The sequence below is a fragment of the Hyperoodon ampullatus genome, assembly GCF_949752795.1.
Source record: "Hyperoodon ampullatus genome assembly, chromosome: 3".
Lineage (NCBI taxonomy): Eukaryota > Metazoa > Chordata > Mammalia > Artiodactyla > Ziphiidae > Hyperoodon > Hyperoodon ampullatus.
The window spans coordinates 112,210,563-112,498,920 of NC_136916.1; the positions used below are offsets into that span (position 1 = coordinate 112,210,563).

General features: G+C 37.2%; 2 protein-coding genes across 3 annotated transcripts; both read left to right on the forward strand.

Annotated features, from left to right (window-relative positions):
• Nucleotides 1-843: 843 nt before the first annotated feature.
• Nucleotides 844-48,236, forward strand: G2E3 (G2/M-phase specific E3 ubiquitin protein ligase; the record flags this gene model as incomplete). The annotated part of the gene is given in 15 exon segments (XM_079700045.1): nt 844-884; nt 5,889-5,986; nt 8,673-8,774; nt 11,414-11,538; nt 12,596-12,761; nt 16,792-16,898; nt 17,583-17,699; nt 23,607-23,731; nt 23,838-23,967; nt 24,899-25,206; nt 27,040-27,221; nt 30,731-30,903; nt 46,888-47,078; nt 47,951-48,202; nt 48,205-48,236. Coding segments are annotated over 15 exon segments (2,145 nt in total). The 5' UTR covers nt 844-847.
• Nucleotides 48,237-53,513: 5,277 nt separating this feature from the next.
• SCFD1 (sec1 family domain containing 1) lies at nt 53,514-191,306 on the forward strand (the record flags this gene model as incomplete). 2 transcript variants are annotated; one of them, XM_079701113.1, is made up of 25 exons in its annotated part: nt 53,514-53,571; nt 56,522-56,592; nt 66,097-66,185; nt 69,304-69,394; nt 88,280-88,402; nt 89,678-89,765; nt 94,139-94,228; nt 96,579-96,634; nt 97,803-97,888; nt 100,451-100,550; nt 111,076-111,215; nt 113,956-114,046; nt 115,228-115,301; nt 115,990-116,071; nt 136,917-137,013; nt 148,006-148,076; nt 151,281-151,360; nt 160,719-160,781; nt 163,028-163,103; nt 171,231-171,284; nt 174,866-174,918; nt 177,121-177,154; nt 177,656-177,721; nt 185,937-186,005; nt 190,969-191,306. In XM_079701113.1, 25 exons carry the CDS (start codon nt 53,514-53,516, stop codon nt 190,990-190,992), a joined length of 1,926 nt encoding a protein of 641 aa, XP_079557239.1. In that variant the 3' UTR covers nt 190,993-191,306. The 2 variants fall into 2 exon arrangements, with proteins under 2 accessions (XP_079557239.1, XP_079557240.1); XM_079701114.1 differs by lacking the exons at nt 53,514-53,571; nt 66,097-66,185 and having other exon boundaries at nt 56,549-56,592.
• Between the last annotated feature and the right edge of the window lie 97,052 nt (nt 191,307-288,358).

Below are 288,358 nucleotides of genomic sequence, written 5' to 3' on the forward strand. Positions count from 1 at the left end.
CTTTTATTCTCTTCTGTTGTAAAGATGAGAAAGCACTTGTGTAGTACAGAGTTCTGAGGCTAGTAAGTAAGAAACTTCAGGTACTTTTCTTTAAGTAGCATAGTTATCTATACATATATTATAAATATCTAGACAGAACTTCATTGCACTGTCCAACCAAGAGAGACGCCTTAGGTCCTTGTATTGATAGTTTGAAGGGGAAGAGGAAGAGAAGACAGAGCCACATAGAAATTGTGATTTCCTTATAAAGCGAAATTAGTCTATAGCTGTGTAAGTTACCTATATTTTGGACCTCAATCATTATTCTGAATTACAGTAAACTTAAAAGTAAGCAGTAGTTGCAATTCATCTGCACAGGGGAGAAGGGTAAGAAATTAGAAGCTGGAGAGATTGGATCTCAAATACAAATCTGTGTTGTTGGGATACTAACTAAATATTATTTATAAGTTAAAATGTTTATGTTTACTCTAGGTGAAGGACTGTTATCGTGTGTTTATGGAATTTTCTGCAATAGATTTGTGAAACTGCTAGAAATTAGAAAGTGTAGGTCTCTTTGTTCCTGGTATGTCCTGCAATCCTGGCTCCTTTCCACTAAATGCCAGTAGTCATCTTAATCTTTTTGATAACTAAAAAACATTCCCTCCAATTTCAACACTGTCTCCAGAATTTACCACCCTTGTTGAGAATTACTGGTCTTAGATTTGGAAAGGTGAGGAAACTAAGTACTAGAGTAAGAAATGATGCAACGTATTTGTAATCATACACTGCCTAAATCTAATTAAAATTGATAATTTGAGAATTTTAAAATTAAAATGGCTGATTGTATATTCTTATTTTTCCTAGTAAAATGAATGAAAGTAAACCTGGAGGCTCACAGAATCCCAGTAAGTAACCATATTTAAAATATTTTCAAATTTAATTTAAAATGTTAAGATAATTTACTCTTACTTTTTTATTACAATAAATCTTTTTAGACTGGTACTCAAACAATAGGAATGAATTTCCTGATATTCTTAGTTCATGTTTCTGTATACTAAAATATAATGTTGTGTGTATTCATTTCAACAAAAATTTGCTAGAAAAGGATAATTTGCCAAATATTATTTGTATTCTCTATGTGTATTTATCAAGTATGGTTTGTATCTGAATAAAACAGTATTACTTATTTAATAAATATGATTTTTTTACCTTTTTGTGTGATTTTTCTTCTTACAAAAGATAAAATGCAGATGAGAACAATTTAAACAACATATGAAAGTTTAACATGAAAAGGAAAACTTGCCTATTAGCGCTCACAACAGTCTTCTCAAACAGATGTAGACCTTTGCTTTTAGTTGTTTTCATTTATTAGTTATAAACAGTACATATATATATATATATTTTTTTTGCGTTACGTGGGCCTCTCACTGCCGTGGCCTCTCCCGTTGCGGAGCACAGGCTCCAGACGCGCAGGCTCAGTGGCCGTGGCTCACGGGCCCAGCCGCCCCGCGGCATGTGGGATCCTCCTGGACTGGGGCACGAACCTGTGTCCCCTGCATCGGCAGGCAGACTCCCAACCACTGTGCCACCAGGGAAGCCCTAAACAGTACATATTGATTAGCTACTATGGAAGATGGAAATTTTAACTTGTTACTTTATACTCCTTTGCCACTACTTCTCCCTGATCTACCCTTTATAAAATTTATTTTTTGATTCCCTCTCAAAGTATTACACTTAAAACTCTGTATCTTGACTCTCACTTATAGAGTATCTGATAACTCCATATCTTGTTGGATACGGAAATTTGTGCTCTTAAACCTCCTCTACTTCGCTTTCCTGCTTTTACCTACAGACTTCTATCAACTGTGCTAATAGTTCTGAAACTTAGTATTTCATGGACTACCTTCACATATTTGCCAAATGGAAATACTACCTATTACTGTTATTTACTTAATATTTTTCTTAAGATTGACTCAGTTTTTTACTTACATGAATGTGTTCATTTTATTGTTGTAACATAACCAGTATCATTTGCTGTAGTATAATAGAAGATGGTCTTAATAAATATAATGAAGTGAGAACAATTTTACTGAATTTTAAACATTACAATTAAACAACAGCAAAGTGCAAATAAAAGAAAGGTAACCTACTTATAAAAATGCATGCCTGAAACCTAGTCTATTCTGTGTCCAAGGATCTCGGTACTGGGCAAAGGGAGGAGGAGAACAGATGGAAAGCACAGGTCCACAGCATATAGCAGATGCAGCTCCATCCAGCATTCACCTTAAGGACTCCTCTTATGTAATCTCAGCTAATTCCTTGTATTCCTCTTCCTCTTGATAGCTGCATGCACACTTACAGCTGAAAGTATAGGCACTGGGGATGAAGAAGTTAAGGCAGGAGCTGCTGGTGTAAGATGTCCAATAAGCAAATGGCAATTTGCTGCAATTAATGTAGTCAGGTACTCTGTATGGGGGAGGAAGGGGAGCTGAAACCTTTTAAAAGATTGAGGGAAGGGCCTTTCAGTTATTGCTTATTAAGCTAGAGTGAGGGAGGACAAATATAGGGGGGATGTTTCACAATACTAAGTATTAGCTCATGCTGTTTCCTTCCAGTCCTGCAATCTATTTTCTGAGTAGCCTATTAACAGATACAGTATATTTTCAACACATAGCTTTCATTCTTGATTACATGTATTAGTTAAGGTAAATATGATTAGCTGCTGTAATAGGTAAACCCTGAAGTTTTAATGGTTAATACAGTAAATGTTTACAGTTCAACGTGCATTGGTTAGGGGAAATTGGACAGATAGGGAGTTTCGGCTCCATGCAGTCATTTAGATTCACGTTCATTTCATCTTGTATTGGTTTGCCGCCTTGAGATGCTCAGAGTCTTTGCAGCTAGTGATTTTCTTATTGTTTTATTAGTATGGTATTAGAAATTTGCTGAACAGGTAAATATAAGATAGAAAGGATTGGTACTTATAGTACTAACATTCAGTTCTATCTGTGTGCCATACCCTTTTAATTATATTGCTGTATACTCTCTCATTTAATCCTCATTAAGGCATAGTTTGAGGTAGGTGCTATTGTTGTCCTTATTTTTTTGTGTGTGGTACGTGGGCCTGTCACTGTTGTGGCCTCTCCCGTTGCGGAGCACAGCCTCCGGACGTGCAGGCTCAGCGGCCATGGCTCACGGGCCTAGCTGCTCTGCAGCATGTGGGATCTTCCCGGACCAGGGCATGAACTCGTGTCCCCTGCATTGGCAGGCAGACTCTCAACCACTGCGCCACCAGGGAAGCCCATATTGTTGTCCTTATTTTTAAGATGAGGAACTGGAACGATAAAGTGTTTATGTGACTTGTTCAAGGTTACACAGCAAGAGTGTGGAGCCGAGTCTTAACTCAGATCTCCCTGACTCTACAATTTGCCTTAAAAAAATTTTTTTTTATTATTGTGGTAAAATACATATAACATATCAATAGAATTCATCATCCTAACTATTTTGAAGGGTACAATTTGATGGCACTTCATACATTCACAGTGTTGTGTAACCGTTACCACTATCTAGTTCCAAAACATTATCATCCCCCCAAAAGAAAACTCTTATCCATTAGGCATTCACTTCTGATTTCCCCTGTCCTCAACCTGTGGAGACTACCAGCCTGCTTTTTGTCTGTCTCTGTGGATTTACCTATTTTGGGTAATGTAATCTGTTGTATAAATGGAATCATATAATATGTGACCTTTTGTGCTTGTATTCTTAGATTTAGCATAATGTTTCTAGGCTCATCCGTGTTGTGGCATGTATCGGTATTTCATTGCTTTTTATAGCTGAAAGATACTCCATTGTGTGGATATGGTATATTTTGTTTACCCATTCATCCATTCATTGATGGAAATTTGATTTGTTTTCCTTTTTGGCTATTGTGAACAGTGCTACTGTGAACTTTAGTGTACAAGTATTTGAACATCTGTTTTTAATTCTTTGGTATTATATAGACTCAGGAATGGAATTGTTATATCACATGGTAACTGTTTAACTTTTTGAGGAACTGCTGACTATGATGATATTAAGCATCTTTTAATGTGCTTATTGGCTATTTTATATCTTCTTTGGAGAAATGTTTATTCAGATCCTTTGTCCCGTTTTAAAATTGAGTTGTGTGTTTATTTTGGGGTTGTAATACTTATATATTCTGGACACTAGACCCTTAAAAGGTATATGATTTCCAAGTATATTTAACCATTCTGTAGATTATCTTTTCACTTTGTTGATAGTGTTCTTTGATGCACAAAAATTTTAAACTTTGATGAAGTCCAATTTCTCTATTATTACTTTTGCTTTTGGTGTCAGGTGATATCTGAAAAACCATTCCCAAACCAGGGTTTTGAAGATTTACCCCTGCATTTTCTTCTAAGAAAGAGTTTTATAGTTTCGGCTCTTATGTTTAAGTCTTTGATCTATTTTGAATTAATTTTTGTATAAGGTATGAGATAGGGATTTAATTTATTATCTTGCATGTGGCTATCCAATTTTCCCAGCCCCATTTGTTAAAGAGACTGTTCTTTCCCCATGGAATGATCTTGGAATACTTGTTCAAAATTAATTGACCATAGATGTATGGTCATTCTGGATTCTTTTCCATTGATCTATATGTCTTGCTGTATGTCATGACCATACTTTTTGTAGCTTTGTTATAAGTTTTGAGTCTTCTCTCTTTGTCTAGCTGAAGGTTTGCCAGTTTTGTTGACCTTTTCAAAGAACCAACTTTGTTTATATTTATTCTATTGTTTTCCTGTTCTCTGTGTCATTTATCTCTGTTCTAATCTCTATTATTTCCTTTCTTCTGCTAGTTTTGGGTTTAGTTTGTTCTTTTTCTGGTTCTTTAAGGTTAAAATAAAGTCATTGATTTGGGATCTTTCCTTTTTCATATAGGCTTGCTATATGAGTCTACAAGCCTAAAGATCAGCCAGAGGTGAAAGCTTGGAGTTTCTAGGGTCATTTCTGAGCATGCATCCAGTCCTGGGCATGTGGTGTCCTTCTAGATTCCCTGGTATATTTGAGAGCTTTTCAAAGCCCTTATTTTCCCATGTATCTTCCTTTTCCAGACTCTTTTTTTCCTAACCTTTTTGGTCTGTGACCTGCTTACCCTGTCTGTTATCCTTTGCTTCAAGCTGCTGCCTCTAGTGTACTTGTCTTAAATGTTTTTAGCAGTCAGACTCCAGCCCTGAGAAATTTCTGAGGCAGGTGAAACAAGGGCAGGCATCTGAGCCAGTCCCTTGGGGAGCCACCATACAGGTCAGAACACACAATCACATTTCTTTGACAAGGTCCATATTACCTCCTCTTAGACAATCCACACTAGGAACATGGGCCTAAGGAACAATACACATTGAACATGGGCCTAAGGCCATTGCCCAGCTGGAGAGTGGGGGATGGTTGGCAGGTAAGTTAAAATGCCACAAATCTCTCATCAAATTTTGGCAGCTTGTTTCTTTATGAAGCATTCTTCTGATTATTTTAAGTTTTTAAATCAGATTTCAGATTTTCTGAAAAGTTGATTCTGATGGTTTTGGCAGCATAACCAAATGCACAACCAGCATTTGGCAGGTTTTATTGCTTTAGAGAGATGGAGTTTCAGAGTTTCCTAATCGGTTGTTTTCAATGAGTTGCCATTTTAACAACACACTGGGATTCATCATTAAAGATTAATGAAAAAAATGTAAAGTCACATTATTGTTTTAGAAGTATGTATTGGAAGTTTTAATTTACTGATAACAGTATAAAGTGATTTGCTCTCTCAAAAAGAATTGAACGCATCAATTGAGAGAAGCACCAATTCCATAGGGTTTTTTTTTTGTTTTTGTTTAAAATTTTTTTATATCTATTACTTTTTTCACTGTTAGCTTGTGTTTTCTGTCGAAAAAATGATGACTGTCCTATTAAATATGGAGAAAAGAAAACTAATGAGAAATGGAATCTCACTGTACATTACTATTGTTTGGTGAGTATAATTTTTAATTAAATCCTAGCAATCTGATATTCTTCTAAAGAAGAGAATTCGATCCTGATGGCTGGTTTCTGAGAAATGGATAAGTCATTTAACTTTTCTGGATCTCCTTTTGCTTATATGTAAAAATAAGATTTTTCATTTATCAAATTCTAAGATTCTGAAATTACTTGGTACGTAGAAATACCTGTCATCATTACCTGCTTATTTTTGTCTAACCCTTTAGGGCCTCAGTGGAAAAAAGGAGAAAATGGTTAGGTTTCTAAGGGAGTTATTCATTTTAGTACTTTGTTTTCATTGTTGCTAGTGATAAATCTCAGAAAATACTTGTTTGAAGGCTTAAGAAGTAAAAGAAAAGTACTTTATTTCACAGAGAAACTGGAAAGAAAAGTTCTGACTAAAGGTAATAAATATTTGTGTAAAAGGAAATAGGTTAATTTATGTGTCACTCAGAAGAAAGAAAAAATGATGTCATATTGAGAATTAGTCTCTCATTTGTTCCGCATTCCCTCCACCAACTTCTCACCTCACTGAATCTGCCTTAAGATATTAGTGGCACCATCACTGCCTTAGCATGCTAAGGTTGCATGAGCACATGCAGCATTTCTTGGCACTTGTATTAGTTATTATTGCTGCTTAACTCATTATCCTGAAATTTAGCAGCTTAAGCAACATTTATTATCTCAAATGGTTTCTTTTTTTAAATTTTTATTGGAGTATAGTTGATTTACAATGTTGTGTTAGTTTCTGCTGTACAGCAAAGTGAATCAGTTATACATATATTCACTCTTTTTTAGATTCTTTTCCCATATAAGTCGTTACAGAGTATTGAGTAGAGTTCTCTGTGCTATGTGGTAGGTTCTTATTATCTATTTTATATATAGTAGTGTGTATGTGTCAATCCCAATCTCCCAATTTATGCCTCCCTCCCCCCTACTTCCCCCTTGGTAACCATAAGTTTGTTTTCTACATCTGTGACTATTTCTGTTCTCAAATGGTTTCTGAAGGACAGGAATCTGGTATTGGGTGAGCTGGGTGGTTCTGGCTCAGGGTCTCTCATGAGGATGCAATTGAGATGTCAGCCATGGTTCAGTCATCTGAAAGCTTGACTGGGCTGGAGTGTCCATCTCCAGTGGCTCACTCACGTGGCTTTTGGCCTCAGTTCCTCCTAACTGTTGGCAGAAGGTCTCAGTTCCTTACTTCCTGGGCTATAGGGCTGCTCACAGCATGACTTCTGCCTTCTCCCAGAGGAAGTGATAAAAGAGAGAGACAGAGGGATAGATATACACCAAGATGGAACCACATGACCTAGTTTTTACAGTCGCATACCACTGTTACTTTTGCTTTATTCTGTTAGAGGTGAGTCGTTAATTCTAGCCCACACTTAAGGGGAAGGAATTAGTTCCCACCACTTTAAGAAAGGAGTATCAACAAATTTGTGGACATATTTTTATATGCGCCACAGCATCCATGTTAAAACTCTTTAGATGCTTCCTTGAGAAATCATCTAACATAAATTCTTGGTGATTGTCTAAAATTTGTAGACTGGTCTAGAAACCTACCTACTTTGTACCAAGATTTAAGGGACCATGAAGTTGACATTCCAAACGTATTTGTAAGTTAGATCCTTATAGTTTGCATCACAAAAGAAAACCTTTTCATTTTTCTAAAGAGTGTATTTTACTTTTTATGTAGTAGAGTTAAGAGAACTATTTTATTAGTCAGTGGGTTATTTTTTCATAATTCTTAAGTAACATATCGCTTTTGGATTTTTCTTTTAGGATATATTATACTGATTAAAATAAAACTCTGATCACAAATCTGAAGTATGTTGGAGTTATTTAATATGCTTAAGTTGGTCATATGAAAATTTCCCTTACATTCTTTCTTATTTTATTAATGAGTATAGTAATCCTGAAACATACTGACCCTAGGCTCAACACTTATAAGATTCTATTTCATTGTGAACACAAAAGTATAGTAATGTTATAAATGGTAATGGAATGTTAGAGCTGAAAGAGACTTGGAAACAACCTAGTCTATTGTTTTTATTTTTGTGTTTAATGTCAGAAACATGAAATTACTTGCCTAGGCTTTCAGAGAGTTGGACACAGAGCCTGGTTTGCAAAGTCAGGATTTCTTATTCACAGTCTCATGCTTTTTCTTGATTCATGTTCCTTTAACATATTTAAATTGAAGTTAAAACAGATTTTTCAAAATTCATTTGCATTAACTACAATTCAGTAGGTTCCCTATAAATATGCCTTTTATGATTCAGAATCCAGCGAGATTTAAAGTTAACCTGAAATATCACTGATAATTATCTCCATAGTATTCATTATTATTACATATACGCCTTTAAGTATTTGCCACTTTTTTTTCCCCTAAAGCTTGATTATAAGTGTTTTTTGTTGTTTTTCTTCCTTTCTTTTTCTGTTATTTTCTATAATACTTTTTAGAAACCAGTTTGGTTACATGAACTGTTAATATACAGTGTCTTCCAAATCAAAGAATGTGAGTAGCCTCTTACTTTGACCATGAAAAATAACTATTATAGGTAAGAGATACTTAAAATTTGAGTTGTTTTATGCCCATTTTTTATTGGAATATTATAGGTATATATTTTTTATTCCAAACTAGTTTCTTAGAGTTTATTTTCTAATTGAGAATATATTCATAGTTGATGTCAAGTGGAATTTGGCAGAGGGGTAAAGAAGAAGAAGGAGTTTATGGTTTTCTAGTAGAAGATATCAGGAAAGAAGTGACTAGGGCTTCGAAACTGGTAAGTAAATTATTTTACTCATTACACCTAATGCCATAAATATTGTCAATACTAAGGAAGTCTATTCTATCACTTTCTCTACTAGAAATCTGTAAGATATTGTTTTTATGTTCCAATGCTTATTTTTGTCAAATACAGTAAATTTTAGAAGAACATTTTGCTAAACCAACCCTGGATAAGATATGTGATGATACTGATTTCACTTCCTTATCTTCTTCCGACCTACCCATCATTTCATCCACTCTTACCATCAGAATTATGACCATACTTCCCCTCAGCTGTTCTTCAGACCTTCAATCCTGAGGCAACCCAACTATTCACTTTTCATTCTTATACCTCATTTGTTGGATTGGAATGAAAGATTGACATGGAAATTACACAACTATACAGACTAATAATTTATGATCTCCACATCTCTTGTGGCTCTTCTGTGACATGGTGTTCTTGTGTTCCATGCCTTCTGTTCTCCAAGATAGATATTCTAAACCTTAACTCCTTATTCATTCAGTTATAATTTGTGAATCTTCTGTGTGATAGCTTACTATATTATGTGCAATGAACAGACTGTATGTCTCCATGTGGCCTGAGTAGAAACAATGAGAGTTAAGAGAATGAGAAGATTGGAAGTACAGGGGTTTCTGTTCAGAGAATGTGATAATGGAATTGATGATTTCCATGGTGGAGCAGTTATGGGTGATGAGAGGATTCTTCATTACCCTGGAGTGGTGATGAAGTGCATTGACACATTTTAGTTGAGGAAGTCAAAGAAAGGTTGTCCCATCAGTGCAGAAGTCATTTAGAATGACAGCAAGAATTAAAATACAGAGAAAGGTGCCAAAGTCTGGAGGTGGAGAACTGACCAAGAAATTATTAGATGGCAGAGAGTAGATGTCATTAGGTTCAAAGGACCATATCTTTTTAAGTCTGATAGAGTAGTGGCCTACAGTCTGCCACACAGAACTAAAATAATGTTCTGCTTGTCCTCCTTCCTGCCTCTATCCATATCCCACTCCCACTCCTTGCCAAATCTGGAAATTAAGGAAGCTGGAAAAATAAGCAGCTTCATTCAAGAGATTCTATAAGGGAAGCATGCAGAGACCTTTATTTTAGTTGAGACAAAGAAGTGGAAGCAATTATTTTTAAAGATGTTGAAGATGCAGAGGAGTTAATGGTAAAATAGAGGTTCTAAGGCACAAGGGAAAACCTTGGGAAAAAGGTTAACAGTGGCATTTATCTAAGGGCCATGTGGGAGTATTAGTATCAATATTTCTCAATCTTCTGGTGATAGTGAACTTGTCATGATACATGACCTATAAAGGCCCCCTTGCAGTTTGGAAATGTTTTCTTAAGACATCTGTAACCTCTCTGAGTATATTGTGAACCTTTGAGAGTATCTTGATACTGAAGAGGTGTCTCTATTTGTGACCTTACAGTAGAATTCCATACGTCAGTTTACAGGGAGAGCCTCAGGTTGGCAAAGTATACAACCTGGTGTTGTTTGACGGGTCAGCAGTATAATCTCTCCATCAGTGGCCATTATAATTGTCATCTCAAGGGTTCCAAGATATTTTAAGTACTGTTCTGTATTTTAGTAATGATTGATTCATCTAATAGTCTTTCTATTTATATACCACTGTTATATTTAAGTTAGTGGCAGTGGTATTGTATTTGTTTGCTAGGGCTGCTGTAATAGATTACCACAAACTGGGTTGCTTGAAACAGAAATTTATTCTCTCACAATTCTGGAGACTGAAAGTTCCAGATCAAGCTGTTAAAGGGATTGATTCTTTCTGGAAGCTCTGAGGGATAATCTGTTCCATGCTTCTCTTCGAACTTCTGATGCCTGCTTGGCAACCTTTGGCATTCCTTGGCTTGTGGCAGCATAACTCCACTCTCTGCTGCCATCTTCATGTGGCCTCCCCCTGTGTGTGTCTCTTAAATCTCCCTCTCCTTTTACTTATAAGGACACCAGCCTTTTGATTGAGGGACCACTCTAAATCCAAGATGAACTCATCTTGAAATCTTTAGCTTTCAAGATACTTGTAAGCTAAAGATAGCTTTGTAGATACTTGTAAATCAAGTATCTACAAAGACCTTGTTTCCAAGTAAGGTCACATTCAAAGGTACCAGGAATTAGGACTTGAACATATCTTTTGAGGGAATCACTGCTTAACCTACTGTGGGTATCTAACACTTTTTCATTTGGTTAGGATAGAGTGATCCTAGCCAATATTTTACAGACTGGTTTTTAGTATTGTTTTGCTGTCGTCCTTAATAAATATTTCCTAACTATGTGTTTTCTATTGAAATTTGAATGACACTTTCATGTATAACCATTATGTTTACAAACCCTTCAGTTTAAAATATTTTAGCAGATAGGAAGGAAACGAAGCTTCTCGAGTTAGAGGTGTTTCCTTTACCAGAAATTGTTACGGGAGTGAATCTTTAGTCCCTTTAGATTGTTTCTGGGTAGAACAGTTTTTTTCAGGAAATTTCTTTAATATACTATCTTCACAGCTGTTGTATGATGAAAATAATTTTCAGACTCTCCACAAAGAATATTCATTTATACCTCGGTCTTATCTATAGTACTCAAGTTTTGTACATGTTATAACTCCTATTTTTATACTTTCTTTTAGAAGTGCTGTATTTGCAAGAAAACCGGTGCTTCAATTGGATGTGTCGCACCCCGATGTAAACGAAGTTATCATTTCCCATGTGGACTTCAGAGAGAATGTGTTTTCCAGTTCACTGGCAATTTTGCGTGAGTTAATTAACTGTTGAATATGAAAGAAAATGTAAAAGAAAATGGAAAATGGATATGGATCTCCCAATTATATAATTCCTTTGTCAAATTTCTTTTCAAAGCTGCATTGAGGTTATATGTATACTTTAGATATGTGTGTGTGGGTGTGTGTACATATATATATATATATATATATATATATATATATATATAATTTCTCTCTCCTTCCTTTATGGTCATTTCTATTTGCAAAGTCTGGAGAATTGCAATATCTGTAATGGACTTAATGATTAATATTCACCTCTAGCTTTCAGCTCTAGAATATAATATGGAACTGTTAATATACTCATATTCAGTGAAAATTTCCATCTTAAATAATTCTAGATTTTATGTCATTCTTTAGATTTAATAGTTTACTTTTCTTTCACAGGGACATATGTGTTTCTCACTGAGTAAAGTGAAGGCATATAAATTTGATGGAGTCCAAAAAATAAATATTATGCCCTGGGATCCCCCTAAAAATATTTGCTTCTTGACTTTCGCTCTAAACATCAAGATTTTATGAATTTTGGTATTTGGTATCATGAGTGTTCTATTTCTTTTAGTCTTTGTGCTCTTGACCTATTTAATGGATTGTTATCTATGAGAATTGCAGTTTAGAAAATACAAATGGAAATACATTTAGTGGGTTAAGAATAAGTTATTGTTTGCATTTTATTTGTTATATTATTAATATATTATTTTTAAGTTTAAGTTCCTTCCTTTGATTTTGTGCAAGGTTGAGTACAATGGTGTGTATACTCTGTTGCTAACAGTATTACATAGGATTCTCAACATAATATTAGTTACTGAAATTCTGTGAAGTAAATCTCACCAGCAAAAGGTTCACATTTTGAAAATTCAGCTCTCCTTAGTTATAGATTATGAGACTGATTTATAGTGCCGTTGTTCCAGTCTGTTGTAGGTTAATTACGAGAGAGACGAATGAATTTTCTCTTATAAATATGAATTGTAAAGCTAGTCTAGTTGTGCTGTATAATTTTATTAGATGTTTTAAAATAATATACGTTTTTAGGTCATTTTGTTGGAACCATCGACCTGTTCAGATAATTACATCTAATAATTATAGAGACTCCTTACCATGCACCATTTGCCTGGAATTTATTGAGCCTATTCCAACTTACAGCATATTACGAAGTCCTTGTTGTAAGAATGCTTGGTTCCATAGAGACTGTTTACAGGTAAGATGTTGTGTCAGCTTTTTCTGGTATAAAATTTGTTGCTTGCTGATTTGAATTTTAAATTAGAAAAAATTGATGTGTATTTTAGCTCCTACTACTTGTAACTTTTTTAAACAGCTTTATTGAATCAAATTTTACATATAAACTTCAACCTATTGAAGTGTACAGGTTTTTTTTTTGTTTTTTTTTGCGGTATGCGGGCCTCTCACTGTTGTGGCCTCTCCCATTGCGGAGCACAGCCTCCGGACGCGCAGGCTCAGCGGCCATGGCTCACAGGCCCAGGCGCTCCACGGCATGTGGGATCTTCCCGTAATTAATGTTTTAATAAATACTTTAGATACTACCTTTTAATGTATATTTACACTTTTAAAATTTTGTTGTTTTTACCCAAGGATTTTGTTTGTATTTCACAATGAATAATACACAGATTTTAATTCCCAAGTTCATTTATATATTTAAGCTTAGAAAACCAAGATATGTGAAATAATTAACTGTAAGTTAATTTAATGTTAAGAGGTCTATTTTTTTAGCTGTAGTAAACACTTTATCATAACTTTTTGACAGTAAACTGATTACTGTCTAATGAATTGATACTAATATTAGTTCTTTGAGAGCCACCTTGTATGTCAAACCTGATGGCAAGTTTTCAAGTAAATGAAATATCATAAAACACACATTAAACAATTTAGTTTCTTCAATTCAGAAGATAATTTAAAATTTTAAAAAGATCCCAGTTATTAATAATGTCCAGTATATAGTATAAATGTGTGAAAGTGCCAATTGATAGACAATTATAGTTGATAGAATGCCAAGTGACAAAGGGTTCACTTAAGTTTATACTGTTTTTTAAAGCTTGGCTTTTATTATTGTTTAGTAAAATGAAATGTTATTATTGATTACAAATTAACTACAAGAGTTCTTTTTTTTAAGTTAGGAGATGTAAATCCTCTTCTATTTCACCAAATCTTAAAAGTACTAACAGTAGTCAAAGTAGTAAAGCTTGATTACTTTCTTTTTTTTTGGTATGAGCCTTGAACTCTTATTCTTAGTATTGGTTAGTTATTATTAGTTATCAGTTAAAAGTGGCAGGATGGAGCCTATTTTGTTGGGTAAATATTAGAAATCCTCTTCATTCTTACAAAGTTAAGTGTTTGTAAAGGGATCTAGAGAGTGCAGTTCATAAACATCATGAAATGCTATCTTTACCTATTGAGGAAGAAGTTCACATTATGTGAGAATCTTTAAAAGGTAATTTGTCTTAATTCAGGGTTTGTATTTGAATGAATTGAATGTAATTGCTGCCAAATGTATCATCTTGTTAACTTTGTAATAATAGTATGTTATTTTTCAGGACAAACCTCATTATGCATTAATAATGAAACAGAGAGAGGTTCTCAAATTTGACCTAGTATTCATAGGACTTTTTGTGAACTCCGAAAATATCAAGTTTCTAATTCTGTCATTGAAAACTAGAAATAGTACTACTAACAAAAATGTAGGTCTACTTTATGCAGATGTAAGGTCATGGCCCCATGGACACCTGTCTGTGATATAAATATTAACAAGCAAGCAATTATTACTTGGTTAGAGCACACCAGGACAGAGTTCATTCTTGAGTCATGTTCCTTAAAGGAACTCCAGTGGCTTTTCCACTGATACAAGTCTTAACTGAAATAGTAAATGGAGTCTACCCTGTTTAGGTAGCTATAATAATACCCAAATAAATTTTTTTTTATCTCTGAACTCCATTAATATAAAAGAGTTGAAGGAAGAACAAACCTATGCAGTAGGATGAGAATTGTATGTGGTTAAGCAGATTTCATTTGTGACCAATATAGATACATTGGGATTTTGTGAGGAGAGACTGTAGATTAATATCAAAGAAATTGACTTTTCACTCTGTATGCAGAGAATTGTCACTATTCTTGTTCAGTTTGGATTTCTCACATCATTGCTGTGGTCTTGTTGGTATCTTTCATATGTCCTATGCTGTTTTTCTTTTCTCCATGCTAGACACTTCCTTGTATCGTATCCTATACTTAGTAAGATCTTGGTATCTGTGTACAATTATTCAAAGATCCTTTAGGTTCAGCAGAGATTTCATTAACTTGTTGCTTCCCTCTCACATGTTGTGTGAGTGCTACCTGCTAGTTGTTTGAACCTGGATTCCTCTTTGTCCACTTCTTTCTTCACCATCCACAAATCATTCTCCAAGTCTGTCAGGTCTGCTTAATATTTTTGGTGTATCCTTTTTTGTTGCTACCCTCTACCTTAAACCCTTTGTGATTTCACTTCAGACACTTTTTTTTTTTAACTAGACTTTTGCCAGAGGCCACTAACTCCTGCATGCCTTATTCTCTGTCAATTCTTCACACTACTGACTTTGATTTACCTGTCTATTTTAATTACTTAGTTCAGTATGATCAGCATGTAATTTCTAAGTATACTATTATTATTTCCCCAATCACATGTACTCTTTTGCCACTGAGACTTGATATATGCTATTCCCTCTCCTTGTATTGTCTTTTGTCCTATTTTCCTGGCAAACCCCTACTTCTTTCAAACTTAACTTTGACCGTACCATCCCTGTGACATTTTTGTCAGGCTCTTACATAAACTTCAGTACTTCTTCCTTTCTCTTCTGTATATACTTTTTATTTATTTGTTTAGTTATTTTTAAATAAATTTATTTATTTATTTTTGGCTGTGTTGGGTCTTCGTTGCTGCGCGCCGGCTTTCTCTGGTTGCAGTGAGCAGGGGCTACTCTTTGTTGCAGTGCGCGGGCTTCTCATTGCAGTGGCTTCTCTTGATGCAGAGCACAGGCTCTAGGCACGCAGGCTTCAGTAGTTGTGGCACACGGGCTCAGGAGTTGTGACTCGTGGGCTCTAGGCGTGCAGGCTCGAGTAGTTGTGGCCCACGGGCTTAGCTGTTCTGCGACATGCGGGATCTTCCCGGACCAGGTCTCGAACCCGTGTCCCCTGCATTGGCAGGCGGATTCTTAACCACTGCGGCACCAGGGAAGCCCTCTCTTCCATAGATACTTTTTAAAAAATACTTTTAGGACTTCCCTGGTGGCGCAGTGGTTAAGAATCCGCCTGCCAATGCAGGGGACACGGGTTCGAGACCTGGTCCGGGAAGATCCCGCATGTCGCAGAACAGCTAAGCCCGTGGGCCACAACTACTCGAGCCTGCACGCCTAGAGCCCATGCTCCTCAACAAGAGAAGCCACCACAATGAGAAGCCCGTGCACCGCAACAAAGAGTAGCCCCCACTCGCTACAACTAGAGAAAGCCCACATGCAGCAGCAAAGACCCAATGCAGCCATAAATAAATAAATAAATGTATAAAAAATAATAATACTTTTATAGTATATGCCTACTCACAAGAATTCCTTGAAATAGGATCTAAGTCATTTTATGTTTCTATTTTTGGTACTAGCATAGTGTTTGGTGCCTATATAGTAGGGATTAAATATTTATTAAATGAGTGTGTGCTACTAGCTTTTTAAAGTGGTGATTGGCTACTCTTTCTCTCTCTTTCTCCTGCTTCTGTATTTTTATTTGCTGAAGCAGTGAGAATAGGTTTTATGCTTCTCCCCCTTAGGAAGAAAACTTACAGAGATTGAGTTAAAAACAGAACCAATGATGCTTTATATGTAACATTTATTTAAACATCCTTCCTAGATGAAGTAACTGATGATGTTTACTGTTTTATTCACAGAGAGTGATGGACAACACAATATTTGGGAACAGAAATGACATTAGATACAAAGGGTTGAGAAACACATATGGGTGATAGATGTAAAGAAAAGTCAATTCATTAGCTTAATTTTTTTTCCCATTGGGAGAAATATCCCCAAATTTTAGCAGTGAGGTAACTTAGTTTGTCAAAGTTTATGAACCACAAACATAAAAAATAAGTTTCCATAATATATATGTGAAAAGTAGCACACATGTTCTATTAGCTATATAATTCATAACCTGATAACCTGTTAAATTATTAATCATATATTTTCTATTTTCCACTATAGGTTCAAGCAATAAATGCAGGAGTGTTTTTCTTTAGGTGCACAATATGCAATAATAGTGATATATTTCAGAAAGAGATGTTGAGAATGGGAATTCATATTCCTGAAAAGTGAGTAACATTTAGCCTTTTGATGAAAATAGGTTTTAAATATAGGATTTAATAACAATGGAAATAATCATTGATGTCTGATTAATTACTCATGGACAAGCAGCCATTTCAAATAGGGAAATATAAAACCGTCCCTGCCACCTTTCCTCCTCCTTCCCAGATTGCTAGTTCTTGAGAACCAGGTACTGTGACTTAAATGTCTAATTAGTTGTTTATAGTCTCTTAATAATTGTACACCTCACTTGTGTACAATATTGATTGATTGATTGATACACAAGTATAATAGGCTTCAAAATGGTATATATAAATTATTTGAGAGAATCAAGATGTGGTTTAAAATGTATAAGAAGAATTTTCTTAATACTTAAAGGTGTGGAATCCAGAAATATGGTACTAAACTTGAAATTCAAAAAATTAGAAGTGAAATATTAGGAAAAATGTAAGTTTCAGAAAATTTCTACTTAATTTTTCATTTAGCATTTGAAATTCACTGTGAGACTAATTAACTGTAGGATAAAATGACACAAAGGGATTTATATGTTGAAGTGAATGATTAATTGTAAAAAGAACAAATTTCATCCCTGTTCCTAAGTTTGTGAAGAGTTTTTATTTTTAGATTCATTATCAGTCTTTGTGTGTAACATTTTAGGCCAAAGTATATTTTATATCTTGCTTCATTTACAGAGATGCATCTTGGGAATTAGAGGAAAATGCTTACCAAGAGCTTCTGCAGCACTATGAGCATTGTGATGTCCGAAGATGTCGTTGCAAAGAAGGGCGAGACTATAATGTGCCTGACAGGTATATGGGGAAGTTCAGTTGTGCTTAGTGTCCTTTTTTTTTTTTTAACATCTTTATTGGAGTATAATTGCTTTACAATGGTGTGTTAGTTTCTGCTTTATAACAAAGTGAATCAGTTATACATATACATATGTTCCCATATCTCTTCCCTCTTGCGTCTCCCTCCCTCCCACCCTCCCTATCCAACCGCTCTAGGTGGTCAGAAACCACCGAGCTGATGACCTCTCTGTGCTATGCAGCTTCTTCCCACTAGCTGTCTCTTTTATGTTTGGTAGTGTGTATATGTCCATGCCACTCTCTCACTTTGTCACAGCTTACCCTTCCATCTCCCCATTTCCTCAAGTCCATTCTCTAGTAGGTCTGTATCTTTATTCCCGTCTTACCCCTAGGTTCTTCATGACATTTTTTTCTTCTTAGATTCCATATATATGTGTTAGCATACGGTATTTGTCTTTCTCTTTCTGACTTACTTCACTCTGTATGACAGACTCTAGGTCTATCCACCTCATTACAAATAGCTCAGTTTCATTTCTTTTTATGGCTGAGTAATATTCCATTGTATATATGTGCCACATCTTCTTTATCCATTCATCCAATGATGGACATTTAGGTTGTTTCCATCTCCGGGCTATTGTGAATAGAGCTGCAATGAACATTTTGGTACATCTCTCTTTTTGAATTGTGGTTTTCTCAGGGTATATGCCTAGTAGTGGGATTGCTGGGTCATATGGTAGTTCTATTTTTAGTTTTTTAAGGAACCTCCATACTGTTCTCCATAGTGGCAGTACCAGTTCACATTCCCACCAGCAGTGCAAGAGTGTTCCCTTTTCTCCACACCCTCTCCAGCATTTATTGTTTCTAGATTTTTTGATGATGGCCATTCTGACTGGTGTGAGATGATATCTCATTGTAGTTTTGATTTGCATTTCTCTAATGATTAATGATGTTGAGCATTCTTTCATGTGTTTGTTGGCAGTCTGTATATCTTCTTTGGAGAAATGCCTATTTAAGTCTTCTGCCCATTTTTGGATTGGGTTGTTTGTTTTTTTGCTATTGAGCTGAATGAGCTGCTTGTAAATTTTGGAGATTAATCCTTTGTCAGTTGCTTCATTTGCAAATATTTTCTCCCATTCTGAGGGTTGTCTTTTGGTCTTGTTTATGGTTTCCTTTGCTGTGCAAAAGCTTTGAAGTTTCATTAGGTCCCATTTGTTGATCTTTGTTTTTATTTCCATTTCTCTAGGAGGTGGATCCAAAAGGATCTTGCCATGATTTATGTCATACAGTGTTCTGCCTATGTTTTCCTCTAAGAGTTTGATGGTGCCTGGCCTTACATTTAGGTCTTTAATCCATTTTGAGCTTATTTTTGTGTATGGTGTTAGGGAATGATCTAATCTCATACATTTACACGTCCCTGTCCAGTTTTCCCAGCACCACTTATTGAAGAGGCTGTCCTTTCTCCACTGTACATTCCTGCCTCCTTTATCAAAGATAAGTTGACCATATGTGCGTGGGTGTATCTCTGGGCTTTCTATCCTGTTCCATTGATCTATCTTTCTGTTTTTGTGCCAGTACCATACTGTCTTCATTACTGTAGCTTTGTAGTATAGTCTGAAGTCAGGGAGCCTGATTCCTCCAGCTCCGTTTTTCGTTCTCAAGATTGCTTTGGCTATTTGGGATCTTTTGTTTTTCCAAACAAATTTTGAAATTTTTTGTTCTAGTTCTGTGAAAAATGCCAGTGGTAGTTTGATAGGGATTGCATTGAATCTGTAGATTGCTTTGGGTAGTAGAGTCATTTTCACAATATTGATTCTTCCAATCCAGGAGCATGGTATATCTCTCCATCTATTTGTATCATCTTTAATTTCTTTCATCAGTGTCTTATAATTTTCTGCGTACAGGTCTTTTGTCTCCTTAGGTAGGTTTATTTCTAGATATTTTATTCTTTTTGTTGCCATGGTAAATGGGAGTGTTTTCTTGATTTCCCTTTCAGATTTTTCATCATTAGTGTATAGGAATGCCAGAGATTTCTGTGCATTAATTTTGTATCCTGCTACTTTACCGAATTCATTGATTAGCTCTAGTAGTTTTCTGGTAGCATCTTTAGGATTCTCTCTGTATAGTATCATGTCATCTGCAAACAGTGACAGCTTTACTTCTTCTTTTCCAATTTGGATTCCTTTTATTTCCTTTGCTTCTCTGATTGCTGGGGCTAAAACTTCCAAAACTATTTTGAATAATAGTGGTGAGAGTGGGCAGCCTTGTCTTGTTCCTGATCTTAGTGGAAATGGTTTCAGTTTTTCACCATTGAGGACGATGTTGGCTGTGGTTTTGTCATATATGGCCTTTATTATGTTGAGGAAAGTTCCCTCTATGCCTACCTTCTGCAGGGTTTTTTTTTTATCATAAATGGGTGTTGAATTTTGTCAAAAGCTTTCTCTGCATCTATTGAGATGACCATATGGTTTTTCTCCTTCTATTTGTTAATATGGTGTATCATATTGATTGATTTGCGTATATTGAAGAATGCTTGCATTCCTGGCATAAACCCCACTTGATCATGGTGTATGATCCTTTTAATGTGCTGTTGGATTCTGTTTGCTAGTATTTTGTTGAGGATTTTTGCATCTATGTTCATCAGTGATATTGGCCTGTAGTTTTCTTTCTTTGTGACATCTTTGTCTGGTTTTGGTATCAGGGTGATGGTGGCCTCGTAGAATGAGTTTGGGAGTGTTCCTCCCTCTGCTATATTTTGGAAGAGTTTGAGAAGGATAGGTGTTAGCTCTTCTCTAAATGTTTGATAGAATTCACATGTGAAGCCGTCTGGTCCTGGGCTTTTGTTTGTTGGAAGATTTTTAATCACAGTTTCAATTTCAGTGCTTGTAATTGGTCTGTTCATATTTCTTCCTGATTCAGTCTTGGCAGGTTGTGCATTTCTAAGAATTTGTCCATTTTTCCAGGTTGTCCGTTTTAGTAGCATAGAGTTGCTTGTAGTAATCTCTCATGATCTTTTGTATTTCTACTAGTGTCCTTTTTTAAACCTTCAGCTTGAGAAAGTAGGTGTTCTAGTTAGTGAAATGTACTTTTGCTCTTAGGATGTTTGAAATTTTAATTTGAGATGAGGTATATTTATTAAATGTATATTTACGTCTGTTTACAGAGAAATTATTGCAGTAGCCATAATTGTAACTTTTGTGGTGTGTTTTCATGAGGCTCTGTTTTCTAGAGCTCTACTGTGGTAGCCAGTAACCACGGGTGGCTATTGAGCACTTGAAATGTGGCTATTCCAAATTGAGAGGTGTCGTAAGTGTAAAATACACACCGAAGACTTATATGTGTCTTAGTTTACTAGGACTGCCATAACAAAATACCACAAACCGGGTGGTTTAAACAACAGAAATTTTTCATCTCAGAATCCTAGACGCTAGATGTCCAAGATAAAGGCATTGGCAGGTTTGATTTCTTTTGAAGTCTCTCTCCTTGGCTTGCACATGGCTCCCTTCTAGCTGTGTCCTTCTGTCTGTGCCTTAATTTTTTTTTCTTATTAGGATACCAGTCATATTGGATTAGGACCCACGCATATGGCCTCATTTTATCTTAATTATCGCTTTAAAGGCCCTATCTCCAACTACAGTCACATTGTGAAGTACTGGGTGTTAGGTGTTCAACATATGAATCCTGGGCGTGACAGAATTCAACCCATAACAGTAAGAAAAAAAGACCTTAAAATATCTTGTTAATAATTTTTTAAATTGATTACCTGCCAAACAAAATGACTATATTTTGGAAATACTCGAATTTATTTCACCTGTTTCTTTTACCTTTTAAAATCTGGTTACTAGGAAAGTTTAAATTACATACATGATTTACATTATATTTCTATTGGATGACACTGTTCTAGAAGTTAAGAAACTAGATTAATCTATCAGTGTTTGTTTTGAATCACTATAAAAAGGATTTGACATTTGAAATTTATTTGACATTTGAAATTTATTGATTACTCTTTTGTAGTATCCGTAGACATTGGCTATAATGTTAACAATCGTTTTTTGCCTTGTCTGTACACTATACTGTGTGGGGTATTAGAAATCAAGAGTATCTTTATTTTTTAATATGCAGGATAAAAGGTAACAAATCTAATTTTGTTGAAATTTTTATAGGAAATTTTGATAAATTTTTATCCCTGTTATATAGTCTTAATTAATATGACAAACTGCAACTTAAAGTGCAGAGCAGAATATTGGGAGCCTTATCTCTTATGGAAAGTGATTTGGCTAGGTGAGCTACTACTTATTTTGGAAGACTCACTGAAGTCTTGCAGGCTTTGGAAAGTTTCCCCTAAGAAGTTCTTACTATTCCCGATTCCGTGTTCTGGGCTGGATTTTCCCTTCATTGTGCTTGTTACAATAGAGTTGACATTATTTAAATTTGTCTTTGCCATTAGACTAAAGATTCATTAAGGGTGGAGGTCTCATTGAAGATGTCAAGTAATGTGTATTCTTGCCTAAGTTACTTGATCTGGTGACCCTGATTATTCATCTGTAAACACTAATAATACCCTGCTCAAGGGTTGTGCTGAGGTAGAGATGAGATTAATATATATAAACGTGCTTTGTAGACAATAAAGCACTTCAGAGTTCCAAGAAGCAATATATTCATTAATAATGATATTTTCTAAATTCATTTTAGGCTATTTTGATTAACTAATATACATATTTCTTGTATACCTCTGGTCACCTAATCATTTGCTACCAAATTCCCTTTTCTTTCTGGCAGCTACTTTGCCTTTTCTCCTAGGACACAGAGTCCTGCTATCTGAATGCTTTCTTTGCAGTCTCACTCCCTCTCATCCTAGTGATAGGAAGGTAATTTGCTGAAAGGCAGCATGGTGGAGTGGTTAGGAGCATGGGTCTGAAGCCAGGTAAACTGGATTGGAAGCCTCACTCTGAGACTTACTAACAGTGTGAACTTGTTTGGGCAAGCAATTTACCCCTCTATGCTTTGGTTTCCTCTTCTTCAAAACGGAGGTAACTGGTTTTCCCAACCTTCTGAAATTTTTCCAACCTTCTGAAACTTTACATGTAAAGGGTGAGAACTGGGCCTGGTATATAAGCACTCGTTAGCTGTCATCTTTCTTTCTCTTCATCATCAGTTGGCAGAACTATCTGGGGAAGAGAGGGGGACACAGAGAGGACATACCCCTACACACCCATGTCCACACAGAGGGAGATTCGCCCACACCTACCAGAGGTGAAGTTACGCAGCTAAGTCTCTTATCACCCACATATGCACACACTCAGGGAGTATATCCATTTCTGTACAGACGGATGTATTCATAACCAAACAAAGAGGAGGCTGCACGCTATAACCCACACCCATACAGAAAATGTGAATGCTGACTGGCACATGTCACACAACACAGTGGGGAAACATTGGGAGTGGGGGATTGAGGGGAAAAGATGAGAGAGAATATGAATGCGGGTCAGGTAGTAAGGCTGGATCCTGTTGAGCTGCACAGTACTTGGGGTGTCTGAGCAAGCTTATTATAGGAAATAATTCCTCACCTTGAATGGGAAAGATAGTATTTTAGGTAAGATAATGTATTTACTGAATGCTTCTTCCGTATCAGACATACTTTGGGTATATGTGCATGTACATGCTGATATTTAGTTTAGTATTTTAAGATAGAGAATATTTAAAGAAGGAAGTTACAAACATAAGTGAAATGGGGGGAAAAAACTACTTTAGGAAAAAGTAATGCAGTATCAAAGCAGTTAATTTATTTTCCTTCCTTTGGTAAAAGGGTTGGTTGTGTGTGTGAGGTGGACAGTGAGGTGTGCAATGGTGCTGATGGTCGGAATTAGACTAAATTAATACCACATGGAAATAATCTTCTCTTTATGTCCTCAGCAAATGGGAAATAAAGCGCTGTCAGTGTTGTGGTTCTCGCGGAACACATCTAGCCTGTTCCTCACTACAGTCATGGGAACAAAATTGGGAATGTTTGGAATGTAGAGGTATTCTTTGCAATTCAGGTAATATTTTGTGATTTTGAATAAAGACATTTTTATTTAAATGCATATTATTAAAAAGTTTCTACCTATATTCCTATTATACTAACACTGGGTTTTAAATCTGTAGGCGATTTTCAAAAAGCCAAAAAACACACATTACCCAACACTAACGTGGGAATAACTGATTGTTTGTTGGAGGAATCTTCACCTAAGTTACCCAGACAGTCTCCTGGAGCCCAGCGTGAAGACCTGCTGAGGTGTGTATTTTGAATTGGAGAAAAATATAAAACTCTGTTTTGAGAAAATTATAATGGGAAGTAGCTATATACATTTAGAGTATTAGCTGTTCTCAGAGTAGTTTGGAAGGATATTTTTCAAACTGCAGTCCCTAATTTGATGTAGAAAGATGATCCTTGGACATTGCCTCTAACAGGATTATTTTGAGTACATTAATTCCAATTACAGATGGAGAAACTGAGGCAGGGAACAATTGAGTTAGTCCAGATGATTGTCTGGAGGTCTTGTTAGGACACTGGTTGCCTGGCCTCATGCTCAGAGGTTCTGATTCTGTTTATCTGCTGCGGGGCTTAAGAAGCTGCGTTTCTAACAAGTTTCCAGGCGCGGCAGCTGCTGCTGTTGCTGGTCTGGGGCCACACTTTGACAATTAATAGTGTAAACTGAAAAGTACTATTTAAAAGAGTGTGAATTCTGCTTAAAATATGTAATCTCTTAAAAATATAGTTCTCTCATACAGTGAGCAGAGATTACATTTGCTCTATCTTTAAAGGATCTAGTGAACATGAAATAAGATGCAGTTAAAAGCAGAAACTAACACACCATTGTAAAGCAATTATACTCCAATAAAGATGTTAGAAAAAAAAAAAAAAGATGCAGTTAAGCAAGTATGTCCAGGGAGGTAAGAGTTTGAGCTTTTGACTCTTATACCTAAATCCAGTGAATTGTATAACATTAGGTGATTTTAATTTGGTAGAAGATTGGGTAGAGGGAATCAAGAATTTAGAACTAAGGTTATCAAATAACTTTTTGGTTCCACTGGCGGCCATTGTTTGCTTTTGGGTGGGAGTTGGGGAAGAACTTTCTGTTCTTTTTTTATTTGGCTGTGTAACTGCTATGACACGTAAAGTACTTTAGAGTACTTACCTCTATGTTTAAATTCATGTTTTATAGGCAAGGCAGCAAATTTAGAAGAGATATTTCGACTCTAATAATAGAGCTAGGATTCCAAATTAAAAAAAAAACTAAAAGATTATTTATCAACAAAGCCAATTTCTGGAATAGTGCTTTAGATGGATTCAGAAATCAAAACTTTAATCCTTCATATACGATTGAAATAGCATATATTAATGAAAATGATCATTTTGGAAAAGAGCAGCCTGGATCAAAGCAAGAATTCCTAAGTCTCTTAATGCAGCAACTTGAGAACTCACCGTTGTTTGAAGGGTCCTTGTCAAAGAACTTGTCTCTCAATTCTCAAGGTAACTATTTTCATTATTATTGTACATACTGAATATACCATGTGTTAAGAAAGAGATAACAGGTTAGAATTGATACTCAATACCTGTCAAAATGTATAATCACTTTGTTACTAAAATAATGATAGAATCACAGAAAAGGGGGGAAGTGATGTTTTTTAAAATAAATTTTGTAGTGAAACATTTTTTATTTTAGAATATCCTTTATTTCTTTATAGCAATATCCTCCTTAAAGTGATTCTATAATTAAGTACAACTTCTTAAAAATGTACTTTATTTTAATTTTAATTCATTTGAATAGAGTGGCCAAATGGGATGAATGAGTTTTTGAGCTCTTCTTGTTCATATATTTGAAATTTGCAGTTGGCATGTGTCTTTACAACCTAGGATTTTTATAATATAATTTTTTGGTTCATATATAACAGATTTTTAGCATACTTTTGCTTTCAAGAGTTTTTTTTTTATTTAACAGAATTATGTATATGATACTTTTCTGTCTTTACTTCTGGTAAGGAATTAATGTGATTAAAACAGCCATCTCAAAACATTGGTTAATTCTAGCATTCTTTTTTTAGGAGCTTTTATAACTGCTTTTGCTGTAATAGGAATTTGAGAGAGAGTGAGAAGACATATCATCCCATTTGACTTCCTTCTATGTTTCCTTTAGAACTTCCTCACCATTGCCTGAAGTATCATTGAAATAATTGAGAAACTACCAAGGATCATTAGTACTATGTATAGTACACACAGTTTAATTCTACACTCCCTTTAAAAAAAAAACAAAAACGCTCCAAGTAATCAGTATGTTAACTCATGGCAGTTTTGGTACAGTGGAGAGAGTACATGGAATTTAAGTCACAAAATCTAAGTTCAGTTTGTACACATCTACTTCAGTAGCTTTATTTCCCTAGATTAATTGCATAGCCCCTCTGGATCTCAGTTTCTTCATCTGTAAGATGTGACTACTAATATGTAGTATATAAGGTTATTGTTGAGGAGATTTTATTATTATTTCAGGTATTGTTAATGTTACTTATTAATAAATTACTTTTAATTTTTAGAAAAAATAAAGGAAAATTTACATGATATCTTTTTGACTTATCAAAGTAGCTAAAACATTTTCAATGACACATTGAAAAATATTGTGATGATATGGTAAGATAGCATATAGTGTTGAGTTAATTTGTACCATTTTGTATGTCAACAACTTTAAAATTGTTCATATCCTTTGAACCGCTAATACCGTATGTAGGAATCTATCCTAATAAAGATATATAAACAAGAATGTGTAAATAGATGTTGAGTGTAACATTGTGTCTCATGTAGTTGAAACTGGGCTAGCCAGTAATAAGGGGGTGGTTTACATTGCAGCACATCTGTAAATTAGTTTGAATGCATTCATTAACTGTATATTTGAATAATTTCAAGTAATATTTTAAAAATTTACAATATAGTAAGTGGAAAAAGACAGAAGTCAAGCTATTTATATATATATTTATATGCACATGAGACATATTATAAATACACCAAAGTGTGTACACTGGTTATTATGGTGGTAGGATTATAGGTGATTTTATAAAAAGATTTTCTGTATTTACATATTTTTCTACAATAGATTGTTACTTTGAATTCAGGGGAAAAGATTTGTAAAATTGTATATTTTAGTTGAAATTTATGTTTTATACATTATTATACCTTCTATGAATTAGGTTATTTTACATTTGTCTAAAGCTTGGATTTTTTTAATTTTTAATTTATTATATATGTATCAATTACATATGATGGTTATATAATAATAAAAGAAGTGTATTTGATATATTTTATCTGTATTTACAGCTCTGAAAGAGAATCTTTACTATGAAGCTGGCAAAATGCTTGCCATTTCTTTGGTTCATGGTGGTCCTTCACCTGGTTTCTTTTCTAAAACCTTATTTAACTGCCTTGTTTATGGACCAGAAAGTACCCAACCAATTTTAGACGATGTCTCAGACTTTGATGTGGCACAGATTATAATCAGGGTAAGAAATGTACCTGTCTGTTCAGATGTAGACTATGTTCTAGGTGTATTTGAATATAAATGATGGATGTGCAATAGAATAATACTCTTTGTGGAGTAGTTAAGGGGTGTCACTATTTTTGTTTACCAACAAAGTTAACCATTTAAGAGACAGATGTAAAGGGCAGGCAGCTAGAGATCAAAGTGCCATGTTTAATGTTGATAAAACCAGTTGGATAATGTGACTTAGATCTGTGGTCAGAATGGCTTGCTAACACTCCTCAGAACTAGATGGATTTATCTGCCCTGCCAGGGACAGCATAAGGCAGGTTCCTTGTTGCATGCTCAAGAGCAGATGAAAGTGCACTTTCCTGTCGTCAGGTGGAGCTGAAGAAAGGATGGTTACCAGCAGAAAATTTATCCTTCCTCCTACAGGGAGATATGAGTGATGGGTGGAGAGAAAGACCAGGCTGAATTTCTTCTCTGTGGAAACAGTTGGGGAGACTCAGTGTTCCTCCCCTCAAAATAGTTACCATTTATTAAGCCCTATACTACACATGTTATCTGTACAAACTCAGTTTACTTATCATAAGTAACATTGCCCATGTGTTACTGATTTAGAAAGTAATGAAACAGTTGAGACAATGAAATCCAATTCAACTTTTCTTCCCTTAACTTGTCCCATACTTAAGCCTACTCTATCTATTGTCTCAGTTAATAGGCAGTATAGTTTAATGGTTAAAAACAAATGCTCAGAAGTCAGATTTTAGTTTGAAATAACTGATATAAGCTATGTGACCTTGGGCATGTTGGGTTAATCTTGTTAAGCCTCAAGTTTCTAAACCAGAAAGTAAGAAGCCTGGAAATGTGTTGTTTTAATAATTCTGTGTATTTTGCCCAAGACTCCTCATTCTAAAATGATATTTTAAACTGACCCTTTAACCCTTCAATTTATTTTTTCTTTTCTCCTCTTTACCAGAGAAAATGTACTTTAACTTCATTGTCTCCATTTCCTCTTTCCTACTCATTTAACTTACAGTCAGACTTCTGTTCCCACCACTACCCTTCTGAGTTAGCTAGTTCATTGCTGATATGCAGGGATCTAAATCTCCACATGCAAAGGCCTTTCTTTTCTAATTCCTCATCTCCTCTGACTTCTGCAATCACCACTGTATTTGAATTCATCTCTATTGTTTTCTTTAATATCTACTCCCTCCTACTTTTGACTACTACTGTCTTTTTTAATGCTTCTTCTTCTTACCTCTAAAACTTAGGTAATTTTCAGTGTTGTCTTAACAGTCCTCCTTCTATACTATTTGGAAAGAGCCTCCTCATCTATAACCTATCTGATGATTTCCAGACCTGTATTTTTGAGCCCCTAGATGTTTATATCCAGATAAGATCTGGGTCTTCCTACCAAATTGAGCACAGCATGTTTAGGACAGAACTAATTTTTTTCCCAGAATTTGGTTTTTGGCCTGATTTTCCTTTTCTTTTAAAGAGATTTCTTATTTCCAAGTTATTCTGGAGACAGGGTTGTTTTCATTCTTCCATACTCCATTTATCAGTTTGTGTCAAGTCATCTGTCTCTAACAGTGGCCTTTCCTTCTTATTTCTAGTATGCTTACTATACCAAACTCAGGTTATATCTAAGTTTAAACAATTAAGATATTATTCTAATCATCTTCTTCAAGATGATTCTTTCACAAGTACAGGTTTGACCACATTGCTTCCTTCCTCAGGAATCCTAATGGATTCTCATTGCCTATTGAACAGAGTTCAAGTTCTTCATTAGGGCACTTGGAGCTCTCCTCATGGCTTTACTAACTCCAGTTTTTGTACTCCTAGCCAGTGTTCCTTCACTGATTTAGTCAACAGACATATCTACAAGGTGCTATGTACCCCATACGGTTTTTTGTTTGTTTTTATTATTTATTTGGTTCTGCCAGGTCTTAGTTGTGACAGGTGGGCTCCTTAGTTGCAGCCAGTGGGCTCCTTAGTTGTTGCATGCGAACTCTTAGTTGCAACACACATGTGGGATCTAGTTCCCTGACCAGGGATCGAACCTGGGCCCACTGCACTGGGAATGCGGAATCTTAACTACTGCACCACCAGGGAAGTCCCTGTATCCCACACTATTTTATCACTGAAGATAAAGTAGTGAACTAAACAAAGCCCCTGCCTTCTTGGAATTTACATATTAGAGGAACGACAAGATAAATAAATATATAATATACTGTCATGTAGTAAAATATATTATAAAAATAGAACAGAATAAGAGGAAGGATATCTTTTCCAAGATAATGCTTGGGGTATAGTAAGTTAAAGCATAGGCTAAGCTTCTGTAACAAAGAGACCCAAAAGACAATGGCTCAAAAAAAGCAGATATTTATTTTTTTCTAAAATCTAGATTTTAGAGTAGGAGTTGGCAAACTATAGCCATAGGCCAAGTCTTGCCTGCTGCCTTCTTAAAGTTTTATTGGAACACAAACACACCCATTTGTTATGTGTCTGTGACTGCTTTTACACTACAGTGGTGGAGTTTAGTAGTTGTGACAAGCACCATATGGCCCACAAAGCGTAAAATGCTATCTGGCCTTTACAGAAATGGCTCCTGTTTTAGAGGTACAATTGTGATACACCAAGTCACCCAGAGAATTGGATTCCTTCCTCTTGTTGTGTAATCATTTAGGATATTGTCTTCATAGCTGAAGCTTGCTGTACAGGGAGAAAGTGGAAGTAGAGTGCAGGGAAATTTGACACATTTTCACTCATGTCCCATTGGACAGCTCTTAGTCACATAAGGCCACACTAGCTTTAAGGTAAGTTTGGCTATATGCCCAGCTAAAACTTAGGGTGATGGGTTTGGGAGGATGAGAACATATACCCAACTATTAGAGTGTGAAGGTAGTTTGAACAGGGTAGTCAGGAAAAACTTCTGAGGTCACAGGAGAGATCTGAAATAAATGAGGGAATCATGTGAATACCTGGAAGAAGAGTTTTTTGGAACAAAGAAATACCAAGGAGATTTTCCATTCAAATGGACTTGGCCTCCTAATTTTATCTTTCTCCCTCTGTAACTTTGTTCAAGAGCTAACCTATGTGAAAGTGTCTGGCATATAAATGGTTAAGTATATCTTTGTTTATGCTGTTCCCTCAAATACCCTTGAGTGTATCCATTTTTCTAAAATCTCGGCTATTCTTCCTTTCATGAAATCTCTGCAGGTCCTCTTTCTTGCCTCTCTAGTGCTATGTAACTGTTTTATGTCAGTTACCGCCTTTTATGGAAGTAATTTCCTATATTAAAGTGGCATTATAGTCTAGATTTCTTGAAACCTAGGTTTTGGCAGAAATATACAGTGTTTATTAAACTGGATTATCAGACATTTATTCTAGGAAAATAATTCTTAGTATACTTTCACTTCACCCAGGTATACTCAAGAATTGAGTATAAAGTAATGTGTCATTTGAAATGTAATTATCTTTCACAAGTAAATGAGTAAACTGGGTGTATTTTCTTCTTCATTACAGATAAATACTGCAGCAACTGTGGCTGACTTAAACTCTTTAATAAATGAATATTATAACTACCTAGAGCTTATTGGATGCCTAAGACTTATAACATCATTAAGTGATAAATATATGTTGGCAAAAGACATACTTGTTTATCATGTAATTAAGAGAGTCCAAACACCTTTTGAAAGGTAAGTTGTTCATATGTTAAGGATTCTCTCAAATTACATGTTTAAAGTGGTTAATTGTCTTACAGTGTGAGATATATTTGATAAAATGTAAATGCTATTTTAAACTAATGCTTTAAAACTAACCTCTTAAGGATGAATACTGTTCTTACCATTCTACACAGAATTGCTTAAATATATACTGTTTAGGTAGGAAAAATAATCATTATCTCAATTTATAATTAATTTTTCTAAATAAAAATTATTTTTATGTCCTCACACGCTGCTATTCTTTTAATAGTGGGAAATTTAAAATATATATGAAAGTAGGCAGAGTGATACACCATGTAATCACCACCCAGATCTAACAGTTATCAACCAACAGGTGGCCAGTCTCATTTAGCTAGCCTTCCCTTGTTATTGACTCCAGTTTTATTTTCAAGCAGATTTTAAAATTTCAGTATCATTAATCTATGTATTTAATGTATTCAGAACTGTTATAGTTGCTATCCTTACTGAAGTTCAGATTGTCTCATCTTTAACCAGTACAAACCTCTTTATGTTGTTTCTTTTGAGTTCTTTTGATGTTGACCCTTAATGGTCTTTGATAGCCTTCTTGCTATATGGTATGACAAGGTGTTTCATGCTCCTTTTGTACATTCTGGCCTAATGAGCTTTGTTTCTTTGAATGGGAAATGGTATTTCAAATCCACAATCTGGATGCTAGGGATGCTTGTTTTTGCCACGTTGGTCATAGTTTCTAGGCCTTTTCAGTGGACTAAAAGAAGAAATATAGGGGGTTTTTGTTGGTTTGTTTGTTTTTTTTTAAGATAAAATACATCATAGGTTTCTACTGATACTTCAAATTCACTACTACAAGATTTTTGACTTTTTCTTTGTCCCATGTTCATAATCCCAGTTCTCAAAGACATTGGTGAATTAGAGTATGAAGTAATTCCTTGATTTATTCCACATTTCATAAATAATAGTCACAGAATAATAATGCCAACATTATCATCAGTAACATAACATTATTGAAAATAGGTTAAACTTGTTTTTCTATTTCTTTTTGTTCTAGGGCTATGCAGTCAAATTACTGTTTTTTAAAGCCATTTGGCATAGTTATTTTCTTTTTTGTTATATTACTAACTGGGTATACATTTTACTTTCATTTTTTATCTTATTTTTTCTTTTTACTGACTTTTATTAAAGTTTGATTTTATTTTAAAATTATATAAAATGTTTGCATGATTCCAAAGTCAAATCTATAATGAAAGTACATTGAAAGGACTCAGCTCTGTCATACAAATTATGTTAAGATAAGGATAGCTTTCATCCTTATCACATCTACCTTCCATCCCCTATGAGGTAATTATTTTAGTGGCTTTTACTGTTTATCCTTCCATTATTTTTTTTAAATGATAGCAGATAAATATATGAGTATATGTGTGTGTGTGTATTCATTTCTTTTATTAGATAAATAGTAACATACTGTCCACCCTTTTTCCTCCTCATTTTTTACTTGACAGTATATGGTCCTCATTCTTTTTTTAGAGCTCTACAGAACTTTAGCACTCTTGCAAATTAAAATTTAATATGACATCATAAGCTTAAACAGTTGTAAAGGATATAATTTCCAATATATATATATATTTTTAATTTATTTATATATTTATTTATTTATTTATGGCTGCATTGGGTCCTCATTGCTGCACACGGGATTTCTCTAGCTGTGGCAAGCAGGGGCTACTCTTCATTGCAGTGTGCGGGCCTGTCATTGCTGTGGCTTCTCTTGTTGTGGAGCATGGGCTCTAGGCGCATGGGCCTCAGCAGTTGCAGTGCACGGGCTCAGCAGTTGTGGCTCATGGGCTCTAGAACACAGGTTCAGCAGTTGTAGCACCCAGGCCCAGCTACTCCACAGCAATGTGGGATCTTCCCAGACCAGGGCTCGAACCCATGTCTCCTGCATTAGCAGGTGGACTCTTAATCACTGAGCCACCAGGGAAGCCCTCCAATGTATTTTTAATACTGTAATTAAAATAACACTGTTACATAACTGTTTAAAATGTATCCAAGTGTCTCTGACTATAAGACTCTTACATAGCAAAATTTTCTTACAGTTAGAATTACCATTCATAATTAAGATTAATACACAGAATAATCTAAATATACTATAAATTTTGATACAGTTATTTAAAAAATTATTTGAAATGTATCTCTTAATGACATAGAGGTACAAAATATTTTTTCCCAAGGAATTCATGTCTACAGATGGATTTTTTCTCATTGCTAAGTTAGATAATTCATTGCTGTTTATTTATTTTGTGTGTGTGTGTGTTTATAGGTATGAGTAGTCTAGTTGTCAGGAAAGGCTTCCCTATCTGTATAAGTGGTGTTTAAATTAAACCCTGATTTATAAGTAGGAGTTAGGCAGATCAAGATGAAGAGAAAAGAAGCTGAAGACTGATCCCTCCTCTTATGTGAAAGATAAATCATATAGCAAAAAACAATATTTTAAATATATCTGAGCTCAAGAGTCCTGTAGATGTCAGAAATAACAAGGAAATCAAAAGCCATAGTACCTCTTTATTCCTGCCCTGCAACTAGGTTCATCATGGGGTAGGAGGGTGAAGTTGGAGGGAAGTGAGAGTAGCATCGACATATATACACTACCGAATGTAAAATAATTGGCTGGTGGGAAGCTGCAGCATAATACAGGGAGATTGGCTCAGTGCTTTGCGATGACCTAGAGGGGTGGGATAGGGAGGATGGGAGGGAGGCTCAAGAGGGAGGGGATATGGGGACATGTGTATGCATATGGCTGATTCACTTTGTTGTGCAACAGAAACTAACACAGTATTGTGAAGTAATTATACTCCAGTAAAGATCTATTTTTTTTAAAAAGCCATGGTACCCTAAATGTCATATGAAATTAGAACCCTCCGTTTGCCCCAAACTTGGGTTTGGCATTCTGAATGGACCCCAATCTGAACCAAAGACATTAACAAAGTTGGTCTTAGGATTCGTAGTACTTATAGAGTGCCAGGCAAAAGCAAATACGTAACAGTGTTTAGGGAAATTTCTACAGCCTGAGCCTGATGGGAATGCTAAAGTTACATTGCTAAAGAAGAGGAGGTTCCAATAAAAGACAAAACACAACCATCCTAAACAGCAAGTATTGGGAATAGCACATCAAGGATTTAAATAACAGAACAAACTGAGACATAAAAAGTTATTACAGTGATTTAAAAGAAAAAAAAAAAAAACCCCAAACATAAAATGTGAAATGAATCAAATACTGCTTCTAAGTTGAAAAATGGTCATAGACTTCCAGTTGTGGATAACGTGGAATAGACACTCTTCTCTCTATTCTTCCGGATAAGTACAGTTAAAAACCCTGAACAGTGTTTATAAAACAAACTTAAAAAGACTTTTGAAAGGTAGAGAGATGAAAGCAGACCAGCTGGGGATCTCAGCAAGATCACAGCAGAGAGAAGTCTAGACATTCTTATTTGAAGGAAAACTAAACAATTTGTCACCAGCAGATCTACCCTAAAAGAATGCCTATGGGAATTTTTTGAAATAGAAAGCAAATTATTAAAGGTGGAATCTTGGAACATCAGGAAGGAAGAAAGAATAATGAAAAGAATAAAAGCATGTCTTCTCTTGTGTCTACTAAATTATGTTTGATGGCTGAGGCAAAAATTATAACATTCTCTAATGTGGTTCACAATGTATATAAAAGAAATACTTAGGAAATTATAAACAGCAAAAGGGACATGAAGGGAAGTAATGTTTCTATACTTGAAATGATAAAATTTTGGCAGCAGTAAATTATTACATTTTTTTAAAAATCTGCACATAGAAATACACTCAAAACACTATAGATAAAAATGGAATCCAAAAAAATATTCAAGCAACCAACAGGAAAACAAGGAAAACGAAACAGAAACAAAAATGATCATGGAAATGAAACTTGGTGGTTGTTAAATGCTAGGCCATTGAAGAGAAAAAGAGAGAAAAGAGAGAAAAGGACTGAAACAAGAAATGTCATGAAAGTTCGAATAAGAGCACCCACACATATATTTGACAAAAGAGACGGAGGCTGGGCAATATTATAGAAAATGCTGCTTGAGAAGTTCTTCAGGTTCACAGGGCTTAACATGCTGAAGTGTAGTGTACTTTGTGATGAAATTGTGTTCTGAGCAAAAACACATTATTGTAAAAATGAGCATCAATTATACCAGATGCCTTTTTTTCAGTGACATCGACGTTGAAAGCAGACAGCCAAGATAGTAACTTCACAGAGCTAGTTACGTTATCATTCAAGAGACAGGAGGAAATAAAGACATTTTGAGTCAGGTTTACTTCTTTCCTGGAGAGATTAATAAAATACCTACTTAAGGAAGAAAGAAATTGAACCTAGAAGGAAAAAGTAAGATACAAGCACCAGGAGTAAGCAAAGAAATGAAAAAACATGAATAAATAAAAAGAAGCATTGGCCATTTAAAAGACAACTAAATTTTGGTAAGAAATGGTTAAAATAATTAAAATACTAGCTAAAGGTTCATCTGTAAGAAGAGAATGGACATTGTATTTATTGTTTTAAGGAACTTGTATTCTTGAGGTAGTAGTGGGGAAGCATTAATTACCTTAAGATTGTTAAGCCAAGTATATATATTTTAAGGGAAAACTCTAAAATAACAGGAATAGTGTGTAACTTCCAAACCAGTTTGATGGGAGTGGGGGTAGAAATAAAGAAAACATTTAATCATATAGTGAACAGAAAAAGAGGGATAAAAACAAGCAAGGAAAAACACATGTTCAAGGAAAACATAAGGTAGAAAACATATAGGTAATTAAATTACATGTGAATAGCTTAGATTCATATTAAAAAACAGAGGATCTTAAATTGCATTGCAAATAAATGACTTTAAAGCAAAAAAAGAAAGAAATTCTAATCTTTTTAAAAAGGCTTGTCCTTAAATGACCCTAATAGTGTTAAAAAGAACAAATTCTTTAGGATTCAGCAGTCTTGAATATATTTGTATCTAGCAACATGGCCTCAAAATTTACTAACAATTCTGAGGACTGTTTATAAAAGGAAGCAAGGCAGGTAGAACATTAAAAAAAAACCTTGCTTTAGTGCACTCCACTAATAGATTAAAAGAGAGAAATCAAACAATCTTCATACAGTTATACATGTGAAAAAAGCAATTGCTGCATTTAAACATTTATACATAATTTTAAGCTAACAATTTGAAATATCCTTATAAAGATTATCTAGTAAAGATTCAGCAAACATTATCCTTAATGAAGTGTGATAGACATTCCTCTTAAGGCCATGACAAGCCTGGGATACATATAATTACCCCCTTCATGTCTACAATATGCTAGAGGTCCTAGTAGAGCAACAAGACTAAATGAATAAGTGAATGTTATTAAGGATTGGAAGAATTAAAATTATCATTGGTAGTCTAGATGACTGTCCAACTAAAATAATCTTAGAACTGCTTCTGTAAAGAGTGTAGCAAGGTTACAAGAGGTAAAGGACACTAACAGGGAGGTGTGCAAGTGAGAAGGAATGGTAATGAAAGAAATTTGTTAATTTTAGAGTAAATAAACACTGACTGTACAAAAAATTAATGTTTACTTTGGGGATTTATGATACAAGGTGGAACAAAATGTTTAAGTAGCATAGGAAGAGAGAGCTACCAGAGTTGCAAGTGTTCTCAGGTCTTTGTGTTGTTCAGGAAAAGGGTAAATACCTGGTTCACTTTAGATTTCCAATATGCCGATTAAAATTTTGAGGTAACCATTTAAAAAATAAGAATTAGTATAACTTTTTAAATAGAAGGTAAATTGGAAATTTTTTTAAAAAATACAAAAATCGGCAGGAAGGAATAAAAAAATTTTTTGTAATTCAGTACAGTTGCCCAAAATAAAGTGACAGAACTAGTTTCCTAAATGTAGTAATAACTATTACTATATAACAATTAGAAAAAATTACTCTCAAAAAAGCAAATTGGAGAAAAATAAGTATACAGTATGGTACCATTATTGGAAAGTTTCAAAACAAGCAAACCAATACTAGTTATTTTTTAGGGATACATATATAGTGAAAGTAAAATAAAATGCAGGCTATAGTAAAAATTTCAGAATAGGTAGATAGCAGTTTCAGATAGTTTTTGTTGTAAAAGGAGAGAAGGGAAACTGATGAATGGGCAGATTTAGTTGAGTGAATAGAATATTTTCTTAAAAATAATCTGAGCAAACATAAAATGTTAATGTCTTTCAAAATCAAGTTACAGTCGTGGTTTTCTGATATTTCCTGGATTTTTTTCTTTTTTTTTTACAACTTTATTGGAGTATAATTGCTTCACAATGCTGTGTTAGTTTCTGCTTTATAACAAAGTGAATCAATTATACATATGTTCCCATATCCCCTACCTCTTGCGTCTCCCTCCCTCCCACCCTCCCTATCCCACCCCTCCAGGCGGTCACAGAGCACCGATCTGATCTCCCTGTGCTATGCGGCTGCTTCTCACTAGCTATCTACCTTACATTTGGTAGTGTATCGATGCCTCTCTTTCGCTTTGTCACAGCTTACCCTTCCCTCTCCGAATATCCTCAAGTGCATTCTCAAGTAGGTCTGTGTCTTTATTCCTGTTTTACCCCTAGGTTCTTCATGACATTTTTTTTCTTAAATTCCATATATATGTGTTAGCATACGGTATTTGTCTTTCTCTTTCTGACTTACTTCACTCTGTATGACTGACTCTAGGTCTATCCACCTCATTACAAATAGCTCAATTTCATTTATTTTTATGGCTGAGTAGTATTCCACTGTATATATGTGCCACATCTTCTTTATCCATTCATCTGATGATGGACACTTAGGTTGTTTCCATCTCCGGGCTATTGTAAATAGAGCTGCAATGAACATTTTGGTACATGACTCTTTTTGAATTATGGTTTTCTCAGGGTATATACCCAGTAGTGGGATTGCTGGGTCATATGGTAGTTCTATTTGTAGTTTTTTAAGGGACCTCCGTACTGTTCTCCATAGTGGCTGTACCAATTCACATTCCCACCAGCAGTGCAAGAGTGTTCCCTTTTCTCCACACCCTCTCCAGCATTTATTGTTTCTAGATTTTTTCTTTTTTTCTTTTTTTTTTTTTTTGCGTTACGCGGGCCTCTCACTGTTGTGGCCTCTCCCGTTGCGGAGCACAGGCTCCGGACGCGCAGGCTCAGCGGCCATGGCTCACGGGTCCTGCCGCTCCGCGGCATGTGGGATCCTCCTGGACCGGGACATGAACCCACGTACCCTGCATTGGCAGGCGGACTCTTACCCACTGTGCCACCAGGGAAGCCCCGTTTCTAGGTTTTTTGATGATGGCCATTCTGACTGGTGTGAGGTGATATCTCACTGTAGTTTTGATTTGCATTTCTCTGATGATTAATGATGTTGAGCATTCTTGCATGTGTTTGTTGGCAGTCTGTATATATTCTTTGGAGAAATGTCTATTTAGGACTTCTGCCCATTTTTGGATTGGGTTGTTTGTTTGTTATTGAGCTGCATGAGCTGCTTATAAATTTTGTAGATTAATCCTTTGTCAGTTGCTTCATTTGCAAATATTTTCTCCCATTCTGAGGGTTGTCTTTTGGTCTTGTTTATGGTTTCCTTTGCTGTGCAAAAGCTTTGAAGTTTCATTAGGTCCCATTTGTTAATTTTTGTTTTTATTTCCATTTCTCTAGGAGGTGGGTCAAAAAGGGTCTTGCTGTGATTTATGTCATAGAGTGTTCTGCCTATGTTTTCCTCTAAGAGGTTGATAGTTTCTGGCCTTGCATTTAGGTCTTTAATCCATTTTGAGCTTATTTTTGTGTATGGTGTTAGGGAGTGATCTAATCTCATACTTTTACAAGTCCCTGTCCAGTTTTCCCAGCACCACTTATTGAAGAGGCTGTCCTTTCTCCACGGTACATTCCTGCCTCCTTTATCAAAGATAAGGTGACCATATGTGCGTGGGTTTATCTCTTGGCTTTCTATCCTGTTCCATTGATCTATCTTTCTGTTTTTGTGCCAGTACCATACTGTCTTGATTACTGTAGCTTTGTAGTATAGTCTGAAGTCAGGGAGCCTGATTCCTCCAGCTCCATTTTTCTTTCTCAAGATTGCTTTGGCTGTTCGGGGTCTTTTGTGTTTCCATACAAATTGTGAAATTTTTTGTTCTAGTTCTGTGAAAAATGCCAGTGGTAGTTTGATAGGGATTGCATTGAATCTGTAGATTGCTTTGGGGAGTAGAGTCATTTTCACAATGTTGATTCTTCCAATCCAAGAACATGGTATATCTCTCCATCTATTTGTATCATCTTTAATTTCTTTCATCAGTGTCTTATAATTTTCTGCATACAGGTCTTTTGTCTCCTTAAGTAGGTTTATTTCTAGATATTTAATTCTTTTTGTTGCCATGGTAAATGGGAGTGTTTTCTTGATTTCCCTTTCAGATTTTTCATCATTAGTGTATAGGAATGCCAGAGATTTCTGTGCATTAATTTTGTATCCTGCTACTTTACCGAATTCATTGATTAGCTCTAGTAGTTTTCTGGTAGCATCTTTAGGATTCTCTCTGTATAGTATCATGTCATCTGCAAACAGTGACAGCTTTACTTCTTCTTTTCCAATTTGGATTCCTTTTATTTCCTTTGCTTCTCTGATTGCTCTGGCTAAAACTTCCAAAACTATGTTGAACAAGAGTGGTGTGAGTGGGCAACCTTGTCTTGTTCCTGATCTTAGTGGAAATGGTTTCAGGTTTTCACCATTGAGGACGATGTTGGCTGTGGTTTTGTCATATATGGCCTTTATTATGTTGAGGAAAGTTCCCTCTATGCCTACTTCCTACAGGGTTTTTATCATAAATGGGTGTTGAATTTTGTCAAAAGCTTTCTCTGCATCTATTGAGATGTTCATACGGTTTTTCTGCTTCAATTTGTTAATATGGTGTATCACGTTGATTGATTTGCGTATATTGAAGAATCCTTGCATTCCTGAGATAAACCCCACTTGATCATGCTGTGTGATCCTTTAAATGTGCTGTTGGATTCTGTTTGCTAGTATTTTGTTGAGGATTTTTGCATCTATGTTCATCAGTGTTATTGGCCTGTAGTTTTCTTTCTTTGTGACATCCTTGTCTGGTTTTGGAATCAAGGCGGTGGTGGCCTCGTAGAATGAGTTTGGGAGTGTTCTTCCCTCTGCTATATTGTGGAAGAGTTTGAGAAGGATAGGTGTTAGCTCTTCTCTAAATGTTTGATAGAATTCGCCTGTGAAGCCATCTGGTCCTGGGCTTTTGTTTGTTGGAAGATTTTTAATCACAGTTTCAATTTCAGTGCTTGTGATTGGTCTGTTCATATTTTCTATTTCTTCCTGATTCAGTCTTGGCAGGTTGTGCATTTCTAAGAATTTGTCCATTTCTTCCAGGTTGTCCATTTTATTGGCATAGAGTTGCTTGTAGTAATCTCTCATGATCTTTTGTATTTCTGCAGTGTCAGTTGTTACTTCTCCTTTTTCATTTCTAATTCTATTGATTTGAGTCTTCTCCCTTTTTTTCTTGATGAGTCTGGCTAATGGTTCATCAATTTTGTTTATCTTCTCAAAGAACCAGCTTTTAGTTTTATTCATCTTTGCTATCGTTTCCTTCATTTCTTTTTCATTTATTTCTGACCTGATTTTTATGATTTCTTTCGTTCTGCTAACTTTTGGGTTTTTTTGTTCTTCTTTCTCTAAGTGCTTTAGGTGCAAGGTCAGGTTGTTTATTCAAGATGTTTCCTATTTCTTAATGTGGGATTGTATTGCTATAAACTTCCCTCTTAGAAATGCTTTTGCTGCATCCCATAGGTTTTGGGTCGTCGTGTCTCCATTGTCATTTGTTTCTAGGTATTTTTTTATTTCCTTTTTGATTTCTTCTGTGATCACTTCATTATTAAGTAGTGTATTGTTTAGCTTCCATGTGTTTGTAATTTTTACAGATCTTTTCCTGTAATTGATATTTAGTCTCATAGCATTGTGGTCAGAAAAGATACTTGATACAATTTCAATTTTCTTAAATTTACCAAGGCTTGATTTGTGACCCAAGATATGATCTATCCTGGAGAATGTTCCATGAGCACTTGAGAAGAATGTGTATTCTGTTGTTTTTGGATGGCATGTCCTATAAATATCAATTAAGTCCATCTTGTTTAATGTATCATTTAAAGCTTGTGTTTCCTTATTTATTTTCACTTTGGATGATCTGTCCATTGATGAAAATGGGGTGTTAAAGTCCCCTACTATGAATGTGTTACTGTCGATTTCCCCTTTTATGGCTGTTAGTATTTGCCTTATGTATGGAGGTGCTCCTATGTTGAGTGCATAAATATTTACAATTGTTATATCTTCTTCTTGGATCAATCCCTTGATCATTATGTAGTGTCCTTCTTTGTCTCTTGTAATAGTCTTTATTTTAAAGTCTATTTTGTCTGATATGAGAATTGCTACTCCAGCTTTCTTTTGGTTTCCATTTGCATGGAATATCTTTTTGAATCCCCTTACTTTCAGTCTGTATGTGTGTCTAGGTCTGAAGTGGGTCTCCTGTAGACAGCATATATATGGTTCTTGTTTTTGTATCCATTCAGCCAGTCTGTGTCTTTTGATGGGAGCATTTAGTCCATTTACATTCAAGGTAATTATTGATATGTATGTTCCTATTCCCATTTTTTAAATTGTTTTTGGTTTGTTATTGTAGGTGTTTTCGTTCTCTTGTGTTTCTGGCCTAGCGAAGTTCCTTTAGCATTTGTTGTAAAGCTGGATTGGTGGTGCTGAACTCTCTCAGCTTTTGCTTGTCTGTAAAGGTTTTAATTTCTCCATCAAATCTGAATGAGATCCTTGCTGGGTAGAGTAATCTTGGTTGTAGGTTTTTCTCCTTCATCACTTTAAATATGTCCTACTTGTCCCTTCTGGCTTGCAGAGTTTCTGCTGAAAGATCAGCTGTTAACCTTATGGGGATTCCCTTGTGTGTTATTTGTTGTTTTTCCCTTGCTGCTTTTAATATGTTTTCTTTGTATTTAATTTTTGACACTTTGATTAATAAGTGTCTTGGCATATTTCTCCTTGGATTTATTCTGTATGGGACTCTCTTTGCCTCCTGGACGTGATTAACTATTTCCATGCCCATATTATTAGGGAAGTTTTCAACTATAATCTCTTCAAATATTTTCTCAGTCCCTTTCTTTTTCTCTTCTTCTTCTGGAACCCCTATAATTCGAGTGTTGGTGTGTTTAATGTTGTCCCAGAGATCTCTGAGACTGTCCTCAGTTCTTTTTATTCTTTTTTCTTTATTCTGCCTGCAGTAGTTATTTCCACTATTTTATCTTCCACGTCACTTATCCGTTCTTCTGCCTCAGTTATTCTGCTATTGATTGCATCTAGAGTATTTTTAATTTCATGTATTGTGTTGTTCATCGTTGCTTGTTTCATCTTTAGTTCTTCTAGGTCCTTGTTAAATGTTTCTTCATTTTGTCTATTCTATTTCCAAGATTTTGGATCATCTTTACTATCATTATTCTGAATTCTTTTTCAGGTAGACTGCCTATTTCCTCTTCATTTGTTAGGTCTGGTGGGTTTTTATCTTCCTCCTTCACCTGCTCTGTGTTTTTCTGTCTTCTCATTTTGCTTATCTTACTGTGTTGGGTCTCCTTTTTGCAGGCTGCAGGTTCATGGTTCCCATTGTTTTTGGTGTCTGTCCCCAGTGGCTAAGGTTTGTTCAGTGGCTTGTGTAGGTTTCCTGGTGGAGGGGACTAGTGCCTGTGTTCTCTTGGATGAGGCTGGATCTTGTCTTCTGGTGGGCAGGTCCATGTCTGGTGGTGTGTTTTGGGGTGTCTGTGGACTTATGATTTTAGGCAGCCTCTCTGCTAATGGGTGGGGTTGTGTTTCTCTCTTGCTAGTTGTTTGGCTCAGGGTGTCCACACTGTAGCCTGCTGGTTGTTGATTGAAGCTGGGTGCTGGTGTTGAGATGGAGATCTCTGGGAGATTTTCACCGTTTGATATTATGTTGAGCTGGGAGGTCTCTTGTGGACCAGTGTCCTGAAGTTGGCTCTCCCACCTCAGAGGCACAGCACTGACTCCTGGGTGAAGCACCTAGAGCCTTTCATCCACGTGGCTCATAATAAAAAGGAGAAAGATTAGAAAGAAAGAATTAGTAGAAGTATAAAGAAAGAAAGAAAGGAGGGAGGAAAGACGGAAGGAAGAAAAAAGAAAGAAGGAAGATAAAGTATGATAAATAAAGTTATTAAAATAAAAAATAATTATTTGTAAAAATAACCCCCAAAAAACGGACAGATAGAACCCTGGGACAAATGGTGGAAGCAAAGCTATACAGACAAAATATCACACAGAAGCATACACATACACACTCACAAAAAGAGGAAAAGGGGAAAAAATCATAAATCTTGCTCTCAAAGACCACCTCCTCAATTTGGGATGATTCGTTGTCTAAAGGAGGGAAGGAAGGAAAGAAAGAAAGAAAGAAGATAGAGTAAAATAAAATAAAGTAAGATAAAATAAAATAAAGTTATTAAAATAAAAAATTGTTATTAAGAAAAAAAAATTTTTTTAAAACGGACAGATAGAACCCTAGGACAAATGGTGGAAGCAAAGCTGTACAGACAAAATCTCACACAGAAGCATACACATACACACTCACAAAAAGAGGAAAAGGGGAAAAAATCATAAATCTTGCTCTCAAAGTCCACCTCCTCAATTTGGGATGATTCGTTGTCTATTCAGGTATTCCACAGATGCAGGGTACATCAAGTTGATTGTGGAGCTTTAATCCGCTGCTTCTGAAGGCTCCTGGGAGAGATTTCCCTTTCTCTTCTTTGTTCTCACAGCTCCCGGGTCTCAGCTTTGGATTTGGTCCCGCCTGTGTGTGTAGGTCCCCAGAGGGCCTCTGTTCTTTTCTCAGATAGGACGGGGTTAAAGCAGTAGCCGCCTCAGGGACTCTGGCTCACTCAGGCCGGGGGGAGGGAGACTTACTGAGTGCCGGGCGAGCCTGCGGCAGCAGAGACCGGCGTGACATTGCACCAGCCCTAGGCGTGCCGTGCGCTCTCCCGGGGAAGCTGTCCCTGGATCCCGGGACCCCGGCAGTGGTGGGCTGAACAGGCTCCCCGGAAGGGGGGCATGGACAGTGACCTGCGCTCGCACACAGGCCTCTTGGCGGCGGCAGCAGCAGCCCCAGCATCTCACGCCCGTCTCTGGGGTCTGCGCTTTTAGCCGCGGCTCGTGCCCGTCTCTGGAGCTCCTTTAAGCAGCGCTCTTAATCCCCTCTCCTCGCGCACCAGGAAACAAAGAGGGAAGAAAAAGTCTCTTGCCTCTTCGGTAGGTCCAGACTTTTTCCCGGACTCCCTCCCAGCTAGCCATGGCACACTAACCCCCTGCAGGCTGTGTTCACGCCGCCAACCCCAGTCCTCTCCCTGGGATCTGACCGAAGCCCGAGCCTCAGCTCCCAGCCCTGCCAAGCCTCTCGGGCTGGTGAGTGCCGGTCAGCACCAATCCTCTGTGCGGGAATCTCTCCGCTTTGCCCTCCGCACCCCATTTGCTGTGCTCTCCTCCGCGGCTCTGAAGCTTTCCCCCTCCGCCACACGCAGTCTCCGCCCGCGAAGGGAAACCTTTCCTCCTTCACGGCTCCCTCCCACTGGTGCAGGTCCCATCCCTATCCTTTTGTCTCTTTATTTTTTCTTTTGCCCTACCCAGGTACGTGGGGAGTTTCTTGCCTTTTGGGAGGTCTGAGGTCTTCTGCCGGCGTTCAGTAGGTGTTCTGTAGGAGTTGTTCCACGTGTAGATGTATTTCTGGTGTATCTGTGGGGAGGAAGGTGATCTCCACGTCTTACTCTTCTGCCATCTTCCCCGGAAGTACTCTGGATTTTTATATAAGCTTGAAATATTTCATTTTAATTAAAAGTAAAATTATAAAGGAGAACTTAAGTTTGGCTGAAATTTGCTTCAAAGATAGGTGTAAGGTGAAAGTTAAAAGCAAGCAAGAAAGGCAGCAATTGTATTGTGGAGGACCTTAAAAGCCATGTTAAGGAGTTTGGACTTTATTTCATGTGCAGAGTGTGTATTATTAGTTTCCTATGGCAGTTGTAAAAAATTATCACAAACTGAGTAGCTTAAAACAAAAGAAATTGATTCTCCCATAGTTTTGGAGGCTAGAAGTCCAAAGTCTCAGTGTTAGCAGGGCTTCATTCTTTCTGGGAATTTAGGAAGAGAATCCATTCTTTGCTTCTTTTAGCTTCTGGTGGCTTGTGGTTGCATAACTCTAATCTCTGAATCTATATGACATGGCCTTTTCCTCTCTGTGTATCTTTTATAAAGACAGTTGTCATTGGACTTAGGGTGAGCCCAGATAACCTAGGTAGAATGATTTCAAGATCGTTAACTTAATTACATCTGCCTGGACCCTTTTTCCAACTAAGATCACATTCACACATTCCAGGGAATAGGATGTGGACATATCTTTTGGGGGCCTCCATCCAACATACCTAAGGATGAATGACAGTACGGGGGTTTACATGGAAAATCAACTTGGAAGCTTACACACCTGGTACAACAGTTCCACTGGTATATGGAGAAATGAGCAGATAAAAGGGATTTCAAAAAAGGAAATTCATAGGATTTGTAATTAGGAGTGGCAGAGAGAAGAGTTAAGAATGACTTTCAGATTTAGCTACACTAATAGGATGCATAATGGAGGTATTTGTTGTCACTTAGCTTTCTTTTGGACTTAATAAGTTTGGGTACTTGGAATATGTGGTACCCAGCAGTCTGTTGGGTATATATTCTGGGCTGGAAATAATAGATTTTATAGCTAATGAACATAAACCTGCTAAATAAAGCCATGGGATATGGTAAGAAAAAAGAGAAATTTGCCTTGTTACAGATCCATGAGGGACAAACAGTAACATTTAAGGCAAAGCAAAGAAAGAAGAAGCTTTGTAAGAGACTCAGAAGGTCTGGCCAGGGATATAAGGGGAAACCAGGAGACTGATCCCATACATCATTCATGCACTTAGGGCAGTTATTCCTGAGATGTAGAAAGGAGTGGAGGGAAAGTGAATAGGAAATTAAGAAAAGGAGACAGTAAATGTAGGTAAGTCTTTCACATAGGTTGTCTCAAAGGAAAGCAGATGGGATTGAGTGAATTTTTTCCCTTATTCAAAAATGGGAAAGATAAGCATATTTTTGTGCTCTTGAGGAAGAGCTAATAGAAGGGAAGATGAGTCAGTGTAGTAGGGTACCTGAGGAGGTGGATAAGGAATCCAGAGCCACAGTTAGGGTTAGTCAGTCTGGTAGGCAAAAATGGTATCTTCTTCATTCTTTGCTTATTAGTGAGAATGTGCATTTTTAAAAATTCATTTGTTACTTGTATTTTCTTAATAATGCATTCATATTTTATATTTCCTATTGAGTTCTTTTAGAAAATGATTTGTATTTTTGTTGTATTAGAGAAATTAGTGTTCTATCATGTATCAATATTTTCCCGCTTTGTTTTGTCTTTGTTAATTTCTTTTTAGCAATACATAAGTTTTAAATTTTTATGTGGCTCAAGTTTATGATTCTTTTTCTTTGCAGTCTTTCATTGTATACTAACTAGCTTTGAAGTGTAAAATTTTAGATATCTACTTTTTTCCTCTTAATAAAAAATTGTTAGCTTAATTTGAAAACTATTCCATAAAGCCAAACAATGTAGGCATGGAAAATACTCATTTTATATTAATACATTTGCTTGTTATTGATTTGAAAATATCATATCACATAAAGTGTATCCATATTTTTCTGTGTTTTTCCTCACCTTTTTTTCCCACATCTTTTTTTTTCTCTCTTTTTCACACATATATGTGATAGTAAATTAGCTAGAAATGTTCATTCTAAACACATGTGTATGAATGTTGGCTCATTATTTTTCTTCTCTTAAGTTTTAAACAGGGTCTGAAAACTCTTGGTGTTTTGGAGAAAATTCAGACTTATCCAGAAGCATTTTGTAACATCTTCTGTCATAAACCTGAGAATCTTTCCACAAAAATTCTTAGTGATCTTTTTGCAGTACACACATTATCTGACGTACAGGCTTTGGGGTTTTGGAACAGTTACTTACAGGCTGTTGAGGGTATGTAGATGTTTTATTTTTATTTAACTGTCGTAGAAATTTTGTTTTGGGATATTTATTTCTTTGAGTTTTGCTTTTTATTGTAAGACTTTAATCTAACTACTTATTTACAAAACTTTTTCAAAACAAGTTTATATGACTGAGTTGAAAGTGATAGGAAAGGTTACATAGTAAAGTTATATTTTTTGGTTGTTTTCTTCTAGGTAATTTGAAGTGAGAGGTATTCTTCCTAGAAAACTTTAAATATACGGGTGATTGCCACAGCACAGGATAGTCTAAAAGCTAGTCATTTACTTCACCTTTTTAAATTTTAAGTTAAATTGAATTATTCTTCATCCATTGGTCAGAGCATGGTAATGATATTTATCATTGAGCCTTAGCAATGTAAATTCATTCTGTTTAACATGGTGTAAAACAATTTAACTTTTAGTTGAAAATTTTTTAGCTAGGTTGTTTGGATGTTTTATACCATCTTAGTTTTTCCTTTGTTGAAATAGTTTATCAAATAGCAATGGTCTAGAAGTGGTTTAAAATTGTTTGTAGGATCATATCCCTGAAAGATGGAGTTTCAAAACCTACTGAACCTCTTGGACTATATGATAATTTTATATTAAGGAAGACATTTAAATATACAGTGAGTAGGTCAACCAAATGATTGTATGAGACCTACTTTGAAATGCAAATAAACATGTATTCAATATACCATTTTCCTATTACTACACTTAGTGATTTAGTTTTCCTCTTATGCATCTCTGTTAATGTGGGTGTCTGCTTTTCAACATGTCTAGTCTAGTTGGGGAAGAGTCTGTGATGGTAGCAATATATAACATGGATTTTTTTTCTTTTTTTTCCTTTTTTGGTATTCTTTTCAGATGGTACATCTACAGTAACAATGGAAGACATTCTTATTTTTGCTACTGGTTGCAGTTCCATTCCACCTGCTGGATTTAAACCCACTCCATCAATTGAGTGCCTTCATATGGATTTTCCTGTTGGAAACAAGTGTAATAACTGCTTAGCTCTTCCTATCACCAGTACATATAAAGAATTTCAAGAAAATATGGACTTTGCCATAAAAAACACTCTAAGATTAGAAAAGGAAGAAAATTCTCACTTCATTGGACATTAACTGTTTTGAACAAAGAGATGCTTCTTTAAAAGCTGCTGTTGACACTTTTTGTTTCAGAAATCTGTCCATCATCACTTTTGAGCAAACTTGGCCCAATAAAATATATGATATGAACATAAAGGAATATTTTGGCCACTTAAGCTAAAAAGTTTTTTTGTTAAGGTGTACCAGTCAAAGTTGATACTTTTCTATTTTCTTAATATACATGCTTCATAAACCTCAATATAAGTACTTTTAGAATGGCTGTACAGACTTTCTTCCAGTATAGTAGCATGCTATATATAAGAAGAAAATTTGTACTCACTGTTTTTGTAAATTGGGATTAGCTATAGGATGCCACAGTGATTTCTCTAGTTTTATGCAGTTTTCAAATTATTACTTATTTTATTTTAAAGCATTAAATAGGAAAGGTAAATGATAAATCTTGTTATATAAATCAAAGTCATATATTTTGGGGTATGTGTTATGTATCCTTTTCTAGGATGGCACTAAATTAGTTAAAAATGTTTTTAGATTATTAAGTTATGTTAAAATAGATCCACACTGCAATTAGATTTTGCCTAAAGGGAAGTATTATATTAAAAAGCAGAATTGCACAAATATTCTAGAATCTGTGGACATTCCATAGTCTTAAAACACTTCTGAGGTGGATTAAAATACAGTTGAAAATCCCTAAGTAAGTGTCTTCTTTCAAGCCTTTGGCTGTAATCATAGGATTTTTTTTTTTTTCCTGTATCCCATGTGTGGTATTAGACCACATTATGTCTGATCCACATTTTAGGTTATCTGAATAGAATGATCTCTGTGGATTGCCATTTGGTAGGTTTGGCTATTTGACAGTTATTTATTATCAAGATGATTGTATGAAAGGTAAGCTGGCACCATTGCATTATATAGTTATCTTCTTTGCTTTTGAAAGATACCTGTTATATAAACAATGTAGAAATGTATAAGAAAGAATCACAAATAGAATGAAAAACCCACTCTAATCTCAGCCATGCAGAATTAACTGTTATCCTTCTATAAACTCTTCCATTTCCTTTCTTTTTTAACTTTATTAATGCTACTAAGAGTCAAAGAATACCTAGAAGTAACAAGAGATTATGTAATAACAATTTGAAGATACCTAATCCCATAGTTGTGTCACCATATTTGTACTCTTGCAAAAGAAGAAACTGGAAAAGTCTAATGTCCCTAATCTGTTATCAAATATAAATGGGTTTTTCACCAGAATAAATCGTATGAGAGGTAAAATGCTTGGTTTTAAGCACATTTTTCTTGCTACATATAGCAGGTATCAGCCATCGTATTCTCATCCTCTCCAAGAAGCATCATTAAATTATTGATGTTTTTAAAGACAAATGACAGGATTGGTTTGATACTGGTAATAAATCTCTTATTAATACCAAAGGAAAACTAAAACATAATCCTAGTATAATTTTGTTACATTTTGTAACAGACCCAGCAAATTAAAGTTTAACTTTAACTTGAAGGTTTTAAAACATTAAACAAGGCATTTCTTTGTCTTGTGTTGAATTCTGTTACATTATCAAACGTAATTAAAGCATCAATTATCAAAAAAGAGGTTTAACCTCACCATACAGCTTTTATTCCAAATGTGTTGACAAACTGGATACTTTATTTCTTAACCTACCTAGTTTTTATAAAATTTTAAAAGCCATTAAACCAATACAAACCAGAAAACCTAATTAAAGCTATTTTCTGGTTATTTGTAGTTTGAATTCATTTAATTACAGTGGTAATTAAAGCTGTTAAAGCTCACATGCTTTTTGGGTGGGGAGGGCTGGTGGGGAGGCAGTGTGCTTGGGTTGGCTACAATTAAAAACAGTGTTTCAATTCTTCTTTTATGTGTAGACAGGGCCTTAGGGATAAAGTGATGTAAATAACTTAGTATATTCATGTTTTAAAGTGAAGTATAAATTTTCATATTGCAAAATATTTTCTGGCTTTAAGGATATTCCATCAGTATGATTTTTAGATTAATCTTTACAGTCAAGATATGTCAGAGAAACCTGTAGGTTATTTTCTGCATTGTTACTATGTCAAATTGTTGGTATTATGTTTGTTCTTTTTCTGTTCATTGTTATAGCCAATGCATAGTTCCTACTGACATTGATTTTAAAAAGGAATTATGCTATAAACCTTTATAAATGTGTATATGTATTTCTTAAATATTTCAATCATCTAAATGCCATATATTTCAAGCTTGTTTTCTGTTACTCTCATCAAGAAAAAGCATAAATTCGCCTTGTATGCATCTACTGTTAATGGTCTTAGGTTAGTTTTATATTCATTTTTTTTAAACAATTTTAAATTTTTTGGTGTGAGAACTTCATCTGAAGGCATTTATACAATTCTCTACTATTCTTGTACTTAGTCATTTTACTATTTTAGTATTTAAGGTAAAGATTCTTTAAAATATCAGAAACTAGCTCATGACTTTATACTTTGTAATATTTAATTTCCATATTATAAATTAGTCATTGTTTGGGTCAAGTAAAAAGCTTTCATTTGATTACTAACTTGAAAATTTACTTGGGCTTCTGCTTTATTCCAAACTTCTTTTAATTTTTTCCCCTAATTATATGGAAGCTCTTGGAACTTTTGTACTCAATGCTAAATGTGCAGTAAGGGAGAGTGTAATATAATAGCTAAGTTTTCTTGGTGACTTTGCCTTTTACATTCAATCATTATAAGAAAATGATTAGAACAAGATTCTATTTATAAATGTGTAATTCTTATATATAGTGCTTATCACAGCTTTGTTGCTAATTTTACAATAAGCTATTAAACTAGGTTTATGCTCTAAGTGATGCAATGTAAAGCATAAAAACACATTGATGGATTACTTGAATGTGTATTACGTATAGTTTAGGAAAATTTGGATTGCTTTGAAGAAATCCTATTTTCAAGTTCTCATTTTGACTGTTATCTTTTCAAATTGCCAAACATATTCCAATATCTACTGTATGCCAGGTATTATGTTAGGTGATAGTTTATGTCAGCCTAGTTTCCCTTTTTTTTAAAAGACTTCAGATACAACAAAAATACATGACACTTATAATGAAGTTTTCTAAATGTGTTTCTGCTACTAAATGTGAAGTGCTTATATAAACTAAATCAAGTAACTTGTTAGGATTTAACAAGGATAAGATTCTGACAATACTGTGTAGATAATAGATCCTTTCCCCATTTGAGAGATCCTGCAAGCAGTTATCGGCTGACACGTAGGAACCTCTCTTGGATGAGCTGTTCTGAGGTATTCTCTGTTAAAACTATCTATCCCCTAATGTAAAATAATAGTTTGCCAGAATAATTATATTATTTTAGCCAAAAATCTGGATAGGTAGAGTCAGTTAAACAGCTAACAAAGTTAGGTTAACTAACACTCTAACAGCCATAGTTTAATTCTTTCCTTATTCTAATAACACATTACAAATACCTTACTCAGTCTTAGCATTACAGGGGCTGTTTGTTTACTGCCACTGTTCTGTGGGACATATATTTCCTATACATTTGTTTGCCCACACTATGTGCACTCCTTGGTCAGGACAGTTTATATCATTTCAAATGTATATACTGTACACAAATGTTAAACATGCCTTAGTGTTCTATGTCATATGAGTCATATATTTTGGGAGGTCTATGCTGGAGCTCTGAAATGGTTAGATAGATTTGCATTTGAAAGTAGAAGTAAACAAATGAACAAGATTGGGCTCTCAGATGTTGACAGTGGGAAAGCCTGTTTATTTTATATTCCATGAAGACAAAAAATTAAGTAGAACTTTCCCATAGGGCAGGAGCTGTCATTTCTGTTTAATTGCAACACACCTAGTTCATTGGTGATTCCACTTTTCTTTTTTTTATTCCACATATAGGAAGCAGTAAAAAATCAGCTATAAGATGAGTATGGTCTGAGGATCTAATATATAACGTGACTGTAGTTAACTGTACTGTATAATTGAAATATGGTAAGAGTAAAACTCAAAAGTTTTCACCAAAAAATTTTAAATATATATATATATATATATGTGTGTGTGTGAGATGATAGATGTGGTAAATAACTAAGTGGGGGGAATTCTTTCACAATGTATACATATATATCATATCACAATGTACGTTTCAGATATGTTGCCAAATTTATCAATTATACCCTCAAAAAAGGTGAAAAAAATTTACACAAGGAAAAAAAAGAATGTAGGTCCAGTTCTAGGGTGTTCCCTAATGGCATTAAGAATGAGATCACCTGTCTTAAGTTTCATAAAAATAAACTTTTGTTTTTTGGTTAAAAATTTTGCTCTTTATGTAATCGTTGGGGTAACTTAATTTCTCATAAATTCGAAAAGTTAAGTTTTCAAACCAGTTTTTGAGACACAGGGTCTCTAATTTCATTTCAGAATTTGGTGAAGCTTCAGAATGAACATATTCAATAACTAATGCAATATCCTAAGTGAACTCTGTTGACCATATGGGAAATGATTTGTGTCCATTTTTGACATCCAGTAAAAAAAAAATCTATGGATTAAATTAGAAATCATTAATATTGGATACATTTTGTCGTCACATGGCTTTAAGTGTACATTAAGACACCTGCACTATCCACTTACACCCCCTGCCAAAGTAATGTTTTGTGATTTTGCAGTTACTAAAAGGAAAATACAAACTGCCATTTTGCGCCTTCCTGGCTTCTGTGTCCATGTAGGCAAAACAACCCCATGCAGCTAGACCATTTTGCCTAACAGACAAGAAATCTGCCTGATTAGAGCAATGCTCCGAAGCTTCCTGTTTCCCAGAAAAGGAGCAAACGGGAGACCCCTCCTGCTGCACTGGGGAAACAGAAAAGGGAGCTAGCATTTAAGTGCCAGTTTTGTTCCAGGAGCTTCATTTACTTTAGTCCTGTGATCCCTAAGCTCCTAGATTATTATCACCACAAGAGATCTGTAGACGACCAAACTAACAGTTCAGTATTTAGGTTCTTAGCACTACAACACGCTCCTGCCCTAAGAGCTCACTTTAAAGCAGCTACCCTTTGAGAAGCTGTGGCTTGATTAGACAGGATAAAAATTCCTACTATTACGCCGCTGGAAAGTAAACACTGCCAGGTGTTCGGGTATTATTCGCACGTTGGGTCTCTTAAGTTTTGTGGAGAGAGCTGAGAGTATGGGAGGGTCACCCTGGAGGAGGCGGGGTTCGGCGTTCTATGGTCCCGCCCCTCCGATCTTTGCTTCCGGGGCGGTCGGGGCGGCCACGTCATGATCGGGCTCCGCTCTCCAGCCGGGCAGTGTATGGTGGGAGCCAAGATGGCGGCGGCCGCAGCAGCCAGTATTCGAGAGAGACAAACAGGTACCGACTTATTCCCTTCTCTTCCCTGGGGTTTTGTGCTTGCGGTGAGAACATATTCCTCTTCTTGTCGCCCTCACTCGGTCGCGTGCGTGCAGTTCGGAGACAGACTTCCAATAGTTTAATCCCGTTCTCAGACCATGGAGAGACCTTCCCCTTTTGAGTTTTTAGGGAAGAGATGCCATTAGCTTGAGAACTCGGCACTCTGATGTGGTGCCGGAGAAGGCGCTTCAGGGGTGAGCGGGGTGCTGCGGTCCTGCTCTTGTCTCTTTCCTACTGGGCCTCAAAAGGCCATGGCGACCAGATCTGGCACCTGGCATTTCCAGCCCTTGCCACCTATGTGGTCTTCGGGTTTGTTTCTGCGCGTGGTTAAGTTCTCTCCCATTTTAATGTTGAGAGTTTCATTTTCCGGCACTTACACCACAGTTACAAATTTAGATGCTCTTTTCAGAGCAAATTACATTCTGCCATTTCTCTCCTGTGGACCAGTCTTTGGGGGTACCTGAAGAGAAACGCCTGTGATAAAGATTTCTGTCTTCAGCTTGCGGGAATGGGATATAAGAATGGCAAAACGAATGAATTAATACCTTTCCCATTTTAATTATTTGTTAAATTAGTGTTTTTAAACTACGCATTATTAATGTTTAACAGAGCATGGTCATATAACTTCCATTTATACCGTAAAGTATGGTTTTTAAAAATACATATTCTTTCCCTTGAGCTTTGATATTTTTTCCACCTTAGATAATTTTAGTTTTGCCTTATTTTTTGGAAACTTCTGATGGCAACTTGGTTTATACCTAATTGTCTTGAAAGTTGGCATACTGTTAATTCTGAGAAGCTAATAGAGATAAGCCATTAAGAATTTGCATATTTGGAAGTTCTGTCTCTTTTAATTATGTTCTTTTGCATATAAATCGGAATAGGAATATAACTGGTTACAATTAACATTACCTACAGAAAGGATTTTGGCTGTACTTGATTCCTTCCTTTGCAATTCAAAGAAAAATTAATGATAGACTTCAATCTACTAACGACACAGTGCATAATGAGTTGTGTTCTGCATTTCCCCAATAGATAATGTAGTGTAAGCTATCAGATGAAATAAGTTGTAACTTAAATATATAAAAGTCCAAATAAAATTTGGGAAATAACTGCCATTCATTTTATCTGTGTAAGCAAATAGAAGCCCCACTTGTCTTTGCAGTATGGTTCTGACAGCTTAATGAACCTCAATGAATTAGGTCATACATATTAAAATAAAAAATAACATGTTAAGGGAGACTGTACCAATACAAAGGAGCTTTTTGAAAAATGAAATTTGGATGGTAGTAATTTTTATATGCAGAAACTTTGTAGAATGTTAAAGTCTAGTAGTATAATATGGATTTCTGCAGAAATAAACTTCATTGTAGCAAGATTTCACGTCATTACTACATAGGTTATGCCAGGTTTATCAAATTAGTACTCCAGTTGAGTTCTGTCTTACTTTGAGAGAAAGGTAAACTATGTGCTATAGTAGGACAAGTAAACATTTCCCTGATGCCTATTGAGAATGTTTTAGGAAATAAATCACAATTGAGTCTTCGGCCATGTACTTTATTAACAAATGCATTGTGTCAGAATCCCTGTTAACAAGTTAGCCAAGGCTCAGAAATGGGGAAATTCACCAAGATGGTGCTGAGAAGGCAAACGTGGGAATATCTGCTGATATGGGCTTCTTTCAGTTAGCAAAGCTCTGGAGAACACCATGCACCTGGAACTCATATGCACCACAGGCTGTGATTCTTCCTAGGTGTCCTCTGTGAACTGTTGTAACATCTGTGAGCTTCTGAAGTAGGTCTAAATTATGGGCGATGTATATTATTGGCTGGACATTAGGTACTAACATTTTACCAACAAATCACCTCTGTATCTCTATACATATATAAATATATCACTGAAGTGCAATCTCTTATTATTTTAACCTGCTTCACGAAATAAGCATTTAATAGAAGTTTTTCTAGTGAGTGAATATGCTGTAAATTGATACACAGGTGATTTGAGTATTATAATCTTCTCTGGTAGGTGTTTAGCTTGTAGATTATTCTGTATTACTTAATAAAACCTAATCCAAATGCTTTTTAAAAATGAACCAAGTAGATTTTAGGGTTACCAATCATTTAAACATTTAATCAGATAACTACCACCCTCCCTTGAATATTTGGCCATCTCAACTTCACATAAAAGTGTATCAAGATTTTTATTTCCCTTAGAAAATATTTCTGAGTCTTCTGTAACACATGAACAGATGAGCAGTAAAAACCACAAAATACTATAAGACATAGAGCGTAACTGCTATGATTATAGAATTGTATATTTTTTAAGCAGAAGTTATCAGTTACCTACCACATCTATAGGAAAGTCTCACTAGTGAATCTGATAGGATAAATTGGCCATAGAATGAACTCCAGGATAACTAAAAAATAGATCTGCTGTATTTAGGTTTTAAAACCTTTAAATATGAACCAATTAAATATATCATAGAGGATTTTTGTTTTTAGAAAAACTTATCTTAATCTATGCTTTCAGCCATACAGTAAATAGACAACAGCACCAGTTATCTATCGAGGCCACTGCAAGGTCATGACTGACAATTTCTTTTTGCATCTATATAAAATGTAGTGTGGTATCATTGGGAGACATGGAAAAGGCTTCTTCCTGAACATCTTTCACATTTTAATCTGGGCAAAGATGCTTAAGTTAGAAAATCTCCCAGACAATATCCCTTTAGTTGTTGATGAAACTGTCTTACAAAGCCTGACCCTACTTCTACATAAGCATTAATATCGATTAATCAGTTTTACTAGAGTGATTTGTGCATTTTGTTTTGAGGTAATAAGTAATAAGTGTGGTGGAAAAGTGAAATCCTAAAAACATTGGTAATATTTAATAAGACTGTTTTCATTTCCAGTGGCTTTGAAGCGTATGTTGAATTTTAATGTGCCTCATATTAAAAACAGCACTGGAGAACCAGTATGGAAGGTAAGAGACTTTATGTTAATGGAGATTATTTTCTTTCTCTCAGCCCTTATTGGTGGTGATTGGAGGGAATTTCTTGTTAATACTGAACAGTAGCACATTTTAGTTGTAATGCCTGAATATTTTACTTTTACTTAGTATGGCTTATTACTGTGAATCTTTTTTTTTTAACTGAAGTATAGTTGATGTACAATATTGTATTCATTTCAGGTGTACAGCAAAGTGATTCAGTTATACATATAGAATTTTTTCAGATTATTTTCCATTATCGGTTATTACAATATATTGAATGTATTTCCCTATGTTATATAATAAGTGCCTTTTGTGTATCTATTTTACATACAGTAGTTTGTATCTGTTAATCCGTACACCTGATTTATCCCTCCCCCCCTTCCCTTTCCCATTTGGTAACCATAATTTGTTTCCTATGTCTGTGAGTCTGTTTCTTTCTTTTTTGTGTGTGTGTGATACACGGGCCCCTCCCGTTGTGGAGCACAGGCTCCGGACGCGCAGGCTCAGCTGCCATGGCTCACGGGCCCAGCCGCTCCGCAGCATGTGGGATCTTCCCGGACTGGGGCATGAACCCATGTCCCCTGCATCGGCAGGCAGACTCTCAACCACTGCGCCACCAGGGAAGCCCTGTTTCTATTTTTTATATAGATTCATTTCTATTATTTTTTAGATTCCACATATAAGTGATATAATATTTGTCTTTCTCTCTCTGACTTACCTCACTTAGTGTGATATTCTCTAGGTCCATCCATCTTGCTGCAAATAGCAATATTTCATTCTTTTTTATAGCTGAATAATATTCCACTGTATATATATACCACATCCTCTTTTTTTTTCCCCCAGTATTGGGAAAAATTTTATTTTATTTTTGAATTTAATTTTATTTATTTGTTTTTTATACAGAAGGTTCTTATTAGTTCTCTATTTTATACATATTAGTGTATATATGTCAATCCCAATCTCCCAATTCATCCCGCCACCACGACCACCCCCCTCCCCACCCCGCTTTCCCCCCTTGGTGTCCATACGTTGGTTCTCTACATCTGTGTCTCTATTTCTGCCTTGCAAACCGGTTCATCAGTGCCATTTTTCTAAATTCCATATATATTCGTTAATATACGGTATTTTTTTTCCCTTTCTGTCTTGCTTCACTCTCTATGACACTCTCTAGGTCCATCCACGTCTCTACAAATGACCCAATTACGTTCCTTTTTATGGCTGAGTAATATTCCATTGTATATAGGTACCACATGTGCTTTATCCATTCGTCTGTCGATGGGCATTTAGGTTGCTTCCATGACCTGGGTATTGTAAATAGTGCTGTAATGAACATTGGGGTACATGACTTTTTTTGAATTATGGTTTTCTCTGGGTATATGCTCAGTAGTGGGATTGCTGAGTCATATGGTTATTCTTCTTTTAGTTTTTTAAGGCTGTCCTCCATAGGGGCTGTATCAGTTTACATTCCTACCAACAGTGCAAGAGGGTTCCCTTTTCTCCACACTCTCTCCGGCATTTGTTGTTTGTAGATTTTCTGATGATGCTCTTTCTAACTGGTGTGAGGTGATAATTCGTTGTACTTTTGATTTGCATTTCTCTAATAATTAGTGATGTTGCGCAGCTTTTCATGTGCCTGTGGCCATTTGTATGTCTTCTTTGGAGAATTGTCTATTTAGGTCTTCTGCCCATTTTTTTTTTTTTTTTTTTTTTTTTTTTTTGTGGTACGCGGGCCTCTCACTGTTGTGGCCTCTCCCGTTGCGGAGCACAGGCTCCGGATGCGCAGGCTCAGCAGCCATGGCTCACGGGCCCAGCCGCTCCGCGGCATATGGGATCCTCCCAGACCGGGGCACGAACCCGTATCCCCTGCATCGGCAGGCGGACTCTCAACCACTGCGCCACCAGGGAGGCCCTTCTGCCCATTTTTTGATTGGGTTGTTTGTTTTTTATATTGAGCTGCATGAGCTGTTTATATAGTTTGGAGATTAATCCTTTGTCCATTGATTCGTTTGCAAATATTTTCTCCCATTCTGAGGGCTGTCTTTTTATCTTATTTATAGTTTTCTTTGCTGTGAAAAAGCTTTTAAGTTTCATTAGGTCCCATTTGTTTATTTTTGTTTTTATTTCCATTACTCTAGGAGGTGGGTCAAAAAGATCTTGCTGTGATTTATGTCAGAGAGTGTTCTTCGTATGTTTTCCTCTAAGAGTTTTATGGTGTCCAGTCTTACATTTAGGTCTTTAATCCATTTTGAGTTTATTTTTGTATATGGTGTTACGGAGTGTTCTAATTTCATTTTACATGTAGCTGTCCAGTTTTCCCAGCACCGCTTATTGAAGAGACTGTCTTTTCTCCACTGTATATTCTTGCCTCCTTTATCACAGCTTAGTTGACCATAGGTGTGTGAGTTTATTTCTGGGCTTTCTATCCTGTTCCATTGTTCTGTATTTCTGTTTTTGTGCCAGTACCATACTCTCTTGGTGACTGTAGCTTTGTGGTATAGTCTGAAGTCAGGGAGCCTGATTCCTCCAGCTCCATTTTTTTCCCTCAAGTCTGCATTGGCTATTCAGGGTCTTTTGTGTCTCCATACAAATTTTAACATTTTTTGTTCTAGTTCTGTAAAAAATGCCATTGGTAATTTGATAGGGATTGCATTGAATCTGTAGACTGCTTTGGGTAGTATAGTCATTTTCACAATGTTGATTCTTCCAATCCAAGAACATGGTATATCTGTCCATCTGTTTGTGTCATCTTTGATTTCTTTCATCAGTGTCTTATAGTTTTCTGAGTACAGGTTTTTTACCTCCTTACGTAGGTTTATTCCTAGGTATTTTTTCTTTTTGTTGCAGTGGTGAATGGGATTGTTTCCTTAATTTCTCTTTCTGATCTTTTGTTGTTAGTGTATAGTAATGCAAGAGATTTCTGTGCAGTAATTTTGTATCCTGCAACTTTACCAGATTCATTGATTGGCTCTATTAGTTTTCTGGTGGCATCTTTAGGATTATCTATGTGTAGTATCATGTCATCTGCAAACAGTGACAGTTTTACTTCCTCTTTTCCAATTTGTATTCCTTTTATTTCTTTTTCTTCTCTGATTGCCGTGGCTAGGACTTCCAAAACTATGTTGAATAATGGTGGCAAGAGTGGACATCCTTGTCTATTTCCTGTTCTTAGAGGAAATACTTTCAGTTTTTCATCATTGAGAATGATGTTTGCTGTGGGTTTGTCACATATGGCTTCTATTATGTTGAAGTAGTTTCCCTCTGTGCCCCCTTTCTGGAGAGTTTTTATCAGAATGGGTGTTGATTTTTGTCAAAAGCTTTTTCTGCATCTATTGAGAAGACCACATGGTTTTTATTCTTCAGTGTGTTAATATGGTGTATCACATTGATTGATTTGCATATGTTGAAGAATCCTTGCATCCCTGGGCTAAATCCCATTTGATCATGGTGTATGATCCTTTTAATGTGTTGTTGGATTCTGTTTGCTAGTATTTTGTTGAGGATTTTTGCGTCTATATTCATCAGTGATATTGGTCTGTAATTTTCTTTTTTTGTGGTATCTTTGTCTGGTTTTGATATCAGGGTGATGATGACCTCGTAGAATGAATTTCGTAATGTTCCTTCCTCTGCAGTTTTTTGGAAGAGTTTGAGAAGGATGGGTGTTAGCTCTTCTCTAAATGTTTGATAGAATTCCCCTGTAAAGCCATCTGGTCCTGGACTTTAGTTTATTGGAAGATTTTTAATCACAGTTTCAATTTCATTACTTGTGATTGGTCTGTTCATATTTTCTGTTTCTTCCTGCTTCGGTCTTGGAAGGTTATACCTTTCTAAGAATTTGTCCATTTCTTTCAGGTTGTCCATTTTATTGGCATAGAGTTCCTTGTAGTAGTCTCTTACGATGCTTTGTATTTCTGCAGTGTCCGTTGTAATTTCTCCCTTTTCATTTCTAATTTTATTGATTTGAGGCCTCTCCCTCTTTTTCTTGATGAGTCTGGTTAAAGGTTTATCAATTTTGTTTATCTTCTCAAAGAACCAGCTTTTAGTTTTATTGATCTTTCCTATTGTTTTCTTTGTTTCTATTCCATTTATTTCTTTTTTTTTTTTTTTTTTTTTTTTTTTTTTGTGGTACGCGGGCCTCTCACTGTTGTGGCCTCTCCCGTTGCGGAGCACAGGCTCCGGACGCGCAGGCTCAGCAGCCATGGCTCACGGGCCCAGCCGCTCCGCGGCATATGGGATCCTCCCAGACCGGGGCACGAACCCGTATCCCCTGCATCAGCAGGCGGACTCTCAACCACTGCGCCACCAGGGAGGCCCTATTCCATTTATTTCTGCTTTGATCTTTATGATTTCTTTCCTTCTACTAACTTTGGGTTTTGTTTGTTTTTCTTTCTCTTGTTCGTTTAGGTGTAAGGTTGGATTGTTTATTTGAGATTTTTCTTGTTTCTTGAGGTAGGATTGTATTGCTGTAAACTTCCCTCTTAGAACTGCTCTTGCTACATCCCATAGGTTTTGGATCATCATGTTTTTGTTGTCATTTGTCTCTAGGTATTTATTGATTTCCTCTTTGATTTCTTCAGTGATATCTTGGTTATTTAGTAATGTATTGTTTAGCCTCCATGTGTTTGTGATTTTTACGGGGTTTTTTTCCCCTGTAATTTATTTCTAATCTCATAGCATTGTGGTCAGAAAAGATGCTTGATATGATTTCAATTTTTTAAAATTTACCAAGGCTTGATTTGTGACCCAAGGTGTGATCTATCCTGGAGAATGTTCAGTGTGCACTTGAGAAGAAAGTGTAGTGTGCTGTTTTTGGATGGAATGTCCTACAAATATCAATTAAGTCTATGTGGTCTATTGTGTTATTTAAAGCTTGTGTTTCCTTATTAATTTTCTGTTTGGATGATCTGTTCATTGGTGTAAGTGAGGTGTTAAAGTCCCCCAGTATTATTGTGTTACTGTTGATTTCCTCTTGTATAGCTGTTAGCATTTGCCTTATGTATTGAGGTGCTCCTATGTTGGGTGCATATGTATTTCTAATTGTTATTTCTTCTGGATCCCTTGATCATTATGTAGTATCCTTCCTTGTCTCCTGTAACATTCTCTTTTTTTTTTTTTTTTTTTTTTTTTTTTTGCGGTACGTGGGGCTCTCACTGTTGTGGCGTCTCCTGTTGCGGAGCACAGGCTCCAGATGCGCAGGCTCAGCTGCCATGGCTCATGGTCCCAGCCACTCCACGGCATGTGGGATCTTCCCGGACCAGGGCACGAAACCGTGTCCCCAGCCTTGGCAGGCAGACTCTCAACCACTGCGTCACCAGGGAAGCCCCAACATTCTCTGTTTTAAAATCTATTTTGTCTGATATGAGTATTGCTAATCTAGCTTTCTTTTGATCTCCATTTGCATGGAATATCATTTTCCATCCCCTCACTTTCAGTCTATATGTGTCCCTAGGTCTGAAGTGGGTCTCTTGTACATAGCATACATATGTGTCTTGTTTTTGTATCCATTCAGCAAACTCCAATTTGGTTGGAGTATTTAATCCATCCACATTTAAGGTAATTATTGATACATATGTTCCTATTACCATTTTCTTAATTGGTTTGGGTTGTTTTGTAGTTCCTTTTCTTCTCTTGTGTTTCCCACTCAGGGAAGTTCCTTTACCGTTTGTTGTAGAGCTGGTTTTGTGGTGCTGAATTCTCGTAGCTTTTGCTTATCTGTAAAGCTTTTGATTTCTCCTTCCAATCTGAATGAGATCCTTGCTGGGTAGAGTAATCTTGGTTGTAGGTTCTTCCCTTTCATCACTTTAAATATGTCATGCCCCTCCCTTCTGGCTTGTAGAGTTTCAGCTGAGAAATCAGCTGTTAACCTATGGGAGTTCCCTTGTATGTTACTTGTCATTTCTCCCTTGTTGCTTTCAACAATTTTTCTTTGCCTTTAATTTTTGCCAGTTTGATTACTATGTGTCTCAGCATGTTTCTCCTTGGGTTTATCCTGCCTGGGACTCTGCGCTCCCTGGACTTGGGTGGCTATTTCCTTTCCCATGTTAGGGAATTTTTTGACTATAATCTCTTCAAATATTTTCTGGGGTCCTTTCTCTCTCTCTTCTCCATCTGGGACCCCTATAATGTGAATGTTGTTGCATTTAATGTTGTCCCAGAGGTCTCTTATGCTGTCTTCATTTCTTTTCATTCTTTTTCTTAATTTTGTTCTGCAGCTGTGAATTCCACCATTCTTTCAGGTCACTTATCCATTGTTCTGCCTCAGTTATTCTGCTATTGATTCCTTCTAGTGTATTTTTCATTTCAGTTATCCTATTGTTCATCTCTGTTTGTTTGTTCTTTAATACTTCTAGGTCTTTGTTAAACATTTCTTGCATCTTCTTGATCTTTGCCTCCATTCTTTTTCCGAGGTCCTGGATCATCTTCACTATCATTATTCTGAATTCTTTTTCTGGCAGGTTGCCTATCTCCACTTCATTTATTGTTTTTCTGGGGTTTTATCTTGTTCCTTCATCTGGTACATAGCCTTCTGCCTTTTCATTCTGTCTGTCTTTCTGTGAATGTGGTTTTTGTTCCACAGGCTGCAGGATTGTAGTTCTTCTTGTTTCTCCTCATACCACATCCTCTTAAACCAGTCATCTGTTTATGGGCACTTGGATTGTTTCCACATCTTGGCTATTGTAAATAGTGCTGCTATGAACATTGGGGTACATATATCTTTTCAAATTAGAGTTTTTATCTTTTCCAGATATATACCCAGGAGTGGGAATCCTGGATCATATTGTAGCTCTATTTTTATTTTTTTAAGGAACCTCTGTACTGTTTTCCATAGTGGCTGAACCAGTTTACATTACCACCGGCAGTGTATGAGGGTTCCCTTTTTTCCACACTCTATCCAGCATTTATTTGTCGACTTTATGATGGTAGCCATTCTGACCAGTGTGAGGCGATACCTCATTGTGGTTTTGATATGCATTTCTCTAATGATTAGTGGTGTTGAGCATCTTTTCATGTGCCTGTTTGCCATGTGTATGTCTTCTTTGGAGAGATGTCTATTTAGATCTTCTGCCCATTTTTTGATTGAGTTGTTGGGTTTTTTGATATTGAGTTGTATGAGCTGTTAGTGTATTTTGGATATTAACCCACTGTTGGTCGCATTATTTGCAAATATTTTCTCTCATAACATTTTTCACAGAACTAGAACAAATAATCCTAAAATTTATATGGAACCACAAAAGACCCAGAATTGCCAAAGCAATCCTGAGAAAAAAGAACAAAGCTGGAGGCATAACCCGCCCAGACTTCAGACAATACTACAAAGTTACAATAATCCAACAGCATGGTATTGGCACAAAAACAGACAAATAGATCAGTGGATCAGAATAGAGAGCCCACCTACGGAATAGAGAGCCACACACCTACGGTCAATTAATCTATGACAAAGGAGGCAAGGACATACAATGGAAAAAAGACAGTGTCTTCAACAAGTGATGGACAGGTACATGTAAATCAGTGAAATTATAACATTCCCTTATACCATATACAAAAATAAGTTCAAAATGGTTTAAAGACCTAAATGTAAGACATGACACCATAAAAGTCCTAGAAGAGAATATAGGCAAAACGTTCTCTGACATAAATCATAGCAGTATTTTCTTATCAATCTCCCAAGGCAAAGGAAATAAAAGCAAAAATTTCCAAGTGGGACCTAATCAAACTTAAAAGCTTTTGCACAGCTAAGGAAACCATCAAGAAAATGAAAAGACAACCTGCAGAATGGGAGAAAATGTGAATCCTTTTTGATAAATATTTTATGGAATGACACAGGCAGTGATAATAATATTCATCTAGAGAATCCAGCTGATTTCTTAGGTGGGGCCTCACTGATAGGTCTTTACTCCAGTTGAAGTTTTGTTCCTTAGCTTTACAAATCCAGAATTTTGATCTTGCAAGCTTTCTTAAGGTTACTCAGACTTAGGGATACTGGTCCATTTTAATCAACTAATGAGAGAGTTATCTGTAAACCAGAATGCCATTTCATTAACTTATGATATATAAAACTGTCAGTAAAAATGTTAATTGGACCAGAAAGCAATCTATAATCTTTTTCCTTTGAGAAATGCTGGAGAATCTTTTTAAATTCCTATTCTTTGAGCTCCTTCATTCTAAACTTCATGCTCACTGTTTCTTTTTCTTCAAAGAGATTATAATACAGTTGATTAGATCTAAACTTGTTAGATTATAGTCAGTTTATACTTATCTCTTTGTAAGAATCAAGAACAGATGAACTTGGTTACAGTTTGGGATGTTTTGAAAACTCTCATGAGTCCTGGTAAGTCCTTTGGGTTAACTCTAAAGGTGATTAAAGTCATCTGAAAAATGATTTATAATTTAAGCTTTAGCGTGTCCCCTCATTTTCCTCTTCATTCCTGTTTATTTGTAGTCATCTTATTGCCCTTTGCATAAGCTGTACTTGTTTATTCTTTCTAGTGCCTATGTTCAGCATTTGAATTAAATAACTTGAGAATTTCTGGGGTGTAGATTTGTGTCAGATTCTTTCCCTACCCATCACTTCTCTATCACAAGATTAATAATACAGATATATTGAGGTGTAAGGAAGGAAGATTTTTGAAGGATATAACATCCAGCCTTTTGTAACTGGAGCAGGAAGATTTTTAGCTTTTCTAAAGGAAATGCTGGCGTTCAAACAAACCATGTTTTTGTATGACAGCATGTTTCATCCTCTCATTAGCAATTTCTTACTCCATTAAGAATTATTGATGTAGTAGTGGAAAATGCCTATTAGTTGAAGTGTCTCTTTTATTTGCCTTAACTCTAAAACTAATTCTGAGTTAGAAGACCCAGTTGGAATACTTACTACTCATCAGAGGTGTCAGTTTTAACACTTTCAGAATGTGAGGAAATGCATGAGATACTTAAATTACTAAATTTTCTTTATAGTCTTGGAACTTGTTAAGCATTAGTTTTGAGAGTGACTAATTTTTACTTCTCTTTTTAGAAAGGATATATGTGAATGGGATAGGGGAGTGTAAGTGAGTCTGCTGTATGTTCCAAGTCCTTTATTATAACCTGGGATAGGGGAGTGTAAGTGAGTCTGCTGTATGTTCCAAGTCCTTTACTATAACCTGGGATAGGGGAGTGTAAGTGAGTCCGCTGTATGTTCCAAGTCCTTTTTTATAACCTAAGATGAAGATTTTATAGTCTCTGGTATGTTTTTTAACTTAGAAAAAGTATTTTATAAGAAAAAATTTATATAATAATTTATTTTAGCCCAAGTAATAATGCTTTTAAGAATGGATTACTAGATGAATGGACATTTTGGTAAATAATTATGGAAAATATTAAATTGAGGTAAGTATAAGAATTCAGTGTATTAAAATAAAATGTACTTGAACATTATCTTAATATTGGGTTCTCTGTTGATTGTTCACTGATAATAATGTTTAAAAAAACGCATGACTTTTGTTTTGTTTCTGCTAGGTGCTCATTTATGACAGATTTGGCCAAGATATCATCTCTCCTCTGCTATCTGTGAAGGAGCTGAGAGACATGGGAATCACTCTGCATCTGTGAGTTTTAACGTGTTTCTAGTAATGGCATTTGTTTTCAAATACATTGTTTTGTTTTGTTTTAATAAATTTATTTGTATCTTATTTATTTTTGGCTGCATTGGGTCTTTGTTGCTGCGCACGGGCTTTCTCTAGTTCTGGCGAGGGGGGGCTACTCTTTGTTGCAGTGCACGGGCTTCTCACCGCGTTGGCTTCTCTTGTTGCAAAGCACAGGCTCTAGGCACGTGGCCTTCAGTAGTTGTGGTGCATGGGCTCTAGAGTGCAGGCTCAGTAGTTGTGACGCATGGGCTTAGTTGCTCTGAAGTTGCTCTGAGGCATGTGGGATCTTCCCGGACCAGGGCTCGAACCCATGTCCCCTGCATTGGCAGGTGGATTCTTAAGTATTACGCCACCAGGGAAGTCCCTCAAATACATTTTTTAAAATATCTTTAGCCGGGCTTCCCTGGTGGCGCAGTGGTTAAGAGTCCGCCTTCCAATGCAGGGGACGCGGGTTCGTGCCCCTAGTCCGGGAAGATCCCACATGCCCTGGAGCGGCTGGGCCCGTGAGCTATGGCCGCTGAGCCTGCGTGTCTGGAGCCTGTGCTCCGCCAACGGGAGAGGCCACAACAGTGAGAGGCCCGCATACCACACACACAAAAAAATATATATATCTTTAGCCATCCTGAAATCAAATTACTAAGGGACATTTATCAAGAAAATAGTATTAGGTTATAGTACTTGGATATAGAGAACATTTTTTCCATTATCTTGTTTTATTCAACCCTTTTATTTCTGAAGTTAAAAATAATCCTCAGCCTGAGAATTTGAAATTTCATAATTTAAATTTTCTCTCTTGTGTCTTTTCCTATAGACTGGTTTACTCTCTTATGTAAGGGAAAAGAACTGGTTGTTTCAAGGTCTCTTTCAGCTCTGAAAATTTTTTATTTCTTTAATTCAAATACACTTTTTAAAAAGAGGAATATCTAAATTAGTATATCATTAATATGAAAAATTTAAGTAACTAGGAAGTAATGACTTAATCACGATAGGGAGCTATCTATGTTGTCTTCTTAACTACAAAATTTATTTGATTATATTCCTTATGCTATGTCTGATAAATAAAACAAATTGCATTACTTTGTAGACTTGGCCTAATAGAACATTTAAAGAGGGGCTGTATACGTGAATACCTGCTAATACTTTTATGTACTGAAGGAGTCCAGTTTTACGGTGTTCTAACTTAGTTGCATTTTGTTCTTTTATGACGTTATAATCAGTTTTCATTCTGTGATATTTTAATATATTGAATTATAGTGTGCTTTTTTATTGGGAATGTGGTTTTAGATTTCCAGTGAGTAGCGTATCAGAATCTTGTTAAATTCTTAAATTCTTAAATTTTATATTGAATATTTGTTTTAAATTAATAGAATATTGCATTAATTGTAAAATATACTTTTTAATTTAATATTTCTGAAATTAAGGTCTATCTTCTTAATAATGCCATGACATAGTTTAATTGGCAGCATTTTCTGCCTGTTTTAATAATATGTTTTAAAATTGATAGCACCTTAGGTTTGATGAAACGTGGTATTTGGCAGGTTCTTCCTCTCGTTTTTATGTCAGACTTAATCTACACATTTGTTGGTGGTGACATGTTAATGCTTATGACCTAAACTGGAGTTAAGCTTGATGCCATCCTAGAAAATGATGGTTTATTATAAGCATTGGTTACTATTGCTACCTTACTATTTTTTTATTTTACTAATAAAAAGACTAAAGTTTGTAGAGTTCGAGTGATTGTCCCATGATTGTACAGGTAATTAATAGCAGAGTCGTGGCCAGATTGCCTGACCACTGTTTCTGGGCTGTTTGTCTACTGAACCATAGTGACTCAGAAACAGTGACTAATAAAAGTGAGGCCTCAGTACTTCCTTAAGGAGTGACAAGATATTCTGCCAGGTTGAGAGTTGTGCATTCTTGCTGCCCACCTGTTGCTATTGCCATCAGAGCATGAAAGGATTACACAGCTACTCTGGCAAATTCCTGTGCACCTTGCCTCTGACTATTCTTCCTTTTTTGCTGGAGAATACTTCATCAGTTACTTTATATTCTGCAAGCTGGTTTAGGCTGATTTGTAGGAAACAATAATTACAGGTTTCCAGAACATGAAATGGTGGTTGTAGCCCTTTAGGTAGTTGGACAGCCAGTGTAAGAAAACAACAAACAATGGCTGCCAGCACATTATAATCCTTCTGGTGTTAGCAGCAGCCAAACAGAGGGAAAAAAGTTATCAAATGCAGACTCACTGGCAGCATGTGCCTCTTTGACTCTCTCCTTTATAAGGCTGACTGAAATAATTGTATATATGGGAGGATGTATGTAGATTGTATATAAAATATTGCATATAGAAGGATGACTAGAATATTGTAGAAATAGAACATTTCTCATATTTCCTGATATAAGCATGGTGAAATCTTACAATGGAGCATAAAGATATTTTCTCAGTTGATATTGGGATATTTGAATGAATATACTTTCTGAACTGTAAAAGAGAAAACTATCAAGTGGTACAATCTATAAGATGCTTAGCTGATCTCTTATGCATTCTCTTATGAAGCAACAGGTAGAACAATATAGATCGTCTTGAAGTTTTAAGGAAGCATTCATATACCTTTCATTTTAAAAATATATTTTATTTTATTTATGGTTAAATATTTTCATTGCTTCTAAAGATAGTTCCAGCTTTCCGTTTTCCCTCTCAGAGAACTGTACTTTCCTCCCACTTACCTCCCCCCACCATATTTCTATGAAAAATGGGAATAAAATTGATTTTGAATGTGCTTTCGTTCTCATTCAAGGAGAATATTGGTAGAAGAGACTGACCATAAGAGGTACGAGAAATAAGGTGATTGGAGTAGAAGAAATGAAGACTGAGATTAGGATCTTACTAATAAATAATATTAACATTGATATAAGGAGAAAGCTGGGTTAAATAATTAATTGCATCAAGAGCTTTTAGAGTACTGGTCACTGTCCTTGAAATGGTGAACTAGTTTGAGAAATACTGTAAAATTTTTAGCTATCTTTTTAGATAAGTGACTAAGAAAAAAGTGAGTTTTATATTCTTTATGTGTCCTAGGCTTTTGCACTCTGATCGAGATCCTATTCCAGATGTTCCTGCAGTGTACTTCGTAATGCCAACTGAAGAAAATATTGACAGAATGTGTCAGGTAATGAGTTCTTATTTTCCTTATTCTTGAAGGTGGAAACAGATTTTTTTTCAAAAAAAAAAATTCTTAGATGTCCAGTGTGAAAAATCAGAAATTTCCTTAACCCAATTTCCCACTTCGATTTTTGAGACTATCTTTGAATTTTAAATAGACTAAAAAATTTAAAATTTTTTGGCTGAGGAAGCATTACTTTGATTAAGACTGAGTCTAGCTTTAAAAAACAGAAAACCTAACTATAGAGAGCTTTTAAAAATAAGGTTTTATTTTTCTAAGATAATAGAAAGTCTGAATAGGAAGTCCAGCTTGGTATAGCAGCTCTTTAAAGTAATCAAAGATCCAGGCCCCTTCTGTCTTTTTGAGCTGTCATCTTTAGTTTGTTGTTTTACACTGTCTTGCTCCTTGCTTCACGGATGCAAGATGGCAGCTGCAACTTTAGACATCACAATATATGTTCAAGACAAGAAGAAGGGAGAAATTAACTATGCCAGCCCTGACTATTCATTTTGGTCAGGAAAGCTAAGCTTTCCCAGAAGCTTCCAGAAGACTTTCATTTATGTCTCACTGGATAGAATTAGCATCAAGGGAGGCCACAAAAGTTAATATTTAGATGAGTGTATTGTCACCCCCAAATAAAATCTGTATTCTTTTAGCAAGGAAGAAGGGGAAAATAGATATTGGATAGGTAGCTAATGGTGTCTGCTGTTAAGTCACAAGCGTCTTTACTTGTTATTGACCGTTGAATCAAATTACTGTGTTTGTTAGTGAAGGTCACATATTTTGTGTCCTATAGAGCTAATAATGCCCAGCTTTCTCTTTTACCCTGCATAAACCCAACTATGCCATTTTTAAAAGAAGTACAATTTACCAATCCCTTCTTCTTTCTTTGTTTTAAAACATCTTTATTGACATATAATTTACATACCATACAATTTACCCAAAGTGTACAAAGTATGCAATTCATTGGTTTTTAGTATATTCACACAGGTGTGCAACCATCACCATAATGAATTAAAGAACATTTTCATCAGCTTAACTATTACATCCCCAACCCCTGAACCACCATCCCTAAGGTACTATTTGCTTCTGTATATTTGCCTGTTCAGCATATTACATACGAATGGAATCATATACATGGTCTGTTGTATCTGGCTTCTTTTTCTTAGCATAATGTTTTCAAAATTCATCCATACTGTAGATGTTATCAGTACTCTTTCCTTTTTATTGCTGAATAATATTCCATTGTATGGATATACCAAATTTTGTTTATCCATTTATCATTTGGGTTGTTTCCACCTTTTGGCTGTTGTAAGTAATGCTACTATAAACATTTGTGTACAAGTTTCTGTGTAGGCATATGTTTTCATTTCTCCTGTGTCCATGAACACCTAGGAATGGAATTGCTACGTCAAATGATAACACCATGGTTAACCTTTTGAGGAATTGCCAGACTATTTTCCGAGGTGGTTGCATCATTTTGTATTCCCTCCAGCAGTGTTTGAGTGTTCCAGTTCATCCAGATCCTTGCCAATACTTCTTATTATCTGACTTTTTTTTTTTTTTTCCGGTATGCGGGCTTCTCACTGCTGTGGCCTCTCCCGTTGCGGAGCACAGGCTCCGGACGCGCAGGCTCAGTGGCCATGGCTCACAGGCCTAGCCCCTCCGCGGCATGTGGGATCTTCCCGGACCGGGGCATGAACCTTTGTCCCCTGCATCGGCAGGCGGACTCTCAACCACTGCGCCACCAGGGAAGCCCTATCTGACATTTTGATTGTAGTCATCCTACTGGGTGTAAAATGGTATCTGGCTGTGGTTTTGATTTGCATTTCCCTGATGACTAATGATATTAAGCATCTTTTCATGTGTTTATTGGCAGTTTGTATCTTTGGAGAAATGTCAATTCAGATCCCTTGTCCAGTTTTAAATTGGGTTGTCTTTTTATTGTCGTTAGAATACTTTATATATTTTGAATACTGGACCTTTATCGAGTATATTCTTTGCAGATGTTTTCTCCCATCCTGTGGGTTATCTTTTCACTTTCTTAATAGTATCCTGTGGAGCACAAAAATTTTTAATTTTGGTTTTAAACTTAATTTCATTTTTTCTTTAGTTGCCTGTGCTTTTGGTGTCATATTTAAGAAACCATTGCCAGCTCATAATTGCTACTGAACTTATGGTATTGAAAATACAAATAAATGTGTATTTCTTAGTAAAAGAAAAAGAAACCATTGCTAAATCTCTGTTTTGTTTGAAGATTTTTATAGTTTTGGGGCTTGTATTTAGGTATTTGATACTTTTTGAGTTAATTTTTATATGTGCTATAAGGTAGGTATCCAACTTCATTCTTTTGCACGTGGCTATCCAGTCCTCCCAGCATCCTTTTTTTTTTTCATGTTGGGGGTAGGAGTTTATTAATTTATTTATTTATTTTTGCTGTGTTGGGTCTTCGTTTCTGTGTGAAGAAACACAGTTATGGCAAGTGGGGGCCACTCTTCATTGCAGTGCATGGGCCTCTCACTATAGTGGCCTCTCTTGTTGCGGAGCATAGGCTCCAGATGCACAGGCTCAGTAGTTGTGGCTCATGGGCCTAGTTGCTCCGCGGCATGTGGGATCCTCCCAGACCAGGGCTCGAACCCGTGTCCCCTGCATTAGCAGGCAGAGTCTCAACCACTGTGCCACCAGGGAAGCCCCTCCCAGCATCCTTTTTTGAAGAGACTGTTCTTTCCCCAATGAACAGTCTTGGCAGCCTTGTCAGAAATTAATTAACAATAGATAAATTAGTTTACTTCTGGACTGTCAGTTCTTTTCCATTGATTTCTGTGTCTGTCCTTATGCCAGTACCACCCTGTCTTGCTTTGTGGCAAGTTTTTTATTTTTTTGTTTTTGTTTTTTTTAGTGTGAGAGAAAACAGATGGAAATAGAAAATCAGAGGTTAAGAAATAACCCTATACTCTTAAACTTGAATTGGAAATATCAGTATGAACTCATGATATATTATCTCCTTAAAAAAAAAAAAAAGGATTTCCTTACTCTGCCCACTGAAAAAGCGTAGAAATAGTGACCAACCCATTAGCAGTGTACATGCTAGCACATAGACTGCTGTTGACCTGAGACAAAAACACTGCCAAATATTTCTCCAGCAAAGGTGGGTTTATTCACTATTAGCAGAGAATTGCAATTTGGGGTCTGCAACCATGCCAAACCACATGCAAGTCCCGGCATGGCAAAGGAAGGAGAACACTTATATAGAGAGGAAAAGGACTTGTCAAAGCACCTGGCCAGTAAGATGGGTACCTCAGAGTTCTAGAGGAGTTCCCCAGGTAAGGATAACCTTTTCTAAAAAGACTTTAGCCACAAAAGAGGTAGTCTGTCTTCAAGGAAAGTCATCAATCTAGTGTGAAAATATACAGACCATAACTAAAACAAAGAGCTCATGACTTTGCATTGGCTGAGTTCTTGCCAGCAAAGGAGTCTTTCTTCTTCCTGTTAGGTTCTATCATCACAGGTTGTGAGAGCTCCCCCTTCTGGTCTCCCAACTCTTTAATTGAGATTTTTGTTTATTAGCATATTACATTTTCCTTTTTTAATTTAATTTAATTAATTTACTTTTTATATAGCAGGTTCTTATTAGTTATGTATTTTATACATATTAGTGTATATATGTCAATCCCAATCTCCCAATTCATCCCACCAGCACCAGCCCCCATCCCACCCCCACTTGTCCCGCTTGGTGTCCAAAAGTTTTCTACATCTGTGTCTCTTATTTCTGCCTTGCAAACTGAATCATCTGTACCATTTTTCTAGATTCCACATATATGTGTTAATGTACAATATTTATTTTTCTCTTTCTGGCTTACTTCACTCTATATGATGGTCTATAGGTCCATCCAAGTCTCTACAAATGACCCAATTTGTTCCTTTTCATGGCTGAGTAATATTTCATTGTATATATGTACCACATCTGCTTTATCCATTCGTCTGTCAGTGGGCATTTAGGTTGTTTCCAGGACCTGGGTATTGTAAATAGTGCTGCAGTGAACATTAGGGTGCATGTGTCTTTTTGAATTATGGTTTTCTCTGGGTATATGCCCAGTAGTGGGATTACTGGGTCACATGGTAATTCTGTTTTTAGTTTTTCAAGGCTGTTCTCTATAGGGGCTGTATCAGTTTATATTACCGCCAACGGTGCAACAGGGTTCCCTTTTCTCCACACCCTCTCCAGCATTTGTTGTTTGTAGATTTTCTGATGATGCCCATTCTAACTGGTGTGAGGTGATACTTCATTGTAGTTTTGATTTGCACTTCTCTAATAATTAGTGATGTTGCACAGCTTTTCATGTGCCTGTGGCCATCTGTATGTCTTCTTTGGAGAATTGTCTGTTTAGGTCTTCTGCCCATTTTTTGACTGGGTTGTTTGTTTTTTTCATATTGAGCTGCATGAGCTGTTTATATATTGTAGAGATAATCCTTTGTCCATTGATTCGTTTGCAAATATTTTCTCCCATTCTGAGGGCTGTCTTTTTGTCTTATTTATAGTTTTCTTTGCTGTGTAAAAGCTTTTAAGTTTCATTAGGTCCCATTTCTTTATTTTTGTTTTTATTTCTATTACTCTAGGAGGTGGGTCAAAAAAGATCTTGCTCTGCTTTATGTCAGAGAGTGTTCTTCATATGTTTTCCTTTGAGAGTTTTAGAGTATCCAGTCTTAATTTAGGTCTTTAATCCATTTTGAGTTTCTTTTTGTGTATCGTGTTAGTGAGTGTTCTAATTTCATTCTTTTACATGTAGCTGTCCAGTTTTCCCAGCACCCCTTATTGAAGAGACTGTCTTTTCTCCACTGTATATTCTTGCCTCTTTTATCACAGCTTAATTGACCATAGGTGCATGGATTTATCTCTGGGCTTTCTATCCTGTTCCATTGATCTATATTTCTGTTTTTGTGCCAGTACCATACTGTCTTGCCGACTGTAGCTATGTGGTATAGTCTGAAGTCAGGGAGCCTGATTCCTCCAGCTATGTTTTTTTCCCTCACGATTGCATTGGCTATTCAGTGTCTTTTGTGTCTCCATACAAATTTTAACATTTTTTGTTCTAGTTCTGTAAAACATGCCATTGGTAATTTGATAGGGATTGCATTGAATCTGTAGATTGCTTTGGGTAGTATAGTTATTTTCACAATGTTGATTCTTCCAATCCAAGAACATGGTATATCTGTCCATCTGTTTGTGTCATCTTTGATTTCTTTCATCAGTGTCTTATAGTTTTCTGAGTACAGGTCTTTTAGGTAGGTTTATTCCTAGGTATTTTATTCTTCTTGTTGCAGTGGTGAATGGGATTGTTTCCTTACTTTCTCTTTCTGATCTTTCATTGTTAGTGTATAGGAATGCAAGAGATTTCTATGCATTAATTCTGTATCCTGCAACTTTACCAAATTCATTGATTAGCTCTAGTAGTTTTCTGGTGGCATCTTTAGGATTATCTATGTGTAGTGTCATGTCATCTGCAAACAGTGACAGTTTTACTTCCTCTTCTCCAATTTGTATTCCTTTTATTTCTTTTTCTTCTCTGATTGCTGTGGCTAGGACTTCCAAAACTATGTTGAATAATGGTGGCAAGAGTGGACATCCTTGTCTATTTCCTGATCTTAGAGGAAATGCTTTCAGTTTTTCACCATTGAGAATGATGTTTGCTGTGGGTTTGTCGTATATGGCCTTTATTATGTTGAGGTAGTTTCCCTCTATGCTCACTTTCTGGAGAGTTTTTATCATAAATGGGTGTTGAATTTTGTCAAAAGCTTTTTCTGCATCTGTTGAGAGGATCACATGGTTTATATTCTTCAGTTTGTTAATATGGTGTATCACATTGATTGATTTGTGTATGTTAAATCCTTGCATCCCTGGGCTAAATCCCACTTGATCATGGTGTATGATCCTTTTAATGTGTTGTTGGATTCTGTTTGCTAGTATTTTGTTGAGGATTTTTGTGTCTATATTCATCAGTGTTATTGGTCAGTAATTTTCTTTTTTTGTGGTATCTTTGTCTGGTTTTGATATCAGGGTAATGATGGCCTTGTAGAATGAGTTTGGGAGTGTTCCTTCATCTGCAATTTTTTGGAAGAGTTTGAGAAGATAGGTGTTAGCTCTTCTCCAAATGTTTGATAGAATTCACCTGTGAAACCATCTGGTCCTGGACTTTAGTTTGTTGGAAGATTTTTTTCTTTTGCGGTACGCGGGCCTCTCACCGTTGTGGTCTCTCCCATTGCGGAGCACAGGCTCCGGACGCGCAGGCTCAGCGGCCATGGCTCACGGGCCCAGCCGCTCCGCGGCATATGGGATCCTCCCAGACCGGGGCACGAACCCGTATCCCCTGCATCGGCAGGCGGACTCTCAACCACTGCGCCACCAGGGAGGCCCTGTTGGAAGATTTTTAATCACAGTTTCAATTTCATTACTTGTGATTGGAGTGTTCCTGTTTTCTATTTCTTCCTGGTTCAGTCTTGCAAGTTTATACCCTTCTAAGACTTTGGCCATTTCTTCCAGGTTGTCCATTTTATTGGCATAGAGTTCCTTGTAGTAGTCTCTTATGATGCTTTGTATTTCTGCGATGTCTGTTGTAACTTCTCCCTTTTCATTTCCAATTTTATTGCTTTGAGGCCTCTCCCTCATTTTCTTGATGACTGGCTAAAATTATCAATTTTGTTTATCTTCTCAAAGAACCGGCTTTTAGTTTTATTGATCTTTGCTATTGTTTTCTTTGTTTCTATTCCATTTATTTCTGCTTTAATCTTTATGATTTCTTTCCTTCTACTAACTTTGGGTTTTGTTTGTTCTTCCTTCTCTAGTTCATTTAGGTGTAAGGTTGGATTGTTTATTTGAGATTTTTCTTGTTTCTTGAGGTAGGATTGTATTGCTGTAAACTTCCCTCTTAGAACTGCTCTTGCTACATCCCATAGGTTTTGGATCATCATGTTTTCATTGTCATTTGTCTCTAGGTTATTTTGATTTCCTCAGGGATCTCTTGGTTTTTTAGTAATGTACTGTTTAGCCTCATGTGTTTCTGATTTTATGTGGTTTTTTCCCCTGTAATTTATTTCTAACCTCATAGCATTGTGGTCAGAAAAGATGCTTGATATGATTTCAATATTCTTAAATTTATTGAAGCTTGATTTGTGACCCAAGATGTGATCTATCCTGGAGAATGTTCCGTGTGCATTTGAGAAGAAAGCGTAATCTGCTGTTTTCGGATGGAATGTCCTACAAATATCAATTAAGTCTATGTGGACTATTGTGTTACTTAAAGCTTGTGTTTCCTTATTAATTTTCTGTCTGGGTGATCTGTCCATTGGTGTAAGTGAGGTGTTAAAGTCCCCCAGTATTATTGTGTTACTGTTGATTTCCTCTTGTATAGCTGTTAGCATTTGCCTTATGTATTCCGGTGCTCCTATGTTGGGTGCATATGTATTTACAATTGTTATATCTTCTTCTTGGATTGATCCCTTGATCATTATGTAGTATCCTTCCTTGTCTCTTGTAAAATTCCTTATTTTAAAGTCTATTTTATCTGATATGAGTATTGCTACTCCAGCTTTCTTTTGATTTCCATTTGCATGGAATATCTTTTTCCATCCCCTCACTTTCAGTCTGTATGTGTCTCTAGGTCTGAAGTGGGTCTCTTGTAGACAGCATATATATGGGTCTTGTTTTTGATTCCATTCAGTGAGCCTGTGCCATTTGGTTGGAGCATTTAATCTATTCACATTTAACGTAATTATTGCTACGTATGTTCCTATTACCATTTTCTTAATTGTTTTGGGTTTGTTTTTGTAGGTCCTTTTCTTCTCTTGTGTTTCCCACTCAGAGAAGTTCCTTTAGCATTTGTTGTGGAGCTGGTTTTGTGGTGCTGAATTCTCTTAGGTTTTGCTTATCTGTAAAGCTTTTGGTTTCTCCTTTGAATCTGAATGTGATCCTTGCCAGGTAGAGTAATCGTGGTTGTAGATTCTTCCCTTTCATCACTTTAAATATATCCTGCCACTCCCTTCTGGCTTGTAGAGTTTGTGCTGAGAAATCAGCTGTTAACCTATGGGAGTTCCCTTGTATGTTACTTGTCATTTTTTCCTTGTTGCTTTCAATAATTTTTCTTTGTCTTTCATTTTTGTCAATTTCATTAATACGTGTCCCGGCATGTTTCTCCTTGGGTTTAACCTGCCTGGGACTCTCTGCGCTTCCTGGACTTGGGTGGCTATTTCCTTTCCCATGTTAGGGAAGTTTTCGACTATAATCTCTTCAAATATTTTCTCAGGTCCTTTCTCTCTTTTCCTACTGGGACCCCTATAATGCAAATGTTGTTGCGTTTAATATTGTTCCAGAGGTCTCTTAGGCTGTCTTCATTTCTTTTCATTCTTTTTTCTTAATTGTATTCCGTGGCAGTGAATTCCACCATTCTGTCCTCCAGGTCACTTATCCGTTCTTCTGCCTCAGTTATTCTGCTATTGATTCCTTCTAATGTAGTTTTCATTTCAGTTATTATATTGTTCATCTCTGTTCTTTAATTCTTCTAGGTCTTTGTTAAACATTTCTTGCATCTTCTTGATCTTTGCCTCCATTTTTCCGAGGTCCTGGATCATCTTCGCTATCATTATTCTGAATTCTTTTTCTGGCAGGTTTCCTATCTCCACTTCATTTAGTTGTTTTTCTGGGGTTTTATCTTGTTCCTTCATCTGGTACATAGTCCTCTGCCTTTTCATCTTGTCTATCTTTCTGTGAATGTGGTTTTTGTTCCACAGGCTGCAGGATTGTAGTTCTTCTTGCTTCTGCTGTCTGCCCTCTGGTGGATGTCACCATCTAAGAGGCTTGTGCGAGTTTCCTGATGGGAAGGACTGGTGGTGGGTAGAGCTGACTTTTGTTCTGGTGGGCAGAGCTCAGTAAAACTTTAATCTGCTTGACTGCAGATGGGTGGGGCTGGGTTCCCTCCCTGTTGGTTTTTTGGCCTAAGGAAACCCAACACTGGAGCCTACCTGGGCTCTTTGGTGGGGCTAATGGCAGACTCTTGGAGGGCTCATGCCAAGTACTTCCCAGAACTTCTGCCAGTGTCCTTGTCCCCATGGTGAGCCACAGCCACTGCCCGCCTCTGCAGGAGACCCTCCAACACTAGCAGGTAGGTCTGGTTCAGTCTCCTCTGCGGTCACTGCTCCTTCCCCTGGGTCCCAGTGCGCGCACTACTTTGTGTGTGCCCTCCAAGAGTGGAGTCTCTGTTTCCCCCAGTCCTGTCGAAGACCTGCAGTCAAATCCCACTAGCCTTCAAAGTCTGATTCTCTAGGGATTCCTCCTCCCGTTGCCGGACCCCCAGGTTGGGAACCTGACGTGGGGCTCAGAACCTTCACTCCAGTGGGTGGACTTCTGTGGTATAAGTGTTCTCCAGTCTGTGAGTCACCCACCCAGCAGATATTGGATTTGATTTTACTGTGATTGTGCCCCTCCTACCATTCCATTGTGGCTTCTCCTTTGTCTTTGTATGTGGGGTATCTTTTTTGGTGAGTTCCAGTGTCTTCCTGTTGATGATTGTCAGCCATCTTAACAATATTAAATTTTCTGATCCGTGAGCATGGGATATCTTTCCATTTATTTCAGTCTTTTAATAATATTTTGTACTGTGCAGAATGTAAGTTTTACACTTCTTTTGCTAAACTTATTCCCTTATATCTTTTTAATGCTATTGTGAATGGAATCATTTTCTTAATTTCATTTTTAGGGTTACTCATTGCAAGTGTGTAGATACCCAGTTGACTTTTATGTATTGATCTTACATCCTGCAACATTGCTCAACTTCTTTTGAAATGTCTCCCGCATTCTTTGATCACTTCCTTAATTTTTTCCATAATAAGATATTCCAGTCTCATCTTGTACTTTCTCTGTAAGAGCCCAAGATTCAGCCATTTGTCTAAGGAGCCCTGGTTGCTTTTTGTGGAGAATGGTGTTTAGAAATCAGTGTCTGAGCATTAGTTACTCATTGCTGCTAGGATGTGACAGTTCTTGGGTCCTCTGAATGGACAGAGGTAAGAAATACATGTATATCAATATTTATACCAATATTTAATGCTATAAATCTTCCTGCTTATCTCTCTATTTAGACAGAGATAGATAATCTCTGAAATTGTTTCAATTCAGAAATAAAGGATTCATTCTAGCTTTTCCTTCTCCCTTTACAAATTTATAATTTCTTTCGCTGACAGTGAGAAACATGGCTCCCAACATCCTCAACATAATTACTTATTTATCAATTCTCAATTCCTTAACCAATCTCCCAGTCTTTGTTGAACCACTGCTCTGCTCAGCCATCTTCCTCACACAGGCTCCAGACCCTCAGTTTTTCACATTTCAGCATCTTTGAAATCATATGTATCTTAAAATTGATGGTGTGTTATAGAATTTTATTGACAGCATTCATTCTTCCTTAGTGCTACATAAAATAGCAGTGCCTGTTACAATGGCATTATCTTAGATTTGAAGAAATATGCTTATTTAGGTATCTATTTGCCTAGAGTCTAAGAAGCTAAGTAAATTTGATTTAAGAATTAACATAAGTTTAAATGACACGGTTTTTGGGTGATCGAGAAGGAATAGTTCTAGAATTCGTCATTAGAATTATAACATGTCTATGTACAGTGAAGGATATATTTGTTGTATCATCACATGACTAGAAACAGTAGAAGGTAGTGTCTGCCCAATATAATAAGCATTTAAGCTATATAAGAGAGCCACTTCTGGAATTTTTTTAAAATATCTTTATTGGAGTATAATTGCTTTACAATGGTGTGTTAGTTTCTACTTTATAACAAAGTGAATCAGTTACACATATACATATGTTCCCATATCTCTTCCCTCTTGCGTCTCCCTCCCTCCCACCCTCCCTATCCCACCCCTCTGGGTGGTCACAAAGCACCGAGCTAATCTCCCTGTGCTATGCAGCTGCTTCCCACTAGCTATCTATTTTACCTTTGGTAGTGTATATATGTCCATGACACTCTCTCACTTTGTCACAGCTTACGCTTCCCCCTCCCCATATCCTCAAGACCATTCTGTAGTAGGTCTGTGTCGTTATTCCCATTTTATGCCTAGGTTCTTCATGACCTTTTTTTTTTTCCCTTAGATTCCATATATGTGTGTTAGCATACAGTATTTGTTTCTCTCTTTCTGCCTTACTTCACTCTGTATGACACACTCTAGGTCCATCCACCTCACTACAAATAACTCAATTTCGTTTCTTTTTATGGCTGAGTAATATTCCAATGTATATATGTGCCACATCGTCTTTATCCACTCCTCCGATGATGGACACTTAGGTTGCTTCCATGTCCTGGCTATTGTAAAGAGAGCTTCAATGAACATTTTGGTACATGACTCTTTTTGAATTATGGTTTTCTCAGGGTATATGCCCAGCAGTGGGATTGCTGGGTCATATGGTAGTTCTATTTTTAGTTTTTTAAGGAACCTCCATACTGTTTTCCATAGTGGCTGTATCAATTTACATTCCCACCAGCAGTGCAAGAGTGTTCCCTTTTCTCCAGAACATCTCCAGCATTTATTGTTTGTAGATTTTTTGATGATGGCCATCCTGACCTGTGTGAGATGATATCTCATTGTAGTTTTGATTTGCATTTCTCTAATGATTAATGATGTTGAGCATTCTTTCATGTGTTTGTTGGCAGTCTGTATATCTTCTTTGGAGAAATGTCTATTTAGGTCTTCTGCCCATGTTTGGATTGGGTTGTTTGTTTTTTGTTATTGAGGTGCATTAGCTGCTTGTAAATTTTAGAGATTAATCCTTTGTCAGTTGCTTCATTTGCAAATATTTTCTCCCATTCTGAGGGTTGTCTTTTGGTCTTGTTTATGGTTTCCTTTGCTGTGCAAAATCTTTGAAGTTTCATTTGGTCCCATTTGTTTATTTTTGTTTTTATTTCCGTTTCTCTAGGAGGTGGGTCCAAAAGGATCTTGCTGTGATTTATGTCATAGAGTGTTCTGCCTATGTTTTCCTCTAAGAGGTTGATAGTTTCTGGCCTTATATTTAGGTCTTTAATCCATTTTGAGCTTATTTTTCTGTATGGTGTTAGGGAGTGATCTAATCTCATACTTTTACATGTCCCTGTCCAGTTTTCCCAGCACCACTTATTGAAGAGGCTGTCTTTTCTCCACTGTACATTCCTGCCTCCTTTATCAAAGATAAGGTGACCATATGTGTGTGGGTTTATCTCTGGGCTTTCTATCCTGTTCCATTGATCTATATTTCTGTTTTTGTTCCAGTACCATACTGTCTTGATTACTGCAGCTTTGTATTACAGTCTGAAGTCAGGGAGCCTCATACCTCCAGCTCCATTTTTCTTTCTCAAGATTGCTTTGGCTATTTTGTGTTTCCATGCAAATTGTGAAATTTTTTGTTCTAGTTTTGTGAAAAATGCCAATGGTAGTTTGATAGGGATTGCATTGAATGTAGATTGCTTTGGGTAGTAGAGTCATTTTCACAGTGTTGTTTCTTCCAATCCAAGAACATGGTATATCTCTCCATCTATTTGTATCATCTTTAATTTCTTTCTTCAGTGTCTTATAATTTTCTGCATAGAGGTCTTTTGTCTCCTTAGGTAGGTTTATTCCTAGATATTTTATTCTTTTTGTTGCAGTGGTAAATGGGAGTGTTTTCTTAATTTCCCTTTCAGATTTTTCATCATTAGTGTATAGGAATGCCAGAGATTTCTGTGCATTAATTTTGTATCCTCCTAGTTTACCAAATTCATTGATTAGCTCTAGTAGTTTTCTGGTAGCATCTTTAGGATTCTCTCTGTATAGTATCATGTCATCTGCAAACAGTGACAGCTTTACTTCTTCTTTTCCGATTTGGATTCCTTTTATTTCCTTTGCTTCTCTGATTGCTCTGGCTAAAACTTCCAAAACTATGTTGAATAAGAGTGGTGAGAGTGGGCAACCTTGTCTTGTTCCTGATCTTAGTGGAAATGGTTTCAGTATTTCACCATTGAGGACGATGTTGGCTGTTGGTTTGTCATATATGGCCTTTATTATGTTGAGGAAAGTTCCCTCTATGCCTACTTTCTGCAGGGTTTTTTTAATCATAAATGGGTGTTGAATTTTGTCAAAAGCTTTCTCTGCATCTATTGAGATGACCATGTGGTTTTTCTCCTTCAATTTGTTAATATGGTGTATCATATTGATTGATGTGCGTATATTGAAGAATGCTTGCATTCCTGGAATAAACCCCACTTGATCATGGTGTATGATCCTTTTAATGTGCTGTTGGTTTCTGTTTGCTAGTATTTTGTTGAGGATTCTTGCATCTATGTTCATCAGTGATACTGGCCTGTAGTTTTCTTTCTTTGTGACATCCTTGTCAGGTTTTGGTATCAGGGTGATGGTGGCCTCGTAGAATGAGTTTGGGAGTGTTCCTCCCTCTGCTATATTGTGGAAGAGTTTGAGAAGGATAGGTGTTAGCTCTTCTCTAAATGTTTGATAGAATTCGCCTGTGAAGCCATCTGGTCCTGGGCTTTTGTTTGTTGGAAGATTTTTGATCAGAGCTTCAATTTCAGTGCTTGTGATTGGTTTGTTTGTATTTTCTATTTCATCCTGATTCAGTCTTGGCAGGTTGTGCATTTCTAAGAATTTGTCCATTTCTTCCAGGTTTTCCATTTTATTGGCATAGAGTTGCTTGTAGTAATTCTCAAGATCTTTAGTATTTCTGCAGTGTCAGTTGTTACTTCTCCTTTTTCATTTCTAATTCTATTGATTTGAGTCTTCTCCCTTTTTTTCTTGATGAGTCTGGCTAATGGTTTGTCCATTTTCTTTATCTTCTCAAAGAACCAGCTTTTAGTTGTATTGATCTTTGCTATCGTTTCCTTCATTTCTTTTTCATTTATTTCTGATCTGATCTTTATGATTTCTTTCCTTCTGCTAACTTTGGGGTTTTTTGTTCTTCTTTCTCTAATTGCTTTAGGTGCAAGGTTAGGTTTTTTATTCGAGATGTTTCCTGTTTCTTAAGGTAGGACTGTATTGCTATAAACTTCCCTCTTAGAACTGCTTTTGCTGCATCCCATAGGTTTTGGGTCGTCATGTCTCCATTGTCATTTGTTTCTAGGTATTTTTTGATTTACTCTTTGATTTCTTCAGTGATCACTTCATTATTATTATTTTTTTTGTGTGTGTGTGGTACGCGGGCCTCTCACTGTTGTGGCCTTTCCCGTTGCGGACCACAGGCTCCGGACGCGCAGGCTCAGCGGCCATGGCTCATGGGCCCAGCCGCTCCGCGGCATGTGGGATCTTCCCAGACTGGGGCTCGAACCCGTGTCCCCTGCATCGGCAGGTGGACTCTCAACCACTGCGCCACCGGGGAAGCCCACTTCATTATTAAGTAGTGTATTGTTTAGCTTCCATGTGTTTTTTTTTTTTTTTGCTGTACGCGGGCCTCTCACTCTTGTGGCCTCTCCTGTTGCGGAGCACAGGCTCCAGACGCGCAAGCTCAGCGGCCATGGCTCTCGGGCCTAGCCGCTCTGCGGCATGTGGGATCCTCCCGGACCGGGGCACGAACCCATGTCCCCTGCATCGGCAGGTGGACTCTCAACCACTGCACCACCAGGGAAGCCCCCATGTGTTTGTATTTTTTACAGATCTTTTCCTGTAATTAATATCGAGTCTCATAGCATTGTGGTTTGAAAAGATACTTGATACAATTTCAGTTTTCTTAAACTTACCAAGGCTTGATTTGTGACCCAAGATATGATCTATCCTGGAGAATGTTCCATGAGCACTTGAGAAAAATGTGTATTCTGTTGTTTTTCGATGGAATGTCTTATAAATATCAATTAAGTCCATCTTGTTTAATGTATCATTTAAAGCTTGTGTTTTCCTTATTTATTTTCATTTTGGATGATCTGTCCATTGGTGAAAGTGGGGTGTTAAAGTCCCCTACTCTGCATGTGTTACTGTCGATTTCCCGTTTTATGGCTGTTAGTATTTGCCTTATGTATTGAAGTGCTCCTATGTTGGGTGCATAAATATTTAACAATTGTTATATCTTCTTCTTGGATCAATCCCTTTATCATTATGTAGTGTCCTTCTTTGTCTCTTCTAATAGTCTTCATTTTAAAGTCTATTTTGTCTGATATTAGAATTGCTACTCCAGCTTTCTTTTGGTTTCCATTTGCATGGAATATCTTTTTCCATCCCCTCACTTTCAGTTTGTATGTGTCTCTAGGTCTGAAGTAGGTCTCTTGTAGGCAGCATATGTATGGGTCTTATTTTTGTATCCATTCAGCCAGTCTGTGTCTCTTGGTGGGAGCATTTAATCCATTTACATTTTAGGTATTTATTGATATGTATGTTCCTATTCCCATTTTCTTAACTGTTTTGGGTTTGTTATTATAGGTCTTTTCCTTCTCTTGTGTTTCTTGCCTAGAGAAGATCCTTTAGCATTTGTTGTAAAGCTGGTTTGGTGGTGCTGAACTCTCTCAGCTTTTGCTTGTCTGTAAAGGTTTTAATTTCTCCATGAAATCTGAATGAGATCCTTGTGGGTAGAGTAATCTTGGTTGTAGGTTTTTCTCCTTCATCACTTAAAATATGTCCTGCCACTCCCTTCTGGCTTGCAGAGTTTTTGCTGATAGATCAGCTGTTAACCTTAGGAGGATTCCCTTGTGTGTTATTTTTCCCTTGCTGCTTTTTTTTTTTTTTTTTTTTTTTTTGTGGTATGCAGGCCTCTCACTGTTGTGGCCTCTCCCGTTGTGGAGCACAGGCTCCGGACGCGCAGGCTCAGCGGCCATGGCTCACGGGCCCAGCCGCTCCACGGCATGTGGGATCCTCCCAGACCGGGGCACGAACCCGTGTCCCCTGCATCGGCAGGCGGACTCTCAACCACTGCGCCACCAGGGAAGCCCTCCCTTGCTGCTTTTAATATTTTTTCTTTGTATTTAATTTTTGACAGCTTGATTAATATGTGTCTTGGCGTGCTTCTCCTTGGATTTATCCTGTATGGGACTCTCTGTGCCTCCTGGACTTCATTAACTATTTCCTTTCCCATATTAGGGAAGGTTTCAACTATAATGTCTTCAAATATTTTCTCAGTTCCTTTCTTTTTCTCTTCTTCTTCTGGGACCCGTATAATTCGAATGTTGGTGCGTTTAATGTTGTCCCAGAGGTCTCTGAGACTGTTCTCAGTTCTTTTCATTCTTTTTTTGTTATTCTGCTCTGCAGTAGTTATTTCCACTATGTTATCTTCCACGTCACTTATCCGATCTTCTGCCTCGGTTATTCTGCTATTGATCCCTTCTAGAGTATTTTAAATTTCATTTATTGTGTTGTTCATCGTTGCTTGTTTCCTCTTTAGTTCTTCTAGTTCCTTGTTAAATGTTTCTTGCATTTTCTCTATTCTATTTCCAAGATTTTGGATCATCTTTACTATCATTATTCTGAATTCTTTGTCAGGTAGACTGCCTATTTCCTCTTCATTTGTTAGGTCTGGTGGGTTTTTATCTTGCTCCTTCACCTGCTCTGTGTTTTTCTGTCTTCTCATTTTGCTTATCTTACTGTGTTTGGGGTCTCCTTTTTGCAGGCTGCAGGTTCGTAGTTCCCGTTGTTTTTGGTGTCTGTCCCCAGTGGCTAAAGTTGGTTCAGTGGGTTGTGTAGGCTTCCTGGTGGAGGGGACTAGTGCCTGTGTTCTGGTGGATGCGGCTGGATCTTGTCTTTCTGGTGGGAAGGTCCATGTCTGGTGGTGTGTTTTGGGGTGTCTGTGGACTTATTATGATTTTAGGCAGCCTCTCTGCTGATGGGTGGGGTTGTGTTCCTATCTTGCTAGTTGTTTGGCGTAGGGTGTCCAGCACTGTAGCTTGCTGGTCTTTGAGTGAAGCTGGGTGTTGATGTTGAGATGGAGATCTTTGGGAGATTTTTGCCGTTTGATATTACATGGAGCTGGGAGGTTTCTTGTGGACCAGTGTCCTGAACTTGGCTCTCCCATGTCAGAGGCACAGCACTGACTCCTGGCTGCAGCACCAAGAGCCTTTCATCCACACTGCTCAGAATAAGAGGTAGAAAAAGGAGAGAGAGAGAGAGAGAGAGAGAGAGAGAGAGAGAGAGAGAGAGGAAGGAAGGAAGGGGATAAAATAAAATAAAGTAAGATAAAATAAAATAAAGTTATTAAAATAAAACATAATTATTAAGAAAAAAATTTTTAAGTAAAAAAAAAAAAAAACGGACAGACAGAACCCTAGGACAAATGGTGAAAGCAAAGCTATACCGACAGAATCTCACACAGACACATACACACTCAAAAAAAAAAGGAGAAGGGGAAAAAATAATATATCTTGCTCTCAAAGTCCACCTCCTCAATTTGGGATGATTCGTTGTCTATTCAGGTATTCCACAGATTCCGGGTACATCAAGTTGATTGTGGAGATTTAATCCTCTGCTCCCTAGGCTGCTGGGAGAAATTTCCCTTTCTCTTGTTTGTTCGCACAGCTCCCTGGGTTCAGATTTGGATTTGGCCCCGCCTCTGTGTGTAGGTCGCCGGATGTTGTCTCTTCTTCGCTCAGACAGGACGGGGTTAAAGGAGCCGCTGATTCAGGGGCTCTGGCTCACTCAGTCAGGGCGGGGGGGGTGGGCACGGAGTGTGGGGCGAGCCTGCGGCGGCAGAGGCCGGCGTGACGTTGCACCGGCCTGAGGCGCGCCGTGCGTTCTCCCGGGGAAGTTGTCCCTGGATCACGGGACCCTGGCAGTGGCGGGCTGCACAGGCTCCCTGGAGGGGAGGTGTGGATAGTGACCTTTGCTCGCACACAGGCTTCTTGGTGGTGGCAGCAGCAGTGGCCTTAGCGTCTCATGCCCGTCTCTGGGGCCAGCGCTGATAGCCTTGGCTCGCGCCCGTCTCTGGAACTCCTTTAAGCGGCGCTCTTAATCCCCTCTCTTCGCGCACCAGGAAACAAAGAGGGAAGAAAAATCTCTTGCCTCTTCGGCCAGGTCCTCACTTTTTCCCGGACTCCCTCCCGGCTAGCCGTGGTGCACTAACCCCTTCAGGCTGTGTTCACACCGCCAACCCCAGTCTTCTCCTTGGGATTTGACCGAAGCCCGAGCCTCAGCTCCCAGCCCCGCCCGCCCCGGCGGGCGAGCAGACAAGCCTCTCGGGCTGGTGAGTGCCGGTCGGCACCGATCCTCTGTGCAGAAATCTCTCCGCTTTGCCCTCCGCACCCATTTGCTGTGCTCTCTTCCGCAGCTCCGAAGCTTTCCCCCTCCGCCACTCGCAGTCTCCGCCTGCGAAGGGGCTTCCTAGTGTGTGGAAACCTTTCCTCCTTCACAGCTCCCTCCCACTGGTGCACGTCCCATCCCTATTCTTTTGTCTCTGTTTATTCTTTTTTCTTTTGCCCTACCCAGGTACGTGGAGAGTTTCTTGCCTTTTGGGAAGTCTGAGGTCTTCTGCCAGCGTTCAGTGGTTGTTCTGTAGGAGTTGTTCCACGTGTAGATGTATTTCTGATGTATCTGTGGGGAGGAGGGTGATCTCCGCGTCTTACGCTTCCGCCATCTTCCCCCTTTCCTGGATTTTTTTAAGAAGAATACAAGTATGCTAATTTAAAGCAGTTTTGTACACTACTGTAATGAATAGGATTTTATTGATAATGTAATTATAGTATCATAACTTTAATTATTAAAATACATATCAATTATATCTGGTAACCAAGTAAACAGTACCTCTTCATATCTATTCTTCTGAGCTACTTTTTTTGTATCATTTGTATAAGCTGTCTTTTAAATATGCATATTATCCTCTAAAACCTTGCTCTTACTGTATCTAAAAGATTTGCATTGGTCATTATCCTTTATACTATCCTATAAGAATGAAGTATTCATTGTATTCATAGGATCTTCGAAATCAACTCTATGAATCATATTATTTAAATTTTATTTCTGCTATTTCAAGAAGTAAACTGGAAGATATTGCAAATGCAGCATTAGCAGCTAGTGCAGTAACACAAGTAGCCAAGGTAAGAGGTTTTGGTTGGCTGATAACATTTTGTTAATGTAAAATTTAGTAATATTCTGAAACTTATAAATAGACATTGGTGTCTAATTTACAAAGGACTGGAACAACCTAAAAAATATTTAGACCCAATACTTCTAGAAAGAGTTCTGATAGTGTAAATTATCTTCAACTTGGACTAGGCAAAATAAACCAAACTAAAGGAACTTATTACTCAATTAATTTGAAAGACAAAAATAAAAAGCTGAATCAATTTTTGTTTTGGGCTGGGATTTGTATAATTTTTTTTAACTCAGCTTAGAAATAGTTTGACAGTTGTATTGTCATAAATTATACCCAGAATATTTTGACATTGTTTTATCAGTGATCACTATAGTTACCATACTATCTTGAGATATTTTTTTAGTTAGGAGAGAGTATCCAAGGGGGCTGTATTGCATATTATAAGAAAGAAGGCCAGCAATTCTATATCATAGTCACTTTTAGTCATGTTTGGCTTAATTATAAATAAATCTATAAAATATATTCCTGGTTGTAGCCCTGTTTTGCCCTTTGTTTATTGAATTTGGACAAGATATAACTGAAAATTCTACAGAATGATATAGGGCAAATAAAAGACTAAACAACCATGCATTTAATTCCCATTCTTTCATATTAATAGATTTTTCATTCTTAGATTTAGATAGTCCACTACTACTTCTGATTAGTTTTTAAGGCTTATGTCTTATTTTCTTTCTCTTCCAAAATTTATCATTAGTTTTACATGAAATAATATGAACAGTTTTCGATTTAACTACATTTAACATATCTCAGATAGTTTTCTTCATTTTTCTTCTGATTTACACTTCTAAAGAACTAGTGTAACTTTTCCCCACCTATAAATATAGTTCACAGTGTAAAAACAGTTACTATGACTTTCTTAGAGAAGTATGATTTAAATGAATATAAAAATTAAAATTGTGGTTTTTCTTCATATTTGATATCCATTCCCATCCCAACCACAATTTATTTTAAAATTGTATATCTAATTAAATTTTGTTTTCTGAAACTGTTACTCTCCTTGATAATTTATTACCCAGAGTCTTGGTTTTTTTTATTGCTTTTTAATGTTAATTTCTCATTCTTGCCCAATTTGGCAATCTACGTGCTACATGGTATAATTTTTAGTTATTGAATATAATTATATTTTTTTTCATTTTTATCATTAGTAGATTAAATCAAACTAAATGTGCATTCAGTATTGTAAAATTGATTTGAAAATATTTTCTTTTGTTTCTAGGTTTTCGATCAGTATCTCAATTTTATTACTTTGGAAGATGATATGTTTGTATTATGTAATCAAAATAAGGAGCTTGTTTCATATCGTGGTATGTAAAAATAGGAATTTTATAATTCATTGTTAACAAAATAAACAGTGTACTGTAGAAAAACAATAGTAAACATGTTTAGTGCACTCCAAACCCAGCTTTGTTTACAGCCCATAAAGAAAACAAGTCTCAGACTTGAGTTCTTTCACATGTAGACAACACTTACTAAATCTGTTTTGTAAGCTCAATGAAGGACCAATTATCTGACCTTTTAGTTACCCCACAGCAACTTGCACTAATGGTTCACTCATGGTGAGTAAGACAGTATTTTAGTAGTAAGATTCAGTTAATCTTTTAGTACTGTGATCCTTGGACAAGAACAAGTTTACTTTGCTTCTCTGTGCTTTAGTTTCCAAATCTGTAAAACAGGAATAATAATACTATCTACCTCAGAGTTTTTATGGGAGTTAAATGCATTAGTGTATGTAAAATGCTTGGACAAGTTACTGGCATATCGTAAGCACTCAGAAAAGGTTGGTCAATGTTGCTATTTGTCAAGATCAGACAACAACAAAGAGTCAGCAGCTACTAATGTCCTATTATGGAATGAAGTATTGATATAAGTACCATTCTCAAATATAGGTTGTTAGACACCCTTGATTCTTATACCCTGTTCATGCAGTGGTAGGATTGAGTATTGGTATTTGATCAAATGCTATCTAACCACCTCTGAAGCTTGTATTCCCAGCTTTGATAAACTGACCATTCCTTGGATGCAGATTAAACTTAACAGATGCACACGCATACACACAGTTAACAGACACACATGCATGTACACACACACATGCACACAGGCACACGGACACCCACACCGTGTTTTATTGTCTATGCTGATTCTTTTTCTTTGTAAAAACACTTAACATGAGATCTGCTCTTTTAACATTTTTAGGTACATAATACAGTATTGTTGATTTAGGTACAGTGTTGTATGGCAGATCTCTAGAACTTATTCATCTTGCCTAACTGAAACTTTGTGCCCATTGATTAGTTAGGTCAAATATTTTAAAGAAAATTGCAGACTACAGAAGATGTGATTAGCCAATTCATAGAAATAATTATTAATTTGATACCTAAGGATTGAGATGTTTGGGGATGACTAGAGTTTCAGAGGTTCTAAAGTAGGGGCATCCCATGGGGGCATTTGGAATTGTGTAAGGACATTTTTGATTGTCACAATTAGCACTAGCATTTAGTGAGCAGGGACTAGGGATGCTAAATCTTCTGCAGTGTGTAAACCATACTCACACAGAAAATCGTTCTGCTCAAAATACTAGCAGTATTCTATCATAACACACTGGACCAGGTGGTAAGCTTCCAAGAGAAGAGAGCATGAATCTTTTGGTTTCACTGAGCTCCATAGTATGCCTTCTTGCTGAAATTAAGCAACATCTCTAAATGGGTGTAAGTATTTGCTGAATTGCCCATGTAAGAGATTTTTGACCTACTCTAGTTATTTACAGAAGTCTGTTTACATTTAATTGACCTTTAACTTAATTAGCTACTTAAGTTACATGTTTAAAACCTAGTTTCCCTTAAGCCTTTAAGCTAAACTTGTAAATTTTGTTTATAAGTCTCTTTATTTGAAAACAAGCACCTTTACTTTTTCTTTGATTAACTCAGATTGAACTGACTAAATAATAATCAGTCTCATTTAACAAACTTAGTCAACAAACTCAGTTTGTTAAATTTCCTTAAAGTTTAAGTTGCGTTTATAAATTCAGCCTATTCATTTTTTAATTATTTGTTTTTTAATTGATGTATAGTCAATGTACAATATTATGTAAGTTACAGGTGTATAATATAGTGATTCACCATTTTAAAAGGTTATGTTCCATTTATAGTTATTATAAAATATTGGCTGTATTCCCTATGCTGTATAATGTATTCTTGTAGCTTATTTTATACATAATAATTTGCATCTCTTAATCCCTACCCCTAGGTTGTCCCCCCTTCCCTCTCCCCACTGGTGACCACTTATTTGTTATCTATAGCTGTGAGTCTGCTTCTTTTCTGTTACATTCACTAGTTTGTTGCATTTTTTAGATTCCACTTATAAGTGATACCATGCAGTATTTGTCTTTCTGTCTGACTTATTTCACTTGACATAATACTCTGCAAGTCCATCCATGTTGCTGCAAACAGCAAAATGTCATGATTTTTTATGGCTGAGTAGTTTTAAGTACTTCAAATACCAGACCAGGCAACTTTATAAATCTAACAAACAAAATCTGCCCAAATATTTAAATAATTATTAAAAATAATTAAATTTATAGGGAGTCTAAATTCATTAAACATTCAAGTGTTTATAAATTTGTTTTCTTATATCTCTCAACTTAAAAATCACAAGTCTGAAATTAATAATTATTGAATTAAAAGTATAAATTTAATTTATTAATTTTAAAGTATAATCACATGCTTAATCGCCTAGATTCTCAATAGTATAATTATAATATAATAATAGTAGTAGATTGCCCTATACACATTTTACAATATAAGCTCATTTACTCCTCAGAATAACTTAATGAAGTAGGAATTAATATTATTTCTGTTTTCTAGATGAAAAAACTGAGGCACAGATACTAAGTAACTTGATAAGGAAATGGCAAAACCGGGTTACTAAATCCAGGCACTCACTCCAGAGTTAGTGCTCTTAATTATTATGTAATTATGTGGCAAGTCCTCTCAAACATCACAAGTGCTTTAATTAATAATCTTAAACAGATTATTCAAAACATAAATCAACCGTATTGATACCATGGATTCAATTTTTATCACCTGTTTTCCACGGATTGGGAATTTATCCAATAAAGGACGCAGACTTGTCACCTTAGTTAGACTTAGGCTAATGTCTCAGACAAACCAAGTGGTTGTTGAAAGTGAGTTGAAGTTAGTGATGGACAGTGTTTTGACTGTTGAGGTCAGTTGTTTCAGAGGTGTGGGACTGAAGGGTTGAAGGGTATGGACCTGAAGGATGGAGGCTTCATATAGATTTTACCTGAACCAGTGATTGGCAGAATGAGCTGAGTATTTCACTGGATTGGTATCCCCTGAATTTACATAATTCACGTATCCTTATGCCATTTCTGTCATCTGATTTGGCTAGATGGCAGTCTGCAATACTGAATAGCAGCACGTTTCCTCATCCAGATTATGGTTAAAGTCTTTGTTATTTTTATGTTCTCTGCATGTACCACACTTTCTTTGAACACTCTGTTGTATCCAATTGGATTCTGATTTCCTCTTATGCTGATCACAAGTTGTACTGAATTTTATATTTGTTTTCACATTCAAGATGCTGGGAAATTAAACATATTATATAGATAATATTTTAGTCCAGTCAGTCTTTTAACAAATAGTTACTGAGCTTCTACTTGTCAGACACTGAGCCTAGGTACTCTGAGAGATAGGAAGCTGAATAAGGCAAGGTCTTTGTCAAGAAAAGTCTTCACAGCAATGTTTCTTAAAGTGTAGCCCCAACAACCTGTTTTTCAAATGTGGAAGCCATCACGTAGTAGAGCAGCCAGGATAGCAAAGTCACTGGTTGTCAACCTAGTGAGTAGGCTTGCCACCTCTCCATTTATTCTTCCCTCCTGGCTAGGGACCATTATTACTCTTACCTTTTAAAAACATTTGACATGTTGGTTCTTAAAGTTCCAAGAAAGAAATGGGACAGAAAAGAAAAAAACGTGTAGCCCCAAGTATCACCTGAGGTGTTTGTCAGAATTGCAGATTACCTAGAATTATCCCAAATCTATTGAATTGAATCCCTGAGAGAAAGGGCTAATAATCTTTCATTTTTAATAGCTTCCAGAGAAACTTCTTTCTCTTCTCTCCTATTCTTAGAATGATTCTTCTATCCACTGGAGTTTGAGAACCACTTAAGTACAGTCTAGTAGATTAGAAAAGAAATTTATATAATTTGTTATAATACAAAGAAAATGTATGTGATGTTGGTCTTGCTGTAATTGATTTATTGATACATTGTCCTTTTCTGGCAGTATTTGGATAGTAAGATCAGTAGTTTCTTGAGGCCATTTAACGTTTGTGAATAAAATTATGGAAGACGATATTTATTTTCCTATTTGCTCTGGCAAAAATTTTGTATAATTTATGTGGTGGGTTTTTTCTTATTATTACTGGTCTAATATTGATACTACTCATTACTACTACTGATATTGAGGTGGTATTTTTTTTGAAGTATTATAATTTTTGTGGATACTTGTTCACTTAAAATTTAAAGCATAAAAATTTTTACTTCTTTAACTATTACAAGTATTATCAAACTGAATATTGATAGGTGTCAAGTAATAATTTGAATAAAAGTAAGGGATAAATTTTGGTCACTTTCTTCTCCTTTATCTACGTCATTTTAGCTATTAACAGACCAGATATCACAGATACGGAAATGGAAACTGTTATGGACACTATTGTTGACAGCCTCTTTTGCTTTTTTGTTACACTGGGTAAGTTTTCAAACCTTTGTTTATTTCTTGAAAGTAAATTATTTAACAGCTCATTTTAACTTGTTACACTGCAATATGATCCCTTATTATCTATCTGGATCTCTACAGTCCCTCTCTCCAGAGTTGATATAAAATATACATTCTGTACTATATAAAACCACAATTCTTATAATAATTTGATGAAGTTAGCATTTAGCAGCTCTCTTGAGTTGTCGCCTTAGATGTCTTTGGTAATTTTAACTTCCTAATATATTGTTTGAATGTTTGCTGGCGGCTTCACCTATGTGCTTGCTAATTTTCTTTTAATATTTCATTTTGAAAATTTCAAATGCACTTCTAATTAGAGAGATATATGCCTGGTAAGTATTAAGGCAAACTCCCAAGGCTCCAGAAAACAGCAAATTTACGTAAAACACTTATCCAACATACTCTCAAAATTTTAAACACTTCTTTGAAGTATCTAAATTTACTTACAGCTACGTTGTGTTTAGTGTCTAATGTATGATTTTATTCGTTACTATTAATAATGGATATGTTTAGAAATCCTCTAATTGCGATTTTAATTTTGCAGACACTGAAAACTTTTCAGTTAAAATGATCCTCACACTACATTAATAAAATTTCTCTCTTTTTCACAAACGAGAAAATTGAGAGATACGTGCACAGTTTAGGATATAGACAAAAGCTTGAGGAGAATTTGCATACAGATTTTGCGGGTCCCTCCTTTCAGGGATTTTCCCCTTTAATTTCCAGCCGTGAACTCCAGGCTTTGATTTCCCAGCTCAGTGAGCCTTCTGTTTTCTGCTTGAGCTCTTTCTCCTCTGTGCCATGAAAACTGGAAAGTACCCTCAAGAGGAAAGCTGGTTAAAAGTATCTCTCACTGTTCAAGTATTTCTCTTCTTTCAAGAGTTTTACCCTCCCCCACTTTCTGCTTCCTTTCGATTGCTCTCAGTACCTTCAAATGGAGTTGTTGTTGTTGGGTCTTTTTTTGTTTGTTAAAGAACACACATGTATACCACTTTTAGTCATTAAACAGACATAATTAATCTTTCTGTTTTTGCACACAGTCTCCAGAATTTTGCTGAATGCTAGGGTTATTGTGGACATTAAGGTTAGTTTTGCTTGATGATAACTATATTTTCAAGGTTAAGGTAGATTGAAAAAGAAGTGTACAGACCACTGAAGTGTTAGAGCCACTTTTATTATGTAGAGTATCAGAAAGTGATTTTTCTCAAAGGAAAAGTTGAAATTACTGCCAACCTGACATAGAAAGATATCAATAATAAATTAAGTGGAAAAAAAGCAAATTTAAGGATGGTATGCAAAATATCCTATTTTTGTTTTTTATGCACTCCACACACACACTTTTTTTTTCTTTTTTCTTTTTTTGCGGTATGCGGGCCTCTCACTGTTGTGGCCTCTCCCGTTGCAGAGCACAGGCCCCGGACGCGCAGGCTCAGCGGCCATGGCTCATGGGCCCAGCCGCTCCGCGGCATGTGGGATCTTCCCGGACCGGGGCACGAACCCGTGTCCCCTGCATTGGCAGGCAGACTCTCAGCCACTGCGCCACCAGAGAAGCCCAACACACACACTTATTTAGACTATATGTAGAATATAACCTGGAAACATTCATATCTAATTCTTAATGGGGATTATTTTGGGGTGCTTGAATCAAGAGGATTAACTTTGTACATTTCTAATATTATTTGGATTTTCTTAGGACAGACATGTATAGCTTGCCATCAGAAGAAAACAAAGTTTTAAAAAACGTACTAATATTTCACGTTTTTACTTTTACAACTGACTGAGCATGCTTTGTATAGAATCTAAAATGTAAGAATTTCATCATATAAGTATTACAATGTTCTTTGTTTTATGAGATTTTTAGTGCAGTTTGATTTTTTTTCTCATTTTAGGATTTCAGCCTTCAATAAAACTTGGAATAATAGAGAGAAATTAAGAAGTCTAAAATGAGTTGATTTGATAATAAACTGAGGCCAACTTTTAGGAGCATTTTACATTATGCAAAGAATGTGTTTTCTATTGATATTATCTTTTAAATTAGTCAAAGTGCTGATTTAGTCAGTCCATTGAAAAAATATGGTCACACTGATTGACCCACACAATGTAAAAATCATGTTTTTCTGACTCCCTTCATGTTGTCTTTATAAATGGTAAGGTCTATTTCTGAAACCTTGCTTTTATTCTCAAGATTATAAATCCTTCTATGTTTGTAGCCTGAAATTGTTTATATCTATTGTATGTTATTATTTGATGCTGATGTATTTTATAAGTATCCATTTTAATTATTAAGAGCTGAAATCATTGTTAACATCTGTTGTTAAAATAGGTGCTGTCCCTATAATCAGATGTTCAAGAGGAACAGCAGCAGAAATGGTAGCAGTGGTGAGTTCATGCAAATATCCATTGGGGATACATAATGAATGTGTCAGTTGTTTTCCCTAAATACCTCAAGTATTTTTGTTAATATTAAGTATGTATACAGTTGTTATGGGTTATATATTAAGTGTCAAAGGCAAATATTTTTATTTTATAACATTGGGATTCCACCAAAAATAAAAAGTAATCATTATGATCATGTGATGGAGTAAAATGATTTATTCCAATGTGAATGTGCTATTCCAGCCCTGTTTCTTTTTTACTCAAATAAATATTCCTCATTTAGCTTTGTCTCTCTAAGTAGTATTTCACACTTATTTGATTCCCCAAATCATTTAATATTTAACTTCATTTAGCAAACATTTGTTAACAATTATAATCATTTTTAACATGATGAAGTGTATTTTGCTTTCCCATAATACTGGAGTAGAACATTCTGTGTAAACTGAGCATTTAAAAATTTGCTTTAAAGATTAAAAAATAAGATATTAGAGAAATTACAGAGTTACTGAAAAGAAGGTAAATGGTATGGAAAGATGGAGGAACATACACTAACATTTTTGAGTTTTAGTAGCCCAAATGAGTCATTGACAGATGGAGGGCTAGTTTCTTTCACGTATTCCATTTCTATTCTGGAAATAGAACCACCACTTGCAACCACCACTATTGAGATAGCTTCCTCGGTGCAGCACGTTATGCTTTGGGAGAGAGTGTGGGTTATTACTGCAAAACGTTTCCCATACCTAAAGTAAAAATAGTCAACAAAAAGTGATTATTAGTGAAATCAGGTCTGAGTCACAATAGAAAAAGCATTGGTCTTTTCAAGTCCAAGTTAGGATAATACTGAATAGTAAAGAAGCTAAAATGTGAGAATTGCTGTTTTGTAAAGGAATTCTAAATTTCTTAGTTCCAAAATTAAGAATACGTTGTGTATTACCCTATGCAAAGTTGTTTGAAACTGTTCTTCAAGAGTTAATGTAGCACAGGGAACTCTACTCAATATTCTGTGATAACCTATATAAGAAAAGAATCTAAAAAAAGATGAATATATGTATATGTATAACTGAATCACTTTGCTGTACACCTGAAACTAACACAGCCTTGTAAATCAACTATGCTCCAATAAAATTAAATATTTTTTAAAAAAGAGTTAATGTAAAATTTCATTTTTCAGAAACTAGATAAGAAACTTCGCGAAAATCTGAGAGATGCAAGAAACAGTCTTTTTACAGGTGACACACTTGGAGCTGGCCAGTTCAGGTATTATGTTAGTTAATACACCTTATATGCTTGAAAATGAAACATTTGTAGAGTGTTTTGGGTTGTTTTTCCTTGTCTGATAGAATACCCTTATACTGGAAAGTCTAGATCAGGGTTTGATTCAAATCGTTCTTAAAAATACAAATGGAATATTTTATTTAATTTACCTTCTTTTGTTAGAATTTTCTGTTTTTCATTTTTATCATCTGTAGGATAAATTTTTCTGTTTATACAGCTTTTGCAGTAAGAAGCCACTTCCTTTTAATTATCATTAAGCCTCTTGGTAATGAAAAAAAAGTAAGTTGAATAACTTGTGATGCCTATGTCTATTTCTACCTGTCTATTAACTGGTTTCCATTTTTACATTAAAATACTGGCAAAGTATTTTTGTCTTTGTTACCATGTCTAGTATAAGTAGATAATGCCAAAGTTACTGACTGCTCAATTATTATTGAATAGAAAAATTTTTTTAAACTGTCTATTATAGTGTATTTAACTTTTGTTTATTAAAAATAATGGACACGGCTTCCCTGGTGGCGCAGTGGTTGGGAGTCCGCCTGCCGATGCAGGGGACGCGGGTTCGTGCCCCGGTCTGGGAAGATCCCACATGCCGCGGAGCGGCTGGTCCTGTGAGCCATGGCCGCTGAGCCTGCGCATCCGGGGCCTGTGCTCCGCACCGGGAGAGGCCACAACAGTGAGAGGCCCGCGTACCGCAAAAAAAAAAATAATAATAAAATAATGGACAGTATTAGGGTGAGAAAGTAAAGAAACCCACACCAATGGCTGAAAATTATTTCAAGGGGAATAGATAGTATTTTGGAGAATTAATTATTATCCCTAGTTTTAGGTGAATTAATAAATAAAGCCTGTGAAAATAAACTGATACTCAGTATAACTGCCTTCCAGGAATTATACTCTTATGGTAACCTTTCATAGACTTCATTTTAATTCAGTTTGATGGCTCTTACAGTTTTATATACTATTCCTATAATTTGCAGTTGATACTAACATTGTGTTTCAATTGTTTGTTCAACTGTTTCACCTCCCATATTACTTTAAACTGTTTTGCAATTTCATCGCTGGTCTAAATATTCTTCTAAATAATGATATTTCTTATTAAGTAGAGCAGAGACATCAAATTCTCATCTGTTTTTTTTTTCAACAGAAGCAACCACTATGTCATACCTTACTGAACAGTTCCTTTTTTATTGTGCTCTTGTATAGGCCTTAGAAACCAATATAAATTAGGCACTGTTTTATTTAGATAAATTTTTTTTAGTGTATTCACATAATCATAATATAGTTGTCTTACTTTTAGTTTGTTGTATGCATTTCTAAATTATTTGAATTAGGGGTCAGCAGCCTTGTCAGACTATTTATTGTTAAATGTATTTGAATCCAGTTGTAGGCTAATGATTCTCAACGAGAATTTAGTAATGTCTAGAGACATGTCAGTCGTCTGGGTAGTTGCTACTGGAATCTAGTGGGGTGCATTATGGGATGCTGCTACACATCCTACACTTCACAGGACAACTCCCCATAATAAGAAATTATCCTGCCACAAATGTCAGTAGTGCTGAGTTAAGAAACCCTGCCGTAGGCTATCCTCCCTGCCCTCCACCTAGCTCTGGAATAATGAACGATAGTAGGTGGTGGTAAGCGTGCCACTCCTACCTTTTTATCGCCAAGTCTTATAATTAATGCAGTTGGGAGTTCACTGTCTTACACCCAGTAGGGTGTAATGAGTTACTGAAATTGTCAGAGGTCTTTCAGAAGAAAATACATATAGTAAATAAAATCAGGTAGCAATGCCTATTGAAAATTGACGTGTACTCTTGATACAGTAGCGCCTCTAAAGCGAAATCTCTATGCCTTTTGGAGACACATGGTAACCAGATGACTTTGTGCCTCAGTTTGCTTTAAATGTAGTTTATTTCATATCTAAATGATAGTGATGGAGTTAAACAATATATGACATGTCTGGTAAGTGAGTAATTATATAATTAGTTACTGTTGTAGTATAATGTTTTAGTTTCATATATTATAATGGGATAGGGTTTTGTGAGCGTCTTCTCTTGAGTCTGCTTTTTTGAATTTGTGTTTTCAGGAAAAAATTGGAATTTGTAATTTATGAAGCTATTGAACATTTGTATAAATTTGTAAGATCCTACTCTCTGTAATTGTTTTCCCTGAACCTGACAACGGGTTTTCTTTTTTTCCTTTTATTCAAAAATGTAAAATATAAATCTGAGCAAAAGCAACTTATTCTTACTTTGATAACTATAAAAATTATTCTGTAGTAGTATTTGTATAGATTTTTTCCTTTAAGGAAGTTCCTTAAGTAAGACTTATAATCTAGCATCATACACAGGCTCTAGGTAGTACAAAGCATTGCTTTACTTGATTGTACTAGAAAATTTTTTAGAAAGCAAAGTATTATGGAATGTCAGTATTAGTATACTTATTGTTCATATGAAAATGACATATACTGAAAGTAGTAGAAGAATGTAGATGTATACACAGGTATTAAGAGTTACATAATTTTTTTTAATATATTTACAGCTTCCAAAGGCCTTTATTAGTCCTTGTTGACAGAAACATAGATTTGGCAACTCCTTTACACCATACTTGGACATATCAAGCCTTGGTGCATGATGTACTGGTAAGAGGCTAAATATACCACTTTTTGCTAAAATGTAGTAACATTCAATGGTCCTAATTTAAAATTAACATCATGGCTACAGGAATACAGATGAGAAGGATGGAGCTGAGAAATAGAAACAAAAAGGGTGATGGAATTTGGTATCGCTAGATGTGGATGCTGGAGAATAGTGAAGCCTTGAGGTTTAAAGTTCCAAATTTATGGTCTTTAAATTACAGGATAAATCAGTGGTATTGTTGGAATGATGGGGAACAAAAGAATGGAGGAAAATGAGTGGCTGGTTTTTTTTTAAATTTTTCATGCTGAGTAAGTAAATAAATTTGTTCTCTTTGGGGAGAAAAGATGTAATTTTTCCTTTTTTTCCTGGGAATCTGTTAAGCCTCATTTTATGGTAAAAAATAAATAGTATTATTTATATTACATCATATGTTTTTTGAAGTAATTCCACATAGGTAATTTCATGCTTAAAGCTAAAATCTGTTTTATCCATGCATATATTGATCTACTAAACATTGTAAATAGCATGTGATATACACAGATAAATAAAAACAGCCCCAATCTTCAAAGGCAATGGAAAGAAAAGATGTATACAAATAATTTCTGTATAAGACACTATGTAAAAGGGCCAGAATAGTCCCCATTTGTAAGATAGAAAAATTGAGACACAGAAGTTAAAGGATATGAACCTAAATTACTGGCTTTGCCAAGACCAGCACTCTAATTTACTAAATCCTAGCCCAAGCCTCTAGGGATTATAGTGTATAATAGCATCATTATTGCAAAGATTGCCTGAAATGTCATACAGAAAGGAAATGAAAGACATGCAATAGATGGTTTTGGTTTAATGGTTTATTTCTTTAAAACCACAGACTCTAACTGTAAAGTATTTCTTTTAATAAATCAGATTTTAGGATTACTGATGGAAATTGGCAGTTCTGCACACTTCTCTATCCTAGAGTCCTCTGTAATTCTGGACTCGAGGATAAGTGTCAATGATAGTAGTCAACTCTGATTCAGTAGAGAGAGTGAGAAGAGTCAGAGGAACACTGGATCCAACCCTGAGTAACAGAACATGGAAAGTAGTTTTCATAGGTCAATAAGAGGCTGAAGAACCACTATTGGAGTGCCTACTCTTTGACAGAACATTCTAGACCCTGGTTTTAGCAATAAATAAAGCAAATGAAAATACTCCTTTCTTCCTGTATCTTACATTCTAGTAGGAGAGACAGGCAATAAATAAAATAAAACACGTACTATTTCATAAAGTGAAAAGTACTCTGGAGAAGAGTAAAGTAAGTAATGGTGAACAGGATTGCAGTTTTAAAATAGGGAAGACCTCACTGAAAAAGAGACATTTGAGGAAAGATCTAATGGAGAGAAGGTAGTGAATTATGTAGCTATTTGGGAGAATAGCATTCCAGGCAGAAGGATGCCTGATATGTTTAAAAGATGGCAAGGCAGCCAAAGTGGCCAGAGCAAGTAAGGCAGGGAAAAGTAGCAGGAGGTGAAGTTAAATAGAACACGGGATGCAATGTAGCATAGGACATTAAAGGCCACTGTAAGGATATTGATTTTTAATTTGAGGGAAGCAGAGAGCCTCACATAGTTTTGAGTAAAGAAATGACATCTGATACACATTTTAAGAGTATCATCCTAGCTACTATATTGAAAAAGACTCTTTGGGGGCATAGGAAGAGTCAAGGAGACCAGTTAGGAGTTGCAGTTATCTTAGCAAGAGATAATGGTGTTTTACACCAGGATGGAAATGGTGAGGGTTGTGATAATCTATTGAATGTAGGGTATAGGATTGACCGATGAATTGGATGTGAGATGTAAGAGAGAGGAGCCAAAGATGACTCCAAAGTTTTGGCCTTTGCAAATGGACGGATGTTCTTTATTGAGATGGGAAAGACATGGGAGAAGCAGTTTTCAGAGGAAGACCAGAGGTTGAGTTTTGGACATGTTAAATATGAGATGCCCATTAAGATATTCAAGTGTAGATATCATTACATAGTTAGATATATGAGCCTGGAGTTAAGGAGAAACATCTAGTCTAGAGAAATAAATTTAGAAGTAGTTCATATATAGATGGTATTTAAAGCCAAGAGGTAAGATGAGATCACCAAGGGAGTGAGTATAGATAGAAGAGAGAAGAGGTCTGAGAACTGATCTCTGAGGCATTTCACCATTTAGATATTGGGGTGGTGAATAGGAATGAACAATATAATATAGGAAGTAGCAGCCAGTGAGGTATGAGAACTAGGTCTGTGTTGTCTTAGAAGCCAGTGAATTAAATGTTTCAAACAGGAGGCAGGAATTAACTTGTACAAATGCTGAGGCCTAAGAAGTCACCATTGCATGTGGCAGTGTCAGGGTTATTAGTGAATATGGTAAGAGTGGCTTCTGATCACTCTGATACCAAAACCAGACAAAGATGTCACAAAGAAAGAAAACTACAGGCCAATATCACTGATGAACATAGATGCAAAAATCCTCAGCGAAATACTAGCAAACAGAATCCAACAGCACATTAAAAGGATCATACACCATGATCAAGTGGGGTTTATCCCAGGAATGCAAGGATTCTTCAATATACGCAGATCAATCAACGTGATACACCATATTAACAAATTGAAGGAGAAAAACCATATGATCATCTCAATAGATGCAGAGAATGCTTTCGACAAAATTCAGCACCTACTTATGATAAAAACCCTCCAGAAAGTAGGCATAGAGGGAACTTTCCTCAACATAATAAAGGCCATATATGACAAACCGACAGCCAACATTGTTCTCAATGGTGAAAAACTGAAACCATTTTCACTAAGATGAGGAAGAAGCCAGGGTTGCCCACTCTCACCACTGTTATTCAACATAGTTTTGGAAGTTTTAACCACAACGATCAGAGAAGAAAAAGAAATAAAAGGAATCCAAATTGGAAAAGAAGAAGTAAAGCTGTCACTGTTTGCAGATGACATGATACTATACAGAGAGAATCCTAAAGATGCTACCAGAAAACTGCTAGAGCTAATCAATGAATTTGGTAAAGTAGCAGGATACAAAATTAATGCACAGAAATCTCTTGCATTCCTACACACTAATGATGAAAAATCTGAAAGTGAAATTAAGAAAACACTCCCATTTACCATTGCAACAAAAAGAATAAAATATCTAGGAATAAACCCACCTAAGGAGACAAAAGACCTGTATGCAGAAAACTATAAGACACTGATGAAAGAAATTAAAGATGATACAAATAGATGGAGAGATATACCATGTTCTTAGATTGGAAGAATCAACATTGTGAAAATGACTCTACTCCCCAAAACAATCTACAGATTCAATGCAGTCCTGTCAAACTGACATTTTTCACAGAACTAGAACAAAACATTTCACAATTTGTATGGAAACACAAAAGACCCCAAATAGCCAAAGCAATCTTGAGAAAGAAAAATGGAGCTGGAGGAATCAGGCTCCCTGACTTCAGATTATACTACAAAGCTACAGTAATCAAGACAGTATGGTACTGGCACAAAAACAGACATATAGATCAATGGAACAGGATAGAAAGCCCAGAGATAAACCCATGCATATATGGTCACCTTATCTTTGATAAAGGAGGCAAGAATATACAGCGGAGAAAAGACAGCCTCCTCAGTAAGTGGTGCTGGGAAAACTGGACAGCTACATGTAAAAGAATGAAATTGGAGCACTCCCTAACACCATACACAAAAATAAGCTCAAAATGGATTAAAGACCTAAATGTAAGGCCAGGCACCATCAAACTCTTAGAGGAAAACATAGGCAGAACACTCTATGACATAAATCACAGCAAGATCCTTTTTGACCCGCCTCCTAGAGAAATGGAAATAAAAACAAAAATAAACACATGGGACCTAATGAAGATTAAAAGCTTTTGCACAGCAAAGGAAACCATAAACAAGACGAAACGACAGCCCTCAGAATAGGAGAAAATATTTGCAAATGAAGCAGCTGACAAAGGATTAATCTCCAAAACATACAAGCAACGCATGCAGCTCAATATTATAAAAACAAACACCCCAATCCAAAAATGGGCAGAAGATCTAAATAGACATTTCTCCAAAGAAGATATACAGATTGCCAGCAAACTCATGAAAGAATGCTCAGCATCATTAATCATTAGAGAAATGCAAATCAAAACTACAATGAGATGTCATCTCACACTGGTCAGAATGGCCATCATGAAAAAATCTACAAACAATAAATGCTGTAGAGGGTGTGGAGAAAAGGGAACCCTCTTGCACTGTTGGTGGGAATGTAAATTGATACAGCCACTATGGAGAACAGTTGGAGGTTCCTTAAAAAACTAAAAATAGGACTACCATATGACCCAGCAATCCCACTACTGGACATATACCCTGAGAAAACCATAATTCAGAAAGAGTCATGTAACAAAATGTTCATTGCAGCTCTATTACAATAGCCAGGACATGGAAGCAGCCTAAGTGTCCATCAGCAGATGAATGGATAAAGAAGATGTGGCACGTACATACAATGGAATATTACTCAGCCATAAAAAGGAACGAAACTGAGTTATTTGTATTGAGGTGGATGGACCTAGAGACTGTCATACAGAGTGAATTAAGTCAGACAGAGAAAAACAAATACCGTATGCTAACACATATATATATGGAATCTAAAAAAATAAAGGGTCAGATGAACCTAGGGGCAAGATGGGAATAAAGACACAGACCTACTAGAGAATGGACTTGAGGATATGGGGAAAGGGAAGGGTAAGCTGTGACAAAGTGACAGAGTGGCATGGACATATATACACTATGAAACATAAAATAGATAGCTACAGGGAAGCAGCCGCATAGCACAGGGAGATCAGCTCGGTGCTTTGTGACCACCTAGAGGGGTGGGATAGGGAGGATGGGAGGGAGGGAGATGGAAGAGGGAAGAGATATGGGACATATGTATATGTATAAGTGATTCACTTTGTTATAAAGCAGAAACTGGCACACCATTGTAAAGCAATTATACTCTAATAAAGATGTTTGAAAATAAATAAATAAATAAGAGAGTCATGTACCAAAATGTTCTTTGCATCTCTATTTAGCATAGCTAAGACATGGAAGCAACCTAAGTGTCCATCAACAGATGAATGGATAAAGAAGATGTGGCACATATACACAATGGAATATTACTCAGCCATTAAAAGGAACGAAACTGAGTAATTTGTAGTGAGGTGGATGGACCTAGAGACTGTTATACAGAGTGAAGTAAGTCAGAAAAAGAAAAACAAATACCATACACTAGCACATATATATGGAATCTAAAAAAAAAAAAAGAAAAAGAAAATGGTCAGAAGAACCTAGGGGCAAGATGGGAATAAAGATGCTGACCTACTAGAGAATGGACTTGAAGATATGGGGAGGGGGAAGGGTAAGCTGTTACAAAGTGAGACAGTGGCATGGACATATATACACAACCAAACGTAAAATAGATAGCTAGTGGGAAGCAGCCGTATAGCACAGGGAGATCAGCTCGGTGCTTTGTGACCACCTAGAGGGGTGGGATAGGGAGAGTGGGAGGGAGGGAGAAGAGAGAAGAGATACGGGGGCATATGTATATGTATAATTGATTCACTTTGTTATAAAGCAGAAACTGACACACCATTGTAAAGCAATTGTACTCTAATAAAGATGTTAAAAAAAAAAGTGGCTTCTGTAGTGTAGGGATTAAACACTGAAGTGCGTATAAGAGAGATTGGAAGAAGAGGCATAGGTGAGAGAATATAGACAAACCTTGAAAGAGTTTTGCTGTATAGGAGAGCTGAGAAAAGGGGTGACTGCTGGAAGGGGACGTGAAGTCAAAAAAAGATTTTTAAATGAGAGAATGTATAGCATTCCCCTATTGGGGAATGATCGAAAGAGAAGAGTTGGTTGTGGAGATAAGAGTGCCCTGCAGGTCTGTATGAGGCATTAGTGACCAGGATGACTACAAACCAGGATTTCTCAACCTTGGCATTATTGACATTTTGGGCCTGATAATTCTTTGCTGTAGGGAGCTGTCCTGTGTATTGTAGGATGTTTAGCAGCATCCCTGACCTCTACTCTCTAGATACCAGTAGCAACCCTTATTTCTGGACAACCAAAATGTCTTCATTGTCAACTATTCCCATGGGGTGGAGAGGGGTAAAATTGTCTCTGATTAAGAATTACGGTTATAGGCTGATGATGGGAGTTTCAAAGCTGGAGTTGTTTTAGGGAAGAGGACAAGTGAAGAGTCTGGGAGTAACAAGGAAGACACCTAGCCCAATCCTGGGTCCAGTGGTTTGAGTTGTGTGACAAGTTAAAAAAAAAAAAAAAAAAGGTTTTGGTCTGAGAAGGCTACAGGGGATAGCCAGTTGGTGTTCAACTAGAGCAAGAAAGTGTTCAGTGGAAGTTGAGAGTAGATGTTCAGAATAGGAGATTTTGCTGATGACTGAGTACGAGTTCCAGAGGGTAGACAGAATGTTTTCAGGAATCCAGTAAGAATGAGAAATGGAATCTGAAAAGGGGTGGCATGATGAGATAGTTTTGATAGTCTCAAATTAGATTTGGTTGGTGGGGCCCTGCCTGTTGGGTGGGAGCAAGGGTCTTAGTAAGAGCATACGGATCAGGGGTCACCACTTCTGCCAGTGGTGTGTGGAGGCCATATAGCGCATCAAGATACTGGGATCCTTTCTAATTCCTAAACTTGAAGAGTTCCTGGAGGAAATTAAAGTACATGATGCTTTGAGTGCAGGCGATAAGATGTGTGTACAGGTAATTGCAGTGTAAAGGAATATGCTGAGTCCCCATTGTCAGAAGAGAAATTGGGAAACACAAGTTATGGCAGACGTTCCCCAAAACTAGACAAGGCTAATACTGATTTTGAGGAGTTTACTATTGCAGAGTGAAATGAGAATAATAAGGAATATGAAATGAGTTTTTACAACTGACCTTGTATCCTTGTGAGATATACTAATTTTTATTTTCTACTATTTGAAGTTAAAATATTATTTTAAAAATACAAGACAGTAAAAGTATATGGTAGGGGTTTGGGGGTCTTTGTTCTAATCTTCTTCACTTCACAGAATAAAATGTTGGAAACCATGTGTTTCCAAGGAATTCAATTCAACGAATATTTATTAAGTGCCTCCTCTGTACCAGACACTGCTGGTCACTGGGATACAAGGTAAACAAAGGAGACATGATCCCTGCTTGCGTGGAGGTTACAGTAGTGGATTCCTGTGAACATTTGGGTCATTGTTGTTTTTACTTTTTGTTATAAATAATAGAGCAATGCACATCTCTAGTTAACTTTCTTTCTTAGGCGAGGTTCTCAGATTCCATATTACCCTTTAAGCCGTCTTTTCTCAGTAACATTATTATTAAAATATTTAGGTCTTGTGAAAATAGTCTCTGAGAAAATTGGTTATAACAACCTATACAGCTTATATTGAGTTAATCCTGTTCATTAATTTTAATACACTTTCTAGATGTGAAAAAACTACAACTGAGATATCATAACCAATTGTAAGCAAGCCATTTTTTGTTGATTGTTAAAACTGCAGCTTTTGAGGTTTCTTCCAAGCTTTCAAAATTCTTAATAGTTATACCCTCCACCTCCACAAGATGGAGTAAAAGTTGTAGATGGGAGTTTCAAGTTTAACTTGAAATTGGAGCTTGCTTTTAATATTAAATATCTTTGCCTGAAAATCCAGAACATTGATAATATTTATATATCAGGCCCTGGAAACTGCTGTGAAAATTCACACAGCCTCTCTGTGTGTCAGAAAGGTGATTGTTGTCCTTTAACATGGGAGATACACTCTTATGAAAAACTTTGCAGTGTCCCTTTCCTTTTCTCAGGATATAAGAAGCAAAATTAGTAATTAGAAAGTCATGATTCCTTTTTGTCGTGTCTTGGTTGCAGGGGCTGTGGATTTGATTGTTCAACTGCAATGAGTAATTTTAGGCAAAGGGTGGACATTATTTCATTGCCGTGTCTTGTCCTTTAGTTGACCTTGTTTTTTTTGAATCTTAGGTGCCCTTGTTTGTGCCTTTGGCCCTCTGCTACTGACTCTCATTATTTAAAATATTAAATCAGAATTTGTACTAATTACATAAGGACTTTAGTAAAGTTTATTTTGTTCTTGCCACTCAAGAAGAGAAAAGGAAGTCATTTCCAAGTTAATATATACTTTTAAAAGGTTATTAGAAAAACATTTTAGAAGCACTCTTTTTCTTAAAGATATATGACATTTCTGCATTTGGTTGATTGTATCTTTGTGGGGTACAATTTGACATTATTTCTCTTTTTCCAGTATTTCCTGTAAACTGATAGATCCAGAGACTTAATTAGATTTGGCGCAATTCCTTGCCAAAATAAAAGTTACTTTTACTTTGCTTGGCTTTTTTTCTCATGTGAATATAAATCTTAGCTCTGCATAAATAGGTGTTAACCTATATTACCCAAATGTAACTTTGTTAATATTAGCTCTGTCTGCCTCTCCTGGTCTGCTTTAACTCATGAAAGGAAAACAAGACTGCTGAAGACTTACCCATGTTTTCCCAGTGGGATTTACTTATATCTGGTGATTTGGCACACCCTTGTCCAGTTTTCTAAGTCAGGAAAGTGTGAATATCAGTGGAAAGAGATTAGACTTTACCATGTGAAAACTAATTCTGTTGTCTTCTATACCCATGTCTTCAGTTCCTTTAACATGATTGAGTACAGCACAGAATGTTCTGATTTCCCAATTTTCAAGACTGAAATTACTTTTCCTTATTTGCCTGGCTATTAGTGCAAACAAGGGGAGTGTTTCTTGCTGCTATTATGTTATTTCTCAAAACTCTTAACATCTTTGATTTATCATTTTGTTTTAAATATTCCATCAATACTTAAGTAATAATATGCTGTCGTATTTTTACAGCAGTAATTTTGCTAACAAGTTACTTGTGTTTTGAATGATCTGTGTGTCATCACCACAGAAATAGTACTTCACTAGAAATTCTAGTTAATAAAGCTTAACTATTTTAAAATGTTTCTTTTCTTCAGTATCTTTGTTTTGTTAGATAACTTTTAAAAACAAAGGTTCTTCTCAGATGTAGCTGTTAACACCTATTTCTTGTACTTTCTTCCTATATGGATGATTTGCTGTGCCAAGGTGAGGTTAAGGTATGGAATGGGAAAAGGGATTAAATAGGGTTATATTATGTTATGTTTATCCTATGATAATATAAGGAGCCCATAGGAAAGACATAATACTAACAGGTTGAAATACAATATAGTATACTCTTCTTTGTCAAGAGGCTTGTTACTCTACTGGCAGTTAGACGTCTATATATTTTGCACTCTTTTTTTTATGTCATAGGGGAAAATGACAAGGAAGTAAGCTATTGTAAAGGATTTATTTGAGAAAGTTACAGTATGGTCTAAGGATCCAATCTCAGTATTAATGACCTTTTCCTGTCAAGAGGAAATTAAATTATATTCAGTACATTTAATTTGCTAAGACCTAGAAGTTTAATCATTAAGAACTTATGTCTTAGAACAAAGATGATTGTATCACAGTCATGCTAGATAATTTCTCCATGTAATTTCTTTTGCTTATCATTCATTTGCTTATTGATATCCGTATTTTATCTCTAGCTCACTATTCTTCAGAGTAGAGTTGAACTATAAAATACTGCTATTACATAAAGGAACCCACAAGTCTAATGCAAGAAGGAGGGAGAAAGAATAGAAAAGATAGCTCACTTTTGTTTTGTTTTTTTGTATGTTTGTTTTTTGAGAAAGGACAAAAAAAAAATCAAGCCTCGCGTGAGTAAAATTATGTCTACGCAGAAAAGCTTAGCAACTATTAGTATGACTGGCTCTTAGCATTTATGTGAAAGGGAGTGCTATTATTATTGTAGCTTCTGTTGTAATTTTTTGTTTAAATGCAATCCATCAAGTAACAGGTCAGACTGTTAAGACTCTCTAAGAGTTTAAAAATTACATTTAAGGTTATGTTTGTTACTGGAAACAATTAAGCATCAAGAGACGTGGTCAAATAAATGTAGCCAAATATTTGTCTACTATGTAGACATGATAAAAATGAGGTAGATATGCATATTCAAATACAGGAAGAGCTCAAAATATTGATACATTATTAAATGAGTAAAGTACAAAGTATGTATAATGTAATCCCATTCTTTAAAATTTAAAGGATATGTTTGCTGACATATACAAAAATATTTTTCTAGAAGGATACACAAGAACCTTAACACAGTTTTATGTGTTTTTTGAAATTGTAATCATATGCATCTACTACTAAATTAAAATACATAAACAATTAAAGGTACCTTTATGTAACAAAACATTGGAAGAAGGTCTTTTATTTTCAGATCTGTATTTTGTCCTTGGAAATAGTAGAAAAGGCAGTAAGAATCTGTGTTATTTTTCTTATTGTAGGCAATGTTCTTAAATTCAAAAAACTGTTATTTAAAACAGAATTACTTTTTCCTAGGATTTCCACTTGAACAGAGTTAATTTGGAAGAGTCTTCAGGAGTGGAGAATTCCCCAGCTGGTGCTAGACCAAAGAGAAAAAACAAGAAGTCTTATGATTTAACTCCAGTTGATAAATTTTGGCAGAAACATAAAGGAAGGTAAATAAGAAAAACAATAAGTAAAAGATTCACCCCCCCAGAAAGATATGCAGATGTCATATGACTTAATGGGTTTATAAAAAAAAATCAAAACAGGTCACAGTGGTTCATCTACACCATGAATAAGAACTATAATTAAATAGTCTATGGAGCTCTGACTTTATTGCTTAATTTCCTAGTTCTTATGTTGTTTTTGTTAGTTGTTTTGTGGGGGCCACTTCCCTTTTCAATAAGTTCACACCATATGATTTTATAGATTTTACAGATAGTCTTTCTGAATTTCATTTCTATCCCCATTGACCCTCTGCAGCACCATTTCTACCTTTCATTAAAATCGGTTTTTGTGATAGGAAAACATCAAGGTGCGATTTTCCTTTTTTGTTCCATGTTTGCCTTCATACAAACCCAGTTTTAGATATCTGTGGAGAAAATACCTAAGCCTGAAAACAAGATTTATTCAAAGTACCTTAGAAATAATAGGTGAAAAAATTTTAACAATTTGCCATGTGATTTATTATAGGTAGATATGCAGATCCCATGTGTTGCTATGACCCCTTAAAGTTGAGGTACTTCATGAGCTTAGTAACTGCTATAAAAGTTGTCTAGTGGTCATTATGGATAGAGGAATCATTCTAAAAAACAAACAAAAAAATCATTCCTCTGAGAGAAAAAGAATGTTGCTCATCAACAATTATAGAAATACAATGTTATTTATTATAATCTGGACTATTTCAACTGTTACTGTATCTATCTGTCTATATATATATATCTCCCTGGTATGGCTGTTCTTTTTGATCTAATTTATGTTTAAAGAGAAGTAGGATATAGACTTGGTTCAATACAATTGGTTTTTTGTATGTTTTATCTTTTTTTTATTTATAACTTTTTTTTAAAACACTGGAAAATCACATTGCTGTAACAAAGAATTTTAGTTTCTCTGCAATGAAAAGTCACTATCTTTCTCTCTCTGACTAATGCAATTTGGGGTACTGTTATAATTTATTTTAAATTATTTTCTTCTCTTTGGAATCCTATATATAGTTTACATTTCCTTTTAGAATGGTAAAGTATAAGAATTTACATTATTTATAGAGGATGCAGGATATTTTAAAGTTAATTTTAAAGTTCACATTCCCTAATAGAAAAACAAAAGCTTACGAAAACAATTTCTTTATTCATATATGGAAATTTTGAATATTTTCTTTAGACTATATGTTTAGGAACAACTTAAGAGGTCAGTTGAATAGTAGGAACTTTAATTTTTTGTTTGTTAGGTAGGAATAGCCCTCACTCTGAATGTCATGCTACAATAACAATGTGGGCACAGATGCTGGGAGACAGCATAGAGTTAAACAAGCTACTTAAATCTCTCTGAGCTTCATTTTCCTCATCAGTAAAATGTGGGATGATACTTCTACCTATTGTCCTATTTCAGAAGGTTGTTGTGAAGATTGACATAATATAAAGTAACTTGCCCCAAATCATCCAGCTTTCATTGGTAAAACCAGGTATAAAAACCAGTTCTGGCAGATTCTAAAGTCCCTGGTCTTAACTGTCAGTAGTGTATATGTACCTCACCAAGACTGTGGTCAGAATTAAATGAGACAATAGAGACATTCTTAGCATAGTGTTTGTCATACAGTCAGCACTCAATAAATACAAGCAGTTATTATCGTCTGTTAGCCCTGAGACCTAAAGACACTAGAGATTTTAAGGATCATTTAGTTCAACCAGCACATTTTACCTGCTCACTGCTGTTTTCTGACAACATAGACTCTGCTGGACCTCCATTAGGGCCTGCAGTTGTCATGTAAAACTGGACTGTGTTTCTCAAAATCCTTTCAGGAGCTTTTGTCATTTCTGTGCTGATCATTAGTGAAGTGTTACCAAGTGTCAGCGTGGAGGAAGGGGGACGTGACCATTTCTTTCTTAAAGAAGAAAAAGCTTCTGGCCTCCCCTAAGGCTATAGATGAAAAATACTCATGTTATAGCACAGGGCGATCAGCTCTGTGCTTTGTGACCACCTAGAGGGGTGGGATAGGGAGGGTGGGAGGGAGATGCAAGAGGGAAGGGATATGGGGATATATGTATATGTATAGCTGATTCACTTTGTTATGCAGCAGAAACTAACACAACATTGTAAAGCAACTATACTCCAGTAAAAATTAATAAAAACAAAACAAACAAAAACTGGGCCCACATTCTATTTTTACCAGTGGTGTTCTAGATATTGAATTTACAGAATTAAAAGATTTTTTTCACAGTTAGTTTTTTTCACAGCATGTAATATTTTTTAATACATCTTTGTAGTTACATGGACTCTTTGACACTATATGTTAATTTGGCTGGTAATATTTAATTGATGTTTGATATACTGTGGTTTCTCTTCCTTTGTTTTTCAATCACTTAAATATCTTTTTATTTTTTCTAATAGTGTATAGGTGAAGAGAAAATTGATAGTTAATGAAAAGAATAGAAATAAAATTTAAATTTGTTTATATATATAAGTATTATATGCATTTTAAAGAAATAGTATTTACAATGTAAATAGATATCACAAGGATGTATAGTAGTATTTATCCTAAATGTTTTCAGCCTGTGTTATATATAATACACATTCAAATCTAAATGAGTACATTTGAAATAATAATAAATCCTCATTGTATATATTTCAAAATTCACACAAAAATCAATCTTCTAATCTCATACTTATAGTTCCTCTTGTGCAATACTGTTTCAGTCCATTCCCAGAAGTTGCAGAATCAGTTCAGCAAGAACTAGAGTCTTACAGAGCACAGGAAGATGAGGTTAAACGACTTAAAAGCATTATGGTAAGATTCTGTTTACTTTCTTGGAAATATAGGGAAGCAGAAGGACATCTGGAGGGGGAAAGAGGTTAACTTTTTTTCCTTACAAAAATTCAAGGCCATTCATTGCTTTAATAACAAAAAAAAATATTCTTAGCTTACATAAAAGATATTTTTTAAAAAGAAATCTAAGTTCTAAGGAGAAGATTGAATGCTTTAAAAAAATAATATGAATTTATGATTTGAAAAAATATATATTGTGAGTATATTTTAGAGATATATGTTCCAGTGCTGCTCATTTTACTATATTTTTGGTCTAACTTCAAATTTCAGCTGTACTGTTTATTACTGTGTGACCTGTGGCAAGTCTCTGGGCCTACTTCTTTTTTCTTTTTTCTTTTTTTTAATAAATTTATTTATTTTTGGCTGCGCATGGGCTTTCTCTAGTTGTGGCGAGCGGGGACTACTCTTTGTTGCGGCACATGGGCTTCTCATTGCGGTGGCTTCTCTTGTTATGGAGCATGGGCTCTAGGCACACGGGCTTCAGTAGTCGTGGCATGTGGGCTCAGTAGTTGTGGCTCGCGGGCTCTAGAGCGCAGGCTCAGTAGTTGTGGCGCATGGGCTTAATTGCTCCGCGGCATGTGGGATCTTCCTGGACCAGGGCTCGAACCCGTGTCCCCTGCATAGGCAGGTGGATTCTTAACCACTGTGCCACCAGGGAAGTCTCTGGGCCTATTTCTTTATCTGAAAATGCCAGCTGGTCCTTTTTTTAGTCATCCAACCATTCATTAGATTGGTGGTGACTAGAACTTTTCTATAACTGTCAAAAATGCAGATGCGGGCCTCCCTGGTGGTGCAGTGGTTGAGAGTCCGCCTGCCGATGCAGGGGATACGGGTTCGTGCCCCGGTCCGGGAGGATCCCATATGCCGCGGAGTGGCTGGGCCCGTGAGCCATGGCCACTGGGCCTGCGCGTCCGGAGCCTGTGCTCCACGACGGGAGAGGCCACAACAGTGAGAGGCCCGCATACCGCAAAAAAAAAAAAAAAAAAAAAAAAAAAATGCAGATGCTTCCTCCTTAGAAGGGAAGAATTATTATCCTGCGTGACCAGAATCTTACTGTTTATCAGTGATCTTAGGAATATATTGATTTTCATTCTTGGGCTTGGGATTTCTGAATAGTTACTGGGACCTTTTTTTCCTTCCAGGGACTAGAAGGGGAAGATGAAGGAGCCATAAGTATGCTGTCTGACAATACTGCTAAGTTAACATCAGCCGTTAGGTAAGTAAGCAGTTTATCCTCTTTGAAATCTTTCTGTTGATAAGATTTATTTTGGAGGTTAAAAAATTGATTAATATTTTTCATGATAGGAAATAATAGTAATAGCATATACCTTTAAGACTAAAGAACTAAATTGTGTTTTTAATATGTTCAAGCTGATTTAAGTTCCCTCCTTTTTATATAGCAGATCATTTGTTCCTTTTACTAGTTAGAATTGTATAATGGGGGTAATTTTGCCACCGAGATAGTATCGCTGATAAAGTAAGGTGAGTTATTGTTAATTTTATCATTACTGCTATTACTTTATTAGCTAAAGTTTAAGCAGTATCTTTTTCATACTTTAAATGCCATCAAGGAGAGAGAGTTTCGTGTTTTAGAAATTTCACATTAATCTGATTTTATTCTAAACCTCCAAATTTTGGAATCAGAAAGTTAAATGGTAGAATAATGATATTTGGGAGGCAGGTTATTTTAAAATAAGAAACATTTCAACTGTATTAAAGTGGTAAATACTGTATGTGTTCAAGCCTAGAGATTAAGTTCAGTTGATAGTTTAACATGTAATTTTGTCCCTGTTTTACTGTTCCAAGTATCCTCAGAGGAAGCAACCAGGTGTGTGTTTTATTAAAATTTATGTCATTTCCTTAGAGAATTTAATGGTTAATTTTCAATTTTTTGATACTTGTAGTTCTTTGCCAGAACTCCTTGAAAAAAAAAGACTTATTGATCTCCATACAAATGTTGCCACTGCTGTTTTAGAACATATAAAGGTAAATTTAGCTTTTCCTTCCCCACAATATAGCTACTATTTTTGTAGGGTTTTAGACTTTGTAAGGTCCTTTCATATTCATTATCTCATTGAGCCCTCACTGTAATGTTAAGAGATATAATTATTGAAGGCAGCATTATTACCTTCATTTTTGCAAATGAGGAAACCCATCCAGGAAGATTAGTGATTTGCCCAAGGTCACATGTTCAGTAAAGAGAAGTTAGCATCTGTGGTATTTTTATTACGTTTTATCATATTACTTTGTTAATAGTAGACCTGTTTCTAAACATCAGTAATACAGATTTAGACATCCCTTTTACTATAGCACTATCTAAAGTATCTATTAATAACATCACTTCATTATGTAACTTGGTTCTGAACTTTTTAGTTTTAGATTAGTCTGTTAGCATTATTGCTTCTTACTGTTACCTGCTGTACTGTGATTTTGAAACAAATGTATTGGATATTCTGTATGTTGTTATCATAGTTCTTTTTTCTCATTACTTCATTCATGGTAACTCTGTATCAGCTGGACTTAATCCATTCTTCAGTGTTCTACTGTCATTTATTCTCTGGACATTGAACTGAATTCCAGTGACAGATTGATGATATACTAGGATGTGGCTATTACCGACCCCTACTTTCCATTTGAGATGATACATTTGAAAAAGCAATGTAGAAAAGCTGAATATGCTTGCTTCCTGTCCAAAGTATTGATAACAACTTGGATTTATGGAAAACGGGATTAAACATTTTTCTTTTTTAATGATTAGAGCATTAGAAAGGAACTAATATAGATAGATAATGGACATTGTACAGCATAGAATTTAAACCTGCATGATTTCTATTAAGCTGACAATCTGATTTTTTTTTTCCCCACATCTTGATAGTGATGCTTGCTATTTTCATGTACCTACAGGAATAGAAACATAATTGAGCAGTCTATAGATGATTTCTGCGGCTGATATTTTCACTTCCATATGTTGCATCTCTGTAAAGTGGGAAAACGCTGATCAAATTTTTTTACCTGAGATCATTGTCTCCTGTGGAGATAATATATATAACCGGTAAAATGCAACAGAGAGCTATATTGAGAATTTACTTCACTAGGAAAGTAAAGGCTTTGTTTACAAGGCTAAATATGAAGACTATGAATCTAATATAAAAAGTTAAACAAAAATTTATTGCATTAAAACAAAATATAGGTTCTGCTTTACATCTACTGAACTATAATTATGTAATCAAGATCTTATGATCCATTAAACAAATGTTTCTTGATTACATGCTGTTTATGACAGTTAATAGTCCTGTGTGTACCTTGAGATTTAAACTGTTCCATGGATTTTTTGACATATAGTTTTTTCATTAATTTTTTTCATTATTAAACGTTTATTAATTCTTATATTTTACTTTCTGACTTCAGTTCTCACAGTTGTAAAACCAGGAAAGTGCCAAGCTTAACTTCTACTTCCAGACTGAATTGTGTAACCCAAAGTAACTAATTATCATACCAATGGAAAGTGCATAGTTTCATCTTATTCATAAAACTTTACAAACATTATCCTGCCACAAATTTATATGAATATACTCTAGGTCAGAGACTAGAGCTTATGGTTTGAGAAAATTCTGGTTAAAGTAATTTACTTACTCAATTATGTTAAGTGGCTCTGTAGGTGTTGTGCTGGGCCCTAGAGATTCTGTAATAAACAGACAAGTTCTTTGTTCTCTTGGAGCTAATATAGTAGTGACAACAAACAAAGTAAGCAAATTAGAAAACAGGATAACGTCAGGCATTTAGGTGATATGAAAACACCAAATTAGGGTGATGTGATATGATAGACACTGGCTCAGAGGGCTGTTCTAGAGTAAGTGAAATCACCATCAAAGGAAATAACCTTTGATAAGGTGATGTTTTAATTGAGACCCGAATCACACGAAGGAGCCAGTTAGTGAAAATTTCAGGGCCACGTATTCCAGGCAGAGGGACTAATATGTGCTGCAAAGGCCTTAAGGCAGGAACAAATTGTTTTGGAGGACCTAGAAGAAGACTAATGTACTTATAGTGAGGAGAGAAAGAGTGATAGACTATGGGGTCAAGAGACATAGAGATTTAAGTATGATGAAGTTAATGCCGTGATCTGATTTATGTTTTAACAAGAGAATGGTCTGAGCTGTGTGAGGGATGGGTGAGTTCTGGAAGTAAGTGGAGAACTGGAAGATGGCTATTATACCTGACTAGGTGAAAAATTATGTTTTTTAAGGCAAAATTTACCCACGAAGTTCTTTATGTTGCTTATTTATGATTGTATATGAGTTTTTGAGAATCACTTTGTCCTAATAAATGCCATCTGTCTGAGATACTTTTAATAAGCCACCATTCCTGACCCAAAAATTCTGCTTTAAGACCTGGTTGCTTGGCTCTCACTATAAAGGAACTTGTTTCTTCCAGGGCTGCTAATTGTCTGGCAGAGCATCTTATGCTAAGAAACTAATTTGTCATTCAGGGTGTTAAATACTTGTATATAAAATCTACATATTTTGGAATAATTTTTGTGCTGTAACTCAAGGAAGACACCATATTCCTAGTAGGATCTGATATAAAGAAACTATAAAGGACATTATATATAAGGTCATTCACTTGCAGAGGGAAAATAATGTCATGTATAGAACACAGTATTCCTCATTGGATCATTCTAGGAAACCCAATTAATAGTAGTTTTTTTTTAAAATCATAGATAAAGGAGCATATTTATTTTAAATATTTACATATAAATTATAGTTGTATTTAATAAGCCACATACTCTGAGTTATTCTGATATAAGAAATTCTATTAGGGCTTCCCTGGTGGCACAGTGGTTAGGAATCCACCTGCCAATGCAGGGTACACAGGTTCAAGCCCTGGTCCGGGAAGATCCCACATGCCATGGAGCAACTAAACCCGTGCGCCACAACTACTGACCCTGCTCTCTAGAGCCCATGAGCCACAACTACTGAACCCGAGCGCCTAGATCCCATGCTCTGCAACAAGAGAAGCCACCCAGTGAGAAGCCCACGCACCACAACAAAGAGTAGCCCCCGCTCACTGCAACTAGAGAAAAGCCTGCGGGCAGCAACAAAAGACCCAATGCAGCCAAAATTAAATAAATAAATAATAATAAAGAAAGAAATTCTATTAGTATAGAAAAATTGGGATGTCTTCTGTGAAGAGTCCTGTTTTAATGTTAACCATCTTTCTTAAGTTATTCTCCTTTGTCAAAACTAGCACGTAAATGCTATTGTTTCCATTTTTTCTCATTACTTCTAGTTATAAAATTTTTTCTTACAGTTTTTCATAATTATTAAATTTCCAGTTTTAAAATATTTACTTTTAAGTGGCACTTTTATTTGTGCCATTATTATGTTACACCATCTGCCCCTGGCTATATAATGTTAATAATAATTAAAGAAGTATTTTTCTCCATTATCTCTTTTTTTTATTTTTAATTTTTATTGGAGTATAGTTGCTTAACAATGCTGTGTTAGTTTCTTGCTGTACAGCAAAGTGAATCAGTCATATGTATACATATATCCCCTCTTTTTTGGTTTTCCTTCCCATTTAGGTCACTACAGACCATTGAGTAGAGTTCCCTGTGCTATACAGTATGTTCTCATTAGTTATCTATTTTATACATAGTATCAATAATGTATATATGTTAATCCCAATCTCCCAATTCATCCCACCCCCCCATCATCTCTTACTCTTTTCATTAGAATTTGTTGACCACCTGAGCTTTATTTACTTCTTTGTAAACATTTATTCACCTGAGTAGTAAATACTTATTATTAGCAAGAATATTATGACTTTTAATGCAGAGATCTCAGAACACTTCTCTTGGTATTTGTCTTTATTGCAATTTTGCATATTCTTTTGGGGTGTTTAGATTATAGCTGCTTCTTACATTTCTTTAGATGGTTTTCTGAAGCAGAATACTAGAAGAGAAGTCCTGGCAGTTATCCAGTAGTTGATGTTTCAGTGGAAAGATAGAAGGAGCACAGCAGTTTGCAACAAGTTTGACAAATATTATCATGTAAATGTATTGATATTCTAAGGATTTTAGTGGCTTGGGTAGTTAACGTTGGTCTAATAGATTAAATTGTTGAATCCTCATTTGTTTAAAGTAAACCTTATCTTTTGAAACCTCTTTAGCAATTTTTTCACTTCTAATACAAATAAGATTTTCCCCCACTTGCTGGTTGTTACAGAATGGATTCTGAGATTACTTAAATAATTTGTAGACAAATTTTAATTTATTTTAATTATTGTTGTCTCACCTGCATAATCACACTGAATTAATTACTCTCTAACGTCAGAAACCTAAGAAAAGGAAAAGTTACCTAGCTGTAAGTCATAGTAGAGAGAGAGAAATGGCATTATATGCTCTTTCCCCTAATGCTCTTACATCTGAATGCTCCTTCCCGAGGTAGCTGGCAAAGAATTAGCTGTTAATAAGCTGTTGTGGATCAAGTCTTCATTGGCGCTGAATCTTAATTTTTGTTCTTCTTGTGGAGAAAGTTAAGCGGTACTGAATTATATCTAAAGACATCATCTGGTCAAGCAAACATGTACTGCCTTAGGTCTACACTCTGAACAAGGTTTAACCCTTGCTAGCTAGCGATGCTAGCTTTTAACTGGAGCCCCTCCTTCAGGGGACTAATTTTTCTTTGGTTCAACTTCACTGTCTTTCTTAGGGGAAAATAAGCTTTCAAAATAAAGTAGAAACTGAACTGATCTTCACTAGTCAACACATCAAATTAGCTGATGCCCTTTATTCCCTTGGTAAAACAGTGGTTGCTGACCACATTATTGACATGCTGACATTTGACAGCTAGTATGTTTGCAAGTTGAATATTTTGCTTACCAAAGAGTTATTTGTATTTGATTCCAATCTGTTTATGTCAATGGTATGAGCAGGAAAAGAGGATTTTTTCTATAAAACTAAGTTACATGCCTTAGACTCAATGAAGATGGTAATTTAATTATTGCCTAAATTAGTAGCAGGTAAAAAAAAAACCACAGGAAAACTGTAAGACATTAGAAAATCTTGAAAAACACTAAAATTGCTTTGTAAATGTTTATAACTTTTTTTATTTCACTTCAAAGAAACAAAGTAGAAGTTGTAGTTGATCCCTTATAAGTATGCATTATGCAAGAAAGAAAAAAATTTCAGTCAGTGAACCTCGGTACTCAAGGGAAAGGTCTTGGATCTACGTCAAGATTGACAGACAATTACACATTTTAGACCTTAAGTTAAAAGGTAGTGTTTAAAATGTTTATGTACAACACAGGTCCTTTTTTATTCTTTACATTAACTGACTTTGATTAACTGATCACTACTCTCCTGATCACAGTAGGGAAGAAATTTTACTGTACTATAAATCAGAACATTTCTCTGGCTGGATTTTGACTGATCTCTTTTAAATGATCTCTTGTCCAGTACACATACCAAGTGAATATTCATATGACCTTGGTGTCTTTTCTTCAAGGCAGGGAAAAATATATCTTGTAGCAGGAAGTCCCCAATGGACATACTGTCACTATCTTCTACCTCTTTTCATCCCAATTATGATTAGTCACTATCAGAACTTAAAGTTTTCTTTACTCCAAGTATGACCAAAGACAGCTCGTGAATGAGTGAAATATCCTTCAGTTTCTTACTATGAATTTCTGGAGGCTACTTTCACATCCTCAAAAAACAAAGTGTGAAATTACCTTTTCCTAGCTCTTTGCTCTCACTTTTCTGCCATCTACTTTCATGAAGATGAAGCATTGTCATTTAGCAAGACTCAGTTTAATAGATTCATAAACGTTAAATTCATAGAAATAAAGACTTCTCAAAACTCAATAAAGAGGGCTTCCCTGTTGGCACAGTGGTTGAGAGTCCGCCTGCCGATGCAGGGGACACGGGTTCGTACCCCGGTCCGGGAAGATCCCACATACTGTGGAACGGCTGGGCCCGTAAGCCATGGCCACTGAGCCTGTGCGTCCGGAGCCTGTGCTCCGCACCGGGAGAAGCCACAATAGTGAGAGGCCTGCGTACTGCAAAAAAAAAAAAACCTCAATAAAGGGAAAATGAACAACCCAATTTTTAAAAAGGTAAAAGATTTGAACAAAGATTTGACTAAAAAAGATACACGGGTGACAAATAAGTTCAGTGTCAACAATCATTAGAAAAATACAACTAAAACCATAGTGAGATACCTCTATACATCTATTAAAATGTCTAAAATTTAAAATATTGATCATGCCAACCTTTGGCAAGGTTGCAGAAGAACTAGAACTCTCATATATTGCTGGTAGGAATGTAAAATGGTACACCCACTTTGGAAAACAGTATCTCTGTTCCTTAAAATGTTAAACACAAACCCATTATATGCTCCAGCCATTCTACTCCTAGGTGTTTACTCAAGATAAATGAAAGCATATACGTTCATTGTTCATGAATATTTATAGCAGCTCTTTGTCATAGCCCAAAACTGGAAACAACCCAAATGTCTATCAACAGGTGAATTGAATGAACAAATTATGGTATATCTATACAATGGGATATTCTACAATTAAAAGGAAGGTACTATTAATACATACAGTATGTATTGTTGGATGAATCTCAGAGTAATTGCACTGAGTGAAAGATGAATGGATGAATCTCAGAGTAATTACACTGAGTGAGAGAAGCCACACACACACAAAAAGTACATAATCTATAATTGCATTTACATAAAATTCATAAAAATGCAAGCTAATCTATAGTGACAGAAAGGACATAGAGAAGGGTATTAGAGGGCCAAAAGGAAAGAAGTACATTGAGAAAATTTCCTTGGGTGATGAATAATATGTTCAGTGTTTGGATTGTGTTCATGGTTTCATGGGTATATACATATGTTAAAACTTAACAAATTCTGTGTATTGTATGTCATTATACATCAATAAAAGTGAAAAATTCAAACAAGGCTTAGTGTTCATCTATTTCAGGTCTTTTACAGATAAGAAAACAGATTTTAACTAAGTCATTGAGAAAGCCAAAGACTAATTTTGGTAATGTGGATTTTTGGCATTTTGTTTTAAGTGACATAGAATATTAAGAAACAGAGAATATGCTATGTAATTTGTGAGTAGGTAAACCTGGGAGTTTTTTACAGACTTTTCCCTTATAGGAATATGCAGTAGGTTAAATGCAGAGAGTAGAAGCAGAATTGAGATGAACAGTCAAATGTTTAAAATAAAAAGAGAGGACAGATGCATTCCTTACTTTTTTAAATAGATTTCTCACATTTTATTTATTTATTTAAACCTTGACTTGTTCTACAGAATTTGAGGTCACTTACAATGACAACACATAGACTAGCAGAATAGAGAATAACTCATGAGCACCAGGGATATACAAATCAAAGTAGAAAGTAAAAAATCAAACATAGCCCTTATAATTCCTCAGTCCTGTAGCACCCACTTTCCAAAGTCCTTCACGAAGCTCCTGTGGAACTAGGATTTTCAAGCTAGGAGGAACCGTGGGACAGAGTTTTTAGTAGATTCCACAAATTAGTGAAGTTTCTTCCTTGGTGAAATAAGGTTAAAAATAAAATTTACTGTATACCCCTCTTGGAGATTCATAATGCAGTATAATATACACATTTTATTTTATTTTTTTAATTAATTTATTTATTTTTGGCTGCATTGGGTCTTCGTTGCTGCATGCGAGCTTTCTCTAGTTGCGGCGAGCAGGGGCTACTCTTCGTTGCATAGCATGGGCTTCTTATTGTGGTGGCTTCTCTTGTTGAGCAGCATGGGCTCTAAACGCGCGGACTTCAGTAGTTGTGGCTCACGGGCTCTAGAACACAGGCTCAGTAGTTATGGCACATGGGCTTAGTTGCTCCACGGCATGTGGGATCTTCCCAGACCAGGGCTCAAGCCCGTGTCCCCTGCATTGGCAGGTGGATTCTTAACCACTGTGCCACCAGGGAAGCCCAATATATGCATTTTTAAAACTTATTTAGCCAATATTTCTCAAACTCCGTTGACTTTGGAACACCTCTAGGGATTATTTCTTATAACCAACTCTGAGAACTAGCATTCTGCAGAACATGTTTTGTGAAATATTCTTCATTTAATCAGTGAAAGAAATAAGAAAAGAAAAGGTTAAATGTTCCCTAGTTAATGGCAGAGTTGGAACTCAAACGTGGAACTTTTTGTATTTTGTCTTGTTATCTCTTTACCATACCATTTATCATTGTTATTCAGTTTCAGTCCGGTTCAGTTTATCAAGTAAAGTCAAGAAATGTTTCATTTAAAGAAATGCCTTAGGGCTTCCCTGGTGGTGCAGTGGTTGAGAGTCCACCTGCCGATGCAGGGACACGGGTTCGTGCCCCGGTCCGGGAGGATCCCACATGCCGCGGAGCGGCTGGGCCCGTGAGCAATGGCCACTGAGCCTGCGCGTCCGGAGCCTGTGCTCCACAACAGGAGAGGACACAACAGTGAGAGGCCTGCATACCGCAAAAAAAAAAAAAAAAGGAAAAAGAAATGCCTTAAAGAATTTTGCATTCTTTTACCTGACTCCTTCTGATACTGCCATTTTTGCTTTCTTTTCTCTATACTTATTGATCACCTACAATGTACAGTTCTGTAGACGGTTCTTATTTTAATCGAGTGAAAATATTTACACCCTGATTGTTATGTGAGTACTAGACCTTTAAAAAACATGTATTTTAAGATACTATGTAAATGAACGTGTTTTTACTACAGTGCCTTATAGAGTGCTTTACACTTCACAAATATTTTATTATCAAACTTAACATCCTCAGATCATGAGTGTTGGCTGAAAAATACGAACATGTGATGTATTTTTTTCCTTTTTAAGAGAACAAACTTATTTTGTGCACTTGTATATCAGGTAATTTAACATAATAGATATGTTCTCTCATTCTACAGAGGAAAACGAATCTCAGAGGTACTGAGTACATGACTTGAGACCAACTGCCAGAGCCTGAACTTGAACTTTGGCTTTTGACTTTTAAATCCCGTACTCTGTCTACCGTGCTGTAGTTCCTTAAAACATAATCGCCAAAAATATAATGAGAATGGTTTTGCTCTTTTATAATCCCTTTAGAGTAACCATGGGTTCAAAAGTAATGTAAACAAGCAAAAAGTAGAAGTAGGGAACCCCAGTTGTCTTACTAAAATATTTGACCATTCAATGTGTTTATTCATTCATTTAAAAAATACTCAGTTGACCTAGTCTTTTTTTTTTTTTTGCGTAACGCGGGCCTCTCACTGTTTGGCCTCTCTCGTTGCGGAGCACAGGCTCCCACGTGCAGGCTCAGCGGCCATGGCCCACAGGCCCAGCCGCTCGGCGGCATGTGGGATCTTCCCGGACCAGGGCACGAGCCCCTGTCCCCTGCATCGGCAGGCGGACTCACAACCACTGTGCCACCAGGGAAGCCCGGCCTAGTCTTTTATGTCCCTGAATGCTTAAATAGGAAATGAAAATTTAGTAAACTTTTAAATTGTTTCATAAAACAAGTATACTTTTTAAAATAATGGATTTGTTTTAAAGGTCAGTTATGTTGAAATACCAATAAATACCTCAAGAAAAATTCCATGCTAGGGTTACTTATTGACTGTAGTAGCGAACATGAATACATACAAATATATGTATGTATTATATACTTTGTGTATTCATTGTCAATGTAAGACTACACTCCTAAAGCTATCTTTTTTTTTTGAAGCACATGCAAAATCATATCTATGTTGTTTTCCTTTGGTTTGAGTTATTTTATATAATATCTATGGAGAAGTAAAAGTGAAAGGTGTTATTATTCAAAGCTACACAAATCTTCCCAAGGTATTGCAAACACTCTTTATTAAATGTGGCCCTTTCTTTTGTTTTACATTAGCTGCGTGTCTTTTTTTGGCTTTAGTTTTTTTTTAATTAATAGACTATTTTTTTAGAGCAGTTTTATGTTTTCAGGAAAATGAGTGAAAAGTACAGAGGATTTCCATGTATCTTCTTACCCACCCGTACCCAGTTTCCCGTTATTAATCTCTTGCATTAATGTGGTACATTTGTTACAATTGATAAGTCAATATTAATACATTATTAATACCAACTAAAGTCTGTAGTTACATTAGGGTTCACTCTTTGTGTTGTACATTCTGTGGGTTTTGACAAATGTATAATGACATATACCCATCATTACAATATCATACTGTTCAACTGCTCTAAAATCCCCTGTGCTCCACCTATATATCCCTTCTTCGCCCCACCCCGCAAATCCCTGACAACCACTGATTTTTTACTGTCTCCACAGTATTGTTTTCCAGAATATCAGATAGTTGGAATCATACAGTATGTAACGTTTTCAGAGTAATTTCTTTTATTTAGTAAAATGCATTTAAGACCCTTCTGTGTCTTTTCATGAGTTAATAGCTCATTTCTTTTTTTTTTTTTTTTACATCTTTATTGGAGTATAATTGCTTAACAATGGTGTGTTAGTTTCTGCTTTATAACAAAGTGAATCAGTTATACATATACATATGTTCCCATATCCCCTCCCTCTTGTGTCTCCCTCCCACCCTCCCTATCCTACCCCTCCAGGCGGTCACAAAGCACCGAGCTGATCTCCCTGTGCTGTGCGGCTGCTTCCCACTAGCTATCTACCTTACGTTTGGTAGTGTATATATGTCCATGCCTCTCTTTTGCTTTGTCACAGCTTACCCTTCCCCCTCCCCGTATCCTCAAGTCCATTCTCTAGTAGGAGACACATCATTTAACTTCTCTAGTGCTCAACTGTCTTACACGTAAAAGAGGATAATGACAGTATCTATCTCCTTAGGAGATATTGTATAATTCACCTATTGTTTCAGGCATATAGTATACACCAGTGAGTGCTGACAATTCGCTAATAGTTAGACATTATAGCAAGTGAACATCACCAGAACTGGCTGTTGGTGGCCACAATTTATTCTATAATTTTTGAACTCTTCTCCATAACACACCCATAGTTGTCTCTTATAAAAATCTTTTTCTTCCCCAAATCTTCATGTGAGAAGATAAATTCTCTACAACACTCTCATCTTAGGTGGGTTCATCTGTTCCCATGGCCTCGAATATTAGCTGATGCCCTCAAGTTTACATCTCTATGCTGGACTGTTCCCCTTAGCTCCCATGTTATATATCAAACTGCTTACTCAGAATCCATGTTTAAACATCTCAAGAATCTTAAACCTAATACAGTCCAAACAGAGCTGATTTGCTTTCATTTCCCTCCCCCAAATCCCATTCCACCTAAATAGGCCTGTCTCAGCAAAAGGCTAGCTCATTTCTTTTTATTGCTAGTTAATATTCCATTGTCTGGGTGTACCATAGTTTATTTATTCATTCAGTTATTGAAGGACATCTTGGTTGCTCCCAACTCTTGGCATTTATGAATAATGCTGCTATAAACATCCATGCGATGGTTTTGTGGTGGACATAAGTTTTCAACTCCTTCTGGTAAATGTCTAAGAGCATGATTGCTGGATCATATGGCCAGAGTATGTTTAGAATTGTAAAAAACTGCCAACTGCCAAACTGTCTTCCAAGGTGGCTGTACCATTTTGCATTCCCATCAGCAGTGAATGAGAGTTCCTGTTGCTTCATATCTTCACCAGCATCTGGTGTTGCCAGTGTTGGATTTTAGTCATTCTAATAGGTATATAGTATGTCTTTTTTTAATATATGCTGTCCTATTTTTTTTACATACTTTATTTTTATTGAAGTATAGTTGATTTATATACAATGTCGTTTTAGTTTCATGTGTACAGCACAGTGATTCAGTTATATACACACTCTTTTTCAGATTCTTTTCCTTTATAGGTTATTACATGTACATACTTTTATTATTTATTTAATTTTATTTATTTTATTTTTGGCCACTCCGCAGCAGCATGCAGGATCTTAATTCCCCGACCAGGGATTGAACCCCCACGAAGGGTGGGGTCTTAACCACTGGACTGCCAGGGAACTCCCAAGTGTGTCTTATTTTAATTTGCATTTTTCTGATGTCATGTAATGTGAAGCATCTTTTCATACACTTACTTGCCATCTGCCTATCTTCTTTCATGAAACATCTGTTCAGGTCTTTGGTCCATTTTTAAATTGTATTTTGTTTTCTTATTGCTGAATTTTAAGAGTTCTTTGTATTTGGTGGGGGAGGGGCAATTAGGATCCCTTAATGGGTGTGTCTTTGCAATTAACTTATCCCAGTCTATGGCTTGTCTTCTCATTCTCTTGGTAGTATCTTTCACAGAACAGAGGCCTCTAATTTTAACCAAGTCCATCTTTTTAATTATTTCTTTCATGCATCGTGCCTTTGGTGTTTTATCTAAAAAGTCATCACTATACCCAGGTTATCTAAATTTTCTCCTGGTATCTTTTAGGAGTTTTAGTTTTGCATTTACATTTAGGTCTGGGATCCATTTTTATTTATTTATTTATTTATTTTTCTGTGGTACGCGGGCCTCTCACTGCTGCGGCCTCTCCCGTTGTGGAGCACAGGCTCTGGACGCGCAGGCTCAGTGGCCATGGCCCACGGGCCCAGCTGCTCTGCGGCATGTGGGACCCTCCCAGACTGGGGCACGAACCTGTGTCCCCTGCATCAGCAGGCGGACTCTCAACCACTGCGCCACCAGGGAAGCCCTGGGATCCATTTTGAGTCAATTTTTGTGAAAGGTGTTGGGTATGTCATTTTTTTTTGCATGTGGCTGTCCGGTTGTTCTTTCACCATTTGTTGAAAAGACTTTCCTCCTCCATTGAATTTCATTTGTGCTTCTGTCAAAGATTAGTCAACTGTATTTGCATGAGTCTGTTTCTGTACTATCATTGATATATTTGTCTGGGTTTTTTTCACAAACACCACACTGTCTTAATTATTGCAGCTTTTAAGTTAAGTATTAAAATCAGGTGTTGTCAGTCCTCCATCCTTTTTTTTTTCCTCCTTCAATAATGTGTTGACTATTCTGGGTCTTTCCTGTCTCCATATAAACCTTAGAATGAGTTTGTCAATATCCACCAAATAACCTGCTGAGATTTTGACTGGAATTGTGTTGAATCTATAGATCAAGTGGGAAGAACTGACATCTTGACAATAATGAGTCTACCTATTCATAAATAAGAAATGTCTCTTCATTTATTTTTTGAGTACTAATGAAAATGGTATTTCCTTTAATTTCAAAGTTCAATTGTCCATTGCTAGTATATTGAAAACCGGTTGACTTTTGTATATTAACCTCGTGTCCTACAATCTTGCTAAAATCACTTATTAGTTCCAGGAGATTTTTTGATGTTTCTTTGAGATTTTCTACATAGACAATAGTGTCATCTGCAAACAAAGACAGCTTTATTCTTCCTTCCCAATCTGTTGCTTTTTATTTCCTTTTCTTGTTTATTGCATTAGCTAGGACTTCTAGTACAAGGTTGAGTAGGAGTGTGAGAGGGAACATCTTTACCTTGTTCCTGATCTTAGCAAGAAAACATCTAGTTCATTTGCATTCTATTTTCTGGAAGAGATTGTAGAGATCTGGAATGATTTCTTTCTTAAATATTTGGTAGAATTCACTAGTAACTTATTGATCAATTTCTTTAATAATATAGGCCTATTCATTCCATAAGATTATGTCTTTCAAGGAATTGGTTCATTTCATCTAGGTTATCAAATTTATGGGCACAGAGTTGTTTAAAATATTTTTATTATCCTTTTAATGTCATGGGATCAGTAATGATGGCCCCTCTTTCATTTCTGATACTATTTATCTCTTCTCTTCTTTATTCTTAGTTAACCTGGCTAGAAGTTTTACCAATTTGATTGATCATTTCAAAGAACCAGCTTTTGGTTCCAGTGATTTTTCTCGTGATTTCTTGTTTTTAATTTCATTGATTTCTGTTCTTATTTTTATCATTTATTTTCTTCTGTTTACTTGGATCTAATTTGCTGTTCTTTTCCTGGGTATATCTTTTGAGAGTTCAACACATTAGTGAGATAAAACTAAATGCTTCTGAGAGTTATAAAATAAGACATAATAGTTTACAGGTACCATATAAACCTCTGTTTTCTCCAGAAATATTATAGATAAAGCAGTTTTTTGTATCTCATTATAATAAGGTTGCTAATATTAGTATTTTAATATTTGTCATCTATAAAGATCATTTCATATACATTTAAAATTTCTTATTACATAGATCATTTTTGTTAGAATTTAAATATTTTTAGTAGGAGTCAATATATAAGATAAATTTAGAGATTAAATAAACTTGTTTTCTTATTCTAAAACAGATTTAAGTCAGCTTCCACGAATAGCACATACAGCAAAAATCATGAAATAGAAACTCACAATAGTTTCTATATAGTTATAATTGTAATTCTCAAATTTGGCTTTGAATTTTCTGGCAACCACAGTAAGAGATACGATTAAATTCTTGAAAAATTTCTCAGAAAGAATTTGTTTTTTATTCTAAGCAAAGTGTTCCTTAGTATTATGTTACAAAAGACATTGTTCATATTCGGCATTATCTAGAGTAAATTTAGTGATGTAACTGCAATATTTTAATATCAGTTACTGTCATGGATTTTACACAGCAACTTAATGAACGTTAAGGGCATAATATTAAAATATAATTCATTGAGGGCAGTTTTATGAGTGACCAATGTAATAAAGTCTAAGTTTATAGCATTCTAGTGTTTTTTTTCTTACACTAAGAATAGAATTTTTATTTTTTATTTTTTTTTTTTTATTTATTTTTTTTTTTTTTGCGATACGCGGGCCTCTCACTGTTGTGGCCTCTCCCATTGCGGAGCACAGGCTCCGGACGCGCAGGCTCAACGGCCATGGCTCACAGGCCCAGCCGCTCCGCGGCACGTGGGATCTTCCCGGACCGGGGCACGAACCCGTGTGCCCTGCATTGGCAGGTGGACTCTCAACCACTGCGCCACCAGGGAAGCCCAAGAATAGAATTTTTAGTATCTAAAGTGGAAATCTTTTGCGTTCTTTAAATAATATAATAATATCACTTTTTTAAATTGGCTGGATTTAGATAGCAGAGAAGTTGAGGTTACGCCTTCTGATTTGGGCCTGGAATGCTAGAAAGTCAGTGTTCTTGGTAGAGAGAAAAATGCATATATTTGGAAATGAGATAACTAACTAGTAAGGTGGATAGCCTGTTGTAGAAATTGAAGATCCTAATCAGGTTCCTCACCTTGACAGTATACTGTCCCATTTCTGCTCAGAAGTGAGGTAGAAGTATAATGATGAATTTTATTCAAGATTTCTAAGTCACTGTGGCATATGAGCAAATGCTCCAGAATAAATATTCTCAGCCAGCTGTGCTATAGAACACCTTAAATATTTTCATGGAACATCCAGTTTTAGTGCAACATAATTTTTCACTTTAGCAAACCCATATAAACCCACTGGCATGAAATGCAGCAAAAAATACACCTAAATAACTAAAAATATATTAACATGCTATAGTGTTATATTATGAAAGGCAATTGAGTTTTAGAGAATTCCAGTCATCTTGCGGGGCACAAGGCATAAAATAATGAACAAATACCTTAGTATAATCTAGACTTTATGCTCTAGTGACATATACAGACCACAGACTATTATAATACAGCATACAGAGGCCACTCACCTGGAGGAAGAATTATCCAAAACAGCCTTGAATGATGATAGGAACTGCACATTTAAAAAAGAAAGGAAAAACAAGAAAAGGCTAGAGTGTAAAGGATCTTCAACTTAAGATTAGGTTATATCCTAAAAGTATAGTTCTAAGTTCATTTTAGCTTAAGGATATACTTTCCTATAGACATTAACATGGCAGATAGGTCCCTGTCCTACAAACCCTATTTAATTCATAATCTGGAATGTTTCAGATGTTGTGTTGCAGCAAAAAAGGGTTTATCATCCCCTCTCTCTCCTGTAGAAGTACTGGTAGAAGAATATTGGGATTCTTAGTAGTGAAAGGAAGTAATAACTGTCTAATCCCTTCTTGTCTTTACTTTTACTGCTGACTAAGGAATAGAATTGGGGCTTGGAGAAGAAGGAGGGCCAAGAAATACCACTCTAGTCTTTGTCATTACCTCAGTCTATCACTGAGGTTGTAGCTAGCAGTGAATAGGGAATCCCAGAATGGTGGTGTCTGTAGCTAGGATAAACAGAGGAATGATAAAAGAGAAGGGAAAAAATCCCCCACAGTCATAGGAAGGAAAAAGGAATTCCTTTCATGTCCTGTATGGGTCATCAATAAATCTTCCTAGGTAATGGGTTCTCAGAAGGCAAGAAATGCATACTACTTATACATCCCGAATGACTTGAGGGTTTTTAGAAGTGTCCCTTCTTTTGTTCTTTTTTCCTTTTTTTTTTTTTTTTTTGCGGTACACGGGCCTCTCACTGTTGTGGCCTCTCCCGTTGCGGAGCACAGGCTCCGGACGCGCAAGCTCAGCGGCCATGGCTCACGGGCCCAGCCGCTCCGCGGCATGTGGTATCTTCCCGGACCGGGGCACAAACCCTGTCCCCTGCATCGGCAGGCGGACTCTCAACCACTGTGCCACCAGGGAAGCCCTTTTTTTGTTGTTGTTGTTCTTTTTAAACCCCGTAGACTATTGGCTGTCACCAGTCAAAAAATGCCATACACACAGACATATACATAACACTTTACACTTTATTTCAAATTAACAAAATTATAAACACAGTTACAGGTAAATGACAATTCAGTACATTTAGTTGGATAATATATATAAAATGCATATATATGTGGTTAATTTGATGTGAATGTTGACACAGTGCACTGAGAAATGAAAAACATCAGCCTGATTGTCCACTGATAACTCTGAAATTGGGAGAAAAACACTAGAATTTTTTTTTTTTAATCAGATTCTTCTCTTAGCTCTTCTAAAGGGATTATTAGGAAATTCATGGCTCTGAGTTTATATTCACTAGATATAATTTGTATTCTATATATAGTCCTTTATTTTTCTGTAATATTTCCCTTCTTGATAATTCATTCTTGATATTTATTGAAGCTACCGACAATCTGTTTATTATCTTGACCTTGTTATTTTGTTTTATATTTTTAATTTGTCTGTTTTCCATGTAACTCTTGTTATCCAATTTTTATCCTCCTTTGAATCCATATTGTAGAAGAATAATCAATCTTTGGGACAGAAGTTGTTTCTCTTAGTATTTTCCCTTATTTCAAGAAAGTGAAAAAGGACTGACCTATAGATATTATGTCTCTGGACAAAGTAACCTTTTACCACATATATGTAAATTATGTGTATTACCAAAAAAACCCAAATATATACTAATTGACACATATACTTTCTTTCATAAAGCATATACAAAGGAAGCAATAAGTTGTTCTTGAGGAAAATGTAATTTTCCCTACTCTTTATCTGTGGTGTACATTGGAGTCTGACCTGGATTTGAATCTCAGCTCTCTACTACTTCTACTCTGGTAACCTTGAATAAATTTATGTTTCTTTATGTCTGTTTCTTCATCTTTAAAACGGGACTAATAATTCCTAGCTCATAGTGGTATCTGGAGAATTAAATGAGATAATCTAAGTTTGTAGTTTTTAAACACTGTTCTCTGGTACCCTAGAGTTCAATAGAGACATTTAATGGGTCACTTGTATCTTTATGTTTAGGGTTCTGCAGAAGATTTGGTTTGAGAAAGAGGGTCCTGAGGTTCTCTGTTTAAAAACATTTGAGGGCTTCCCTGGTGGTGCAGTGGTTGAGAGTCCGCCTGCCGATGCAGGGAACACGGGTTCGTGCCCCGGTCCGGGAAGATCCCGCATGCCGCGGAGCGGCTAGGCCTGTGAGCCATGGCCGCTGAGCCTGCGCGTCCGGAGCCTGTGCTCCACAACGGGAGAGGCCACAACAGTGAGAGGCCCGCGTACCGCAAAAAAAAAAAAAAAAAAAAAAAAAAAAAACATTTGAAAGCCATAGCTGTAAGTAAAGTGCCTTGCACATAATAGATACTGAACAGATACTAGTTCTTTCATTCAGGTTAGAAAATCTCCACTCCTTTCTCTCCCACATGAGGCTCCCTTCCAATCAGTATATTGAAATGCTATGTTATTTTTCTTTAACCCCTTTATTGAGATATAATTCACATACCATACAATTCACCTATTTAAAGTGTACAATTTAGTGGTTTTTAGTATATTCACAAAGTTATGCAACCATAATCACAATGCAATTTTAGAACATTATCATCACCTTCAAAAGAAACTCTACCCATTAGCAGTTGAATTAACTTGTTTTTGAATTGTTTCCATTGTTAATTAGAAGTTAAACTAGGGGTAAATTAGCACATCAAGAAGAGCAAAATGAATCTAATGTCTGTACCTCCATAAGTCAGTGAACCATGTTTCTTCATTGATTTATGTAGGTACAGACATTAGATTCCATTATGGCATTTAGCCTACATAATTTTATATATTAAGTCACTAAAGACTTGATTCTTTACATTTTTCACTTCTAGTTCATTTATCTCCTTTTATAACTTCTAAAGATGACTACTTGATCTGTATATGTCCTGCTATTAGCTTAGACATTCAACAAATATTTTATCAAGTACTTGTTATGAGCCAGATGCTGTGTTAGACTCCTAGGGTTAAACAATTAATTAGACACACTTTAAGGAGTTTACAGTTTTAGGAGACCAAAGACAGTAATGTGGTGTGATCATTATTATGGAGAAGTGTACAAAGTGCTGTCAGTACACACTTAAGGGATTAATAAATTCTCCCCGTGAAGAAGATTGGGGGAGGGGCAGGAAAGGGAAAGAACAGAGACTGAAGAGTTACAGAGACGCTGCAAAGAGGCTGGACCTTGAAAAATGAGTAGAATTCACTAGGCAGGTGATGGAGGAGAAATACATTCTAAAAAAGCTAAGAGTATATAACCCAAGCCTAAGCCTTGAGGATTAAAAGCATACACTACGTATGTAGTGTACACTGACTTTAACGAAAGTCAGTGAGTTAATTGATGTGACTAGAGGGAACTGAACCCAGTGAATAGTGATAAAACAGAAAAGTTGGCTGGAGCAGATTGTGAGGGCCCGAAAGTCAGCCTAACACCTTATTTTATCACCTTCCCCCTTCCATTCCTAGCTTTACTCTACAGATAACTAGCCTTTCCCAATCTAATATTTATGTTAACATAGTTCCTACTACTATTATCCTAGTTTCCCAGGAGTTATCTTTGACTTTTTTCACTAGCTTCCTTCCCATATACATTCTCATGTTAATTATTAAGTTTCTGTCTCTTCCTTTCCATTCACACAGTCACCACCATGTTCTGTTTCCTAGGATCTCCTTTCTATTTCTTTTGTTCATTTTTGATATTACATTTTTCCATTCCTAGGACTTTACCTCTCATCTACTTTGTTATTCAAAGTAGCTTTATACAGTAGTTAAAGTGGTTCCTGTATCAGGGAATCTGAAGAATATGAAAAACCATTTATAAAAAGGAAAACTCTGACAGAGTTTATTAACTGTTATCTAGACTTCACTAATAAGGAAATTCTCCATGTACTGGTTATATTGAGTGAAAACAAGGGACAGAAGAGTATAATATATTACCTTTTGTGGCAGAAAGCTGAGGGATCTTAGGGTATAGATACTATTTGCATAGAGAAAGTGAAAAACTATAGGATAAATAAAGAATATCCAAAGAAGCAGGTGGAAATTGGGTGGAAAAGGACAGGAGTGAAGACAGGTCTCAATATATTTACCTTTTCATGTTGTTTGGATTTTCAAACAGAATATTTCATCTGTTTAAAGCTCTGGCCTTGTGTGCCACTGCAGGGGAGTGGGATTGAGGGACTCTGGTTGATTGCCTGTTGCCTCATATATGAAATCACTCCTGAGTCTGCCACTCAGATCAATCCACTCTGATTATGCCTTGGTATGATCCCTTTAACTGAAATGAACTCTGTCTATCCATGTCCCCAAATCACTCTCAAAACAATTCAAAACTCATCGCTTCCTTCTCCACAATTGGTTAATTATTTCATTCTATCATCTGATCTTAATATATTTATTTATATTCTATATTTACATTTTGGTTCTTTGTTGGTATCTCATAAGTATTCTCATTTATTTCATGAATGGTTTCTAGTTAGATTGGTAATACCTTCAGTAGTAAAGCATGTTCTTTTCTCTCGTCTATTTGAAGCATAATTTAATAGATACTCGATAATTTTTATTTACCTCGGATTATCCTAACATGTTAATTTCATTTGGATAATTTTAATCAATGAATTTTAAATTAGAAAAGCTGCCATACAGAAAAGCTAAGTTTGACTACTTTTCCATTATCTAAACTTAAAAGTATTAAGTAGGAAAATAGTTTATTTAAAAACCATTGAAAATAATTAGGGTAACTTTCCGGTTAGGATGAAAATATCTGAATTTACTCACTAAAAAAGTAAACGTAACATGACCACTTGACATTAATTTGCATGGAATACAGTGTTATTTGTATGCTAGTTACTAATTAATACAATAATTGAGATTTGTGTGATTTTTTGTCTTTGCTAATATATGACATGCAGAGTTAATTCTGAATTTATAAGTAAAATATGATAAATATAATAGTCAATCTATCATTTTTTTTACATTAACTATATAATCAAAAGTAAGAAACTTTAAATTCTACTAGGAAATGAATATTTGTTTTTCAAATTGATCATAAAAACTTGTAAGCTGAGAGTCCTTTAGTATGTTTTTATTACTTGATGTATTCTAATCTGACACTTATTTTGAAACAGGCAAGAAAATTGGATGTATATTTTGAATATGAGGAAAAAATAATGAGCAAAACTACTCTGGATAAATCGCTTCTAGATATAATATCAGACCCTGATGGTATGTACCATGAATTTGAGGTTAATGTAAGTTTTATTTCTGATGAATCCAGCATTTTCAATTTGAGTAAAATCTGAATAGAATCATTGTTTTTCTCATAATCTTTGCTATTTATGAGATAATTAAATGAGCTATTTCCTGTTGAGAAATTTGTAACATAGCAGTTACTAAGGTAGAAAAATGATTTACATTTTATTTTATTGAACTTTTCTTTGATGGTATGTAAGTGCTTTTTTTTGTGGGGGCGAGGTATTTAAGCACTTTTTATATTCATTTGTTTAAAGTGATACATTTAAAGCTCAATTTCTTCTGGCTCCAGGAAGATTTGAAGGTAAAATATTCAAAGCCAGAATCTCTAAGTGATGCAGTTTCTAATTACTTTGGTTTCACCCTAAAGAGTTTCCTAAAAAGATGTAGCTAAAACTGAATTTTGTTTTCAATATTTAGGGAATTTACTTTTTTTAAAACACATTTATTGGAGTATAATTGCTTTACAATGGTGTGTTAGTTTCTGCTTTATAACAAAGTGAATCAGCTATACATATACATATACCCCATATCTCCTCCCCCTTGCGTCTCCCTCCCACCCTCCCTATCCCACCCCTCTAGGTGGTCACAAAGCACCGAGCTGATCTCCCTGTGCTATGCAGCTGCTTCCCAATAGCTATCTACTTTACATTGGTTAGTATACATAAGTCCATGCCACTCTCTCACTTTGTCCCAGCTTACCCTTCCCCCACCCCATGTCCTCAAGTCCATTCTCTACGTCTGTGTCTTTATTCCTGTCCTGCCTCTAGGTTCTTCAGAACCTTTTTTTTTTAGATTCCATATATATGTGTTAGCATACAGTATTTATTTTTCTCTTTCTGACTTACTTCACTCTGTATGACAGTCTCTAGGTCCCTCCACCTCACTACAGATAACTCAATTTCGTTTCTTTTTATGACTAATATTCCATTGTGTATATGTGCCACATCTTCTTTATCCATTCATCTGTTGAGGACACTTAGGTTGCTTCCACGTCCTGGCTCTTGTAAATAGAGCTGCAATGAACATTGTGGTACATGACTTTTTTTTTTTTTCTTCGTATATGGCCTTTATTATGTTGAGGTAGTTTCCCTCTATGCCCACTTTCTGGAGAGTTTTTATCATAAATGGGTGTTGAATTTTGTCAAAAGCTTTTTCTGTATCTATTGAGATGATCATATGGTTTTTCTTCCTCAATTTGTTAATATGGTGTATCACATTGATGATTTGCGTATATTGAAGAATCCTTGCATCCCTGGGATAAATCCCACTTGATCATGGTGTATGATCCTTTTAATGTGTTGTTGGATTCTGTTTGCTAGTATTTTGTTGAGGATTTTTGCATCTATATTCATCAGTGATATTGGTCTGTAATTTTCTTTTTTTGTAGTATCTTTGTCTGGTTTTGGTATCAGGGTGATGGTGGCCTTGTAGAATGAGTTTGGGAGTGTTCCTTCCTCTGCAATTTTTTGGAAGAGTTTGAGAAGGATGGGTGTTAGCTCTTCTCTAAATGTTTGGTAGAATTCACCTGTGAAGCCATCTGGTCCTGGACTTTTGTTTCTTGGAAGATTTCTTGCATCTTCTCAATCTTTGCCTCCATTCTTTCTGAGGTCCTGGCTTATCTTCACTGTCATTATTCTGAATTCTTTTTCTGGAAGATTGCCTATCTCCATTTCATTTAGTTGTTTTTCTGGGGTTTTATCTTGTTCCTTCGTCTGGTACATAGCCCTCTGCCTTTTCATCTTGTCTATCTGTGAATGTGATTTTTGTTCCACAGGCTGCAGGATTGTAGTTCTTCTTGCTTCTGCTGTCTGCCCTCTGGTGGATGAGGATATATAAGAGGCTTGTCCGTGACTCTTTGAATTATGGTTTTCCCAGGGTATGTGTCCAGTAGTGGGATTGCTGGCTCGTATAGTAGTTCTGTTTTTAGTTTGTTAAGGAACCTCCATACTGTTCTCCATAGTGGCTGTATCATTTTACATTCCCACCAACAGTGCAAGAGGGTTCCCTTTTTTCCACACCCTTTCCAGCATTTATTGTTTGTAGATTTTTTGATGATGGCTATTCTGACTGGTGTGAGGTCATACCTCATTGTAGTTTTGACTTGCATTTCTCTAATGATTAGTACTGTTGAGCAGCCTTTCATGTGTTTGTTGGCAATCTGTATATCTTCTTTGGAGAAATGTCTGTTTAGCTCTTCTGCCCATTTTTGGATTGGGTTGTTTGTGTTTTTGATATTGAGCTGCCTGAGCTGCTTGTATATTTTGGAGATTAATCCTTTGTCAGTTGCTTCAATTGCAAATATTTTCTCCCATTCTGAGGGTTGTCTTTTCGTCTTGTTTATGGTTTCCTTTGCTGTGCAAAAGCTCTTAAGGTTCATTAAGTCCCACTTGTTTATTTTTCTTTTTATTTCCATTCCTCTAGGAGGTGGGTCAAAAAAGATCTTGCTGTGATTTATCTCATAGAGTGTTCTGCCTATGTTTTTTTCTCTAGGAGTTTTATAGTATCTGGTCTTACATTTAGGTTTTTTTTTTTTTTTTTTTTTTTTTTTTTTTTTTTTTGTGGTACGCGGGCCTCTCACTGTTGTGGCCTCTCCCGTTGCGGAGCACAGGCTCCGGACGCACAGGCTCAGCAGCCATGGCTCACGGGCCCAGCCGCTCCGCGGCATATGGGATCCTCCCAGACCGGGGCACGAACCCGTATCCCCTGCATCGGCAGGCAGACTCTCAACCACTGCGCCACCAGGGAGGCCCTTACATTTAGGTTTTTAATCCATTTTAAGTTTATTTTTGTGTATGGTGTTAGGGAGTGTTCTAATTTCATTTTTTTACATGTAGCTGTCCAGGTTTCCCAGCACCACTTATTAAAGACGCTGTCTTTTCTCCATTGTATATTCTTGCCTCCTTTATCAAAAATAAGGTGACCAGGGCTTCCCTGGTGGCGCAGTGGTTGAGAGTCCACCTACCGATGCAGGGGACATGGGTTCGTGCCCTGGTCTGGGAAGATCCCACATGCCACAGAGCGGCTGGGCCCATGAGCCATGGCCGCTGAGGCTGCACGTCCGGAGCCTGTGCTCCGCAACGAGAGAGGCCACAACAGTGAGAGGCCCGCGTACCGCAAAAAAACAATAATAATAATAAGGTGACCATAGGAGCGTGGGTTTATCTCTGTGCTTTCTATCCTGTTCCATTGATCTATATTTCTGTTTTTGTGCCAGTACCATATTGTCTGGATTACTGTAGCTTTGTGCTATAGTCTGAAATCTGGGAGGCTGATTCCTCCAGCTCTGTTTTTCTTTCTCAAGATTGCTTTGGCTATTCAGGGTCTTTTGTGTTTCCAAACAAATTGTGCAACTTTTTGTTGTAGTTCTGTGAAAAATGCCATTGGTAGTTTGATAGGGATTGCATTGAATCTGTAGATTGCTTTCGGTACTACACTCATTTTCACAATGTTGATTCTTCCAATCCAAGAACATGGTATATCTTTCTCTCTGTTTGTATCATCTTTAATTTCTTTCATCAGTGTCTCATAGTTTTCTGCATACAGGTCTTTTGTCTCCTTAAGTAGGTTTATTCCTAGGTGTTTTATTCTTTTTGTTGCAGTGGTAAATGAGAGTGTTTCCTTAATTTCTCTTTCAGATTTTTCATCATTAGTGTGTAAGAATGCAAGAGATTTCTGTGCATTAATTTTGTATCCTGCTACTTTACCAAATTCATTGGTGAGCTCTAGTAGTTTTTTAGTAGTATTTTTAGGATTCTCTATGTATAGTATCATGTCATCTGTAAACAGTGACAGCTTTACTTCTTCTTTTCCGATTTGGATTCCTTTTATTTCTTTTTCTTCTCTGATTGCCGTGGCTAAAACTTCCAAAACTATGTTGAATAATAGTGGTGAGAGTGGACAGCTTTGTCTTGTTCCTGATCTTAGAGGAAATGGTTTCAATATTTCATCATTGTGAACGATGTTGGCTGTGTGTTTGTCATATATGGCCTTTATTATGTTGAGGAAAGTTCCCTCTATGCCTACTACCTAGAGGGTTTTTATCCTAAATGGGTGTTGAATTTTGTTGAAAGCTTTCTCTGCATCTATTAAGATGATCATATGGTTTTTCTCCTTCAATTTGTTATTATGGTATATCACATTGATTGATTTGCGTATGTTGAAGAATCCTTGCATTCCTGGGATAAACCCCACTTGATCATGGTGTATGATCCTATTATTGTGTTGTTGGATTCTGTTTGCTAGTATTTTGTTGAGGATTTTTGCATCTATGTTCATCAGTGATAATTGGCCTGTAGTTTTCTTTCTTTGTGACATCTTTGTCTGGTTTTGGTATCAGCATTATGGTGGCCTTGTAGAGTGAGTTTAGGAGTGTTCCCTCCTCTGCTATATTGTGGAAGAGTTTGAGAATGATAGGTGTTAGCTCTTCTCTAAATGTTTGATAGAATTTGCCTGTGAATCCGTCTGGTCCTGGGCTTTTGTTTTTTGGAAGATTTTAAATCACAGTCTCAATTTCAGTGCTTGTGATTGGTCTGTTTATATTTTCTATTTCTTCCTGGTTCAGTCTCGGAAGGTTGTGCTTTTCTAAGAATTTGTCCATTTTTCCACGTTGTTCATTTTATTGGCATAGAGTTGCTTGTAGTAATCTCTTGTGATCCTTTGTATTTCTGCAATGTCAGTTGTTACCTCTCCTTTTTCATTTCTAATTGTATTGATTTGAGTCCTCTCCCTTTTTTTCTTGATGAGTATGGCTAATGGTTTATCAATTTTGTTTATCTTCCCAAAGAACCAGCTTTTAGTTTTATTGATCGTTGATATAGTTTCCTTCATTTCTTTTTCATTTATTTCTGATTTGATCTTTATGATTTGTTTCCTTCTGCTAACTTTGCGGTTATTTTGTTCTTCTTTCTCTAATTGCTTTAGGTGTAACGTTAGGTTGTTTATTTGAGATGTTTCTTGTTTCTTGAGGTAGGATTGTAATGCTATAAACTTCCCTCTTAGAACTGCTTTTGCTGCATCCCATAGATTTTGGGTCATCGTGTTTTCATTGTTATTTGTTTCTAGGTATTTTTTGATTTCCTCTTTGATTTCTTCAGTGATCTCTTGGTTATATACTAATGTATTGTTTAGCCTGATGTGTTTGTGTTTTTTACAGTTTTTTTCCTGTAATTGGTATCTAGTCTCATAGCATTGTGGTCAGAAAAGATATTTGAGACAATTTCAGTTTTCTTAAATTTACCAAGCCTTGATTTGTGACCCAAGATATGATCTATCCTGGAGAATATTCCATGAGCACTTGAGAATAAAGTGTATTGTGTTGTTTTTGGATGGAATGTCCTATAAACATCAATGAATTCCATTTTGTTTAATGTATCATTTAAAGCTTGTGTTTCCTTATTTATTTTCATTTTGGATGATCTGTCCATTGGAGAAAGTAGGATGTTAAAGTCCCCTACTATGATTGTGTTACTGTCGATTTCTCCTTGTATGGCTATTAGCATTTGCCTTCGGTATTGAGGTGCTCCTATTTTGGGTGCATAAATATTTCCAATTCTTATATCTTCTTCTTGGATTGATCCCTTGATCATTATATAGTGTCCTTCTTTGTCTCTTGTAATAGTCTTTATTTTAAAGTCTATTTTGTCTGATACGAGAATTGCTACTCCAGCTTTCTTTTGATTTCCATTTGCATGGAATATCTTTTTCCTTCCCCTCACTTTCAGTCTGTATGTGTCCCTAGGTCTGAAGTGGGTCTCTTGTAGACAGCATATATACGGGTCTTGTTTTTGTATCCATTCTGCCAGTCTGTATCTTTTGGTTGGAGCATTTAATCTATTTACATTTAAGGTAGTTATCGATATTTATGTTCCTATTACCATTTTCTTAATAGTTTTTGGTTTCTTATTATAGGTCTTTTCCTTCTCTTGTGTTTCCTGCCTAGAGAAGTTCCTTTAGCATTTGTTGTACAGCTGGTTTGGTGGTGCGGATTTCTCTTATCTTTTGCTTCTCTGTAAAGGTTTTAATTTCTCTGTCGAATCTGAATGAGATCCTTGCTTGGTAGAGTAATCTTGGTTGTAGATTTTTCCCTTTCTTCACTTTAAATATGTCCTGCCACTCCCTTCTGGCTTGCAGAGTTTCTGCTGAAAGTTCAGCTGTTAACCGTATGGGGATTCCCTTGTATGTTATTTGTTGCTTTTCCTTTGCTACTTTTAATATTTTTTCTTGGTACTTAATTTTTGATAGTTTGATTAATATGTGTCTTAGCATGTTTCTCCTTGGATTTATCTTATATTGGACTCTCTGTGCTTCCTGGACTTCACTGACTATTTACTTTCCCATATTAGGGATGTTTTCAACTATAATCTCTTCAAATATTGTCTCAGTCCTTTTGTTTTTCTTTTCTTCTTCTGGGACCCCTATAATTCGAATGTTGGTGGGTTTAATGTTGTCCCAGAGGTCTCTGAGAGTGTCCTCAATTCTTTTCATTCTTTTTTCTTTATTCTGCTTTGCAGTAGTTATTTCCACCATTTTATCTTCCAGGTCACTTATCCATTCTTCTGCCTCAGTTATTCTGCTATTGATTCCTTCTAGAGAATTTTTAATTCTATTTGTTGTGTTGTTCATCATTGTTTGTGTGTGCTTTAGTTTTTCCATGTCCTTGTTAAACGTTTCTTGTAATTTCTCCATTGTATTTCCGATATTTTGGATCATCTTTACAGTCATTATTCTGTATTCTTTTTCATGTAGACTGCCTATTTCCTCTTCATTTGTTTGGTGTGGTGGGTTTTTACCTTGCTCCTTCATCTGCTGTGTGTTTCTCTGTCTTCTCATTTTGCTTAACTTACTGTGTTTGGGGTCTCCTTTTCGCAGGCTGCAGGTTTGTAGTTCCCGTTGTTTTTGGTGTCTGCCCCTAGTGGCTAAGGTTGGTTCAGTGTGTTGTGTAGCCTTCCTGGTGGATAGGACTAGTGCCTGTGTTCTGGTGGATGAAGCTGGATCTTGTCTTTCTAGTCAGCAGGACTGCATCCGGTGATGTGTTTTGGGGTGTCTGTGACCTTATTATGATTTTAGGCAGCCTCTCTGCTAATGGGTGGAGTTGTGTTCCTGTCTTGCTAGTTGTTTGGCATAGGGTGTCCAGCACTGTAGGTTGCTGGTCGTTGAGTGGAGCTGGGTCTTTGTGTTGAGATGGAGATCTCTGGGAGAACTTTCGCCATTTGATATTACATGGAGTTGAGAGGTCTCTGGTGGACCAGTGTCCTGAACTCAGCTCTCCCTCCTCAGAGGCACAGGCCTGACACCCCACCAGAGCACCAAGACCCTGTCAGCTACACGGCATGTGGCAGACGAAGTAATGGTCCCCCAAAGGCATGGACATCCAAATCCCTGGAACCGCCTGGGTGGTGTGCGGCCATGGGGACCTGGAGCAGCCGGAGGGACAGTGCGGTGGCCTGAGGTGCACAGGGTGACCTGGTGTCCTCGGGGTCAGAGCCAGGCCATCTGCACCACCCCTGCCGCCCAGTGTGCCAGGGACTCTGCCTGGGCTTGACAGTTGTCTGCACCCCGGATTCACATCTGAGGCCCCTGGGAATTCACTTTTAGAGAAACTCTGTAGACAGTCCCTTTATATTTATATTTATCTAAATATATGTTTGTTAGATTTTCTTAAAACAAGATATAACTATTTGCACTTAGAAAATATAATCTAATCATTGTTTTCAATCATAATGATCATAAGATCTTCATAGGGTTTAAGCCACTAAAATTCTCTAAACTTTACAGGCTTAATAATTTCAGAAGAGTTTTCAATTCAAATCTCAGCTCTTTTGAAAAATGAATAAAAAGCATATAAGCTATTTAGCTTATATTTTACATACAAGCTTTTCAAGTAAATAATGGTGTTTTTTGAGTTATAGTTTTGGTCTGACTTTTAGATTTTATATCACGTTGGAAAGTAAGTTTAAAATTTTTTTTCACTTGTTTGTAATTAAAGGGTTCTATTCATAAAAACTTCTGAGAAGCCATAGTATTTCTCACACTTTTAAAAAGTTAGATTTGTGGGGAGAACATAACATTTTGAAGATATGTGTACTTTGCAATTAAAAATATGAAAAATACATCTAAGTCCATCACTTCAGAGCTATTACTTGTTATTTACAATAAATTTTGAGTAAAGTTGAAGCAATTAAGTGTGTTGATTAAAAAAAGCAATCAGAATCTTTCTTTTTCCTTTCCCTTACTTTCTCAAACCGTTTATTATTAAAGACATTAAGTAGAGCAGAGCAAGGTAGGCATTCATGCAAAGTAGCAGTGTAGTACCACTTCAGCCCAGAACAAGATGTCAGAACCTGAGCAGGATGAGGAGGGCATCCACATATCCGGTAGAGGGAGGGTTGGTAATCCAGCATGAAATGTCAAAGTCCAAGTGAAGTGAGCAGAGTGTCCACATGTGGGAGCAGTTATAAGGGTATAAGAGTCCTATCAGATTAAGGGGGGTGACCCTGCATAGGACAAACCAAACATTGGCTCAGGTGGGGTGAGAATTATAGCCAGGCATGTGGGTGGGTCCTTTGTAGAGAATCAGAGCCCAAGTGGAGGAGACAACGTCCATGCAGGCAAGGGGACAGTGGGAGAGATAAGATATTTGTTATATACAGGGGACTGGATAAATAAGTAAATACATCAGGTAATAAAAAGGGAGCCAGGGGCTTCCCTGGTGGCGCAGTGGTTGAGAGTCCGCCTGCCGATGCAGGGGACGCGGGTTCGTGCCCCGGTCCAGGAAGATCCCACATGCCGCGGAGTGGCTGGGCCCATGAGCCATGGCCACTGAGCCTGCGTGTCCGGAGCCTGTGCTCCGCAATGGGAGAGGCCACAGCAGTGAGAGGCCCATGTACCGCAAAAAAAAAAAAAGGGAGCCAGGTTTCCCACTGTCAGAAATGGAAGTTATAACTATGGAAATGAAGAAAACTAGAATGAACCCTGGTAATATTGGATTGGAATTGGAGGTGCTGATGTAGACTTGGTGTTTTTGTTAAATACTTGCCAAATAGAGAAATAAATATAGATATGCATGTGTGTGTGTACACATATATATATATATTCCCTAACTCTGCCAACTGAGCAGGGCTAGGAGCAACAGTTCCCCAGTAGTAAAAATTTTAGCCTTATATATTCCACTTTCCACTAGGACTCATTGGAGTATGGTTGATTCCAGGGAGGGAAAGTACAAAATGAGCCTGAAACATTTTCTTGTGTCAGAAAGCAAGAAAAGTACTTAAAACCTAATGGAACATGTCCAAAGGACCCAGACATCAGCTTGAAGAGGCTATGCTCTGTGCTGCGGATATTAAAAGCGCCAGCAGGAACCCACAGGCCCCTAAAACTCTGAGGAGGGGAACCTGTCTCTCGTATCTTAGGAGCTGTTGTTCCAAGAGCCTACAGCAAGCCCCGTTCCTCTTTTTCTTTTTGTCCTCTAACTGCTTCGTCATAACTGCAGGAAATGCACAATGGAGCAGGGTACCTAAAGCCAAAGCTTTCTGGCTGGAGCACTAAAAAGGGAAGGCCAAGGAAACTGGAAAGTACCAGGGAGATTGCAGAAGGAAGGAGCTCAGGAAAGCAACCCCATAAAGTTGTTTATGAATTCCTGGGCTCACCTCTGAGTTGTACGTGCATGAATCTGATCCTAAACAGCATTCCAAAGACTGAGAGGTGAAGGACTAGATGACCTCCAAGTTCCCGTACTGGCTGCTGGGCAGTGGGACAGATCCCAGTAGCACTGCAAACATTTTAAAAATAGAATCCATGATGGAAACGGCTCACAGAGGCTGGTAGGAGCTTTGGCCTGAACCCTTCGAGGCTAATTACCTGCTAAAACAAAAATATCAGCTTTCTCCTAGGATTTAAACAAAACCCTGAATCCAGTAACCTACTTCAGTATATCTGAAATACAATCTTTATTTGTAAGCATGAGAATGTTGGAGAACCTGTCATTGATCTTTATTACCAGTCTTTGTCATATTTAGGGAGTAAGGATAATTTGAAGATAGAAAATCAATGGGTCATCAGTCAATATGTTTTGAAAAAATTATTCTTGTTTTTATTCTATAATAAAGTATAACAATTCTGAGTTCTTATGTATTGGGACACACTTTGAAGTGAGAGTGCATACTGGTATTTGTTAAATAGTGAAACTGAGTTACCCACGACCAGTGCCTTATCACTTTGCATCGAAGTACACCCAGTGTTGAGGGGAAAATAAAAGGATTCTCTGGACAGTCTCGGGCTTTGGATAATAGGAGTAGTATCTCAAAGGATGCACTGCAAGCAAGAAATTTCTCTGAAATCCTTTGTTTTGTCTTAAAACTTTAGGCAGATATAATCTGCATAATACAATGGTGTTTATTATACTATAGACCTATGGTTTTTCCAAATCTTCATAGACCCTTCAGAAAGGGGAGAAATGTATATTTAGTGGCTTCAATTTCAAAAGTATGACCTTAGGCTCAGTTAGATGATTTTAGCCAGCAGGTTTTCATAACCCAGTACCTAACGGGACCATGCAACTGGTTTCCCAGGATAGTCCCATTTGTATACCAGTTGTCCTTACATACTTATTACTAGCATCCCCCTTTTCATCTCAAAAGTGTACTGTTTTAGAATTGTATGATTATCCTACCTATACCTTTTTGAGTTTAGATCTGATACATAAATCACAACACTATAGACAGTTTGGAAGATAGAATAGAGATGCTTCCATAGTTCATCCCTATAATCCCATAGTATTTAATCTTTTTCCATATCTGTGTTTTACATGGTTGTAATTTAGTGCCTATAACGTTAAATCATTTGAATCAAGAACCTTAGTTTGTCTTGTCATATTTATGTATGCCTTGAGTTTATAGTGTTGACTATAACACATAACAACCAGAGTTATGAAAGTCTTTTTTTCCTTATCTATTTTCCCCTTTGTAGCAGGAACTCCAGAAGATAAAATGAGGCTGTTTCTTATCTATTACATAAGTGCACAGCAAGCACCTTCTGAGGTATGTCCTCTGTATTCAGTTATTGGGAGGAAGGGAGAATACTCGCTTGTTTCAGAAAATGGAAGTAAAGATCACTGTAACCAAATAATTACTTCATTCCTTCCTTTAAAAGAAAAAAAATTTCGTAAGGCTAGTTCTATTTACCGCTGAATATTATAGCAGTATTTATTGTCACCAAGAGAACTGTTTACTCATGAAATATCTTACCACTTTTAAGTTGTTAGAATATGAACTGAATTTGTGACCAAAATTCTTATTTCTGGAAAATAACTATTCTAAACTAAGTTAACCAAGTTTGCTCTGCCTTTTGAAAGATTGATCTTATCATTTCTCATGATGTGATGATCCTAGAAGTTCCATTTCTTTAAGCTATAGCCACTAATACTTATTTTCCTTACAAGGAATTTTGCTTTAACCTAAAGTAAAAGTTTGGTAATATTTTACAGTTGTTTTAAAACTAATGTCCAGGGACTTCCCTGGTGGCGTAGTGGTTAAGAATCCGCCTGCCAGTGCAGCGGGATGTGGGTTTGATCCCTGGCCCAGGAAAATCCCACGTGCTGCGGAGCAACTAAGCCCATGCGCCACAGCTACTGAGCCTACGCTCTAGAGCCTGCGAGCCACAACTACTGAGCCCTCAACTACTGAAGCCCGTGTGCCTAGAGCCTGTGCTCCGCAACAAGAGAAGCCACCACAGTGAGAAGCACCTGCACCGCAACGAAGAGTAGCCCCCCTCACCACAACTAGAGAAAGCCCACGTGCAGCAACGAAGACCCAACACAGCCAAAAATAAACAAACAAATTAAAAAAAAAAAAAACTAATGTCCATTATAGAATATAGAGAAGTCACTTGGAGGAAAATATCTAAATTTCCAAAAGTTATATAAATATTGTATCAATAACTTCCTAAGATTAAACTTCAGATTCACATCTATCATTTGATCCATATAAAAATAAAGTTGAGAGACTGTATTGCAGTAAAACTACTTTTTATATCAGAATAAATTTCTAAGAATGATTGGAAAATAATCTATCTTCCTTTCTAGATTTTTTTCTCACTGGAAGAGTAGATTGTGGGATATTTTGTTGTTTTTTTTTTCTGTAATAAGCCATCAATTGCTTTTGAGGAAAAAAACTTTTTTAAGTATGTAGAGGTAATACTGTGAAGGAAAGCAGTGATTTTTACTATCAGTCTTGTTGCTGGGTTAGAGACCTATTAACTCTTTCTAATGTTAACTTCGTATAATTTTATTGGATGAGCTACTAGCATAAGGAACTTGGGAATGACACCTAGAATGATATGGCTGTTGTAAACTCCTTTCCTTTGCTGGTAGCAATTATTTTTCTAATGTCGGTAGATTGTAAGGCTTCTTTTTGTTTGGCATGTTAAAACAGCAAAGTAAACCCAATATTTACTTTAGGTCAATTCTGCTTTATCCTAAGAATACATTTCTTGACTTTTATTTTAATTCAGTAGGGAAGTTCAGTAGTCCCCCCTTATCCAAGGGAGATATGTTCCATGACCCCCAGTGGATGCCTGAAACCATGGAGAGTACCAAACGCCCCCCCCACTACCATATATACTGTTTTTTTCTATACATACATACATACCTACCTATGATAAAGTTTAATTTATAAATTAGGCACAGTAAGAGATTAACAACAATAACTAATAATAAAATAGAATAATTATAACAATATGCTATAATAAAAGTTATGTGAATGTGGACTCTCTCTCTCAAAATATATTGTACTGTAGTCATCCTTCCTATGATGATGATGTGAGCTGATAAAATGCCTGCATGATGAGATGAAGTGAGGTGAATGACACAGGCATGGTGATGTAGCATTAGGCTACTATTGACCTTCTGACTGAAGGAGAATCGTCTGCTTCAGATGATCCTGTGTCATCAAGCCATGATGGTATCGATCATTAGATGTGAGGAGCAGATGATGTCAATGGTTGGGGCAGGACTGATCAGGAAAGCACAAGTTTTCATCACACTACTCAAACAGCACACAATATGAATTGTTTATTTCTAGGAATTCCCATTTAGTATTTTCAGACCTCAGTTGACCACAGCAACTGAAACCATGGAAAGCAAAACTGCTGAAGGGAGGGTATTACTGTATAGTTTTCTTTCTAGAAACATCTCTGTCATTAATGGGGGTGTTCCTTTAAGGGATTCTAATAGCTTATTTATATTTTCTTAGGAATATATTATTTCAAAACTTAATGCAGTTTCCCTTAATTTGACCACATTATCTTATTTCATTTATTTTTGGTAAGAATTATGTCTTTTCATAAGTTTAAGTGGTCATTAAGTGGCTTGACGCAAATTTTGACTACTAATGTAATAACCCCCCAAATGCAAAGTAGTGAACATCTCTGATTTGATGGTGAGCTTAAAAGTTTCTTTCTTTTAAATTTTTATAATGGAGTCACTGTGATGATAGGCTCTGGTGACATATATGAATTCAACTAGACTTTACTCATCAGGAAATAAAAAAAGAGTAAGAAAGAAAACTATTTAAAAAGTGTAGGACATGGGCTTCCCTGGTGGCGCAGTGGTTGAGAGTCCGCCTGCTGATGCAGGGGACACGGGTTCGTTCCCCGGTCCGGGAAGATCCCACATGCCGCGGGGCAGCTAGGCCAGTGAGCCGTGGCTGCTGAGCCTTCGCGTCCGGAGCCTGTGCTCCGCAACGGGAGAGGCCACAACAGTGAGAGGCCCGCGTACTGCAAAAAGAAAAAAAAAAAGTGTAGGACACCTGCTGTTCAGTTAATAAATTTGGATCTCTGCAGTGAATATAAGATGGGATAACCTGAATCTGCAGGTCCCCTAAGTCAACGTCATTCCTCTCATGTTTCCAATTTTGGAATATTCTTGATCAAGCCAGATCTTTCATTTAATGCTTATCCCAAGGACAAGCAATCTATGTCAACAGTGGAGGAAAAACTGACTCTGTTGGGCTTACTGAGGGATGACAAAATACTATATAGGTGATTTGGGAGCCTGTCAAAGGTAATTTTCATTTTACGTGACTTTTATCTCATGCTCTTTTGGATACTCCCTTAAGATACCACTCCACTTTACTTAGGTGCTCATGCCTTTAGTCTAACTTTCTGATTAATCCAGTGACAACAAACAAAATGGTCTCTTTCATGAAAGTAAAATTTTTTGTCATATGATTCTTTTCTTATTTCAGGCTGATTTGGAGCAATACAAAAAAGCTTTAACTGATGCTGGATGCAACCTTAATCCCTTACAATATATCAAACAGTGGAAGTAAGTTTTATTTTATTCTTCAGTTCTTACCATTTAAGAGAGTACAATGGAAGTTGAGTTCCCAAGAAAATGGGAATGTTACTAAGAAAACTGAAAAGTGCCTTAGTATTTTTTTTTATTCAATGGCATAAATATTTCCTTATCTCCCCCACCCTTTCCACAACTTTATATAAAATAGTGATGCCTTTCTTTCCTAGACATATTTTTTCCTATATTTTCTTCAAAGATGTGAGATGAGAAGGTCAAAGACTGAAATGTTGTGGGTCAAATATCTCAAAAACATTTTTTAAATGTTTTAATTTTACTAATAATCAGAGAAATACAGATTAATATAATGCAAAAATTTAGAAAATATTGTGCCAAGGATCCAGGAAAATTAACTGATGCATTTATACTCTACTATTAGAAATATAAATAGTCAAAATTTTGCTGGCTGGTATAAAAAGTTTTTTAAAAGAATAGCTTTGACCTAGCACTTCTCTTAAGAATTAATCCCGAAGAAGAAATTGGAGTCGTAAAATCTTAGAAGCGATTGTAATAATCGAATTTTGAAAATCAACCTGAATGTCAAGGATTGAAATTATGTCATTTCCACAGGAATGCAACTGAGTCATTAAAAATCATGTTGTGGAGGACTTATTCTAATGACCACTGAGAAATGGCCATGTTATGTTACAAAGTGAAATATAGTTTACTATTCAATGATTTGTTTGATAAATAACTTCCTTTGTCTCAGTGACTAGGGACTCTTCTAGACATTAAGAATACAATAGTGGGGCTTCCCTGGTGTCACAGTGGTTAAGAATCTGCCTGCCAATGCATGGGACACGGGTTCGAGCCCTGGCCCGGGAAGATCCCACATGCTGTTGAGCAACTAAGCCCATGCACCACAACTACTGAGCCTGCACCCTAGAGTTCACATGCCACAACTACTGAAGCCCACGTGCCTAGAGCCAGTGCTCTACAACAAGAGAAGCCACTGCAATGAGCAGCCTATGCACCGCAACAAAGAGTAGCGCCTGCTCACCACAACCAGAGAAAGCCCATGCACAGCAACAAAGACCCAACGCAGCCAAAAATAAAAATGAATAAATAAAATTTATTTTAAAAAGAATACAATAGTAAACATGCTATGGAAGGCTCCTACTTTAACTGAATTTACATTTGTGTTGAGGGCACAATAAATCACCATATAAGCAAACAAATGAACAGAGTTCTGTTAAACCATATTCACCATATTAAGTGATATAAAGAAAATAAAACTAAGTGATAAGATCTTAATTTGTTGGGGTATTAGCTAAATTTGTTGAGGAGATCAGGGTAAGCCTCTGGGTAGGTAACACTTGAGCCAAAACTTAGATGACATTTTTTACATTACGATCCCTATTATCTATCCATTTATCCATCCATTTGTGTGTGTCTATATGGACATACACATATATACATACAACTGCATAGCTAAAATTCTGTTCACTTAAATGCTAATAGTGGGTAACTCCGAGTAGTAGAATTTTTTTCCTTTTGGGTCTTTTCTTTATTTCCAAATTTTCTACAACAGTATCTTCAGATTATTTCTTAAAATAATTTTTTTTAAGACTAGAGGATGGAATATGCTTCTGATCTCACGTGTATCAAAAAAATGTGCATAGAAGAGAAATATACCAAATTGTTAACAGGGGATATCTCTGAGTTGTGAGTCTATGATTGCATTTTATTATCTATATTTCTGTTTTTTTTTCCCAATTTGCTTTTATTTCACTGTTTTCTTTTCTTGGGAATTTTATTTATTTTTTATACAGCAGGTTCTTATTAGTTATCTATTTTTTACATATTAGTATATGTATGTCAATACCAATCTCCCAATTCATCCCACCACCACTACCACAACCCCCCGCCACTTTCTCCCTTTGGTGTCCATACGTTTGTTCTCTACATCTGTATCTCTGTTTCTACCCTGCAAACCAGTTCATCTGTACCATTTTTCTAGGATCCACATATGCGTTAATATACGATATTTGTTTTTCTCTTTCTGACTTCACTCTGTATGACAGTCTCTAGATCCATCCACATCTCTGCAAATAACTCAATTTTGTTCCTTTTTATGGCTGAGTAATATTCCATTGTATATATGTACCACATCTTCTTTATCCATTCATCTGTCAGTGGACATGTAGGTTGCTTCTATGACCTGGCTATTGTAAATAGTGCTGCAATGAACATTGGGATGCATGTGTCTTTTTGAATTATGGTTTTCTCTGGGTATATGCCCAGTAGTGGGATTGCTGGGTCGTATGGTAATTCTATTTTTAGTTTTTTAAGGAACCTCCATACTGTTCTCCATAGTGGCTGTATCAATTTACATTCCCACAAACAGTGCAGGAGGGTTCCGTTTTCTCCACACCCTCTCCAGCATTTATTGTTTGTAGATTTTTTGATGATGGCCATTCTGACTGGTGTGAGGTGATACCTCATTGTAGTTTTGATTTGCATTTCTCTAATTGTGATGTTGAGCAGCTTTTCATGTGCTTCTGGCAATCTCTATGTCTTCTCTGGAGAAATGTCTATTTAGGTCTTCTGCCCATTTTTTGATTGGGTTGTTTGTTTTTTTAATATTGAGCTGCATGAGCTGTTTATATATTTTAGAGATTAATCCATTGTCCGTTGATTCTTTTGCAAATATTTTCTCCCATTCTGAGGGTTGTCTTTTCGTCTTGTTTGTAGTTTCCTTTGCTTTGCAAAAGCTTTTAAGTTTCATTAGGTCCCATTTTTTTATTTTTGTTTTTATTTCCATTACTGTAGAAGGTGGACCCGAAAAGATCTTGCTGTGATTTATGTCAAAGAGTTTTCTTCTTCTTCCTATGTTTTCCTCTAAGAGTTTTATAGTGTCCGGTCTTACATTTAGGTCTCTAATCATTTTGAGTTTATTTTTGTGTATGGTGTTAGGGAGTGCTCTAATTTCATTACTTTACATGTAGCTGTCCATGTTTTCCAGCACCACTTATTGAAGAGACTGTCTTTTCTGCATTTTATATCCTTGCCTCCTTTGTCATAGATTAGTTGACCATAGGTACATGGGTTTACCTCTGGGCTTTCTATCCTGTTCCATTGATCTGTATTTCTGTTTTTGTGCCAGTACCATATTGTCTTGATTACTGTAGCTTTGTAGTATAGTCTGAAGTCAGGGAGTCTGATTTCTCCAGCTCTGTTTTTTTCCCTAAAGACTGCTTTGGCTATTCAGGGTCTTTTGTGTCTCCATACAAATTTTAAGGTTTTTTGTTCTAGTTCTGTAAAAAATGCCACTGGTAATTTGATAGGGACTGCATTGAATCTGTAGATTGCTTTGGGTAGTATAGTCATTTTCACAGTATAGATTATTCCAATCCAAGAACATGGTATATGTCCATCTGTTTGTGTCATCTTTCACTTCTTTCATCAGTGTCTTACGGTCTTCTGAGTACAGGTCTTTTACCTCCTTAGGTAGGTTCATTCCTAGGTATTTTATTTTATTTTTTTTATTTTTTTATTTTTTGCGGTACACGGGCCTCTCACTGTTGTGGCCTCTCCCATCGTGGAGCACAGGCTCCGGACACGCAAGCTCAGTGGCCATGGCTCACGGGCCCAGCCGCTCCGCGGCATGTGGGATCCTCCCGGACCGGGGCACGAACCTGTGTCCCCTGCATCGGCAGGCGGACTCTCAACCACTGCGCCACCAGGGAAGCCCGGTATTTTATTATTTTTGTTGCAGTGGTGAATGGGATTGTTTCCTTATTTCTCTTTCTGATCTTTCGTTGTTAGTGCATAGGAATGCAAGAGATTTCTGTGCATTAATTTTGTATCCTGCAACTTTACCAAATTCATTGATTAGCTCCAGTAGTTTTCTGGTGGCATCTTTAGGATTCTCTATGTGTAGTATCATGTCATCTGCAAACAGTGACAGTTTTACTTCTTCTTTTCCAATTTATATTCCTTTTATTTCTTTTTCTTCTTTGATTGCCATGGCTATAACTTCCTAAATTATGTTGAATAATAGTGGTGAGAGTGGGCACCCTTGTCTTATTCCTGATCTTAGAGGAAATGCTTTCAGTTTTTCACCATTGAGAATGATGTTGGCCGTGGGTTTGTCATATATGGCTTTTATTATGTTGAGGTAGGTTCCCTCTATGCCCACTTTCTGGAAAGTTTTTATCATAAATGGGTGTTGAATTTTGTCAAAAGCTTTTCTGCATCTCTTGAGATCATATGGTTTTTCTCCTTCAATTTGTTAATATGTTGTATTACATTGATTGATTTGCGTATATTGAAGAATCCTTGCATTCCTGGCATAAAACCCACTTGTCCATTGTGTATGATCCTTTTAATGTTTTGTTGGATTCTGTTTGCTAGTATTTTGTTGAGGATTTTTGTGTCTATATTCATCAGTGTTTTAGGTCTGTAATTTTCTTTTTTATAGTATCTTTGTCTGGTTTTGGTATCAGGTTGATGGTGGCTCATAGAATGAGTTTGGGAGTGTTCCCTCCTCTGCAATTTTTGGTAAAGTTTGAGGAGGATGGGTGTTAGCTGTTCTCTAAATGTTTGATTGAATTCCCTGTGAAGCCATCTGGTCCTGGACTTTTGTTTGTTGGAAGATTTTTAATCAGTTTCAATTTCATTACTTGTGATTGGTCTGTTCATATTTTCTATTTCTTCCTGGTTCAGTCTTGGAAGGTTATACCTTTCTAAGAATTTGTCCATTTCTTCCAGGTTGTCCATTTTATTGTAATAGAGTTGCTTGTAGTAGTCTCTTCTGATGCTTTGTATATCTGTAGTGTCCATTGTAACTTCTCCTTTTTCATTTCTAATTTTATTGATTTGAGTCCTCTCCCTCTTTTTCTTGATGAGTGGCTAAAGGTTTATCAATTTTGTTTATCTTCTCAAACAACCAGCTTTTAGTTTTATTGATTTTTGCTCTTGTTTTCTTTGTTTCTATTTCATTTATTTCTGCTCTGATCTTCATGATTTCTTTCCTTCTACTAACTTTGGGTTTTGTTTGTTCTTTCTCTAGTTCCTTTAAGTATAAGGTTAGATTGTTTATTTGAGATTTTTCTTATTTTTTGAGGTAAGCTTGTATTGCTATAAACTTCCCTCTTAGAACTGCTTTTGTTGCATCCCATAGGTTTTTCATCATCGTGTTTTTGTTGTAATTTGTCTCTAGGTATTTTTTGATTTCCTTTTTGATATCTTCAGTGATCTCCTGCTTATTTAATAGCATACTGTTTAGCCTCCATGTGTTTGTGTTTTTTACGGTTTTTTCCCTGTAATTGATTTCTAATCTCATGGCGTTGTGGTCAGGAAAGATGCTTTATATGATTTCAATTTTCTTATATTTACTGAGGCTTGATTTGTGACCCAAGATGTTATCTATCTTGTCGAATGTTCCATGTGCACTTGAGAAGAAAGTGTAATCTGCTGTTTTTGGATGGAATGTCCTATAAATAGCAATGAAATCTATCTGGTCTATTGTGTCATTTAAAGCTTGTGTTTCCTTATTAATTTTCTGTCTGGATGATCTGTCCATTGGTGTAAGTGAGCTGTTTAAGTCCCCCACTATTATTGTGTTACTATCAATTTCCTCTTTGATAGCTGTCAGCAGTTGTCTTATGTATTGAGGTGCTCCTTTGTTGGGTGCATATATATTTATAATTGTTATATCTTCTTTTGGATTGATGCCTTGATGACTATGTAGTGGGCTTCTTTGCATCTTGTAATAGTCTTTATTTTAAAGTCCATTTTATCTGATATTTGAATTGCTACTCCAGCTTTCTTTTGATTTCCATTTGCATGGAATACCTTTTTCTATCCCCTCACTTTCAGTCTGTTATGTGTCCCTAGGTCTGAAGTGGGTCTCTTGGAGATAGCATATATATGGGTCTTGTTTTTGTATCCATTCAGCAAACCTGTGTCTTTTGGTTGGAGCATTTGATCCATTCACGTTTAAGGTAATTATCAATATGTATGTTCCTATTACCATTTTCTTAATTGTTATGGGTTTGTTTTTGTAGGTCCTTTTCTTCTCTTATGTTTCCCACTTAGAGAAGTTCCTTCAGAATTTGTTATAGAGCTGGTTTGGTGGTGCAGAATTCTCTTACCTTTTGCTTGTCTGTAAAGCTTTTGATTTCTCCATCGAATCTGAATGAGATCCTTGCTGGGTAGAGTAATCTTGGTTGTAGGTTCTTCCCTTTCATCACTTTAAATATATCATGGTACTCCCTTCTGGCTTGTAGAGTTTCTGCTGAGAAATCAGCTGTTAACCTTATGGGAGTTCCCTTGTATGTTATTTGTCATTTTTCCCTTGTTGCTTTCAATAATTTTTCTTTGTCTTTAATTTTTGTCAATTTGATTACTGTGTGTCTTGGCATGTTTCTTCTTGGGTTTATCCTGTATGGGACTCTCTGTGCTTCCTGGACTTGGGTGGCTATTTCCTTTCCCGTGTTAAGGAAGTTTTTGACTATAATCTCTTCAATTATTTTCTCGGGTCCTTTCTCTCTTCTTCTCCTTCTGGGACCCCTATAATACGAAATTTGTTGTGTTTAATGTTGTCCCAGAGGTCTCTTAGGCTGTCTTCATTTCTTTTCATTCTTTTTTCTTTATTCTATTCCACAGCAGTGAATTCCACCATTCTGTCTTCCAGGTCACTTATCCGTTCTTCTGCCTCAGTTATTCTGCTATTGATTCCTTCTAGTGTATTTTTCATTTCAGTTATTGTGTTGTTCATCTCTGTTTGTTTTTTAATTCTTCTAGGTCTTTGTTAAACATTTCTTGTATCTTCTCGATCTTTGCCTCCATTCTTTTTCTGAGGTCCTGGATCATCTTCACTGTCATTATTCTGAATTTTTTTCTGGAAGGTTGCCTATCTCCACTTCATTTAGTTGTTTTTCTGGGGTTTTATCTTGTTCTTTCATCTGGTACATAGTCCTCTGCGTTTTCATTTTGTCTATCTTTCTGTGAATGTGGTTTTCCTTCCACAGGCTGCAGAATTGAGTTCTTCTTGCTTCTGCTGTCTGCCCTCTTCACTGTGTTCTTATGATAAGAAAAAAGTAGACAACAAACCTTAGTTTAACAAAAGAAACCGAAAACTGTCTTTTCTAATTTTTATAACATATACACTTAAATATTTGGCTGTGTCGTGTATGTCATTGTGTTTTACATTATGACTTATGTGGAACTTCCTAATCAAATATTTGGTGTTAAAAGAGGAAAGGCAGTCTTGGGCATCATTTTACATGGTTACAAAGTATTCAATATATAATTTCTAATTTGTAACATTCTTTCTAATTGTAAGGGTTATATCAGTTTATTGAAGAAAATTTTAGGAAACTCAGAAAGGTATAAAGAAACTAAAAATTTACCTGTAGTCTCCCCATTCAGAGTCTACCATAAACCATAGTGTTTATCCTTCTATATGCATATTACATATTTATATTTTTAATCAGGAAATCATTGTTATAGATGCAGTTTGTATTCTAGAGTTCCAATAACTTTCATTATGCCAGGTTTTCATCGTCTTAAATACAGCTGACCCTAGAACAACTTGGGGGTTAGGGACGCCAACCCTCTGCACAGTTACAAATCCAAGTATTACTTTACAGTGGGCTGGCCCTCTGTATCCCTGGTTCCGTGTCCATGGATTCAACCAACCACAGATCGTGTAGTACTGTAGTATTTATTGATAAAAATATGAGTATAAGTGGACCTGCATAGTTCAAACTCATGTTGTTCAAGGTTCCAGCTGTAGTCTCCAATGGTAGTATATAGTGGTTGCATGATATTCAGCCGTATAACCATAATATTCTTTATTTAATCCTTTATTACTTAGAGATAGTTAGATACATATTATTTATATTTAGATATTGCTATTTCAGGTGAAAAATAAATTTTGTTAAAGACAGAAATTCCAGCCTACTGCTGAAAACAGCTGATTCAAATCCTCCTTTCAGAACAAAATTGTGATTTTTGTGTTTGGGATTTCTCTAATGGTATCAGCAAATTTTGTCCAGGTTGAAATAGAATATTTTAAGCCTTTCATCTTCCACATCTTAGTGATTCCCATTCTTTTTTTACTCTCATAATGTTTTCTTGTATTTAGGTAGGGTTTTTTTTCCATTTACAAAAACATTTGAAATGATTAGGAATTATAAAAAAATATTGATTCACATAAAAATGTTTATGGCATGCAATTATTAAAATGTTATAGAACAGTATGTACAATATGATACTAATTTTGTTTTTAAGGTATATATGTTGTATATGCATATGTTCAAAGATTAGAAGAATATATGCTGAAATCCTAACAGTGGTTACTTCTTAGTGGTAGGGTTCTTCTGGGAGCATTCTGTTTTCTGGATTCTCTACAGTGAACATATTCCCAGAAGGAAAATATTTTTTAAAACATAGCTAAGTGCCATATTTTTGCAGAGCTATAAAGAATTCTATAGTTTAGTTAAAGACATTCTAGACATTCATTTAGAAAGATGTGAAAATAAATGACTGTGCAATTCAGTATAAAAGTGTATATATAACTAAAAGGAAATATCATTGAGTAGTAGAATTAGAATAGTGTTAATGAAGAAAGTGGTGGTTTTGAGCTGAATCTTAAAAGGAAATGTACAGTTTTTTATTGGAGAAGACAGTGAGTTTATACCCCCAAAGGACAGCATCCCAAAGGCATGTGTCTGGGAATGAGAGAGTATAGAATGTGGAGAATAGTAAAGAGACTAAACTTAATCAGTATGTGATTGTTCTTTTAAAACAGAAAGTCTCTATTTCATGTTAATGATCAGATATTTAAAAAAGAAAAGAGATGGGCTTCCCTGGTGGCGCAGTGGTTGAGAGTCCGCCTGCCGATGCAGGGGACACAGGTTCGTGCCCCAGTCCAGGAAGATCCCACATGCCGCGGAGCGGCTGGGCCCGTGAGCCATGGCCGCTGAGCCTGCACGTCCGGAGCCTGTGCTCCACAACGGGAGAGGCCACAACAGTGAGAGGCCCGCGTACCGCAAAAAAAAAAAAAGAAAAAAGAAAAAAAAAATAAAAGAGAAATCCTGAAGTTTGGGGAACTAATGCATTTGTGTTTTTTAGAGAATTTCACTGTTTTAGTACCAGTTGCTCTCTACGTGAACATTATTTTTCATGGTTACAAATTATATAATCAATGTTTGTATAATTGTTTCAGTGTTGATTGTACTGAAACACTGTATTAGTTGAAAAATTTCTTTTCAGAAACTGCATAGTAAAACTTATGGTTAGTCAGTAGATATTCTAATGCCATGATACTAAATGTTAGCTCAAATAATCAGCGTTTAAATATAACTTTCTTATGTCATAGGGCTTTTGCCAAGATGGCTTCAGCTCCTACCAGCTATGGCAACACTACCGCTAAACCAATGGGGTAAGTATTTTTAATAATTCTGATTGAATAAGTCTGGTACTCCAGACCATAATTGGACTTTTGTGCCTTAAAAACACAGTGTGACACTTTGGATGCAGAAAGTTTTCATTGTGATACAGAACAAATGTCAGCATGTCTTTAGCTTCCGTAGGTAGTTTAAATTCTGTATTTTACATGGTATGGCTTTGTATGCTTCCTTGTTCTTAAAACATTATGTTTGGGCTTCCCTGGTGGCGCAGTGGTTGAGAGTCCGCCTGCCGATGCAGGGGACACGGGTTCGTGCCCTGGTCTGGGAAGGTCCCACATGCCACGGAGCGGCTGGGCCCGTGAGCCATGGCCGCTGAGCCTGCGCGTCCGGAGCCTGTGCTCCGCAACGGGAGAAGCCCACGTACTGCAAAAAAAAAAAAAAAAAAAAAAAAAAAATTATGTTTTTCATTTTCAGAAGATACACGAAGTTTAAAAACTGTTTTTATAGCAATGTTGATAATATAGACTTGAAGCTAGACACTCAAGACCTAGCTTCAAGATGGAACTAGGCATACTGCTAAATGATAGAGAGGAAGGAAATCCTCAGGGCTGGGTATGACTTCTGACTTCAGAAAATCCTGTACAGTATGTGTGGTTTTCAGAGGAGCTGAACAAAGTGATTCTAACTGCTCTTTTCCATACCATACTAGCTTCAAATTCCTAGCTTATTTTTTGGAGCTTAGAACAAAAGCATGAAACTGGAGGAAAACCAGTTTACCTACCCCGAGCTGCCAGTTTTAATGAAACAGTTTCCGAAAAGTAAAAGTACTTGGCCTAAGGCAGGGCCTTGTACGTGCTTGGCAAAATGAATCCATCTGGCCTCACCTTCAGACAGTGCTGTGCAGGTGAGCCCACTAACTCCCTGAGAGTTACCTGGTACCTGGGAATTGCCTCAGAACTGTCCACTCCAAGAGAGATTACTTTCTTTTGTTTTTGTTAAAGAAATTATTTCCATTCTGTCCATCTCTTCATTTCAGAGGGGAGTAGGACAAGACAGGAAAAATGAAAATATATTTGGAAAATTACTCTCATGCATTTAATGAAACAGACTTTCCAGTTCTTTGTCTTAAAATCTTACTGCATCTTAAAAGCCTATTAGATTTCTTATGGATTTTGTAGTTGAGGATTTTAATAAAATGTGTTATAAGAAAACCTGGGATGATTTGAAGGCTTTCCCTAGCCTTCTTTTTTTTTAATTAATCATTATTGGAATATAGTGCTTTACAATGTGTTAGTTTCTGCTGTGCAGCAAAGTGAATCAACTATACATATACATGTATCCTCTCTTTTTTGGATTTCCTTCCAATTTAAATCACCACAGAGCATTGAGTAGAGTTCCCTGTGCTAAACAGTAGGTTCTCGTTAGTTATCTCCCTAGCCTTCTAATATCAAAATGCAAGATTACCATTCTGTCCCACAAAGCATCCTTTGATTCCATGTGAGAGACTTTTTGAACCACAAATATAAAACCAATATGGCAAGTCATTTGTGTTATTTTTGTTGTTAAAAATTCAGACACTAAACATTCTTCTGAGTTGAGGTAGAATTCATCAAGTATGTTGTGCTTCACATTTTTATATGATAGGTTTTGTGTATGAGGGGAGAAAGTATACAATGCAGGATTCGGTCTAGCAGCTATGATATAGAGAACACAGTAACTTTTGACCTATTCGTAATACTTATAGACATATATGTTTTGAATATGTCAGTGTGTTTTGAACTCCTAAAGTGAGTCATCTGAATTACTATCTTTTTTTAAGTGAAGTATCGTTGATTTACAATGCTGTGTTAATTTTTGCTGTACAGCAAAGTGATTCAGTTATACATACATATACATTTTTTAATATTCTAGATTACTATCTTTAATTTATTGTTTTAACATTAAGACAATCAGGAAAGCAAGGAATTCTCTTCAGTTAATAATTCGCTTGAATACTATAGCTAAGGCTTAGCAATTAAAATGTTTACATTGAGGGCAGCTCTCAATTTTTATATTTTATTAATATCGACTAGTCAGAAAGTTTTATTACTATTTTATTGTTAAATAAAATTGTGGCAGGGGTGTCCATGGAAGCAGAAATTCTCAGGTCACTTCTGTTTAGTGAAAACAAAGGTGGTAGGCACAGAGCATCAGCATGTATTGTGTAATCAGACAAGTATTCTGTCTGTAATTGGAGAGATAATTTGTACTTAGTGCAGTCCTCTTCTTTTGCACCTAGTCTCTTATCACGAGTCATGAATACAGGATCACAATTTGTGATGGAAGGAGTGAAGAACCTGGTATTGAAACAGCAAGTAAGTACAATTGTTAGAAAACTGGTAACTTTTGAATATAAATGTTGGCAGGTTGATTGCTCAGATAGAGCAGCTTCTACATATATTCAAGTACAAATATTAGGAATAAAATAAAATCAGGGGTCCTTTACTGGTATATTTAAGGATGTGAGGGTGTTTTACAGGTATAGTTCACAACTCTGTAATTTTATGCTTTTTTTTTTTAATTTGTTAATTGGACTTTACTGACATTTTGATTTCCTTTAACTATTATCAGGTTTGTGAAAGTATATTAATTGAAAAAAATGAACTTAACCTTAGAATAATGAACTGTTACATAAATGCATATCATTTAAGTTTTAACATATATTAGGAGAATATTAATAAGCTAATAGCCTTAATAGTTTAAAAGCCTGTGTAAATTAAAATAAAAATATTTTAAGTAGAATATATGTTTTGAAATAATGTAACTATAGCTTGATTTCATACTTCATTTTGGAATAACAGTCTTAGTTTTAAACATAAGACTTTTTTTAATGACTTTTGTATTTTTGTTGTTTTCCCGTTATTTTCCTATATAGATATTTCTGCTTCAGAGTCATCATTAATTGATTTGGTTTCAAACTGGACTTGTTTTTAACTTTCTGTTATGGAAATTTTCAAATACACGTTAGTATGTCAAGTACTCCTGAGCCCTTCACCAAGCTTCAGTACTCAACATCGTGCCATTCTTGTTTCATCTTCCCCACTTATATTTTTTTATTTGATTTATTTTTAACTGGGATATTTTAAGGCAAATCTGAGATATAATATTTCACACATAAATATTACAGTTTGTAGTGAGAAGGATTTTAAAGGCCAAATTAAGAAAAGAGAGTTAATTATCAGTTATTCAGATCTGAATATTAAGTGTTTACTTACTTGTTTTCAGAATAAACTAGGTCTTTTGTTTCTCTGAACTTCTTCCACACTTTTTATCTTTATTATGATGTTTACCTGTGGTATTTTGTATTAACATTATTTATATTTTACTTCTTTTTTTCCAGTTTTATTGAGATATAGTTGATACATATTGTTTTACTTATTGATGGCAAAGAATTTTTTTCCCCATCTTTGAATTTTCCATAGCAGTTTGCCGGAAGTAGGTATTCAATTTTAGTTTGAATGAGTGAATAAGATTTTATTGTAAAAAAACATGTAGTGTTAATAAAGAACAGTGAAAAATCCTAATTTGCTGTCTTTGACTAAAAGGCTGATTACTTCCTAACTTTCCTTCAGAGACATTCCAGATTGCTTTATTTCCTAAGTACTTGGGAAGGCTTTTTAGCTTCATTATCACTCTTAGGAACTATTTTCAGTCCTTCCCATTCTGTCTCTCTTCTGGTAAGAGGCTACTACTAAATACTTAATCCACTTTTTTACTGGTTCACAGTACTTCCCTGAGTCAGTTTATCTGTACTCTCTTAGACTACTGAAGGTGAAGAGACATAAAAATAGGAGGTTGGGCACATAAGTGACCAACATACTGTACTTACAGTTTAACCTAGCACCTGTTAAAGAAAAAATTACTCATGACACTCATTAAAGTACAGTAAAGCAGACTTTATTCAGAGGGACCATTGAGAAAGATGTTGGGACCATCACAATGGAGTTTTGAAGTCTGGGAGAGAGATTGGGCTAAGTACAAATACAACAAGGAAAAGTGGGAATTTATAGCCAAGGAGCAGGGTGTAAGGAATCAGTGGTTGGAAAATACTAAGAGGAAATATCAGGGATAAAGGGGGATCCTGGCTAAACCAACCTAACAGGATTCTTGCTGAAGCAGGCTAGTGTGATTGGACATCACCTGGGAGGTGGTAGAAGGTGAGGAACCCGATGAGATACTGAGGGTGGTTAGATACCGAGGATGGAGGTGCTGGCTATAAACTGACTTTAGCAGGATTCTTTCTAAAATTGGACAATGCAGAGATGGACACAGAAGTCCACAGGTCGAGGCCCAGTTGAAAAAGTTCAAAGAGCCTGAGTAGAATCTCGTCTAGGAGAGAATCTTTGTCATAGCACTCTATTTATTATCAACTATGGACAAGATGATTTCATATGTGAGACAAAGGGGGAACCACCAGTTTCTAAGACTACATCTGCCTTTTGCTAGATAGACTGGCTATTGTATAACTACGTATAGTTAAATTTAGTTTTAAGGAAAAGTACATATTTTACTTAACATGTCACTGTTAGAAGGAAATCCCAGTAGTAAGATTCCCTAAACAAAGCAATCCTTGTCACAAATAACTGATAGCATTGAGAAATTACAGGCTTTAATCTTTTTTTTTTAATATTTATTTATTTATGACTGCATTGGGTCTTCGTTGCTGCATGAAGGCTTTCTCTAGTTGTGGCGAGCGGGGGCTACTCTTTGTTGTGGGGCGCGGGCTCCTCATTGCAGTGACTTCTCTTTGTTGCAGAGCACGGACTCTAGGCACACGGGCTTCAGTAGTTGTGGCACGTGGGCTCAGTAGTTGTGGCACACGGGCCCTAGAGCACAGGCCCAGTAGTTGTGGCGTATGGGCTTAGTTGCTCCACGGCATGTGGGATCTTCCCGGACCAGGGCTCGAACCCGTGTCCCCTGCATTAGCAGGCGGATTCTTAACCACTGTGCCACCAGGGAAGTCCTTTTCATCTTTTAAATGATCAAATTTACTTTTTGAACTTATTACCTTAGAGTCACATGATATACATCCCCAAATGATGCCTGTAAGAAGGGTCTAAAGTGATCGACTTAAATATTTTATTGTGCTAACACAACAGTGTGTTTTATTTAAAGTTAAGTTTATAAAATGTAAAAACAGATTATCCTCTGTGACCTCAAATCCTTTTGCTTTTCTTAACATTGCAAATAACATACTGCTTTGATATAGGCAGTTTCTCACTTACAGAAGTAAAATTTGAAATAACTGGTGGTTACCTCTTTCTACATCACATTTCTATCACCACTGCTAAGAGAGCCAGGCCAGTTTTTTAAATAGATGTTAATAAGACTTTTTAGGAAATATTTATTGATTTTGGGGATAGTGGTTCATTATATATTGTGAAGTAAAAATAAAAGTCATTATAAAACAGTAAATTCAATATGATCTTTTTGTTTTTGTTTAAAAAAAAAAAACAAGATACTCAAGGATATATAACTAGGTTTTAAATGTTAGTTTTTCTAGGTGAGTGTATTCACCTCTGATTACTTCCATATGATAAATTATTAGACTTGAATTATGGAATCAAAAGAGTGAACATTTCTAATTGTTCTTAGTAAATGTTACCAAATTGCTGTCCAGAAAAGTTGTACCAATTTGCAGTGATTTACAGCACCTGTTTCTCTATATCCCACCCAAACATGGACCTGTGTGAATGTGTATGTGTGTAATCTTTGTAAATTTAATACTTTTAAAAAGTCTCTTGTTCTAGAAATATTTAAACCTGTAGAAAACCATTTTTAAAGTTACACTGTCCTAACGTTCTAAAATTTAGAGAAACTGCTACAGGTAGATATAGGGCAGGTTGGGAACTGAGAAAAATGTCAGAGAAGAGGCTGGAAGAGATGAATTCTTTGTTTCACACTTGTAAAATTCTGTTTAATTTATGCCTCTTAAGTCTCTAAGTATTTGTTTCGATTTTTTATCTGAATAAGCATTTTAAGCTATAAAAACATTAGATAGAATAGGATGTCTTGTCATGTCCAGTTTTCTAGGTCACTTATAAGAGCCTTTTATACTTTTTTGTTTCTTGGGCAGCATAAGTTTTATGTATCACAAGTATTAGCTATCACATAAAACCATTTGAATGATATTCGCAGATTTGAAATATACTTATGTGAGGATAATTGTACAAGAACGTGATGATGAATAATGTAGTGCTAAGTTGCATAATTTAAAAGTCTTCTATTTCACTTTCTTTGGCTTGTTTGCTTAAATAATCACTCTTTTTAAAATGAATTAACAACAAATAAATTGCAAGCAGTGGAATTCAGTAGATTCAAAAAGACTTAAAAGATATATCACCTAATTGCAATGTATAGCCCTTATTAACATTATAATTTGAACAGTGAAACTGTAAGAAATAAATTTATGGAGCAGGAAAATTTTGATACTGACTAGATATTGAGCTGTATTAAGAAATATTTGCTGATTATTTTAGGTGCGATAGTAGTGTTATAGGGGTTTTTTTTCTTTTAGGAGTTCCTATATTGTGGAGATATATATACTGAAATATTTATTGCTAAAATGATTTGATACTGGGGACTTGTTTTAAAACAGCCTAGGGAGTGGGGAGTGAGAGTATAGATAAAATAAGAATTTGCCATGAGTTGATAATTGTTGAACCTGAATGATGAAAATTGATGTGTTTTATTGGGTCCAGGTAATCCTGTTTCTTGATTTTATTGCCATTAATATGCTATGGTTTTGGAAAAATACCACTTTATGTATTTTATTCTTTCCTCATCTGTAAGATGTGGATGTTGGATTTACTCTGTAGATCCCTTCTGATTTATAATTTTTATATTTTGGAAATAGGTGATCCATCCTATTCCCCTTCCTCCTATCTACTTCACTGACAACTTTCCAATATCCGCATACTCCATCTTATTCTTTACTTGGCTAATACAGTCTTCCAGATATGTATTCTCTTCAAGAAGATACACATACTGCTTTTCATTCTTCAGGACTTTGATAATCAAGACAGCAGCAACTCTTGTCCCAACTTCACTGCCTAGTTCATCATCAGAGTATCATCCCAAATCCAAGGCTACCCGGGGTGGGGCGGGGGTGGCGGGGGGGGAGTTGGAAATAGTCACCATAGACCAGATGGCAATACAGGGAAACAAGTGGCTAATCCTAGGAGAATTAGAGGGGAAAAATGTTTTTAACTGTTTTGGATATAGGGCTGTATTACGTTTTTTAGATTGTCTGTTTTTTTAATTTCTTTGCATATTTTATTTTAATTTTGTTTTTAGGCAATTATGCCATCAGAGACAAAATTAACATTGTTTTTATTTAAACTTTTCCAGTGACTAAAATCATAAAACGTGACTATGGTCATAAAACTATTAAGGATTTTTAGAAATTAATTTCTCACTGTATTTTTTTTTCTCCCAGTAATATTTCTAGTTCATATATTTGAAATTTGAACATCTTGGAAATAGTGATCCTTAATTTAGGATATTCACATGTATGAGACTCTGTCTCTCAAATCTAAATAAATATAGAGGCTTTTGGGCTTCCCTGGTGGCGCAGTGGTTGAGAGTCTGCCTGCCGATGCAGGGGACACGGGTTCGTGACCCGGTCCGGGAGGATCCCACATGCCGCAGAGCAGCTAGGCCCGGGAGCCATGGCTGCTGAGCCTGCGCGTCCGGAGCCTGTGCTCCACAACGGGAGAGGCCACAGCAGTGAGAGGCCCGCGTACCACAAAAAAAAAAAAAAAAAAGATATAGAGGCTTTCTACTAATAAAAATTTAGTGACCTAGACAATAATATTTTTCATTTTATTTCTGAAACAGTTTCTAAAAACAATGAAAAATATGCTTGGGAATTTTTTAAATAATGGGCTTTCATTTGATTAAATTTCATTTATACCTCTGTTATTGAGGTACACAATTTTTTTGTGTCTTTAAAGATGAGTGAACAGACCATTTGTTGAGTGAAGAAAATTGTATGGTTTTGTTCTGCTGTTTTCTCTCTGTTAGCTGCCACAGTTCAGTTTTTTCAATAAGTAGAACTTAGTTATCTTGTATATAAATTATTATCAATATAAAGTTCATTTTAAAATGATTAACTTAAGTCTTCATGTAGGCCAGATAGAGCATTAGTTGATGACAGAGCTCTCAGAATTGTTTCCTGAAGTACTCTTTCTTAGGCCTTTAAAGACATTATGTATTTCCTTTATCATTCTCTACACTGCAAGTTTTCCTTAATGTGTGACAGTGTGTGAATTATTGTGTGGTGTGGCAGTGGTAGATGACTCTTGGTGTTATCTGGTTGTAAAGACCAAACAAAAACATAAAGAATTGTCTCTGGGCTCTTAAACTTCTGAACTGTACTGCTAGAAAGAAATTTTTCTTGTGTTATTTAATGACCTATTCACTAGCAGGCTTATCTTCAGATACAGCAGAGATATGAAATGCAAAGTAAAATTTAACTGTACCTTTTAGAAAAATCTTATTTTTATACTAAATGAAATATTCAAATTTCCAGTTATTTTCACAAATACAGTAAAAGTAATATGACTCATATGGCTTTATCACTTATATAAAATCTTTTCTGCACTTTTCTCCATTGCACATATCTAATACCATAGTACAATTCATAGAGCTAAACGGAGAATTAAAAGTAAATAGAGAAATGGATATAAAATTAATTTTAGTAAAATATTATAATTTATAATGTTGCCTTGCTCCAGAATTCTTTCTATTGTTCCTGTTATGTTGCAAAGTACTTCATCTTTTGTTGGTGTTACTTAGAACAAATTTGTAACTGTAGTTTTTTCTTTTGAATAAAGCATTTTTATAGATTTAAATCTGTACCCAGTTATTCTTTTTTTTTTTTTTTTTTTTTTTTTTTTTTTTTTTTTTTTTTTTTGCGGTAGGCGGGCCTCTCACTGTTGTGGCCTCTCCCCTTGCGGAGCACAGGCTCCGGAGCACAGGCTCAGTGGCCATGGCTCACGGGCCCAGCCGCTCCGCGGCATGTGGGATCTTCCCAGACCGGGGCACGAACCCGTGTCCCCTGCATCGGCAGGCGGACTCTCAACCACTGCGCCACCAGGGAAGCCCATGTACCCAGTTATTCTTTAGAGAAAGTTATGGTTTAGACTTACATTCTTAAGTGAACAAACTCAAGTTTATTTGAAACAAAACTTAAAAGGTAAAATTTTGAGCTCTCTTTTTCAAATTCTAAATAGAATTCAGGAAGTACATTCAGTCAGCTTGAACATTTGGTGCTTGTGTTTGTATTAAGAAGTTCCTGGCCAACAAAAATATCAGAGAATAATGAAATAGCTTTAATTTTACTTGCCTAAGATTATCTTGAAAGATTTTTACTTGCCGATCTAGAGAAAGAAAAAGGAAAAAGAAATGCATATTTTCTGTCTGGGCAAAGCAGCATTTTCCTTAGTGATGGTCCATTTTAGTAACAATAAAATGTTTTATGATCTAAAGAAAGTAAAACTTGTAAAATAGTAATTTGTTATCTACAGTTATTTGAATAATGAGATTTAATGTTGCCTCTGTTGTATGAAATCTCTAAGATACAAAGCTATTCTTTCCAAAATATTCTGTACAGTTCACAAAGGAAATATCAGTTCAAAGTGGGCAGAATACCATCCCAGTAGGAAGGTACTTTGAATAAGCATAATAGTCACTTAGTAAATTTTCTGTACCCAATGTGTTGTTACGTTCAAAATAATGGTTAAAATGGTCAGATTGAAACATAGCAATAGTATTTCATATCCCCATGCATGTAAGCATGTCAAGGGGCAATCTTCTGTCAACACCAGTGTTATACATTTTATGTTCAAAGTGGAATGTGTTTTGTAAGATAATATAATATGTCATTGAAAATTTGGAATTTATCCCAGGCAAAACTAAAGCAGTCAATAAAGTTGTGTGTGCATCCATTTCCCCATTTTTTCAAAGAACATAAGTATGTTTTTGGCTAGAAGAATATACATTAGAAATGAAAAAACTCTGTTAGGTCATTTAATCTCATATATTTCTGCAAACTTAAAGTACTATTTTTTAAATAAATCTGCAGAAAGGAAATGAAAAAAGGGGGTGGGGATTCTTACTCAATTAAAACAAAAGCTTACAATTACTGGTGTTAAAAAGCAGACATCCAACAAAGTAAAAAGCCCAAATATGTATTCGTACTAAACCTGGATACACCTACACATTTTTTAAAATTACGTTTTTTCTATGGAACCTTGAATAATGCCAAGGGTATTTACAACTATGACATCATTCACAGAATACTTAATCTTAGAATGTGTTTAACTGAAAGGTAAGCATACTGAACTATAGAATGATTAGGTTGTTTTGCTACTAGAGAAGAATTTTGGTTTGTTATTTCTTCTAATATTTAACAAAATACTCACTGATCTCTTCCACAGAATCTACCTGTTACTCGTATTTTAGACAATCTCATGGAGATGAAGTCAAACCCTGTGAGTAGCATATAACACTGTACTTGTAAATTCTTGAACATACCAGACTATATACAAAAAGTGATAAACTCAGAGTTTGTTGTGGGCTTAATCACAGCAGACTACATGCTGGAAAGGAAAGAGTCCATGTTCTCAAACAGCCTTTTTTAGCCATTATCACAGATAATGGGAATTGGTTTCTCAGCTGCTACATCATTCTGGCCAGCTTTCATCCAAAGTAAATGTAGATTATATCCTATATATGTCCTAAGGAGCAAGTTTCTATAAATAAAAAAGAACTAGTGAGCATCAGTTGGTGTACTATAAAGAGTACCAGATCAGTTTAATTTTATGAAATTAAATTAGGAGAGGAGTGCATAGTAAAAATTTTAAGTGCATGTATTCAGATGGCACTAAGTTCTTTGGGGCTGAAAAGTAAATTAAGAGAGAGAAATTGTTTGATGAAGAGATAAATGGGTAAATAAATATGAGCATTTACTTAAAGAATGGGTTTTCAAGCTATCTGTTTATAATTCAAGAAAGGAATGTAAAAATCATCACAATCTGTTTCATAAAAGAGCCCATCCTGTTACTGTGGCAACTAGAAAGAGAGTGGTTATCTGGAATAGAGAAAAGCCGCATGATCAAAACCCTCGTTTGGGTTGATCTGAATCACTATAGACTTGGCATCAAGACTTAGGATACCAGGCTGAGAGAGAGAGTGAGAACAGAATCTTCAGTTAAATATGTCATCATTTTGTAATTGTTAAAACATTATTATAACATTAAAGGAAATTAACAAAAACAAATTTTAAAATCTGTCCATGTGAATACAAAGACATAGTGTTATAAAAAAGCCCCAAAAGGGGCAATTACAGTTATGAAAGGAATGAGAGAGTTTTCTATAATGAATGATAAGCTAAAAAGGATTGGATTCTTCTATCTGGGAATCAATACAGAGAAAGTGGTATACAATGTAGTAAAAATAGATTTTTTACTACATCCTAGAATATATGAAGAAGGAATGCTTCTTGAAAAGCCTGAGAGAAGTATGATTTATGATATTTGTCTTATAGACTACTACTTCATAATAGGCAGTAAATTTCTAGAAGATATTATCCCAAACAATAATAAAGATTAAAAATATAAACAAATGCAAAACTTTAGACACCATACCCACAAGGGGTTAGGCAAGTTCAGGATATTTTGTTGCTGTCCCTAATCTAGAAGTCGAGATGATGGATAAGGACAATAATAATGATAATAGCTGACATTTATTGTGCATTTCTTTAGCCAGGAACCAGTCAAAACATTTTTCATATAGCTCATTTAATCCTCATTCAAACCTTCTAAGAAAAATACTATTTTTTAAAATTATTCTCATTTTATAGATGAAGAAACTGTGGCACAATTAACTTGCCCAAGGACACACAGCTAATAAATGGCAGAGCTGGGCAGGCCACATTTTTCACCACTGTGCTCTATTGATTAGGGCAAGAGCCATGACCTTCATAGAATCATAGAACTTTAGAGATTAATGAAACTGTAGAATCTTAACTATGAAGGAGAGGAAACCAAGAGATATTAAGTGACTTTTTCCAAGGCACACTATTTTTAATAACAGAATTGGAACCAAAAACCCACTACTTCTGAATTCCTGCCTACTACTCATTCCAACATATACACACCTTCCACATTTCTGTCATAAACATACAGATGGCTAAATTATGGATCTTATTCAGATGTTTCTCCAAGTTCTGTAAGTTCATTTATCAGTTCTACTGACTTTGACTTTATAACTGAAGGCACATTACTACAGACAGATATTTTTTAATTAATTAGAAAAAGTAAAATTTTTCACCTTTGAAAGCATTTTTTCATCCATGTGCTAGATGAGACAGATGCCTGCTCCCTCTCTTATCCCTGTCTTGTTCCCATATTGACAAATTGACTTGGAGGCTTTGAAGAGATTAACAAAGTGTACTAAGTTAGACCTGACTACTCATCTTGAATATATCGTATCTCAAAGGCTTTAAAATGCTATAACCTAATTCTAGATGAATTCTTATCACTAACGTTTATTAAGTGTTCTTTGATTTGTCTTGATTGGATATAATGAAAGAAAGGGATTAGGCAAGATACCAGGTAAGTTTCATCTTCCCTTGTACATCTGGCTAGTAGTGGTTTCCTGGAGCAAAGTGTTGAAGGATTATGGCACTGCCTTTGGGTTCAGGGAGAGTTCTGTGATTGATTAGCATCGTCCACCATTGAATGCAGGACTAGGTAGTGGCAACAATGCATGGTTTGTCATTGATCACGTTTGGGTAGGTTCATCCAGAAAAGAACCGGAAAATATTTCAGAAAAGAATGAGTTCCTTTGGCTGATTGTACCATGGAGGGCAAAGGAGGCAGAGATTAGGAAGTGACAACATTATAAACAGTAAAGCAGTACTTTCCAGCTTCTTTAATATCAAGAAGCTAGTTTCCAATGTAGTATGGAGGTCAGCAACCCCTTATCCACAACTTCTGAAGTCCACAGAGTTCTGAAAACTAAGAGATTTTATATAACTTATTTGGTGGCAAAACCTAACCTTAACTCAAGTTGAGGTTCTTCGTACTTTTGATTTATCCTACTTTATGTTAATATTCATCTATTTAGCTCCAGAAATATTAACGTGTTAGATGATGGGGTGCTGCCCTCTAGGAATATTATATTATATGTAGTTTATGCATGATATTATCTATATACAATTTTTTAAATTCAAAATTCCAAAATACATCTAACTGCACAGGTTTCAATTATGAGAGATTGTGAACCTGTATTAGTATTCTGGACATTCAGTAAAATCATAGACATATAATAATAATATAATAAATTCTAAAAGCAAAAATATTTAAGTACATTAGGTTATAAAACAGGTATATTTATTTTTCTTAGTTACTTTTTTTTGAAGTATAGTTGATTTTACAGTGTTGTGTTAGTTTCAGGTGTACAGCAAAGTGATTCAGTTATATATATATATATATTTTTTCAGATTCTTTTCCCTTATAGATTATTACAGAATATTGAGTATAGTTCCCTGTGCTATACAGTAGGTCCTTGTTGGTTATCTATTTTATATATAGTAGTATTCTTATGTTAATCCTAAACTCCTAATTTATCCCTCCGCCCCTTCCCCCCCTTGGTAACCATAAATTTGTTTTCTATGTCAAAACAGGTATATTTTTGAGAAGCAATATGCATAGTGGTTAAGAGCTGGGGCATTGAAACTAGACTACCTGGGCTCAAATCCTGGAGTTCCCACACTTACTTGTCATGTGACTTTAGGAAAGTTAAAATAACTTCTCTGTACCCCAACTTGCCCACCTGAAAAATAGGGATAAAAATAACTACCTCATAGGTGATACAGGATTATGTAATTTTACTTAGAACAATGTTTAACACATAGTAAGTGCTTGGTAAATGTTGATGGTGGTTACCCACTCTACCAAATTAATAGATTCATTAGTAGATTCATCAAGTATTCTTAAAATAAGCCAAACTTGAACTTTCTAAAGAAAAATTCCATAGTCATGGTAAAGTTCTCTTTTTTTTTTAATAGGAAACTGATGACTATAGATATTTTGATCCCAAAATGCTGCGGGGCAATGACAGGTAAGCAGCTCTTGTCTTGTGTAATTTGTTGTAGGTTTCCCCACCCCCACCAAGAATGGAAATAACTTTACTGATTTTTTGTTATAAATCAGTAACTGCTTATTATTAAAAATTCAAACTATATAGAAAACTGGTAAGTAAACAGTATGTATAATCTCTTTACCCAGAAGTAATCACTGGTAATTATACTTAACACTTTGATGCTTTTCCTTCTAAGTGTATACATGCAAAAAAATACATTTAGGTGTTTGTTTTTTTTAATGAAATGATGAGGGTATTACAAACTATGTGTGGGTGAAGAGGATTTGGATAGTCTGTGTGTTTTTAAATGAATATTCTTATTGGACCAAATGAAAAGATGAGAGCTTTATGTTGGATACCAGTTGTTGGCTTTTTATTTAACTGGTCCATAAAATCTAAGCCCCTGGGAATCATTGCTGTGAATACTTCTTTATAGCAATGAAACATTCTGCAAATAATTTATATACTTTATGACAAACATGGTATGGTAAGGTATTTGTTAACTTTATTCTGGATATTATTTTTTAAGATTTAATCCATGGTGGTATGAAGAATAGCCTACAAGATACAGAAAAAGAATAGACAGAATTAGGAGGGAAAAACCTTCCTGGAGGGATGGTCTTTAGCACCAAAACTTGGGTGAAGCTTCTTTATTGCCTATACCCTATGTTTGGGATCTTTAGAACTTTGTCTTTGCTCTACCCCAAGCTTTCACATCTTTGTAGGTAGTCAGAACAGATATCTAGTCACTAGAAAGTTGATTATTAGATTGTTTTGGTAACCTAAAAGATTATTCTTTTTTTGTGAACTTATCAGAAACACTACCAAAGTTACAAAAGAAGCTGCTGGTAGCAACTGCAGCTGGCAAGAAAGAATTTGACAAAGAATAAATTATAGAAGGGAGAGAATGAGGAGTGACAACTAACGGGTATGGGGCTTCTTTGGCGGGTGATTAAAATGTTCTGAAATTAGACAGTGGTGATGGTTTTACAACTCTGCAAATATTCTAAAAACCACTGATTGTACACTTTAAAATGGTGGATTTGCAACTCGATGTTCTCGAGCTTACAATTTTTCCTTCCTTGTATTTGCATCAGTAGATATATTTTGCTTTTTAGAAACTTCTGAGAAATTCTTTTAATCTTCCCTATAGTTTATGCATGATAATGAGGAGGAATATTAGCATTTATAAGACAGTGAAACACAGTTTCATTTTTTAATAGACTCAGCCTTCTCTTGAGCTGTCTCATCACAATTAGATCTTGGTTTTTAATAACTAGTAATGCTGTGCTATTTAAGTCTCACTTCTCCTCATCTCATGTCTACTCTTAGAGGAACTTAAAGCACTCTAGAAGGAAGTTTGTGAGGCATTTCTGTCAGGGGAGCTACTGGCTCCTTCCATGGAATATTGACACAGGCCACAGAAATGAGGAAAAAATGGAACTGTGGAATCAGCCTGTGGATAATTGAGAGGTTATAATAGCTCTCTCCCCTTGGTTGAGATTTTCAAAAATGGCTTGTGAGGAAAACCTAAGTTATCTTTGTAAAGCCTATTTTAGCACTCAAAACAAATATATATTTGACTCACAAAAGCTTTGAAAATTGTGTTTATTAAAAGATCTCTTTGACACCAAGAAAGTATTTTTGAAATATATTACAAATATATAAATATGTAATTAATATATAAATGTTAAAAAGCTATAGCAAAATACACATCCCTTCTTCCATCCCCTCTTTGCTTCCTAAATTGTTATCCTTCCCATACATGTGTTTGCATAGTTTTTTCACAAATGTAGATACCCACAAACTGTAATCTGTTGAGTATGGTAAAAATTTTACATAATTTACCACTAAAGTATATATTTTATTAATTCACCTTAAACCCAGATTTCCACTGCTCGTGGGAACTGTTGCTCAGTCTTTCCTTTTCCCTCTCAGTCTTCTCCTAGAATTTTATTTTGAAGTCAACAAGTTGTCCCATTCCCTTTTAGACACTGAGATATGTACTTCATCTAGCTGTTCCTCTGAATCCCACTTCACTACCTGGCTCAAAGAAGGTGAAGGAAGAGAATTGTAAATACATAGCTAATAGTGCGTGCGTGTGTTTCCCATGCCTATTTTATCCTTAAGTAAAGCTTTGGGTGAAATTTTCGTGTGTGTTTTTTGTTGTTGTTCTTACAGCTCAGTTCCAAGGAACAAAAATCCATTTCAAGAGGTAAGTTCATATAAAAATCCTCTGTCTCTGAAATGGAAGGATGAAAGGTAACCAAGCAGTCTTGAAGAATATCTTTGTCCTAAACATAGCTTTATGATGGTTACTGTATGGCAGTCTTGATAAATCCAATTCTATGTACCTAAGATTCTTTATAAATGCCAAATTCAAAAATAACTTTTGGGAAAAGCCCTTTGGATTTATTTGGTATTGTTTAATTGAAGGATGAAGTTTATTTTCCTCAGAATTGTTTCTGAAAAATCTCTACTTCATTTTACTACTCAACAGAAATTAGAAATTTATAAATTTATAGACTTTTCTAAGAAATAAATTTCTTTATAATTGAAGTAGCATCAGGCACTTAGGGAAAAAAATACTAGCTAGCAAGGGATCACATCCTAAATTGTGGAATGGGCTCCAGACTAAACCCCATGTTTGAGAGTTAAAATACTGTTTTAACTATTTCTTTTAACTTACCTATTTTTTTTCTGTTTGCATTTTTAGGCAATTGTTTTTGTGGTGGGAGGAGGCAACTACATTGAATATCAAAATCTTGCTGACTACATAAAGGTACATTTGACCTTTATATCCTTTTATCATTTGAGGTTTCACAGTTGTTCCATGTCTTTAACATACTAACATTCTCTGGTGGCTCCCCTGATTCTTACATAACCCCTTTTCTAGAGGTAGTTTAAAAACCCAGCAGATAGGGAAAAATGCCCATATGTTCATTGTTTTCCTGTCACATTCATTTCTGGCTTAAAATTTTACTTGATTTGGAAAATAATATATCTTATTGATGTAATGTACTTTGCAGCTATCTTATTTTGACTTTAAATGTTTAGATACCTCAGATAAGCCCCTGTTCCAAAAATGTCTCCCTTGGTGAGATGATTTACTGAACCCCATTTACCTGAATAATAAGCACTTTTCTCTCATCTTATTGACCTAAGTCAGCAACATACTTCGAACAAACTTGGAATGTCTGCTTTTTCAGCAAACAGGTGCTTTAGAGGTAGCACGTTAGAAGTGGTGTGCTATTCAAAACTGACAGCAGCAGGGAGTGACAGACAACTAAGCAAAAGAATATGAAGGGAAGGGTGTAACTTGAAGAACAAAAACCATTTAAAATGTAGAGGCAACAGAACTAGTGATTGTTGCAATGACATTTTGTAATCTTCATTTATTCACTTAATATTGAATAATGATTATTCCTTATGTCCTGTATTACATAAGACTTCAATAAAGGTAGAGGTTTTGGTACAGCAGGAGAAAAAAAATACATAGGCAGATGTCACAGAGCTTCAAAACCACCAGATACCTCCAAGGATCCTAGCTCAGTTGCACATAACATGCTTCAGAGTGTGAACCACCACTAAGATCTATACCTTGGTCTCAGGGGAGCATCAATCTTATACTAGGAGAGGTCTTTTATACCCCTCTCTGTTCATATAGCCAGAATCAGGCTGCATGACTAGGCTCAAAGGCAAAAACGAAGGGAACATAACGGAAACCAGGTATAAACCATCAATCTGTACAATTTTTAAACAGTACTGACAAACTAGTGCAAGTTGTCCCTTGATCTATCTGTGAACCTTGGGCAGGACTCTATTAATCTATTTCATTCAGATTTGGCCAAGGGTCAACAACATGATTGGTTCCAGGTGTGTTCCCAAGGACGGACGGACGGACGGACGGACACACACACACACACACACACACACACACACACAGTCACAACAGACCAGCTGAAATTAATCCTGTACTTATACCCCATCCTTGGTTAGGCTTTCATAATTACATTTGTCAGCATTCTTTCTGCTTTTTTTACATTATTGGACAGAAAAACAGGAAGGATAAAAACCAAAATACCAACAAATACTAACCATTTGTTATACCTGAAATGCAGGTATAACTTTAAAGAAACATTGCAGTTTACCAGATATTCCAGTGCAAACTTGTTTTTAATTATGTATAGGCTGAACAACTCTTACCTGTCTCCACCACAGAAATTTTAATTTTGTGAAATGTATTAATAAGTTGAATCAATGTAACAATTAATTGTTTATTAACTAGTCTAGTTCTTTCTCTGATCAATCACCTCCATCAGAACAACATCAGGGTTATCAGTGGTAGATATGTAAGCCCACCAAGTTATTCTTTACTTGGTTTCAGGTTACAAAATATTTTTTTTACCTTGCTTATTACCCTCCACCCACAAAAACATGGTGTATAGGTAGTAGGGCACATGATACTATGACTCATCAAGCATGTAACAGGTATTTTATGTCCCTGTATCCAGGCACCTTTCTTAACAGATCATCACTCAGGTTCATATTTACACAATGGTCTTTGGCTCTTTTGTTGAACAGATTCTTTTGTACGCCTTTGAGCAGCAACAATATCCTAATTTTGCCTCCCAAAAGGGGTCCTCTGGAATATATAAAACCTGTAAAATGAGAATACGTAAAACAAAAGGAAGCATTAGAATTATTCTAGGTGTTTCTCCCCTAGATGTCATTGGCATCATCAAAACATAGCACGTGAATAAACCCAGATTAAATCCTTCATAAACCTCCCAGAACCCATCTTGGACCTTCAGCTTCAAATAAAGGAGGCTATTTCTGCAGGTGTTATGGGCATCTATAAATATAGGTAAGAGTATTATTCTCTTGTTCTCAACCTCTTGCAAGGTACCAAGATAATATTAGCTTTTTTTTTCTTTTTTTGGTATTATTTACTTATTGGTTACATCCCTGAGAATCAAGACTTCTCCATCGTCCATGTGTCATTAATTCTTACCCAGAATTTGGCCCTTGGTTTAGAAGATGATCAGATTCAGCAAGATGCCTGATCCATAGAGCTGGCAACAGTATGAGATTGGCCAGTACTTTCCCCTTTCTTCATTCCCAGTCATAGGAGGCAGGTTGGATAAGTGCGAGTTTATAGGACTGTGTTATCCACTGGTTAGTACAGATGCAGAAACTATTAATCCCAGTTTACACAGACGAAAAGAAGAAACATCCCATTCCATCATTCCTCGGACAGATTTGGAGGTATTGTCTTGATGTCTTGCTTGCAGTTAATCCTTTCTTCAGACCTTATAAGTGTGATTCATGTCCCTGTACTACAGGATCAGGCAGAGAAAAAGAAACATTTTTAGAAATGCAGGAGAAATTTTTAGTGGTTCTGCGTTACTACCCCACTTCCTCCCTCCCGTTTTTCCTACAGTATCTCAACAATCTCTTCGCTGTTGATTCCCCCTTTAATTAAATGCCTGTTATTTTTTAACACACATTCTGTTATGCAAGTCACTCTTTCTATATCTTATTAGAAAGAGATGTACCTAATTTAGAAAGTAGATGTTTCAAATGTCAGTTTCAGTTTTCAGTCAGTCCACTACTTTGTGTTTGGTAAGGTATATGATGTCAGTCTATTGTGTATGCTTCTTAGCATGCTGTTGAACTGCACCTGCAGCAAAATGGGTTTCTTTGTCAAGTGATGTATATAAAGGAAGTCCAAATTGAAACAGTTTCTGCTGTGATGTTAAAGGTGTTAAAGGTATTTGCTTTAGTCGCCAGGTGTATAAGTCCAAATCCAAAATGAGTGTCTATTCTGGGTAAAACCTATTGTTGTCCACCTGGAACCATAGGTAATAGGCCAGTGTAATTCTGTGTAAACATGTATATGGAATTGCTGGGTCATAATAACTGTGTTTAACCATGTGAGGAACTGCCAGATTGTTTCCAAAAACAATGTAAATTGCACCATTTTACATTCCCCCCAGCAGTGTATGAGGGTTCTGATTTCCCACATCATTGCCAGGACTTATCTGACTTTTTGATTTCGGCTGTACTAGCGGGTATGAAGTGGTGTCTCATTGTGGTTTTGATTGCATTTCCATGATGACTTAAATGATGTCAAGCATCTTGTCATGTGCTTATTGGCCATTTGTATATCTTCTTTGGAGAAATGTCTATTGAGATCCTTTGCCCATTTTTTAATTGGGTTATTTTGCCTTTTTACTACTGACTTGTAAGAGTTCTTTATATAATCTAGATACAAGTCCCTTATCTTGATATATGATTGCAAATATTTTCTCCCATTCTTTGATCTTTTCACCTTCTACCTGGTGTCCTTTAAAGTACAAACCTTCATTTTTTCTTTTGTTGTGTGTGCTTTTGGTGTCATATGTAAGAATTCTTTGCCAAAGCCAAGGTCATGAAAATTTACTCCTGTGTTTTCTTCTGTAGGTTTTATAGTTTTTGCTCTTACATTTAGGTCTTTGATCCATTTTGAGTTAATTTTTGTATATAGAATAAAGTCCAGCTTCATTCTTTTACATATGGCTATCCAGGTTGTCCTAGCACCATTTATTGAAAAGACTATTTTCCCCCCTGAGTGGTCTTGTAATAGAGGGAGGCAGTGTGCAGCCCTTAGCACGAAGCCTTTGCTGGGTGCCGTTACTGGGCAACCCATTACCAGGCAACGGTTACTGAGAGACCACTAACTAGAGCTGGGGTTAGGAGGTCCTGCTCAGTCATTGGTCGGCAGAGTGGTGGTCATCAGGCTGAGTGAGGTAAGAGGCGGATCCTGGCCTCCTCCCTGGGGCCCTCCAGCTCACCTAGCCTCAGGCCAGCGGATGAGCTGGAGGGCCCCAGGGAACAGGCTGGGGGCTGTGTCCTGCAGGGCTCTAGAGCCCTCGCCAAGGCCACCCACTGGCCAGGCACAGGCCTTGAGGCGGCAGTGAACCTCTCCCCGATCCCTACCTCCATGACCTGATGGTGGCGGCAGTCTGCATGGGACACAGTCTGCGGGACCTGGCCCCCGCCTTTTGGGCGGCCTGAGGAGCCTGAGGGCCAGTTGGGTCCTGGGTGCCTGGCTCTCTCAGCGATGACAGCTGGGCAGGGTCTGGGGACCTGGCCCTGAGGGAGCCACTAACTGAGATCTGCCTCCTCTTAGCCAGGACCTGGACCTTGGAAGGTGAAAGTTGTGCCTTGGGACCTTGCCCTTTCTTGTCAGAACAGAGAATAACATTTGTTTGGTGGAGATTTACAGGAACATGGTTACCTGACCATGACCTGACATCAAGAACAAAGGATCTGACACCAGTTTGCAACAATTAACCAAGCCCTCCCTCACTTATCTTATAAAAAGGTCTTTGCTGAAAGCTTTCAGGGAGTTTGGGGGTTTTAAGGCATGAGCCACCCATCTCCTTGCATGGCCCTGCAATAAACCTTTCTCTGTTCCAAACTTCGACGTTTTGGTATCGTTTGGCCTCACTGTGCGTCGGGCACATGGACTTCTGGTTTGGTAACAGCCTTGGCAGGCTTGTTGAAAATCAGTTGACCATACATGTATGGGTTTATTTCTGGACTCTCAACTCTATTCCGTTGATCCATAGGTCTATCCTTGAGCCGGTACTACACTGTAGTAAGTTTTGAAATCAGGATATATGAGTCCTCCTACTTTATCCTTTTTCAAGATTGTTGTGGATTTTCTGGTTTCCTTGCAATTCCGTATGAATTTGAGGATCAGCTGTTAATGGCAGTTGGATTCTGATAGGGATTGCCTTGAATCTGTAGATAAGATGAAAATACTCCCCAAAATTTAAGACTATTAAGTCTTCTAATCCATGACGTGGAATGTTTTTCTGTTTATTTAGATCCTTTTCTTTCAACATTTTTTGGTTCCTTTGCAGTTTGTTGTTATTTTCAGAGTTTAAGCTTTGTATTTCTTTGAGGTTTACTCCTATGTATTTTTTATGCTATTATGGATGGAATTGTTTTCATTTCATTTTTGCAACTGTATAGATATCTGATTGTTATATATTGACCTTGTGTCTGGCAACCCTATTGAACTCATTTATTAGTTCTGATAGTTTTTTTGTGTGTGTGGATTTTTAGGACTTTCTATATACAAGATCATGTTATCTCTGAATAGTTAGTTTAACTTCTTCCTTAACCTATCTGGAATGTTTTTCTCACCTAACCACCCTGGCTAGAACCTCCAGTATAATATTTAATAGAAGAGTCCAGAGCAGACCTCTTTATCTTCTTCCTGATCTTAGGGACAAAGCATCCAATCTTTCACCTATGGGTTTTTAATAGAGCCATTAATGTTTAGTAGCTGCTAAGCCATGTAGTTTAATTATCCTGAGAATTCTTTGTTTTTTAATCCCGTTTGGTCTTACTGTTTCCTTTGTTCTGAGTAATCTTCATCTTCTTCCTATCATTCAGCCCCATTCAGGGGAAACTGAGCTAGTAGGTCTACGACAGCCTCCCTCATGACATTGGAAACCCATGTTAGTGCAACCTTGTAGTATGAAACAAAACTTATGGCTTATGCCTACAAGAGACTTGTAATTGAGAATTTATCTAACATGGCACTTGATTTATACCAGTTCACAAAACAACGGGCACGAGCCATTTTTGTTGGGAAGGCAAAGAAAATACTATAATGATTCTAGGTGATTTATTTAGTAATGATGTTAGTCTAACTTACAATGTAACTGCTATTTGGTATAACACTGATGTACTTGATAAAAATTAATTGGACTGATTTTTGTTTTGTTTTGTTTTTGTTTTGTTTTTGCGGTATGCGGGCCTCTCACCACTGTGGCCTCTCCCGTTGCGGAGCACAGGCTCCAGACGCGCAGGCTCAGCGGCCATGGCTCACGGGGCCCAGCCGCTCCGCGGCACGTGGGATCCTCCCGGATCGGGGCACGAACCCGCGTCCCCCGCATCGGCAGGCGGACTCTCAACCACTGCACCACCAGGGAAGCCCTGGACTGATTTTTAACAAGACATTTGATAATACTGATATCAATGACCAAATGTATTGGGAATTTTACTTAAAGCCACCACAAGTTGTTCTTTTGATGGAAGGTGATTGGCTAGAGAATTAACTAGATTTAGTTAATAATTAATTGTTACATTGAATCAAGGTATTAGTACATTAGTTCAATTTTTTTTTTTTTTTTTTTTTTTTTTTTTTTTTTTTTTTTTTTGGGGGGTTTGCGGGCCTCTCACTGTTGTGGCCTCTCCCGTTGCGGAGCACAGACTCTGGATGCACAGGCCCAGCGGCCATGGCTCATGGGCCCAGCCGCTCTGCGGCATGTGGGATCTTCCCAGACCAGGGCACGAACCCGTGTCCCCTGCATCGGCAGGCGGACTCTCAACCACTGCGCCACCAGGGAAGCCCCATTAGTTCAATTTTTAATGGAAGGAAGAAATATCACATTTGTGCATAATTAAGAATAAATTTACACTAAAATATTACTAAACTGCAGTGTTAAAAATTAAAGCTATACCTACCTTACTGGATGATACAAAAGATTAGAATTTTTGTGTTTATCTTTGTTTTTGTATTCTATAAATGCTATAAAAGATGAAAAATAATTAGAATTAAGAAAGCTTGTCAAGGGTGGAGAGGGAATGTACTTATATAAGCACAAGATTAATCTCAGCTAGTTAATATACCCTGTGCTAATGTTTGGCCAACCCTGAATGAAATGTATTAACTAGTGTTTAAAATAGGCCTGTGCTAGGGTCCAAGATAGAGTAGGGGGCAACTTGCACTAGCTTGTCAACATTATTTAATGGAAAATGTAAAGATTGATTTGCACCTGGTTTCTGTCATGTTTTCTTGTTTCTGCTGTTAAGCCTATTCACACAGCCTGATTCCGGCTATGTGATCAGAGAGGTATAAAAGACCCTCCCTTGGACAAGACTGGGGCTCCACTGAGACCAGGGTATCTCCACTGTATCTTGGTGGTTCACAACTGAAAATGAAATGTGTCATATTACTGAGATGGGGTCCTGGGAGCTGTGCCTAGAAGTTTTGGACCCCTCTAATGTTTCCCTATACTGTGACCTCTACTCTTTTGTGAGTATAGCCTCAAGAATCCCAATTATATGACCCTATTTAATGGCTGCACGTGCCATCTCGTTTTGAAGAAAAGGAGAGTGAGGTGTGACTTTCGTTTTGCTTGCTCTCAGAGAAGGTCAGCTAGAACATTTATTCAGCCAGCGATGTTATTCGGCTCATACATCACAGAGAAATGTCCTTATCTTGTATTACAAAACTGTAATTCTTTTTGTTCCTGATTAATTAATCATATTTGCTTTGTTATGGAATAAACTTTTTACTTTACAAAAAAAATCTTACAAATTTACATTCAAGTTCACAATACATCTAAGAATTTCAGCATTAAGAACTTACCAAATTCTCCAGTCAGAAAGTTTTGACTGCTTGTAATTGGGTTCCAACATTCTGTCAAAATTCAGAATGAAATTCATAGAGTTACAGAATGGAATAGGGTATATTAAGGCATAAATACTGTATTATCACAAATGAGTCTGAAATGACAGTCCATGCTACTCACACCATATCCTACTTTCAGCGTAACAAAACTTGAAGAATGTTTTCTTCAAGTAGTTACAGATCTTACATTGGAAGAATGTCGGCCTAAGATTTTATAAATAATTGTGGCTCCCATGAAATGTGTCAGTAATCACATTCCTTCTATTTTCAGTGTAAATGGCACTAGAAGTGTACCTACCACCTATATTTTGAAGAAAAAAAAAAACTATGCCCATCTCACTCCTTTATTCCATGTAGTTTTAGGATAGACATGTGTACACTAAAATCCAATACTCCCCCCCCCAAAAAATTAAAACTTTTAAGAATAACAAAAAGTCTTATTAGGTTTAACACCTCTTGAGAATATTGAAAATATTACTTGTTACTTGTATCTGAGTTCTTTTTTTCTGATTTTTTACAGGGGAAACAAGGCAAGCACATCTTATATGGCTGCAGTGAACTTTTTAATGCTACACAGTTCATAAAACAGGTAAAATGTACTTTTTAGTTTGTTTCTGTTAACATACCCTAAGTTGCTGTTGATATTTTTCAGAAGAGAGCAAGATAATCATGTTCTTCTGAACCAGCTGAAACTAAAAGCCATAGAGCTAAAAGAATGTAAGGTTTTACCCTGGACAACTATAAAGGAAACTCTTATAAGTAACATTATTCCCATTATCCCAAATCTATGAAAAGGTAAATTTAATTCAGAAAAATTTTAATTGGAGTAGTGTTACTCACTTAGGCTAAATTCATTTCAGCATTTCCTTGACATACTGTCCACTTTTCTGACTTTGCCGAGCTGAGAAATTAAGTAACCTTATTAAGGGGTTGTATGTGCTCAGTTGATACAGCAGAATTACATTCACCTTGAAAGTTAATGACAGCAGTAGCTGAGGTGTACAGAGTCTTTACATTCTTTTACTGTTGTTTCCACGACTGTTCTCAGTAATTACATTAACTTCAACTTTTTAAAGCTTAAACTACCTGAGATGCTCAATAGGCTGACCAATAATATCCATTCACCTCTGCCTTGGCTGCCATAAAAATCATAACTGTACCCTGTGCTCGTTTTTAGCAGCTCTTCCTAGCATCTTTTTCTAGCACAAGTTTCTTGCCCATGTTATATGGTTCTTGTATTTTTAACCTTAATGTGGTGACCCAGTGGTATTATGAGAATTTCAGACATACAGAAAAACTGAAGAGAATTTGCATTGAACACGTGCATACTCCCCATTAACATTTTATTGTACTTGCTTTATAAGATACCTGTCCATCTTTCCATTCTTCATTCTATTCCTTGCTCCACCTGTATTAATTTCAGAGTAAATTGTAGCTATCAGTACACTTCCCCCTTAATACTTCATTGCCAATATCATTAACTAGATTTCATTATTTGTTTAGTTTGTTGTTGTTGTTTTACCTTTGGAGATAAAATTTACAATAGTGAAATACACGCATCTTATGTGTACATTCCTAACTTTGTCAGATGTTTCCTTCACCTGAGTATAACCCAAACCCCTATCAAGATACAGAACCATTACACCACAGAGTTCCTTTATGGCCTTTGCCAGTCCTTGCTCCTAGTCAAAGCCTGCTCCCAAAACACTGTCTTGATGTTTTTCCGCCATAGATTAGTCTTGCCTATTTTACAACATCACGTAAATGGAATTTTTCTTCATTAGGTTAACTAGAAGATTCTCAATTTTATTAATACTTTTAATGAACCAGAGGGTGTTAATGCTTATTTTCTCTATTTGTTTTCTTTTTTATTTAACCCTTAAATTTTTTTTTTTGAATTTTACTTATTTTTTTTTTACACTGGAGGTTCTTATTACTTATCTATTTTATACTCTGTTTTCTGTTCATTGGTTTCTACTTTTTATTATTTCCTTTGTGCTGATTACTTTGGGTTTACTTTGTTCTTCTTTTACTATCTTCTGATATTGGATAATCATTAAGTCATTAAACTTAGTTTTTCTTTTCTAAAATAAACATTGAAAATCATAAAATTTAAACTCTTGCCAAACACTGCTTTAGCCACATTCTACAAATGTTGATGTTATGTTTTTATTACCATTGTTGGAAATATTTTTAATTTACCTGGTAGTTTATTCTTTAGCCCATGTATAGAGATCTATTGTTGTTTCAAGTATTTGTGGGTTTCTAGATATCTTACTCATTTCTAATTTAATTCCCTTTTTGTCATAGAATATTCTATACATAAGTTCATTATTTCAGAATTTATTTAAATTCCTTTTCTGGCCCAATATATGGTCTATCTTGTTAAGCACTCCATATGCACTTAAAAAAGAACATGCATTATGCAGAAGTTGAAGGAAGGGTTCTATAAACATTAATTTGGTCAAGGTAGTTGATAGCATTACTTAGATCCTCTATGTCTTTTTTTTTTTTTTTTTTTTTTGGTCTAGTTCTATCAGGTATTGAAAGATTGGTATTAAAATCTCTGACTGTGATTGTGGAATTGTCTCTTCCTTTAGTTCTGTCAATTTCTGCTTTTTTTGTGTTTTTAAGTTCTGTTATTAGGTACATACAGACTTATGATTATTGTATATTCCTGATGAATGGATTCTTTTATATGCAGTATTCCTCTACATATCTGGTAATGCTCTTTGTCTTGAGGTCTGCTTTATCTGACATTAATATAGCCACCCTAACATTCTTACACTTAGTTTGCATCTTATAACTTTTCCATCTGTTTACTTTCAACTTGTCTATGAATTTATATTTAAAGCATATATCTTGTAGGTAGAATATAATTGGATCTTGTGTTGTTGTTTTTTTAAACCATTATACAGTCTCTTAATTGGAGTCTATTGGTCTATTAACATCTAATGTAATTATTATTAATATGATTAGATTTAGGTCTAGCACTTTACTATTTCCTCTGTTCCTCTTTCCTACCTTTCTTTGTATTATTTGAACACTTTTTAGAATTCCACTTTAATTCATCCACAGATTTTTTTTTAGCTGTAACTCTGCATTACAAATTTAGGGTTGCTGTGTTATGCCACTTGCGTTAAATGTAGAAACCCTGCAACCATACATACCCTCAACATTTATGCTGTGATTGTCATATTTTAGATCTACATAACATCATTAACCTCACAAGACAGTGGACAGTGTTACCATTTGTGCTTCAGTCATGTTTATAATAAAGACATAAATCTTTGCATTTATATGGATATAAATTCCAGTGCCCTTCATCCCTACTTATAGGTTTTTTGTTTTTTTTTTTTTTGGCTTGGCTGCATTGGGTCTGCATTGCTGCATGTGGGCTTTCTCTAGTTGCCGCGAGCAGGGTCTACTCATTGTTGCGATGCATGGAAATTCTCATTGCAGTGGCTTCTCTGGTTGCGGAGCACGGGCTCTAGGTGCGTGGGCTTCAGTAGTTGTGGCACGCAGGCTCTAGTGCACAGGCTCAGTAGTTGTGGTGCACGGGCTTAGTTGCTCCGCGGCATGTAGAATCTTCCCAGACCAGGGCTCAAACCTGTGTCCCCTCCACTGGCAGGTGGATTCTTAACCACTATGCCACAAGGGAAGTCCCCCTACTTATAGATTTTAATTTCCATCTGTTGACTGAAAAACTTTTAGCATTCACTGTAGCTCTGGTATGCTAGCAGTGAGTTCTCTTAATTTTTTATTAGATGAAAATGTCTTTATTTCACCTTTATTCTTAAATAATTATATATATATATACACACACACACAACTGTACATATATACATATATATAAATATTTTTTCTGGGTACAAAGTTCTGATAGACAGTTTTTCAGCACTTCAAAGATGTCAGTCTGCTGTCTTCTGTCCTTCATTGTTTCTTATAGGAAGTCAGCAGCCATTCAGATCAGTGTAAATTTTTTTTTTAACATCTTTATTGGAGTATAATTGCCCACTTTTGTCTCTCCTTTTGGGACTCCATTTACATTTATGTTTAACTTTTTATAGTGTCCCACAAATCCCTGAGGATTCTGTTAACATCTATAAGTTGCTCTGTCTTCAGATTCAATAAGTCTTCTGCTGTCTCCATTCTGCTATTTGATGTATTTACCAGTTCTTTAATTTTCACTTCGATTTTTTTAAAATGTAGTTTATATTTTTAGGTTGAGATTTCCTTTTTTCATTCATTGTGAGCCTATTTTTCATTATTTCATTGAGGATATTGTCCTAGCTGCTTTTAAAACGTGGTCTACTATGGGCCCACCCTTGGGGTCCAGTGGTTAAGACACTGCACTTCCAATGCAAGGGGCACAGGTTCAATCCCTGGTTGGGGAAGTAGGATCCCATATGCCATGCGGCATGGCCAAAAAAAAAAAAAAAAACCTGGTCTATTAATTACTACACATGGATCATCTCACTGTTGGTTTCCATTGTCTTTCCCCCTAGAGAATGGCTCCATTTTCCTGTTTCTTCATATATTTACTAATTTTAGATTGTATCCTTTACACTGTGAATGTTATATCTTGGAAACTGAATTCTGTTTCTCTGAAGAGTGTTGGTCAGACCCAAAGTTCAAACTCTGTCCCTGGGGCAGCAGTTTAAATCTCACCTGTTTGTTAGTCTCTCTCTCATTCATGAGTGGTTCAGGGTTTCGCCATAGATTTAGGAAAAGTCTATATACAGATTTTACGGCTCCATCACGTTGGCCCTCTCCAGGATTTTCCCCTCACTTTCCAGTAGCTTTAGTTGCCCCCAAACTCTTCCCTCTGGTTTTTCAGGCCAGAAAGACTGCAGGTTTTCTGTCAGTTTTAGCTGCCGGTATAGCACCAACTGTGGCCTGCCTTCAGGCTAAGAGCCACAGAACCAGAGAACTCAGTCTGTGCTATTTCCTCCTTCCAAGTGTTGATTCTGTTCCAGAAGCCACCTGCGTTCAGTTGCTTCCCATTGCCTACAGGTAGTTGGTTTTTGTATGTTTAAAGTTTATAATTTCTATCTCTCTCTCATAGACTTGGTGCAATAGTTTACCCAGCCTTCCAGAATTGAAAGCCTTTTCCCTTCCTTTTAATGATCTTTAGGAATATATTAAATATATTTCTAATGTCTTTTAGAAATAAAATATATAGAAAAGTGAGCTATCAGCAGTAAAGTCACACATGATGTTGTCTTTCTTTACATTTTCATACTGAGTTAATATTAATTTTTTTATTCTCAGGTTTTTGTTTTCCATTACTTGAATTTACTCCTATATAATGTTTACACATCTTTTTGCCATGACAGTTTTTAGATATCTACGTATCTTAAACATTTGAGTTAGTGGTGAATACTGAATGAAAATGTATTATTCTAGAAATGCAGTGCATGAAGTAGAGAGCCTGGATTTTACTATGATAAAAGTGTGCATTTAAGGTGTTTACAAATATAATTCAAGCCCAAGTTTCTTTGTGATTAAAAACAGTAATATTTATGATTTTATGCTTTGTTTTGTTTTAGCTGTCACAACTTGGACAAAAATAACACAGAAGAACCTTAACATGAGAATCTATTTAGAACTTGGATAAGTGTAAAAAGGCAAAAGAGCCAGATGTTTCATTTCTTCATATCAATGTCCTAACAGTGAAACTTAGAGTTATTTTTTAATTTTTAAGGAAATTCTATACTTAATATAATGCGTACTGATTAAAACAATAAAGCATTTCAGAAATAAATTTTAACATTGTACATTATCTCTCCTGTTATGTTTGACAAATGAGAAAGAAAGTACTTTGGAAGGAAGGAAAGCTGTCTGAATATAATGTCAAAATATTAATATAATAACCAATATGTTATGATTGAAGCTAGTAAAAGTTTAAGAATGTAATATACAAGTGTTATTTGATTGATTCATGAATCTCCTACATCTCCTAAATTGTATGCATTTTAATTGTAAAATTACCTTCCCATGGTTTGTTTCCCATGTTGCCTCTAGATTTTATAGCCACTTGAATGTCACTTCTCTGTCTGGCACACCTATGTACATTTTATCACATAAAATCCCTCCTTTATATAATGTCAAAAGTCAAACATTAGCAACATTTGGAACAGACAAATACAAATCATTTATCTTGTAAAGTTCTAAATAATATGTAAAAGTAAGTGTTAAATTAATTCTAACCTTCCTATCTGCCTGGCACGCAGCACTAAAAAGGAATGTTGATCAGTCTTATATCTCAAGGCAGTCATAAGATAAAAGCAAACCAATCGCTCCAGAGAAAAAAGCTGTTCCTATTATAAAGGCCCGGGAGCTTTTCCTCTTAATGAGCCTCATCAAGAGAAATCTGTAGTGTTACAGACAACATCCTGATAATAGATAAAACAACAGATTAATTAACAGAACTGCTTCTTTCCACACCCCCACCTACCATGAGTCAGTGCTGTCGTACCAAAGCACAGGTCAAGAAAAATAATTCTAGGTGGGTAGTGGTTGGCTAATCTGACTTGTTCCTGGGGTGAAATTTAAAGCATGTTTGGACTGCTATAACAAATTACCATAGGCTGGGTGGCTTATACAACAAACATGTATTTCTCACAGTTCTGGATGCTGGGAATTCTAAGATCAAGGTACCAGCAGATCCACTGTCTGGTGAGAACCTTCTTCCTGATTTGCAGACAGCCATGTGTCCTCACATGGTGGAGAGTACAGAGCAAGCTCTGGTCCCTCCATCCCCTTTTAAAGGCACAAATCCCATTGTGGGGACTCCACCCCATGACCTCATCCAAACCCAGTTACCTCCCAAAGACCCTACCTCCAAATACCATTACACTGGGGAAAAGACAGTCTCTTCAATAAATGGTGCTGGGAAAACTGGACAGCTACATGTAAAAGAATGAAATTAGAACATTCTTTAACACCATACACAAAAACAAACTCAAAATGGATTAAAGACCTAAATGTAAGACCTAATACTATAAAGCTCTTAGAGGAAAACATAGGCAGAACAATTTTTGACATAAATGGCGCAATATTGGGCTTCCCTGGTGGCGCAGTGGTTGAGAGTCCGCCTGCCAATGCAGGGGATGCAGGTTCGTGCCCCAGTCCGGGAAGATCCCACATGCTGTGGATCGGCTGGGCCCGCGAGCCATGGCCGCTGAGCCTGCGCGTCCGGAGCCTGTGCTCCACAACGGGAGAGGCCACAACAGTGAGAGGCCTGCGTACCTCAAAAAAAAAAAAAAAAAAAAAAAAGATAAATGGCGCAATATCTTTTTTGATCCGTCTCCTAGAGCAATGGAGATAAAGACAAAAATAAACAAACGGGACCTAATTAAACTCAAAAGCTTTTTTGCACACAAAGGAAACCATAAAAGAAATGAAAAGACAACCCACAGAATGGGAGAAAATATTTGCAAACAATGTTACCAAGAAGGGATCCATTTCCAAAATTTACAAACAGCTCATGCAGCTCAATATCAAAAAAACAACCCAATCAGAAAGTGGACAGAAGACCTGAATAGACATTTCTCCAAAGAAAACATACAGATGGCCAACAGGCACGTGAGAAGATGCTCAACATTGCTAATTATTAAAGAAATGCAAATCAAAACTACAATGAGACATCACCTCACACCAGTCAGAATGGCCATCATCAAAAAGTCTACAAACAATAAATGCTGGAGTGGATGTGGAGGAAAGGGAACATAAATGTCCCTACGTGCAACCTAAATGTCCATCAACAGAGGAATGGATAAGGAAGATGTGGTACATACATACAATGGAATATTATTCAGCCATTAAAAATAATGAAATAATGCCATACTGCCATTCGCAGCAACATGAATAGACCTGGAGATTATCATAATAGGTGAAGTAAATCAGAGAAAGACAAATATCATATGATATTGCTTATATGGGAAAGCTAAAAAAAAATTATACAAATGAACTTATTTACAAAACAGAAACAGACTCACAGACTTAGAAAACAAACTTATGGTTACCAAAGGGGAAAGGTGGAGGGGAGGGATAAATTGGGAGCTTGGGATTGACATATACACACTACTACATTTAAAACAGACAACAAACAAGGACTATATAGCACAGGGAACTCTGCTCAATGTTCTGTAACAACCTAAATGGGAAAAGAATTTGAAAAAGAATAGATACATGTATATGTATAACAGAATCACTTTGCTGTACATCTGAAACTAACACAACATTGTAAATCAACTGTACTCCAATACAAAATAAAGATAAATACCATTACATTGGTGATTAAGGCTTCAGTATTTGAATTTGTGGGAGACACATTCAGTCCATAGGACTACATCTGTCAAAGTGGCTGGCACTCAGGGCTTCAGGAGAGACCATTATGCAAAGACAATAAGGCTAATCAAGGTGATAAGCTACAGAGGAGAAAAAGCAATGTCCCTGTCTCCTTAGAAATGGAGAAGTCAGACTCTAAATAAATGTTCAGAATGCTCTTTTCTTGTTACCTTTGCATTTTAAAATGAGTTGGGGTCAGAATGGCCATCATTAAAAAGCCTACAATTGAATGCTGGAGAGGGTGTGGAGAAAAGGGAACCCTCCTTCACTGTTGGTGGGAACGTAAGTTGGTACAACCATTATGGAAAACGTTATGGAGTTTCCTCAGAAAACTAAAAATATTGAATACAATTACCATATGATCCATCAATCCCACTCCTGGGAATATACCCAGAAAAAACTCTAAACTACATGTAAAAGAATGAAATTAGAACACTTCCTAACAGCATACACAAAAATAAACTCAAAATGGATTGAAGACCTAAATGTAAGGCCAGACACCATAAAACTCTTAGAGGAAAACAGAGGCACAACACTATATGATAAATCACAGCAAGATCTTTTTTGACCCACCTCCTAGAGTAATGGAAATAAAAAATAAATGAATGGGACCTAATGAAACTTAAAAGCTTTTGCAAAGGAAACCATAAACAAGACAAAAAGACAACCCTCAGAATGGGAGAAAATATTTGCAAATGAAGCAACTGACAAAGGATTAATCTCCAAAATATACAACAGCTCATGCAACAAAATATCAAAAAAACAACAACCCAATCCAAAAATGGGTGGAAGACCTAAATAGACATTTCTCCAAAGAAAACATAAAGATTGCCAACAAACACATGAAAAGATGCTCAGCATCACTAATCATTAGAGAAATGCAAATCAAAAGTACAATGAGGGGGCTTCCCTGGTGGTGCAGTGGTTGAGAGTCCGCCTGCCAATGCAGGGGACTCGGGTTCGTACCCCGGTCCGGGAAGATCCCACGGGCCGCGGAGCGGCTGGGCCCGTGAGCCATGGCCAATGAGGCTGCGCGTCTGGAGCCTGTGCTCCGCAATGGGAGAGGCCACAACAGTGAGAGGCCCGCATACCGCAAAAAAAAAAAAAAAAAAAAAAAAGTACAATGAGGGATCCCTCACACTGGTCAGAATGGCCATCACCAAAACATCTACAAACAATAAATGCTGGAGAGGGTGTGGAGAAAAGGGAACCCTCCTGCACTGTTGGTGGGAATGTAAATTGATACAGCCACTATGGAGAACAGTACGGAGGTTCCTTAAAAAACTAAAAATACAACTACCATATGACCCAGCAATCCCACTACTGGGCATATACCCTGAGAAAAATATAATTCAAAAAGATACATGTACCACAATGTTCATTGCAGCACTATTTACAATAGCCAGGACATGGAAGCAACCTAGATGTCCATTGACAGATGAATGGATAAAGAAGTGGCACATATATACAATGGAATATTACTCATTCATAAAAAGGAACGAAACTGAGTTTTTTGTAATGAGGTGGATGGACCTAGAGTCTGTCATACAGAGTGAAGTAAGAAAGAAAAGAACAAATACTGTATGCTAACGCACATATATGGAATCTAAAAAAACGGTACTGATGAACCTAGTGGCAGGGCAGGAATAAAGACACAGACGTAGAGAAGGGGCTTGAGGACATGGGGAAGGGGAAGCTGGGACAAAGTGAGAGAGTAGCATTGACATATATATGCTACCAAATATAATATGGATGGCTAGTGGGAAGCAGCTGCATAGCACAGGGAGATCAGCTCGATGCTTTGTGACCACCTAGAGGGTTGAGATAGGGAGGGTAGGAGGGAGACTCAAGAGGGGATATGGGGATATATGTACACATATAGTTGATTCACTTTGTTGTGTGGCAGAAACTAACACAACATTGTAAAGCAATTATACTCCCATAAAGATTTAAAAAACTAAACAACAAAAAAAACATAATCCACTCTTTGAAGCAAATATAAAACAGTATATTAAAATAACCCAAAAAAGCAAAAAGATACATGCACCCCTGTGTTCATAGTGGCACTAGTCACAATAGCCAAAACATGGAAACAACCTAAATGTCCATCAACTGATGAATGGATAAAGAAGATGTGGTACATATACACAATGGCCATTAAAAAAGAATGAAATAATGCCATTTGCAGCAACATGGATGCAGCTACGGATTATCATACTAAGTGAAGTAAGTCAGAAAGAGAAAGACAAATACCATACGATATCACTTGTATGTGGAATCTAAAATATGGCACAATGAACCTATCTACAAAACAGAAACAGACAGACATAGAGAACAAACTTGTGGTTGCCAAGGGAGGGTGGGGGAGGGAGAGGGATGGACTGGGAGTTTGGGGTTAGTAGATGCAAACTATTACATTTAGAATGGATAAACAACAAGGTCCTACTGTATAGCACAGGGAACTATATTCAATATCCTGTGATAAACCATAATGGAAAAGAATATAAAATATATATATATATGTATGTGTATAACTGAGTCACTTTGCTGTACAGCAGAGATTACCACAACACTGTAAATCAACTCTACTTCAATTTTTAAAATTGAAGAAAAAAATGAGTTAGAAAAATAGTCTTGTCAACGAATGTACAATAATTTCTTTCAAACTTGCCTTAAGTTCATATAAAATATTCTGATACAGAAATCTTTTTGTGGGACTATAAAGGTTTTGGGCCTTTTAAAGAAATCTCTGGGGAAACTTTGGCCTTTCCCAAACTATCCAAGCTTAGTCCCATCTGTCCTGGTGTGCGTTACCTAGCATGGTCATCCACAATATTGCCAGGGTCACAGTTGCTGCTATCTTGGGCTAGGGAGCTCAGCAAGTCTGAACAAGCAAGGCCAGAGCTTGACTGATTCAGAAACCAGTTTCTTCTGTCTCCACAAGGGTTATTCTCTTCAGAGGAATTGATTCCTGCCCCGAGAAAGCTCAGATGAGAGGCAAAGATCAATAGGAAAGGGAACTGCTCTGCCAGGTGATTTACAAAAGTTGCATGCATCAATTAATCCTCACAACAGCACTGTCAACTAGGTGGTACAGCTCCAATTTTATAGATGGAAACAAAACTCAGAGGGTTAAACACCCTGCTCAAAGTCATGGCTGGTACATGGTGGAGCCAAAGACAGCATGTACATCTGTCTACTCCAAGTCCCACTGCTGAAAATCTCCTGGATGAGGAAGCAGGAAGCTTGGAGTCTTGCCAAGCCACTCCTCACCGATCAACCTGAGTCAGTCACTTTACCCCTCTGTTTCCTCCTGTGCATAATGAGTGGTACAGAGCAGGGGCATCTAACATAGGGCCCTCCAGGCAATGCAGCTCACCTGAACCAGCCAGCTCAGGATGTTCAACAAAACAAACACCTTACCGATGAGCTCACACACAGGAACTGGCAGGCTCAGCCGCCTGTCTGAAAGAATTTGAGTAGTTTGGCATAAACATGGGAAAGGTCAGATGGGGCTCTACAATGAAAGGGAAAGGCAAAATTAAAAAGGACTGAGAGGAAATTCAAGTCAAGACAGAAGTTTGCCCTGAAACGGAAGCTTCTGTTTCCTCACCATTGGGTACTTTTGTGCTGTGACAAACTGCAAGACAGACCCCCATGGCAGTGTGATCTAAACTGTGAATTTTCAACTCATGCTCTTAAAATTCACAATATTTAGGTAATATTCAAAAGAAGGTGAATAGAAGTTGTGTGAAGACTTTTTAACTTACTTAAATAGACCCAGATCATCGCACCATAGACATTAGGAGAAATTTTTTCACGATTTTTTAAGATTGCAAGGCACAGAGCAACCTGACTCCAGGGGCTGATGAGACTGTACTGAGGTGACATGTGACTAAAGAAAACTGTAAAGAATTTCTGATTTGTTATAGTGACTACATCAAAATAGACATAGACTAAGCAGAGAGAACTAGGGACTATTCAACTTCGCTTTGTTGAATTGCCCTGGGTTCAACAGAATCATAAATCTCAAAAGTTTATATCCAGCGTTATTTACAATAGCCAAGACAAGGAAGTAACCCAAGTGTCCATCAACAGGGGAATGGACAAAGAAGATGTGGTACATATATACAATGGAATATTACTCAGCCATAAAAAAAGAATGAAATTTTGCCATTTGCAGCAACAGGGATGGACTTGAAGGTTATTATGCTAAGTGAAATAAGTCAGACAGAGAAAGACAGTACAGTATGATATCACTTATATGTGGAATCTAAAAATACAACAAACTAATGAATATAACAAAAAAGTAACAGATTCACAGATATAGCGAACAAACCAGTGGTTACCAGTGGGGAGAGTGAAGGGGAGAGGGGCAATATAGGGGTAGGGGATTAAGAGGTACAAACTATTAAACTATTATGCATAAAATAAGCTACATGGATATATTACACAATGCAGGGAACATAGCAAATATTTTATAATAACTATAATGGAGTATAACCTTTAGAAATTCTGAATCACTAAACTGTACACCTGTAACATATAATATTATACATCAACTATACTTCAATTTTTAAAAGTTTATATCCAAAGAAGTTTCTGGATGTTGATGAGTGTGTACCAGGCTTTAAATATTTGTAGCTGCTTTTATCATGGAAACCTCAGGATGATTCTAAATTATCAATCATCAACCCCATCAATGTGGCTCCGTTTCAAGAGGAACAGCAGATTGTGCTAAAAGCAAGCTCTATGTACGAAGATGACAGGGTATCCTAAGAATCCAGAGACAGCTACATCAACTCCAGGACTCTCCTGAAGGACCATGGTTAAGTGGCTGTAATAACATGTTGACTTTTCTGCCAGTATCCTTTTCCCTGATTTTGGTCACCCCAATCTTCCTCTTCTTTCACCATGTGACTCAGGTGGAGCTGACACCATTCCTGACAAGTAAATGGTTAAGGGATAGATAAGTAAACAAATCCAGCCAAGGAGAGGCAATTAGATTCCTGCTGAGACAAAGCAGGGCCACTCTCTTTTCTGCTGGACTTAAACTGGAGGGCCTTAAATATGAGGTTGTCGATATTGCCACAAGATGCATGAGGATGAAACCAATGCAGAGCCCAGAGATGTCCTAATGACATCATTTGAACCCGCTGGGTTAAATCTGAGTGTTGGAGCCAGAGGCAGACACAGTAAAATGCAACAGATGATTGCAACATCCTTTGAAAGCCAAAGAAATGTAAACCAGACAAAACATAAGAAACAGTGATTTTTCAGACAATGGATGTCAGGAAGCACAGGACAGGGATCCCTAAGAGAAGAAAACACACAAGATGAGCCCTACAATTGCACCAGCTTACTTCCTGGAGAGACTTTTTTCATGGTGCAGCACAGGCAGGGCTGGTCCAGAGGAGACAGAGTTGGACATCTGGGAAGGTTGAGGCAGCTTGAGGTCATAGGGTAGAATAATGGAAAGAAGAAAGCTACACAGGTAGAAAGTTCTAGAGGTCTTCAGAGGGTCAGATGAATACTGATCAGTACCTGTGTGTGAAGAAACTACCCAAGGTAGGGAAAGAACTACCTAAAAGAGTTATACAGGGAGCAGGAACAATTGTCTTTGCTCATGTGGGGTCAGAAATAGTATCTGTTCCCATCAACCAATTACCTCATAAATCATGCAGGGATTGGCAAAGTACTCAAAAGGGTTTTGTCTCAGTAGTGGGGAAAATTAGCCTGACTAAATGCTATTGTGGCCCCATCTAACAAACCTTAAAAGCAAAATTCAAAAGGATTGTTTCTAAGTAACTTAACCTTGTGCAAAAAAGCTCAAGAATAGAGAAATACAAACATATCTAAGCCACCAACAAGATAAAAGTTACAGCATCTAATAAATCATAATAATGTTTTCTTAGGTCAGTCTACCAAAGCAATAGAAATAAAAGCAAAAGTAAACAAATGGGACTTAATCAAACTTAAAAGCTTTTGCACAGCAAAGGAAAGCATAAAAAAATGAAAAGAACCTACAGACTGGGAGAAAATATTTGTAAATGATGTGACCAATAAGGAGTTAATTTCCAAAATATACCAACACCTCATACAACTCAACAACAAAAAACAAACAACCCAATCCAAAAATGGGCAGAAGACCTAAATAGACATTTCTCCAAAGAAGACATACAGATGGCCAACAGGAATATGAAAAGATGCTCAACATCACTAATTATTAGAGAAATGCAAATCAAAACTACAGTGAGGTATCACCTAACACCTGTCAGAATGGCCATTATTAAAGAGTCTAAAAATAATAAATGCTGGAGAGGGTGAGGAGAAAAGGGAACCCTCCTGCACTGTTGGTGAGAATGTAAATTGGTGCAGACAGTATGGAGAACAGTATGGAGCTTCCTCAAAAAACTAAAAATAGAGTTGCCATATGATCCAGCAATCCCACTCCTGGGTATATATCTGAAGAACACTCTAACTTGAAAAGATACATGCACCCCAATGTTCATAGCAGCACTATTACAATAGCCAAGACATGGAAACAACCTAAATGTCCATCGACAGATGAATGGATAAAGAAGATGTGGTGCATATATACAATGGCTTACTACTCAGCCATAAAAAAGAAGAAATAATGCCATTTGCAGCAACATGGATGAACCTAGAGATTATCATACCAAGCAAAGTAAATCAGACAGAGAAAGACAAATATCATATGATATCACTTATATGTGGAATCTAAAATATGACACAAATGAACTTATCTACGAAACAGACTCACAGACATAGAAGAACAGACTTGCAGTTGCCAAGAGGGAGGGGAGTGGGGAAAGGTTGGATTGGGCATTTGGGACTACCAGATGCAAGCTACTGCATATAGAATAGATAAACAACAAGGTCCTATTGTAGCGCATGGGGAACTATATTCAATATCCTGTAATAAACCATAATGGAAAAGAATATGAAAAAGAATATATATATATATGTATAACTGAATCACTTTGCTGTACACCAGAAACTAACACAGCACTGTAAATCAACTATACTTCAATAAAAAATAATTAATATCTAAAATCCAATCAAAACTCATCAGATAGAGAAATACAGCTACACGTGGAACAACTCCTACAGAACACCTACTGAACGCTGGCAGAAGACCCCAGACCTCCCAAAAGGCAAGAAACTCCCCACATACCTGGGTAGGGCAAAGCGGAGAGATTCCCGCACAGAGGATCGGTGCCGAGCGGCACTCACCAGCCCGAGAGGCTTGTCTGCTCGCCCGCCAGGGCGGGCGGCGCTGGAAGCTGAGGCTCGGGCTTCGGTCAGAGCTCAGGGAGAGGACTGGGGCTGGCGGCGAGAACTCAGCCTGAAGGGGGCTAATGTGCCACAGCTAGCCTGGAGGGAGTACGGGAAAACTCTGGAGCTGCCGAAGAGGCAGGAGACTTTTTCTTCCCTCTTGGTTTCCTGGTGCGCGAGGAGAGGGGATTAAGAGCGCTGCTTAAAGGGGCTCCACAGACGGGCGCGAGTCACGACTGAAAGCGCGGAGCCCAGTGACGGGCGTGGGACTCTGGGGCTGCTGCTGCCGCCGCCAAGAAGCCTGTGTGCGAGCGCAGGTCACTGTCCACACCGCCCTTCCGGGAGCCTGTGCAGCCCGCCACTGCCGGGGTCCCGGGATCCAGGGGCGGCTTCCCTGGGAGAACGCACAGCGCGCCTCGGGCTGGTGCAACGTCACGCTGGCCTCTGCCGCTGCAGGCTCGCCCCGCACTCCGTGCCCCTCCCTCCCCACAGCCTGAGAGAGCCAGAGTCCCCGAAGAGGCTGCTCCTTTAACCCTGTCCTGTCTGAGCGAAGAACAGACACCCTCCGGCGACCTACACGCAGAGGCGGGGCCAAATCCAAAGCTGAGACCCAGGAGCTGTGAGAACAAAGAAGAGAAAGGGAAACCTCTCCCAGCAGCCTCAGAAGCAGCGGATTAAAGCTCCATAATCAACTTGATGTACCCTGCATCTGTGGAATACATGAATAGACAACAAATCATCCCAAATTGAGGAGCCAGGAGTCAGTGCTGTGCCTCTGGGGTGGGAGAGCCAACCTCAGGACACTGGTCCACAAGAGACCTCCCAGCTCCACATAATATCAAACGGCGAAAATCTTCCAGAGATCTCCATCTCAACACCAGCACCCAGCTTCACTCAACGACCAGCAAGCTACAGTGCTGGACACCCTATGCCAAACAACTAGCAAGACAGGAACACAACGCCACCCATTAGCAGAGAGGTGGCCTAAAATCATAAAAAGTCCGCAGACACCCCAAAACACACCACCAGACGTGGACCTGCCCACCAGAAAGACAAGATCCAGCCTCATCCACCAGAACACAGGCACTAGTCCCCTCCACCAGGAAGCCTACACAATCCACTAAACCAAGCTTAGCCACTGGGGACAGACACCAAAAACAACGGGAACTACGAACCTGCAGCCTGCAAAAAGGAGACCCCAAACACAGTAACATAAGCAAAATGAGAAGACAAAAAAACACACAGCAGGAGAAGGAGCAAGATAAAAACCCACCAGACCTCACAAATGAAGAGGTAATAGGCAGTCTACCTGAAAAAGAATTCAGAATAATGATGGTAAAAATGATCCAAGATTCTATTTCCCAGATCCAAAATCTTGGAAATAGAATAGACAAAATGCAAGAAACAGTTAACAAGGACCTAGAAGAACTAAAGATGAATCAAGCATCGATTAAAAACACAATAAATGAAATAAAAAATACTCTAGATGGGATCAATAGCAGAATAACTGAGGCAGAAGAACGGATAAGTGAGGTGGAAGATAAAATAGTGGAAATAACTGCTGCAGAGCAAAATAAAGAAAAAAGAATGAAAAGAACAGAGGACAGTCTCAGAGACCTCTGGGACAACATTAAACGCACCAACATTCGAATTATAGGGGTTCCAGAAGAAGAAGAGAAAAAGAAAGGAACTGAGAAAATATTTGAAGAGATTATAGTTGAAAACTTCCCTAATATGGGAAAGGAAATACTTAATCAAGTCCAGGAGGCACAGAGAGTCCCATACAGAATAAATCCAAGGAGAAATACGCCAAGACACATATTAATCAAACTGTCAAAAATTAAACACAAAGAAATCATATTAAAAGCAGCAAGGCAAAAACAACAAGTAACACACAAGGGAATCCCCATCAGGATAACAGCTGATCTCTCAGCAGAAACTCTACAAGCCAGAAGGGAGTGGCAGGACATAATTAAAGTGATGAAGGAGAAAAACCTATAACCAAGACTACTCTACCCAGCAAGGATCTCATTCAGATTTGATGGAGAAATTAAAACGTTTACAGACAAGCAAAAGCTGAGAGAGTTCAGCACCACCAAACCAGCTTTACAACAAATGCTAAAGGAACTTCTCTAGGCAACAAACACAACAGAAGGAAAAGACCTACAATAACGAACCCAAAACAATTAAGGAAATGGGAATAGGAACATACATATCGATAATTACCTTAAATGTAAATGGACTAAATGCTCCCACCAGAAGACACAGAGTGGCTGAATGGATACAAAAACAAGACCCATATATATGCTGTCTACAAGAGACCCACTTCAGACCTAGAGACACATACAGACTGAAAGTAAGGGGATGGAAAAAGATATTCCATGCAAATGGAAACCAAAAGAAAGCTGGAGTAGCAATTCTCATATCAGACAAAATAGACTTTAAAATAAAGACTACTAGAAGAGACAAAGAAGGACACTACATAATGATCAAGGGGTCGATCCAAGAAGAAGATATAACAATTGTAAATATTTATGCACCCAACATAGGAGCACCTCAATACATAAGGCAAATACTAACAGCCATAAAAGGAGAAATCGACAGTAACACAATCATAGTAGGGGACTTTAACACCCCACTTTCACCAATGGACAGATCATCCAAAATGAAAATAAATAAGGAAACATAAGCTTTAAATGATACATTAAACAAGATGGACTTCATTGATATTTATAGGACATTCCATCCAAAAACAACAGAATACACATTTTTCTCAAGTGCTCATGGAACATTCTCCAGGATAGATCATATCTTGGGTCACAAATCAAGCCTTGGTAAATTTAAGAAAATTGAAATTGTATCAAGTATCTTTTCCGACCACAATGCTATGAGACTAGATATCAATTACAGGAAAAGAGCTGTAAAAAATACAAACACATGGAGGCTAAACAATACACTGCTTAATAACGAAGTGATCACTGAAGAAATCAAAGAGGAAATTAAAAAATACCTAGAAACAAATGACAGTGGAGACACGACGACCCAAAACCTATGGGATGCAGCAAAAGCAGTTCTAAGAGGGAAGTTTATAGCAATACAATCCCACCTTAAGAAACAGGAAACATCTCGAATAAACAACCTAACCTTGCACCTAAAGCAATTAGAGAAAGAAGAACAAAAACATCCCAAAGTTAGCAGAAGGAAAGAAATCATGAAAATCAGATCAGAAATAAATGAAAAAGAAATGAAGGAAACGATAGCAAAGATCAATAAAACTAAAAGCTGGTTCTTTGAGAAGATAAACAAAATTGATAAACCATTAGCCAGACTCATCAAGAAAAAAAGGGAGAAGACTCAAATCAATAGAATTAGAAATGAAAAAGGAGAAGTAACAACTGACACTGCAGAATTACAAAAGATCATGAGAGATTACTATAAGCAACTCCATGCCAATAAAATGGACAACCTGGAAGAAATGGACAAATTCTTAGAAATGCACAACCTGCCAAGACTGAATCAGGAAGAAATAGAAAATATGAACAGACCAATCACAAGCATTGAAATTGAAACTGTGATAAAAAATCTTCCAACAAACAAAAGCCCAGGACCAGATGGCTTCACAGGCGAATTCTATCAAGCATTTAGAGAAGAGCTAACACCTATCCTTCTCAAACTCTTCCAAAATATAGCAGAGGAGGAACACTCCCAAACTCATTCTACGAGGCCACCATCACCTTGATACCAAAACCTGACAAGGATGTCACAAAGAAAGAAAACTACAGGCCAATATCACTGATGAACATAGATGCAAAAATCCTCAACAAAATACTAGCAAACAGAATCCAACAGCACATTAAAAGGATCATACACCATGATCAAGTGGGGTTTATTCCAGGAATGCAAGGATTCTTCGATATACGCAAATCAATCAACGTGATACACCATATTAACAAATTGAAGGAGAAAAACCATATGATTATCTCAATAGATGCAGAGAAAGCTTTCGACAAAATTCAACACCCATTTATGATAAAAACCCTGCAGAAAGTAGGCATAGAGGGAACTTTCCTCAACATAATAAAGGCCATATATGACAAACCCACAGCCAGCATCGTCCTCAATGGTGAAAAACTGAAACCATTTCCACTAAGATCAGGAACAAGACAAGGCTGCCCACTCTCACCACTCTTATTCAACATAGTTTTGGAAGTTTTAGCCACAGCAATCAGAGAAGAAAAGGAAATAAAAGGAATCCAAATCGGAAAAGAAGAAGTAAAGCTGTCACTGTTTGCAGATGACATGATACTATACATAGAGAATCCTAAAGATGCTACCAGAAAACTACTAGAGCTAATCAATGAATTTGGTAAAGTTGCAGGATACAAAATTAATGCACAGAAATCTCTGGCATTCCTATATACTAATGATGAAAAATCTGAAAGTGAAATCAAGGAAACACTCCCATTTACCATTGCAACAAAAAGAATAAAATATCTAGGAATAAACCCACCTAAGGAGACAAAAGACCTGTATGCAGAAAACTATAAGACACTGATGAAAGAAATTAAAGATGATACAAATAGATGGAGAGATGTACCATGTTCTTGGATTGGAAGAATCAACATTGTGAAAATGACTCTACTACCCAAAGCAATCTACAGATTCAATGCAATCCCTATCAAACTACCACTGGCATTTTTCACAGAACTAGAGCAAAAAATTTCACAATTTGTATGGAAACACAAAAGACCCCGAATAGCCAAAGCAATCTTGAGAACGAAAAATGGAGCTGGAGGAATCAGGCTCCCTGACTTCAGACTATACTACAAAGCTACAGTAATCAAGACAGTATGGTACTGGCACAAAAACAGAAAGATAGATCAATGGAACAGGATAGAAAGCCCAGAGATAAACCCACGCACATATGGTCACCTTATCTTTGATAAAGGAGGCAGGAATGTACAGTGGAGAAAGGACAGTCTCTTCAATAAGTGGTGCTGGGAAAACTGGATAGGGACATGTAAAAGTATGAGATTAGATCACTCCCTAACACCATACACAAAAATAAGCTCAAAATGGATTAAAGACCTAAATGTAAGGCCAGACACTATCAAACTCTTAGAGGAAAACATAGGCAGAACACTCTATGACATAAATCACAGCAAGATCCTTTCTGACCCACCTCCTAGAGAAATGGAAATAAAGACAAAAATAAACACATGGGACCTAATGAAACTTCAAAGCTTTTGCACAGCAAAGGAAACCATAAACAAGACCAAAAGACAATCCTCAGAATGGGAGAAAATATTTGCAAATGAAGCAACTGACAAAGGATTAATCTACAAAATTTATAAGCAGCTCATGCAGCTCAATAACAAAAAAACAAGCAGCCCAATCCAAAAATGGGCAGAAGACCTAAATAGACATTTCTCCACAGAAGATATACAGACTGCCAACAAACACATGAAAGGATGCTCAACATCTTTACTCATTAGAGAAATGCAAATCAAAACTACAATGAGATATCATCTCACACCAGTCAGAATGGCCATCATCAAAAAATCTAGAAACAATAAATGCTGGAGAGGGTGTGGAAAAAAGGGAACACTCTTGCACTGCTGGTGGGAATGTGAATTGGTACAGCCACTATGGAGAACGGTATGGAGGTTCCTTAAAAAACTACAAATAGAACTACCATATGACCCAGCAATCCCACTACTGGGCATATACCCTGAGAAAACCATAATTCAAAAAGAGACATGTACCAAAATGTTCATAGCAGCCCTATTTACAATTGCCAGAGATGGAAACAACCTAAGTGTCCATCATCGGATGAATGGGTAAAGAAGATGTGGCACATATATACAATGGAATATTACTCAGCCATAAAAAGAAATGAAATTGAGCTATTTGTAATGAGGTGGATGGACCTAGAGTCTGTCATACAGAGTGAAGTAAGTCAGAAAGAGAAAGACAAATACTGTATGCTGACACATATATATGGAATTTAAGAAAAAAAATGTCATGAAGAACATAGGGGTAAGACAGGAATAAAGACACAGACCTACTTGAGAATGGACTTGAGGATATGGGGAGGGGGAAGGGTAAGCTGTGACAAAACGAAAGAGAGGCATGGACATATATACACTACCAAACGTAAGGTAGATAGATAGTGGGAAGCAGCCGCAGAGCACAGGGAGATCAGCTTGGTGTTTTGTGACCGCCTGGAGGGGTGGGATGGGGAGGGTGGGAGGGAGGGAGATGCATGAGGGAAGGTATGTGGGAACAGATGTATATGTATGACTGATTCACTTTGTTATAAAGCAGAAACTAATTAAAAAAATGATAATGGGAAACAAAATGGAAAAGAAAAAATAAAATCATCAGGACATTAGCTAAAAAAAAAAAAAAAACTCATCAGATAAATTATAGGACAATAAAACACACAATGAAGAGAAAAATTCTCAATAGAAACTTACCCAGAAATGCCAGGGCTGACAGAATTAATAGACAAAGACATTAAAACAATTATTATACTACATTCCATATATTCAAGAAGGTAGAAGAAAGTTTAAGCATTTTTAAGTAGCGATGTAGAGGATATTTTTTAAAGACCCCAATTGAACTTAATAGAAATAAAAAATTCAGTGCCTCGATAAAAAATTTGCTAGATATATTTGTAGAATATCATATTTATAAATTGAACTTAAAACTTAAGAAGACCTGGGCTTTTTCAGTTTTGGGTTTAATGAACCAAAAGTCAACTTTTTAAACAAAAGTGTCTTCTATGACCAAAAACTTACAGTGACAGCCTTAAGACATACCTGAAGCTCTTTTATGCCAATTACCTGAGTCAATAAACTCACTTTTTGGCTTAAGACAGTTTGAGAGGACTTTCTGCCATTTGCAAAACAAAATGAAACAGAAACAAAAACAAACAAACAAAAAAGTCATGAAATAGTTGCCAAATTCTGGAAATTACATCAGTCTAACTGATTCTGGGAAAACACATTCTCTTTTACAGAACTGCTAAAACCAATGCTGACACCTACTATCAACAGAAACGTGGATGTAGATTCAGAATTGAGATGTGTCTGCAGAATACAAGCCATAAATCAAGAACTCCCTAGTCTGTTAGATATAAGAATTCTCATTGATTTTCTTTTTTATTTTATTTTTCTCATTGATTTTCATATTTGACCAATTACTTACACTAGGCCTAAAACTATGAACCTTTGTGAGAATAAAACTGATTAAACTGTTTATGGACTACTTTCTGTTTGTGCTGCTAAAATGTTTTTAATTGTTAATTCTGTGAGTAATTTTTACATTATATAGTTTACACACAAACAAATTTCTGATCATGTATCCTCTACAACTTGGATTAGACAATCCTCAAGTGCCCTACCATAATTAATATTCTAAGATTACAACCAAACTTACAGAAAACTGATTTATAAACCTGTATTCCAATTTATTGATAAGTTAACATACTAAAATTCAGCAGTGGTCAGTTGCATGGGTCATACCTTATGAGAGGCAGAAGACCAAAGAAGAGGAAATTAACAGTTTTAAACTTCTGTTATCAGACAAGGACTTTCTTAGGTGTTTTAAATAATAGCTCATTTAATCCTCATAAAACCCCTAAGAAAATAGGTAATACTATTCCTGCTTTGCAGATGAGGAAATATAAGTTCAGAATTCAGCCACTATACAAGGTCACCCAGTTAGTAAGTGGTGGAATTTGTACTGCTCAGATCTGAGTCTAGAGCCTTTTCTTTTGAAATGAGGAATTAGAGGGTATTAGGAAAATTAGTATATTAGAAATTAGAGGACATAGACGTTAGAGATACTTCTACCAAGTTATTTCAGCCTGATGACTTGTCTAAGTATAGTTGTCCCTTGGTATCCATGGGGATGGGTTCCAGGACCCCCATAGATACCAAAATCCATGAATGCTTAAGTCCCTTATATAAAATGGTATAGTATCTGCATATAACCTAAGCACATACTCCTCTATACTTTAAATCATCTCTAGATTACTTATAATAACTTATACCATGTAAGCGCTATGTAAATAGTTGCCAGTGTGCAGCAAATTCAAGTTTTGCTTTTTAGAACTTTCTGAAATTTTTTTTAAAAATATTTTTGATCCACAGCTGGTTGAATTCACACATGCAGAACCAGAGGATATGGAGGGCCAAATGCATATGTTGGCTCAATAACCAGGACTGACTAGCAGAGGCTGGTACTTACAGTAAATGTTTGATGGGAGGATAGATGAATGAAAATTCTAGCCACAAACCCTCATTCACTGACTCTGTTTCAGAAATCCAATGTGGCCATGTGCCCTCATTCATTCATTCAAGTAAACAAACATTTATTAAAAGCCTCTTATGTGCAAAATACTCTGGGGATGCTAGAGTTACAAAGTCAAAAAGACACATTTATAACTTCCCTCATTTCCCAAAAGATTGGAGACAGTATCTTGACTTCTTCTAGCCAGTGTATAAGGAGTTACACCATTTTCAGAAATGAAGTTTCTAAATCATAGTGCAGGGTGGTAGGTTGTAAGAAAACCCTTGAGCAATAAGCTAGTTCTTGTCGGGTTCAATTAGACCTGGTACAGGCAACCCTTAGCACGTGAATGGTCCTCAGCTCTATCTACTTCCTTCAGATAGTTGCCTTTCTGTCCTTGAAAGAGAAAGTCCTTTCCAGTATGTTTCTTAGATGTTGGTGCTTTTTCAGGGCAAGCTGAAAACATATCTTCATTAAATAAATGAGAACACATCCATACCGTGGAACACTGTGCAGCTGCAAAAAGTAATAAAGAAACTCTTGCTGTACTATTATGGGATAGTCTACAAGACTACAGATATATTGTTAAGTTAAAAAAAAAAAACATGCAGAACACTGCATATAGTATAATATTCTATGTGTAAAAAAAGAAAAAAGAAAGTACGTACACTTATTATATGTCTATAGAGTAGCTCAGGAAGGATACACAAGAAATTGGTAATAGTGTTTGCTTCCTGGAAAGGGTGCCTGGGGTACAGGTATGTGAGGGAGACCTAGAGGCTTTTCATTGTCTACCTTTTATATATTTTGAATTTAGTACCATATGTGCATTATGTATTTCATTAAAATTGAGTAGGGGGAGAGACCTTTTGTGGTATACCAGGAGACAATAGATTGTTTCAGCTCACAAAATCTAATCGCAAATCTGATAGGATCTTTTAAGTTCCCATTTTACTTTCTCTCTCCATAGCATTTAACATTGTTGTCTACTCCCTTCTTAACATTCTCCTTCTTTAGCCTCCATGACTTAAAAGTACCATTTGATTTGCCGTCTGTTCCTGTCATTCCTGAGATTCAGACACCCTGGATAAGAATCAAGGGAAGAAAGTATCATTGGCTTTGTCATAGAATATTTTGTATAGGAACAGCTGGTTTTACCACATCTTGCCATTTGTGAAAAATCAAGAACAGCTATGCAACACTACACAGGTCGATATTAACATCTATATTAAAAAATACTAATCTACAAATGAGCATTGGAGCCAGACTGCCTGAATTCAACCCCAGCTTTATCTCCTCTTACCTGTGTGGCCCCAGGCAAGCTCCTTAATTTCTGAAAGCTTCAACCTCCTCACCTCTACAAAGGGGAAATAATTTTACAATCTCATAAAATTGTTGTGCAGATTAAATGATATAATCCATGAAAGTGCTAGTAACAAGGTCTGAAGCTCGGTCCATGTCAGCTATGACTAAGTCCCACGATGTAAGTTTCTCGAGGGCAGGACTCTGTGATCCACTCGGGGGACAGCTAACTGGTCCAGCAGAGACCTTTCCTGCCACAGGGTGCTATGAGCGCCTTGGGAGTGGTTCTCACAAACAAGAACCCGGGAGCCAAGCCCTCAACACTGCAACCTTTGGGCTCCACGTGGCTACATCAGGGACGTGTCTGAGACCTTCCTAAAGACTCTGGTGTCACTCTGTTGTTCAAGAAGCCTGCTGTGGCCAAGACACAAGCCCTCGGGCACAGGAGCAAGATTATATAGACAGCAAAGCAAAGTTCTCTACCCCATTCTACACTTCTCTCAGCTGCTAAAAGTTGGTGTCAAAGGTGCAGCCCTCCTCTGTGTACACAGTCCTATTCCTCCAGTCAGGAAGGCAAGACCCTCACCAGCCTCTCTGTAGGCATCTGTTCAAAGATCTCCTCTTGGAGAACCACAAAATGTCCCAAGTTGTCCCCCATGCTGTAGTAACAGGAAGGAAAGGAAATAAATCAACCACTTTTCTCGTTCCTCAGATGTCATTTGTGATTTGCTCTGCCTCTCTCCTGGCACCGTGTCTGATGTGATCCCCCCATGTGGTCTGCAGGGGGGTAATGCGTGCCAGCTATCACCTCTCTCCTGGCTGCCCATGTGGCAAACCTGCCAATGTCTACACCCATGTATCTGCCTTGGCATGAACTCTGAATCTTAACATGACACCAAGAGGCTGCTCCTGCGTCTCAACAAAGACCAGGATTCAGCCTCACGATCCCCGGCATTCAGACGCCCTGAATTCAGAGAAATGTTTGGTGGCCCAAGACCCTGATGCCGACATCAGAATCCAGCCCTGGAAACAATCCTTTGGCTCCAGAGTGCTTGGTAGTCAGGTTTCTAATAAACTGCTTGTGTTTAGAAGGAAAGCTGTCCAAAGGCGAGAGTGAAAGAGACCACTTTGATTTTGAAATTGGTAAAAATAAGGATAATAGTTTACAAAATGTAGAAATAAGCTCCCACTTCAAGGAGATCTTTGTCCTTTGTCCTCTTTAGGCAAACGCCCTTCTCAGCTGATGTTTTCTTTCCTTCTTCCACCTCCTCACAAACCCCACCTTCCATATCAATAGGGAACTCCAAGGTTGATAGATTTAGCCCAAATATATCCAGAAAATAGATGCCCAAGGATAAGAAAAATTAAAGAAGCTTTTCCCAACTGCTTTTAAATATTCCAATTTAATTTACCTTCTAACTCCCATGTCCCTGTGCACGCTTACTAAGGAGCTAGAGCATTGTGTCACCTGACCTCAGGCTATGTCCTCATCTCTGCCCATCAGGACTGGATGTCTTGTTTTCAAAAATTATAATGAAATTATTTCATTTTAACAGAAGGAAAAAGAGAGGATGGGTAATAAGTGAATAGACAGCATTGGGGTTTGGGAACCATTGCCTTATTCTCTCAAATGAAAACGTCTGGAACTGTAAGGCAGAAGAAGCTCAGGATTGAAGGGGCCTCCAAGTGGCCCAATCTAACTGTTCAAATCCCCTCTATTACCCCTGCACCAACCTGGCCTCCACCCAGCCCAGCAGTCCTTCAGGGTCAGGGCTGTACATTCTTTCTGAGGCAACCAGACACATCCTTGGACAGCTGAGCCAGATTATAGGAAAGCTCAGGAAATTCCACCTTCACACATGCATGAGCAGGTCAAACTTCTGACACCATGCTTCTTTTCATCACCTGATTATAAAGGTACCAACCTGTCTTGAAGGAAATGCTTATCAATCAGCCATCAGAGAGCAGGTAATCTGAGAACTGCTGGTGCACATATAAGCAGAAGTCTTCTTAAAGAGAGAAGCCTCACTAATTCTCCAAAAGTCTTCACTTTCGAAGCCACCCTGGATACTGACACAGTGTTTATGAGTTCCACTTACTAAAAGCATCTCTTCTGCACAGTAACATGGGTATACACAAAGAATAGCATCCACCATATTCATATAATAAATAGGTCCTTTGGCATCATCCCAGATGAAAGGCACTCACCACGAGGAGGCAAACACTAGGAAGGCTTTGTCAGCACAGTAAAACTCAGGCATCAGATTGAAGCCAACCTTCCTTTTGCCTGTCTTTTGTTTTCTGTGGTGCACCCATGTACCTAAAGAAATGGGCCTTGTGAGGGGCTTCCCTGGTGGTGCAGTGGTTGAGAGTCTGCCTGTTGATGCAGGGGACACAGGTTCATGCCCCGGTCCAGGAAGATCCCACATGCCGCGGAGCGGCTGGGCCCGTGAGCCGTGGCCACTGAGCCTGCGCGTCTGGAGCCTGTGCTCCACAACGGGAGAGGCCACAACAGTGAGAGGCCAGCATACCGCAAAAAAATAAACAAACAAAAAAACGAAATTGGCCTTGTGGTCATCAGCAGGCAAAGACCAGATTGTGCTCAGCATTTCACTCACTTTCAGTTTCAGTGGAGATGTTCAGTTGTGTATAAAGGAGAAAAGAAAGAGGAAAATCCAAATACCCTGGAAAAGTTCTGCCTATCCTAAACTCTAAGGTTTCTGTCACAAGAAATTATATCAGCTAGATACACATACACACACAAAATAAATGATGAAGATCTTTCACTTAATTCCTCCTTAAGAAATGTATGCCTCATATAAGAGTTGCTAAAGTAATAAAAGCTTAATATAGACCACCTACAAAGCCATGAAATACACCAATGGACAGACATCAAGACAGAAAATAAACCAGGAAACACAGGCCTTAAATGACACATTAGAACAGATGGACTTAATTGACACTTATAGAACATTCCATCCAAAAGCAGCGGAATACACTTTCTTCTCAACTGCACACAGAACATTATCCAGGATAGATCACAACTTGGGCCACAGATCAAGCCTTGGTAAATTAAAAAAAACAAACTGAAATCATATCAAGCATCTTTTCCAATGACAACGTTATGAGATTAGAAATCAATTAGAGGGAAACAAACACTTGGAAGCTAAACAATATGTTACTAAACAATGAATAGATCACTGAATAAATCAAAGAGGAAATAGAAAAATGCCTAGAAACAAGTGAAAATGACAGCACAATGATCCAAAACCTATGGGATGCAGCAAAAGCAGTTCTAAGAGGGAAGTTTATAGCAATACAATCTTACCTCAGGAAACAAGACAAATCTCAAATAAACAACCTAACCTTACACTTAAAGCAACTAGAGAAAGAAGAACAAACAAAACCCAGAGGTAGTAGAAGGAAAGAAATCATAAAGTTCAAAGCAGAAATAAATAGAAATGAAGAAAACAATAGAAAAAATCCATGAAACTAAAAGCTGGTTCTTTGAAAAGATAAACAAAGTTGATGAACCTTTAGCCAGCCTGATCAGGAAAAAAAGGGAGACGGCTCAAGCCTGTAAAATTAGAAAAGAAAAAGGAGAGAGAGAGTGGCATGGACTTATATATACTAACAAATATAAAATAGATAGCTAGTGGGAAGCAGCCACATAGCACAGGGAGATCAGCTCGGTGCTTTGTGACCACCTAGAGGAGTGGGATAGGGAGGGTGGGAGGGAGATGCAAGAGGGAGGAGATATGGGGATATATGTATATGTATAGCTGATTCACTTTGTTATAAAGCAGAAACTAACACACCATTATAAAGCAATTATACTGTAATAAAAATGTTAAAAAAAAAAAACATAACCACAATCCCAGAAGCGTCCCTGTGCCCTCTTCTATTCACTGCCCCCTGCAAAAAATGCCATAGATATTTTTGAACTTTATGTAAATGGAATCACACTGTATGTATTTGGTTTTATCTGTCTTCTTTCAATGCATCATTTTAATGACCGTATACTATTCCTTTGTATTGCTATATTATAATTTATTGAGTTTATTCCTATTGTCATGCATTTTTACTAAATTTTTTGCTTTCATTAAAAATGCTGTGAATATCTACGTAAAAAAAAAAAAGAAAAAGGAGAAGTTACAACTGACACCACAGAAATACAGAGGATCATAAGAGATTACTGCAAGCAACTATACGCCAATAAAATTGACAACCTAGAAGAAATGGACAAATTCTTAGAAAGGTACAACCTTCCAAGAATGAACCAGGAAAAAAACAGAAAATATGAACAGATCAACCATTCGAAACTGTGATTTTAAAAATTCCAACAGGAGAGAGACCTTCAAGATGGTAGAGGAGTAAGACGTGGAGATCACCTTCCTCCCCACAAATACATCAGAAATACATCTACACGTGGAACAACTCCTACAGAACACCTACTGAATGCTGGCAGAAGACCTCAGACTTCCCAAAAGGCAAGAAACTCCCCCACGTACCTGGGTAGGGCAAAAGAAAAAACAGAGACAAAAGAATAGGGACAGGACCTGCACCTCAGGGAGGGAGCTGTGAAGGAGGAAGTTTCCACACACTAAGAAGCCCCTTCACTGGTGGAGATGGCAGGTGGGCGGGGGGGGTGAAGCTTCAGAGCCATGGAGGAGAGCACAGCAACAGGGGTGCAGAGGGCAAAGCAGAGAGATTCCCACACAGAGGATCACTGCCGACAAGCACTCACTAGCCTGAGAGGCGTGTCTGCTCACCCTCTGGGGTGGGGCGGGGCTGGGAGCTGAGGCTCGGGCTTCGGAGGTCAGATCCCAGGGAGAAGACTGGGGTTGACTGCGTGAAAACAGCCTGAAGGGGGCTAGTGTGCCACAGCTAGCGGGGAGGGAGTCCAGGAAAAAGTCTGGACCTGCCTAAGAGGCAAGAGACCATTGTTTCAGGGTGCGCGAGGAGAGGGAATTCAGAGCACCACCTAAACAAGCTCTAGAGACGGGTGTGAGCCACGGCTATCAGCCTGGACACCAGAGATGGGCATGAAATGCTAAGGCTGCTGCTGCAGCCACCAAGAAGCCTTTCTGCAACCACAGGTCACTATCCACACCTCCCCTCCCAGGAGCCTGTAGAGCCTGCAACTGCCAGGGTCCCGTGATCCAGGGACAACTTCCCTGGAAGAACACATGGCGTGCCTCAGGCTATTGCAACATCATGCTGGCCTCTGCCACCGCAGGCTCACCCAACATTCCGTACCCACCCCTCACCACGGCCTGAGTGAGCCAGAGCCACCTAATCAGCTGCTACTTTAACCCTGTCTTGTTTGAGCGAAGAACAGACACCCTCAGGCTACCTACATGCAGAGGCGGGTCTAAATCCAAAGGTGAACCCCAGGAGCTGTGCGAACAAAGAAGACAGAGGGAAATTTCTCCCAGCAGCCTCAGGAGCAGTGGATGAAATCTCTAGAATCAACTTGATGTACCCTGCATCTCCGAAATACCTGAATAGACAACAAGTCATCCCAAAATTGAGATGGTGGACTTTGGGAGCAACTATAGACTTGGGGTTTTCTTTCTGCATATAATTTGTTTCTGGTTTTATGTTTATCTTTGTTTAGTATTTAGAGTTTATTATCATTGGTAGATTTGTTTATTGATTTGGTTGCTCTCTTTTTTTTAAATATATACATATGTATGTTTTCTTCTTTTTCTCTTTTTGTGAGTGTGTATGTGTATGCTTCTTTGTAAGAGTTTGTCTGTATATCTTTACTTATACCATTTGTCCTAGGGTTCTGTCTGTCCATTTTGTTTTGTTTGTAGTATAGTTTTTAGCACTTGTTATCATTGGTGGATTTATTTTTTGCCTTGGTTGCTCTCTTCTTTCTTTCTTTCCTTTTATTTTTATTACTTTTTAATTTTTTTATTTTTAATAATTATTTTTTATTTTAATAACTTCCTTTTCTTTTCTTTCTTTCTTCCTTCCTTTCTTTCTTTGCTTCTTTCTTTCTTTCTTTCCTTCTCCCTTTTCTTCTGAGCCATTTGGCTGACAGGGTCTTGGTGATCCGGCTTGGTGTCAGGCCTGTGCTCTGAGGTGGGAGAGCCAAGTTCAAGACCTTGGTACACAAGACACCTCCTGGCTCCACATAATATCAAATGGCAAAAGCTTTCCCAGAGATCTCCATTTCAATGCTAAGACCCAGCTCCACTCAACAACCAGCAAGCTACAGTGCTGAACACCTTATGCCAAACAACGAGCAAGACAGGAACACAATACCACCCATTAGCAGAGAGGCTGCCTAAAATCATAATAAGGTCACAGACACCCCAAAACATACCACCAGACATGGTCCTGCCCACCAGAAAAACAAGATCCAGCCTCATCTACCAAAACACAGGCACCAGTCCCCTCCACCAGGAAGCCTACACAACCCACTGAACCAACTTTAGCCACTGGGAGCAGACACCAAAAACAACAGGAACTACGAAACTTCAGCCTGGGAAAAGGAGACCCCAAACACAGTAAGTTAAGCAAAATGAGAAGACAGAAAAACGCACAGCAGATGAAGGAGCAATGCAGAAACCCAGCAGACCAACAATGAAGAGGAGATAGGCAGTCTACCTGAAAAAGAATTCAGAGTAATGATAGTAAAGATGATCCAAAATCTTGGAAATAGAATGGAGAAAATACAAGAAATGTTTAACAAGGACCTAGAAGAACTAAAGAGCAAACAAACAATGATGAACAACAAAATAAATGAAATTTAAAATTCTCTAGAAGAAATCAATAGCAGAATAACTGAGACAGAGGACCGGATAAGTGACCTGGAAGACAAAACAGTGGAAATAACTATGACAGAGCAGAATAAAGAAAAAAGAATGAAAAGAATTGAGGAGAGTCTCAGAGACCTCTGGGACAACATTAAACACACCAACATTCGAATTATAGGGTTCTCAGAAGAAAAAGAGAAAAAGAAAGGGACTGAGAAAATGTTTGAAGAGATTATAGTTGAAAACTTCCCTAATATGGGAAAGGAAATAGTCAATCAAGTCCAGGAAGAACAGAGAGTCCCATACAGCATAAAACCAAGGAGAAACCTGCCAAGACACATATTAATCAAGCTACCAAAAATTAAATACAAAGAAATAATATTAAAAGAAACAAGGGGAAAACAACAAATAACACACAAGGGAATCCCCATAAGTTTAACAGCAGATCTTTCAGCAGGAACTCTGCAAGTCAGAAGGAAGTCGCAGCACATACTTAAAGTGATGAAAGGGAAAAACCTAAAACTAAGATTGCTCTACCCAGCAAGGATCTCACTCAGATTCAACGGAAAAATTAAAACTGTTACAGACAAGCAAAAGCTAAGAGAATTCAGCACCACAAAACCAGCTTTACAACAAATGCTAAAGGAACTTCGCTAGGCAGGAAACACAAGAAAAGGAAAAGACCTACAATAACAAACCCCAAACAATTAAGAAAATGGTAATAGGAAAATACATATCAATAACTGCCTTAAATGTAAATGGATTAAATGCTCCAACCAAAAGACATAGACTGGCTGAATGGATACAAAAACAAGACCTGTATATCTGCGTCTAAGAGACCCACTTCAGAACTAGGGACACATACAGACTGAAAGTGAGGGGATGGAAAAAGATATTCCAGCAAATGGAAATAAGCTGGAGTAGCAATTCTTATATCAGACAAAGTAGACTTTAAAATAAAGACTATTACAAGAGACAAAGACAGACACTACATAATGATCAAGGGATCAATCCAAGAAGAAGATATAACAATTGAAAATATTTATGCACCCAACACAAGAGCACCTCAATACATAAGGCAAATGCTAATAGCCATAAATGGGGAAATCGACAGTAACACAATCATAGCAGGGAACATTAACACCCCACTTTCACCAATGAAAGATCATCCAAAATGAAAATAAAAAAGGAAACACAAGCTTTAAAAGATACAATAAAAAAGATGGACTTAGTTGATATTTATACGACATTCCATCCAAAAACAACAGAATACACTTTCTTCTCAACGGCTAATGGAACATTCTCAAGGATAGATCATATCCTGGGTCAAAAATCAGGCCTTGGTAAATTTAAGAAAATTGAAATTGTATCAAGTATCTTTTCTGACCACAACATTATGAGACTAGTTATCAATTACAGGAAAAAACCTGTAAAAAATACAAATACATGGAGGCTAAACAATACACTACTTAATAACTTAATAACGAAGAGATCATTGAAGAAATCAAAGAGGAAAATACAAAATACCTAGAAGAAAGTGACAATGAACACAAGACGATCCAAAACCTATGGGATGCAGCAAGAGCAGTTCTAAGAGGGAAGTTTATAGCAATACAATCCTACCTCAAGAAACAAGAAACATCTCAAACAATGTAACCTTACACCTAAAGCAATTAGAGAAAGAAGAACAAATAAACCCCAAAGTTAGCAGAAGAAATCATAAAGATCAGATCAGAAATAAATAAAAAAGAAATGAAGGAAACGATAGCAAAGATCAATATAACTAAAAGCTGGTTCTTTGAGAAGATAAAGAAAACTGGCAAACCATTAGACAGACTCATCAAGAAAAAAAAAGGGAAAGACTCAAATCAATAGAATTAGAGATGAAAAAGGAGAAGTAACAAATGACACTACAGAAATACAAAGGATCATGAGAGATTACTACAAGCAACTGTATGCCAATAAAATAGACAACCTGGAAGAAATGGATAAATTCTTAGAAAAGAACAACCTTCAGAGACTGAACCAGGAAGAAATAGAAAATATAAACAGACCAATCACAAGCACAGAAATTCAGACTGTGATTAAAAATCTTCAACAAACAAAAGCTCAGGACCAGATGGCTTCACAGGTGAATTCTATCAAACATTTAGAGAAGAGCTAACACCTATCATTCTCAAACTCTTCCAAAATATAGCAGAGGGAGGAACATTCCCAAACTCATTCTACGAGGCCACCATCACCCTGATACCAAAATCAGAAAAAGATGTCACACAGAAAGAAAATTACAGGCCAATGTCACTGATGAACATAGATGCAAAAATCCTCAACAAAATACTGGCAGACAGAATCCAACAACACATTAGAAGGATCATACATTATGATCAAGTGAGGTTTATCCCAGGAATGCAAGGATTCTTCAATATAGGCAAATCAATCAACGTGATACACCATATTAACAAATTGAAGAAGAAAAACCATATGATCATCTCAATAGATGCAGAAAAAGCTTTCAAAAAAATCAACACCCATTTATATAAAAACCCTGCAGAAAGTAGGAATAGAAGGAACCTACCTCAATATAATAAAGGCCATATATGACAAACCCACAGCCAACATCCTTCTCAATGGTGAAAAATGAAACCATTTCCCCTAAGATCAGGAAAAAGACAAGGTTGTCCACTCTCACCACTCTTATTCAACATAGTTTTGGAAGTTTTAGCCACAGCAATCAGAGAAGAAATGGAAATAAAAGGAATCCAATTGGAAAAGAAGAAGTAAAGCTGTCACTGTTTGCAGATGACATGATACTATACATAGAGAATCCTAAAGATGCTACCAGAAAACTACTTGAGCTAATCAATGAATTTGGAAAAGTAGCAATATACAAAATTAATGCACAGAAATCTCTTGAATTCCTATATGGTAATGGTGAAAAACCTGAAACAGAAATTAAGGAAACACTCCCATTTACCATTGCAACAAAAAGAATAAAATACCTAGGAATAAACCTATCTAAGGAGACAAAAGACCTGCATGCAGAAAATTATAAGACACTGATGAAAGAAATTAAAGATGATACAAACAGATGGAGAGATATACCATGTTCTTGGATTGGAAGAATCAACATTGTGAAAATGACTATACTACCCAAAGCAATCTACAGATTCACTGCAATACCTATCAAACTACCACTGACATTTTTCACAGAACTAGAACAAAAAATTTCACAATTTGTATGGAAACACAAAAGACCCCGAATAGCCAAAGCAATCTTGCAAAAGACAAACACAGCTGGAGGAATCAGACCCCCAGACTTCAGACTCTACTACAAAGCTACAGTAATCAAGACAGTATGGTACTGGCACAAAAACAGAAATATAGATCAATGGAACAAGAAAGCCGAGATATAAAACCACGCACATATGGTCACCTTATTTTTGATAAAGGATGCAAGAATATACAATGGAGAAAAGACAGCCTCTTCAATAAGTAGTGCTGGGATAACAGGATAGTTAGATGTAAAAGAATGAAATTGGAGCACTCCCTAACACCATACACAAAAATAAACTCAAAATGGATTAACAACCTGAATGAAAGGCTAGACACTATAAAACTGTTAGAGGAAAACATAGGCAGAACACTCTATGACATAAATCACAGCAAGATCCTTTTTGACCCACCTCCTAGAGAAATGGAAATAAAAACAAAAATAAACATATGGGACCTAATGAAACTTAAAAGCTTTTGCACAGCAAGGAAACCATAAATAAGATGAAAAGACAACCCACAGAATGGGAGAAAATATTTACAAATGAAGCAACTGACAAATGATTAATCTCCAAAATTTGTATGCCATTCATGCAGCTCAAAATCAAAAAAACAAACTACCCAATCCAAAAATGGGCAGAAGTCCTAAATAAACATTTCTCCAAAGAACATAAACAGATTGCCAACAAACACATGAAGGAATGCTCAACATCACTAATCATTAGAGAAATGCAAATCAAAACTACAATGAGGTATCACCTCACATCGGTCAGAATGGCCATCAACAAAAAAATCCACAAACAATAAATGCTGGAGAGGCTTCGGAGAAAAGGGAACCCTCCTGAACTGTTGGTAGGAATGTAAATTGAGACAGCCACTATGGAGAACAGTATGGAGGTTCCTTAGAAAACTAAAAATACAACTACCATATGACCCAGCAATCCCACTACTAGGCATATGCCCTGAGAAAACCATAATTCAAAAAGTGTAATGTTCCACAATGTTCATTGCAGCTCTATTTACAATAGCCAGGATATGGAAGCAACCTAAATGCCCATCCACAGATGAATGGATAAAGAAGATGTGGCACATATACAAAGTGGAATGTTACTCAGCCATAAAAAGCAACGAAATTGAGTTATTTGTAGTGAGGTGAATGGACCTAGAGTCTGTCATACAGAGTGAAGTAAGTCAGAAAGAGAAAAACAAATACTGTATGCTAACACATATGTATGGGATCGTAAAGGGAAAAAAAAAGGTTCTGAAGAACCTAGGGGCAGGACAGGAATAAAGCCGCAGACATAGAGAATGGACTTGAGGACACTGGGATGGGAAAGGGTAAGCTGGGATGAAGTGAGAGAGTGGCATGGACATATACATACTACCAAATGTAAAATAAATAGCTAGTGGGAAGCAGCCACATAGCACAGGGAGATCAGGTCGTTGCTTTGTGACCACTAGAGGGGTGGGATAGAGAGGGTGGGAGGGAGATGCAAGAGGGAGGAGATATGGGGATACATGTATATGTATAGCTGATTCACTTTGTTATAAAGCAGAAACTAACACACACTGTAAAGCAATTATACTGCAATAAAGATGTTTAAAAAAATAAATGAATAAATAAAAACTTCCAAGAAACAAAAGTCTAGGATCAGATGGATTCACATGCAAATTCTAACAAACATCAAGAGAAGAGTTAACACCTATCCTTCTGAAACTATTTCAAAAATTTTCAGAGAAAGGAATACTCCCAAGCTCATTCTACAAGGACACGATCATCCTGATACCAAAACTAGACAAAGATACCACAAAAAAAAGAAAAGCACAGGCCAAAATCACTGATGAACACAGACGCAAAACTCCTCAACAAAATACTAGCAAACTGAATCCAACACATTAAAAGGATCATACACCATGATCAAGTGGGATTTATCCAAGAGATGCAAGGATTCTTTAATATAAGCAAATCAATCAACATGATATACCATATTAACAAACTGAAGAATAAAAACCATATGATAATCTCAATAGATGCCAAAAAATATTTTGACAAAACTCAACATTCATTTATGATAAAAACTCTCCAGAAAGTGGGTAGAGGGAACATACCTCAACATAATGAAGGCCATATATGACAAACCCACAGCTAACATCATTCTCTATGGTGAAAAACTTAAAGCATTTCCTCTAAGATCAGGAACAAAACAAGGATGTCCACTCTCACCATTATTATTCAACTTAGTTTTGGAAGTCCTAGCCATGGCAATCAGAGAAGAAAAAGAAATGAAAGGAATATGAATTATAAAAGAAGAAGTAAAACTGTCACTGTTTGCAGATGACATGATATTATACATAGAGAATCCTAAAGATGCTACCAGAAAACTGCTAGAGCTAAGTAATCAATTTGGTAAAGTTGCAGGATACAAAATTAATACACAGAAATCTCTTGAGTTCCTATCCACTAAGAAAAGATCAGAAGGAGAAATTAAGGAAACAACCCCATTTACCATCTCATCAATAAGAATAAAATACCTAGGAACAAACCTACCTAAGGAGGCAAAAGACCTGTACTCAGAAAACTATAAGATGCTGATGAAAGAAATCAAAGATGACACAAACAGATGGAGAGATATATCATGTTCTTACATTGAAAGAATCAAAACTGTCAAAATGACTATACTACCCAAAGCAATCTACAGATTCAATGCAATCCCTATCAAATTACCAATGCATTTTTCACAGAATTAGGACAAAAAATTTCACAGTTCGTATGGAAACACAAAGAGACCCGGAAGAGCCAAAGCAATCTTGAGAAAGAAAAACGGAGCTGGAGGAATCAGGCTTCCTGACTTCAGACTATGCTACAAAGCTACAGTCATCAAAACAGTGTGGTACTGGCACAAAAACAGAAATATACATCTATGGAACAGGGTAGAAAGTCCAGAGATTACACCCAAGCACCTATGGTCAGCTAATCTATGACAAAGAGGAAAAAATATACAATGGATTAAAGACAGTCTCTTCAATAAGTGGTGCTGGGAAAAGTGGACAGCTACATGTAAAAGAATGAAATTAAAACACTCCTTCACCCCATACAAAAATAAATGCAAAATGAATTAAAGACCTAAATATACGGCCACACACTATAAAACTCTTACAGGAAAACATAAGCAGAACACTCTTTGATATAAATCACAGCAATAACTTTTTTGATCCTCCTAATAGAGTTATGAAAATAAAAATAAACAAATTAAACTTAAAAGCTCTTGTATAGCAAAGGAAACCATACACAAAATGAAAAGATTACACACACACTGGGAGAAAATATTTGCAAACAAAGCAACCAACAGGGGATTTATCTCCAAAATATACAAACACCGCATGCAGCTCAATATCAAAAAAAACAAACAATCCAATAAAAAAATGGGCAGATCTAATGTTTAAATAGACATTTCTCCAAAGAAGACATACAGATGGCCAGAAAGTACATGAAAAAATGCTTAACATCACTAATTATTAGAGAAATGCAAATCAAAACTATAATGAGGTGTCACCTCACAAAAACCAGTCAGAATGGCCATCATCAAAAAATCTACAAACAATAAATGCTGGCGAGAGTGTGGAGAAAAGGAACCCTCCTACATTGTTGGTGGGAATGTAAGTTGGTACAACAATTATGGAGAAGAGTATGGAGGTTCCTTAAAAAACTAAATATAGGAGATCTAGGGGAAGATGGTGGTAGACTAAGACGCAGAGATCACCTTCCTCCCCACAGATACATCAGAAACACATCTACATGTGGAACAACTCCTACAGAACACCTACTGAACGCTGGCAGAAGACCTCAGACCTCCCAAAAGGCAAGAAACTCCCCCACGTACCTGGGTAGGGCAAAAGAAAAAAGAATAAACAGAGACAAAAGAATAGGGACGGGACCTGCACCACTGGGAGGGAGCCGTGAAGGAGGAAAGGTTTCCACACACTAGAAGCCCCTTCGCGGGTGGAGACTGCGGGTGGCGGAGGGGGAAGCTTCGGAGCTGCGGAGGAGAGCGCAGCAACAGGGGTGCAGAGGGCAAAGCGAAGAGATTACCTCACAGAGGATCGGTGCCGACCAGCACTCACCAGCCCGAGAGGCTTGTCTGCTCGCCCGCCGGGGCGGGCGGGGCTGGGAGCTGAGGCTCAGGCTTCGGTTGGATCGCAGGAAGAGGACTGGGGCTGGCAGTGTGAAAACAGCCTGAAGGGGTTAGTGCACCACGGCTACCCGGGAGGGAGTCCGGGAAAAAGTCTGGACCTGCCGAAAAGGCAAGAGACTTTTTCTTCCCTCTTTGTTTCCTGGTGCGTGAAGAGATGGGATTAAGAGCGCTGCTTAAAGGAGTTCCAGAGACGGGCGCGAGACGCACCTAACAGCACGGACCCCAGAGACGGGCATGAGATGCTAAGGCTGCTGCTGCCGCCACCAAGAAGCCTGTGTGCGAGCACAGGTCACTCTCCACACCTCCCTTCTGGGGAGACTGTGCAACCCGCCACTGCCAGGGTCCCGGGATCCAGGGACAACTTCCCTGGGAGAACGCACGGTGCGCCTCAGGCTGGTGCAACGTCACGCCGGCCTCTGCCGCTGCAGGCTCGCCCCGCACTCTACCCTTCCCTCCCCCTCGGCCTGAGTGAGCCGAAGCCCCCGAATCAGTAGCTCCTTTAACCCCGTCCTGTCTGAGCGAATAACAGACGTCCTCGGGCGACCTACACGCAGAGGCGGGGCCAAATCCAAAGCTGAACCCCAGGAGCTGGGCAAACAAAGAAGACAAAGGGAAATCTCTCCCAGCAGCCTCAGGAGCAGCGGATTAAATCTCCACAATCAACATGATGTACCCTGCATCTGTGGAATACCTGAATAGACAACGAATCAGCCAAAATTGAGGAGGTGGACTTTGAGAGCAAGATTTATTATTTTTTCCCATTTTCCAATTTTTGTGAGTGTGTATGTGTATGCTTCTGTGCGAGATTTTGTCTGTACAGCTTTGCTTTCACCATTTGTCATAGGGTTCTATCTGTCCTTTTTCTGATGTTTTTTCACTTAAAATTTTTTTTTCTTAATATTTATTTTAATAATTTTATTTTATTTTACCTTACTTTATTTTCTTTTATCCCCTTTCTTTCTTTCTACTTTTTCTCCCTTTATTCTGAGCCATGTGGATGAAAGGCTCTTGGTGCTGCAGCCAGGAGTCAGTGCTGTGAAACTTCAGGACACTGATCCACAAGAGACCTCTCAGCTCCACGTAATATCAAATCGCAAAAATCTCCCAGAGATCTCCATCTCAACACCAACACCCAGCTTCACTCAACGACCAGCAAGCTACAGTGCTGAACACCCTATGCCAAACAACTAGCAAGACAGGAACACAACCCCACCCATTAGCAGAGAGGCTGCCTAAAATCATAATAAGTCCACAGACACCCCAAAACACACCATCAGATGTGGACCTGCACACCAGAAAGACAAGATCCAGACTCATCCACCAGAACACAGGCACTAGTCCCCTCCACCAGGAAGCATACACAACCCACTGAACAAACTTTAGCCACTGGGGACAGACACCAAAAACAACAGGAACTACGAACCTGCAGCCTGCAGAAAGGAGACCCCAAACACAGTAAGATAAGCAAAATAAGAAGACAGAAAAACATAGAGAGATGAAGGACCAAGATAAAAACCCACGAGACCTAATAAATGAAGAGGAAATAGGGAGTCTATGTGAAAAAGAATTCAGAATAATGATAGTAAAGATGACCCAAAATCTTGGAAATAGAATAGAGAAAATGCAAGAAACATTTAACAAGGACCTAGAAGAACTAAAGATGAAACAAGCAATGATGAACAACACAATAAATGAAATTAAAAATACTCTAGAAGGGATCAGTAGCAGAATAACTGAGGCAGAAGAACGGATAAGTGACATGGAAGATAAAATAGTGGAAATAACTACTTCAGAGCAGAATAAAGAAAAAAGAATGAAAAGAACTGAGGACAGTCTCAGAGGCCTCTGGGACAATATTAAACACACCAACATTCGAATTATAGGGGTTCCAGAAGAAGAAGAGAAAAAGAAAGGGACTGAGAAAATATTTGAAGAGATTATAGTTGAAAAATTCCCTAATATGGGAAAGGAAATAGTTAATGAAGTCCAGGAAGCACAGAGAGTCCCATACAGGATAAATCCAAGGAGAAACACGCCAAGACACATATTAATCAAACTGTCAAAAATTAAATACAAAGAAAACATATTAAAAGCAGCAAGGGAAAAACAACAAATAACACACAAGGGAATCCTCCTAAGGTTAACAGCTGATCTTTCAGCAGAAACTCTGCAAGCCAGAAGGGATTGGCAGGACATATTTAAAGTGATGAAAGGAAAACACCTACAACCAAGATTACTCTACCCACAAGGATCTCATTCAGATTCGATGGAGAAATTAAAAACTTTACAGAGAAGCAAAAGCTGAGAGAGATCAGCACCACCAAACCACCTTTATAACAAATGCTAAAGGATCTTCTCTAGGCAAGAAACACAAGAGAAGGAAAAGACCTACAATAACAAACCAAAAACAATTAAGAAAATGAGAATAGGAACATACATTTCGATAATTACTTTAAATGTAAATGGATTAAATGCTCCCACCAAAAGACACAGACTGGCTGAATGGATACAAAAACAAGAACCATATATATAATGTCTATAAGAGACCCACTTCAGACCTAGAGACACATACAGACTGAAAGTGAGGGGATGGAAAAAGATATTCCATGCAAATGGAAACCAAAAGAAAGCTGGAGTAGCAATTCTCGTATCAGACAAAATAGACTTTAAAATGAAGACTATTAGAAGGACAAAGAAGGACACTACATAATGATCAAGGGATCGATCCAAGAAGAAGATATAACAATTGTAAATATTTATGCACCCAACATAGGAGCACCTCAATACATAAGGCAAATACTAACAGCCATAAAAGGGGAAATCGACAGTAACACAATTGTAGTAGGGGACGTTAACACCCCACTTTCACCAATGGACAGATCATCCAAAATGAAAATAAATAAGGAAACACAAGCTTTAAATGATACATTAAACAAGATGGATTTAATTGATATTTATAGGACATTCGATCCAAAATAACAGAATACACATTTTTCTCAAGTGCTCATGGAACATTCTCCAGCATAGATCATATCTTGGGTCACAAATCAAGCCTTGGTAAATTTAAGAAAATTGAAATTGTATCAAGTATCTTTTCTGACCACAGCGCTATGAGACTAGATGTCAATTACAGGAAAAAAATCTGTAAAAAAATACAAACACATGGAGGCTAATCAATACAGTACTTAATAACGAAGTGATCACTGAAGAAATCAAAGAGGAAATCAAAAAATACCTAGAAACAAATGACAATGGAGACACGACGACCCAAAACCTATGGGATGCAGCAAAAGCAGTTCTAAGAGGGAAGTATGCAATACAATCCTACCTTAAGAAATAGGAAACATCTCGAATAAACAACCTAACCTTGCACCTAAAGCAATTACAGAAAGAAGAACAAAAAAACCCCAAAGTTAGCAGAAGGAAAGAAATCATAAAAATCAGATCAGAAATAAATGAAAAAGAAATGAAGGAAACGATAGCAAAGATCAATAAAACTAAAAGCTGGTTCTTTGAGAAGTTAAACAAAATTGATAAACCATTAGCCAGACTCATCAAGAAAAAAAGGGAGAAGACTCAAATCAATAGAATTAGAAATGAAAATGAGGAAGTAACAACTGACACTGCAGAAATACAAAAGATCATGAGAGATTACTATAAGCAACTCAATTCCAATAAAATGGACAACCTGGAAGAAATGGACAAATTCTTAGAAATGCACAATCTGCCAAGACTGAATAAGGAAGAAGTAGAAAATATGAACAGACCTATCCCAAGCACTGAAATTGAAACTGTGATTAAAAATCTTCCAACAAACAACAGCCCAGGACCAGAAGGCTTCACAGGTGAATTCTGTCAAACATTTAGAGAAGAGCTAACACCTATCCTTCTCAAACATTTCCAAAATATAGCAGAGGGAGGAACACTCCCAAACTCATTCTATGAGGCCACCATCACCCTGATACCAAAACCAGACAAGGATGTCACAAAGAAAGAAAACTACAGGCCAATATCACTGATGAACATAGATGCAAAAATCCTCAACAAAATACGAGCAAACAGAATCCAACAGCACATTAAAAGGATCATACACCATGATCAAGTGGGGTTTATTCCAGGAATGCAAGGATTCTTCAATATATGCAAATCAATCAACGTGATACACCATATTAACAAACTGAAGGAGAAAAACCATATGATCATCTCAATAGATGCAGAGAAAGCTTTCGACAAAATTCAACACCCATTTATGATAAAAACCCTGCAGAAGGTAGGCATAGAGGGAACTTTCCTCAACATAATAAAGGCCATATATTACAAACCGACAGCCAACATTGTCCTCAATGCCGAAAAACTGAAACCATTTCCACTAAGATCAGGAACACGACAAGGTTGCCCACTCTCACCATTCTTATTCAACATAGTTTTGGAAGTTTTAGCCACAGCAATCAGAGAAGAAAAGGAAATAAAAGGAATCCAAATCGGAAAAGAAGAAGTAAAGCTGTCACTGTTTGCAGATGACATGATACTATACAGAGAGAATCCTAAAGATGCTACGGGAAAACTACTAGAGCTAATCAATGGATTTGTTAAAGTAGCAGGATACAAAATTAATGCACAAAAATCTCTGGCATTCCTATACACTAATGATGAAAAATCTGAAAGTGGAATCAAGAAAACACTCCCATTTAGCACTGCAACAAAAAGAATAAAATATCTAGGAATAAACCTACCTAAGGAGACAAAAGACCTGAATGCAGAAAACTATAAGACACTGTTGAAAGAAATTAAAGATGATACAAATAGATGGAGAGATATACCATGTTCTTGGATTGGAAGAATCAACATTGTGAAAAGGACTCTACTACCCAAAGCAATCTACAGATTCAATGCAATCCCTATCAAACTACCACTGGCATTTTTCACAGAACTAGAACAAAAAATTTCACAATTTGTATGGAAACACAAAAGACCCCAAATAGCCAAAGCAATCTTGAGAGCGAAAAACGGAGTTGGAGGAATCAGGCTTCCTGACTTCAGACTATACTACAAAGCTACAGTAATCAAGACGGTATGGTACTGGCACAAAAACAGAAATATAGATCAATGGAACAGGATAGAAAGCCCAGAGGTAAACCCACGCACATATGGTCACCTTATCTTTGATGAAGGAGGCAGGAATATACAGTGGAGAAAGGACAGCCTCTTCAATAAGTGGTGCTGGGAAAGCTGGACAGGTACATGTAAAAGTATGAGATTAGGGGCCTCCCTGGTAGCGCAGTGGTTGAGAGTCCGCCTGCCGATGCAGGGGATACGGGTTCGTGCCCCGGTCTGGGAGGATGCCATATGCCGCGGAGCGGCTGGGCCCGTGAGCCATGGCCGCTGAGCCTGCGCATCCGGAGCCTGTGCTCTGCAATGGGAGAGGCCACAACAGTGAGAGGCCCGCGTACCGAAAAAAAAAAAAAAAAAAGTATGAGATTAGAACACTCCCTAACACCATACACAAAAATAAGCTCAAAATGGATTAAAGATCTAAATGTAAGGCCAGGAAACTATCAAATTCTTAGAGGAAAACATAGGCAGAACACTCTGTGACATAAATCACAGCAAGATCCTTTTGGACCCACCTCCTAGAGAAATGGAAATAAAAACAAAAATAAACAAATGGGACCTAATGAATCTTCAAAGCTTTTGCACAGCAAAGGAAACCATAAACAAGACGAAAAGACAACCCTCAGAATGGGAGAAAATATTTGCAAATGAAGCAACTGACAAAGGATTAATCTCCAAAATTTACAAGCAGCTCAGGCAGCTCAATAACAAAAAAACAAACAACCCAATCCAAAAATGGGCAGAAGACCTAAATAGACATTTCTGCAAAGAAGATATATAGACTGCCAACAAACACATGAAAGAATGCTCAACATCATTAATCATTAGAGAAATGTAAATCAAAATTACAATGAGTGGTGCAGTAGTTGAGAATCTGCCTGCCAGTGCAGGGGACACGGGTTCGAGCCCTGGTCTGTGAGGATCCCACATGCTGTGGAGCAACTGGGCCCATGAGGCACAGCTACTGAGCCTGCGCATCTGGAGCCTGTGCTCCGCAACAAGAGAGACCGCAATAGTGAGAGGCCCGTGCACTGTGATGAAGAGTGGTCCCCGCTTGCCACAACTAGAGAAAGCCCTCACACAGAAACGAAGACCCAACACAGCCATAAATAAATTAATTTAAAAAAACAAAAGCAAAAAACAAACAAACAAAAAACTACAGTGAGATATCATCTCACACCAGTCAGAATGGCCATCATCAAAAAATCTAGAAACAATAAATGGTGGAGAAGGTGTGGAGAAAAGGGAACACTCTTGCACTGCTGGTGGGAATGTAAACTGATACAGCCACTATGGAGAACAGTATGGAGGTTCCTTAAAAAACTACAAATAGAACTACCATATGACCCAGCAATCCCCCTACTGGGCATATGCCCTGAGAAAACCATAATTCAAAAAGAGTCATGTACCAAAATGTTCATTGCAGCTCTATTTACAATAGCCCAGAGATGGGAACAACCTAAGTGTCCATCATCGGATGAATGGATAAAGAAGATGTGGCACATATATACAATGGAATATTACTCAGCCATAAAAAGAAACGAGGGCTTCCCTGGTGGCGCAGTGGTTGGGAGTCCGCCTGCTGATGCAGGGGACACGGGTTCATGCCCCGGTCCGGGAGGATCCCGCATGCCGTGGATTGGCTGGGCCGGTGAGCCATGGCCGCTGAGCCTGCACGTCCGGAGCCTGTGCTCCGCAATGGGATAGGCCACGGCAGCGAGTGGCCCTCGTACGAAAAAAAAAAGAAACGAAATTGAGCTATTTGTAATGAGGTGGATGGACCTAGAGTCTGTCAGACAGAGTGAAGTAAGTCAGAAAGAGAAAGACAAATACCGTATGCTAACACATATATATGGAATTTAAGAAAAAAAAATGTCATGAAGAACCTAGGGGTAAGACAGGAATCAAGACACAGACCTACTAGAGAATGTACTTAAGGATATGGGGAGGGGGAAGGGTAAGATGTGACAAAGTGAGAGAGTGGCATGGACATATATACACTACCAAACGTAAAATAGACAGCTAGTGGGAAGCAGCCGCAGAGCACAGGGGGATCAGCTCGGTGCTTTGTGTCCACCTAGAGGGGTGGGATAGGGAGGGTGGGAGGGAGGGAGACTCAAGAGGGAAGAGATATGGGAACAGATGTATATGTATAACTGATTCACTTTGTTATAAAGCAGAAACTAACACACCATTGTAAAGCAATTATACTCCAATAAAGATGTTAAAAAAAAAACCAAAAAAACCTAAATATAGAACTACCATATGATCTAGCAATCCCACCCCTAGGCATATATCTGGAGAAAACTCTAATTTGAAAACATACATGCACCCCCAATGTTCATGGCAGCACTATTAACAATAGCCAAAACATGGAAGCAACCTAAATGTCCATCAAGATACAAATGGATAAAGAAAATATGGTACATATATACAGTGGAGTTAGTCAGCCATGAAAAAGAACAAAATAATGCCATTTGCAGCAACATGAAATGGACCTAGAGATTATCATACTAAATGAAGTAAGTCAGACAGACAAAGACAAATATGATATCACTTACATGCGGAATCTAATTTTTAAAATGACACAAATGAACTTATTTACCAAACAGAAACAGACTCATAGATCTTCAAATCAAACTTATGGTTACCAAAGGGGAAACATGGGGGGAAATGATAAATTAGGAGTTTGTGATTAACATATACACACTACCATATATAAAAAAGATAACAAATAAGGACCTACTGTATAGCACAGGGAACTCTACTCAATATTCTGTAATAACCTATATGGGAAAAGAATCAGAAAAAGAATGGATATATATAGATAGCTGATTCACTTTGTTGTACACCTGAAACTAACACAACATTGTAAATCAACTATACTCCAATAAAAATGTTAAAAGTTAAAAATTAAAAAAAAAGAAAGCCATGAAAATACCAAGTATGATGAGGAGCCAGCAGGAGTGGCAGTATTTCAAAGAAAAACTGATTACATGTAGATGTGTGTGCGTGTAACCATTTATGTGTGTGTGTGTGTATATATATATATATATATATATATATATATATATATATATATAATGTGTGTGTGTGTCTGTGTGTCTGTGTGTATTCTTGATATATATATATACATACACACACAAACCAGATATCATGATGGCATGATGGTTAATTTTGTGTCAACCACAGGGTGTCCAGATTAAACATTATTTCTGGGTATGTCTCTGAGGGTGTCTCTTGATGAGATTAGCATTTGAATCTGTGGGATCAGTAAAGTAGATTGCCCTCCTCAGTGTGTGTGGGCAGTGGTGTTGATTCTGTTTCCTGTTCCCTGTTTCCCTGGAAAACTATAATATAGGTAGATGGTGGATGGATGGATGGATGGATGGATGGATAGATACAAAGACAAATAAACAGAAAGAAACATATAAACAGAGAGCAATACTTACAAAGCAGGCCTGAGGCATCAATAAAAATAATGACTGTAACAACCACTGACTAAGCATCTCCCATGTGCCGGGAACTGGCCAAGCATTTTACATATGCGCCCTGGGGTTGCAGCTGGGCAGGAGAGGATTTAAAGTCGCTGGCTGTGAAGTAAAAGCACCACCATTCAAGAGTCCTTCTGGGTGCACAACACAGCCAAAGACTCTTTGCTGGTATGGAGCACCTCACTGGTTTTCCCTGAGCCACATAAGAGAAAAATGAATCCCTGTCCATTACTTGAATTCTGACATGGGTATTGAAGAAGGATGAGAGCCAAGAGAAGTAACTTGAGGAAGGAAATCACCTTTAAATGAGGAAGAAATACAGGGAAAACAGCCCTCTGGGGACTATCTGGGGGTCCTGGAAAGGAAGGATCCTGGGGTAAAAATAAACTATGCCACTAAAGCCCAACCCATGCTGTTGGAAGTGCCCCATTCCAAGGAGGTGAGGTGGGTGATAAAAGCCACTACCACTATGGGTCCTGCCATCTCCCAACTAGAACTGGACAAAATGGGGGAAAGGTATTTTCCTTCTGGTTGGAGAGAAGTTCAGTGGGAAGATGGTCAGGTGGCTGGAAGAAAGACCTTAGAAAACTATCATGTCAGAAGAATTACAGATTCACAGGAAGTAGCCTAGACACAGTGGATGACCACCTCAGGCCCACTGGGGACTCCCAAATGGCACAAGAACAGGCAGACAAGGGTCTGCCCAGGTGACATTAGAAGCATTGAGCAGCAGACCATATGTTTTACACTATGCTGGGGAGCCTGTAACATTCAAAATACATACTTTCTCTCCTCTGGCCTTATTACAACTCCATGAGACAGGTACCTATATACCCACTTTACAGGAGAGAAAAACTGAGGCATAGAGAAGTTTTCTAGTATCACAGGTATAGAAAGGCAAGTCACAGTGCTGAGGTTAGAAGCCAAGACTATGATTCCAAAGGCTCTGCCCTCCACCTCACTTTGCTGCCCATCCTCTTAGCAGCATTTGGGTTATCTGGATGAAGGCCCAGACATGTGTAGGGAGACAAGTGATATATTAGTGTGAATTCTGTGCTATCATTGCTTATTTATGAATAGCAGGGTCTGACATCCTGGCCGTCCCTGACCGCTTGTATGTGATGTACTTCACCCTACCCTGGGCATGAGATGGCTAGATGTCTTCCAGTCACAGTGAAGTGGCTCCAGCAAGAACCTTGAGCACCTAACTCTTGTTTGGCTCTTTCTGAGGAGACCACGATATTTACAGGCCCTGCTACCCTACACACGTTCTACAGCACATGACCTACCACCCTGGCCATTGGTGATTAGATTGGAGTGGCCTCAACCTATAAGCTGGTGTGGAGAAATCTCAGCCCGAGAAGGGAATCCCATACTGGACGGTGGCTGAATCAAACGATCTTCTCTCTTAAGAGGTTTGCAGAAGAAGAAGCAGTTGGTAGCAGGCACAAAAGCAGAAAGACATTCAGAGGCAGTCAGAACAAAGAGCACTAGAGTGACTGAACCCGGGGTGACAGCGGGCAGCTAGCTAATCTCGTGAAGTCCTGATGCTGAAGGGAAAAGAAAAGACTCTGCCACTAGAGCCATGGGCATCCTGATCGACCTTCTGGTGACTGAACTATTTTCCAGACTCAAGAGGCCCAGCTGCAGGACGGTTCCTGGGTGTCCATGGGCCTGGCAATGTGACTACAACCTGGGTCTGTGTGAATCCTTGGGGTGAAGCCATCTAGTCTTTGAGTTAGTCTGAGTGAGTCTCCAATCATGCAGCTAGCAACCATCAAAAGAATTATACTGTTAAACCAACAATCAACAAGTGTCACTTTATATTTCAATAAAAATATTTTGGGAATGGTCACTTCTTCCAATATAACCTCAAGACCCAGCAGTGGCAAAGCCAGACACAGACAATAGCTGCAGACAGCTTGATTTATGAGGAGCGCATCTGGCTTTGCTTTTCCATGCTGTTATCGCCTTGTTAGTATTCCTGGTCCTCTTCCTAAATTAGCCCCCATATCTTCATCAACTTATCCACACTCATGACATTGTTCTCTATCTGACAATGAGATTCTGACACTCCTGGGAGTTGGGTAGCAAAAAAGCACTGAAAAAAAAAAAAAACCTATTACATTAGCTGGAGTCTTCTACTGCCATTTCCTTCTTAAGAACTTTGCCCTGTCTTTGTTGGTTTTTGTCTACTTCCTTGGGCCAGTCAACAACCAAAGGCAAGTGTTCTGGCCTCCTTTCAGGCACTGCAGAACACGACATGCTAGTCAAGGTTTACCACTAATGTGTTTATTTTCTTCTGAATTTTAACAAACACGACTGCTGTCTTACCTTCAAGGCACACAGCTGTCCTCAACCAAGAATCACATTGTGCTTTTCTCATGCCTGGGACTTTGGATAGCTATGGGGCTAGGAAAATCTCGATGAACTCCTTGGCCTGGACTCTGATTTATTGCTTTTATTAGGAAGGCCCAAAAATATTTAGACTTTATTTTGAAGAAAATAATATTTCTTCAGGTGTGAGAGATTGTTAATGTACTATTTCTAAGTCTCTTTCCACCATACCAGATCTTGACAATGCCTATTACAGAATCTAAGTGGTAAAAGTTTGCAGTATACTAACTTTACCTACTCATTACACTGTAAGTTGTTACTACACTGTGAGTCTCTCTAGTATAGAGACAGAGTTTAATTCATCTCAGTCTCCCAGTCTCCCCCACCCCAGCATGATGCCTGATACATGAAATGATGGAATGATGGAGGGAGAGAGAAAGGGAAGAAGAGAGAGAGCTGAATGAATGAATGAATTTCAGGACCATACAACAAAACTGTAAATTTCATACTATACAATCTCTTGAACACATCCATCACCAGGTAAAAAGGTGATAAAGCACAAACTGCCTATCTTAGTCCTGACTTTTCCTGACCCCCACGGTCTTCTTTCAGGTCAAATTAACCTTTGAAATATGCAAATTTTGTGATGTAAAAAAATAGACTAAATCATCAAAGTCCTCAGCCTCTAAGAAGGACCAGAACTGCCCTGTTTATGTCTATAACAATGGGGCTATTCTCTTCATGTTTTTAAGGAAATGTTTGGAAATGTCACCGAGCTGTGTAGCCTTACTGGGTGTCCTCCTAAATTCCCTCCACTAAGAGTTATTCTAGAACAGGGCCATGCTAGCTGTAATAAGCACATGAATTACTTTTAAGCAAAAATTTAAATGTTAAATTATGTAGCTGAAACTTCAAAAAAAAGAGTGACTCTTACTAGCCAAACAAACTATTTTAAGAATTGGCAACATCTTTATCTAGTTTTTCCAATGTGGTTGAAAATTTGTACATACTGCACTTTCAACTATTTCACTGAAGTTCAAAATCAACATTATTAACATGTAAAATAAAAGCTAATTTTTGAGAAGACTTCCACCGAAGTCAGATGTCTCTGAACTGGGTTTCCAGCAGCATTGACCTTGGTGAGATGAACAATGAGAATGGTATCCCTGACAGCTCATATAGCAGGATGACATTATGTAGGTAAAGTCATCTCTAAGTTGGCAGAAGGTCAATACAATTTACACTGCGAAGGATACCAATTCCTCACAAGTGAAGTTTCACCCTCATAGAGTTGATATCCTAGACAGGGAACACAGAAAATAAACAACAAATTGGATAAATTACCTATTATGTTAAAAGATTATAAATTCTACTGGAAAAAGAAAAAGTGCTGCAAGGTCGGGGGTGGGAAATGTGTTGGAGACAGTAGTCCAGGGCTGGCTTTGTTAAAAAGGTCAGAGTTAACCAAAGACTTGAAGGAGATGAAGCTTTGAAGAAACGCTGTGAGATTTTTTCATAAAAGGAGTCTCACCACCATGACCCAGACATCCAGGATAAACTGGTCCTCAGGATTCCAATAGAGATGCTGGGGGTGAAGACAAGAAGACAGGCGAACAATCCTAGCATTCCTCTGCTCTTCATCAGGGTAAGATGCTGGCCCTGGTTCCCAGTCATGCACATCAGAGTTGTTAGTGATCTGGGACACAAGCAGGTGTTCTAATGACAAAGCCCCTTCTCTTCCCACTGCTCCCGGCTGCCTCTGTAGTAATTATGGGTCCCTAGCATCATCTTCCATGGATAATTGTCAGAGAAGCTTTATCCTAGGTCCATACTTATTAAATAAATTTGTATATCCATACTTGAGATACAGTAATGGTAATGAAGATTGATATCCGGTCATATTTACATATTCACGAAACTGAATTTTGAGCTGAGAATTTTACCACTGAGCAGACTTAAACCATACCCACAGTTGATAATGCTTATTAGACTGAATGATCACCCAACTCTCTGTCTTGTCAGTTGGGCTGCTATATAACAAATTACCACAGACTGGGTGACTTAAGTAACAAACACTTATTTCTCACAGTTCTGGAGGCTGGGAAGCCCAAGATCAAAGTGCCGGCTGATCCAATGTCCAACAAGGGGCTGCTTCCTAATTTGCCAACGGCCATTTTCTCATTGTACCCTCACACAGTGAAGAGCAGAGGGAGGAAGCAAGCTCTCTCAAGTCTCTTCTTCAAAGGACACTGATGCCATCCGTGAAGGCTCCACCCTCGTGACCTAATTATCTCCCTAAGGCCCCAGCTTTGAATACCATTGCATAGGGGATTAGGATTTCAACATATGAATTCTGAAGAAACACAAACATTCAGTTCATGGCACCATACAAAATCATTTTTAACAATGTTGTAAACTTAGATTAACAGTAAATCTATAAATGTCGATACACTTTGGATTTCATTATAGTACACAGCATTCAGATGTTGTTTACCCTTTCAAATTTAAAAAACCCTCTATAACGTTCTCCTTTCTCTTTGGGTTTTCATCAGGGCTTCCAGGGATCTGATTAACCTTGGCCCAAACCCCAGTGCCTTAGGCTAAAATAGCCAAAAGCCTTCCACTTCTTTCTAGGTGTTCTTGCAGTTTACTTCCTCTCACTGTTTCCACGTTCCCTCGTCTGCCCTGGCTGACCTCTCCAACGCATGTGTGTTCAGAGCCTAGTCCCTACATTGTGTGTGTGTGTGTGTGTGTGTGTGTGTTAAAATACAAAACAAAATTTACCATTTTAAAGTGTTCAGTTGCGTGATATTAAGTACATTCTCAATGTTGTACAACTTTCACCACTATCCACTATAGTTCCAGAACTTTCTCATCACCCCAAACAGAAACCCCATAACCATTAAGCAGTCAATCCATATTACATACTAGCAACCAGTAGTAATCTGCTTTCTATCCCTATGAATTTGCCTAGTCTGGTTATTTCCTATAAATGGTATGATACAACATGTGGCCTTTTGTGTCTGGCTTCTTGCACTTAGCATAGTGTTTTCATGGTTTATCCATGTTGTAGCCTGTAACAGTACTTCATTCCTTTCAATGGCTAAATAATATTCCATTGTATGGATGTACCACATTTTATTTGTCCATTCATCCATTGATGGACATTTGGGTTACTTCCAACATTCATGTAAAAGTTTTTTAGTTGAATACCTGTTTTCAATTCTTTCCTACATTAATTTTGTTTCTTTTTTAAAGCCTCTCATTCCAAGCATGATATGAAGTTGGTAACTTTACTGATGACAGGACATGATGAGGAGGAATCATGAGGTGTCACATTACAAACAAGCTGCTTCCCACCATCTCTCTGGCTCCAGATCCTTGGTCTCCTGCAGGGGCCATGGACAAATCTCCCATCTTTTCACTCAGATTTGTTCTCTTCTCAGTGAGGTTCCATGAGGTCTCATTTTTTTTTAACCCAAGAAAGTTTGTCAAGGAAGTTCTTCTAAACAAAACATCTCTCTTGCTGAAAGGAATTCTGCTGAATATAATTTCTTTCTCTTGTTACATAAAAACCTTTGCAGAACTGGCATAGGGCAATAAACTGATAAACCCAAGAAGGCAGAAATCACACAACCTTCATGGATTTCCTATGCTGAGGGAAAGGATTTCTGCACTAATTTCTGCCCCTCAGGTAACCCATTAGTTAATTGTGCACTAATAGTCAATAAAATTGGGACTTAAATCAAGAAAAACATCTTTGGGGAATCTGACATAACAGTATAAAGCTCCCAAACAAAGCAGTGGGATGGTCTAGCTGTTTGATTTGGGCCTAGGTCCCCGACGCATTTCACAGTTAGCCTCCGTCCTCTCCTTGTCTTTCTTTACAGAGCACCAAGAGATAGGACAAGATCACCAGAAAATCTAGGATCTAGCTAGAATTAAAATGGAAGAGTTACTCAGCTTGACACTGCTACTAGGATGGAAATCGTCCAACAATTGTACATTCAACTACAGACAATCTGAACAGTGGGTATAGTAGCAAGAAACAGAAGAGAGCAACTTTCTTATTGAGTTTAATGTAACAAACTTGCTGATGCTATTATATGCCAGACACTGTATGAAGCACTAGGAATACACTAATGAATAAGATTTGGCCCATCCCTCAAAGGATTCCCATTTAGTAGACAAAGAAAGACATCCAAACAAACAATTATAAGGTTATGTGACACTAGACTGAACAAAAGTTAATGGAGAAGGTAGAGAAGTAGAGGGAAGATGGAAGAACAAACACATGACAGCACATGAGAGGACTGTTAATTACTGAGTCCACCTCTTCCATTTCCTTTGTTGTAGCCCTATTTCAACCCCTCATGACTTTCATCTGACCTTCTGAATTTATTTGCTAACTGGCCTTGTAGTCTCTTAGACTCTCCTCCCTACAGACTACTCTCCACTCTGTCACCAGGCTTACTCATATAAAATTCAAATCTGATAATAATGATCACTCACTAAGCACTTTTAGGGGTCAGGAGTTGTGTTAAGCATTTTACAAATATTATTTTATTCCATCCTTATCTAACAAATGAGGAAACTGAATGACAGTTTGCTCAAGATCACCTAGCAAGCAAAGTTAGTGATAAGGCAAGTGGTAGAGATGGCATTCAAAATCAGTTGTGTCTGAACCCTTTTTCATTTGACCTTAACTACTACCATGCATTGTCTCTTCTATCAGCCAAAATCCTTTGTTGCATAAAACTGATTTAAATAGAAAAGGAGTTTATTAAAAGAATATTAAGTGCAGTTCTGCTTCCACTTAAGATGTAGAAAATCACAAGACACCCTAACAATACAGAAAACTGAATAATGTAGTGTAAAAATGTTTACTTTTGGTAAGCCTATCAGATCAAAAGTGCCTGATAAAAGCTACCGGTAGAAGACATACACTGAGAAAAGCCCTCCAGCATTCTGAGCCACTGACAAATCATAAGGTAACAGCAGCCCATCACCAGAGGAATTTGAAGTCTGTGGTACACTGAATGTAACCATAGAAACAGCAAAATTCAAGCCCATCTAAACTACTGACTAGACTGACTCAACCCTCCACAGCAATGGCCTGGCAGAATAAAAATTATACCTGATTCTGATTTACCTCACTATCTGCTGTTCTATATACAGTATCCAGCATCCAGGGATAATTACAAGTCTTACCAAAAGCAAGAAAACATAAGCCATTTTCAAGACACATAACAATAAACAGAACCAGACCCATAAGCCAGATCCAGTATACCAGATATTGAAACTACTGGAAAGGAATTTTAAAGTTGCTATAAGTAATGTGTTAAAAGATCCAGTGGAACAGGTAAACAATATATGTAACAGATGTAGAATTTCAGCCAATAGATGGAAATTCATTTTTAAAGGTCAAATGGAAATTCTGGGGGAAAAAAAAAAAACCCTTTAATGGGTTTATCAGTAGACTACACACAACAGAGAAAAGAATTAGTGAACTTGAAAATAGGTAAATAGGAATTATGCAACCTGAAGCAAGAGGAGAAAAAAGAGTAAGGGGGAAAAAGAGCATCTAAGATATTGTGGAATAATATCAAATAAGAGTAATTGAAGATGCAAAAATAGAAGACATAAAGAATGGGGCAGAAGGAATATTTGAAGAGATTATGGCCATATATTTTCCAAAATTAACAAGCCACAGAACCAAAGAGCTCAGAGAACCCCAAACAGAATAAATTTAAAACACACACACACTCAAGCATAGACACACATACCTAAACACATCAGAATCAAACTGCTAGAAATCAACGTTAAAGAGAAAAGCTAGATAGCATCCAGAAAAATAAGAAACATTACATCATAAGAAAGAAAGATAAGATATACAGCAAGCTCTTGTCAGAAAATATGAAAGCCAGAAGACAACAGAAGTGACAATGTGTTTTTGTACTAAAAGACAAAAACAAAAAAAGTCAACCGAGAATTTTGCACCCAGCAATAATCTTTCAAAAGTAATAATTAAATAAAGACTTTTTCAGACAAACAAAAACAGAGAATTCATTGCTAGCACTGATGTACTACAATAATGTCCTCTAGGCAGAAAGATTGAAACTAGATGAAAATTTGGATTTATATAAAGAACTGAAGAGTCCTGAAGATGGTAAAAAATGGATGTAAAATTTTTAAATTTTCTTCCTTAGTTTTAAATGTTTTAAAAGATTATTGACTGTCTAAAGCATAAATAGTAACTATATATTTGGGGTTAATAACATATGTAGAAGCAACAAGTGAAACAGTAGCACAAAAGATGGAAGAAAAGAAATGAAAGTATATAGTTATAAGATATTATTTGAAGGTTAAGTGTGAAAGGTTAAAGATGTATATTGTGATCCCAAGAGTAAATCTTTTAAAAAAATACAGGTAACTAATGAGCCAATAGTAGAGACAAATAGAATTATTTTTAAAAACCCAATAACTTTGAAAGAACACAGGAAAAGAATAAAAACAAAGAAAAGATGGGACAGGTAGAAAATCACTAGCAAGATGGTAGATGTAAGTCCAACCACATAAATGATTACATAAAATGTACATGGTTTAACATAATTAAGAGGTAGAGAGTGTAAGATTGAAAGAAAAAAGCCATTGAAAAAGATGTCACTTTAAATATAAAGACATAGATACATTAAAAGTAAAAAAATGGGAAAAGATATACTATAATATGCAAGCACTACTGAAAAGGGAGCTAGAGTAACTATATTAATGTCCAGCAAAATAGACTTTACAGAAAAGAATATTTCCAGAGGTAAAGAGAAATATTACCTATAGATAATGGGGTCAATTAATCAAGAAGACATAGCAATCTTAAATGTCTTTGTAGCTAATAACAGACTTCAAAATATATGAGGGACAATTGATATAACTAAAAGGAAAAATAGACAAATTCTCAACTATATTTAAAGACTTCAACACACTTCTCTTAGTATTTGATAGAAGAAGCTGCCAAATAAACATTTTTCAAGTGAACATGGAACATTCATCAGGATGTACCATATTTTGGGCCATAAAACAACTTTCAACAAATATAAAAGCACTGAATCACACAAAGTATGTCCTCTGAACATGTTGGAATTAGATGAGAAATCAATAATAGAAAGATCCCTGAAGATTTAGAAACTAAACAACCCACTCTTAGATAACCCTTGAACCAAAGAAGAAATCATAAGAAATTAGTACATATTTTGAATGGAATAAAAATGAAAATACAGTGTATCAAAATTTGTTGAATGCAGCTAAAACAGTACCTGGAGGGAAATTTATAGCATTAAATGCTTATATTAGAAAAAAAAAAAAAGAAACGTCTTAAATCAATAATCTAAGTTTCTATATTAAAAAACTAAGAAGAGTAGGTTATCAAAATAAGCTGAAGGAGCAAATGATAAAGAACAGAAACCAAAGAAATAAAAAAGTGAAAATTAATACAGGAAATTCATAAAACTAAAAGCTAGTTCTTTGAAAAGTTCAATAAAATGTATAAACCTTTAGCCAGACTAATCAAGAAAAAAGAAGGAAGATACAAATTATCAATATTAGGACTTAAAGAAGAAACATCACTAGAGAGCTTACAGATATTGAAAGGATAATAAGGAAAAATTTGAATCAACTTAAGGCAAATAAATTTGATAACAGATAAAATGGATGACATATAATTTATTTGAAAGTTCACTTTTTAAAAAAATAACATGAATAACCTTATATTTATTAAGCCTAGGGCTCTAGGACTGGAGCCCTAGTTTTAAAACTTCCCTCAAAGAAAAATTCATACCCAGATGAGTTCATTGATGAATTGTACCAAACTTTTAAGGAAGAAATAATATCAAGTATACACAGTCTCTTCCTAATTCATCCTATGAGGTCAGCATTGCCTTGATACCAAAACCAGAAAAAGACATTACAAGAAAAGAAAACTGACTATGAAAATTCCTTCCCAAAATATAAGCAAATTGAATCCAGCAGAAAAAAGAAATAATATTACATCAGGACCAATCAGGGTCAATGCAAAGTTGGTTCAACATTTGAACCAACTTTTGAAAAAAATCAATTGTAATTCACCATATTAACAGAAAGAGAAAAATTCCAATGATGATCTCAATAAATGCAGAAAAAACATTTGGCAACATTCAACATTCATTCATGATAAAAGCTATCAGCAAACTAGTATAACTGGCATTTCTGAAACTGGTAAAGAACACATATGAAAACTTACAGTTATCATCATACTTAATGGTGAGAAACCAAATGCTTTCCCTTTAAAAGTAAGTCTGCTCCATAAAATAGATAGACAGCAAGGACCTACTCTATAACACAGGGAACTGTATTCAATATCTTGTAATAACTATAATGGAAAAGAATCTGAAAAAATATATATATATATACATAAACGAATCATTTTGCTGTACACCTGAAACTGACACAGCATTGTAAATCAACTACACTTCAAATACACACACACACATGCACACACACATACACACACACACAAATTAGGTCTGCTCCCCATCAGCAACTCTCATAAGTCTCATGTGTACCATTCTCCACTCAAAGGAGGGGCACTAAGCCCACATCTTGCGGGAAAACAAATCAGGCTAGATGGCATTGGAGCATCCTCTTGTCAGAAAGCCATAAGGCTTTAAACACCAGCTGTGCTAATAGGACAAAGCAACCAACCTCACTCTGTAGCATCAATAATTATATGATAATTATTTTATTATTGTTATTGTCATTGTTATTGGATGAGTTGAATCTGTGAAAGACCATGAGTTGATGATGACAATCCAAAAAGGAAAGTTCCAAATAGAAAAAGAATGCAAAAAATGTAGTTGTAACACACAAGAACGATGACTGTAATAGGATAGGTTTAACTTTTTTATTTTGTTACGTAATGTTAACACACATGGGTAATTTGCTTTTTTATTAAGTAGACATCTGTTTATAAAGTATATGTACTTACTTGTCGCCACCTGGGTAAGCAAAGCAACTCACAAACCTGTGAGTAATCAAATAGTCCCAGACAACGGGAACTGTGGGCTGCTCACATACAATAACCAAGGAGAAGGTGAGGACGACAGCACGTTCTGAGAACTAATTAGCCAACTCTCCTAGAGTCCTGCTAACTCCACAGACTCAACTCCTCCTCGTCTAGGAAGTGAAGCCTTCAGGTGACTGAATAAATGTAACAAAATAATATATGGGTGGGAATACATGAATTTTCAAAACTGCAGAAGTCCCCATCAATGTATCAAACAGGACAACAGGTTATATACTGCTGCCCAAGTGAGAATGAAAGCCCATGATTTTGAGGAAAGACATCAGGTTGCAAAAACTTAAAACCCATGAGACATTTAGGTTGCTTCCATGACCTGGCTATTGTAAATAGTGCTGCAATGAACATTGGGGTGCATGTGTCTTTCTGAATTATGGTTTTCTCAGGGTATATGCCCAGTAGTGGGATTGCTGGGTCGTATGGTAGTTCTATTTTTAGTTTTTTAAGGAACCGCCATACTATTCTCCATAGTGGCTAAATGTCCATCGACAGATGAATGGATAAAGAAGATGTGGTACATATATACAATGGAATATTACTCAGCCATAAGAAGGAACGAAACTGGGTTATTTGTAGAGACAATGGATGGACCTGGAGAGTGTCATACAGAGTGAAGTCAGTCAGAAAGAGAAAAACAAATATTGTATATTAACACATATGTGTTGGAATCTAGAATAATTGTATAGATGATCTTATTTGCAAAGCAGAAATAGAGACACAGACGTAGAGAACAAACGTATGGACACCAAGGGGGGAAAGCGGGGGTGGCAGGGGTGGGATGAATTGGGAGATTGGGAATGACATATACACATTATTGATACTATGTGTAAAACAGATAACTAATGAGAACCTGTTGTATAGCACAGAGAACTCTACTCAATGGTCTGCAGTGAACTAAATGGGAAGGAAATCCAAAAAAAGAGGGGATATATGTATACATATAGCTGATTCACTTCGCTGTACAGAAGAAACTAACACAACATTGTAAAGCAACTATACACCCCCCCCAAAAAAAACCTATGAGAAACTTATGACTTAAGAAGTCTTACAGATGTAACAGAAAGGAAGCTCAGCTGGTGATCCGTGGCTTGGTGACAGTCCCCTTGGACCACCAAAGCAAGTTTTGAGTCCTGATCAAGAATCAATTGATCAAACACCCAGTTCCAATAACCTCAGCTGGGCTAAGATGACATTTCTTTTTTTTCAGTCTGATCAGATTTTTGAAAGCCCAGAAAAGATTAAAAATAATATTACAGAAAGCCTAGGAGGATAACAAAATAAATAAAGCAATGATCCAAGGAAGCAGAGGGCAGGAGGCTCCAGATTTTGTGGGCACTGACGCTTTTACAATTTGCCTTCTTTTTCTTAAATAGGGTGACACAAAGTAAGGTATAAAAGTAAATATACCTTACTTATAAAAGGTATAAAAATATAAAACTAAATATGCATCTAGACAAAAGGAGCCTTGTAAGAAGCTGTACAAGTGAAGAAGCTGTACAAACTTCACGAAAATGAAGTCTGCTCTCACTGATTCCATTCAACAGCCTTCAAAAAGAGGTCTTAGCCAGAGCAATAAGGAAATAAAAATCATACAGATTACAAAGGAGCAGATATAACTATCTTTATTTACAGTTGACAAGATTATCTTCACAGAGAATCTTAAAGAATCTATAAAAAAAAAAAGAGCTATAAGAATTGATAGGTGAGTGTACAAAGGTTGCAGGATACAAAATCAATTGCAAAAATCAAGGACATCCCTGGTGGCCCAGTGGTTAAGACTCCGTGCTCCCAAAGCAGGGGGCCCAGGTTTGATCCCTGGTCAGGGAACTAGATCCCACATTCATGCCACAACCAAGAGTTTGCATGCCACAACTAAGGAGCCCTCAAGCCACAACTAAGGAGCCCGCCTGCTGCAACTAAGACCTGGTGCAACCAAATAAATAAATAAATATTTTTTAAAATTCAATTGTATATACTAGCCATGAACCACTGAAAACTGAAATTTAAAAGCTATATCATTTACAAGTATGTTATAAAACATAAAAAATGAAGACTATCATGACATCACTACATACCTACTAAATGATTAAAATTAATATAACTGACAATATCGAATGTCATAGAGGATGCAGAGCAACTGGGAATACAAAATGATGTAACCACCCTGGAAAACAATTTGGCAGTTTCTTTTAAAGTTTAACATATACTTACTATATAACCCAGTGATTTCATTCCTAGGTATTTATCTAAGAAAAATAAAAACACATGTCTACACAAGGACTTGTACATCAACATTCACAGCAGTTTGTATATAATAGGCAGAAACTGGAAAGAAACCAAATGTCCACCAACTGGTGAATGGATAAACCAATTATGATATGATCAAATATTATTCAACAATATAAAGGAATGAATTGTTACACACAACATGGATGAATCTCAAAAGCATTATACTAGGTGAAAAAAAAGTCAGACACAAAAGCCTCATATTGTATGATCCATTTATATGAGGGTTTGGAAAAGGCAAAACTCCTAGGACAAAGAGATCAGATGAGGGGCTGGGAACAGGGAGAGAGGACTGACTATAAAGGGGCATGAAGGAACTTTCTGGGGTGATGGGAATAGTCTGTATTATGATATAGGTTACACATCTGAATACACTTGGTAAAACTCACTGAATTATAAACTTTAAAAAGGTATATCTTATTGTCAGTGAGTTATACCTTAATAGACATGACATGGAAGGAAGAAAGGAAAGAAAGAATGAAGGAATGAAGAGGAAAGGAAAGAAAGAAAACTGGATTGGATAGTTCACAGGATCTCTTGGAAAGTTGGAGAAACCAGCTTTGTAGGCTATGCAGCCAGCAGTCATGTCCAAAATCATGCTGGGGTGACAGTAAGGTAATGACATCATTGCTGATGCTGGGCAGAGACACTACAGCTTCCACCACTACCCCAAAACAGCGGACACTAGGCCCTGACCCTCAGGTGCTTGCCCCCTGCTGCCTCTAGGAATGAATGCTCCATCTGCAGAAATGGATTTTTCTTGGTGTCCCTGCTTCTTCATGTCACGATTTAGGTCTGGAGTGGAGACATCTGACTGGCAGAGCCTAGGTCATATGCCCACTCCTCAACTGCATGTGAGACTGGGAGAGAGAGTACACAACACTTTCAGCTTCTGCAGAGACGCAGACTCTGCATTGCAAGGTGGAGAACTCCTCTAACACAGGAAGCAGGTTCCCTACTGTCTCTCCAGCATAATTCTGGAAGAGTGGAAAATGTGCACTATGCCTCCCACATCATGACACTGATGAAGAATTTTAGAAGAATGCCCAGTGCCTGACCCTGATCTGTCTTCCTAACTTCAGCATCCTCTCGCCCCACCACCTGACTGGCTTTAATCACTTAGGAATTGTCACTGCCCCTTGCAGGTTGTTCATTTTCATGGACTCGGCTATGCTCTAAATGTCCTCCTCCCCCATCTCCATCTAAAGAGCTCCTACTCATTTATCAAAACCCACTTCAGGTAAGCCTTACCCAAATCTATGGGCAACACGAACCAGGCTTTTTTTTTTTTTTTTTTTTTTGCGGTACGCGGGCCTGTCACTGTTGTGGCCTCTCCCGTTGCGGAGCACAGGCTCCAGACGCGCAGGCTCAGCAGCCATGGCTCACGGGCCCAGCCGCTCCGCGGCATGTGGGATCTTCCCAGACCAGGGCACGAACCCGTGTCCCCTGCATCGGCAAGCGGACTCTAAACCACTGAGCCACCAGGGAAGCCCGAACCAGGGCTTTTCTATATTCTGCTCTACGATAGAATTTAGCAGGTACGAAATTAATAGATGCTTGGTAGATGAGAACTGTCCTCCAAAATAAAAGAAGAGAAAGACATACTTCTAAAATAAAATAAAATAACTAACATTTAAAGCTCTACTCATATAGTCAAAAGTAATAACAACATTTTTTATGTTTTCCAGAAATTCTGAACCAACAGATGACCTTTGGCCCAGTATCCTTATTCCTCACCCTGTCCTGAAAGATTCTCCCTTAACAAATGAGTAAAGTTAAGACATATCTGCAAACTCTCCCTAAGCCAAGAAACACAGAGCAATGAAACACCCTCAGATCCCAAAGAGGCCCAAGACCAGGTCCAGTCTAAGCCTGAAGCCAAGATGAAAACATGGTATACAGCTGACATTTGTTGTGAAATGCTCCTCACTGACAACTAGCAAAGTCAACAATTTGATTGCAGATCCTAAATTACTCTTGCAAAACAAACAAACAAATGAAATATAGCTAATAGATACAGCTGACCTGAAACAGAAATAACTGCCTTAGTCACTTCTATCCCCACTAACTGACCAGGCAACCAGCATGAAGGAGGGTGGTCCCAGGGCACAGCATTCTGGGGATGGCGCCCACTGGAAGTCCATGAATGCCTGGTGTGGAGGCTAGATCCCACAGCCTCCCATATTTCACATCCCCTGGCTGTCACTGGTCTTGTGCTAGGTGAGAAGTCACTGACCCATCAACCCCATTTCACCTGGACCTCAAGTCAGCTTTGTGTTCACCTCTCTGTTTGGACATTCTTCCCTCTACAAAGATCCCTTCACAACAATTTATTCTGACTTCCTTGTTTAAGATGGCAGCACGCCCTTTGCTCTCTTTCATCTTTGCTTTTCCCTCTACAGTAGCCTTCTGAGCACATAAGGGTTTTGAATCTCTTATTTGTGTATTTTTACATTTTCAATTCCATTTTTAAGGCTGCATGAAGTCTATTATGAAGTCCCTCCCTCCCCCAACACATTTGTTAATTTCAACAACTGACAGGCTGCTAGCAGAAGCTGACGGCCAAGGAGCGGTAAGAAAAGGGAAATCTGAAAGAAAAATGTGTTCGGCCCAGGTTAAATGAGTCACAGTGGGCATCCAGAGCTGCTGCAACCACCCTGCCACACCTTATCCCACTTCAACAAAGATCACCCCTGCTTGTCCACCTCGTGGGACCTGAGAACAGCTCCCAGGGGCAAGAGAGTCCATCCCATTTACCCAGCTCCCAACAACCATTCCTAAGGACTTTCAGAGTAGAACATTAAAAAAAAAATTTTTTCCCCCAAGGGAGAGAGTCTGAAATCATTAGCAAAGGAAAATCCCAAGAGATCGCATAGCTTTCCCAAACAAACTCTCTACACTTGGGAACACGTACTGTACCCATTTTGTACGTAGAGAGAAAAACGTTTTATAACCTGACAAAAAAGTTACATAAACAACACTATCCCCTTTGTTGGTTTCTTTTTTTAAAAGGATTGTTTTGAAAATAGATAATTTTACTGATCCAGGAGCCAAGAATTGTTGTTCTGTCTTGAGGAGCTGTTGGATGCCCCTTCTGGCAGGACTGTTTGTTTGCCTAAGATTATGCGTGCTTGCTGGGGACATAAAAATGAGCTCCTCCAAGCGCTCAGGATTGGGCAGAGCTGCACCTGCGTGGAGCTTGGTGCATGTTGGCCTCGGCTCTCAAGGGGCACCAGATTGCTCTCACCCACTCAACTTAGGATTTCCTCAAATCAAAGCTTTTTCTTATTGAGGCTACAGAGGTGGATGAGAGTGCAGGGTTGAGGCTATCTTTACATGCACCCTGACCAGGTAAATGATACTCAGAAAAGGAACATACAGCCTGACAGTGTCCAGAGCAAGCAGGCAAAGGGCAAGAAAAGAGAAAAGGTCAACTGCCAGGTAAAACACATCAAAATAGAGCTAATTATCTTGAGGCTAGTATTTCTGGTAAAAGGACATACCAAAAAAAGAAATGAAGAAAGCTCCAAGAGAATATTGGTTGTAAACAAGTACACTCCACAGAAATCTGGTTCCATCCCTGCTCAATCTCAAATGAGATGTTTCAGATGAATCTGAGGAAATAGTTACGGAATCCCCGCTGCTCTAAAGTATGGTTGCTCTTTTGCAAAATAATAGGGTACAACCTAGCGGGAAGGAAACAAACAGTACATAATGCTTATGCTTCGTGTATGTAAATCTGCTTGAAACAGAAGCACAGAAACTTCTCCTACAAATGGCTGCTCCTCAATCCAAAAACACAGAACAAGTGACTCTAAGAAAGAGGACCAAAGCTAAACTTCCTTGCAATGAGAATGCATCCCATGGATGCACTCTGTGAGGCAGATATCTGAAAAAAAATTTCTTCTGCTACAATCACAAGCCTCTGTGGTTTCAGTTTTCTCCTCTTTAATTATGTCCACTCAGAATAGTAATTCTGACATTACATGTTCTTCCTCAAGAAAACGATGAAAAACAAGTCTTTGAGAAGTTATACGTGGTGTGTAATGCCACACAATGTTTTTAAACCCACAATGTCAGTGTTCAGTTTTTCTATGCAATACCACCTCAAAAATATCCAAGTCGTTTCCTTAAATATCGAAGCCTCTCAGGGTGGAAACTCATTCACTGCCCTGATCCCAGTACCAACCACAGAGCCTGACTCATAGTGGCGCTCAAGAAATATTAGTTGAATTATCATTAATATGAACAAACGTACACAAAGTTACAACTATCTACTTCCAGTTTCTGGACAATGCCTTTCCTGCAAACGCTGTCAGCAGAGTAATGTGTTGAGCAGAGGGGAATGTTTTTAAATTGGCACATCAATATTTAAAGAAGGAGTGGAGGGTCTATACTTGTTGATTTACAAAAACACATTAATTTTATTCATTTTGAGCTGAGAATCAACTTGGGAACATGAGAGGAGGTAGAAATGTGGGCATGTTGATTCTTGAGAGACCCTGCCAGTCAGCGACTGCTGTACCTCAACACAAGTGCATTCTTTGCTATTTTTCTTGGAAAATGATGAGAGAGGGCAGTGAGCGTGTCTTATCAGCTTCCAGGTGTAGGCAGTCCGCCCAGCCGCTTCAAACAGGGAAGGAGGGACGGGGAGGGACAGCCAGTAATGGAACCCAGGATGCGCCTGCTGGGGCAAGAGCCTTTTCAGATACAATCCCCGATTATTCCCATGTCACCTGGACTTCCCACTGTTCCCTTTTTTAAAATATCCCAAGCAACACACATAAGGGAAGCTTTTGTTTACATTAGAGAGGAAATAACCGAAAACAAACAACTAGGCTGCACTATTTCTCACTCTTCCAAACCTGTTAACCCTTGTGATGGTAATGATTGAAACAAAAGAAAGAAAAAAAGAAAAGAAAAACAATCGTCCTCCAGTTGAAAGCAGACATGCCTTCTATGAGGAGTTGAGCATTAGGCAGTGTTTAAAGTCTATTTTACACTGATCTGAAGTCATCTACCTCTCCCTTCTTCCCTAGTGTCCAGGATGAACATTTCTTCCTGTGTCCCTTTCACGTGTAGTAAATTTGCTGGGGAAGGATGGCACGTTTCTGACTCTTCCCTGTCCTCTTATTTTTGGTCCTATGTCTTCCATAGTTGCCACTGAAACACTGGCTTTTCCCTAGGGACTCTTCTTCTGAACGTATTTTTCTGACACCTTTTAAGTGGCTGTGCCCATTCACACTGAGAGAAAGCTGTTCCTGCAGCCTTTCTCTCCAACAGTTTCAAAACCTATAACAACCTTCTGAAAACAACAATGTTTTCCTTGATATGTCAACAAAGTCTAGCAATGACACACATATGGTACTGAATTTTGAGCTGATGATTCCCATGTGTGAGTTATTACTGAATTTTACTCTCCTGAGTTCTCAGAGGTATTTTGCTATTTTCTGCAGTATTGAGATGAGTAGCCCTCTTCCAATCTCAGTTAAATTCTCAGAAGGCACTGGAAGTCATGTTCCTTTCCTCTCTAAAATCCCTGGAAAAAGTCTCCTGGATTAGTTTGTCAATATCAGTCGTTGAAAAACATTCTGTAGCTTCAGACTACAAAATAGTTGGGCAATGTGATATTTGCTAAGTAACAGGTAGAAGAAAATGGCAAGGAACAGTATCAAGGCTTTCTGGAAATTTTTAATACAATTTGCAGGACAAGACTTTGAGAGCTACTAATTAAATTTGTTCATTTGTTCACACATATTTTGAGTGCATATTCATTGTCATATATTGCACTAGGAGATGGGGAACAGCTTCTGTGATTCATCTGCCAGCATAAAAACCTTCCCCAGCATTATCTGATTGCATGTGTGAAATTTAGAGTACTCTAACTTCATCAATGCAACAATATTGTGGTGTAATAGATTTTATTTAATCAACACTATGCCATCTCCCTTGGGAGTGCAAGTTTGCACATTTCCAGACACTGGGGAAACAGCTTTCTCCTTAAGCTATGGAGATTGTCAAGATACTCTGAAACTGCCCTGTTGTGTTGACTGTATACAGACTAGAATACAAACAACTGACCCAGGCCCATTTGGAGCATCAGCTTGGTAACAAGGACTGAAGTCTAAGACCAACAAGGGACATGTAGCACCCAGCTCATGTAAGGGCTCTGCCAGCAATGCTTTCTGGTAACACAGAGCTTAACGGTGCCAATAAACTCTGCCACACAGGCAGTATACTGTCCAAAATACATAGGTCATCCAAAAAATATGAAGTCAAATTAAGAAGACCAGAATTCCCTTTGAAAGGCCAGCAGACAGCATGGCACCAGCATGACATCAAGCTCCAGACCAATATCAACTTCTATAAAATCAGTGGTAACATCTAACCTCTTCTGGTACAGGGCAAAACTTGGACCTATCACAGATGCCACATCTGACTTCTCCAGCAGTTCCACTAGTGTCACCTTTCAGTACCCTGAATATTAAATACGAGGACAGATCCAGATTCACTTAAATCCTGGGATGTGATTTGTCTACCAAAATTAAAGCCATATTTATTGCAGTAAACGCCCACAGAATGGACAGCAACAACACCAAATCATTCCAGCATAACCTTTGGGAGGTTAGTGGCTTCTGGATGGTGGTTACAGAGGTGATACACACACACACACACACACACACACAAACACACATGCAATTTCTAGCTAGCACAACATCAATTTCACATTAATTGTATCTTAGAAAGAGAAGCAGAAAGTTCGGGTTGGGTTTCTAGGTAGATTATTTTGGGGCGGGGAGGGTGCGCGAATCTTAATCTCTTGCTCTACTAAATACCTCCCAGCTCTTCTCTGCTTCTCACTGAAACAGCTAATGAGTGAACGCTAATACTGCGCCCAACAACAGAACTGTCAGATCATGAGGACAAGAACATAAGAGCACATCTCTGCTATTTGACTTTTTTCCCTTGAGGAATCTGAAAAATAGTCACTCACTTACCTAGAACAGAGTAAGAGCGCTCCTTTCCAAGTTTCCACGTCTTCACCCAAAGGCCCTTCTGCTAGATAAGGGCAAAGGAGAGAGTTTTAAAGCTAAGCCAGCTGAACTATTTAACTGATGAGGCATTCCCAGTAAGGCCTGCAACCTATAACATTTAGTTGTAGGTTACAAACCAGGAAATTAAGGGCTCTCAGCTCCGTGTATCTGGGGGTAAAAGCAAGCACGCTAATTAGACGTAATGTCTGATTGAATTCAGGTGCAATGCCTGATTGTATTCAGGTGCTCTGTTTAGGAATCATAGTCCTTAATCAAAAAGTGAGGGGGTTCGTTTTTAAAAAATCATTCCAACAGAATGAAGTTCAGTACAGAAAAGAGATGGGAAAAATGGAAAAACAAGTTCACAATCATGGTGTGTTTAGCTTGTATTGAATTCATAATTTTGAAAAACCGGTGTATGATGTTTCACTGCATAAATCCCAAAATGATAGCAATGTTAATATGTAAATTCACAATGAAAAAGTCCCAAGGAAAGGGTGAGCTGTAAATTCCATTAGAATTCATCTAGTTCATCCACCCCAACTTTATAGATGAAAAGAACAGAAGCCATGTCTATGGATTAGTAAAAACCATGGGCAATCAGGCTGTAGTCAAGCAAACACAGCAACCCTAATCCTGCACAAAACCTGAGGACCTCCGAGACAGCCTCCCCACTACACTGGCTCTGCCATCTTTCCAAAACTACATCTGGTTTGTGGAAGACTTGAAGATGGTCCAGAGAAGAGAATAAAAGTTCCTGGAAGAATAGAAAAAGGGGCCACAAAGAAAGATGAGAAACAAATGGAAGTAGAGCAAAGAATGCTGTGGAGGATGACATTGCTGGGTAATGGTTTCTCTGATATCCCCACAGGGTAAGGATAGGCCTTGCTTTGCATGTAAGGAAGTTTTTAACCATCTGAACTATTTTTAAATATTTACTTCCACAGCATTAAGTACATTCACATTGTTGTTCTACCATAACTGCATCCAAAGAACTCTTTTCATCTTGCAAAACTGAAACTCTTTATCCATTAAACACTGATTCCCCATTGCCCCCTTCCCCCAGGCCCTGGCAACCACCATTCTACTTTCTGTCCTACCAGTTTGACTACCCTAGGTACCTCACTGACATAGAATTATACAGTATTTGTCCTCTGTGACTGGTTTATTTCACTTAGCATAATGTCCTCAAGCTAAAGGATTATTTTTAAGAAGGCCTTTAACAAGTATTAGTTGAGGATGCTGACCAGCTGTTTTCCATCTTCCATAAGAACAAAGAAAACAAGAGAAAATGAGTTTAAATGGCAAGGGTAGAAAAAGCTGTCAGATGCTGGAATATAAACTCATTTAAAGAAAAGACTATGCTTTTTCTTTAGCACTTACAGAAGTGCTGTAAACAATTAATTAACATATTTAATTTGACTTATTTCCTTATGATAAGATCTCTTAAAATTATTAAATTAATTCAACAAGCCCTAATTGAGCCTCTGATTGTAATGGTGTGGAAAGTACTAAAGAAATGGAACATATTGTCCTTTTCCTTGAAAAACATACAATTTATTCCAGGAAACAGTATAACTTTCTTCTAGTTCTTACGGTACTTACCATCTCTGCCATAAGCCAGGGATGGCAAATAGCTTTCAATTTAAGCACCAACTCATCAACTGTTAGAGACTGCCAAAAACACTGGGATGAATTATGTGCCCAAGACTGGGTCACAGAAAAGACACTGTAATTAGTTATTGTTTGTTGTGGGTCAAGAAGGGACAAGCAAGGGTAAAAGTGTCATATTCTGGCCATTCCTCTCAAAACCCTTGTAATTTGTTATGCTTTATTGATTGCTTAACACCCATCAATATTTGTTTCATGTTTGTCTCTACAGCTAAAATGAGCTTCACAATAGTCATTGGTACTGTAGCTTCTATTGGGTTGGCCAAAAAGTGCCTTCTGTTTTTAAGTAAAAACAAAAGAAAACATTTTTCATTTTTACCAAGAACTTTATTGAACAACATATTCACCCTTTTTTCCACTACCTTCTGCCATTTTTCAGGCAACTTCATAATTCCATCTTCCCAAAACATTTTAATTTTTTGAGCAAAGAACTGGTCCAGGTGCCTTTTACAGTCTTCCAGGGAATTGAAATTTTTTCCATTAAGAGAATTTTGTAAAGACTGAAATAAATGGAAATCTGAAGGTGCAATATCTGGTGAATATAGCAGATGAATCAGAATTTCCCAGCCAAGCTGTAACAGTTTTTGCTTTGTCATCAAAGAAACATGTGGCCTTGCGTTACCCTGATGGAAGATTTTGTGTTTTCTATTGACTACTTCTGGATGCTTTTTGTCGAGTGTTTTCAGTTGTTCTAATTGGGAGCAGTACTTGTTGGAATTAATCATTTGGTTTTGGGGAAGAAGCTCATAATAGAGGACTCCCTTCCAATCCCACCATATACACAACATCACGTTCTTTGGATGAAGACTGGACTTTGGTGGTTGCTGGTGGTTCATTTCACTTGCCCCACGATCTCTTCCATTCCACATTATTGTATAGTATCCACTTTTCATTGCCCATCACAATTTGTTTTAAAAACAGAACATTTTCGTTACATTTAAGTAGAGAATTGCAGGCAGAAATACAGCCAAGAAGGCTTTTTTCCCTTAACTTATGTGGAACCCAAACATCAAAGTGATTAACATAACCAAGCTGGTGCAGATGATTTTCAACGCTTGATTTGGATATTTTGAGTATGTCGGCTAGCTCCCGCATGTTATAACATTGATTGTTCTCAATTAATGTCTCAATTTGATTGCTATCAACTTCAACTGGTCTACCCCACCTTGGAGCAATGTCCAGCAAGACATCTCCAGCACAAAACTTTGCAAACCACTTTTGACACGTTTGATCAGTCCCAGCACTTTCTCCATACACTGCACAAATCTTTTTCTGCATTTCAGCTGCATTTTTACCTTTCTTGAAATAATAAAGCATAATATGCTGAAAATGTTGCTTTTTTCTTCCATCTTCAATATTAAAATGGCTACACAAAAATTCACCAATTTTGATAAGTTCTTTTTTAAATGCACACTGATGTGACAGCTGTCACAATACAATCTAACAAAATCGTTTCGAATGAAGTTAAAGACAACTAAGTGCTACTAAAGCCATCTTACAGAAAGAAACGAACGAACATTTTGGCCAACCTAATACGTATTCAGTATGCCCACAAAATAGCACGGTACTAGGAACTATATAAACACACAACAATGTGACAAGAAATAGTTAGGGAGAGGGCTTCTGGGAAGATGGCAGAATAGGAAGCACCGGGAATCTCTCTCCCCACCTAGACAGCAACTGCACCAGCAGAATCTGTCTGATGTAACCATTTTGGAATCCTGGAGCATGCTGAAGTTCTGCAATCTCCAGGGGAAGACTTGGATGGGAAATTGTGGTCCATTTCAGTCCACTGCAGCTCTTACCACAGTAGCAGCTACCTATCTCCCACCTTCAGCCATGTGTCAGGCACTTGTGCATGTGTGCCTGAAGCAGGTTGCACACAGCGTAGAGGAGTTAGGGTGGGCAAAAAGACCCTGTCCTCCAAATACCAGTGATCTGTGCTCTGCTTGATTGCTGACTGCTGATTGTGCAAACAAAAAGGTGGGCAGCCATTGTTGTTGCACCTCCCCCCCATTATTGCAAACCCCTCTCCTTGTGGCTAAAGTGATTCCCACGGGATTTAAATGGCTGGTGCCCATCCCCTTATCTCTGTCATCTTTCTTTTTTAATCCTTTTAGAAACCAGGTATTAGCCAGCTAGGATATTCATAAATAACTGTATGTATGGGGGAAATTAGAAAGTGACTACATGTGCCCAGCGAAAGTCTCACAAAAGAGAGAGAAAAGGGCTGAGAGAATATTTGAAAAAAAAAGTGGCTGAAAACTTACCAAATTAGATGAAATATGTGAATATAAGTATCCCAGAATCTCAATGAACTCCAAGTAAAATGGACTTGAAAAGGCCCATACCAAGGCACATTATAATCAAACTTTTGAAATTCAAGAGAGAATCTTGGGGGCTTCCCTGGTGGCGCAGTGGTTGAGAGTCCGCCTGCCGATGCAGGGGACGCGGGTTCGTGCCCCGGTCTGGGAAGATCCCACATCTAGCGGAGCGGCTTGGCCCATGAGCCATGGCCGTTGAGCCTGCGTGTCCGGAGCCTGTGCTCCGCAACGGGAGAGACCACAGCAGTGAGAGGCCCACATACCGCAAAAAAAAAAAAAAAAAAAAAAAAAAAAGGGAGAATCTTGAAAGCAGCAAGAGAGAAGCACTCATCACAGTCAAGGGATCTTTAGTAAGATTATAAGCAGATTTCTCATCAGAAATTTTGGAGGCCAGAAGACAGTGGGCCTATATATTCTAAGTGCTCAAAGAACAAAATCAATCAAGAATCCTGTCTGTTGAGGACACAGGGAGGGGGAAGGGTAAGCTGGGACGAAGTGAGAGAGTGGCATGGACTTACATATACTACCAAATGTAAAATAGATAGCTAGTGGGAAGCAGCCGCATAGCACAGGGAGATCAGCTCGGTGCTTTGTGACCATCTAGAGGGGTGGGATAGGGAGGGTGGGAGGGAGACGCAAGAGGGAGGAGATATGGGGATATATGTATATGTATAGCTGATTCACTTTGTTATAAAGCAGAAACTAACACACCATTGTAAAGCAATTATACTCCAATAAAGATGTTAAAAAAAAAAAAAAAAAGAAACCTATGTCTGGCAAAACGGTCCTCCAAAAGTGAGGGAGAAATTAAGACATTCCTCTGTAAACAAATGCTGAGGGAGCTCATGACCACTAGACCTGCCCTGAAAGATATGCTCAAGGGAGTCCTGTAGGAGGAAATGAAAGGACACTAGACAGTAACCCAAAGCCACATGAAGAAATGCAATTTCAATAAAGGTAAATACATGGGCAATTATAAAAGCTGGGATTATTGTAAGAACTTTTTAAACTCTGTCTTTTCTACACAGTTCAAGAAGCTGATACATTTAAAAATTTTTTGTCTGAAAGCTAGTATTATTTTAACTTTGGTTTATAATTCCACATTTTTGTTTTCTACATATTTTAAGAGACAAATGCATTTAAAAGAATTATTAGGGACTTCCCTGGTGGTCCAGTGGTAAAGAATCTGCCTTACAATGCAGGGAATGCAGGTTCGATCCCTGGTCAGGGAACTAAGATCGCACATGCCACAGGGCAAATAAGCCCGCGTGTCACAACTAGAGCCCACGTGCTGCAAACTACAGAGCCCACACACTCTGGAGCCTGCGCACCACACCTAGAGAAGAGAAAACCCGAACACCACAGCTAGAGAGAAGGCCACACACCACAATGAAGAGCCCATGCTCCGCAATGAAAGATCCCACATGCCTCAACAAAGATCCCACATGCCGCAACTAAGACCCGATGCAGCCAAAAATAGATTAAATAAATAAATAAATAAATCTTTAAAATAAAATAAAAGAATTATTAGTTTGTGTTTTAGGGCAATGTATAAAGATGAAACTTGTGACATGAACAACTGAAAGCTGTGGGGACAGAGCTATAAAGGAGCAGATTTTTTGTACATTATTTTCGTGAAGCTGGTATAAATTCAAATTACGGTGTTATAACTTTAGGATGTTGAATGTAACCCCTATGGTAACTACAAAATAAAAATGATAGAATATACACAAAAATAAATGAGAAAGGAATTTAAACATTTCATTACCAAAAATATCAACTAAACACAAAAGGAGACAGTAATATAGGAAATGAGGGACAAAAAAGCTCTAGGCATACAGAAAACAAATAGCAAAATGACAAAAGTAAGTTCCTTCTTAAGAAGAATTACTTTGAATATAAGTGGGTTAAACTCTTCAATCAAAAGACAGAGATTGTCAGAATGAATAAAAATACATACTCCAACTATACGCTGTCTACAAGAGACTCACTTGAGATCCGAATATGCGAATACATTGAGAGTGAAGAATGGAAAAAGATATTCCATGTATATAGTAACCAAAAGAGAGCAAGGGTGGCTGTACTAATATCAGACAAAATAGACTTTAAATCTAAAAAGTTTCCAAGAGACAAAGGACATTATATATTAATAAAAAGTTTAATACTGCAAGAAGATGTAACAATTATAAACACTTATCCACCTAATGACAGGCCAAGTGGGATTTATTACAGGAATGTAAGGATGGTTTGACATATGAAAATTGATCAATGTAGTATACCACATTAACCACATTATCATCTCAATTGATGCAAAAAAGCTTTTGACAAAATTCAACATCCTTTCATGATAAAAACACTTAACAGATTAGGAACAGAAGAAAACCACTGAAACATAATAAAAGCCAGATATGGAAGACCCACAACAAACATTATACTCAATGGTGAGAGACTGAAAGCTTTTCCACTAAGGTCAGGAACAAGACAAGGATGCCCACTTTCACCACTTCTATTAAACATGGCACTGGAAGTTCTAGTCAGAGCCATTAGGCAAGAAAAACAGATAGAAGGAATCCAAATTGGAAAGAAAGAAGTAGAATTATCTCTGTTCACATATAATATAATCTTAAATCCAAAACACCCTGATGATTATACACACACACACACACACACACACATACACACACACAAATTGTTAGAACCAATAAAAAAATTCAGCAAAGTTGCAGGATACAAAGTCAACACACAAAAATCAGTTGCATTTCTATACACTAACAATGAACAATCTGAAAAGGAAATTACAAAAACAATTCCCATTAGAATAACATCAAAAAGAATAAAATACTTAGGAATTAACGAAAGAGGTAAAACACATGAAAACTATAGAACATTGCTAAAAGAAATTAGAGAAGACATAAATAGATGGAAACACATCTCATGTTCATGGACTGAAAGACTTCATATTGTTAAGATGTTAATACTACCCGATGCAATCTACAGACTGAAAGCAATCCCTGCCAAAATCCCATGAAATTTTTTCAGAGATAGAGAAACCCAACCTAAAATTCATATGGAATCTCAAGGGACCCTGAATAAACAAAATTACTTTGAAAAAGAAGAACAAAGCTGATGACTCACACTTCCTGATTTCAAAACTTACCATAAAGCTATAGTAATCAAAACAGTTTGGTACTGGCATAATGTCAAACATACAGACCAGTGGAATAGAACAGAGAACCCAGAAATAAATCCTCACAAATATGGTCAAATGATTTTTGACAAGGGTGCCAAGACCATTCAGTGGGGAAAGGACATTCTTTTCAATAAATGGTCCTGGGAAGACTGGGTATCTACATGCAAGAGAATGAAGTTGGACTGTTAACCTAACACCATATTCATAAATTAAAATGGATTAAAGACCTATATGCAAGAACTAAAATGATAAGACTCTTAGAAGAAAACATAGGGGAAAAACTTCACGACATTGGATTTGGCAGTGTTTCTTGGAAATGACACAAAAGGCAGAGGCAACAACAACAAAAAACAGACAAATTGGACTTCATGAAAATTTTAAAATGTTGTGCACAAAAGACACTATCAACAGAATAAAAAGGCAACCCACCTTTTTGGGAGAAAATGTTAGCAAACACCTCATAAAGGATTAATATTCTGAATATACAGTGAACTCCTAAAACTCAACAAAAAAACCTGATTCAAAAATGGGCAAAAGACTTGAATAGACATTTCTCCAAAGGATATATATATATATACAAATGGCTAATAAGAACATGAAAAGGTGCTCAATATCATTAATCATTAGGGAAATGTAAATCAAAACTACAATGAGATATCATCTCATACCCATTATGATGGTTACTATCAGAACAACAGAAAATAACAAGCACTGGCAAGAATGTAGAGAAATTGAACCCTTGTACACTGTTGATGGGAATGTATAAATGGTACAACTGCTGTGGAAAACAGTATGGCAGTTCCTCAAAATATTAAAAATAGAAATACCGTATGACCCAGAAATTCAACTTCTGGATATATACCCGAAAGAATTGAAATTAGGCTCTTGAAGAGATATTTGTACACCTATGTCCATAGCACAATTATTCACAGTAGCTAAAATGTGAAAGCAACCCAAGTGTCCATAAAGCAAACTGTGGTATATATATTGAACTATTATCCAGCCTTAAAAAGGAAGGAAATCCTGACATATGCTACAACATGAATGAACCTTGAGGACATTATGCTAAAAGCAATAAGCCACTCACAAAAAGACAAATACTGTAATGATTCCACTTATATGAGATACTTAGAGCAGTCAAAATCATAGAGACAGAAAGTAGAATGGTGGTTGCCACGGGATGGGAGGAGCAGGGGAATAGGGAGTTATCATTTAATGTTTATAGAGTTTCTGTTTCATAAGATGAAAAGAGCTATGGAGGTGGATGGTAGTGATGTTGCACAGCATTATGAATGTATTTAATACCACTAAACTGTATCTTTAAAATGATTATGATGGTACATTTTAAGTTATGTGTATTTTACCAAAACCTTAAAAAACTAGAAGAAAAAAGAAACAGCTACCAGGTCAACTACCTTGTCCATTACTCATCCCTTTACCTGCTCTCTGGATCCCATCCTCATCTCCATCCTCTTGGTCCTTGCTCCATTAATATTCTTTCTCTTTCCTTTATCTTCATCCTTTTCTTCTCCATTTACTCTTTCTTCATAGCACATGAACATGCTTCATCTCTTCCATAAATGAAAAACAACTACCATTCCTAGGCCTATGTGCTCCCAATTTCTGGACTATTTTTTCTCTTGTCCTTCATAGTGAAACAGAGAAAAACTGGTCAAAAAAGCCTACCTCATCTCCCAGTCCTCTTTGGAGCCTTGCAGTCTGGGCCTTACATCATGGAGCCCCCTGAAAACATTTTTTGCACTCATCACCAGTTACCTATTAGTGTCCAGATTCAATGCACTCTTTTCAGCTCTTTTAAAATTGCCTCTCTGGAATATCAGATGCCCTTAATCTCTCCATCCTTCTTAGAGTTATTTCACTCTTGATTTTGGTTATGACATCTCCCTGGTTATTTCTCTTCCCTCTCTGGCTGCTCCTTCTAAACACAATTTTAAATGGCTGTGTCCCCATGGGTCAGTACCTCTTCTTTTCTCACCACACAAACTCTTTCTGAGTAATCTCTCAACAGCCACAGTTTATATCTGATTACCCAACTGCCTCCCGCATAAGCCAACTGAATAACCCATGCACTTATATTTCAACATATCCAAAATTAAACTCATTGTCTTTCTTCCCATTGTCCTCCCTCCACACACCCTATTTCCCATCATCTTTTTTTTAATAAATTAATTTATTGTTTTATTTATTTATTTTGGCTGTGTTGGGTCTTCGTCGTTGGGTGCGGATATCTAATTGTGGTGGCTTCTCTTGTTGCAGAGCACAGGCTATAAGTGCACAGTCTTCAGTAGTTGTGGTGTGTGGGCTCAGTAGTTGTGGCATGCAGGCTCTAGAGCACAGGCTCAGTAGTTGTGGCAGCCTGTGGGATCATCCCGGACCAGAGCTCGAACCCGTGTCCCCTGCATTGGCAGGTGGATTCTTAACCACTGCACCACCAGGGAAGCCCTATTTCCTATCATCTTGATGATTAGCGCCTTCATCCATACAGCTGTCCAAGCCAGAAAACTGAGAGTCATCCAAATTCCTCCCTGTTCTTTTATTCTCCCATCTAGTCACTCTACCATTGTTAATTCTTCCTCCTTGATATTTTTCATATAATTTTCTTCTCTGCATTCCCACTGTCAGTGTCCTAGCTCAGGCTTTCATCATCTAACTTATAACTGGTGTGCTTGCCTCCATTCTGGTTCCATCGTGCCACCTTTAGAGCAAACATCCTAGCCCACAGATCTGTTCATATTGCTCCCTTGCTCAAAATTCTTTAATGGCTCCTCATTGCCTATTATCCTTTGGATCTCAATGCCAAGATGAAATCCTCTCCATTAGCTAGGACTCTGTAAGCAAAAAGAAATGCGTCTTTTTTTTCAATTAATTAATTTATTTATTTTTGGCTGCATTGGGTCTTCATTGCTGCACGCAGGCTTTCTCTAGTTGTGGTGAGTCAGGACTACTCTTCATTGTGGTGTGCAGGCTTCTCATTGTGGTGGCTTCTCTTGTTGTGGAGCACGGGCTCTAGGCGCGCGGGCTTCAGTAGTTGTGGCATGCGTGCTCAGTAGTTGTGGCGCACAAGCTTAGTTGCTCCATGGCATGTGGGATCTTCGCAGACCAGGGATTGAACCCATGTCCCCTGCATTGGCAGGTGGATTCTTAACCTCTGCACCACCAGGGAAGTCCCAAGAAATGCATCTTGACTGGCTTAAGCTCAAGAGGAATTTACTGGGTTATGTAGCTAGAAAGTATACTAGAGAAGATCACAAATGTGATTCAGCAATTCCTCAAAACCATGCCCCAGCCTAGTCTCTCAACCCAAAAGGTTATTCACTTAATGCTTCTGCTTTACTCTAAATTTTGATTCAGTTAATGTGCTTAAAGAGTATTTTTTTAAATTTATTTTATGTATTTATTTTTGGCTGTGTTGGGTCTTCGTTGCTGCACGCGGGCTTTCTCTAGTTGTGGCGAGCAGGGGCTACTCTTCATTGTGGTGCATGGGCTTCTCACTGTGGTGGCTTCTCTTGTTGTGGAGCACAGGCTGTAGGCATGCGGGCTTCAGTAGCTGTGGCGCATGGGCTCTAGAGCACAGCCTCAGTAGTTGTGGCACATGGGCTTAGTTGCTCCGCGGCATGTGGGGTCTTCCCAGACCAAGGCTCGAACCCATGTCCCCTGCATTGGCAGGTGGATTCTTAACCACTGCGCCACCAAGGAAGCCCTTAAAGAGTAGTTTTAAAGACAACAGCTGTAGTAATTTAGTTATAGTAATGAGGTGTAAAAGAGTTTTCTCCTAGTTAGCTATCTTATTATGTCTATCAATAACTAGTATCATCTTGGGACTCTTTCTCTGTAATAGAAATAAGAGAAGCACATGAAACAGTTTAAGCTGATCAAAAATAACTGATGGGGCTTCCCTGGTGGCGCAGTGGTTGACAGTCCGCCTGCCAATTCAGGGGACGTGGGTTCGTGCCCTGGTCCGGGAGGATGCCACATGCCACGGAGTGGCTGGGCTCGTGAGCCATGGCCACTGGGCCTGTGCGTCCAGAGCCTGCGCGTCTGGAGCCTGTGCTCCACAGTGGGAGAGGCCGCAGCAGTGAGGGGCCTGCGTACCGTAAAAAAAAAAAAAAAAAAAAAAACTGATGAAATTAATGGAATAAGTAAATAAATATTTCTGTGATATCAGATTTTTTTTAAAAAAACAAAAAACAGAAGCAGTCAATAATGAAAATAATTGTTCCTAAAGGTGACTCTGAAATTCTCTCTGATCTAGTTTTAAATACCTCAAAGACACTGTCTTAGCAATAACAAGATAAAATTTAAAAAGGAAAGAGACAAGGAATTCCCTGGTGGTCTAATGGTTAGGACTCCACGCTCTCACTGCTGAGGGTCCGGGTTCAATCCCTGGTAAACTAAAAATCCCATAAGCTACAGGGCGTGGACAAAGAAACAAAAAACAAACAAAGAAACAAACAAAAAAAACCAACAGCAGAAAAAAAAAAAAGAGGAAAGAGACATTATTAGAATGAAATCACATCCATTTGTTTATGTATTATCTATGGCTGCCTTTGCTCTACAACTGCAGGGCTCAGTAACTAAAACAGAAACTCTATGATTCACAAAGTTATAAATATTTACTGACTTTTTATAGAAAAAGCTTGCTGATCCCTGCCTACACAAACAGAAGAAGAAATTTCTTTATTTACTAGTGACCATGAAGAGGGGCTTTGGATCTATGATTCAAGATTTCTACAGTAATACATGATTGCACTTATTGTATCAAATCAAGTCATGAATTTCTATGGAGTCTCTTACTGAGATACCAACCCCTCTCTTTGTCTTTTTATTTTTTGTAATTTTGGGCAGAGTGTGAGTGATGTAATATGTAGTAACATGTGATCAATATGTGTATTAGATCAGAAACAATGACCTAGAACACAAATTGATGAGATTACAGGAGCTGAAGGAAATGAGTAAATCCACTTGCCTTCACTGTTCATGTCCGTTTCAGGAAGACCTTGAGGGTTCAGGCAAATGCACTCCAAAAGCAACATGCCAATAGGCCATTTGCAGATTGTTTCCTATCTTTAAATCTCCCAGATCCTGTCTGTACTTCATTGGGATTAAAGAAGTATTGGTTCAGGCACAACATCATTAGCCATCAGGAAATTCAAATCAAAACTACAGAGAGATACTATTTCACACCCACAAGCCTGGCTATACTAAAAAAGACAGGTAATAACAAATGTTGGGAATGTTGTGGAGAAACTGGAATCCTCATGTGCTGCTGGTGGAATTGTAAAATGGTGCGGCTACTTTGGAAAATAGTTTGGCAGTTTCTCAAAAGTTTAAATATAGAGTTACTGTATGACCTAGCGATTCCACTCTTAGGTATATACCCAAGAGAAGTGAAAATATATGTCCACACAAAAACTTTTAAATGAATGTTAATAGTGGTATCATTCATAAAAGTCAAAAAATGGAAACAATCCAAATGCCCACTAACTGGACATACAATGGAAAAATAAAATCTGCTTTATCTATGCAATGGGATATTATTCAGTTATAAAACAGAATGAAGTAGTGAAACATGCTATACCATGGATAAAATCTGAAATATTATGTTAAGCAAAAGAAATGACAAAGACTCTCTCCTTGACCAAACTTTAGTGAGGCTCCTCTAAGCCTTTCCTTGACTAGGCCTCATCTTAGGGCCTTGTCCTTAGAGCTGCATAACCCAGTTTTAGACAGAGTCTTGCTAAGTCATTTTAGCAAGAATTCCCACCCTCAGTATATGACCACCTTCAATATCTGATCAAATTCCTCATTCCCCACCAACCCTCATGTGATATTTGGTCACCCTGGTCTGCCTTCAGGCAGTGCTGTTAGTTCAGTTGAGTAGGAAATTTCCCTACATTTGATGGCTCCACTTAGTAATTTTCCATCCACCAATTCTCCTCACCACCACCACGGCCTTCTCCTTAGCTATAAATCCCCACTGTCCATGCTGTCTTCAGAATTCAGCCCAGTTCTATACTGAGGCCTCTTTCCCCCTATGGCAATAGTTATTGAATAAAAGCTATTTTTATTAATTCAACTACTGTCTCTGGTTTCCTTTAAGAGAAGCCAATCACAAAAGATCAGATATTGGATGATCCACTTATATGAAATATCCAAAATAGGTGAATTTAGAGAGATGTAAAGTCGATTGGTTATTGCCTAGGGATAGGGGACTTGGTGGGGGAGAGTCTACTAATGGGTACAGAGTTGTTTTGGGGGGTGATGAAAATGTTCTAAAATTGATTGTGGGGACTTCCCTGGTGGCGCAGTGGATGGGACTCTGCACTCCCAATGCAGGGGGCCCGGGTTCGATCCCTGTTCAGGGAACTAGATCCCACATGCATGCTGCAACTAAGGAGCTGGTAAGCTGCAACTACAGAGCTCGCCTGCCGCAACTAAGACCCGGCGCAACCAAATAAATAGTAAAAAAATAAAATTAAAATTAAAATTGATTGTGGTGATGGTTGCTCAACTCTGAGTGTATATTAAAAACCACTGAACTGTACACTTTAAAATGGATGAATTACATATTATGTGAATCATATCTTAATAAAGCTGTTTAAAAAAGAGCATTGGTTATATTCTTTGGATTATGAAAAAAGAGGGAAATTCAAGTACTTTATAAGCGAGATTTTTAGGATTTTAAAAAATTTAAATAGAACAATATATTACATGCACATTGTGGTTCCAAACAATACTAAGTAGTGTGAATAATATATTCTATAGAGTATAACAGTTTACAAAATATTTTCAGATCTTTATCTGATTGTGACAACTAGTAATTACTTCCATTCTAGAGCGTGTACTATGGACTAGGCAATATGCTGGGCGCTTTGTTACATTTATCTTTTTTTTTTTTTAAATAAATTTATTTATTTATTTATTTTTGGCTGCATTGGGTCTTCGTTGCTGGGCAAGGGCTTTCTCTAGTTGCGGTGAGCAGGGGCTACTCTTCATTGCGGTGCGGGGTCTTCTCATTGTGGTGGGTGGCTTCTCTTGTTGCAGAGCATGGGCCCTAGGCACATGGGCTTCAGTAGTTGTGGCATGCAGGCTCAGTAGTTGTGGCTCATGGGCTTAGTTGATCCACGGCATGTGGGATCTTCCCTGACCAGGGATCAAACCCGTGTCCCCTGCATTGGCAGGTGGATTCTCAACCACTGCACCACCAGGGAAGTCCTGCTACATTATCTTTTACAACAGTCCTGTGCCCCAAATTAGAAATGATTATTCCTACTTTACAAGTGAGGTAACAGGTAAAGAAAGGTAAGTTGCTCACCCATAACTAATAAGTTGTAGAACTCAAGCTTAATACAACTTCCCGTCTCTAAATCCTATGCTGTATTCTCTGAATCAATATTTTTAGAGGTATAGGGGGAAAAATATGTTGATACCAAAATTCAAGAAAAGCATCTAATCTCCATCTATTTACCGAAACTAGAAAAGAGATCACACTTAGTATAGGCTCTGGCATAAAATAAGAATTCAAGAAATATCAGTCATCAGTATTATTATTATTCTCCAATTTAGTGACCTTTTTGCCTCATTTAGCCTTTCTGAACCTTTTGCAGGTTTTGGTACTAGTGATTTTCCTCCTTCTTCCTAAAACTTTATCTTCCCTGGGGATTCATAACACCATGATTTCCCTTTTTTTTTTTTTTTACCCTTCTGACAGCTCCTCAGTTTCTTAGATATGACATCAAATGCATGCTCCATTAAGAAAAAATAATAAACTGGACTTTATCAAAATTAGAAACATTTGTTCTCCAAAAGATACCATTAAGAAAATGAAAAGGTTGAGAAAAAATGTTTGCAAATCCTGTATCTCATAAAGGAGGTATAACCAGCATGTGTGTGTGTTTATATATGCATGTGTGTGTGTGTATATATATATTTATAATTCAATAAGAAGACAAACAACCCAATTAACAAATGGGCAAATGATTTGAAATGACACTTCACGAGAGAGGACACACGAATAGCTAATAAGATGTTCAACATTATTTGTCACTAGGAAAATGCAAATTAAAATGACAGTAAAATACCATTACTCACTCATTAGAATGGCTATTAAAGAAGACAATAGTAATTGTTAGAAGGATGTGGAGAATGCTCCTACATTGCTGGTAGGGATGTAAATTGGTACAGCAGCTTTGGAAAGAATTCAGCAGTTTCTTAGAAAGTTAAGTATAAACTTACCATATCACCCAGAGATTCCACTCCTTTCTATCTACCCCCAGAGAAACAAAACCATAAGTCTACACAAAGACTTTTATGTAAATGATCATAGCAGCTTATTCAGAGTACCCCCAAACTGGAAATAATCCCAATTTCTATCACTAGTTACTAGACGAACACAATGTGGTATACAACAGAATAACATTCAGCAACATAAAACGGCAAATTACTGATATGGATAGATAGATATAGCTATCTGCAACAACATGAATGAGCTTCAAAAATATGCTGAGTGAAAGAAGCTAGACAGGGACTTCCCTGGTGGCACAGTGGTTAAGAATCCACCTGCCAATGCAGGGAACACGGGTTTGATCCCTGGTTCGGGAAGATCCCACATGCCGCAGAGCAACGAAGCCCGTGTGCCAAAACTACTGAGCCTGCGCTCTACAGCCCGCGAGCCACAACTACTGAAGCCCATGAGCCTAGAGCCCATGCTCCACAACAAGAGAAGCCACCGCAATGAGAAGCCCGTGCACCGTAACGAAGAGCAGCCCCAGCTCGCCGCAACTAGAGAAAGCCCACATGCAGCAACGAAGACCCAACGCAGCCAAAAATAAATAAAAATTTTTTTTAAATAAAGAAAGAAGCTAGACACAAAAGACCACCTATTTCATTTATATGATTCCATTTATATGAAATTTCTAGAAAAGGCAAAAACAGAGACAGGACACAGATGAGTGGCTACCTGGAGCCGGGGACAGGAGTGGAGACTGACTCAAATGAGCAGGAAGGCACTTCTCGAGATGATGGACAGGCTCTGAAACTGGGATATACTGATGGTTTCACAACTGCATAAACTTACTAAACACCATCAAACTGTACATCTACAATGGATGAATTTTATGGTATGTAAATTAGACCTCAATAAAGCTGTTAAATAATTTTTTTAAAGAAGTTAGAATTTTTTACTCTTACCTGAACATTATAATTATGGAACTACTTTGAGGACTAAAGTGACCAGAAGACTTCATTACCTGAAAACAACTAGAAAAGACAGAGAATTATCTGTGATTTCATCCAAAGGACAGGGAAGAACTAGCCCTACAGAAAGTATAACTATAGTTCAGAATGAAGGGAAAGAGAGAATGGAGCAGAAGCAATATTTGAAGAGATAATGGCTGAGAAATTTCCAAAACCAACAGAAGATTCAGGACCTGCAACCAACTCCAAAATACATCTAGTAAATTTCTGAGAAGCAAAGGCAAAAAGAAAATCCTCTTAAAATCAGCCAGAGATATAACTTTTTAAAAGGCAAGGCATTATCATTTAAAAATGTAAATATCTGCTATTTCTGGAGAGAAAGATGGGGGGATAGAATGCGGAAGGGAGGCACAGGAACTTTGTATCCACAGTGTTCAATTTCTTCATCTGAATGGCTATTACGTGAGTTGTTGCCTTATAATTACTCATTAAGCTGTACATGCATATTGTGTACTTTTCTGTATATACTTTTTTTTTTTTTTTTTTTTTTGCTGTACGTGGGCCTCTCACTGTTGTGGCCTCTCCCATTGCGGAGCACAGGCTCCGGACGCGCAGGCTCAACGGCCATGGCTCACGGGCCCAACCGCTCCGCGGCATGTGGGATCTTCCCAGACCGGGGCACGAACCCGTGTCCCCTGCATCGGCAGGCGGACTCTCAACCACTGCGCCACCAGGGAAGCCCTGTATATACTTTTTATTGCGCAATAAAAGAAGAAAAATTAAGTAATGCCTTTGTAAATACATTTTGTAAGAATTGTTTTTTTCCTTGGAGACTGATGACAAAGAGTACTATCTGGGGAAATGTTTTTCATGTTGGTGGTTTCATTAGCATCATCACAGTATTATTTTGACCTGTACAAACTTTTTCCCGGAACTTAGAAATGTCCGCTTTTTGTAGGTCACACCAATGAAGAATTTGACCAAAGACAGTATTTTCAAAATCAAGAGAACAGTTGGTGAAAAAAATGACGACCAAATATAACTGCAGAACCAATAGAAACATACGTTATAGATAAAGGATAATATTTTGTGGTGAGTGGGTGGGCAATTTTTTATCTTTTTTGGCACTGAAATCTGTTAATTTCAGTGTCTGCCTAAGAGCTATTTATTTTTTTAAATCAAAACAGATTTTGATGCATAATACATTTTTGTTGTTGTTACTTGTTTTGTTGTTGTTGTTACTCTTATTTTTTCCTTGTTAAACCAGCAGAAAACCATTTTTGTATAATAAAACTTCAGGTTCCACATGTAAACATTCCATCTGAGTTTTGCTGCAGTGGATTACAGGATAGTTAGTGCCTTTTTATTTTTATTTTGTCTCTGAATCTGATCTGTCCCCAAGCTAGACCCAGTCCTTGAGGTCGGCCCATTTCTGAGTTTGTCAAGTTCCTGCAGCTTTAGTGATGAAGTCATGCTTCCAATACTCAGTTTTGGTTGGGGCAGGCAGACAGAAGGTAGAAAATGATAATATTTCAGAAGCTACTTTACAGATTTATTGTTGTCTTTACATCACAACAAAGGTGATTAGATCTAGAGAATTATCAGACCCCTGGATTCCTTTTGGGAACTGAATATACCTTGAAATGTCAAGGAATAAAGAATCCATGGTTTGTCTCCTACCATGTGTGGAAATTCAACAACAAGTTAATGGAGCAAATTATTATTACTTCCACAATCTCACTCTTTCCTCAACAAAAATAGTTGCTTTCATCAGGAAGAATATTCCACAAGCATCCTCACCACTTAGTTCATTTTAATTTGCCTTCATTATGTGTATAAAGATTACTAAACCTCCTGAAACGTCCTCTTTGGTACTCTGAGGAAAGATGTTTTATAAACAAAAGTTGGTTTTAAAAACAATAACACACCAGACTTACTGGGAGTGTGAGTTAGAGGAGACACCACAAATGTTGTTCCAATGGTTCCCAAATGCAAGTTCTCAGATTGTGCCTCTGTCGGAGTCTGACTTTGCACCACTTCACATTAAAACCATCCCTTACCCTATGATTATGACCTCTAAATTTATGTTAAAAGGTTTTTTCCTTTTATGAAAATGAGGTTGATCAGAGATTGTGGTGTTTTTATTTTATTTTATTTTATTTATTTATTTATTGCTGGGTTGGTTTTTCACTGCTGCACGCAGGCTTTCTCTAGTTGCAGCAAGTGGGGGCTGCTCTTCATTGCGGTGCATGGGCTTCTCATTGCGGTGGCTTCTCTTGTTGCAGAGCACGGGCTCTAGGTGCGTGGGCTTCAATAGTTGTGGCTCGCAGGCTCTAGAGCACAGGCTCAGTAGTTGTGGCTCACTGGCTTAGTTGCTCTGTGGCATGTGCGATCTTCCTGGACCAGGGCTCGAAACCATGTCCCCTACATTGGCAGGCAGATTCTTAACCACTGCGCCACCAGGGAAGTCCCGAGATTGTGGTGTTTTTAAATGGTCTTATTTTGTTCTCTAAATATTTTTTGAAATATTATTGGTCTGTGAAACCTAAAATCTGGGAACCACACTTTTTAGAAGATCTCTTCTTAATCCTAAGGCTTTTTCATTGAATCACAGAATATTATGACCATCCAGTGCGAGTTGTCATTCTCTTAACCAACACTATTATATTTGATGTATTCAACCACCCCCTTATTCCTAAAACACCCCTCAATGAACAGGCTTCAGTGGCACACACACCCAAAAAAAAAAAAAAAAAAAAATCAACAGTTTTTCTCCTCTGATTGCTCCTCTATTGCTTTCCTTGTTGGCAGTTCTATTTCATCATGAAAAATTATAGGTGTGAGCATTCCTAAAGATACTTTCTCCCCCTTCCCACCTCCTTTCTCCCTCTCTCTCCCTCTTTCCTTCCCTCCCTCCCTCTTTCTCTCTCATTAAATTGTAATAGGAATGCTTACCATGAAATCTACACTCTTAACACATATTAAAGCACACAATGTTGGCTCATCTCTTTATTTCTACTCATTCCTTCTGGGAACTGCTGTCTTCAGACCTTCATCACCACCTCCATGCTGATGACTTTCAACACTTTAGGCTGGAGAACTTAAACCACCAGAGTTCCAACAGTCTACAAGCCATTTGCACTAACAAATTTCCATCTTCCACAATGAACTAACTCATTTTGTTCTCCATCAAACTAGCTTAACCTCACAAATTCCCAGTTTCCACCAAGTACTTTACTGGCAACCAAAACCTCATTGTTCTTTTATCTCTCCTTCTCTTTCATCTTCTAAATCCAATCACTCCTCAAGCCCATTTTACAAAATTTCAACACAAATTTGGAGTAAAAAAGACATAGATTTGATTGTAGACTCTGACTTAATAGTTATGAAAATTTGGACAAATTACTTACTGTTATAGACTGAATGTTTGTGCCGCCCCCCAAATTCATATATTGAAGCCCTAACACCAAATGTGATGGTATTTGGATATGGGGCCTTTGGGAGGTAATTAAGGTAAGATAAGTTCATGAGAGCAGGGCCCTCATGATGGGATTAGTGCCCTTATAAGAAGAGACACCAGAGAGCCCACTTGCCCTCTCTCTCCCTGTGAGCACACAGTGAGATGCTGGCCACCTACCAGCCAAGAGGAGTCCTCAGAATAAAACACACCTCACCAGCACCTTGATCATGGATTTCCCAGCCTCCAGAACCATAAGAAGTAATTTTCTATTGTTTAAGCTGTCCAGTCTATGGTATTTTGTATGGTTGCCCAAGCCAACTAAAACATGTACCTCCTCTGGGCCTTTGTAAATTGTGACCAGTAATACCTACCCTGCTGGAAAATATTAGTTCCTTCTTTTCTCCATCCCCATTACTACCAACTCACCTGAGGCCCTCGTCTGCTAACTGCTAGACTAGCCGAGGTTCCTAGTCTTCCCTTATTCTACTCTACCCTGCATGCCACAATCACATTAGTAGTCAAAGAAATCAAATCAACATGTCATTCCAATTCCTCAGAGCTCTGAATGGTTCCCCACTTAACTACTGGATAAAGTTTAAATTCCTAGATCTGGCATTAAAGTATTTCAGAGTACCTTTAATGCTATCTATTCAATTTTTCTCTCCAAGAAACACTTCTACAGGATGGTTTTCACTAATCTCTTTCAAACCTACCTTCCTCAGTCTAGAAGGTACTTAACCTCCCTTCTGTCTACCAAGATTCACTCTTCAAGTTACCCCTACTCCAGTAGGTCTTCTCTAGCTTCTCCAGCAACTCTGACTTCTAGACTTCTACTCCTCATTTTGATACCTTCCATGGCTCAACTGCATTACGTAAGGATGTGTTACCATGTCACCTAAGAAAGCAGACTTCTGGGGAGCAAGACCTGTCTTACATGACTTCTCTATAATCCTCAACACCCAGCACAATGACACACACAGTCGATTCCTAAGAAATACTACTGAATTAATGTGATACACCATCACTTGATATAGAAACAGCTCATGTTCCTTTTGTTTTTGTTTTTAGTTACAAAATGTTTCAAATATATAGCAAACTCTAGAGAATAACAATAAGCACCCCGATTTTTAGATTGTCATTTTTGCTTCCAAAATTTTAAGGCAATAATACTTTGCAGATGCTGCTGAGGTCTTTTGTGCCTCTCCCTGATGCCGTTTCCAACCTCTTTCCCTGAAGGTATTCATTTAGATATGTGTCTTTACCATTAACGTTTTAATACTTCAACTACTCATACATCTGGCCATAGATGCTACTTCTTGTGTTTTTAAAATTTATGTAAGGGACTCTAGTCACACTGGGTCCTGAGATGAAGACAATGAGAACAGAGCCTCTAGCAAACTCCCAATGGACATGCAATCATAACAGGCCATCCTGACTGAAACAAAGGTGAGGAGAGGCCTTGTAGGAGATGAAGGCAGAAAAGATCAGTATGCCGCTGTTTTGAAAACCCATCAAAAAGGATAAAAGAACAGAAGCAAGAAGACCAGGAGGCTACTGCAATAACACTGCCATGTGGCTGACAGGGTTGTGGTGCTCTGGAGAGGTGTCAGGTTGGAACTTCTGAGGTGGGAGAGCCGAGTTCAGGACAATGGTCCACCAGAGACCTCCTGGCCCCACGTAATATCAATCACAGAGAGCTCTCCCAGAGACCTCCATCTCAAGGCTAAGACCCAGCTCCACTCAATGACCAGCAAGTTCCAGTGCTGGACACCCAATGCCAAACAACTAGGAAGACCAGAACACAACTCCACCCATTAGCAGAGAGGCTATATAAAATCATACTAAATTCACAGGCACCCCAAAACACACCACCGCTCGTGGTCCTGCCCACCAGAAAGAGAAGATCCAGCCTCATCATCCAGAACACAGGCACCAGTCCCCTCCACCAGGAAGTCTACACAACCCACTGAACCAACCTTAGCCACTGGGGGCATACACCAAAAATAACAGAAACTACAAACCTACAGCCTGCGAAAAGGAAACCTCAAACACAGCAAGTTAAGCAAAATGAGAAGACAGAGAAACACACAGCAGATGAAGGAGCAAGGTAAAAACCCACCAGACCAAACAAATGAATAGGAGATAGGCAGTCTATCTGAAAAAGAATTCAGAGTAATGATAGTAAAGATACCCAAAATCTTGGAAATAGAATGGAGAAAATACAAGAAACATTTAACAAGGAACTGGAAGAACTAAAGAGCAAACAAACAAAGATGAACAACACAATAAATGGAATTAAAAATTCTCTAGAAGGAATCAATAGCAGAATAACTGAGGCAGAAGAATGGATAAGTGCCCTGGAAGATAAAATACTGGAAATAACTACTGCAGAGTAATACAAAGTAAAAAGAATGAAAAGAATTGAGGAGAGTCTCAGAGACCTCTGGGACAATATTAAATGCACCAATATTTGAATTATAGGGGTCCCAGAAGAAGAAGAGAAAAAGTAAGGGACTGAGAAAATATTTGAAGAGATTATAGTTGAAAACTTCCCAAATATGGAAAAGGGAATAGTCAATCAAGTCCAGGAAATGCAGAGAGTCCCATACAAGATAAATCCAAGGAGAAACACGCCAAAACACATATTAATCAAACTACCAAAAATCAAATACAAAGAAAAAATATTAAAAGCAGCAAGGGAAAAGCAACAAATATCATACAAGGGAATCCCCATAAGGTTAAGAGCTGACCTTTCAGCAGAAGCTCTGAAAGCCAAAAGGGAATGGCAGGACATATTTAAAGTGATGAAAGGGAAAAACCTACAACCAAGATTACTCTATCCAGCAAGGACTTCATTCAGATTCGACAGAGAAATTAAAACCTTTACAGGCAAGCAAAAGCTAAGAGGATACAGCACCACCAAACCACCTTTACAACAAATGCTAAAGGAACTTCTCTAGGCAGGAAACAGAAGAGAAGGAAAAGAACTACAATAACAAACCCAAAACAATTAAGAAAATGATAATAGGAACATATATATCGATAATTACCTTAAATGTAAATGGATTAAATGCTCCAACCAAAAGACATAGACTGGCTGCATGGATACAAAACAAGACTGTATATATGCTGTCTACAAGAGACCCGCTTCAGACGTAGGGACACAGCCACAGAAAGTGAGGGGATGGAAAAAGATATTCCATGCAAATGAAGATCAAAAGAAAGCTGGAGTAGCAGTTCTCATATCAGACAAAATACACTTTAAAATAAAGATTATTACAAGAGAGGAAGAAGGACACTACAAACTGATCAAGGGATCAATCCAAGAAGAAGATATAACAATTGTAAATATTTATGCACCCAACATAGGAGCACTTCAATACACAGGGCAAATGCTAACAGCCATAAAAGGGGAGATTGACAGTAATACAATCATAGTAGGGGACTTTAACACCCCATTTTCAGCAATGGAAGATCATCCAAAATGTAAATAAACAAGGAAACACAAGCTTTAAATGACACATTAAATACGATGGACTTAATTGATATTTATAGGACATTCCATCCAAAAACAACAGAATACACTTTCTTCTCAAGTCTCATGGAACATTCTCCAGGATAGATCATATCTTGGGTCACAAATCAAGCCCTGGTAAATTTAAGAAAATTGAAATCATGTCAAGTCTCTTTTCCTACCACAACGCTATGAGACTAGATATCAATTACAGGAAAAAAAAATCTGTAAAAATTACAAACACATGGAGGTAAAACAATACACTACTTAATAACAAAGAGATTACTGAAGAAATCAAAGAAGAAATCAAAAAATACCTAGAAACAAGTGACAGTGAAAACACGATGACCCAAAACCTATGTGATGAAGCAAAAGCAGTTCTAAGAGGGAAGTCTATAGCAATACAATCCTACCTGAAGGAACAAGAAATATGTCAAATAAATAACCTAACTTTACACCTAAAGTAATTAGAGAAAGAAGAACAAAAAAACCCCAAAGTTAGCAGAAGGACAGAAATCATAAAGATCAGATCAGAAATAAATGAAAAAGAAATGAAGGAAACAATAGCAAAGATCAATAAAACTAAAAGCTGGTTCTTTGAGAAGATAAAGAAAATTGATAAACCATTAGCCAGACTCATCAAGAAAAAAAGGGAGAAGTCCCACATCAATAGAATTAGAAATGAAAAAGGAGAAGTAACAACTGACCCTGCAGAAATACAAAGGATCATGAGAGATTACTACAAGAAACTCTATGCCAACAAAATGGACAACCTGGAAGAAATGGACAAATTGATAGAAAAGCACAACCTTCCAAGACTGAACCAGGAAGAAACAGATAATATAAACAGACCAATCACAAGCACTGAAATTGAAACTGTGATTAAAACTCTTCCAACAAACAAAAGCCCAGGACCAAATGGATTCACAGGCGAATTTTACCAAACATTTAGAGAAGAGCTAACACCTATCCTTCTCAAACTCTTCCAAAATATAGCAGAGGGAGGAACACTCCCAAACTCATTCTACGAGGCCACCATCACCCTGATACCAAAACCAGACAAAGATGTCACAAAGAAAGAAAACTACAGGCCAATATCACTGAAGAACATAGATGCAAAAATCCTCAACAAAATACTAGCCTACAGAATCCATCAGCACATTAAAAGGGTCATACACCATGACCAAGTGGGGTTTATCTCAGGAATGCAAGGATTCTTCAATATACACATATCAATCAATGTGATACACCATATTAACAAACTGAAAAAGAAAAACCATATGATCATTACAATAGATGCAGAAAAAGCTTTTGACAAAATTCAACACCCATTTATGATAAAACCCCTCCAGAAAGTAGGCACAAAGAGAACTTAGCTGAACATGATAAAGGCCATATAAGACAAACCCGCAACCAACATCATTCTCAATGGTGAAAAACTGAAACCATTGTCTAAGATCAGGAACAAGGTTGCCCACTCTCACCACTATAATGCAACATAGTTTTGGAAGTTTTAGCCACAACAGTCAGAGAAGAAAAGGAAATAAAAGGAATCCAAATCGGAAAAGAAGAAGTAAAGCTTCTGTTTTGCAGATGACATGATACTATACATAGAGAATCCTAAAGATGCTACCAGAAAACTACGGGAGCTAATCAATGAATTCAGTAAAGTAGCAGGATACAAAATTAATGCACAGAAATCTCTGGCATTCCTATACACTAATTATGAAAAATCTGAAAGTGAAATTAAGAAAACACTCCCATTTACCATTGCAACAAAAAGAATAAAATATCTAGGAATAAACCTACCTAAGGAGACAGAAGACCTGTATGCAGAAAATTATAAGACACTGATTAAAGATATTAAAGATGATACAAATAGATGGAGAGATATACCATGTTCTCAGATTGAAAGAATCAACATTGTGAAAATGACTCCACTACCCAAAGCAATCTACAGATTCAATGCAATCCCTATCAAACTACCACGGGCATTTTTCACAAAACTAGAACAAAAAATTTCACATTTGTATGGAAACACAAAAGACCCCGAATAGCCAAAGCAATCTTGAGAAACAAAAACGGAGCTGGAGGAATCAGGCTTCCAGACTTCAGACTATACTTCAAAGCTACAGTAATCAAGACAGTATGGTACTGGCACAAAAACAGATATATAGATCAATGGAACAGGATAGAAAGCCCAGAGATAAACTCATGCACATATTTTCACCTTATCTTTGATAAAGGATGCAAGAACACACAATGGAGAAAAGACAGCCTCTTCAGTAAGTGGTACTGGGAAAACTGGACAGTTACATGTAAAAGAGGAAATTAGAACACTTCCTAACACCATACACAAAAATAAACTCAAAATGACTTAAAGACCTAAATGTAAGGCCAGACACTATCAAACTGTTAGAGGAAAACATAGGCAGAACACTCCTTTATGACATAAATCACAGCAGGATCCTTTTTGACCCACCTCCTAGAGAAATGGAAATAAAAACAAAAATAAAGTAATGAAACTTAAAATCTTTTGCACAGCAAAGGAAACCATAAACAAGACGAAAAGACAACCCTCAGAATGGGAGAAAATATTTGCAAATGAAGCAACTGACAAAGGATTAATCTCCAAAATTTATAAGCAGCTCATGCAGCTCAATATCATAAAAGCAAACAACCCAATCCAAAAATGGGCAGAAGACCTAAATAGACATTTCTCCAAAGAACATATACAGATTGCCAACAAACTCATGAAAGGATGCTCAACATCACTAATCATTAGAGAAATGCAAATCAAAAGTACAATGAGGTATCATCTCACACCAGTAAGAATGGCCATCATCAAAAAATCTACAAACAATAAATGCTGGAGAGGTTGTGGAGAAAAGGAACCTTCTTGCACTGTTGGTGGGAATGTAAATTGATACAGCCACTATGGAGAACAGTATGGAGGTTCCTTAAAAAACTAAAAATAGAACTACTCTATGACCCAGTAATCCCCCTACTGGGCATATGCCCTGAGAAAACCATAATTCAAAAAGAATCATGTACCACAATGTTCATTGCAGCTCTCTTTACAGTTGCCAGGACATGGAAGCAACCAAAGTGTCCATCGACAGATGAATGGATAAAGAAGATGTGGCACATATATACAAGGATTATTACTCAGCCAAAAAAGAAATGAAATTGAGTTATTTGTAGTGAGGTGGATGGACCTAGGGTCTGTCATACAGAGTGACGTAAGTCAGAAAGAGGAAAACAAATACCATATCCTAACACATATATATGGAATCTAAAAAAAAAAAAAAAAAGGTACTGAAGAGCCTAGGGGCAGGACAGGAATAAAGTTGCAGACATAGAGAATGGACTTGAGGACATGGGGAGGGGGGAGGGTAAGCTGGGACGAAGTGAGAGAGTGGCATGGACATATATACACTATGAAATGTAAAATAGATAGCTAGTGGGAAGCAGCCACATAGCACAGGGAAATCAGCTCGATGCTTTGTGACCACCTAGAGGGGTGGGTTAGGGAGGGTGGGAGGGAGACGTAAGAGGGAGGAGTTATGGGGATATATGTATATATGCAGCTGATTCACTTTGTTGTAAAGCAGAAACTAATACACCATTGTAAAGCAATTATACTCCAATAAAGATGTTAAAAAAAGAAAAAAGATTGCTTTGGTGTTTGGGGTCTTTTGTGTCTCCATACAAATTTTAAGATTTTTTTGTTCTGGCTCTGTGAAGAATGCCATTGGTGGTTTGATGGGGCTTGTGTTGAATCTGTAGATTGCTTTGGGTAGTATATAAAAAAAATAAGGTACTTGACTGTTGATTCCAAAAAAAAAAAATTTATGTAAGTATTGGACTTCCCTAGTGGTGCAGTGGTTAAGAATATGCCTTCCAGTGCAGGCAACATGGGTTCGAGCCCTGGTCCGGGAAGATCCCACATGCCGCGGAGCAACTACTGAGCCTGCGCTCTAGAGCCTGCAAGCCCGTGTGCTGCAACTACTGAATCCCGTTTGCCTAGGGCCCGTGCTCCACAACAAGAGAAGCCACCTCAATGAGAAGCCCGTGCACTGCAACGAAGAGAAGCCCACGCACCGCAACTAAGAGTAGCCCCCATTCGCTGCAACTAGAGAAAGCCCGTGCACAGCAATGAAGACCCAATGCAGCCAAAACTAAAATATAAATAAATAAATTTATTTAAAAAATTTATGTGTTTATACCATATTTATCCATCTATAAATTGTTCTTTTCAACTCATTATTAGATTTTGAGATTTATTTCCAATGATAAATTGAGATCTAGTTTAGTCATTTTACTGCTCCACAATGCTGCATTTGTATGATTGTACCATAATGTGTTTATCTATTCCCATATTGCAGAACTTTTAAATTGTTTCCAATTGTTTGCTGTCACAGGCAATACTTCAATGAACATTCTCGAGAATGTGAGGCAGCCTACTTCCAAAGCAACTAAACTCACACATAGAATCTAACTCCTCAACAATGGTTCACATGTGTGTTCTCGAAGTTTTAAACTTTCAAATATTCTAATCAGGCCCTTGGGCTAGTAATATTCTACTGCTGACACAGCACAAACACCAGGACCCAGTCTCCCAGTCTCAGTATAGCTGCTTATTCCTTTTTCTTGACTTTCACCAAACTCTAAATATTAGTAATTACTATATCCCTCATTATCAATACACTACAGCTAATATCCACCAACGATGTAAAAATGAGTACATTTTGTCTCAGTAAACATTTCTCTTCCCAGCCCAAAGCTTTTTAATGTCTGATCAGCCATCACTGAATAAATATTTATTGAACTCAGTAGTGTCAGGCATCGTTCTAGGCACTGAGAATCACATGGTGAAGCAGAAACTGTTCCCACAGAGCTTGAATTCTGATAGGAAAAGACAGGCAATAAATAAACAAATAAGTGAACATAAACTATATCAGATAGGGACAAATGCTGATAAAAACTTAAATTGTGATATGATAGAATATAATTAGAAAGGGGTTCTTAAATGTTCTCATCACAGAAGACAATTGACAATTATGTGATGTGATGGAAGTGTTAGCTAATGCTAGTGGGATAATCATTTTGCAATATGTAAGTGTATCAGATCAACACATTGTATATATAACTTAAACTTACATAATGTATATGTCAATTACATCTCAATAAGGCTGGAAAAATAAATAATTTTTTAATTTGTAAAAATAAATCAAAAAAACTTTTAAAGACTGGCTGTTCTAATACAGATGGCCAACAGGCACTTGAAAAGATGCTCAACACTGCTAATTATTAGAGAAATGCAAATCAAAACCACAATAAGGTATCACCTCACACTGGTCAGAATTGCTATCATCAAAATATCTACAAATAATAAATGCTGGAGAGGGTATGGAGAGAAAGGAACCCTCCCACACTGTTGCTGGGAATGTAAATTGGTGCAGCCACTATGGAGAACAGTATGGAGGTTCTTTAAAAAACTAAAAATAGAGTTACCATATGATCCAGCAATCCCACTCCTGGGCATATATCCAGAAAAGATGAAAACTCTAACTCGAAAAGATACATGCACCCCAATGTTCATAGCAGCACTATTCACAATAGCCAAGATGTGGAAGCAACCTAAATGTCCATCAACAGATGGATGGATAAAGAAGATGTGGGGCATATATATATAATGGAATATTACTTGACCATAAAAAAGAATGAAATAATGCCATTTGCAAGCAACATGGATGGACCTAGAGATAATCATTCTAAGTGAAGTAAGTCAGAGAAAGACAAGTATATGATATCACTTATATGTGGAATCTAAAAAAATGATAGAAATGAACTTATTTACAAAACAGAAACAGACTCACAGACATAGAAAATAAAATTATGGTTACCAAAGGGGGAAGGTGTGGGATAAATTAGGAATTTGGGATTAACAGATACACACTATTATGTATAAAACAGATAAACAACAATGACCTACTGTATAGCACAGGGAACTATATTCAACATCTTGTAATAAACTATAATGGAAAAGAATATAAATAAATATATATATACATATATATTTACACGTAGATACATACATATATCTAAATCACTTTGCTGTACACCTGAAACACTGTAAATCAATTATACTTCAATTTTTTTAAAAAAATGGAAAAAAAAAAAAAAAGAAGCCTGCTGTTCTAGACCAGTGGTGTGTAATAGAACTTTCTGCAATGATGGAACAGTTCAACAGCTGCACCATCCAATATGGTAGCCACAAATGTGGCTAGTCCCTCTGAAGAACTAAATTTTTATTTAAATTATTTACTGAATTTTAGGACTTCCCTGGTGACGCAGTGGTTAAGAATCTGCCTGCCAATGCAGGGGACACGGGTTCAATCTCTGGTCCAGGAAGATCCTACATGCCGTGGAGCAACTAAGCCCGTGTGCTCTAGAGCCCGCAAGCCACAACTACTGAAGCCGGGCACCTAGAGCCTGTGCTCTGCAACAAGAGAAGCCACCGCAATGAGAAGCCCGCGCACCACAGCAAAGAGTAGCCTCCGCTCTCTACAACTAGGGAAAGCCCTCACGCAGCAACGAAGACCCAACGTAGCCATAAATAAATAAATTAATTAAATAATTTACTGAATTTTAATATACACTTAAATGTAAATAGCTACATTTGGCTAGTGTCTACTGAACTGGATAGGGTCGCTTGCTTAGGGTCACAATACTAGTAAGTGACGAGGTGAAATTTGAACCCAAGGAATCTGGCATCAGACTATATATTCCTAACCACTACACCATATTGCCTCTACTGGGACATTAGCTGAAAGGAGAGATCCTAAGAGGTTTTGCTTTTTTGTTAGTTTGATAACAGAGCCTGTTTTTACACTGATGGAAATTAGTCAGTGGAAAGTGAAAACTTCATGAAGTAGATGAGAGAGAATGCAAAAGGAAACATCTTGAAAAGATGAGAGGAGTTGAGATCCAGAACACAAGGAAGGAGCTGGCCTTTGATAGGAACAATGAGTTTTGTTCTTAGTAACAACCAAGAACAGGTGGTGGGAGGGGAGCAGAAACTGGGACTGATGTGGTAGGTAGATTTGGAGATAGGATAATAAGAGAGTTTCTCCTTGTGGCTCTGACCTTCTCAATCAAGTGAGGCAAGATTATCTTCTGAGAGTGAAAAGGGAAAGGAACAGGAAGAAACAGGTTTGACAAGAGAGGGAGAGGTACGATAGAGGTAATTTCGGAGAACGGTTAAGTGTAGAGGAATGTGAAATAGTATTGAGGCCTTATTTGAAATCTGTCGTCATGAATTTTAAATGAAACCATTCAGTGTAGTTATTTGGTTTTCTCCAGCAATTATAGCTAAAGAAATTGGGTACAGGCACAGAGAAAGCAATTATGTGGTTAGCAGTAAAAAGAAGGGAGAGAGGGTCAAGGGAATTAAGGGTATTTGCGAGGGAGTGAGTAAACATGAAATCCAAGTTGGGTGAGGAAGGAAATGAGGACATGAGAGTGAATGACAGTGAAAATGCAGTAATGTCTGTAATTGCAACCAAAACATGAATGAGGAGTTGTTTGCTTTCTTTTATTTTTATGGAACCCGACAGGCTGCTTCTAAAATTTGTAGGAAAGCACAAAGGGTCAAGGAGATCTAGGACAGTCCTGAAAACCACATTGGGGGACTCGCCATAGTAGATATTAGGACTTATTTTAAAGATATATAACTAAAGCAATATGGTATTGATCACAGAGGCCAATGTAGTATTGGTCACAGCTAACAGGATAGAGAGCTCAAGAATATATGGAAACCTGATTTAAGGCAGAGCTGACATTGTACATAATGTTGAATGAGGCTGGTAAAGCAGGTTATCCATATTAAATAAATGAAAATTGATCCTTAATTCACACCATGCTTATGAATTGATGTCAATATGAAATCAAAACTATGAAACTTTTCAAAGAAAATAAGAAATAGATGTATGATCTCAGGGTAAAGAAGAATTTCTTTAAAGAGAAACAAAAAGCACAACCACAAAAGAAGGAATTGATAAGTTTGATATATTAAAATTAATAACTTCAGTTCAAACGACATGATAAAGTAAAAAGACAAGCCACAAACTAGGAAAAGGTATTTTTAACACAGAATCCAGGGTTATAATCCAGAAAATATAAAGAATTTCTACCAATCCATTGGAATCAATCCATTTAAGGAAAATAAGCAAAAGACATAAATAGGCGTTTCACAGGATAAGAAATATGAATTACCTAGAAACATAAAAAAGATACTCAAATTCATTAATATTTATGGTAATCAGAGAAATGAAAATTAAAACCACAATGAAATATCACTTTATACCTTTAGATCATCTTTGGACCCCGAAACTTCTATGAGGGTGCAGGCTGAGAAAACTACTTCATTGCAAACATGAACCATTTCTTATAGAAAAGGAAGGATGACTCAGAGTTCAGAACCAAGAACCACGGAGAATCATTGTCAGGGAGCAGGATGGACCCATTTAAAGGAACAGGTGGTTTTCAGAATTAGACCAGTGACTACCATGTCCTTTTGCCAGGAGTGTTAATTTATGGTATAGCTATCCTATCCTGTATCACCACAGTATCTTGGGTGTGCAGAGGGCAGATACACTTGTCTCTTTAGCTCAAGGTCTTCATGTTAACAGAAACCATACTCAAGGTGTGGTACCCAAAGAATTGTATCTGTACCTGATTAGATGAGCAGATCCTAGACTCTGATGCAATGCTGAAATAAAAGGAAGTTTTGGGGATCTTAGGAGAGCATGACTGTAATTTTGCATGTGGGAGGGATGTGAATTGTGGCAAGGGAGACAATGGAAGAAAGTCAAAGATGGCACCATCAATTCCTTCCCTACTCACACATGCATGCTGCTCGTCGACTCAGAAGGTGGAATCTAATTCCCCTCCTTTTGAATCTGGGCTGGCTTTAATGATTTGCCTTGACCAATAGAATACAGTGAAAATGAAGTTCTAGGACATCCATGGATGGGTGATAAAAAGCCTCAGCTTCTGCCTTAGAACATGTGCTTTGTCCATTCCTCTTAGAGCCCTGAACCACCATGCAAAAAGTCCAGGCTACTCTTCTGAAAAAGAGGTGTGTGGAGCAGCACTGAGGTTACCAGACGTGTGACTATCCAGCCCAGTCAAGCCTGCAGGAGACTTCAGTCCCAGTCACTAACTGACTACAACTGCATGTGAGATCCCCAAGAGAGAACCAGCTAGCTGAGCACAGTCAACTCTCAGAACCGTGGAGAAAATAATGAATTGTTGTTTAAGCCACCACACTTTAGGATATTTGTTACACTGTGATAGATAACCAGACAACATGGTTTTGAGCCCCCTTATCATCTTCACCCTCATATATACATGTTCTAATTTTTTTCACCTAAGTCAAGGCTGTTAGGGAAATCTTTTCCTTTATATAATCTTGCCTGCTTTCCAGGTGACAGGTGTATCCTGTCACTCTAGAGGGTTCCTTGTTTTGACAAATGCCATGATGGATTTGGGCATATAAACTTGGAAGGAGGAACTAGAAGTAGAAAGGAGGCTCAAGTTGAACAGCTCTGCTTTATAAAGGAATTCAAAATGCCTAGGGAAGGGCTTCTCTGGTGGCACAGTGGTTGAGAGTCCGCCTGCCGATGCAGGGGACATGGGTTCATGCCCCGGTCCGGGAAGATCCCGCATGCCGCGGAGCGGCTGGGCCCGTGAGCCATGGCCACTGAGCCTGCACGTCCAGAGCCTGTGCTCCACAATGGGAGAGGCCACAACAGTGAGAGGCCCGCGTACCACAAAAAAAAAAAAAAAAAAAAAAAAATGCCTAGGGAAAATTGAGGACAGAGGAAAAACAAGAGCCAGGAATGCTAGGCAAAGTATCATAAAAAGTACAGAGAAATAACTCTCTGATGGAAGGAATAAGTTGTTAACTTTGGAGTATAAAATATAAAAACCTCTCCCCTGACTTATGAATCTTCAGTAAAATCCACAATGCTCACTTTCTGATGTGAGTGAACTCCTTATCAACAGCATGTAAGCATGATGGAACAGAAGAATGATGGGGCAGTCAATATCTGGGTTATATTTTAGAAAAATGTTGACTACAAGTATTTAACCCTGTAACCTGGCATTAAAGAAGTCCCCCAAACTAAAATTGATCCATTAATAAACATTTTGAGATAAAGTTGTTCAGTAATTTTGAGTCATTAAACTTACTCTTATCTAGCCTCTTTCCATTTTATTTCAAAGAATATCACAGGATCCAGTTAAATGTCTTCATGAAATCCACATGCTATATATATAAATGCCACTCCTCTTAACTGCCAGTTTACTAACCTTGTCAAAAAAAGTAGATTCATCTGACATCATATGTTCTTAGAATCATGCATCTTCCCTATGTGCTAAAAAAATCCATCCTTTTAATTCATCATTCTACAGTCTTGACAGGAATTGACATTAAGCCAACCAGTAATTGCCTCTTTGAAGGTGTTCATTGCTGCCTGAAACCTGGGGTGCTTATTAATCCAGCCATGTTTGGGAGAGAATCTTCCCTGAATCAGGGTACCACTGGACTTTCTCTGATGACTCTGGTATATCCCTGTGTATTGTACCAATGGTAACATGTACAGATATGTGGCATGAACCTGAACCTTAGAGATGTTGC